The 288,358-nt window shown below is 37.2% G+C and overlaps 1 protein-coding gene across 1 annotated transcript; it reads right to left on the bottom strand.

Annotated features, from left to right (window-relative positions):
* Positions 1-56,518: 56,518 nt before the first annotated feature.
* Positions 56,519-270,996, bottom strand: THSD7A (thrombospondin type 1 domain containing 7A). Its single transcript, XM_074863607.1, has 29 exons — positions 270,773-270,996; positions 188,479-189,310; positions 170,498-170,746; positions 168,754-168,935; positions 166,873-166,941; positions 162,463-162,618; positions 159,778-159,981; positions 134,383-134,574; positions 124,120-124,354; positions 120,923-121,038; positions 118,647-118,779; positions 117,060-117,163; positions 107,037-107,231; positions 103,851-104,114; positions 90,692-90,870; positions 87,056-87,061; positions 86,178-86,311; positions 84,154-84,307; positions 83,172-83,313; positions 82,577-82,692; positions 77,133-77,250; positions 73,027-73,172; positions 72,414-72,588; positions 70,179-70,352; positions 69,072-69,167; positions 65,972-66,054; positions 65,423-65,633; positions 61,999-62,086; positions 56,519-60,446 (listed from the first exon to the last, which is right to left on the bottom strand). The coding sequence occupies exons 1-29, from the start codon at positions 270,930-270,932 to the stop codon at positions 60,362-60,364; spliced, it is 4,998 nt and encodes a 1,665-aa protein (XP_074719708.1). The 5' UTR covers positions 270,933-270,996; the 3' UTR covers positions 56,519-60,361.
* Positions 270,997-288,358: the final 17,362 nt, after the last annotated feature.

Raw genomic sequence — 288,358 nt, 5'->3', positions numbered from 1 at the left:
CACTGAAATCATGCAGGCTTATTTGATTTAGGTTCCCTTACCACAGAAAATGGCAGTTCCAAGTGTTTTCTGAGAGGACACCAACGCTGAATTAATTTCCCACCTTCTTACTGTCAAGTGCTCGTTAACCTTCAGAGAGCAGCAGAGTTTTGCAGCAGGACAAAACCCATCTTCATAAGGGCTTGAGAGGAGGCTAAAGATATTGTGTGGATTCGGAAGGAGTCCCTGCAAGATATAACCCTTATAACAGTGAAAACAACTGTTTTGTTGGAATGATTAATTATTAAGTCATTTTTCCAGTGTAATCAATCACCTTGCATTCTTGTTTGAGCAATTAGTCTTGGATAGAAGTTTTTAGATTATTTTAAAACTGAATATTTATTGCACGTGAAGTGTCTAGTTGCTGACTTGCATGCAAGTTCATGGCCTATTCCCTTTACTGCTTCATTCACAATGAGCGAGAACTTTTTATTATGACTATTTGCCATTATTGTGGGGTTTTTTTATTAATTATAGTAATGCCTCATCATCAACCTGAAGCCCAAATTTTTAGGAACAGTAAAAGTGAATGAGAATAAATCAGTCTCCATTCTATTCTGAGTTAAAATTTAAATGCACCTAGCAAGGGTTTGGCTGTAGCCTGTGTGTTTTTTCCTGGTGGTATGGTGAGATTTCTTTGTTTGGAGGAAGTAACTTACAAAGCCTTGGAAATGTTCATAACTAACTCTAAAAGGTTTGTGCAAAGGAAATTGCACAAACTTGAGAGGATTGCACAAACTCTACAGGATTTTAATAAAACAGTGACAACAGTGACCATTTATCTTAGAGAAATTATCAAGTTAAGATTTGTAAGTTTTAATTTTAGTATTTTAAATGTTAGCACAAGATCAAGTGTAATATCAAATTCTAATACCAAGGTTCACCATTAACCATGTCAATGTTTGACACACTATTTAAAATTTTGGTGTCTAAGAATCTTAAAATGTAGCTAAAATATAGAAGGGAAAAAAAATACAACTACTACCTCCCCATCATTTATTCTATGTTGAACAGATCTGTAGAATGTGAATGGTTTACCTTTGGAGTCATCTGGGTCTGTGAAGGAAAACAAATGAATGTACCTCAGACATAATAATTTAGAAGTGGGAAAATGCACTGATTTTCAAACCTTTGTAGTTAGTTTAGAAAAAGTAGACTCCTATTTCTACCACAGATGGTAAAAATAGAATAATAATGGTTGACATGCATCAAGATTCTACCTGTAGTATTGATAGGAAAATCAGATGCACCATTAACATGTTGCACAGAACTGGGGATGAGTCTCTTTAACCAAGTACTAAGCGATAGGACAAGAGGGAATGGCCTCAAGTTGTGCCAGGTAAGGTTTAGACTCGATATTAGGAAGTATTTCTTTCCAGAATGGGTTGTTAGGCGTTGGAATGGGCTGCCCAGGGAGGTGGTGGAGTCCCCATCCCTGGAGGTGTTTAAGAGTAGGGTCAACATAGCGCTGAGGGATATGGTGTAGTTGGGAACTGTCAATGTTAGGTTAATAATTGGACTGGATGATCTTCAAGGTCTTTTCCAACCTAGACAATTCTGTGATTCTGTGATTCTGTGTATTTCAGTATATGTGTTACAGTCTAGACATTCAGTCTGGTAAACAGAAGAATGGTGTTTTTCAAATATTAAAGTATATACCATTCATAAAGTACATGCAGTGAGAGAAGTATGGATCACTAACACCAGAATTATGGATTTCTAACACCACTACAGCTTTGTTATTTTTGAAATCTCACAGGAACAAATCAGCAAGACCAAACATTCAGGCATACCAGTAGATATTCCATTGCACCTCATGATCACAGTCCCCAAAAATTGAACAATTTGCCATGTTTGCCCAAGTTGGCAGTGAAGAGTTAGAGAAATGCAGCAATTAAGCATCAGGTTTGTACCATCACATTTCAAAGATCTTGATTTTTAAGTAAAGTTATTTTCTCATCAGGAGCATAGTACCATCAGAAATCAAATTAATATAACAGTTGTGAATTATATTTCACTTCCGAATTGTATTTCATTTGCTTTTAAGAGTACTATTTTATCTATGGCATGAGGAATTCTAATTTTAGATCACAGCCCTGTCTAGTACATATCTCCTAATACCCGATATCCAAACATTTTTAAACATGATCAGCTGTTTTTCTAACTCCAGATATCAATATAGTAGTATATATATACACACATACATAAAAATATGTATTATGTTTCTTCCAGTTACATGGATTTATAGGTTGTGCAGTCTCCATTCTTAGAAGATAAAGCCCTGAGTAACCTGATCTGATCTCAAGCTGACCCTGCTTTGAGCAGGAGGCTCGGCTAGAGACCTCCTGAGCTGCTTTCCCATCTGAATTATTCTATGATTCTGTGATAATTATTTCACATTTATATACTTAGCAGCTTGTATGTGCAAATATAAAAGGTAATAAAACACTTTGCTTATAAACTCTAAGTGTGTCTGTTTTCCCTCTGGGATTGTGAGGGAAATGTCACTTTCCTGTGCATGACCCTGAGCTTCACGATGCATCCATTTTCCCAACTTTGAGCAGAATCCAGGCATTTCCCTGGGTTTTGGGGGTCCAGGTGAGCTCCTGGGGCTCAAACCAACACTACCTTCTAAAATATGACTCATAGTGCAACTGTTCAGCCTCTAAAAATGAATAGCAGATTTTAGTTCTCCCTTTCAGAGTGCATCAGCAATTTGGGCATATTGATTTATTGTTTATCCCTTCAGAAATATGGAAACAGAACTGAGGTGTTGGTTTGGGAGGTTAATTGTTTTCTTTTTTTCCCTCTCCTTAAATTTTTAACAACTCAAACATACAGACTTATGTGCTGCTTGTGGAGCTCAAGCTGACACAATTAAATGTGCTCTGGCAGTGACAAGGAGTTTCAGGAAATTTTCCCCATTCCTTTGTGCACAAGTCTTGCTCTACTGACCACCAGTTCTGTATCTTTGGAAAGTGACTGACTTCTGGACTTTTATCACAAACCACACAAGCTTAAACTTGCAAGATAATACGTACATGGTATTTCTAAAAAATAGTGGCGGTCTCATAGATATACCTTGGAAGGGATTAATACTTTTGAGTTTATGATCAGTGTACGAGAGAACACTGATAAATGTATGTTTTTCTTGTATTTTTCTTTTGTTGTTTTACTTCCATCACGATAATTATTTTTGCATCTCTTCATTTTATGTCTCACCATAAATGAAACATCTGATAAATACCAAGGAAGAAAAAAGGGGTTATAGGTAGAAAACGTTTTAAATCAGTGTTTTAATCTGTTAGGTAGCACTGACTATAGCATTTCCCTTGCCTACTCTTTCTTCGAAAGGCTGGATATAAGCTTTTGCTCTGTAAGGATCTGCCTGTCTCACCCTGCTGACAGAAATGCTGTCCATATGCCCTATAAGTAACTGCGGGCTACAGAGCTGTTCTAGTAGCTGTCACTGTTCTGTGGTTCTGTAGAAGTTCCTGGTCAGCGTTTCATTACATCCATGTTAGCTAAATGCTCTGTTAGAAATACAGTCATCCCAGAGTGTAATCTACAGTGTTATTGCTTTAGGGTACATCCTGCATAGTCTCCTTTCAAACAAAGATGTGTTCATCTTTTGATGATCATTCATTAGAGAGTTCATCCATGGTGTATATAACATCTTAATAAAGCCTAAGGGTTAAGTATTTAAGATAAGCAGTGTGGCATAAGGTGGTGATTCTCCTGTGAAGCAGTAACCTCAGGAGCTTCGATTCAGGAGAAGCTTCTTGACATCTTTCCCTTGGGTCAGGTCAGTCGAGACTAAAAGCATTGCAAATGTCACATATGGAGGTCTGTTGAAGACACAAGTGGTACTTATTTACAAGCCTTTGCTGGCTGGCTTATCTTTGAAGCACTATTGATTACCTCATGAGGAGGAGGCTGTATATTCTTTCCCTTCTGCCAAAGCAAGGTAAGTTATGTGGGCACAGGTAATGGAAACAGTGAATGTGGGGGAAAGGAGATCTATCAGTGAAGTAAAGTACACCAGGCACTCTGATGTCAAGAAAGGTGCTGTCATAAAAAAGAGGGGAACAATCAAAGCCGCCAAGAACTTGTTGGAGTTAACCTATGCTAGTATGGCAAGCAGCAGAGCCATTCATATGGCAGATTATGATACAAGTTGTCTTGTTTTGCCTTACTAAATTATTCTATACCCATGTCTTGTGAAAGAAACTGATTTGCTATCACAATGTAAGTACATCACCATGGCAGAAGGGTTCTGAAGAACTGTGGGTTGTATGTCTTCTTGCAGGCTTCACCTAGCAAAATGCTGCTTTATCACAACATGCAGGGCAACAACATCATTCGGAAACCCGGGTGTTCTGCCTGCCCCCCTCTCTCCCATTCACCTCTTTTAGTATGTAAATATCATGTTCATGGGTAATCTCCCCTACCCTAACAAGCATAACCAACCCTGGTGCTTTAATCATGACTGAGACTACATGCAGGCTCCTCTCGACACCGGCAGCAGCATAATGTTTATGCTATACAATTGCATTAAGCATGCTAACATGGGTGGGACTGGGGTAGGGCATCACTGGAGTCCCCTCAGCCCTCCCTGCCTCCCTTCCCCACTCCAGGTGGGTCTGTTCCTGACGGAGACCACTAGTTCCTCTGAACTGAAATATTGGTTTCACCATCACTCAGAAGAACTCTGAGCTGACTCCCGTGGGCAACACTTCCGAGCTCTGGTTAACTTAGTAGTTTTAAGTAACATTTTTGAGATGAAGCATATTGACTCTGATTGAGCAGAGGCTACATTCTTTCTCTAAATACTTTACATATTTGAGGAAATAAATTATGTCTATAGATATAGTCAAAAAGCCATGTATAGTCATAAATTCTTTATTCCATGACAACCTTTTCTTTAGATCAGTACAGTATTAGCGACACTGTTCTGCTCATGCTTCTGAACCCAAAGCTGCAAAGCCTCTTCTGAGTTGGACTCTTCTGAAGCAGAGACAAAACTTGCTTTCATTTTGGCTAAGTTGGAAGAAGTTTGTAAATCTGACAAGTGTCTACACGGAATTAAGATGGAATAATGAATAGTTTCGTCTGATCCACAATAACGTGTGTGCGCATGGGCCTGCATGCATACTATGTTTACACACATACAATATGTGTGTATGTGACCATTTGCTTGATTTTTTCTTGACTGTATGCTACAAGAAATATTGTTTTGTTGTTAAACTGTGTTGCAGAATGATTTAATTTATAGTAGGAGCTGGCATTTTAATTTCCACTTTGAAAAACTTCTTAGTTTATTAATATAGTTGACTTCATGGGCACATAGGAGCTTGGGGAGAAGTCTTAGTGTTCCGCTTTTGTAGAGATGATAATGTATTCTTCTAACAGTAAGACAAACTAGCATACTTCATGACATTCTATACAATGAGTATTCCCATTAAAAATATTTTAGAATGTGGTCAAATTACATTTATGTCATAAAATGAAGTTGTACAATGATAGAACTCTAATTGAATTATGATTTTTTTCCATTTGGCATAAAAAGAAAATCCAAACTCTTCCTGTTTATCAGCTTAACTTTGCTAATTGAAGGAAATTGTTTGTATGTCCTTTATAGGACATACAAACCACATTTGTAATGCCAAATCAGCTTTTTCAAGATTGTTGCAAGGTAGAGGGGAATGGCTGCAGAATAGCTGCAGAATGATTCTTCTGTAAAGACTAATGCTTTTATTTCTTTTCTTGTCTAAAACCTATTCAACCTGTTGATTCAACTTATATATATAGCAAAACAAGTGAATAAGAAACCTGACAACAATTTATTTTTGTATACTAATTACACAAAGTAAGCCAAGAGATGCATACGACTAAGGGTGGAATATACTGGCTTTCTGGCAAATTTACATATTTTTATTACACCTGTCCATAGGCACTCTATAGAATAATAGGACCACTGTAATGAGAAATGACATTAAGTTGTTTGCAGCATATTACAAATGTCCAGTTTATTTAGAATATTAATTCACAGTGCGAATGTGACAACTTTGCTTGCTTAGGACTTTGGGGAAACAGTGTGTGTTTCTTAATGTGATTATGATTTTTTTAAAAGTTCTCATCTAAAAAATTACTTGAAGCTTCTATTTTGACATTAGACATTTCTTAATTGTGCCAGTCACTACACAGAAGAATTTTCATTCCCATGTGAAAGAATTCAGCAGAGACTGATTTTAATAGCATCAAGTGTTATAACAAAACATTTTGATTTCCATACTGCCACTATTTATCCCAGCAGAAAAACTCTTATTTCTGAATTCCCCATGGAATTAGCTCTTGTATTGCTAATTACTGTACCACTTCCCTGAAGCTTATCTTCACTAAGGTCTAAGTTTCTGGTATAAAGCTTGACTGTAAAAGAAAGCTCAAATAAAGGACATTTTCCACTAAAAACTGGTAAATTATAGTCAACATTCTCATAATGCCTGTTATCCTGTAAATATCTACACATGTACACAGACTGTAATTACACCTGATATTACAATAGAAATGACACATTCTGCTGATGCCTTCTTACTTACTTACCACTTGGATGTTTGTTTAATGGCATAGCATGAAGAGCCCCCATTAGTGACATGGACAAAGTATGCAGCCAGGACTTGAATATTAAATGATGAAAATTTACGCTTGCATTTGAATGCATGCCAGGGCAACCTATTTTTATATCAATATATAACAAATCCAAACAAGTTTCCCATATGCATATATTTAAGCTGTGAAGATGATTAATGATTAGTTTCTGAAGGCTTTTACATAAGCTCATGCTTTTAATGTATAATGTTAAATTATTTGCATAATGGAAATATATTAAATTTTATCATATTTGGGCTGTGATTGTGCCTTACAGCCCAAGTTCTTTTATACTGGATATTATAAACATCAAAGAATGTTTTATTTTTTGATTCATGTGGTAAGTATAACAGAAGATTATGTAAGGTAAGAGATCAGACATGTTAAAAAAATAATATATATGCAGATGAAGGATAGCAGTGTGTCCTGGTTTCAGACTTCAGGCACTCTTTAAGTCAACCTATCTAGAGTCAAGACATGACTGGTTTAATTCATAGTTTAAATTACTACTATGGTAAGTAAAAGAAGACTTCGATTAAGAATGTAATTTTTACAAAGAGGAAAATATGGTGCAGGTTCCTATTACAGCAAAAAGAAATGTTTGATTCCATGCTGAAGGGACCAGTAAGGCACTATATAAAATGAAAGGATTTAGTGAACTTGCTTTCATAATCTATCCATCATCTAAGGACTCTCTTTTCAATACAGAAATACTTCATGCAAGTTGTGTATATTTACAACTGCTGAAGAATGCTATTGACACGGGAAGGAACTACACCACACAGTCACATTAGCTATTCATCTTTATGTAACCTTTAGGTGTACATTTTGTCATAGTTAGTAGAAAATATAAATTGTTACTACATCAGATCTCGGATTCATCCCCAAAATGTTGTCTACATTATCATGTGCATTGTACATATAAAGATAAATGCTTGGAGTTTTTTCCCTGTATCTTCTCAAAGGTTGGAAAAAACAGTTGATCTGCACTTAGTGATTGATAATAGGAGGAATCTGATGAGCTTTGTATCTGGAATACTACCACATTAAATAACAGTATATCACGTTTGAATGATTATGAGTATTGCACTGGTGGGTAAAAAAAAAATATATTTTCTGTCCATTGTTTAATCTTGGCAAAAAATTATTCCTTATTGAAAAATAAATAGAATTTTACTACTACTTAATTCCTCCTGTCAGTAGAACATTGCCATCACCTTTTTGCATGTTTCACTGATCTTTAAATGGCATAAAATATTAATGAGTTTAAGGGTTATTTTCAAGGAGAGCTTTTGTACGTACTGCCTATCTTTTGTTTAACAAGGAAGCATTTTCTACTTTGAAGACTGGACTTACTGTACCTTTTTTCTTTCAGCTCTTTCACTACTAATGTGATCAAAAAGATGGTTAATGTGCAATTTCAGGAACGGTTATAGAAATCTTTTTCAAGTAGGTTTCATTCTTGGGCTCTGGTCATCTTGTAGACAAACTGATGAATTGTGAAGTTATTTTTTGATGTGTGTTGAGCATGTGCACCTTTCAGTGTAGTCATATAAAATCTTCCCTCTTCTTCTGACATTGCACTGACCCATGGTGAGTTATTTCATCCAGCCTTTGTAATTTCAAATGGGTTTGTCTGGTACTGTTTAAGCTTACTTATATCTTGGTTGTTGCAGTGTTTCAGATTGGCTTTGAAGAACTGATGCTTATGTATCAAATAGATAAATGCTTTAATAAATGCCTAAAATGGTCTGTGCTTTCATCCTGTTATTTCCAGGACTCCGCAGAGTTCCTGGTTTTGGTCTTAATTTGCTTTATTCTTAGGAGCCTTCACTGGATAACATCTAATTCACAATACAAACACTGTACCATGTGCTGATGATTATATATAGGTATGGATTGGTTCCTTTTCTTCCCTCAGGGAATAAGTTGTAAGACATTCACTCATAGATATTTTGAGGCACGCTGTTAACACAATTTGTTTCACTTGGCATCTTTTTTATCCAGCTCCTGGGTATGATTGTAGGTACAGATAAATTCATCCCCTTATATATACAACAGACTGTTCTCTTATTTCACAGACTGTCACCCCAGACACTATGGGTGTTTAAGCATGTGGCTCATCTTACATGAATTTAACATACTGGGTTTTGTTTGATAATTGAACCCCCAAAGTGGCTCCTAGCACCTGAGGACATGACTAGGACCCAGAGGAAATGCATTTAGGTGTTGTTTGAAGTGCTTTACCATTTGCAGGCTCCAAGCCCTTGCAGGATTTAAATGCTAAGGTTAAATAGGCAGCTAGTTAACTTAATTGTATTTTAAAAAATTATATTAGTTTTTACAGGGCATTGATTTTGCACATCATCTGAATCATCTGAGGAGTCCAATTTAACCGATCATTTGCATAGCCTTCCTAGGCTGAAGTCTTTTGATAGAACACACCTAGAAGTAAGAAGAGCTGTGTTTCCAAACAGCAGTGGCACAAAGGGGTGAGGGATTACTGTGAGCGGCACTGCCAAGATCATTTCAACAGCATGAAAACCGCTGATAAACGCTGTGGAAAAAACCTGAAGTCTCCAGTTCACGGAGGCCTGCTTGTCCAGATAGGCTTGAACGGCTGCCAGTGGGTGAATCAGATGTCACTTGGGTTTGCACTAGAGGAGACAATCTGTTCCAGCAGTGCCAGAGCCTGAAAAGAGGGAATGAATCAATGGGAAGAGACTCCATACACAATGTCCTTTTCATGTTACCAGGAAAACCAGTTTTATGCCAAATTACTCTGGGATCAGGCTTGTGCCATTTACCTCATTGGAAAGCAATAGCTCCCCTTTATCAGTCAGTACAGTACTCATTTTCATTCCCATCTTTGCATTAAGGAAAAGGATATGGTTTCTTTGAGAATAGCGTTGAACTGGGTTTCATTCTGTGAGGCCGTGCAACTGTTGATAAGTAATTCTATTTGCAGACATTTAAATAGCTGTTGTTTCCATGATAAGGAGAATTTAGATTTCCGTTTGAACTAGCTGCAATTTTATGGGTTGCAGGTTCCATTCTACCGCTGGGGTACTGTCTGCCCCCCTTAGAAAAATGCCAAATTAAATGAGAGCAAAATAAATTAATCTCAATTTTGTGATTTTAAGCTTTATTCTTTCCCCAGAAGCACAGACATGCACGTGCACACACACACAGAGACACACACACGGTCACTGAATGCTGGTTTTGGTCATTTGAAGAGCTGCAAATGGCTTGAATTTTTTAAAATGGCCAGTGAGGGACCCAGTAAGTTTTTATATTCAGCAGTGGATCTTAGCTGTGTTCCCACCTTGGCTATAACAGTCCATCTTTTCTGTTCAGGTTTGTTTTAGATGGCTTTCAGGTCTCTTAAATATATTCATTAATTTTCTCCAAAACTGACCTTTAAATAATGACCAGTTTCTCTCAAGTTTTTTGAAAAAAATTTATGTTGGATGCAGACAGAAAAGAAGGACTTTGAATAATCTATCCTGCCAGTCAGTGAAAAGCCATTCTTAGGTTTAAGTTTCTGAGGGGATAGATTATTGCTGAGTGATAAATTTGTACTTGATATTAAGCAAGTAGTGCTTGTACGGAAGCAGCCAGGATGACAGCTAGTGGTTCCTGAATAGGGAGACATGACACAGCTATAATTTATTGGCTCATTGCAGTGCTCTCTTATCCATTCCCATTGCCCATCTTTCTAAATAAATTTGTTGCTTTGGGTAGCCTATTTGCTAATCAGGAAAATTGCTATCAGGGCAGAAATGAATGGTATATAGGAGAAAGGAAAGCTTAATTTAGATTTAGAATTAATCCTTTCAGATCTTTTGCAAAATACTTTTTTCTCTCACACAGCGTGATCACTTTTGTGGTATTTTCATATCTTGCCATTCTTTTAATAATTGTACCTCTCTTGATGCAGCACTTCTCAAATGTGTCACAAGTGTCCCCTGTGCTATCTTTTCCATGCATATTTTGTGTTTGTTGCTGATTTAAGCCATAAATATTTCAAAAGCTGTAAGTTAAAAAAAAATCAATGATGACATATCATGCAGTGTTCATAATATATAAAGACAGTGGTCTGAAATAGCCATTTTAAAGTTCTGGAAAATTAATCACTGTAATATTTATTACAGAACTGTCTCCTTTATCAACATAATTATTATTGTTATTGGTACTGCTATAGACATCCTATTATTGTAGCCTTGTGCATATTAGCCAGGAGCCTGTTTCATATGTGAAGGCAAAATTTCTGCAGGATTTTTTGCCAAGCGTTTGAAATACTGAGATGTATTCAGATTTAGCTGCACAGAGATATTCCTGTGTCCTCTTAATCATTTTTTTTATCCACCAGCTGTACTTCCTCCTTTGGACAGGGACAAAAGAGCCCTTCTATGACATTGAACCATGACTAACTTCTGCTGCCCTGGACATGAGGGTGGGACTTCAGCACCTAATAGCTGGGTGAAGTGACCGCACTACTCTCTAGCCTGTAGGCACAAGTGTGTAAAGCAATAGAAAGCATATGGTCCTCATGGCCTCCAGCCCTGAAGTCTCTGAAACACATGGATGATGTACAGGAGATGGTGTCAAAACAGAGCTAGAGCAGTAGCTGCACACCGCTTCTGATTGCAGGCCTTTGGTGTCATGCTTGTGACTCCAAATGCTACCATGAATAATTGAATCTCACTTAGAGTTGCATCTTCCCTCTGTCATCCTATTTTAAGAGATTATGAGTTTGGAACCTCTGGTGAAGACATATTATGGGTGTGTTAAAAATGCATATTCTTTTATTGCCTCAGGTTTTTGTTTGTTTTTTTTTTAATTTTATAAGAAGTAAGCTGCCAAGGACTATATGGGAGTTCAGAACTGAATGGCTGTTAATTTTATGCCTCCAAGTAGGCTTCATGGTTCTGATGTGATTTGCAGATGCTGAGAGATGCCCATTGCCCAGGCTTAAAAGGCAATTCTGCCACAACCATCACAGTAGGTTCTGTGTGCTCTGTGTGTCTTACACACTTAGCTATACAGGGCTCTGCTAGCCATAGCCCTAATTAGCTGGATAACTATAGTAATAATAGTAGTGTGGGTTCTATTGTTCTGTTGGGAGGAAACCAGCCTTAGTGCCAACCCTACAAGTTTCATCTGGATTTCCTCCAGCACGCTCTTCATTGCCAGTAGCAAAGACTGTGCAGCTCCAGTTACGCCCTTCAGGTTATATCCAAAAGATGTTCGTGTAAACCTAATGGGGCTGTCCCCAGAATTCTGGCCCTGAAGGTCTGAGAGTTTAAGTCTCAAGAGTACCAGAAAAGCTTCTGAGTTTGACACTTACGGAAATTAATGACCTATTTAGACTTGGTAACTAGAAATATTTATGATTGCAGTCAAAGAATTATTGTGGATATAAAGCCTCACAATACGTCAGTTTGGAAGTTTACGTGGGAAGAAGTATCTGATAAGGGAGTTCTGACCCACAGAAGGTAAGTTCTGTCATTTTTGTGAATTTTCATGCATGTCAATGCATTCAACTGTTAGCAGAGCTGACCAGACATGATTTTCTTTTCATAAAATGGTGAGATTGGGTAATCTGTTGTACTTTCTCAATTAGTTGTAATGAGAGACATTTAACTACATTATTGGAAAACTAATATAATTATCAGATGCTGTATTGGAAAATTCATAATGATTTGAAGCTGCTGGCAACATTTAATGAGATTTCCAGTTTTACTTTCATTCATTCAAGTATGTCCTTTAGCAGTCAGATTGGTAGAGGTTGAGATATTTTGGCATGAAAGAGTTTCTTAAATGCAAAATTCTTGTATAGTGGGGACTGTTCATACCCCAAACCTTATCTGAGCCCGATTATAATGGAGAACCTTTATTTGCTCATTTTTTCCATGATGAAGTTTCTGTCATAAATGATGAAAAAAATAGATTTTTCCTGATATCAGATTGCTACTTAATCTGCAAATGCGTTATGAAAGAAAAAAAAAATAAGGCTCTATTGGAGGGTTTAAATACTCATAATGATTTTCTTGAGGAGAAAAAAGGGCAAAATTAAGCAAAACAAGACCCAACAATACTCGTGGTATGCACTCATATACAGCTTGTGACTATACAATGCTATAACACAGACTTCAAGACTGCATTTAAATATAATGATAACCCACAGAAAAAATATATTTATCCTTCTCTGTTAGAAAAATGACTTGTGAAGAATAAAAGTTTTCTGTAGTTTTAAGTAAGCTATACCTTTTAGTGTAACTTTGAAGTAATTATTTTTATCTTGTATAATATGACCCAAATATTGTATTTTTGTCAGCATGTCTAATAGGTTGCTCAATACCCTTGTTCTGTACAGGTCATTGAGCCCATTCATGTTCAATGATATACAGTATGAATGTTCATGGGTAGTTTGATACATCTTTAATAGAAGGTGAAAGAAATGGCACAAGTTTATTTTTTGACCTTCTAGAAGTGCATTTCCAGGCAAAGTGAATTGCACTTCTAGCCTCATCAATGGAAAGAGAAATTCTGGAGTAGAAAATGTTTAATTACTGCAGATAAACCTCTGAGAGCTGGACAGTCATTTCCTGTGATTACCATTATAAAGCAAATTAAAGGAACATTTGTTTTAGATAAACTATTGTACAAAGTGAAAGGTCATCACAAGCATTTTCCTCTCACTTTTGAGTTCTTGGATTAGTTTATGCTGCTTTGATGACCTCATCTCTGCCCTCAGTGCAAAATGCTCTGAATAAGTAGTTCTGTTCAGGGCCGTTAGCTTAAGACTACATGAAAGAACTCTGAATACATGATCATAAGTAGCATATACTCAAAATTTAAAGTGACAATTTTACTTCTTAGAAAGTAATAATTTGATATGTGAAATCATGATGAGAATTAATATGATGATGAAAAGTCTCCGGTCAATAAGATGTATATTATATTGAACAGACAAATATGAAAAGAACACTGAAAGCCTAGTCCAAGATGACCATTAACTTTATTAATGTAGAATGAAAATGATTTGTGGTCATTCTGACCCATTTTATAATACCAAGTTGCACAAAACCAAATTCATGAGACCCAGGACAGGCAGTCCAGGCACAATCCCAGACAACTTTGGTGGACTCCCAGCATGGAGCTGGTAGAAACCAGTAGTGTTTATCTGGAGGTTGAAGAGAGATACCTGTACTCTCTGACTTGTCACTGAACTGATGGATGAGAGAATTAATTGGAGCAGCATGGTGGAGTCTGACTGAATTGAACAAACTGGTATAACTGTTCACTTCTCAATGGCAGTGCAGGGAGATGAGTCTGACATTGTACAATGAAAGGAAAGAGGAGTAGGTACTCCTTCAGTGTGCCTCTTCTCTGGCAGATCAACAGGCTGTGTGTTCTTGCTCTGAAAATTGCTGGCAAAGGAGTGTGGCAAGAGTTCAATGACATATTAATAAGACATTTGTAGTGTTTTATATCAGTGCATACACAGCATAAGGGAGTTTTAAAACTTAGTGGAGGTACAATGACACATATTCTGAAAGACCACATGGAGTGATCATGTAGTGGAGTCAGGTAGAATAAAATGATGGGAAGAAGCACAAAACATAAGTCTGTATTTTAGCGTCTTTTAACATGGCATCTCTGAGTATAAGATCCTGTGAAAGAGAAGTCTCTTTCCTACTTGATGCACACTGTTCCTGCCTAACACACAGTGGGTTGATGGATGGCAGATGACAGTAATGCTTATAACTTGCACGTGGGGAGGTAAGAAAAGGCACAGACTGCAGAAGCATACTGCAAATTAATAGCTGAAAAACACTGTGAAATGGGTTAACAGTGCAATTCAGTATATAAATGTTGACAGGCCTGAGAATTGGATTTTCTTCTTTTAGTTGAGGCAGTTTGTATTGCATGTTCCTTCTAGAAAAACAAGTCTAGAAAAGGAAGATTAAAATTTTTCTCTGCAGGCAACAAACCAGAGTAAGAATGTCCTTAAAATATAGTAGCTTTGCCTTAATCTGCAACAAACCCTGTGTAGTGTAAGCATGGCAGACCATGTTCATTGCAGCAGTGGGACATTTGTTCTCAGCTTGAATTTGAATTAGGTTCAAAGCACTGATCTCCACTACTATGCTCTGTGACCATGACCCCAGTTTTCTTACTTTATTTAGAATGGCTATGGGATTGTCATGCCCACACCACAGTTAGCTTGTGGGTTTAGTTTCATCAGTTTTATGGAAAAAAATCAGCTAATGACAGTGTTATGTTTCTCTCTCAGCTTCTGCTCCAAAGAGTCTTCAGGAAATGAGACTGTCATTAGTTAAAGGACCAACTTACAACTGGGTGGCATTTGGTAACACATGTAACATTGCAATGTTTATAACAAGCATTGTACCATTGAGGAAGGTGGCTAATGGGCAGTTCTGTGACACTGCAGGTCAAAACATCAGTAATCAGTTTTGTTTTTATAGAGAAAGGAGGGTTATGAACAGGGAAGAATATACATTGGGAGAAGAAGAACCCAAAAAGCTGTGCTAAAATGCTAAACGGCACTTAAGAGACAGAATGAAAACATTTACAACAGAGTTTGTCTAATTAAAATTTCACTGAGGTTTAGAGATCAAATGCAGTGCAAAGTTTGTACTCACCTTATCCGTGTCACATTTGTGCTTTGACATGCGCTCTGCAGTTTCCAACATATTACTGTTTATTTCCAACCTAATTGGAAGGGAGTGGCTCTTCTTTAACTAGTTCTTTTGATTTTCACCCCAGCATACTTTATTAATTATGCTACAGTACATTGCAGGCATTATAAATCTTGCTGTGCACATACCAGTATCCTCTAAATTGCCTTTATGGGCATTTATGTTGGACTTCTGCCAACTCACTGGTCCATCTTCAACTTCTAGGGCATTTTTTAATCTAGTCTCAGTTTCACCCCTGACTTTATTGTTAATTGTATAAGATTGATTTAAAAGTCTACTTATCATTGTACAGTTGTGTTTGACAGATGTTTAACTGTTTGAGAATAAGGGATGACAAATTAATAACACTTCAAGAGCAACTGACACTGAAAATTTTCAGAATGAAGAGTAAAGTGCTCTTTATGATTGCTGTAAGACCAGGATTTTGCCTGCGATGAGGTGATGCAGTAATGCCAAGGTCTTTACTGTAAGAAGGTGTAAAAGCAGTGACTAATTGCTTTGATACACAGTTTTGGAGAGTGAACAGATTACCAAAGTATGCTGCAAGCAAAGTACAACAACTACAGTGAGAGAGGGAGAGATGCACATAGTGTTCTGCAACCAGACAGCAGGCAACTTGGGCAAAAAAGAATTCAGAGATGAGGCTTGACAACCCCATCAGAAGAGCTATAAATGAAGCATAGAAAGTGTGCAGATTAATTTTAAGAGAGAAGGCTTTCTGGCTCTGGTTTTACAGTCGGTGTACGGTCATCTGGATCCTTGCTGACACTATGAGCACAGCTGTGGCTGTATCTTACCTTTCCTACCTTTGCACTCGCTCTAGCAGTCATGGGTGCTGGCTGTGAGCACACCAAATGAACACCTTTTTGGGCTCCATGGTTCTGGGCCCACTCTCATCTGATGTGTGTGATGGGGGAACCATGGGACTGATGTCTTTTGTCTTGGCTTTACCAGACTGGTTACAGATTTGAATCATGAGACCTTTTCTTGTCCCTGGGGATTTTACGTGTATATAACTGCATGATCATTGAATAGATGTTAGAAATGTTTTCTCTCCCTCATTCCCTTGCTGCTTTTTTTGTTATTTTCTTTCATGAAGCAGTTTTGGATGCCACATGCTGAGTGTCTCACTCATTGCAGCATTTAGCAAGAACACTCTGGCAGATAGATTTGGCTTATGAATTGATTTTCATAATGTTCCAACATCCACATCATGCTTTTTTTCCCTGACAAGTGGGAGATTTAAAAAATAATTAAAAATAAGCACATTATAACCCAGCAGGAATGATTTTTGCAAAGTTACATCTTAATGCAAGAACTACATAGTAGGAAGCTTTTTAGGTCAGCATATTTGAGCTCTAGAGTTGGTTTGGGTTTTGTTTTACTTCATGTTTGTTTTTTTAATGCCTGCTATGGTTTGATGAACTGTACCATTTCTGCTGTTTCAGAGACATCACAAAGAGTTAGCAGGTGTAGGAGGAGAACAACTGTCAAACTGGAACAACAGGAATTTTTGTATGTGTGTTTTGTTTGAGTGCAATGACCCTCCAGGAAAAGTCAGACATTCAAAGAAATCACCGTGTAAGACCAGTTTTGTGTATAGATTTTCAAAAAAGCTTGCTGCTGCTATGTGGGGGAGATAAGAGCAATCATATTAAAAGGTGCCCAGGCTGAAGAGATGTTGCAAGTTTACATGATGCCCAGGAGAAAAATAAACCATTATTCCTACAATCAGTCTTCTAACATATGTGGCCTTCATTTTTCTGTTAGGGAATTAAAGTTTTTCAGCATTTAAGGAGATTTGCAAAGGATTTTACTGATTTATAGGCTTTTTCTCTTACTCAGCAAGTCATCAGACACTTCCCCTCAACGCCACAAAACATGGGAACCTACCAGCAAAAGCTGTGCTGCCGGCTATTCCTGCCCCAGCCTGAGCTCTGCTGAGCGATATGTTTCTACAAATCAGTGGGCAAATTTCTCATTTTTCAACAAACTATCTGGAAGCTGATGGGAGCAACAGAAAACCTGTCTCATCTTCAGTGCCGTTGGCAGGATAAGCAGCCCAGGAACATGTTTGCCAGAGAGATCATCATGCTGTCAGAAGGCATTAGAAGAGTTTAAGCAACTTCAGAGCCCAGTATGCAGGACAGCATGTGCATACAAAGTCATCGGTTGTTACTTGATGTGCTCGCAGTTTAAAAGACTCATTTCAGAGGGAGTTGCTTGCAGAGTATCTCCTGGGTTTGTTAATATCTCTTCCTCTTGAACTTGCACGTGTAAAACATAAGCTGTGGAGTCTGAGTATGTAGGTTTAAATTATTGATTGTGTTGTTCAAATCAAACATTGTAGTGTGGCATGTAACATAAGAATATATCAGCTATTTTTTGAAAGTATCTTTTCTGTGTTATAGAATGCCTCAGACAAGTGGCCTTAACTAGTGAGTTTTGACCTCTACTCTAACAGTCTCTACTGGGGCTACTTCGATGAAAATAGTAAATAATACATTTCAGGAGACAGATGGGTTTGCATTTTTGCTGAAATAAGTATGTGCAGATTTGTTTTAATTGTGATTGAGGGTGTCTTAGATACAAGACACTCTAAAAAAGTTCACTTAGTTGAATGGATGTTTCTCTAGCTTCTTAGCAGGAAAAATCTTGTTCTTCAGCATACAGATAAAGTATGAAAAAATTCACAGAAATGCTGACAGAATAAAAGATATAGTGTATTTATGAAAAATGTTGAAAGATTGGCCTGTAGATTGTCTTTATTATAGATACTGTAGTTTTTACTTACGTTTTGCTAAATCAATCATTTAAAATATTTAGAAATGTTTTAATTTTCTCATTACTCATTCTCTAAAATATCTGAAATGAAATAAAAAATGATCAAGACAGTTTTCTCTTAACTGGTTCCAACAAACAGGCCTGTTCGGTCTGAGATTTGAAAGGCTTTCTGCCCATCTGTTTTCTTTTTTGGTCTTTGGCGTTTTACCCACTGAGATTAAGTGATCGAAGAGGTAACATCTGTACTCTTTCCAAATCTGGATTACACTCTATGGGAAATAAACATAGGAAATTTGGTGGAATTAAACTTTTATAAAAGGTCTGTAACAGAGGAAACTCTTTAAGTGTGTGTATGCAGTAAATACAGGGAAATCATTGCTTGTCCTCTGGGTTTCACACTGGCATACAGTGAAAGGCTCGACAGAAAAAAGAGAGAGGGTGTTCTTGTTTATTCAAGATTATGCATTTTTCTAACAAAGAGCTGCTTCAGCTAACCTATAATACTGGTTTTCTGCTTTGTGGGCTAAAAACAAAAAAGGAAATTATAGACAATAAGGGAATTTCCAATTTATAAAGTAATAACTGGATGGAGTGCCACTGCTTTTCCTTTTGTAGCAACAAAGATGGCACTCTCAAATGGCATATTCTTCAAGCAGAGCTTTTATGCACACAGGGCTTCATTTATAGCACTCCAGCTCCTACTAAAATTAGTGACTCAGAAATAAGGCATGTAGTCTTCCTTTGAAGCAAACTTCTATTGCATGAATATTTCATGAAGCTTTCTAGACAGATGGAAGTAGAAAACAAAAACTTGCTTTGGCTACACAAAATGTACCTCAGAATGAGAGTCACTGGGCTGTTTTCTAGAAATCTAACAAAGAAGGTCCTATCCACATTTCTGGAAAAAAAAGACCAAGGATCAAACATACTCCTCCACAGTGACCAAAATGAAATTACTAATACTTAATATTAGGAATTATTGCTAGAAACAACTTGAAAATAGGAGTTTCAACTTGCAAAAAAAAATCAACAGTTGGTACTGTGGGCTTCATTGTTTGATTCTGTTCCACAATAGAGCGAAATTTTTCTTGTCGTTTCAGGTGGTGGTAGGGGAAAGTCACCCAGTGTTCAGGACAGTTAAGACAGAAGTAAATAATCTGAATAACCACCAGAATTGTGAAAGATTTAAATCCCTTCTCTGCTAATTCAAAGAAAAAATATGAAATTTGTAAGTAGCCCAAACATGCTTAGCCATCTTTTGGTCACTAAACAATCTTTGCTCACTCTGAGAGTATCCCCTACAGAGTCTCGGGCAAAACTGGTATATTTCTTTTGAAACTATTGTCTAGGTGATTTGACCATTTTCCACCAGATGAAGAAATTCTGAATCAAAGATTTCCCAGGCAACACCTATGTTCAGCTCCAGGAACTATCTCTAGTGTAACATAGGGAAAAAAACCCCATGTGGTGGCACAAATCATACCTAAGTAACTCATGTTCTGCTTTGATGAGGTATGCATTTTATCCTGTAGTGGGATGCTACTGAAAGCAGAGGAATAGTTGTATTTAAAAAAAAGGTAAAATATTACAGAGGAAGCAGATACAAAAGAGAAGTTGTTTAATAGATGAAATTGTTAAAATAATTTAAATGTTGAAATAGTTCTCTCAGCATCTTGGAAGATCTAGAAATTTTCTGTTTAAGATTAATTAAGCACATAAAACTCTGCTTTGTGCCCACCCCCATCCAACTGGGAAACATCTGGTTTTGAGCTATCAGAGATCATAACTGTGCTAATAAAGAGAAGATTCTGAGAGTGGTGAGAATTATTTAACATTTGTCTTTACGAAGGATTTAAATTGTCTTTTCATAATGATGTTTCAGTTTCAAAAATTTGCAAAAAAAAGAAAGTTCAAATAGATAGGAGGCAAGAAAGTTCAGCACACACAGAGAAGGATATTCTTTGAAGTTCCTCAGCTACCAAGGACAAATTTTGCCATTAAACCATGAGAAAAAAAACCTTTTATAGCTAAAGACTCGAAAGCTTCTAAATGTTGTGAACTGCTGAGGCCACCTCAGAGCAATAGCAAAGATTTTGCATCCTGTAAGTCCAAACTAGGACATAGTGAAATTGATCTCAGGAAGTCTGCAGACTCTTGAAGGTTTCAGAAATCATTTTCCACTAACACTTTACCTGTGGTCTTTATAGACATTTTTTATCCATGCTTCAGCACAGTTGCTCTGTTATGATCCATCTTAGGACTAATATGAACTTATCTTTTGGTGCAAATGTTCTTTATGTAAATTATAGAATGGAGAACAGAGAAGTTTTATATCCTTTTATTGCATAATGCTTCATCATATGGAACAAAGATTTTATATTATGCTTTGGAGATGCTGATATAAGGAAAAGGATAAGAAGGCAAATAAATGCGTCTTTAACACTATGATAATTTACAAAAGGAAAAAGGATATCAATGTTTGTTTCATTGACTTTTGCTAACAAGTTCTTGTGAAATTATTTAAAGTTTTCTGTCAAGCATACTCTCATCCTTTTTTCTCCTATGTTGATACTGCATATTCTGTGCAAGTAATATGTCATTCTTCTGCCATAATCTCTTTAGTGTTTAGAGTTAAAATAATTCTCTAGGTAAAAATTCATTATTTTTATATCATCATTTCAAAATATTCTGTAATTTATCATAATTCCAAATGCTTCTGCAGACATTTTCTGAGCTTTAATCCTTGTTATAGCATAAGACATGGGATATTTGTGGATTAACACAGTATTCATCTGGGATGGCTTGAGTAATATGTTTTCACATGGTTCCACTACTTATTGAACCAGTTGTACCAAAATTAAATTATTTATATATATCTTTATAATTTTTTAAAATTGAATAACTGGATGAAGAGAGGTTACATTTACAAACCTCTTTGAAACGTTTTTGTCTGTTTCAATGGTATTGTCTGGTATGAGTAAAATATGATGTATTTGCAGGTTGCTAAATCCACTCTTACAACACTATTTAAGTAATTATTCACAGTTATTGCTAGTAGTGCTAGTCACTCAGTAGTGTACGTGATTTAAAGAAAAGATATTTGTGGCTGATTTTGAATGTTTGCTGCTAAGACTGAGAGAAGAAATTTTATCATTTTATTGTATGGAGATGATTCACTGGTACACCTGATGTTGGAACTATGAGTCAAGTCATTGCATCTGGCCATGAGATAAAGGAAATAATGGGTATAAATTTTTTGACAAAAATTCATATGTTTCAGTGTAGACACCCAGAGCCTGCTCACATTTCAAAATGTGGAAATCTGGGTGATGCGGGGTGAAACATCCTCTTGGAAAGGGCAACTACTGGTCACAACATGGTCAGAACTTGAAAAGTTAGAATCTAAAATTTAGAATAAAATTTGAATCTGCTTATAAACAAACCCCCTCCCAAAATAAGAAAAAAGCTCTTTATGTTAGAATCTCCAATTCTGAAGCAGGAGAGGTGATCTGAAGTGGAGGACAACCAGAGATTGGAAAAGGGTGTGGAAAGCCAGACAGGAATGCTGAAAATTGAAGAAATGCTATGAGGAAAAAAACCAAAATTACCTTCTTCAGCTTGTTTCTGTTGTTGAATGCATCAATTCTTGGGTTCAACCTCCTCAGCAATGTTCAAACTGCTGATTATGTCTGCAATTTTTTTTCTTTCTCCTTCATCTTTTTTCCGTAATAGCTGGTGCTTTGGAGTCAGTAGCTGATAGGATTTAGCTGCATACTATGCTGAATGTTGCACCACGCTGAAACCACTTTTTTGCTTCTTGTGACATGTAGTCTAGTACTAATGGGCATGTGTTTCAAAATGGAGTGTCTTCCCTAATGAATGGAACTGGCGTTCAGTCAGTCCCAGAGAGTTTGCTACCTAATCCCGACTCAGTAGTGTCTTCTCAGGGTCAACGATGAGATCGAGAGTGGAACTGAGGAAAGGACTCAGTGAGGTCATTTAATACAAAGGAGGATGAAGACAAAAGGGTGACTGAAAATGGTGTCAGATAGGACTGCTATTTTAACAGAAGGGTGTCTTTGGAAGCTACTGTCTGTTATGTTGACACTTAGTACACTGAGAGAAATTAATCTTGATATAGGCCAGTATTTGTGTGGTTTAGGAGAGTCTTCAGAAAGCGACTGAATAAAATATGTAGTACACAGGGAGTGTATAGAGGGTAGCATAGGAGATGCATAGGCAAGAGTCTAAGAAGGACATTAAAGGATGATGATATGGTGTGCTTTATTTTTTGTATTTCTGACCATATGTGTATAATTTCAGAATTAACACATTTACACTGACATTTTTTTTATTATTTCTTCTGAACAACCAGTTACAGTGTCTCTGTTTATTGTTCATACTGTTGTAGATGTATTGTTTGCAAGATGGTTGCTCAAATCCATCACCCTTCTTCCCTTGAAGTATATGTACCAAAAAACCTCTAAAAATCAAGGTTTATTGTACGTATTTGAAGTTTCCACAGGGGGAATTTTCCATCAGACATCTCAAAGAAGTTCTATTTGTTCTGCCTAGTTTAGTCTTTTTTCTACTTTGTGGATAAAATGAAAGATGTTTCTTTTAAAAGCAATTTTCTCAAATCCTCTACAAAAGTCAAAATCAGTCGGTTTAATTATTCCCTTGGCAACTGGCTCCTTAGGCAACACTGCAGCAATTATAAATAATACTAATACATTCCTCTGATGGTTTCTGATAACAAGTCAATTCAGAATTCCTCTTGTCTTTTTATAACATGGGGCACTGGTTTTTGAGAAAGAGGCAGAAATATTTGTATGAATACGTATGAGAGAGAGAGAAGCAGAACAGATCTGCATACTGAGTTACAGTACATAACTGGAAAGAAAGGATCAAGAATTAATTTTAAGAGATTTACTTACAGGGATGTTATGACCATCCTCTCCAAAACAGAATAAAAGCAAGGACCTAAACCTATTTTAAATTGTTTGCTATTCAGTAAACAACCCAGTTGAAAAACTTAACTGATTTACCTTAATATAAAATGGAGGAGTGTCATAATCAAGGTTTGTAAAAGCAACTTAGATACTTCCATTTCTGTGGCAGCCAACTTGGAATATTTCAAAGGCCTTGATAATGAATATTAATGGTCAGTCAGAGATTGCTGGCTGCTGTACCCAAAAATCTGACTGACATGTGATTAACTGCTAATACTTAATAAACAAAAGAAAGAAAGAAAGAAAGAAAAGGGAAAAAAAATAAATAAAAGGAGGAAAAAAAGAGATAAAAGGAGGAGAGAAAAAGGAAAACAAAATAAAAAGATTAAAAAAAGAGGAATAAGAAGGATCCAGATATAGAAAGCTTGAAATTCATATCCTTGAACCTTCAATTGTATCATATTTGCTGTTAAAGAAAGGTGTACATGTACGTAACAGAACTTGTACAGAATATTGTACAAAAGGCCTGATACTATGTAACACCTGTGCATTCAAGAGCTATTATCTGAAGTAGAACTAACCTGCTTTCATTCTTGTAATATAGTTCAGTGTTTTTTTCCCAAATTACAGAAGTTAAAGTACATAGAAATCTCATTTGAAATCATGTTTCAGTAATTACAGCTCTTAGAATAAATATACTTATGTAGAACAAATATAATTTGTACTTCACAAACAGTGCTTCCATTATTAGAGATGGATGTATATTACATACAAAAATGCTGATAATAAAATGTTTGCCAGCATATCTTCCTGAAGCTGTGTATACACAATCATTTTTGTATAGAAATATTGCAGTGTAGATTGGTAGGGACAATTTCCCTCATAAAAATAAATGTGACTTTACTTCATATGATGAAGGTCATATGAAGAGGTTTCATCTCTTTCCTAGAATTTTCATGGACTCAAACATACGACTGAATCTCATATATCAGTAATGGCTGTTCATCTAAATGACCTTCACTGTTGTTTCCTGGCTCAATGTTTTTTTCTCATCTTTAAGCTCAATAAGCAATGATTTTATATGTCTTCTAGTTAATTGCCCGAAGTTATTTAGTACTTTCTAGCCAAGAACCTAACTCTCTGGGATGCAACCAGATAATCATTTCCAATTAATCGTTAATTTATTATTACAATAAAAATTAGCTGTATTGTTCACTTTCTTTTTTAAATTGTTTATTTTGTAATTCTCAGTATCAGGAAGTACCAAACCAGGTACCTGACAGAGACCAAGGAAACTTAAACCAGCATAAGTTAATTTTCATAAAGAACTATTGAATAACACCCCCAAAAGCATATAGGATTGTGTTATCTTGTGCAGGTGACTTAAAAGTGTAACCATTTAGCTGAAACCTGCCTGATGCCCTAGATTTATTTCTGTTAACTTAAAACACAGATAATGTGTTTTAAACACATTCTTAAACATTCCAAACCTCTCTCAAGCAGAAGAGATTAATTAAAAAACAATTCAAAATATCTTGTACTATAATTTTCAGGCATTACAGCATTAATCAGGCATTGGAAAGTAAACATAAAACTTTCATGAAGATAGGAATACCAGACCTCTGTGAAGACAGTATTTTCAGCGCATTGCACATACATGACAAGAAGCAGTCAGGATCTGATAGGTTAAATGAGTAACATGTCACAGCTTTTAGATTCTGTTTCACAGTAGTACTTCTCCCAGTAATACTCCACAACCGCTGGAGATGTTGAAATGCATAGAGTAACATCTCTATATGTCAGTCCACTGTCTCAAACTTTAATCAAAATGATGATTGCCTTCATCTTGAGCACAGATGCAGATGGATAAGTTAAATGTAATTTGCTAAAAATGGCTTAAGTGGGGTTAAAGAATGTTAGAAATGCAAAGCTACTTTTCTTTATGTCAAAGAACAAAACAACGCAAATAAATTATTGTTCAAGCTGAAATGGTATAGGAAAGCTCAAAATCTCTGGTATAAATGAGAACTCTTTTACCAATGATTTTTATAGCATCATATTTGAAAAAGCAAAAGATTTAAAAAACAACAACATTTATTCATCCCTGTTGCTGAACTCTCCTGTTACTGTTGTACGTAGTGAAAATCAATGATGATAGCACTTCTTTCCATGTTTGGATTTCAAGTACTGGACAGGAATATTTATTTATTGAAAACCCATTGTGGTCTTTTCATTGTTGAAGGTGGTGGAGTTGGAAGAGAAGTAATTTTGTTGGTCTTGATGTTAGTGATAGGCACTGCAATTTCCCTGGGGGAATGACTGACTAGGTTCTGTGAAAGGTTTAATGGTTCATTTAGTGCCAGGCAAAGGAAGATTTGAGGCTTTCAAAAGTGTGTGAGATAAGAAACTGAGAAGTAATGTGTTCAGAGCTTTATTTTTTTTTTTTAAGCTGATTTATTACTATGTATTTTTGTAAGTCATTGTTCTCAGGAAACCTTCTCCAACATCTCCATCTTCTCTGTCTCCATAGACAAATGCTAGTTACATATTACAAACAAGAGTACTCACAGGTAGGTCTGCAGAGGCTTTTTCTATAGTACACAACTATGATATGAAGGGCAGGTTTCAGGAAGAATGCCTAAGCAATGAGGAATATGAAAGGTTCAGAGAAGAGATCTATTCCCTAGTTAAAGAAGAAAAAAAGAATATGTGCAGAGGGTTTATGAGCTATAAATTAGGGAATATGGGTCAGTTAAGCTTAGAAAAGTAAACAGTAGCATGGAAAATACAGAGATTCAAGGACCAATGTGCTTCTGCTAAGTATATTGGGAAGCAACATCCATCAAGGTCCATTTCCACATGCCCATGACATCTTGGGGTTACGCGTGTGCGGGAAAGAGACAAAGGAATTACTGAAGAAGCAGAGGGAGACAGAAGCTTGAGATGGAGGCTGCGGTCTGGAGGGATTTTGGTGCTGAGACAAGGAAAACAGATTCTGGTAGTTTGTTACTGTCTGTGCAAAGAATGCGAGAATTTGTACTTTCATATAAATAAATGGAATTACAGAGAAGATAACGGGCTTAATTACCAATTTCTTTCAAACTAAAATAATTCTAATTTATTACATCTAATCAGATTTAAAAAAAAAAAAAAATTCCATGCGACGTTAATTTACATCTAATTTAAGGGGGCAGACACCAGTGTGGAATATCTGTAACCTGGCAATCGCATCATCTACATGAGAAGGCAAATACATATTACACCCATAGCTGATGACGGTAGTTACCTGCTAGGCAGAAGCTGCTGTTTGAGTCCAAATTTTAAAAGTAGAGACTATACATTTGGAAACTATTGTTCTGCCACTATTAGTTCGCAGTATTACTGTACATAGACATAGCTAATATGGGCAGAACTAAATTTCTCATGAATATAATTGTGTCTGAACAGTGTATGAAAAATTCCTCACATACCTTTAGTTAGGATTCCTTTATTCAAAGGGATGCATATGCTTCTGACACAGAAGATGGGTAGAACCTGCTGAACATTCCCAGATATGCATCATGTTTTGTCTTGTAAGACACATGATTAAAGTAGTTATAAAGTCTTACTTGTACATAATAGCCCATGCATAAAGGTTACTAACAAGAGCTGTGGTGTGTCAGTAAACACCTGGATTAAATTTGACTGCTTTGGTGGTGCTAAGCCTGTACCAGTGCTCTCAATAGTAGATGCTGAGCACACTGGAGCACCTTTACAAACTTCATCATGCTGTCAGCCCCAGAAGGCATGTCCTTAAAATTTCTGTAGCAAAAACGTTTCTCAGTTTGGCTTTGTGTTGGTTATGTTTTTCTTTTTCAAAGTGTTTCACCATGATTAGTACATTTGAATGCCACTGTTTTCAAGACAACTCCCTGATTGAATTGGGGACCATGTTAGTTCTCCCCATGACCCGTCAGAGATAAAGAATTTGTTTACTGTAAATTGCTCACCACTCACTCCTATGCACCATCTGCCACGCTTACCCACAAAGAGCTGCATTTCTAATAATAGCTCTTTTAACTTAAGAAAAATAGTACAAGATATTTCATGTACATGCATGGGATATAACTGCAATTTTAATCTTCCTGGTTATTTTACCCTTACATATTAAGCTTTAGTGTCAATGAATAAATTTATTTTAGATTTCAAACTTTGTGTAACAGTCAAAGTTTTGCATCATCAAAAAAATTAGTGAGGAGGGTACTAATCTGCCTTGGCTGAACCTAACTGTAAGTTTAGACTTCGTTAGCAAATTAGTGCCTTTTAACCAGTAATAGCCTTTTCTCATCCTGTATCTGTGAGGTCCTATTTTAGGAACAGGAAAATAAGATACAGAGAGGCAAGCACTAGATATAACAGTGCAAATGAATGCCTATCACTTGGGTGCATAATGGGTGGGTAGCTGGCCCTCCTCATGTTCTTAAAAAAACCCCAACAAATAGAATCCCCCTCCCAAAGCCTGAACAGGCTTGCCTCTTTATTTAAAATCTATCTGAAAGAGGAACTGCTGTTCTCAGCTTCTTATAGTCAAATTCAGGCAAATCTTTTTTGCCTGATACCATGATCATTAGTGACAGTGAAAACCAGAAATAACGTGGTTTGGTTCTGCCACTGGTGATGACAACCTCTGGCTTTACATCTGGCAGCCCCTCACTTTGAAGGTTTGGGATTTTCTATGTCACTTTTGCCAGAAGTACCAGAGTTTAGAACACACTTGTTAGACCTGAAGTGGGACATTGAGGTTCAAATTCCTTACTGACTCACCAGCATCATATCTCCAGCTTTCAAGGGAGTCTTAGTAACTATTAAGCCAAGCCAATTGTGGACACTTTCTACTCCTTTTGCACTTGGGGCACTGCAGCAAAATATGTAAGGCAAGAATGGCTGGTGAAAAGTAACATGGGAAGACAACAGATGTTACACCAAATGTTTAAGATACTACCCTCAATGGATGGGGTCATTGCAACTGGAGACTCTTTTGTGTGTTTCGCAATGTATAACTAGCCTTTAATAAAAGGAAGCATTCCTCTCAGCTGACTCCAAATTCCTTCTCAGGTGGCTTCAAACACCCCATCTGTATGACACACTGCAAGTTTGCAGGTTTCAGACTTATCCCCACTGCCTCCAACACCAGGCAGACTTAGTTGTGAAGCAAAAATTATTTTCGTAGGTCTATAGTTCTAAGTTTGGAAATTATACTTTTGGAAAGAGAAGGTTACAAAGAAGCAAACCAAAAACACAATTCCAGCTGTCCAATTGCTTAACTTCTCATGAAAGTCCCCAAGGCTTGTCGCCCTGTCCGCTTTCCCTGCTTCCTACCAGCCTGGATTCCTGTTTCTTGTCCAAACAAATGGGCAACATTGATGAATTACATTTCACATCTACACTGTCTTTTCCAGACATGAATGTGCTTGGTGGCTCAGTCTTGGAGTTGTATCAACTGGGTATTTATAGGTGACTTCCCAGGTCTGTCATGCAGCTAATCAGACAGGCAGCCAACTGTTTCTCCCACAGTTTGGATTTTCGATGTTTTTGTAGGGTTACTTGCACCCTCATTTTAAATGTGGTATAGAAGATCAGCTATAAATAAGTTTTGTGACCATTTTGATTCATTTTTTTAATAACTTCCTATAGAAATTGCATGTGATTCTTCATTAATACAGATGGAAACTTTAGCAACAAACTGTTCTTTCAGGGCAACACAACATGAGCTTATTCCTTTGGTGTTTCTGGTGTCCAATATAATAGTACCCCTTTCTTTTCATTTTCTGTTATAAGAAACCAAGGTTTTCAGTTGCATTTAGGTGAGCTTGTCCATGTTTCTAGTTGCTTTGGCTTCTTCTGTAGTTCTTTGTACAATGCAGTGTGCATCCCTCCATGCAGTGCCCTAGAACAGGGCTCCTGTATTTAGAAAAATAAATGTCATATAGCTCTTCAGCACAGCTTTGAATATTACAAATGCTAGATGAATATTTATTCTTTTTTTTAAAAAAACAAACTTGCTCATCAAGTACCTGACTATGAATTTGGGTCTAATTCAAGTATAGTTTTGTCTGGATGTTGAATGAGGTTTACAATTTGATTTTTATCATTTAAATGTTTAATTTTATTAAACATATAATTAAAATGTTTAAATTTAAATTTGCTTAAAAATCTTCAACTCTAAATATTTAGTTTATGCATCAATTTAAAAGGTTAAGAATGTTTTGTTGTATGAAATATATATATAAACATTTAAGTGTATACAAGAGAAATATATTACAGTATAAACATGCATTATATATCTACATTTTTAATATGAATATATATGTGTATATATGTATATATGCCCCCTCTCCTTCCAACTTTGATTGTACCATCTGGATTGCTTTTTACCTTCTTCCTGCCACCTCACAGTATATTTAGTAGATATATACTGTGCTGACAATATACAGTGGTGTTTTCTCATTAAAATATCTGGGAGATCACTGCTATTCCATTGCTTCCACTTTAGCAACAACTTTAAAATCAGTTGTGTATAGACATCACTGTTGTGATTGCAGCAGAATGTTCTGATTTGCTTATCTTCAAAACGGTTCTTGTAAATTAAGAAGTATTCCATTAAAATATTTTCAGTGATCAAATATAAAAATTAAAACAAATAACTTTAAAATATGTGGGAATAGGGAGAAATATTAACTATTTTTCTTTATTTTACCGGGTTCACAAAGGGAAAAGTATTTTTTCTCTGAAAGAAATTATAGTATACAAATGTTTCCAAAGGAAGGCTGATTTTTATTATGCTCTTCACTTGATTTATTATTCACAAAGAACCTTTGAACAGAAACTGGCTGGTGTGTGAGCCAAAATACTGACTTTAAAGAGGTCCTTTGGCTGTAATTCTTACTGCCCTGTGAAAATCAGCAGGGAATATTGCAAGCATGTTAAACTTTGTGTTTGAAAGTTAAATCTGTTAAAAGTATACTTACCAAAACATATATTGTAAAATAAAATGAAGCATTTCTTTGATATTTTATGTTCTTTTTCTTCTCAGTTATAAAAAAATGCATGCTACTCATTCTGTCCTACATTTTCAGTTTGCATATCTTACTAATTTCATTTTTATTTTGGAAAAAAAGAGTAAGAAAAATATTAGGTCCAATCTAATTTCATTTTAATTTGGCTCAATATAATGATTGCCAAAGAATGGTAATTAGACTTGTTAAAAAAGAATGCAACACGAAGAGGGGAAAATGGCATTATGAAAAAAATCTCTGAGACAGTAGGAAAGCTGTAGGCTTTTCTTAGACCTTATGGACAATCTTCTGTCTCCCAAGGCAAGACATTTAGTCTTTGTTAGCTCAGTCTTCCAACCCTTAAGTAAAGATAATATGCTGCTGTATTTGGGGGACTGTGAAATAAGTGCCTACAAACTCTTGGAGCATGTTGTAATTGAACAATGTTCTCTTTTGCTGTTGATAGATGATAATCATATCATCTGAGAGAGACTGATGGCCTATGTACTAAGTTTTCAACTGTATTATTTATAAGAATTGTTTTTACAATGTGCTTATAAAAAATGAAATTCTGATATCCAGACTTATTTCAAGATTGCAGAAACCACTCTTACTCTAGATAAAAGCTTTTTTTAACCCCCTGAACTCATTAACCAACTAGTGAAAAGAAGGCAAAGGGGTTTGCTTCTTCTGAGCCTCTGTGCTGTTCCTCTCAAAAACTCAGTCCTTCACCATTTTGGCACCTCCGGAGAATACAAACTGTACCAGTAGTTCCCAAATCAGCATCAGGGAGGTGCATGACTCAAGGTTTAGGCAGGAATGCAGGCTTTTATAGTCAAGCTTTGCTTCAAACCAGTCCTTATAGGAATTGAGAGTTGTCTTCCTCATTATGCTTCTTTCTATACCTGCTTCTCCCAGCAGGAGGTTTTAAATTGCCAGCGTTAAGCAATTTAATAATTACTTTTGGAAAGTGAAAGTGCACATGGTTAGGCAATTTCATGTTCATTTTGAAAATATGTTTTTCTTCTTGTTTCAGAAAAAGAGGTGGAAATTATGCTTGTTTGTAGCTGAAATTAGTTTGTGTAAGTGGTTAGGTATTTGATTGTTTGAGCATCTGTCTTTAAAAGCTGAGAGTTTTGTTGCCTTAAGCAGAAATCAGTGAGGTGAGAGAAGATAGTGGGAAAGAGACAGAAATTGCTCTCAGGCTACTTGCCACACTAACAAGAAGTCTAGTTGCAGAGGGCAGGAGCTGTTGGACTCACATGGTGGATGTAATGGGAAAATCAGAGATCCACTTTAAAAATGCATATTTTTGCAAGTAGAAATAATCCCAGCTGCAAGTCATTTGGTGTGAAATTCTTTTCCTTTCCTTAGATATAACTCCATGATGGCAAAGAAAATCCCTGATAAAGGAAACTAGTTGGAACTTCAGTGAGAGTCCTGTGTTTCCCTGCCTTGCAGTAGTCCCCCTTATGCCTTGCAGTAGCCCTCTGCCCCCAGGATCCTAACATGATTGCAAGATTGAACAAACGTTATCAAAATTTGACCAGCAGAGCAAAAAAAGTGATTTCCTGCTATTTTAAAATATTTTAATATCAGTCTCTTCATATTTTTCTTTTTAGGGAACACTGTGATTTTTGTGCTATATCATCCCTTCCAATTCTTCCAGTGCAGGTCACACATCTTTTCTTGTTCTCATGTCCCACACCTGAAAAACTAAATAGGACAGGGAAACTGAGAAAAGCAGTTAGACAGCCTCTCCTAAACCAAGATCAGAGCTCTGTTGCTAATCCGGTTTCTGACAGTTACCCTTGTTTGCCCTTGGCTAGTATTAGAGGTTAGATATATAGATGAGGAACGTGGCAAGGGAGGTAAGGAGACATGTAAACTTGTAGCATATTAGGCCAAATGGGAGAATACTTTGCTTGGTCAAAGGAATGAAGTAAGAACTTAGCATATTGCTGTTGCTATTCCTCGTAAAGAAGAAAAACAAAAGTTAAAGTAGATGATGGCCATAAGATCATGAACATCCTTGGGGCAGGTGGGAGTGAGAATGGATCCCAAAGGAACAGTTGGCCTCTTACAGGACTATTACATTTTTCAGTAGGAAAAGGCAAGTTAAAAGTTTGTTGTACAGCTATTCAGATTTTTCTTTCAGAAGTGAAGGACAACACCCCCATGACTGAAAGGATACACCGTCTGTCAGCCCAGCATCTGCCTTCTGGCAGAATCCCCAGGACCTTAACCTTCAGAAGCCAAAATATCTGAGAGAGAACATTCTCCACTTAGTAAGAGAGCAAGCATATTTGAATGGCAACTGAAGTTTCCTTTTACAGTTCATATAACATAACTATGCTGTACCAAGGCAAAGGACAGAGTTTCTCAAATTAAAGCGAATTATGCATGAACAGTAAGTAAAATATGCCATGTCATTTCTGTCCAAACCTGGGAATGTACCATGTTTTGTTACAAAATGTGACACATTTCTTTCATCTCCTCTGTAAAAATGGCTAAAATGTGGAAAATATAGAAGCAGGAAAATTAGTGTCCTCAAATCCTTACCTTTCAAAAGTTCCACAGAAAAAATGGCTCAGCTGAGACCCACTTGGAAAAAGTTTGATGCAGTATCTCTGTGTTATATAAAGTAGTGATATTTTTATTATTTGCAAAGCTATTATTTGAATCTCATGGTAAGTTGAAACTAATAAAATGCAATATGCAGCCATGAAAACTTTCTGTTTATGAATGTATGGTCCTATTTGTGGATGGTCCAGGGGATAATTGATTCTGGTGCTTATTTTTTTCCCCATGTAGTATCACAATAATATTTTATTTACATACAGTATGATAATAATCTGTGAGTAGTGGAGAATTTTTTTAAAGAAAAAACAAACTTGATCACAGTTACGGTTAAATTGTGGCTACTAATTACGGCTATTAGCCTATTATGTGTCATAAAGGAAGGAAAAAGTTATTAACCAGGAAGTTATGTGTTAAACAGAAACAAACTGTTTTACTGTCCCGGGAAGCAGATTGGAATTGATTGGAAAATAGATAGTAGGCAGGTGTGAAGTGTATCATTACCTAAAATGCAATTTCATAAGTGTCAAACACACACAACTATCCTGCAATACTCTGGCTAGCTCATAGATTGTCCTGAAATTAGTGTCTACCTACCAACTCAATATATCTTCCCAGTTTCAAAGTTCTCTTGTACTCATGTCTTTTGCAAATGCTTGCAGCCTGTAACAAATAATAGTGTAGTGAAATAAACTACTAATGACTACAAAACCATGATAGCCCATAATATAAAGTTCCTTAGAATTTGTAGTGGAGATCTTTTCTTTCAGTAAAAAGGATTATGAAGAGCAGAGTCCCTCACAAACCATAAAATCTCTAAGAACAGTAGATTACATTTGCAGATAAATCATTCTAGCACAATTCTAACACAAAGGGACATCTAAAGGATGCTGATAAAACACGGAACTTCCTTATCAGATATTTAGAAAACTACATTTATAGAGAGTAATTGAAGAGAAAAAAAAAAAATCCCTGGGACCTTATTGTTTTGCACATGAAAAACACCTGAATTTTGCATCTTAAAACTGATTTAAGGAATGGGGAGAGGGATTACACGAATCATTACTATATCCTTATCATTGTTGTTTTAAATATCCTGCAATTATTAGGAAAAAAAATAATATCAATTTCTAACTGAATTGTATACAAAGGCTCCACTGGTAAATGGTTTTTTTCTACTGCTTATCTTTTGTAGACTCACGTGGTCTAATCACTCCCAGAGCTAAGGACTAACATTAATCCTCCAGATTATGTTAATGATCCTGGACTGATGCTGTTTGGGCATTTAAGGGAGTCTTGAGTCCAAAATGTTTAGCGCATAGCAAGAAAACAATACCATACATAAGGGTATCTATCCATTTATAAGGCTGCTCTGGCACAGTTAAAGGCCATCTTTAGACTGGAAGATGCAAATTGCAGTTGTTTGCATGATTGGTTTCTTTAAAAAGATTATATGCGACAGACTTTCTGCTGGAGTATCAATCTTGCCACAAATTCCTTTGATGGGGTTGGCTCTGAGGCTCTGAGACTTAGCCTCAGAAAGACAAAAAGCTAGTCAAACAGCTAGAGCTGTCCATATGGCTTCTTCTTTATTGATGACCCACCTCTTGTAGCACAATTCCTCTGCTGCTTTTGGAAAAAAAAATCAGAAATCCTTGTTTTGGTTCCTGTATGATTCTCCCTCAATAGTTCTTTTCATTATTCTGGAAATTAATATCAAAGAGAGAATCTGAAAGACATACATAACAGAAGGTTTGTCTCCACAGATGCAGGGGCAGGAGGGAGAGGAGTACAAGCATCATGCCCAAATAATGATAAATACAGTGATTTCCAAATGCACTGAAGTGAAGGAAGATCCTGTGTGTTATCTGCAGCTGTTTTACAACTGATTTGATGTTAATTGACATCCATGATAGCTAACTCTTTTCTAAATCACTTTCAAAATGGAACAAATCTCCTAGTTCACCAAGCACTGCTAATATTTTAATATTTGCCTGATGGTTGTTCTGTTCTTTCGGCCTCCCAGCATCTTTCTAAATCTCTGTTGAATGGGGCCTGTCTTCCATAGAATATAATAGTGGTGAAAACCAGAGTTCAGCACAGCAGTTCATTAGCAAGAAATGCTAATGGGAGCAGTCAGACATTTTGGCTGCTTCAGTACAAATCGAAAGAATTTCAGCCTAATGCTCACTATGGCCCCTTCAACAGGATCAGGCAAAGTGTATGTTAGACACAAATTTCTCCACTCAGTGAGGGGGATTTAATCAGACTTTTTAACCTAAAGAAAGAGAGATGTCCTCCAAAACACACGGATTTTTTTCTTAATGCTATTGCAAGTAGTAGGGAGGGGATTTTTTTTTTTTTTTTTGCATTAACAGGGACAATTCTGTTTCCTCTTTTTCCAGAGTGACTCAGCTGAACTCCTACAGTTCTGCTTTGGCATTGGAGAGGTTATGACTGTTTCTGTACAGATTAGCAACGTTCTCACCTGAATTACAGGATTTATGGAAGTCTGGAAAGCATGCAGCCAAAGGCATCTATAAAACTGTTTTAGGGTTTTTTTCTGTAATTTTCAGAAAAAAATTCTGATGTCCTTTAGGAATACAAGCCTATAGAAATACTCAAGTTTTTGTGTGCTACTAATGTAAAACTCGTATCATAGTAAAATGGCAAAACCATCTTTCTGTATGAAGTGAAGATAAAAAAAATGTTTTTCCTACTCATGCTTAGTTTTTCCGGTGCTCTTGAAATAATTACCGAATTATTCCACCTAAAAATATTTTCACATATTCGTATGCCTAAACACGGATTTAAGTGTTTCATAATATATCTGTGATCCATTAATAAAAATATATCCCTTTCCTACATGTGAATGTGTCCTTAAGAAGCTGCACGGTGAAATATATTTCATATTTTTTAATATATCCTGTCTTAATAGTTATCATGTGCTTCATGTGACCACCTTCTACTTTGTCAGCTTGGAGCGAGATAGCAGTCCCCCCGACCTTCAGGAACTGCCGTTGTACCAACCACCTGGGCGTATTTGCATTCTTTACCTTTTTGCAGTGGAATAATAATAATGGAAGAGGGAAAAGAATGCAAAAGAGCAGGTTCATGTAATTTCTTTCTCAAAGTCAAGTATATACTGCTCTCTTGTGGAACTTGTACGGCAGTTACCAGCACTGGATAAAGGTGTCCTTGCCTTTCTGACTCTTTTATTTTGTTCTACTGAATATTACTAAGGGAAATTTAGTGCATATGATGTGGCAGTTTTTTCGAATTCTGCTATATAAATGCCAATCTTTCCTCTTAATTTACTTTATTGGTTTTTTTCTTTGATGGTCAGCATCCATTGTTGACATAGCCGTGTGTGCTGCTTTTGAAATTAGGATTTGTGATATTTTGCAAAAAACCCATGCATTTATAAGTACTGGAAGATTGTCTTCTCTTCTCTTTAGGTGACACTGAAATACATCTGTTGTTTACTCTGGTACACTTTTAATTAGCCTCAGTAAGAAGATAAGTGGTTTAAAAAAAGGAATGAAACCTGGGTATTTGTCTGCATGATGTTTGTGTATAGGGGTGTGTTGTCCAAATTATGGACTCTAAAATATTTTCTCGTGTATTATGAAACTGAGTGCAGAGTGAAATTTTTAGAATAATGTTGCAAAATATATCACTGTCCAGTCAAAGAACAGAGGTAGTCCAGCCACTGAGCACCTGGGAGGAAAAGAACTCCAGAAGCAGTCAAACTTCGGATGCCTGGTTTCCTGAGGATGTCTTCTGGGTGAGATTCTCCACTTTCCTAAAAATATGTGTGTGTGAGTTTACGTGGCAGTTGCTCTGTCATTAGGAGCACTGCTCTCTCTACCTTGCCATTCATTTTCATTACAAGACAGAAGTATTTGAGGCTGTTGTCTTTAGGTCAGATGTGGTCAAAAATGTTATTTATGATTGAAGGATAGAGAGGCAGAGCAATTTTATTACCTTATTTACCTGGAAAACATAAGTCAGCTCTATTTGTGCCTGAACATGCGCTACATCTTACATATTTTACAGCGTATTTTATCCAGCAGGATCCTAAAGAAATATACAGTCTAAAGACTAAACTTCCCCCTTCTGGCTCAGCCTGAGAACTTCAACTGCAAACTTGATCTGTTTCTGGAAAGGCTACTTGAGTTCATTCATATAACACATACACAGCAAAATGCTCGACTGGATAGAAACACTTCATTCCCCTGATATAAATTCTTGCTGCCACCTCAGCTGAGAAAACAATTCTCCTTAGGGCGAGTACTTATTCCTGTGAGCACCAAGGATTTTGAGGATAAGTTATGTAAGAGTACCACCATTATTAAAACCACACAACCAATTTCAAGAAGGCTGAGTTTACTCTTGCCAAGTAAGCCCTGTTCAGTAAGGTGGGGTAGGAATTAGACTTTTGGTCCACTCTAACCCTTGGAGGAGTGCAGCCTATTTTCAAAGGGGAGTAAGTAAGGTCCTAGAAGTATCTTTAGTGCAAAACATGCTTCCATGAGGAATTATTGCACTGGCTAATGTGCTATAAATACAGCCCCTAGCTCCTTGCATACCAGCTTCTCTGTATAGCCAAGCCTTGTATTCTCTTGCTTGCAGACAAGATATTCTCTGGTGAAAAGAGGGAGTCTAAAGAATCAAGTCATAATCAGCGTGCTTTTGTGAGTCCTGTGAAATACAGTGAGAGTTACAAAGGAAAAGCAAGTAGACTTGAGTGTACAATATTTCAGGAGAGATTGGGAGAGGGCGTTTTTACGATATTCTATTATGTCTCCTCTTTAGAGAGAGGCTAAGCCAGTGACAAAGGAATAGTTTTCCAAAGTGCTATTTGTTCACAGGATGGATAGGAGCTGACAAGCTGACCATCAGAACGGCTTCTTTGTCCTTGGAGCTCCAGGTGGTTTAACAGTGTAGAGAAGTTATGTGTTTTTACCAAAATGACTGTTCATTCGTTTTTAGATGTCTTTTCAGCCCTTTCCAGCGTATTTTCAAGGGCTTTTAAAGGAAAAAAAACAGAGCAGTGTATAAGGGGAGGAGGGTGGGGAGGCGAGGGTAAGGTAAGACTGGGTGTATGTGTGACGTGGAGAGGGTCACTCTTGCCTTATGTAGAAATACATTCATCCAGAGAAGGCTCAGAGGTAGAAGTAATCCACATTCATGCTACATAAATAAGAATAATGGCAGAAGCACATGTATAATCAGCTTTTCTAGCAGCAAGATTATCATGGCTATATTGCATCCTATGCATTTTCTGAAAGCATATTTAAAGATGTAAACAGCAGTATTGAAATCATGCTAGAAACCTTACAATATTTTTTTTAATATAGCATTTTACTATTTATTGGTTTTTAATAAAATATTTGAAAGGTCTGCCCTTTATATCAAGTAAAGATAATATGATAATTACCTAATGTGGACAGCAAATAGCATTGCTGGCATTCATGATTATAATCTGATTTAGTCCATGTAGAATAGAATAGAATAGAGTAGAATAGAATAGAATAGAATAGAATAGAATAGAATAGAATAGAATAGAATAGAATAGAATAGAATAGAATAGAATAGAATAGAATAGAATAGAATAGATTTATTGCCATTAAAGAAAAAGGAGTTATTCTTGCTTACTAATTTTGGTTCTGATTCTGAGCAGTTTGTAGAGGTATAAATTCAGGGCTGAGCAGAGGGTAATAATGACCTTCTTCAAACTGTTACTAATGCAGCTCTGTGTGCAGCTGCCTCCATCATGACCAGGGTCTGCAGCCGAGTCACAGTCAGCGTGTTGTCCACCAGGACCCACCCTCAGGCCTGCGAGCTATCTCAGCACCACTGTAATCTCTCTACAATGTTTGTAAGGATATATTTCTTTTTGTATCTTTTCATAATTATCATTAAATTCTTTACATCTTTTGAAATAATTAAGCAAAGTATATCACTGGTTTAGCAAGTGGTGACACTTAATTTTGCCCAGAAGGGGATAGGAATAGGGATAAGCAACTGCATATATTCTCTATTGCCTACTTGGGGGTGGAAAAAATGCTGACTTCCATATACAGTAGTTACACTGTTATCTTTTCAGGCAAGAAATAGGAAAGAGAATTGGTTTATATTGCATCAACTGGGCTAGAGACCTCTAATCCATTAGATTATCCATAGAACTATGTTGACTTGGCTGAGGTTTGGGGACTGTTGGGATAAACTGGAGAATGACATTGGCCACCCTAAATTTCCAATAAAACTACATTGGCAGTTTATCCAAAGAGGGAAAAGTATCCACATGCAGGGCATAATCGTGTGATTATATTTTATTTGTATCATTACTAGAAGCCAAAAGATGGCTGTGAAATTTGATGGAAACTAAGGCCCTCGTTTTGAAAGATTTCACTGTTACATGTATAGCGAACTCTTGTGCTCGAGCTGCTTTCCTGCAGTTTGTCCTCTTTGCTGAGCTTCTGCACAGAATAAGAGTGGTAAAATCTATCTGCAGATTTTAGTTTCTCCAAGAATGCTGTTCCCCTAATAAGACTGGTCTTTTTAACCAAGATTTACTTGCACCTTTACAAGTCAGTTTTTCCAAAATATTTAGTAAACTTATTAAACTTCTGGTCCTTATTTCTTTCTTCCATTTATTTACAGAAACTGTTCATTAGTGCATATGACTGTATCTGCTCTTCAGCAGTAGCATGAACTGTGCTGTGTTTTGTATCATGTCTTCAGAAAATTGCATTGTATTTGTCGTAGTTTGAGCTCAGAGGGCAACTGAGCACCACACAGCCACTCACCTCTCCCTTCCCCCTCAGCGCTGGGAAGGGGAAAATAAGCAAAAGCGATGCTCACTTCTGTCCTTCCCCCCCAGCGCTGAAAAGGAGGTAAGCAAAGGGCTTAGAACACTGAGATAAGGACAAGGAGGGATGATGTCATCCTTTTTAAGGCACAGGCAAAAACCAGACTTGTTAGGGAAAGAAAAAAAGAACATAAATTTAAGACAGACACTAACAACAAGAACACTCAACAGACAGAGTAGGACCATGAGAAGAATTACCACAGCTTGAAAACACCTTTCCCCACCCCTCCCTTCTTCCCAGGCTCAGCTTTGCTCTCGGTATCTCTGCCTTCTCCCCTCCAGTAGCAGAGGGGGCAGGGAATGTGGGGTGCAGTCAGTACTGCCACTTCTTCCCCCTCAGGGAGGGGGAACTTCTGTCATTCTTCCCCTGTTCCAGCGCAGTCCCCCTCTCACAGGAGACAGTCCTCCACAAACCAACTCTGACATGAGTCACTCCCATGGGCATGTGGGTCACCCCTGCGTGTTGCAGTCCTCCTGGTGCCAAACTACAACAGTGACGGCTTCTTCCCGTGGGGTCCCAGCCTTCTTTGGCACAGTCACCTGGCACAGTGTGGTGTCCCCTTCAGGCCACAAATCAGTATCTGCTCCACTGTAGACCCCCATGGGTGGCAGGGGGGCAGCCCTGCCATCTCATCACAGGGTACAGGGGAGTTTCTGCTCTGGCACACCTCCTGCCCTTCTCCTCCTTCCTTCCACTGACCTCGGTGTTCACACAGATGTTCTCCTCGCAACTCCCACTACTCCTCCCAGGTTCCCTTTCTTAAATACGTTATCGCAGAGGTGCAGCCAATCGGCCTGGCCTTGGTGCAAAGGCAGATCTGACTGGGGCCGGTGAAACTTCGAGAAGCTTCTCACAGGGGGCCACTGCTGTAGCCCCCTCCCCGCTACCAAAAGCCCCCACCGCTCACTCAAACCAGGACAGTGTTTTTTCCTTCTATTTTATGACTTCACTTCCATCTTTTTTCTAAAGCTTAGTCATAGTACCGAAGTCTTTCCTCAGACTTATTGTGTTTTTTACTAGATTTTTACCACGTGTGCTAATCTGATTTCAGAAGGGAGAGCTGTATACTGCTGATTTACATGTCAATGTTTCTAGGGGTGCTGAATCAGCAAAAAGGAGCACAAAGGGCAGGGGCAGTGGCAACCGTGGTAGCTAAAGCCAGAGAAAACATTGGCAGAGCAGGGCTTTGCCAGATGTACCGCAGTGGATAGTGCAATGCTGTATTCAAAGACATGGAATTAAGAGCAGGAATAGAAAAAGGAAATGTTGATCTCTGCTGAGACCTGCCTGGTGCAGTAATCTGTGTCTGAACCTCCACATTGCTTTGATTTTATTTCTGCATCTGCTACAAAGACAACACCTTGGGACACTTTACAGGATATGGATCTCCAGAGTGGAACCGCATCTGCCTGGGCGGCGAAAACGTTGAGTAGCTGGGTTCGGTTTTATGCGGTGGAATCGAATGAACAGAAAACACCGGTTTTAACCTCAGCTGGTAGGAAAGCAGTTGAGCCATTTGGCGGCAGTGCCACCTCGTGGAAGCGGGGCGGCCGAGCCGCCCCCCGGCCCCACCGACCCCCGCCCCGTCCCCCGGGGTCCCGCCGAACCCCTTCCCCATCCCCGGGGTCCCGCCGAACCCCCTCCCCATCCCCGGGGTCCCTCCGGGCACGGCCGGCGCCGGTGCGGTCCCCGTGGAACTGCCCGTGCCCGGTTTAGGGGCAGCGGGTGCCAACGCTGTCGCTGGTTCTCTGTGAGATACTGATACATTGGACAAAAAACAGACAATATTTTAAAATTTACAGATTTGCTTAATGTTACATTCTGTTTGATTTTGCAAAAGATAGCTCTCATGAAGGGTGCTTGCTGATACCTTGTTACGTTTCTCCTCCCTCCTTGCCTCCCCAATGACTTTTTTCTTTTTTCCCCTCTGCATCTTGCCTTCCATAGTTAACAATGTCATCTTACCATAAGATTGTCATCTTTCCATAACAGAGAGCATTTCTGAATCAGTAGGGGTATAGCTCCCTGGTGAGCTAGGCAAAGGCACTGTCCCATTGTTGCCAGACCTCCAGCTTGCCATGTATGCTAAAGCACAGGGTTGTAAAAACTCAGGTGTTGTGGTTAGGAGGGGAGGACAGGTCAGACTGGAGCAATCCTTTGCCAGAAAAATAATTAAAATATCATTTTATCTCATCTAAAATATTCATCACCCAGACCTGGTGATGGATACAGTGATAGAATGTTTCAGATGTAGCCAAAGTCTTTTCATAATGGAAGACTCAATATTTTTCAGGTAATGAGGCCCTCTGATAACCAAATGTGAAATATTTGTATTACGCTTCAGTTTATTTCCATTCTCATTTTCCACTTTTTTCCCTTCTCAAAGCACATAAGCTCACTGACTAGAGTCTTATGAGCTTTGTCTCTTCATTTTATTACCTACTGCCAAATACACTTCTCTTATTTAAGCCCAGCGCACATTTCAGCATCAGCACTGCTAGGCATAACCAGCTTGGCAAAGTTTATTTTAGCAAGCTATTTACTGTAATTTCTGATGGAGATTGGAGACACTTTGGTTGATTGACAGCTGATTTGCAGTCAATCAAAAGTAGACACATAATTTAATTCCAGTGTCGTCTCCAGAGAAATCCTTTGAAAGCACTATTATAAAGTGGGAATAGCATGGACAACAAAAAGAAAGAGAGAACAGACGCCTCACTTGTGTAGTTTCCATCCAAATGTGTGCCTTGCTCATTATTCATGTGTTCAGTACAGGAGCTCTCATATCCATCTGTTATTGAGGAAGGAACTGGAAATAGCCATTGTGTTGTTGTAGGAACACTGACATGAAGAAAGAGTAACAAAAAACTCTGGTAATAGTGTTAATAATTGTAGATTCCATATGTAAAAAATAGGGCAGCACTTAGTTTTCTAAAAAAGTAATTACCTTGTATGTGTTTCTCTGTTGCAGACGCACCATTAACTTTCCTAGGTCTAACTTCTGGTAAAAGGCAGGTTTAACCTGCCTAGATGCGTGAGAAAATTCATCCTCCCAGGACAGGACAGTGACCACCTCACATCTCACTGCTCGTTCCAAGGGAGGTCACTCCTCATTCTTCACTTTAACATGGTACAGTGAGGCTTTTGGATGTGTCCAGCTTAGTTGTCGTGGGTTTTCACTCTGTGTTGTACTGTGCTTAACATCGATAGTAAAAGAGATGTTACTTTGCTTGGCAGTGATTTCATTTTCATTTCTGAGAGAGATATTATTTGGTTTGTAAGATAAGAGACAGCTGACTATCAACACAGGCAGAGCTCTTCACTGATAATGCCAAGCTTAAAAATGAATAATGACCTTTCTGCCACTTCAGCAAATGACTAGCTGTTTGTCCAGAAGGTGTAGCTACTTTTGCAGGCCCCCCAAAAATGCAAGGCAGAACACTGGACACCTGACTACCTACTGGGGACTCCTAGGTATTGTATGCCCTCTCTTATTATGCAAGAGAGAAAATGTGTCTGTTACTGTTAGGTCTTCAAAGGGGAAGCAAATGTATTTGAAACTGTATTGTCATCCACATATCCAAGTTCAGGCCTTACATAATCAAAAACTGTCTAATGTTTTGGGCTTAGGCATATGTCTTGGCTCACTGGTACTGTGCTTAGCTAGCTGGTACCCTGCTTGCATTTATAATTTATTAATGGTATTATTAATATAGCTTCTAGAGCTAGTCCCCTAGCAATGGATATTGGGCATACACAGGCTAAAACTAGCTTATATATGTAGAAAGATTTCTGATAAAACACTTTGTTCTTTCCCCCTGGTCTTGTACCAAGACATTATAACATGCTAGTAGTTCAAGTGTCTTAAGACATAAGTATATACAAGCAGATCAGTTTTAAACTATGAGTTTTTCAGGAGTCTAAAGTTCATAACAATTAGCACTGGGAAAATTCTGTAAAGATTTTCACCATTCATATTTTGATGTGCAAAGACTAATGCTTATACTAAAAGCTCTGCTAGAGATTCATTGCTTTCATTTGCACCTCTACTTGATTAATCTTTTTTCTTGGCCCATCACTTTTTTTTCAGCAGTTATGGTTCTTTGCTCTTAATCTAACACCTTTGATGTCCCACTTTGATTCAAAGAAATGAAAGTTGGATGGTAATGTTTGAAAAGGTGCTATTCCTGTTAAATGATGAAGTCATTTTGGTTCAGTTTGTTCAGATAGGTCTCCTTTTGGCTAATTGGTCTGATGACATATAAAAGTGTCTAGAAGACATCACACAAGTGACAGAAAAAACATTCCCCCAATTTGTTTTAGCATTCTGGTAAACTTTTCTGAAGTTTCTCCTTTCTTCTTTTTAGAGCTGTAAACATCAGAAGGGGGCTTTATTAAATTGCTTTTACCTCAGACTACAGGGGGCTTTAATGGAAAAGGGAATAATGTTTGAAACTGTTGAGTCTTTGTTCTTTTTCTAAGGCAAGCACATTGAGAGTCCACACAGTGGGATCTTAATAACTGGGCTTATTACCTTCACAGCAGTAAAAAATACTGGGGTACCTGGGTTTACCGAACTGGTAAAAAGGATACTAAGCAATTCCATACATTATGTACTTGAAAAAGGACATAACAGTATAAATATGTTATTATCAAAATGTTAATCAGTCCTATAGAACATATCTGTGAAGTCTGAGAAGATATTCACAGACTATTTTGCAGACTTTCAAGTACCACAGTGACACCTGGAAGCGTCGCTGCATTTCTCTGAGTACTGAGTCAATAACAGCATTCTCTGGAGCCCTTATGGATCCATCTGTGCTAAAGATAGACCATGACTAGGGCATCTTCTTCAGGACTGAGAACAAGCAGCATGGCACATTTTGCATTAATAGAGCTGCATTTCTCCATTGCCTTTCCTTTAACCACCACCAAAAAACTCCTCAGTGCCCAGCCTTGTGCTGGCTGTGTTGTGCCTCCATGTACACATTGCCTGGGAAAAGTTCTGACTGACACAGGGTGAGCCGTCCTTGACAATCAGTCCATGACCACTTCACTTACAAGGTGGCGTGTAAATGTGTGTTCTACATAGCTAGGTAACTTTTCCATAAGAGTGAGCAGGACAACAAGGATATTCACAGTGTATGTTGCCATATGTATATGCCAAGGAAGGTAAGTTCCACTTTTCTTTAAAAAAAGTGTTTTAAGAACTGCAGTTATTGGTGTTATGAAATCAGACAGAGCATATCCTTTATGGCCTTGATTTTTCTATTTCTCCCCTTGTAATTGAAATAAACGCTTAATTTATTTTCTTCTAAATTAAAAAGTTGTCAAGATACCATGGTATTCTCTGTGGACTCTGTGTTATAATCACAACTGATAAAGCTGAAATTCTCTGGTCTTGCCTCTGGGAGGAGATAGTTGTGGTTTTTTGCATCAGTCTGTCCATGTTCTGTGAGTACTCTCATTTTTTCCTGCTTTTATTGTTTCTCCTTCAACAATCATTAGTGTTGGGCAAAGAAAACATGCAATCTTGAGAGTTCTCTGTGCCAGGCTTTCTGCCTGGCTGGCTTTCCTTGCTGTTGCTACATGATCTCAAAATGCTGTTGCAGCTCTCTGCTCTTCATAGTACAGTATTCACTGGAACTGCAATTTCTAGTGCAAGCTGTAAAATCAAAGTAGATATTGTGAACGAGTTGATTTTCTGTTCGTTCATTTCTTATATCATCTATCAACTGATCTCCTGAATCATTTAAGGTCCTCCAAACCTGGCTTTGGTAATTTCTGTTGTTTTGCCATGTAACCAGACACTATTTTTTTTTAAACTTTTATTTATGAAACAGAAGAAATCTGCAATAATTAGTAAGTTTAATGCTAGAAAGTTTTGTAAAGTTTCTATGGTTACCTAAATGTCTTGTCTGCTAATTTATTAGGAGTCAGGCTGAACAGTGAGTTCTTTTCATCCTTAATTCAGTGAAGTTGGCATCTTTTTCATCCTTTAGATCATTACCTATTACATGCTTCCAGCATATTTGTATTATCTGCTCTTGGCCCTCTGTTATGCAAATAAGAAAAGCAGTTTTCCTCTAAGTTTTTACCCTTTTTGTACTATTATGATGACTTATAAAGGGTTCCAGTGTTGTGGTTGTACTCTAATTTTTGTAGGCTCACACAGTTATGCTTCATACCCCTGTACACCTGTACAGATCTTGGTGCTCAAGTGCTGTGTCTGCCCTGTTCTCACCAGACTGTAGGGAAGTTGTTCTGAGAATCAAAATTGAGTGGAGTTATTCTATAGCTAGAGACTTTATTTTACCTCAAAGTACTATTTACTTTGCCTGGGAGTCCAATGCATGAAAATCCTGAGTATTAAATGAGGGTTTTGGGAAGCCACACAGGCCATGGTTATAGGTGGTACAAGGGTGAAACCAAATCTGGTAGTTTAACTCTTCATCTTGCAGTACTATAGTGTTTTCCTGTGGAGAAGAGAAGAAACAGAAACATGCCTCTGAGTGTTTGCTATGGAAAGATCATGAAATAGATATTTGTTTTACCAGAGGAGCCATTCAGGTGTAGCTACATACTCCTTCACTGAAGTGTACAGAAAATTTACATCACCCTCTTAGATGAAGATAAGGACCTACAACTGGAAAATTAACATGTTGGCTGAATTTGTTAGCATATTTATTAGGACATCAGCTTCTCTATACTAGAAGTCTCACATATGTTTGTTATAAAACCAGTGTACAATGTGTGAAATAACCTTCCCTAATTATAATCTAGACAATGCCAGGAAAGTGAAGCTAATTACAATAAGCTCTATTAAGTCATCTAACATGGCAGTATATGCCATGAGGTAAAAGTGCTTGGATGCAGACTGGTGACAAGGGAAATATGTGGCGAGATCATGCCCGTTTTTTTTTTTTTCCTTCTTTCAGCCAACAAATTAGAAGCTCATCTGAAAAATCATTTTAATTTGATATATTGTTGTGGTGATGACAACTTGAACAGCATTTAATTCTCAGGAAACAAATCTTGTAAGAACAAAGCCCAAAATCTTCAGTGATGGAATGTAGTAATTTCACAATCTTATTTAATTTTGGTACCTAAAAATCTGAAGGTGATTAGTTAATGTCTTTGGGGCATGCTTTCACTATATTTTAGGTCCATTTTACAAGTAGTGAATAAATATGCTTCTATTAGTGTACGAAGGAAGTTGACCTCTTTGATCAGTTGAGAACCTGGCAATTGGTTATATGCATGATATACAAAATGCAGATAAGCTGTAAGAGAGAAAGCCTTTACTGAGACACTCGTTGGCTTTTAAAATATGGAAAAGTTGATGACAAATTTATTTTATTTTTCCCTTTTTACTGTAGTATTTTCATCTCAGAGATTACTATCTGTAGTGGGGACGGCTGTCTATGATTAATTAATTAGTTTTATATCATAATTTTAAATATTTTCCAATCCCCAGGAGCCCGGCCTGGCCTACTTGTGGGTGTGAGAAATAATGATATTGTCCATGTTTGTGCCTGAAAGTATTAGAACCTAGAAAACAAACCACTTTTCTGCTATTTGTTAATCCCATCAAGTCTTCTGTGGATCCTAAACTGTTATCTGCCTCAGTGTCCAAAAAATCCACAGTCATGCATGGAAGCAAAAATGTATATATATTACAATACTGTCAATTATATAATCACTTGGTATTTTTTCTCACAGGGTCCAGTCTTTATTCACTTCAGATAGCCAACTGTCACCATTCACTTCTCTGCGTTTGCTTCTCGACCCTTACCCCCATCCTCCACCCAAATTCATCTTTCCTCTTGTCCATAAGTCCCTTAATCTTCTGCTGACTCCTTAGTGTGCCTTTGCCGCAATTAGCCTGCCTCTTTAAACCTGCCTCCCACATGTCAGTGGTGCGCAGATCGCAAAGACTAATGCTGCAGGAGGTTAAGACCTTCACGGGGACATCAGTACAAACATCAATATGATGGCTACAAAATGTCCATTTATTAAACTGTGTATCTTACCTATATACATTCACCAAGCATCTCCTTTGTGGGTGTGCCCTTAGTGTTACAAGCCTATCCATCACCTTACCTCGTAACAAGGGAGGGCTACAGCTATTCCTTCCGTACATCACAAGATCTTCCGAACGCCACTCCCTGCATGCCATGGCAAAGAAATTGTGGGGAAATTGTTTCTAATCTTCTAAGAAGTTTCTATGGGACAAGGGGGAAATGAAGGATTTCAAAAGCTTTGTAATTTTTCCTGATTCCAAAGACAGTAGAAAGCATGGTTTTGACTTTACAGTCAGCTTCTCCTCTCAGTTCCCCTGTTTTGGGTTCTCCTCCAAAGTGAAGAAAAATTAAAGCTTCTAACCAAAGGATTCTCAGATATTTTTAAATGAGAAAGTCAACATATGGTATCCTAAATTGCATAAAGATTAATGAAGGTCAAAGTAATGGAAACAAGTTGTTATACTGGTAAATATTGCAGAACTGTCACTGTAGGCTACCCTGGCCTATCAGCAGTAACACTCCCAGTGTCTCCCAGCAGTGTAACAGTGGGGACCTGGGTGCTTTCCCCTGGTTTGCAGGACTGTTTGGCTCAGCAAATGTTCCACTGCTCTAAGGCAGTTTATTTTGAATGTTTCACCAGATGGGATTTCTACCACTTTCCTGGAGAGAGTATGCTTTAGTCTTAGAAATCATGAATATTCAAGCTGAAATCTGCCCAGATACTTTTTCAAGGCCATATATCTGGGCCATATATCAAAGTCTTTTTGTCTACATGCACTTCAGTTACATGTTTTTTCTTGCCTTATTCTCAACATACACTGAATATCTGAATGTGCTGGAATTTAATTCTGTTCTTATTTCACCTCATTATGACATTCACATTCCTTCAAATCTTCCTTTCAAAAGAATTTTGTTCAGCTGTTTTCAGCTCAGGACTCTTTCAATCATGCTATTGGTGGACAGGCATGTTTCAGGCACTTACCTGTGCACTAAGCTACCCCTGCTGCCTGAAGAAAAATCATGCTCCAGGGAAAGCAAAGACTGCCAGACACTCCTGCTTCTCACCTTTTATGAATTTATGGCAACGGCACCTGCTGCAGACCATACCTGAGATCTGCTTCTTAATTGGGCACTCTGGAACCATTAGAAGAGCGGTGAATGCTAAGAGGCAGCATAGGTTCAAAAACAAATTGGTGGCCATCATAGAAGAAAAAGCCACGTAAATCTGCGAGATACAGTGGCTGGTGGACACCTGCTGGCCTAGGGAGTCCTGAGACAAATGATGCTTGGCTTGGTAGTGTAAATGCAAAAAAAAAGCCCTTTGGGGTGTTATGAAAAGTTTGCATTTTTTGTTGTCCTTCAAACATGAATTTCAAATTTTCCACTCATTAATCTCTTTTGATAATAAGTTGTTTTGTAAAAAGATATGTTGTACTACTACTAAGTAATTCCTTGCTTATGCTTTCCCTATCTTCACCAGTTCTTTGTTGAATTATATTTAAAGGCACTATTTGGCTATTTACTATCACAAATGTAAGTTATTTTGAAATAATTCTACTCTGCCCTTGAGGGAGAGAAGCCTCACAGCACATGCTTTGTTATGTCTTTGATCATATCAGATTTTGCTGTGGCTCATTGCTTTATGACATATTTTCCCTTACTCTTCTTTGTCCCCCACTGCTATCTTGCAGTGTTTTACAGTTAATTCTAGCTACTCTTTAGTTCACTCCAGGCACTTTTTTGTTCCAGTTGCTCATAATTTTACTACTTTCAGTAACTAGCCCATAGGCTTCTTTACCATGTGTGCTCAGTCAGTATTATTCTTTTTTTAGCATTATCAAGTTCTGTATCCTTACTGTAGTTTTCTAGCTCATTGGTATGTTAGGCAGACAAAATTAGTTCAACTGGTTACCCTTGTGACACATCATCTGCCATTGCAGTCCAGATAAAAACCTTGCTTATGGTAATCTATACTTTAAATATTTCATACATAAGATATCATTGTTGATTTTTTTTCTGTCATCACATTGTTTTGCACATAGTGCAAATTTGGTAAATTTAGAATTTTTTTGTTCAGTTCTGAATTAAAAGATCCTACTAAACTAGCTTGAATTTCTCGATTAAAAATAGCAAATGTGCCCTTAAGGTAATGACAACCTTTGCTTTCATTTCTACACATTTGTCTAGTGATTTAAAGCCAGAGTCTATCTAGCTTTCAGGTTTTTCTGTTTCTTTTTAAAATTTGATGTACCAAGAAGGGATTACTGTATCTATATTCATGTATCTTAAAAATTCATCTATCCTTTTTCTCTCATCCATCTGACCCAGAATTCTCTCTGCTGCTGCAGAGTTGTTACACTCAAAATCTTGCTTATAGGCACAGAGGAAGCACACCTTTTATATAAGTAAAGTGTATAAGTATTGTTAGCATAACTGAAAGCAAAGCAGATTAGTCCAGATCTAATTGTTTTAAAAGAATGCTAATGCAGTTAAAATTTTTATACACACATCTCCTAGTGCCCACCCCTTCTCCCAGTGTTAGGCTCACATCTCCACTGCTCCTCTGGGTGCTCAGCTTGGTGGTGTCATGCTGGTGGCAGTGGTGGGGTGTTATGATAATCGTCAGCATCTGGAGTCCTTCACTTGGAGGAATATGATGTTCATGTTAATGGTTTCTTCTTCCTCACTCAACGAGCAACTTGGGGTTACTTTTATATGCTTGCCAACACCCTCTTACACCTTTGCTCTGTCTTTATTGGTCTGCAGTGCCGTATTACACCCAAATTTACTGTTTATGGTGTCTTTTACACGTTAGACACTATTTCTTTGTTTTCTTTGTTATCCCTAAAACCAGTTCTGTCCAGCTCCAGCTCTGCATTTCTTTAAATGAACATTGGTGAGTTATAGCCAAGGGATCTCCAGTGCCAGTCTGTGCCCCTTCCTTCAACATCCTGTGCTTGTGGCCCTCTTCACTGCATCCTGTCCTCACACTCAAGGGCCCTGCTGTCACACCAGGCCTGTCTTGCTCCTTACTGTATCATCATGTTAGAGTCATAAACACTATTCTGGACAGGATAACTGCTTGTTACAGCTCTCTGTGTAAAACTATGCTTGTACTATATCAAGACAAACAAAACAAATTAACTGTAGACACCTGGTACCCTTCCTGCTATTCCAGCTTGTTCTCCTTTGTTAATGCTCTTCTTAGCAGCTGGTTCAGCTGGGTCAAAAGACTTCTAGGAGATGAGAGACTGAAACATAGATCTAGATAATGTGGCTGAGAGTCAAATATGTACAAAGTTGACAAGTCAAAAGGGGAAAGATCCCCCCCCCGCCGCCCCCCGCCCCCGCAAGGCAATGGAAATATGAAGAAATGCACAGATAGTGCAAGTCTTCTACAGAGGAACTGAGAGCACAGTGAACAAATTCCCTCCCTGTCCTTAGAGATTGTATGGTAAATGGAAGATCTGGGTTTTTTTTGAAAAGCAATGAGTGAAAATCTGGAAATTTGCATGCAGTGATTTTGAGAATTATTTAAAATAATATTTTTTCCCTCTTTGAAAGTAATTTAATGTAATTTACTTTTATTTAATTGTCCTGTGATTCTGCTGGAAAAAAAAAAATAAACAACTCCCAATACCACTGCATATGTGTTTTCTTCTTATATACATAGTTCAATACAGTTTATGGGGGGAATGCCCAGGATGTTTTGCAAGGTAATTGACAATTACCGAAGTAGGGCTTAAAAGCTTTAAACAATGTAAATCAAGTAATAATAAATGTTATTATAACCTATATTCTATTCTTATAATCTCTGTAGTGTTATTATAGGTATATAAAGCCTTAAATAATAGCAAAAAGCTTTATAGCTTATAAGAACTTGTTAAACATAAGGACAATTTTTAATACATGGTGGTAAGGCTTTTTGATGAGACACATGAAGTATTCTGGAGAAACACATCATCGTACTGCCATTACATTGATCTAAGGTGGCAGATGGAAGTCTTGTCATCTGCAGTACCACGTCATTTCAAAGAGAATGAATTAACAGAGATGGAGTATAGTAATTTTTAATGTAAATAATGTTTTGCCCTTCTGAAAGGGCCCATTTACAATTTTGAGGCCATTAGGCTTCTGCCCTGGCTTCTTTAGCACTGTAATTCTGCAATGGGATTGAAGAGTATTTGAAATTGACAATTAACTTCTCGCTTGTGCTGCAAAGCTTCCTTTTATATTTCTGTAAAACTGAACAAATGACTGCTACTAATGGTTTGCTCATCAACTAGTAAGTGGAGGCCATTTAAGGCAGAAATGTAGAGTTTAGCTCCAGCTGCTATTCTAATGTTGCAGAAAGCTGTTTCTGCAGTTCATTAAATTCAACTTCAGGCAGTCACAAAACTGCCAGCTAATTATTTTTTTCTTTCCTTGGCTGATCGAAAACTGGTGTCACCAATTTCCCCTCATAAAATGATGCTACAGAATTCTTCAGTCTTGGAGATTGAAGAAACAGAGCAGTGACGAAGATACCAACATAATCCTTAAAATAACAGGTAACACTGACCCAGTGAAACTTTATTTCCTACCAGTATGTCGGACTATCTTGGGAGTCAAGCGTTATATGGGACATTGGTTCTTTGTTAGTAAGTCACAGGGCCAGTAATAATAACTAACTGGTAGTTTATGTTTCGGGGACTAATAACCAGATGAATGCCTAACACAGCCTGTTTGAAGAGAGTGATTCCAGCAAAAATTGGTCCTTGCAGAAGAAGCCAGTGAGGGAAAGAAGTGAGGGCCTTCGTGGCCTGGTTGGCCACCCAGAGATGCGGGTTACATGTGTTCAGCCCTCTGGCTGAAAAGGAGCAGACCTGTGTTATTCTTCAGTAGTGGGTATGTGGGGTGTTTTAGTCTCTATTATGTTGGTTCAAATCAAATTAAGTGATGAAAACTTTCATTTTGTGCAATATCAAAACTAAAAATGAGATCCAAAGCTGAAATACACATACATGGAGATTCCCCTCCTGAACTTAAGTACGGAATATTGATCTGAACTCAGCTCTGTGTTATCACATGTATGATGTTACACATCTCTGATAATTTTTTTAAAATATACCTTATCATCTGTACTACCCATGATTTTAAGTTGTTGATATAACTTATAGATAAAGTAACTAAAACCAGAACATCTATGTGTGTTTAGCGCAACATTCAGAAATAGTAAATGAGAATACATAACCTCCTGCCATGGAGGTGCTCAAGTGAATAGGGGTTTTGGTTGACTTCTGTGGTGATTTACTCTTCAGGGACTTCACAAATACAGAACATCTCCAAGCTAGTCCACCAAGCCTTCATCCCAGAATTCTTGAAAAATAATAGATACTGAGGATTTTGGCTTCTGTTAATCATTGTTTATTGTCATATCACAGTCAGTTTTCCAAAGAGGGAGCTCTCTGTTCTGCTATACTTGTACACACAGACCAGACAGCCTTTGCTATGATTTTAAAATGAAAATTAACACGAAATGAGTATAACAAGGGAACAGTAGAGAAAAGTGTAAAGTAACAGCAATAGAATGGTGTGACTGAACCTGGAGTAATGTAGAATCAAGTATCTTCAAGGTTTCCAAATACATAGCTGCAGCTTTGGTTGCATGACAAGAGGAAACAAATTATTTCAGCCTCAAATCCACATTTTAAGCATGCATATTTTTGCTTTTGATAGCATGACTTCAAATACCTGTTGTATACCAGTTATCAACCGGTAATTATTGTTGTCTAACCATGATCTTAAGAGTGAGAAGACACATCAAAAGAGAATGAAGGCTATGGCAGCAATCAGTGCAAATCAGAAGTAAGGATGAAATCTGGCATTTGCTTCAAGCACCAAGACACAATGGGGGCATAGGAAGAAAGTTATTAAGGGAATCAGGTTTGGAGTATGAAAACAAGACACAACATGTCACCCTTCCTTTGTTTTTCTGTGACAGTTTTCGTATTTTTTCTGTGACACAAGTTCTGTAAGTAAGTTTGGGAGATGTTTTTGTAGGACTTCATTAGGCAGTGCATTAAAAATAATCTCTCAATACTGGACAGTCAATAAACTGTGAATGTGCATTCACAGAACTGTTAACTAAATTCTGGTCATGGGCTCAGATTATATTGCTATTTCCATGTATGCATCTCAATGAGCAGCACTGGGAAGAATTAAAAAGCTGAGGTTTAAGTCATAGTTTGACACATATAGGTAAGAAAGGGGTTTTGTTTTTATAATTGTTAAGGGAAGGAAAAAAATTAGACTTGTTTCAAATCCAACACTGAATTTGTGATGAAACTTTTTTTATTTGTAAGCTAAGCAAAACTGATCTGATATTTATTGAGTGAGAAACAAGTAATCTTCTGCCATTTTAAAGAAATATAATGACTCTATGAATGCTATCTTTGAAAATAAACAAAAACTCATTTATTTTACAATTTAAATTTCAGAACATAATTCTAATAAACTTCAGGACTATGTTCTGAATACAACCCACAAAATATTTAAACATATGTGGGAGCCACCAACCCCTCACCTATAAACAGACAAGTACCAAACCTTATTTTCTCTAAAAAGACAAAAGATTTGTAAATACATAAACATAATTAAATAGGTTCAACCCTGAACTGTTTGAAATGTGATTTCTTTGAATATGGAAACCAACAATAGCTATGATCATGGATTATGATCCTGTGGCTAAGTTTTAGCTTCCTCACCTTGTCAAATTGATGGACATTTTCCCTTACCCAAAGGGGGCCCCAAACCAGACACAGGGCTCCTAACAGAGCCTTGTGAGGGCTGGGGGGATTAACTACCTCCTTCAAGCTCATGCCAATGCAGCCCTGCATGCTGTTGCCTCCCTCATTGCCAGGGTCTGCAACTGAGTCATGGTCAGTATGTTGTCCACCAGGACCCCCACCCCCACCTCCTCTTCAGCAGACCTGTTACCTAACCAGGCTGGGACAAGCAGGATTAGGTAGTATTCAACAGTATCAGAATATTAATACCAGAAATGGTTTATCCATCAGGCTGGAAAGGTCAACTTAAAGCACTGCCACGCTTGAATACCAGCAGATTGGTGCTAACAATCTGCCATTCTGAGACTACTGTTCATGAGGCTCAATCCTCTCCTGGTGCAAAATTACCTGATGGCAAATAGAATGAGCAATGGCATTTGTCACTGAAGGTGTGCCTCACAGTAAGCCTTGCAACCTTTCAGATCAAGCAGGACTTAGTAAAGATGCCAGTTTTCAAAAGGATGTAGGAGATGCTTCACCAGGATGTCACCACAGGACAAGCTGTGCATTGCCAGGGACACTGCCCAAATGAAGGTAAGCAAAATGAGTCAGCTGCTCGCTCTGATGAAAAATAAATGAACAGGCAAGCAGATACTAAGACTCCTCCTGCTACAGATCCCCACCCCCCTGAAAAAGTGCAAATTGTTTGTTCATCTGCCTGGTCATTGGCTGCTTTTGGATAGACATTCAGCTTTACTGTGTCTAAGAAAACAACCGGAAGATTCTGAAATAAATTTTTCTGTAGCCAAATTGTGCTTTAGTGATGCCAAGCAGATCGTGAATGGCTGCTTAAGCTCACTACTGTTTCAGCAGGATAATCTTCTAGACCTAATACTGTAGGTCTTCACATTACTAAAAAGTTAAAATATTTACAAGACTTATCTAAACTTCTAGATTTACCTGTCTGTTTATCGCCTTTCATAATACTTGTATTGGAAAATTGTATCCTCCCAGTATTTTTTTAAATAAAGAATAAATTTCCCAATCTGTAAGCCATTACTCTAGAAGCCTCACGACCAATTGCAGTCTTTCTTTACTGAACGTGAAGACCATATGATCTTCATGAGCGTACCGTAATTCTCTTCTGCAGAGTTTAAATAAGAATTTTATTTTTCTAGTCTCAAGTATCCTTTTTAACTGTTTGTAGAATTCTGCCTGTACTGAATTAAACAAACTTAAATGATCTAAAAAATTCCTCTATTAAATTGCAGGTGGGAAGACAAGTCCAATGCTTCTGTTACTTTACTGTGGATTCCAGCAGGAGAAAATGTATGTAGGCGGTACTTCTGAAAATCCTGAAATGCCTCTAAAATCAAAGTTGTATTGTCTTAAAACTGGGTTTCAAACTTTTAAGGGTTAGCCTGGAAGAGTTACTGGGAAGGTAATAAATACTAAAATTGGACCCCCATGAACTGGTGTGTAAATATATGCTGCAGAAATGGGCATGAAAAAATTGAGTTTTGGAGAGCGCAGAGATAGAATACGAGCAGTTATGAAAAAAGCGTGGAGTCACTTTTTTTCTTAGGTAATCAACAACAAATTCCTGATTCTAGAAGAAATTAGAGTGAATTTGGTAATGTTTATTCAACAACTGGGATGTAAACAACAATTTTATTGATTACATTGGGCATGTTTGCTTATTTGGAGGAGGGGGATTTTGCTCCCTGTTCCTTCTTGTATAGGGACAGAGACAGATTCAGCTTCAGTGAAGTGAATAGATGTCTTTCAGTGAGATCTTGATGCACCCCTTATTCTCCACAAATGGCCTGTTTTTTCTGAACTAAAAATGGCAATTAAGGGACAAAATTTTAAATACCATTGTTTTATTGCATTTATTGGACATTTATCGATTGATTAAATATGCATTGTAGACTTCTATGTCAACAAGGACTGTAGCAATGGACTTCAATAGTTACCATAACACCAGGAAGCATTTTTCTTTCTTTTTAAAGAGAAATACCAAATTTTTAACAAGAATATGTTTGCTAATTTCTTTCAAAAAAAGAGACTATTTAAAAGGTGGTCATATTTTAGGGATCTGGCTTTTATTGTTACTCTATCCCAGCATAGTATACTACATCTATTAAAAAAAGACATTAAATGATTTTGTGTTTATATTTATTGTCAGCAATACATCAGTTATGTAGAAAATAACCCAGATGAAAATGTAAGACTTGTTACATTTTCATGTCATCTGTATTAACTGAATAAAGCTTAGTGACAATATACACAAATTTGCAGTAGTTGTACGTAAACATTTTGTGCATTAAAAAAGAAATATACATAATTTAAAAAATAAAAATGCATTACACAATGTACAAATTAACATTAACAAAGAAAAGTAAACATTCCTCAGACAGCTGCCTCCTTGTTCTACAAAATAAATATTCAAGTAAATTAAGTTAGGCAAAATAAACTCTTAACTTTGGGTGAGCACAATTTACATAAAGGTAAAAAGACAGATTTCCATTTCATTCAAGGTATATTTTACAGTGATTTATACACAGAATTTTTAAATTGGTCTCTTCAGATTGTAATATTGGAAAACAAACTTTATTACATTTTGGCAGGAGGAAGGGAGTTTCAAAATTGATGCTTTATACCAAATATAAACAAGCTTGTGCAGTTGCATCAAAGTTTCAAAAAGGAACTGCTCCAGGACTCAAAGCAGACACAGTAACCTAGAAACTACAGATTTAAAAAGGAAAATACAAACCACCACATCAACAGGAAGATGTCTACTTTGCTATTTTCTGAATGGTTTATTTGATCACTGGAAACGTTACTTTCACAAACTAACACTCTACGGTAGTGGCTGCTTTAGGCACTGGACTTGTAGAAGCACTCTGATTTTTAAAGCAAATTGCTTTTCATTCTATACTGCTAACTCAGCTATTAGTTATTTCTGTTTCAATGTTTAAGGGCTTAATCACCTTTGCAACTTTCAGCTTTACATAAAATTTCAGCCCTCCTGATAGCCTAGTATTTTTTTCTTGATAACGAGGGAAGCCATTCTGGCTTCAAATTTCCGTGCACTTTGTTTGTAAAAAAACTAATAATAAAAATGCACTCTAGATTTTAAATGCAGCACTAGTATGATGCAGATGTGCACCAGCAAAATTCACTGACCAGATATAAAATGTAATACATACTAAAATACTTGCATGGATTGCAAAGGCTAAACGTACTTAAAAAAATCTCCTATCTCTTTCTTCGGTTGTCCATTTTACATAGTAAGAAAAAGGAGATGGCATACCTTTAACTTCAAGTTATTAAATTCTTAGATTTAGGACATAAAAATCTTCAAGGCAAGAACTAGGCAACGGCTCCTGCTAAGTCCAGCCAGTATAATAAAGAAAGATGACTCATTGCCAATGAAAGAAACCCTGTTCCCTCAATTTCCTATTGGTCCAATACTATTTGACAACACAGAATCAGACTTATAAAAGTACAGAAATCATGATTAAGCTTTATGTCTCCACATGATAGTTATCATTCTTTAAAACTTTATAAATTTTCTATGTTATTGTTTGCATGTCTGACAAAATAGGAATTAACAAGGTTTTTCTTGTTTTCTACTCAGGAATGCTGAAGTAATTAAAATCATCAAGATTTGTTTTTTCCCTATGGATCTTTACAAAGTGACGTAAGACTGAAGCCCCCAGTCCTGCAACATGTATATGAATGAACCACTGCTGTGGCAGGGGGCCATGGCACTTTACCAGCTGCAGCCAGATTAAGGTGTAAGATGAGAAATTAAACCTGTATAAAAGATTTTTACTATTGTTCCTCTCTGCTCATTGTTCCCATTTGGGGAATACTTACACAGTGGGAAGAAGGTCATTTTCTTGAAGCAGTAACACCACACTGGTAATATAAGTTAGCTAAGTTAAAGCAGGACCATAACCTCTCTTGAACATTCACAAATGCATATTGGTTCCAAGAATTATTCTATATGGACCAAAGGCAGGTATTTTTAAGGACTGAAGTTACCCACTGATGTCCATGAGAGTCTTGTCATCAATTTCAGTGGATCTGGGCCAAAGTTTGCAAAGCTACAGTTTTATTCAGTGTGCAAAACCTCGTGCTTCTTGAGTAAATAGTGTGATGAGTAGGCAGAAATGGTTTAGGTTATAAAAAAGACCTGAGAACCTAATACTGAACTTTATATAACAATTATTTTTGAGAGGTTGCCTGATAAAGTTTTGTATTGCTTAGTAGTGGCACAGTCACTTATATGTTCAGGCTACACATAGAAGCCATTTGATGAGAATATCCCTTCTCAGGTCATGAATCACATCTGTAACAGGCATGTAGATACAGTGGCAAGTCAATGAGCTTCATGTTGGAAGCATAACACTGAAAAGCCATAAACATGGAAGAGGTTAACAGTGAGTTTTTATACCACCAGAGTTTTAAAAAAAGTCATGAGTATTAAAATGGCAGAACTACCGATCTTATTGTTTACTTGCCAGTACACTCAAGAGTGTAACTGAATAATTAAAAGAGTCTATCCAATTATCCTAATTAGAAAAGACAAAAGGGCTCTGAGTATTGCACTGTCAGCAACAGTGAAAACACTCTCACTAGCAGAAGGAAAAAAAGCAAACCCATTTTATTTTAGTTAAACAAACAATCAGAATACCTTTTTAGACAGTAAGTATGTCACTCAGGATTACAGGGCAACCACTTTTCTTTTTCTTTTCTTTTTTTTTTCTAACAAAGTTAACAAATATAAAAAATCTAGTCATAAACAGCCTTCAAAGTACAATTAGAAACCAGCAGGACAATCTATACCAGTATAGGTAGATGGGGCAGGAAACTAGACACTTGTATTACTGCCATGATATAGACTACAAATGGCTGCTGTGACGAGGAACGGTGTGTACAGTACACGTCGTTAGCCGATTCCATCCAGTCACAGTCCAAACCAAACGCTACTCTCTTCAGGATTCAAGACCTGTCTACTTGACACTCCTTGCACAAGTTACATCATCATCCTTTCTGAAAAGAGGCAGTTTCTATGGCAATACTAGTTAAGTGCATATCATGCTGCACTAATATAGTGCAAAAATTTGCCTTACATGTAGCAAAAAAGATGCAGGCAACAGTTTAGAGTTAGAGAAAGTAGAAACATATTGTAACATTTACAATGGGTATTCTTTTTCCAGACAGCAGCCGCCAGAAAATACTGAATCTGAGAATGCCTCCTTTCTGGATGTACATATGAGGCCTTTATACTTTGGAGTGATAACAGGACAGAATTTTGCAAGTGAGTCATTGCCCTCTGAAATGCAGGTTAACACAAGTTATCATCAACTGGTAAACTGTTGAACTTGCTCAGTGGGTTAATCCCTGTTAAAAGTTAATATTGTACTAAGCATTAAAATGCTCTTTAACAAGTATATAATCTGATAGAGTAATACATATGGTTCAACTGAGTATATATGTTATGCTTGAATATAAAGAGTCATAGACAGCTGGGTACAAACTCTTCATGCGCACTGATTATACTTGGTTAATGATGCAGGGCCTTCCAACTGTTATTACTACGTCAGCTACAGTATTCTGGAGACAGAAGTGGTGCTTATAGTTTGTAAGATTGAGGAAAGACCACAAATCTCCAACTGCAGTGTCTGTTAATGTGATTCTGCCAGACTTCTCAGTGCTGATGGTCTAAAATAAAACAATAATACCTTGAATATCCGTAGGCATTATGAAATCCATCCTTCATCTATGGTGCAGTTACAAAAAAGAAAAAGTCAAAACACTTAATCCACTCTATAGAAAATCCCTGTGGCTTTGGATACCTTCTGATTTCAATCCATTAATTTAGACTCCATTTGTCACCATGAGAAGTTATATTTTACATATCTGCATCTCCATCATAAGCCAAGGTTAAAGGTTTCAGTCGGTTGTTCTGCCTTCTCTGGGGCTTCTTTGGCTTTTTGCTGAAACAATAAGATAATTTGTAAATAGAACAAGAAACTAATAACATATAAAGATGGATTTCAGTCTTAAATGAAGGATAAGTGTATTGTTTTAAGATAATGCATTTGGTTGTTCATTTGTAAAAGCTATAAGCCTAAAACCTTCACTTGGATCAGTAATTATCTCTTCATCAATCCAAAGCAACATTTAATTCAAAGCTCAGTTGTTCAGAAATGGGCTGTTATGGTGCTGATGTGACTTGATGAAATCCTTGGCTGGTACTGCTGCAAGATCAGTCAGTTTTCAGAAGAACCCAGAGCCTGCAGTGCAATATTTGGTCATGTATCAAAGCCACAGTCAGGTTCTTTTAAATTATATGACCCAAATCTTAACCTCTCTTGACACATCAAGGATTTCCACAGGAAAGTCCCATCTTTGGATTAGTTTCATCTCATTACACTTGCTGGAATGACTACGGTTAATTCTAGTTGTTATAATCAAACCAGTCATAAATAGCAGGGATATGGTTGTTAGCCATAACCATTCCCTGTCTAGCCTTAAAATAGATTTTAATCCAGCAGGATTTCCAACCCATTTGATATTGTTTTTAAAATTACCAAGCCAAAATGCATGTTTAGGCATGCTTTAGTACTTGTCTTCTTTTAGAGTGTAATATAAGTATTTCTTTAAATCAGACCTATGCATCTTCAGTCTTGACCAAAATCTTATCTCAGCTATGTCATTTAGGCTGCCCAAATCTAAATCTTTGTTACCAAACCAGCTGTGGCTTTCTGTGGCCACAGATTCCAGTCTGAAGAATCTGCAGTGGAGTTGTATGCTAATGGATTTTCTTTTCCTCAAAAAATAAAAGATTTCCTTCCTTACTTAGACAGAAGTGAGATTTTGGGGAAGGTCTACTAAAACCCAAACAAATCTAGAAGCCCCACAAATGCTTACTAATGCAGTACAGCCAAGAGCCTGATGTGTATGATCACACTTCCCTCACCTTCCACTTACACAGTCATTTGGATCAGAAATTCCAAACAGGACCTAGAAAACTTCAGGGAGAGCGTTCTCAAAGATAACTTGTTCTTGTAAAAAAATATTTGCTTTGCCAATGCACTAAGATTTTTCAACAAAATATTGTATGAAAAATAAACGAGAAAGTTTTCAGACCTTTTTTGGTTCTGTGTCTCTATATCCCGCCAAATATCAAATCTGACTGATCTGATTATTAAATTTCTTCCTTGCTATTTCTCTCTGCATTTTGTGATACAGACACAATGAAATTCTCATGGACACAGTACATTCTTAACAGAGATAAACTGAGCAAAAATAAACAATACAATAAGCTACCCTGTATTTGTAAGAAGTTCTAACCTCAGGAGAGCATCTGTTAATCCATCATCTAGACTACAACCACAGTCCACTACCCTGAGCTTGGACAAAAGGACATCAAAAATTAAACACTGCAGTTCACAGAAGTGCCTGCAGTTTCTACAGCAGCAAGTGTAAATGCTTGCATTATAGTCTGTGTGGGACTGCTTGTTTGTAAATAATTAAAGAACTCACCAGGCTAGATAGATCATAGAAACAATAAAGATGAGTAAAACAAATGCACCAGCAGCTACACCATAAACCCAGGTCTTCAGCCTCCCATCTAAAAGGAATGAATGTTAGTCAGTAGTGTTTGAGTTAGTCTTGTTGAATTAGATATGATATAGTATAGAAATATTTTATAACCCAAAATAAATGTCTTCACTAGCAATTACAGCTTAGTAAGTGTAAATACTATTAAACAACTGAACATTAACCTCTCTGTGCCCTTCTGCTCTGCTTTTCAGCCCAAGTCTGGGTAATCCAAACAGAGCCGAGATGTGGGGGCAGAGGCAGCAAGTGAGACCCCCAGAAACACAGCCCCTGGGCCCGCTGGTAGTGGGCAAACCTTCAGCGTGATTGTGGGGCTGCTTGTCAGCCCAGGACTCATTTATGCCACTAGCATCACTTTCCATTCTAGCTCCAGTAAATCAATCTCCTGTTATTTTTATTTTTGTTGCTATTAATGTTTTTAAACACCTTTAGGATGTTTTACATCATCCATACCTTAACTGCACATACACAATTTTCACTTCTGCATAAGGTAATAATTTTTCAATTTCTTCCCCTACCAAGTGCAAGTTTTGCTGCTATAAAACAACTTCCCCTCACAGAACAAGCAAAAATACACCAAAAAAGACAACCCATGCTCATAAACAGAACAACTGTCTGTTGATAATAAGGACTATTTATGTGCAGCCTGTGCAGTTTGTATTTTGGACATGATGTCCCTGCAGGCTGAGGTATACATCCCACACTCCTGCTTGCCTTGATCCTAGATGTACCCTGTTCTCCCAGGAAAAATGGTCTGATTTTCTCTGTCTGTGGGATTTTGCTCTGAACCCAAAATGAGCGTGTCACAACCCAAGGTCAGTGCATGCTGTTTGACTCACTACTTTTATCTGACTCATTTTGCAAATTTCTAAATGGCTTTTTGAAAACATTCTTTTACAGGAGGTTAGCTAGCCTTGTTTCACCTCCTTGACAATGAAAATTCCATTTAAAAAAATTATTTCATTTACAAGTGGCAAAGTTTTTATTTCATCAAGTCATGTATATTTTCAATGTAAGCACACACAGCTAAAATTTTTCTGACCAAATACTTATTTCTTCCTGATACCTCTGTAGAACAAAAAGGCATTACCAATGCAGTTGATGCTTCCACAATGTAATAAAATTATTCAGACTGACTTTGCTCAGATTCACAGTAGAACTCTATTGCTGTGCAGTTAAGTTCAGGCTTTCTGTTCTCTAGCAATGCAAAGTCTTGCAGTCGTGCGGACAACTTGTTCAAGACTAATCAAATTCACTACATTAATCAACCTAATGAAACGTTATAACTGATAATAACTGATATAACTGAAATAACTGATCCATTAAAGATGAACTGAACAGTAGATTTGACTTGACGTACCCAGTGATATGGTAAAACAAATGAGAGGAATTCAGGTTTCAGTACTGCTAAATAGGTTAGTTTCTTCTCTCCTTGGCTTATTTCCATTGGTAAATGTAAGGGGTTTCAGGTTGAGTTTGATTGTTTTAAAATAGTGTTATCTCCTTGAAAAAAAGACTGCATTATCTTCTGTATGGATTTATTTATTTTTGTCTGAATTCCCTCTGAACAGATTATTTCTATGTATACAAGGGAACTAGCATCTCAAACTCATCTGTTTTTAGTAATACATCAGCACAGACATTCGAAGAGGGTAGTTTTAATACCTTCTTTTCTGGAACTGCAATATAATTTGTTGAAGACAGTGGACGAATTATTGTAGATCTAGACTTAGAAACTGCGGAAAGTAATAATCATGCTAGAGCAAATTAAAATCTTTCCAATAGATACCCAATCCTGAAATTAAAACAATCAAGCATAAATCTCATCTGAAGTGTAAAATGTTCACTTTCTTCCACATTTGCTCATATCTTAATTGGATAAAGTATTAGTTCTATTGAGTACCATTGTTTCTGTCTGAGCTGAGCTATGTTTCCTTCCTAACCTGAATTACTGAAAAACTGGTGAGTTTTCATGAATCTCTCAACTGTTCCTTGCTCCAAAAAACCATGTCTAAGCTCACATGAGCATCTACATTCTTAAATAGTTGAAGGCAACTGTCTGACATTTGCTTACGGTTTTCACTCTGGCTGCTACAACCCACCTTCTGGCATTTTCAGGTGGAGTTAGCTAGAATGAGTAAAAGATAACATATTTGGTAAGATGCTATTTTTTAAAGGAGGACCAGAAAAGCTTAATTTTCTTTTTTTTTTTTTTTTTTATTGTGGATTAAAGTATTAACTAATTGAAGTAAAGACCATTTTATTGCAGGTATCAAATATAGTATCACAGTACAAATAACAGTAAATGCTAGTAGGACTAATGAATCTAACATAAGTATTTCTAACCCGAACATAATTTAATCTGCTTATTAGAAGTGTTGCTGTAGTTCTCAGTTTGCAGCATTTTACGGATTATGAATGTAAATATATTGTTTTCAGTTCTCAAATTAAAAACATTCATAAAAGCCTTAGAAGGAAATGAACATCCTAAGACACAACTGTGTTAGAATATGTAGCTCTATGATTTAAAAGACACTTAAGAAAATAACCAATTCCTGTCTACATATAATTAACAATTTGGACAAACGTCATATCTCTATTTGAAAATATGTTGTTAACTAAAGTTTTATTTATCTTAGTGCTTAATAGTACCAGGAAATATTTACTGAAATCTGATTACATGATGGACTTTATAAAGTATTTCTGATGCGATAACTGTCTTATATTTCTTGCCACTCTTGCACATAAGTCCTTGTTAGCTCTAAAGAACTTGTTCCATCATAAACCCAAATATTGTCTATAGAGACTTAGAGCATGTCTACTCTAAATATCAGTAATATGGTTAGCTCTTGTCTAACATGAATTAGTTTAAATATGGATATGGCAGAAAAGCATTAGCATATCTATACTTATTATTTTCCTACAATTTCTGCTACGGCTGCAAATTTTAAGCAGCCTTTACCCTTTGCAGTCTTCAGTGCTACCTTTGCACTCCTCTGTCAACAGCATTATTGGTTGAGACAGCATAATCTAATATCCTGGCTTGCACCTTAGCAGCCAACTCCCTTCTAAAGTCACATTTCAAATAGCTTCTGTGAATTTTAACAGGTAGAGGGGATTAAAAGGAAATCTTCTGCAATACAAGATTTCATTAAATATATTTATGGAGTAGCTGAGAAGGCTAGGGGTTTGTTTATGTCTCTTCCTTTTTCAGTCAGGGCAGATGCCTGTCTTCTTAAATGAACACTTAAGGGTTTTTCTTTTCTTCCTCGGCATCACAAAAAATGTAAATGCCAGACCCTGCAGCAGGACTTAGCATTAAGAACTGCTCATTGCATGACTTCACCTGGACCAAAAGGCTGTAGAAACCAGGTCCTTCCTCGTCCTGACTGGTTACTGGAGGGCTGGGTAGGGTTCACAGCTCGACTGGTTTTCACATCTCCCTTTTTGTCCTCCATGGTGGGGATCGCCACCACTGGGATGAGAGTGCACTGTTCGAGTGTGCCATCGGAGGACATAACTTCAGTGTATCCATCTTCACAACTGCACGCTCTAGTCTGTAGGGAACAAGTGTTTTACACTGTGTAGCAGAAAAACACAGTCTTCTGTGAGCTATAAAGCATAACAACATGGCTGACTGGAAGAGAAGACTGTTTTAATGAGTGCTAGCCTGAAGAGTACCTCTTCATATATTTTTATGCAGGATCGTACCAAATCAACAGAGATTATTCCACATTTAATTGAAAGGTAGAAAATGGTCTGAGGTTGATTTTAACAAATTCATTATTAGCAAAATCTCTGAATATATGTTTTGTTGGCATATTCTTTGTAATTCAGAGAGGTGTGTGGGAAGCCCTCATGGGGGTGTTTTATGCTCCAATGCAGTAGCACATACCTCACTGCAGTAAGTGTGGGGTTGACTGCACGGTGGGTTACATGACCTGTCAGCATCTGGTTGGCGCATCACTAAACAGCCCCCTGTAGGACAGAAAATCATATTTTGACATGGTAATACCTCACCACTGATTAAATTACTGATGTCATAACTTGCTACAGTATGTCATGGATTTCAATTTTATTGCTAATTTGAGTTTAAGTGCCCTTCTCTTATTCCAAGGTGAAGGATAATTGGTATCAAAAATCATTTTCTTATAGACAGAGTAAGGATACAGCACATGTATTTGCATTCATGTGCATTTTACAGAACTAATATTTGGCAAGTGAACCTTTTGTTTTTCCCTTTGTTCCTTTGACAGCTTGCTCAAAAAACAGTTTAAGTGTTTTGTTGGGCTTGAGGAAACAGATTTTGGTTCTCTACGGCCCTCCTTATGGTTTGCATATTAAAACTGTGGTCACAAAGAAAATAAAAGCATAATTTTGATTTGTATCTTTGCCTGTTAAACTGAAAACAAACTATGCATAGAGCTTATGAATGGATACCTGTTTTCTGCGGCTCCTCAGTAGCCACTTTTACACATGCTATAGCTTTGGCTCTTATGAAGCTACATTTCATGCTAGCCTAAGACTTTTCAGTACTTCAGTACTTTAATTCAGTAAAGCATGTACTGAATGCTATGATACTTGAAGATATAGTGGGTTTCAGTCTTTTTCCTTGTTATACAGACCTAGTTCTCATTTCTACAGCTTTATGTACAGTGCAGTTATTGTTATGGACCAATACACACAATCAGGCTTTCACTGTCATTTCAGCCAGAATGACTTCAAAATACTTTTAGAATCAATTTGAATTTACCTGGTTTCCTTCTAGCTTACAGGAGAGAGATATGCACCACATCGTTTAAAATTTATATTGCTACAGGATGACTTATATTGCACCTCCCAAATTAATAACATTTTTATACTGGTGTGATATGATGATGAAATCCTGATAACTGAGATTGGTCACGACCATAGCAGATGCAGTTAGATGTGGTTACGTAGATCCAAGTGTTAACAGGATGGCCAATGAAGAACAAATAAAACGCTGCTGGTTGCCATAAGTTTTCCCCATCCCCAGAAAGGAAGATCATACATCCTAGCATACAAATCACATGCCTGTGGGAATCTATGCAATAAAATCATCCAAGGAAGCTGCTGAAGGAAAGACTTGCCTCATCGCCCATGGGAAACAACACCTTCAAGTAGAAAAGAACTATTCAGCACAATAATATTATGCAAGTAAGTAAATAAATAAAGGCCTTAAAAAACCAACAGGACTCATAATAAAAATTTGATAATGTCTGAATTAAAATACACTGTGTTAGAGCCAAACGTGCAGCAACAAGGCAGCAAAGAAACACAATAATCAGAGATATGGGTTGATCCTACATCAAAATAGGTAATTTCCATTTAAATCATATATGTGCATCTATCAGTTTGAGCTCTTAAACTGTAGATTATACAAACCACTTTCAAAAAAACATTTAAATTTAAATTATAATCTCATTCACAACTTTATACTTCATGCAGAGGAGTGCTCACAGAACATTATACTTAAGTGCTTTTTTGAAAACTATCAGGAACATCTATTAAATACAGTTTTGCTTTGCATGGAAACTGGTGATTATATTGTCTGGGATTTCCACTAGTCTTCATTTCAAATCAGAAAGTTACCACAGCTTTAAAACCACGTACAAACAAACTTTGAAAAAAGAGATACAATATAGGTCTGAGGTTAGTGTGCCTAGGAGGTCCTGTCATGAAAGTATCTGCCAATAGCACATATTCACACACTTGTCTTTCCTGGAATTTCCTGGAATCACATGGCTGTATTCAGCTACATCAGAACAAACTATTATTTTTATGTGACTGACTGTGATTTATGAATATATCCTGATTTTAACATCTCAGATCCATAATCACCAAGATGCTATTTATTTTGGAATCCTGTAGGACCTTTATTAGACAATAACATATATTAATCTCAATAAGAATTCTTACTTCGAGTTTTACTTACCATACAAGCATCTTAGCTAGGCAGGAAGCAATCAAGGTGCAAAAATAATGCCTTGTTGCATTCATTATGAAGATGATGCATTTTAATATTCTTACGGCACAAGGTGACCTTTGCAAAAGAGACTTTGGGCTATTAAATATTATTTCAAAACCTTGTGAAAATAATACAGATATTTTTATTTCTACTGTTACAACAGACAGTAGTGGTGGATTCCATCATCAAGAAGTATTGTACTGGGAGTCCATGAATTAGAGCTCCCCACCTGACAGTGGCTATCATTAAGGATATGCTTACAATCTCTGTGATTCTTTTACTACCACCTGGGCTGATATAGAAATTATTTAAACAACAAATGCATAACTCTTAGTTTAAATGAATCCCTAATTCTGATAAATAAATTCATATAAATAGATATATATGAAGATTTTCTTGAATTCGGAGACCTCAGTCATTCTTAATTCATGGTGGTTTGTGTTTTGGTTTGTGCAAAAAGTAACTACGTCCCATACTTGTCCACTGAAGGATCCTGCTACAGGTTATGTCACTGAAGTAAATAAATAAACTTTCATTAGCACATTTATTAAAATTTGATATTTTGTAATTTTTAAGGAGATATATGATATATGCATGATATTATGGAGCTTTGCATCTCTGCCTCTGTATAGGCACTGAAATGAACTTTAATACATAAAAGTACTATTTGTTGTAGGGCTTGAAATCTGAAACCCTAAATTTAGAAATGTAAAGATGTCTGTGGTAAAAAAAAAAAAATTACAGAGTGTAAAATGTTCCAGGTCCAGTACAGAAGATAATATTTATATTTATTTTTAGCATTACATAATTCTGCATAATTCTGGAAAAGAAATGACATCTTTAGTATGCAAAAACATGATGATTCAAGACAACAGCAGGTTGATTCATACATCAGGAACAAGCGTTTTTAGCAGATTCTTTAAAAAAAAATAAATTTCCATTTGTTGGGAAAAGGCATTATTCATCTGTTTTCCAGCTTTTGTGTGTATATAAAAAGAATAGTTACCTGTGACGTTTAAACCATCTGACCTTTGGCACCACACGGTTCGAGAAGATCCCTTCCATGGGCTAGCCATCCACTTGTATTCATAGCACTGGCCATCTACACAGAGAATATTCACTTTTCAAGAAATTTGCTGACAACACTTTAGGCTACCACTGGCAGCAGCCACACTCATCAGTAGACCATACTCATTATGTTTAAACGGTTTTTATGGCTAAGTAGGCCCTTCCTCCTTCACTCAGCAACTTAGAAGGGTACACTGCACACATGGAGGCCCCAAGGTCTCCTGCACTTATTGGATATGTACAGAATAGACCAGATGTGTCCAGGACACTAACTATAATGGCTGTACACACTGCTTGTGAAGTAAGCATAATATAGTTAATGGCCAAAACAGATGTTTTCAATAACCTCATAATGGTTGTGGCCCATCTGTCACATAAAACTCATTCAGGAGTCAGGTTCCTTTCCTGGCAACACTGAGCTTCAGGGCTTGGTGAATTGGCCTGGGATGCATCTGGCTTCATGTCTCAGCTCTGCTGTACACCCCTTATATGGCCTGGGATAAATCATGAAGTCCTTCTGCACCTTAGCTCCCTTATAAATACAAAATTCCTTTTTGCCTGATCTGTCTGGCCTCTGAACGGACAAGAAATGTCTGTACAGGAAATTACTTGGATACTTTGTCCAGTACCAGCAGTAAGCATGACTAAGACGTTTTAATGCATTTGTCATGTGATTAGCACTTCAAAGGGTAGACAGAAACCTAAATTTGGTTATGTATCAAAACTTACAGATTTATTTTTATTAATGTTATCAAGCAGATAAGGCAATTACTTTTCTCTCATACCATAAAATAAAATTTCATTATTAAAAAAGGATCATAAGTTCTCCAAAGATTGTGTTTAAAGTGTAACATATGATAGCTAGCATTTAGAAGATTTTCTGTTTACAGTTGGTATCTGGAAAACAAAAATTTAAGTGCATTCCTAGGTCTATCAAATCTGTATTTGCCTAAATTTGATACTGTGAACAGAAAGAAAACAAAACTATTGTTTTTCTGTATTTTTTTCTTACAGGAAGTGGCTTTATGTTCATTTTGGTGCTTACCATTGCATGGTCTTGTTTCCAAAGCCTGTTCTGGACAGAGATGTTGATTCTCTAATTCCTGAATGATCACTGCCCGAGATCGGACTTGTATCCCTCCAAAGCCTAGATCCTCACCATTGACACAGGTTAGTTGACAAAGGCTCCACTCTGACCACTCTCTCAAGTAACAGTCACCTGTCAAATAGCAATTTTATAAGATGAATGATCATCATATGTGAAGCTTTTCACACTGAATATGTCTTAGAAAAAAATGTCCAAATCCAGTTTCTTAATTTTCCCTCTTCATAGTTTCTTTCACTCCTCTTTTTAAATGTGACTTAAGATAATATTTTGACACTCTCTGAATATAGTAATAAAAAGGTTATACGAAAACCTATTTATTCTAAAGCAGGGTAGTTTCCTATAGCATTCCCATAAGATCAGTCTCATTTTGAATTTCTGAGTAACACTCCAACCAATGGCTAGATTTTTGTAAATTTTAGGGTATTGTGCACTGTATGCCTTATGCTAAATTTATGTATCTTGTTCACAATTCTTTCATCTTAGAGGGAGAAAACATTGTCTAGTTTTAAAAAGATTAATTGTTGCTTATACTCATTCAGAATTTCTCTAAACAGACAGTAGAAGCAACTGCTGGAACATTCTTTGCAAGAAAGGGAAATGGGAAGGTGATTAAAATGTCTGCTCTGGCTATTTCATGTTAGGATAATAGAGACTGGTAGAATTTTATCTTACAGAGTAAAACTGAAAAATATAATTATACTAATGACACTAATTAGCATGATTGGATAAAGAACATTTAAGGAAGATCTGAGGCACAACACAAAGAGACCATTTTGTTAAAACTGCAGTACAAAATGGGACTAGACTGTGCACAGACTCATAAATAAACCTCTTAGTTCTCATTATTTCAGTGAAAGTGCTATTAAAAATTCATGCTACCTTGCATTATAGTGATGACAGATATAATCAGTACTGTGTTGACCAGATGCCTGATTAATGAAGGAATTTTATTTGCCAACGTTAGGAAAGCATGTGAAGAAATGAATAATTGAAGAACTGATGTATACATAATAGGAAAACAAGTAGTGATTTTTGGAAACATTAGTTGGAGTGTATCATTAGTACATCCCCACAGGGCAGTTATTCTTGCTGGCTAAATGTGAGATTGCTGAAGAACAGGTTCCTGCTCAGCAAAATCTTAAAAGCAAGCAGTAAGCATTTGGGGTTTTTTATATATAAATAATAATAAGAAAACATAACTACAAGCTTTTTATTCTTCCAATTTTCATTTAAAAAATATGTGAAAATCATGCAATTGGAATGCTGTGCACAAAGCAGTGATGGAAGCCTCTCTGGTTTTGATTATTTTCTATTTATTGAGGCAACTTTACCTTCAGTCCAGCCTGAAATAAACTGTAAAAAATTCTGAGACAGAGGAGAGTTGCAAGAGAACAAAACCAGAATACTGGTATGGAACAATAGCTACATTAGAACTGAAGGAGTTAACCACTATTTCTGAAGACACATCACTAATGACTCTACTGAACAACAGCAATATACTTCAAATTCTACAAATAAGCGTTTGAAATTAACTGGAGGGGTTTTCCTGGAAATTAACAGCTCTTATGGGCTCTTAATCCTTCTCAGTATGAGGGTCATGGACCTGATAATTTATAACAGCTCCTTTGGATTCAGTCCACAAGGACAATGATAGCGCATGTTACACCCAGCAAGTTAAACAGCTAGAAACACTCACATTTTCTCAGAGATTAAAGTATTAGTTTCAGTTGGAAAAAAAAATAAGACTCCCTAGAGCAGCTTCCTTAGACACCCATAAAAGGCATCAAGTTCTTAGCTACTATTAAAAATATTAATAAAATTGTTAGGTGATCTAAGCACTTAAAGCAAATATTTAGTTATAAGTCAACACTCTTTCTTATAGAGTTAAACACAGGTTTTATTTAAAAAGATTTTGTGAAAAAAATGTATTCTTATAAGGTACAATCTGTGACTGAGACATGTCTTATAAAATTTAAAACCTGGTATTTTTTCTAATTGATTTATTGTCATGAATCCACTACAGAAAGTAACTGTTGGTCATTTGATGGATTAATTCAATCAGTAAAGCATGTGAAAAATATTTAATTGCCTGTGGCTAATGCTAGGCACTGATAACTATAATGATACCCAACCAATCTTGAAATGCAACATTTATTTTAGTAGCTTTGTTACCTGGACAAGGGACAGTGCAGGTTTCCTCAAGTATCATCTTCTTATTACCATCTATAACAGGCTCTACTTCTCCACAGAATTCCTCATCTACTACTTTGCCAACATCTTCAATGGATCCATCAAAAACCACACAGGAAATGTTCCTCACTCGTGTTCCCTCTCCACATTGGGCATCCTGGGGAAGAAGGACATGCATGGATGCTGGGCTGAACAAAGTGACAGAAGACTAGATCTGAGCTACATATCACCCTGTTTTCTATTATTTTTTGCTTAACTACTTATTCATTCAGGGTGGGGGGGGGGGGGGGGAGAGACATTGTTTTTTACTTCTGAAACAAACAAACCAACCAATTAACCAAAAAAAAAAAACAAACCCAACCAAAAATTCTGCTGGCTGCTGCCACTGTTTCTTAAAGTACACTTATACTTTATTTATCTGTAGGACATTGTTGCATCTGTTGACAAGTATGAACTTTAAGAATACATCTTTAGTTTTTGTATAAGAGAAGTGGAAGAAAATTGTTTACAGTGTTATGAAGCAGGTATCTGAGCATATCACAAATATGCCTAGATATACAAGCTCCATACCTTCAAAGTCCTATATGGCTTTTACCTCTACTTTGCATGCAGACCATTGACCGTATTGCCATCGATAACAAGGTTTTACTGGACAGGGTTTGAATTGCTCCATCTGAGAAGGACAAGGCCTCCCATCACCCTGAAATGGTTGATTTATGGTCCTCCTTCTGATCATTTTTCCTGTAAATAAGAAACAGCAATATAACTAACAACAACATAGTTAGACTGATTTATTCCTCAAGATGGTTCTATTTTGGTGAAAAGTGTTATGTTTGAATAAAGTAATTTCTTCCACATTTGATAAATTAGATTGTAAAGCAGATCTGTTGGCTCTTGTCTGTTATATGGATTTATATTTTCCAAGTCAGACACTTTATATTCTATCATTTGTTTGTACTGCAAGAAGTGCAGGAGGATGTCTGATTAGGATTTCAGATTGCTCCTGTAACAGCAAGCAAAAGTAGTAATTTTCTAGTTTAGAAGCCTGGGGAAAAATACTCTTTCTGAACATGACAATATGTTTGTGGCACTTCAGTGGAGATTCTGTCTCCTCTTCTGGAGTCTGCTGCTAGAAGAGACCATCATGTTCTGTTCTTCCCTGAGTTAATCCAGAATCATGTATCCCATGTTGTCTGATTCCAGCAACCAGGAACAGCTTGCAAATTTCCCTCACTGTCTGTCTGGATAACGTGACATGCAGATTTTGTAGGAGATGGAGGATTCTTCACTCAGGCCCAAAGAAAATACAAGAGGCTTATCCAACATTAATCTTCTCTTCAACGATGAGTGGCACACTTACCCAGCATTATTAAGATACAGGTTCTATTTCAAATACTTATATAAACAGAAAGAGGAAGACATTTTTATCCTTTTGGCAACTCTTTCTTCTTTCATCTTGCAGTGGACGTTAGACCATTATGCTTCATTACAGAGAGGTCATGTGATATAACCAAAAAAATTGTTTTGTGCCAGAAGTAGTGGTAAAGTGGCTGATCTAGAGTTGGCACCTCTCAAAGGCTTTCACAAAACCAGTGCAGCTGTGGTATTTTAATCTATATATAGATAAATATATGAACCAAGTCTGAAATAAGATGTATATATTTAAATTTGTATACTGAGGCTTATAATAAACTAAGATTTACCTACATAACACCTGTGTTACCTGGCCAAAACAATTCATCTTGAATTCCAAATTTCAATCAGATGCATTTGGAATTGAACACCCTAATGATCATGACATGAATCTTTTGCTGAGACCAAGCTACACAAGCCACAATGCAGCAGCAGAACTATATAAATCTCCCAGACAGCCGTGTTCACTGCAGCTAGCTAGAAAGGTGTTTGCCAAGTGAAGCCTCATCATTCTTGGATTCACAGCTGCTCCAACTAAGATATCGCAGGAGAAAAAAGATTTTCTTGAAAGTACTGGAGAAAAAAAACAAACAGCAACGAGCAGAATTCTTACATACAGAATTCTTCCTCAACTTTATGGGCATTTGCATGGGTGCACAAAAGTGGTTCAGCTTTGTGGTCACTGGGTTTATTAGATGGCTATTACTTACTGAAAAACAGCGCTCACTCCCAACTTCCTGCCTAATACAAAAATTACAGCTTCAAGGCTTACATGTGAGGTTGCCATCATCTGTTAAAAACACCGAAAATTTGAAAGCTGTTTTACATTACTGTTCAAAATAAATTTTCTCACTTCTACAAATAAATTCTATACTTGGAAAGCAGAGGGATTTCAGATAGTGACCCACATTCACATTTTGTAAAAGCATAGCAGCAATAATTCTCATTCAGAAAAAAATCAGGCCAATTGTTCAGGTCTTGTATATAAACAGAAGCTTGTAAAGGAAAATCTGGCAACATATTTAAGTCTTCAATACAGCTGTTAGTTCAGTTCTCACTCTATAGGGATTATTTTGAAGATAGAATTGTAGATTATTTGAATGTAGAAGTGGTGCTTTGAGAGAAGGTCAAAGAACTGAAACATTATTACATTATTAGATACTGCAGTATCAAATTATTAACTGTTACCATTAAAAAATCCATAGGTCTTTCTCTTGGGATCCTGAGGTAGCCAGATCTTTCAGACATTTTTGCCTAGACATTTTCCCTGTGGTATGCCCCCCAAGGAACACAAAAAGATGCAATATCCTTTTACTCTGAGCCCAGCAGTTGAAATTGGATTCCATACACTGCTAACCATCCAACATCTGTAGTGACATATTCCAGACATGATTACAGAATGAAGAGGCTTCATAGATGGGCTTCTACCTTTCTCTTTCAGTAGTTTGTATACCTTACTTACCTGGCAAAATGGTACTTTCAGGTCCTTATTCTGAGACATATCAATGCAAATAAATAATATGAGTTCTTCCATAATTAGAATGTGCCTTTGATATCCATTTTCTGATACAGATTTGATTTAAAAAACTTAGATAATGGTTAGCAACATTTTGGAAAAAACAAATTAATGGGATGACAGTGAAAGTAACTTGTCCCTTTGCCCTTGTTCTATTTTTAAAAATATGGAATTCTGCAGTGTGCAATTTTGTTGGTTTTAATTATTGTGTTGCTCTTCAAGTTTAGTTGTTCTAAATTCACCACTAACGAAATTTAAGAGGAAATCCCTTCCTCCTCTTCCTCGCCCACACCAGCTGAAAAATAAATATTCACATCAGTGTTTGGTTTTGTCTCAATATATCATTCTTCATATCTTATTTTGTTCCCAGAATCAGAAATTATTCTGGGCCAAATTCTCATTATCTTCAGTGAGTACAGTCTTACTGAAGCATATTATTTCCCTGAATAAGCTGATTTACAGAATCACAGAATCATTCAGGTTGGAAAAGACCCTTGGGATCATCGAGTCCAACCATCAGTCCTACTCTACAAAGTTCTCCCCTACACCATATCCCCCAACATCTCATCCAAATGACCCTTAAACACATCCAGGGATGGTGACTCCACCACCTCCCTGGGCAGCCTATTCCACTGTCTGACCACTCTTCCTGTGAAAATTTTTTTCCTAATGTCCAGCCTGAACCTCCCCTGTTGCAGTTTAAAGCCGTTCCCCCTTGTTCTGTCACTAATCACCTGTGAGAAGAGACCAGCACCAACCTCTCTACAACGTCCTTTCAGGTAGTTGTAGAGAGTGATGAGGTCTCCCCTCAGCCTTCTCTTCCTCAAACTAAACAGTCCCAGCTCCTTCAATCACTCCTCATAGGATCTGTTCTCCAGGCCCTTCACCAGCTTCGTCGCCCTCCTCTGCACTCGCTCCAGCACCTCGATATCTCTCTTGTATTGAGGTGCCCAAAACTGGACACAATACTCCAGGTGTGGCCTCACCAGTGCAGAGTACAGGGGGACTATCACCTCCCTACTTCTGCTGGTCACACTATTTCTAATACAAGCCAGGATGCTGTTGGCTTTCTTGGCCACCTGGGCACACTGCTGGCTCATGTTCAGCTGCTTGTCAATTAGAACCCCCAGACCCTTCTCTTCCAGACAGCTCTCCAGCCACACCTCCCCAAGACTGTAGCCATGCAGGGGGTTGTTGTGGCCCAAGTGCAGGACCTGGCACTTGGCCTTGTTGAAGCTCATCCTGTTGACATTGGCCCACCGATCCAATCTATCCAAGTCCCTCTGTAGTGCCTCCCTATCTTCATGCAGATCAACACTCCCGCTTAACTTGGTGTCATCTGCGAATTTACTGATGATACACTCTATGTCCTTATCAAGGTCATCAATAAAGATGTTGAATAGAAATGGTCCCAACATGGAGCCCTGAGGAACACCGCTTGTGACCAGCCACCAGCTGGGTTTAGCTTCATTGACCACCACTCTCTGGGACCAGCCAGCCAGCCAGTGGTTGACCCAGCAGACCATTCACTCATCCAAGACATGAGCAGCCAGTTTTTCTATGAGAATTCTACAGGGAACTGTGTCAAATGCTTTTCGAAAATCCAGGTAGACAATATCCACAGCTTTTCCCGTGAGATTTATCTCCCCATCACTCTCCCTAGCTAGCTACATTTTGTACTTCTGCAAAAAGAGGTATTATTGCTTTTATTAAAGAAGAAAGAAAGAAAAAAAAAGCTCAGTCTTTAAAATATGCCAAAGGTACGTACTGACCTGTAAGGCCACATGTTTGAGAGCACTCAGACCAAGGGGACCAGTCAGAGAGCTGACAGTTCACAGGACATTCCACAACACAGGATGTATTCATTTGCCATGTCTTCTCCAAACCAAGCTAAAAGAAAATATTCAATAGTCAGCAGGTAACACCTGGTCTGTGTCATTGGTGCAGGGTATGCATTTGGACACAGTGAATCTGAGACAACTAAAACTTTAAGCAAAGCATGAAGTCATTACTAAATAAAAAGTAAAGCAAGTAGGACGTTTAAAAATCTCACTTCAAGACATTCCTAATGCATATGCTGATTTTTAAATACATGCTTAAATCCTATTTTCATCAATTATTTTCTAAATTAGAGCTTATAAATGGAGGGCTTCATCTCTACAGTATTACTGTATACAATACTTAAAGGACAAAGTAATTTATGAAGTATCAATAAAGTATTTTGAAATAGGAGTATAAAAATACTGAACTATCAACAGCTATTAACAGCTGAATTCAAGTGATACTAGGAGCCAGGTTCAAAACTAACAAAAAAGGATGAACATGCATTGGATAGTCAGTTTATTTGTCAGAAGATGTTGCAGATACTAAAAATTTACAGGAGGATCAAGAGAAACTGAACAAGTTAATGGAGAAATCTGAAGGTCTAAACACACATTGGGCAAATGCAATTCAAGAGCTGAAATCAAGTGGAGGCTGCGAGAGGAATAGATAGAAATTTCTGTATGTCTGTTCTCCTTACTCTTTCTTGGGCATCTGTTTATGCTTCTTTCTTGTTTTTTTCCTAACATGGTGTGTAAGTTTATTATATATATTATGTTATGCATTCTGATGTATGCAAAAATATTGACATGACATTGACAAGGATTTGTTCTAAAACAAATATAGCTTTGCATATTTGCTTGTTTTTCTGAAAAGCTTTGCAAAAAGCTGAACACTCTAACAACCCTAAAGTAAAAGCTGCAAATGCTGGAGAAGTATGAGAGAAGGGGACATAGAAAATAGCCAGACACTTGTTTTCCCAAAAATACATTCTGTACTGAGCTCTTCTCTGGGCAGGAGTCAGCCTAGCACTAACAAATGATGGAACCCCCACAGGGAAGGAAGAGTTTTGTGGCCATGCTGGAAGATGGCACAGTGGCTACATGGTCCTTTGGTCTGATCCTGTAAAGCCATTGCTATGTTCTTATAAACTATGCTCCAGATTTTCCCCATCCAAGGAAGAAAAGAGATATTCTCAGTAACACACATGAGAATATATTACGCAAGATGCAATACAACTGATAGCAAAAATATTAGCAAGACAATAATAATCCCTGCAGCCTGCCCAACTTCAGAAGGAGTTAAAAGGATAAGTTGATTATAGTGTGTATGATACAAAACACAAAAGAAAATCAATCCTTCCAATATGAACAGATCTGCAGTTTCCCAGCATAAAAGACTGTCCTCTTCATTGGTCCTCTCCAGTGGAACTTGATCATCATTGAGGCCTGTCAGAATCACAGGAGGTTGTGGATATCTTTTAAGTAGATAAAATCCCCACATAGTTTAAAAAAAGATAAAAAAGCAAACTAGACATTTCAAAACTTATTAATTTTAACAACTGGAAAGGTTAATGACATAAAACCAGCAGTTAAGACTTTAAAAAGGAAATAAAACCACTATTTCCTACTAAATGCAAGCATAGAACAATAATTAGGCACAACATTAGCATGTCCTCCATAAATAAACCACTACAAGTACTGGAAATGTCTCAACCTGATAGATTCACCAAGACTTAAATTTGCATTTGCAGTACCATTTATTGAGACAAATGAGGTTTTAGACCTCTGTTCTGTTTTATACATCAAAGAATGCGTTCTTGGCTTTTCTCTGTGGTACAGCATAACCTTGATTATCCAGCTATTGCACACAGACAACACCTGAAACCTTTGGATAATCTGAAGTTTGCATAATTAGGAAACTAGAGAACTGTCTTTAAAGTCCATATTTGGGTCAAATCTTCTGAGCAAAGGCTTTAAAGTGTGCTGAATTGATTCCTGCTAATTACAGAAACAAAACTGCTCTCTTTCAAGACTGGCCTTCTCAGCTGGACTTCGGCAGCTAGAAAAGGAAAAGCCCAAGAGAGATATTAAAGGTGAAGAGGAGAAAGCTGAAGGCCAGATTACCCACAGTGATCTGCCATTTGCATGCCTTAGATACTGAAGTGCAGCTGAAATAGATTTGGGGAACAATTGTCAGGCTGCAATTTGATATGAATCACATATTCTTTTCTCATCTCTCTCTTTCCTTCAATTGGTGAACCACAATTCACCTTGAAGAGCTTAGAAAACATTTGGAAAAGTGTTCAGTAGCTCCCTTCCCTGAAAGAGACTCTGTTCTGGATGAGTTGTGGTTTCTGATTTGAGAATGGCAAGTACCGGAGGAGCTACACTGAAAGCTACTGCTGAGCACCCTGTACTTCTGGTTGCACACGCCAGGGGCAGCGGGCTGCCAGATCAGCATGCTCTATAAACCCTGTGATCCACAAAAAGTATCTGTATTTGTTTATAGGAATGTTTGGCACTGCAGATTAACCTCTGCTGGAGGTTAATCACGTAATTTGACAAGCAGACTATCTGCCAATAAACCAGAAAAGTTTGCTTTCTAATGCAGACAAAACTGCTGGTTTCTAGGCTTTTCTGATCTTTAATTGAAGGTAAATGAATAAAAATAAGCCAATAAATATGAATATGACCAGGGCCATCTTGCTTTAGGTGATCTGATTTTCAAAGACTCAAGCAAAAGACAAGCTGAGTTCTTGTGATGTGCTAATTTTGTAGAGTTAGAGACCAAGTAATCCAGTATTACTTTGCCTTGAGAGTTTGAAGGGAACTATGTTAACATAACAAGGACTTGGAAATAAGCTCTAGAAATTGATTTATCCTGGCAGTAATCAGGATGACTGGCTAGCTTCTTTAGCTGATTGACTGAAACGCACAGGATCATATGAACGCATTAGGAAACCAGAGCACAGGGGCTCAGAAGAAATGTTTGTATTTAGCTATGCTGATGCTCATATCTGGAGATGGTGATAGTCAAAAGAAAATGTGAAGTTGGGGGTTTTTTGTACATGGCTTTTATTAGTTTCATGAACCACATATTGTATAGGAACTCAGACATTGCAATCAGGCTTCTTCATTTCTTAGGGATCAAAATACGTTTTAACTATTCTGATCTCTCTTCTTTGCATATAACAAGAATCATAATTCTGTAAATGTATCTACACATATATTAAACAAAACTTTTGTTTTATTTACACATCTAGTATAAAGTTTTATGATAGTCCAGGGGAAATTCCATTAGCTAAGACACTCCAAAATTATTTCATCTTCCTCTTATCATCTACTTTTCTAACCACATGCACCTTATTTTGAACTTCACTTAATCTTTCTGCACTGCCCTTATAATACAAAAAACCCAGCAAAAAATCCCACCCTGAAGGATCATGTGATTAGATTAGTAAGAGGTACATAGTATGTATTCACATTTTGATAATTTCTTGAATATTCCCCTCTCATGACCCGGAAGGTCACAGAGTTGGCTTTCACATCTTCAGAGTGAAGGGTCTGGTTAGACCTGAACAGCTTGGCTTTCTTGTTAATCAGTTAACAGGTTTTACTCCTCACAGTTATTGGATCAGCCTTTGACCTTGTTGTACCACTGCTTACACATCCATAATTCAACAAATAGTCTTAACAGTATGACTGGGGAGTGGACCAGAGCTTTCTACATGAAGATGTATCTCTATATGAGATATAATCTATAATCAAAAGGACAAATAAGACTGTATCACAGTGCTGATAAAGCCAGGACCTCACTGCAGGGATGTCTGTTGGCCAGCCAATTACAGCAATTAGCTTTTGAGATATTATCTTGTTGCCCTTATTATTTCTCTGAGTAATAAACTTTCATTTCTTAAATGCAGGAAAGCTCCAGAGCTTTTCTGCAATGAGATTTCAGTGTGAAATATAATCATTTGTTCTAAATGTTGCTCAAAATCTTTGGTTAACAACAGGAATAATTTCTTGGGTTTATGGTAAAAGAAATGTATTTCCGCTTAAAATTTAATAAAACATATTTTTTTCTACTGAAATATAGATGTGATATTTTATATCATGTCTTGGTATAAATTAATCAATATTGCAGTCTCTTGCCAAAAGACTAATTTTTTTTTTCCTTTTAATGCATTAAAACATTAACAAAATGCATTAATACATTCCCCTATTAACTTCACAGAAACTTTCTGGTAGGTAGCCAGATCCTGAGTTTTTTCCTGAGACATAAATGATAAAATTATTAGATTTGATTATAAACCCAAGAGCTATCTGTGAAGGAGGAACCTGGGACAAAAGCAGGGTGCCAGAGTCAGCTCAAACCTCCTGCCTTTGATAAGAACTTACAGGTTCAGGAATCTAGGATGTTAGAGAAGGTCAGCTACACCATTACAAAACTATACTCCAAAGTATGTGATGAGTTTCCTGACTCTCTCCACTTCTGATGAAACTCCTCTATGGGCACGTCCTGAAGAGCAGCTACTAGCCAAGGAAGGTCTAACAGAAAAGGTGTTGGTACCAAAGCTGCTGTGGAGACCACTTCACCTTAGTCCCCTATTGCAAGTGATTTTGTTTCTGATGTCAAGATGGTGGGGCAACGGCAGCTGAAACAAGTTCAGTTACTTCCCATCAGAAGAGCGTGTAGGATTGCCCTTAATGTAGCACTTGTGTTGTCTTCCCATTTGCCTTCACATTACTATCTCCATGCAATTGAAAACATTAAGAGCAACACACAAAATGTCAGAAAACCAGTGCTGCTAAATTTGAAGTTAGTTTGAACATTTCCAAAACAGCTCTTTCAAAATTTAAGGGCTCCTGACTGCTAATTAGTTCTCCATATATGCTCCTATTTAATATTGCATTCATGCTGCACATTTTTTCACACTAGCTTGGGTATCTTTTGCATTGCACAGCTGGATACAAGAAGTTAGCATTCAGCCCAGCTGCAGAATGGCACGTGAGAAATGTTTTCCAACACATTGAGTAAATGATTGATACTGGCAGCTGTCCAAGGCTCCATGCAGAAATTGTACCAAATTAGAAAGATGATTAGTGTTCTGATTAAGATTTATTATCTTTATTCTACTTTATTAATTATTGTTTCTAAGTCATTTCCTTCAGGACACAATAATTAGCATACATTCACGGAGGCACTTAAAAGTAACCGAAGGAAATTGTATAAAAATCACCATCGATGGCACAGTTCATTTCAGAGGTACTTAACAATCCATGAATAGAGTTTCAAAACATCTGGTGAAGATGGCTTACATGCCGTATTGCTCAGTTGGCTCAGCATTAATTAGCACCATTAGAAGGGAGCTTACTCACAGGTACCCACTCACCTCTTCACAGTACTTCAGGTCAACCGATTTGCCATCACTGCGAACACAATCGAGCATCCGTGTTTTGATACCATTACCACAGACAGCCTTCTCGCTGAGCTGACATGTGCTCCAGTCTGGAAATAAGGAATTCATTAGCGTAGCAGACATTTTAGATAAAACTCATAATGATCCAATTTCCCACCTAATTCTAATTCTGATGGCCTAAAATAATCCTCAAAAGCACCTTCTACACATCCAAAGGCTTATGAAGCCCAGCTGCCACACATTTTTGGAAAAAGCGACTTTTACTGCAAATAGTCAGTGCCATGATGCCTTCCTAAAAAGTTTATATTTGGTTTCGTCTGCATGGATTTTGAGCAAATCACAAAATGGTAGGAGAAATACATTTCCTGGAATTACAGCATGCACACTTCACCCAAGTTGCAAAGCCTCCAGTAATATTTCATCTGGATCAAACAGCCTGAATCAGTTTTCAGAACAAGCTCCACATCTCCCTCCAGATAAGAACAGAAAGCTGAAAAATCTGTGCTGTAAGGTGAATGGAAGTAAGCCATAGTCCCAGGCTGTCACTAGAGCGTAACACCACAAATACCTGTCACATTGTAGTCATAGTGGTAGCAGTTTTTGTTCAAAGTGCAGACTTCCGTCTCAGTGGCAGCAGGACAAGATTTTCCATCATCTGGTTGTCTCAGAGATTCAGCTGACCTTTCACGGACACTACTTCCATTGCATGGCTTGAAAGGGAGATTGGAAACAGCTTTGATATTTCGGTGCCTTGATACCTTTTTTCATGCAACATTACAACAACCTTTCAAGTAATCCCTTCACAAAACACAAACGTAAAATAATGGGCTCATGCTGTTGTGTAAGAGAAACCATGTTTGTTATTTCAGAGAGAATTCAAACTGCTCTTTCACCTTGGTACCACCCAAGGTGAAATATCCTCTTAACTTGGAAACACCTCGATACTTTTCTAACTAGTTCATGTTTCAGTACTAGTGTTTTGGAATTATTTCACTCATAAACTGGATATTGAAATGCTCACTTTCCAAATGCTACAATGTAGTGTACCAGATCCCAAACACTCAGAGGTCCTGAAACACTTTTTTATGTTTGGTTTGGGTTTTTTGAGATTTCTTTTAGAAATTCCTTAGAGGAAGAGGAGAGGAGACCCAAAATTATCTTTCTATGCTCAGTCTTGATCTACAGACTTTGCTCGTTCCAGGATAGTGACATCTTTAGTACAGTGACTGAACTGCTATGGAGAGGCTCACAGCTATACTCAAAGACAGACCCACAAGTCACTGCCAAAGCTATTCCACCACACAGAACCCACCCCACACTGAAGAATGACCACTGGAGACATTATATTTTGTGTTATGGAACAATTTCAATTAATGAAAAATACTGGCACGCTTTATTTGCAACCATCAACAACCCTAAAGGTGACAGTAAAGATAAATATTTACACATGTAATCCTGCTCAATTCAGCATCTTTGCACAATATGTCATGTATACATTTTTAAAGTATCCTCCTAACACTATATATGTTACACTTCAGTATACTTCTTACCAAAGAACATCGAGACCATGATCCCCATTCAGACATAACACAGTCCTCAGGACATGGTAACGTGCATTTTCTAGCACCAAGTGGCATCTCTTCAGGATCACATAGATAGTCCTCTACAGTGTCAGAAGGACCATCCACAGTGTTTAGCATGCACCTGGAAAAAAGAACTGCACATAAACTGCATTTGCCGTGGATTGCGTACAGTAACTGTGTTCCATAGTATTCTGAAACATTTTAACATTTTGTCAGCACATAACAACCATGAAGTAATTGAAGTAACACAACTAAGTATTGACCTATCAATATCCAAGAAAATCTGAAGAGCCAAAACTAATCCTTGTTTTTACAGATGACAGCCATATAAAGAAACACACAGAATTTAGACAGTCCCTATGAGTGATTTGCCAAGAGCTTCTGGGCAGGTGATTTACTTGACATTACCTTACCTCTAAGCCAGAATAATGCAAATCATCTACAGTTTAGACATATTTTGTGCATGCTTCAACTGATAACTTTCAATCTAGAACTATTAAAACTTTTAAAATTTTATATTGTCAGTATTAATCCCTAATTTACATAGATACTTTTAAAATACCATTATATTAAAAGCAGATGGAGGCCTGGTTAAGATGAGAAACTAGTATGTTTAGCTTTGTAGAGCTGAAGATGACTGTCTTCATTCCACAGTATTTCCAATGCTGTGGCATCTACTGTTAACTTATCCCTTCCACCTGTCAGCAGAGGACCAACTAGTACATGGCTAGGATCATTCAAACTAAGAGGCTTGCATCTGTTTTTCAAAATTGCAAGAGAAAAGCTCATATCAGTAGGAAGCCTTTCACACACAGAGAAATATTTGGAGTTTCTTCCATTTGACCACATTAATTTTTTTACAAATATCTTACTTTGTCAGACTAAACTAGTTTTTGAAACACTCTCTATTCTAATGTAAACACAAGAGATACAGCATGAGCATATATTAGCTGTGTGGAATTAGGACTTTAATGGCATTATGTGATAATAAATGAAAAGTTAGATGTTTTTCGTCCCAAAGGGCTGAAAACACTTTCTTTCTTCATCTTTGATGGTAGTGTTAAAATCTATATTTCAACTTAAACACCGATTAATTTTGATTTTTCATATTGGAGGGGTTTTTAAGAGTATTCTTATGGGAATTTGTTTAGATGCTACTGTGTGAGAACAGTTATGCATAGCCTTTCTAACTTTGGTCAAGAAAATATAAAGACTGACCTTCTTGAAGTAAATGCTTACACTGAGGAAACAGTGCTATTGTGAACAAAATTCTATAAATGTGTCCGTTTCTAAGCTAAAGAGAACATTTAGCAGTTTACCATATACAGCTCTCATTTTGGACCTTCAAACTGAATTCACATTATGCTTTATTATTCAGAATTATAATCTCAAATTGTGTGTCGTTTTGTGGTTAGCTGTTAAAAAAACAACCTCCAGCCAACCCAAACTCCATGTACTCCTTTACTTGCTATTGTATCACACCATGTGAAACTAATTTTAATTAACCTTTGATTAGAGCTCTAGGATGATGAGCAAACACAGATGCCTAGATCAGGTTCAATAACCAACAGATTTATGGATTTTTCTATTTCACTTCATTCACTTTTGCCACTTTTTTGTGTAATAAGTGTAACTATTATTCCCAAGTGTGTAGGTACTTAAAAGGGTCTTTAAAATCATAGTTTCATAGAGAAAGAGGACCATTTCACCTTTCAGAAAAGCACTAAAATCATAATGTTACAGTGTTTGTGGTAGTGTAAGTACAGTATACATTAGTTTATAAACTAGGAATTGAGGTCTATATCCATAATCAGTAGACAGAGCCACACTGCACTCACTGAAGCTATTCTGATTGACATCAGCCAGGGTTCTGGTCCAGTACACTATGGCTGGACTTAACACTATACATTACACAGAATTACATCAAATTAAATACAGCCATGACTGAAAGTGAGGTTCTCTAAAGTGAAGAAGGAGCAATACTGGTTTACCTGACTTTCCTTGTTTGAACACCTTCTCCACAGTTCTCTTTTAAGTCCACATTTGTCACCTTGCAGACACTCCACGGCTCAGTAACCCATACGTACTGGCTGCAGTCACTGTGGCAGGGGACTACCTCATATACCTGGAATCCACATCGAGTGACAGTTTTGTTGCACACAAGTAAGACAAACATGCAACAGTGATCATGCAAAGAAAGGTTAATGCTCTTTTTGGTAAGAATAACAAATGTAAACTTGCTGATTTAGAGGCTGTAGTAGTAATACAGATAAAATACTTGATAGAAAACTACAGAAATAACAAAAAGTGAGAAGCTAAGACATCTAATGACAGATTCCCTGGTTTTCACTGCCACTAAGCCCATGCTACGCCATTTCCACGAATAACATCAACACAACTAACATAAAACCTTACAGGCTAGCTCAAGAACATACCTTTTAGAAAAATGCTGCCAAAACTCTGCTAAAACTTTACTTCTATTCTTCACATCTCTCCCCAACTATTCCATCCCACTGTTATTATTTGTGGGGTTTTTGTATTTCTAAAGAGAGGTGTGCTCAAGGTAAATTATACCAATGTATAGCGTTTCACTTTATATTTCACTGTGGATACTTAAAATCACTCTAATATATTTGTGTACCAGCATCAGCATTATGTTTAGATTTGAATAAAATTTGAAATAGTATCTTCTATAGTAATATAAGTTATATAGTACTTATATAGTAATATATAGTTACTTATATAGTAATATAAGTGTTCTATATATTTTCTCAAACATACATTACAAATAAAGGACAGACAATGTAAACATTGGAGCACAATCAGGAAGCACAAGTTAATGTCATCTTTCTATATTAGAAACTCTTACCTGAGCCTGAAGAAAGTATTTTCATGAACCCAAAAGAAAACCAAAGATAAAAAGAAACAACGATTAGAGTGAAGCATAGGTATTTAAATGGCATTCATTTAGCTTTTATTGCAAACAATATTCTATGACTTCTGTCAAGCAAAAGGCATCCAATTTTTCCTCTTGGATCTCCCTTGCTGTCATGAGGTATTTTTGCAAGAAGTTTGCCCTTGGAAGAAAATAGAAGTTTATAAATCACAACTAGTGGGAAGAGACTGTAAACTGGCATCTCTTTTTCAGTCCCTAACATACAATGAAACTGTTTTCCCTTTTTGCCTATAATGAGCATCATTACAGTAGGGAACCCAGTTCCCTAAGACAAGAGAAAATCCTCAATGGTTTTGGAGGGTACTGGACTTCTCTATTACTTTAAATTGTTCTGACAGCACTAAGTGCAATAGATTCAGGGGAATAAAAGGAATTGGCAGTTCTCATCCTTCCAAAGTTCCCAAGTCATTTATTGAGTATCTTAATTATGCATAGATTACTTAAAGCCCATTGCCTCAAAATTATCTTATATCAACTACCTTCACATATCATTCTGGGTATCAAGTCAGCACAACTAATGTTTCTAGACAATCTAAGACATTGTCTTAAATGAGTCCTTGATTTCTTTTCCGCAGCACTGCTTGGGTAAAATAAGAGGGCTGGTGGTTTGACAGTTTATCAGTTAACCTGCAACTTAATACCACCAGTCACAAAAAGGTAATGTCTTTGACAATGAATGCATAGAGAGTTTGATATATCACTCTGCAGCTGATCATCCCACACACAAGACGACCAGCATAGTCAGAATATTTGGTCTTTCTCTGAACTACATAAGCATTAACTCAGGCATTAAGATGGGTGGTGTAAATGCATGTTAAGGAAGGTACTGGACTCCATGCACAATTTATAGTCACATGAGAAGTGGCACTTTATTTATTCTTGTCCAGGATTTCTAAAATGAGAATAGGGAAACCTTAATTTAGAGAAATGTATCTATATTTCTCACCCTGGTTGGCATAAGAAGAAATACATAAACCCCAGATATTCAACAGCCTTTCCAATAACATAAAAATTTGATATCTGTCCAGAAAGCCAAAGGAGTACTCTATAGTGCATTGCATGTGTTTAGTGGTGTTCTCCTGACCCTACTGGCATTTTTGTAACTATGACTGCAGTGCAAGGATATGCATAACACTGCAGTGCAAGTAACTATGACTGGTGGTGCAGGGATCACATATCCACCTGCTGGATAAGGGGGAAAATAATGCCTGGAGACAGTGAAGAGAGGGATGTCCTTATTTTCTCTAACAGTCTCAGATTAGTTTCTTCATTTGAAATCCTCTGAAGGCCATAGACATGATTTTACAACAAACTGATGCTATTAGTATTGTAATTATGAAGACTTTTAGACTAGTGAAGTGAGTACTGAGCAAGCTTCATTCACTTGGAGTGTGGTTTGGGAGTCACCCTGGCATACATGGCTCAGGAGGAAAGACACTCAGTGAGACACCTAGCAGTCACCTAGCATTCATCTAGCTCCCCTCCAAAATACATGTCAGCCCTGAGTGACATTGAACAACTTGCTCTTAAAACTTGACAAACATCTTAAGCTCTTTATTTCAATGTCTCACTAACCTTACTTTTAGAAAGTTTTTCCAAGGCTTAACCCAAATCTGCTTGCAGCGGTCTAAGCTTACTGCTTTTTATCCTATCCACGATGGGCATGGAAAATGGATTATTTCCTCCTTCTTTGCAACAGCCTTTTATGTACATGCTAGCAGAGTGCCAGCATCCTCCCTCCCATCTTCTCTTCCATGGGCTAGACAACATGTTGCAGTCTTTCTTCAGAGTTCATCATTCCTAGATCTCAGTTTACAGCATATCCCCTCTGTTAATTATCTTTCACATACTTGTGGGCACCTGAGACCCGTCTAAACACTATGCTTTGTATTTATGCAAATAAGCATGTTACATATCTAAGCAATAAATACATAAATAAATTACATTTAATAACTAAAATAAATATTCTGAAGAATCATTAGTTTTCCATCTTAACAGATGGTGGATCACATTTAGATTAAATAATTAACTCAAAATTAGAATGCACATGTATTCCCTGCATGTTTCCAAATTGACAGTGAACGCACTTAAAATTAAAAGATACAGCCTCTATATTCTTCGACATTCCTAACTTATCTGTAGAACTCCCTTGTCATGAAAGTACTATATTTCAATTTTATTTTTACAATAATTACATTTTGAATGATCTATTATTATTTAGCAAGTACCATGTAACATTGCAACAAATCAAATTCGAGTCAAAGTACCAGAAGGGGGCAATAGTGTTGCATAAAAGTGGCTAACAGACCTCTAGCAAAATCACCTTTGATGCAGAAAAATACAAGCTTATTATGTACTACGTGAATATTAAGGAAGGAAAAAGACTTCTGTATAGACTATAATTTGCTTCTATTGAAACACATTCCTCCTAATTTAAAGCATATTTACATGTTGACCCAAATCCAGCAAGCCTCATTCTAGTTTGTATTTTGTTAAAGTAGATCACAAACTTAGTTTATTAGCTGCAGTTTAACACTTATTATTTTCTAAATTAGAACTAATTACATTCTCTAAAGTAGAAAATTAGATCAACAAGCCATTTCACTCTGTGCTAGCAAAATGTCAATGGGATAATATTAAGTACATGCATTTTTATTCAAATGTAAATTGACAGCACATTTTTTTTTAATCTTTGAATATTTAGAGAGGAGACCGTGTGGCTGTTTAACATGCCTCTGCAGACTAAATTAAATTCAACAGTAATATGAATATAAATCAACTCTGAAGAGCATAAGTTAATTGACAAGGAAGGTTTTTCTTTCTAAAACTCTCCAGGCAAATAGGAGCAAATAAGCTTCAGGGGTTTGACTTGGACTAGTGCTAAACTTGGTCCCAAAGACTAAATGCTCATTAGTGGTCAAAGCACTCCCAGTGTGCTCTTGGATTACATCTTCTGGCTTAGTTTCACTTGGAGAGGATCCAGACTGTGCAGTCAGACTGATCTGTACTGGAAAATCAAGTGTGGTTAGTGGGACAACTGGGAGATTGACTTCAGAGGTGCATTCCTGACTGGAACTGCAGTGCCAGGGCAAGTGTACCTGGAAGGTCAAGCTCCAGCTTGACTAAAACCCACTAAGGGTCACTGGGTTGATACTGTGTGAGTGTTTGAGAAGTTTCAATGTGTTTTCTGATCTAAGATGGTCAGGGAATGACACTAAGAATCTTACCAGTCTGAGCACCTGTAATGAGACATTTTAACCATTGTAAGAGAAGATCTTCAGAAACGTGGTCTTCACAATCCACATGTAAGAATGTTTTATTGTCTGCAATCTACAGTTCAGACAATGTGCTGAGTTCCTGTAGATGAGGAAGTAATGAAGGCAGATCCTTTGCTGATTGAGGAAATATAAGCCAACACATGGTCCTCCTTCTACCTGCATCTGCCCCTTATGTTGTATAGTTTTTCTACATCAACAAACAATACAGCTAAAAGGGTTATCTGAGGTATGGAAAAAGCTATATCAATAATGTAAATATAAATCGAATTACCTGATTGACATGATCTAGCTTTGGACAGGGTCTTCCACCATTGTAGGGTTTTTCACGAAGCCATTTAGACCGAACCTTTACTCCACTCCCACAGGATTTACTACAGCGAGACCAGTTGGACCACTCACTGAGCTTGCAGTCTGAGGGACATGGAATAATACAGGCTTCCTCAATATAACCTGCATGAATGGAAAAGAAAGTGAAATCTCTTCAGCATGTCACTCTGCCACTTCTCCCTGAAGCCCTCGTCTACTTCATTTAAATTGTCCAAAGTTTGACTTGACAGGACTGTGTGAATAGAGAGATTTCTTCATCATTAGGGCTAAATTAAATTCTGCAGAAAATTGACACATATAGCTGGGAGATTGTGTTAGAGTAGCAGCTGAGCATCCTCACCGCTATCTGATTAGGATTCACACTCACCAGATTTCAGCATTCAAACTTTCTGACAGCTACAGTGTAATTGACACTAAGCATCTCTTGGTTGCACCATTCTTACACTGTAAAAACAATATTATTTTTTCTAAGGAAAAAAGGTTTAATTAAAAGCCTGTATCAAGTAATTCAATTGCAGTTATACCTCAAAAATCCAACTGAATCAAAAGATATGCACCTTACCAGCCTGGAGCGAGGGAACTTAACACCTTGTGACCTTTCTAAGGCTAGAAAGAGAGAGTGGCCTGCCACATTAATGATCTGCCGATTAACAACCATCTGCCCCCAGTAGCACACTGAATAATTGCACTGAATGGAAAAGCAGATGTTTGGTTTGGATAAGTCATCAGTCCTGAGAGGTTGGAAAGGGGTACGACACGGTCTTCAGGGAGTAACATGAGGCCTCAATTCACTGAATGTCTTTCAAAAGCAACATATGTCATAGCTCTACAATATGTGTCATTTATGCCAATATTTACAGCAGAAGCTATAAAACCTCAAATAAAAAGCTGGCCTTTACTGCATTTTTACTACAGCTATACCTTAAACCTGTGTGAACTCTCCTCTCCCTTTTCCTGTGTCAGATCTGCAATGTATTTAATGTTGGCAAATGTTCACTTTAAAGATTAAAGAAGCCTCGGTGCATTTAAAGGGAATTGAAATATTTGATGAACACAGTTGCAAAATTAAGACATAATTGGGTAAGATCATTCTCAAATGACTGGCACAGTTTGCTAGGCATGGTTTCAAATGTTTCTCACATATCTTGAATTATTTTTTAGTTTGAAAGCAATCACTGTCATTTTCATCAGAGCTGATATTAGCAGTTTTATGTTTTTAACCCATACTTCCAAGTAAAGCTATTCTGTCTCTGCTAAAAGCAACCAATAACAAACAATCACAAGATGTGTAAAGAATTGAAACAATTAAAAGATTTCAAATCTATATACATATTTCTAGTTGCTTCCATTAATTTGTTTTAGATACATAGAACAGAAGGGTGGAGTTTTTTTAAACATACACTATCATTCAGAATATTTTACGGTCAAATTCAGGTGATGAATTTATCCTATATAGCTTTCTTCTGTTTGGAAGTGTTAAATAGTTAAATAAATATACAGAGCACATCCTGAATTTGAGCACTGTGAAACTACTGTTCACCAAATGTATCTTCCTTAAAATGGCTAGAATATTATTAGCTTGAGTTACAAGCATGTTTATTAAATATCTCTTGCCATTGGATTGATCAGCTCAGTGATACCGTATGAAAGGTACACTGTGTTAGACAAAATATATTTTTGAAGATCATATCACTGCATATCAGAGGTGGTGACATCGATTGCTCTACAGTAGCAAATACAAAATGGATTATGTTTCACCCTACCTGAGACCTCTGAGTGAGTCTTAGAAATCAGATGCACCTATCTCAGAGCCCCATCCTACACTGAACTTTGCATAAATATTAAACTCTGTATCTTCACCAGAAATGAACCCCCTTAGGTGCTATACAAAACCATACTCATACAATCAAGAAATTACTGAATGAAAATGCATGATAACAAAAAAGTTAAAAGAAACAACTCTCTCCAAGCAATAAAACAAGCGTTTCATCATATTTATTGTCTGATAGAACTAAGTGAAGATTTTACTTCTCTGTGAATTTTCTTGAAATACTGAAATGCTGACTTTCAATATAACTTCTAAGCATTTTTTTCTGGAGAAACCTTTCTACTATAACAGAGTTATGCCATTTAGCACTTGTTAAATTTCTGCCTTTGTAATTAATGTCTGGAAAAAAAAATTCAAGTTGCTTTAAATATATTGTACATCCTTAAGTAGGTAACTTTAACTGGTACAGGCTGCTTCAGGAACACTTTATTTTAAGGACTTCCATAAACCTCTGAACTATCTTAAATTGGTCTTAATTAATCTCAAAGGGATCTTCCCAATTTACCCCAGTCATAGAAAAAGATCTCCAGGATATCATGATATTTTGGGACTTAGACAACTATAGCATGGGAATACTTCATAGCCTAGCAAAAGGAGCCTGTGTGGAACATACTAAACTAAAATCATTGACCAATTAGAAACTATTTTGCTTTATTTCCCTTCAGCCCATCTAAATGAGGACAATAAAGATTTTTTTTGAGATAATGAGAATGTTAGCCAAAAAGTTTAACAAGATTTTTAGAATCTTGCAGACAGATGTAGTAACAAATACATTATACTATACTAAGTCCCAGGTAACATTTTAATTACACTGAGCTATAGTTCAGGTGATTCCACAAAGTATCGATTGAAATCACACCACTACAGCAACCTTTTTTCACACTGTCTATGAAATATCTACATTGAGGTCAGCCACTAAAACTGCTTTAGCATAGAATGCAATAAAGCCAGAACAGCATCGTATTACAGGTATAGTGTCTTCGTAAGAGTTATAACATGGAAAACTACAAACTTGTTTATATGTTAACACATTTTGGAGAGGATGCAGTGGGCCAGCTGATACTTCCCATCCACTTTATAATGAAAAAATACTGAACTGCGATGTTACACTGGGTCCTTAGTCCTACAAGCTTCATAGAATAGCTTCTGCTCACCATATAGCTCTTTCCTATGCCATCTCTAGGATACCTGGCGTGTGATGCTCTCCCCTCTCTCCTTCCTATTTCCTCAGAAAAACTGGCATCAAGACCCAAACTCCACATGTGAAAATTAACCAGCTGAACAAGAAGAATGGAAAAGAAACATGAAGGAGACAACAGAAATGGACTCAATAGCTGAAGGCATAAAAAGAAGCTCTCCAAGGTAGGAAGGTTTGGAGCTACTACAAATGTGGAACAGAGAGCAGAGAGAAAAAAACTCCTTATTATGCAAGATGCAAGATAAGCATAAAAAACTCCTAACCACTACTATACTAAGAACACTGGATAAAAAATAGCTCAAGGACATGAAGGAATAAAGGGATCCAGAAAGGGGTTTCACAGTTTCCAAGACTCCTCCAAACAGGGAGAAAAGAAAATAAATGACTGAAGCTACTTTTCACGGCAAAAGTCAGAAGTCAATACAACAGAAGGGACACAAGAAAAAAGAGGGAGAGAGGGGGAATAGAGGAAAGGGTAAGAAAAGACAAGGAGAAGGAAGAGAAAAATAAATGGCTCAGAAAATAGCATCAAGACAATTGTAAAGACATAGTGCATAGGGACAGAAAACAAAGAAAGAGGAGAAAAGAAGTGAAAATCCTGCCGAAAGTAGTATCTTGGTGAAGCACAAAGAGAGTGCAATTCCCTCAAGAGCCTACTCTGGTATCTCCTGACCACAGGAAGTGAAATGTAATGAAGAATGTTCCACAAATAAAAACAGAGGACAAGGGGAAGAAATAAAAAGACTATGGCCTCCGATTTGCATTCTATAGGAAGAGTGTAGAATGAAAATGACCCTGTTACATCTGACATAAAAAAATTTTTGGCATATTCATCCCTTGGCATATTCTTGTCCTCTCATGCACCTCACTATTTCACTCAACAGATTATTAGCTGTTCCACTGGACTCTCTTAGAACTCAGGCAGAAGCAGACTTCAAATTTCTTGCAGATATTTCTCTAGCTAAGAAAGAAGCCTGAATTAAAGAAAGAAAATTACTTGTTGCAAACGACTTGTTCCACTCCATTTACTACCCATCTAATGGAAAATAAGGAGGTGACTGGTGACAGTCATGGCTTCACTAAGGGCAAATCGTGCCTGACAAATTTGGTGGCATTCTACGATGGGGTTACAGCATTGGTGGATAAGGGAAGAGAAACTGACATCATCTACCTGGACTTGTGCAAAACATTTGACACTGTCCCACACGACATCCTTGTCTCTAAATTGGAAAGACGTGGATTTGATGGATGGAGCACTCGGTGGATAAGGAATTGGCTGGATGGTCGCACTCAAAGACCTGTGGTCAATGGCTCCATGTCCAGGTGGAGAGCACTGATGAGTGGGATTCCTCAGGGGTCAGTGTTGGGATCAGCGCTGTTTAACATCTTTGTTGGTGACATGGGCAGTGGGATTGAGTGCACCCTCAGCAAGTTCGCCAATGACACCAAGCTGTGTGGTGCGGTCAACATGTTGAAAGGAAGGGATGTGCCATCCAGAGGGACCTGGACAGGCTGGAGAGGTGGGCCTGTGCAAACCTCATGAAGTTCAACAAGGCCAAGTGCAAGGTCCTGAGCATGGGTCGGGGCAATCCCAAGCACAAATACAGGCTGGATGGAGAATGGACTGAGAGCAGCCCTGAGGAGAAGGACTTGGGGGTGTTGGTTGATGAGAAGCTCAACATGACCCAGCAATGTGTGCTGACAACCCAGAAAGCCAGCTGTATCCTGGGCCACATTAAAAGAAGTGTGGCCAGCAGGTCAAGGGAGGTGATTCTCCCCCTCTACTCTGCTCTCGTGAGATCCCACCAGGAGTACTGTGTTCAGCTCTGGGGCCCCCAACATAAGAATGACATGGACCTGCCGGAGAGAGTCCAGAGGAGGCCACGAAGATGATGAGGGGGCTGGAGCACCTTCCTTATGAGGACAGGTTGACAGAGTTGAGGTTGTTCATCCTGGAGAAGAGAAGGCTCTGGGGAGACCTTATAGCAGCCTTCCAGTACCTAAAGGGGGCTACAGGAAAGATGGGGAGGGACATTTTACAAGGGTATGTAGTGATAGGACAAGGGGTAATGGCTTTAAACTGAAAGAGGGTAGATTTAGATTAGATGGAAGGAATAAGTTTTTCACTGTGAGGGTGGTGAGACACTGGAACAGGTTGCCCAGAGAAGTGGTGGATGCCCCATCCCTGGAAGAGTTCAAGGCCAGGTTGGACAGGGCTTTGAGCAACCTGATCTAGTGGGAGGTGTCCCTGCCCATGGCAGGGGGGTTGGAACTAGATGATCTTTAAGGTCCCTTCCAACACAACCCATTCGATGATTTATGTTTATATGATAATGGTACTTTTCAGAAAAAGCTTCTCTGAAGCATGTCATCACCTCAGATGCCTTTGTCAACATATCTTTTAGGGTGATTAAAGTTGATAATCTCCAGAAGTTCATGGCAATCTCTCCTCAAATCTAAGAAAGCAGATGTTCACAAACTTTGAAGGTTTATACCCTTTTTGTTTGTTTGTTTTTATTAAATTTCAGGTACTTGTATTTGTAAACTTTGTCCACACTGTAAAAATTTTAGCAAGTGAAAAGAGGGCATATCATGATACAGAAAAAATACACAGAAAACACAGAAACACAGAAACCAGAAATATTACATCCAAATGGGTCTGGTGATGCAAATGCATAATTTCTTACATGAAAATGACATAAGTGAGCCATTTTTCACTTTTCAGTCTTGTTTCCACTCTGCTCTAATCATCCTTGAAAGGGTGCTCCTTGTGTTAGACAGTGTAAAATCTTATTAAGGAAGCAGTCTAATGTGTGTGTGGGGCCCGTCTGTATGGTGGAATATCACACAATTATATCACACAGAAAAGTTGTGTAATATAATTGCAACAAATGTCATGCTAGAATCTTGAAGTTTAAAGAACAAGCAAGAAATTATCAAGGTAGAAATACAATAGATGCAGAGAGAAGGAAAGAATGAGAACAGTGAAACAGCTATGAAGAGCTGAGGAAAAGAGTGTGAAGGTGGGGGAGGGACAGTGAAATAGAAGACCAACACTGTAAAGGCTGAAGATATGTTCTCTAGACATCAGCAGTTCATATTTTACCTGCTGTTTCTTCTCCTGACTAAAGTTTTTCACTGCATGCTTCCTGCAGCTCTTCCTTCTTCCCACATATGAGAGATGTTGGAGAGATGAGACTTTGAGATAATGTGGGACAGAGCACTGGCCCTGTGTGGTCTGGAAGGGTAATGGAAAGAGATGCCCATCTCTCAAGGCCTATTGTTTTTCCCACTGCAGTATTTTCTCAGTTATTTCAACTCCTATCAGCTGAACTTCACAAGGCTGTGAAATGGGCAGTTGTGTACTATGAGCGAGAACGTGGTTATTTTATCATTAACGATTTATTACTGAGCCACAATTTAACAAATGGCTTTGAACCACTAGGAATATGAACTGAACTAATTTTTAAAAGGGAAAGGTTTACTGTCCCATTGCTAATTGGCTATAAAATCTGGACTCCCAGAACAAAGTCATTAACAGATGTGATAGATAATTTATAATGTAGGACTTTAATGGACTTCACACTTTGTCTAATGACAAAGCAGGTTAAGCAGGCGGATACAAGATTTTTCTCCACAAACTGCACCTGCAATGTGTAAGAACAGACTGACCACTTGAGTTGAAGGGTGCAGACATAAAGAACATCTTAGAAAGTGTTTACATGAACACTTTCATCCTTAGGAATGACAGAGTTGTGCTCCTGCTTTCATGACTAAAATGTCATGCTATGTTTCCAAGAAAAAAACTGCAATGTCAGAATGGTTTATGTTCCTTAACACAGATTTTTTTTCAAGGAAATATAAATTTCTTGGATCTCATCTTCCAGGACAAAGAAATATACAATTATTTGCATGTCATTTGTAACAGAATATATGTATTTCCTGAGACTATTCATATTTGTGCCTAGCCATGGAAAGATAAATTGAACTCCAGAAGACTTTTTTTTTTTTTTTTTCCCCAGGATTACCCTTCAAAACCTCAAAACCTGAGAGCAATTGTTAATGCTTAACTATCTTCTGCATCAGCAGTTCTGCCTCTGGTGAGCTAACTACAGGTCTTGGGGTTGATGGATGACTGCTTCATGACTGATATCCTGTTGACAGGGCAGATATGGTGGTACCATAATGCAGAGGCCTAAACTAGTGTTTCTGGTGCAGGGCAATAAGTAGCATATTCCTAGAGAACACACAACAGGCAAATATGTCATCTTGTATATCTTCAAAAAAAGCTGTGAAACAGCAAAGTATCCTAATAACAACGAGCATCTAAGCCTACTACCATACTAGATTACAATCTCCAATGGGAAATATATTTATTTCAGAATAAACACTCAGCAGAAAGTCTCAATTAGTTTTTTTGGTAAATTTGCATTGCTTCAGGTTAGAATATTGAAAGTGGAAAAAAATATTTTAAAAAATCCTAATACAAGTGGATACAGCAAGTTCAAACTGACATCTTGGACCCTGTAGACTCTGATATCACATATGAGATTTTACTATCACACATATAAGCAAGTAAATACAAAATTCCTTGATTCACATTGATACTCCTAGCAGCTGTTGTAAAAGTATTCACTGATACACAGATATTTCTCTCTAATCCCCCACATAAGCCTTGTAGCCATGGAGGCCTTTGTAGAGTCAGCACAAATCAATGCATCTCATTTAATTAATGCTAAAGGGGGAAATAATCTCACACTAATAAGGCAGCAGACAAACTATCCTGGACTGGTTGACTGTGCCTAAGGTCTTAACAGTAAACTGACATGAATTAAGAAGGGTAATACGACCTATATAAAAATACTGCATCTGTCTGCCATGCTACTATGCCTTCGCTACGCGCACACAAACACAACCACTGCTCAGCTTATGTGGGTCATGATTCATAATTGATATAAGATGGAGGAAAACTAAATATCAAAGAGTAAACAGTGTAGTTCATAAGCATGACAGTGGCCTGCTTTTGACTTTTTGTCATGAAAATTTGAAGGTACAGTTTAAAGGGACCCTGAAGAGACTCTCTTTCAATTTTTTTTCACAAATACACTGAAACAGATTGTTGGCAGACACATGTCATTATCCACAGAACTCTAGTACGCTAGTGATGACAGGGATAAAGCTATGAAAAACAACTGCTGCTTTTCTAATGGAAAAAAACCTCTCACACTTGACTATCATGAGAACTATACATTTTTGTATTTCTCCAGTAAAATTACCTATGTAGTATTGAAACAAAGCAGGAACCAGAGAAAGGGCAATTTATGTGTCTTCCATTAAGGAAAACAGGTAAACAACAGCTCAGTTACCACTTTTAGCTGACATTACCACATCTGCTGACAACTGTCAGCTGTTAATTCCTGCCCACACCACAGAACTGGTATGGCTGAAAAATACCAGCGGCAGAATATTTCAAATGGCTGCTGAATGGTGCTAACTCTTTTGCCAATAAATCTAGCTCAAAATTGAAACAAAATATTTTGAAAAGAAAAATCAAAATATTGGGCATACATAATACTGAAAAAAACCACAGATAAAAAAGAAAATAAGAAAAAAACCCACCTCATCCCTCTGCAGCCAAAACTTAGGTTTATTTTCAGCTGGGATTTCTTTTGAAGCACCTGTTAAGCTACAGAAAGCTAAGGACCCTCTTCAGAACAACTCTGCCTTCTGCTTCTCCAGTGTTCTCAACCGGCAGTAACAACAGATTTATTTAACCATATTTTGCCTTTCCTTTTTTTGATACGATCACTCCTGTCTTTTTGAGAAACTAGTTTGTACTTGGGATTTTATAACTACATCCAAAATTTCAAAGATTAGCGCAAGAATCCTCTTATGGGTCTACTAATTTAGGGCCTTGCTTGTGTCACACCTTCCCTTTAGCTCCTCGGTGTCTATGAAACTGTTAGTTAACTCTTCTCAAATCTTTTTAAAATAAGATGTATCAAGCAGTAAAAAGAGCTCTGAAGTATTTATTCTTCTGCTCCTGTTTACCTTTTCTTTTCTGACTAAGTCAACCAAATTTTGATTATAAGCACACATTTCACAAAACAAACAGCTTGTGAATTTTTTGGCACTGCAGAGCACGTCTGTTTTCTGATTCCTCCCACTCGAAACAGCATGATTTGCAACACTGACCTGTTCATGGCCTCATAAATTTACATGGCAGTATTTACATAAAACTTTTGACAGTCTCGCAATTTGAGTTTCTTGTGGCTTTTTACTATATCACACAACATATCCCATGATACATTAATAACATCTGTGTGGGTGTAGTTCATCCCTCTTGTGAGATTTAAAGGATGTTGTCACAGGTGAAGAAGTGCCCACCTCATGATTTCATAGTGTCAGGAGATAACAAAAGTTCAAGTAAGAGTTGGACGCTGCACAGGGTACATGTTCCCTTAAATAATGGTCCAAGGTAATTTGCCAAATCATATCCCATAAAAACTGTGATTACATACTATACTACTTGGAAAAGAAATAGCAGACTTACAGGAACTAACAGTAAAACAGATTTCTGAATAAAGCAGTTAACATAGCAGACAAACCTGACTCTTCTTGTTTGGATCAGTTACAAAATTAGTGAAAAATTCAATGTTATCATTTATGTAGGGAAATAAGCAACTCTGTTACAATTTACAAAAATAACCCAAGCAGGCTTGAATTATGAGTCCTGTCAAGTTTAGCTTGAAAAACTAAAAGCAGATTGATGGGAAGCTACAAGGCACTTTTATTTGCTAGCAGGTGGGGTAACTATTGTGATACCACAGACGTCCCTTGTTGATTTGGCATAATACAGCTTTTATGTTTGTTCTTAAAGAAAAAAGCAAACAGCAGACTGAAATCTAGAAATGATGCCAAACTGGAGAACTGTCATACACCAACGGCATGAAAATAGCAACAAAACCATCATAAATACTGGCAAGATATAAAATAAGATTTAACTGGCAAAGCAGCAGTTTATACATGTTGAGAAAAATAAATCATCAGAACGTAATTCATGAATACAAACGAGATATTCAGAAAAGGCAGCAAGCAAATACTGAAATTTGATTGAAAAATCTGTATCATTTTTTGTAGCCCCCTTGTATCTGCAAAACTACGCTGAACCTGGAAACATCCTGAAGGCAGACAATAAATTAGGTTCAACACTATTCAGTACCCTCAAGGGGAGGAGAAGGTCTCGATCTGATGACAAAGCATCAGAGGTGGAAGGCTGCTGTATCGAGACCTGTACAACAAATCTGACTAGAACCACCACAATGTCTTAGAAATAATCTGTACCATGTGTATGTACAACAGCTATCAAGAATAGATTTTTGTTCTAGAAGAGCTGAAAGGAAACCATAATTTTGGTGACATGTTCCTTAGCATGACTTTAATTCCTTACCATCAAACTCAGGATACCTCATTGCCTGTACAACTGAAATTCCTGTTAAACAACTTTAGGAAGTGCAAGGAATGCACGATTAGTTCAATAGCAATTCCAAGATTCCTCTGCCCATGCACTATGCCATGGACCAAGATAAAGGTATTCGCTCCCTCAAGCGGAACTGATAAAAAAACACACACAGATGCCTTGTGCTTCATTATCAAAAACAGGTAATGAAACAGGGGGGAAAAAAATAAATCAAAGAGCCAGACACCTTAAAGAACTGATCTAGAGAGAAAGAATTCAAAACAAAACACCACCAAAACCCAAAGGGTTCAGGCTTCCCAACCTACAATAAATATAGTAATGACTCACAAACATTTCCAGTTTACAAAGAGAGCTAAAAGAGACTTCAAATCTCCCATGACAAAAATGGGATGGAACTGTAGAAAGAAAAAAGAAAATAGAGAAATCCTACATAGCATTTTGGGAAGGTTGTCTCTGGAGCCTGTCATTGCTAATAGCATGTAAACAGTAGCCCTGGCTATAGTAGGTATAATAACAATGTACTGTTAGTAGCTTTTCCACTGGATTATTATTCATTGTGGTCACTGTGAGTGTAGGCAACATTCACTGATAAAATCCATTAGATTAGAAATTGCTATCACGAAGGGTTATAACAGGGTAAATAAAGATGGTTGAGAATATCCCTTTTTTCCATTTTCTTATTCCTCTTTTATCTCTCTCTGATTCTTGCAGTGGAATTGCACCTCAACGTGTACTGTCAAGGCTTGAAAGCGGCTATATCCATGCTCATTCTACACAAAGAAAGAGTTCCCACCTCCGCTTGCAAGCTACTTCAAGCAGCACATTACCTACCCCATACAACGCCCACAATTTGCTCTTGGACAGACAGCTTCTTCCCCTATGTTTCTTTCCTTGGCTGTTGACACACAACCTGACAGCCCCCATTCTTCGAGTCAATGAAAACTAGCTGGCAGTAGGCCATCAGTCTCTCTAGTTTCCCATGGACTATAATTTTCCACTTTTCAAAAGTCACCCTGGACTTTCAGTATTCTGAAAGAATACTGATTTCTAACATAGTGTCACATAAAGCTTTTAAAAAATCAACAGAGAAATAGGAAAAAGTTTCAGTTCTCTATTTTATAATGGTGTCTTCTGAACAATTCAGATTGTTCCATGACTTTTTTCAGCATTCCCTATCAGCTTTCTGAGGAGCTTTCTAATTCCCTCAGGACAACTACCCAGCCCAGGCAGATCTGTGCTCACACAACTGCTGGTTGTTAGAGGTAGCTGCGTCTTTTGGTATTACAAAGATGCCAAGTGGTCCTGGTCAGGCTAAACAAGTGTAGTGTCTCCTCTTTAGACTACTCAAAAGAACAAAACGAAATCTTTGCAGACCTCAACCCAGAGCAAACAGCTGAGAACAGAATTAAAGAACATTCTCAGAGTAGAGAGATTTCCTGTCCCAAGAGAGTTCAGTATTTAGACTCTGTCATTCAGATGTAGTTATACAAACTTATCTTTCAGTATGAGTTAACTACAGCAAAAGATGATTTTGAATAAAAATAAACATAAGAGACAATTCTTCACAAAATTGTACTCCAGCTTTGCTTTAAGGTATCAAGCTGAATGCTCACTTTTCCATTGAATCACAAAGATATGCTACAGCTACAGCTTGGCTTGATACATTCAGTTTCTAATTTATCATAGCTGTAAACAGAATTAATAGTGCTAATTAAAATCCCCTTAAGTTATTTAATTTCTTTGATTAGCTCTTGTAACTTTATCCAAGTAAATAAAAGAAATTTCTCTTATCTTAATTTAACAATAGAAAGTAGAAATTTAACTAACATTGACCTTTTAATGGCACTGAGACTAACATCCAGCCTTTCATACCAATAGTTCAGATACAATTTTGCACTGCAAGCAGGAAAAAAAATGAACACAAAAACTCCAGCGATGTAAATTAGCATATTTCTGGCTCACTGAAAATCAGAAAGTGCCAGTTTTGATTCTAACACTATAGATACATCCACTTTAGGAAGGTACACTGTTCCCTCCAGGAGTAATGTGAATACAAAGAATATAAAGTCTTTAAGCATCTTAGTTTTACACATCACAGAATTACACAAAGTGTTATGTGCTGTTGAACTCAGGTCAGTGCATGCCTGTTAAGGTGCTGAAGAGAAAATGGTAGAGATTGAGGTTATTTAACGAGATTAGAGCTATCTAATAATTCTGCGCAAATAATTTCAGCCTTTCCTAAATAGTCCTGTGCTGTGTCTGCTTATTTTCTGATGATTCTTCTACAGGGCTTTATTGTCCAATTTGCAGGTACAGTTATCAGGAAAAAACACAAGATTTTATTTTTATCTATTAAAATACCTAGTTAGCAATTTACCATCATTCTACTTTTAAATACTGCACTGTAGTAATCAGTAAAAATTAAGTTTATTATTTTGTGAGTTAGCAAAAACATGTGCTGTGTTTGAAGGTATCTTGGGATAAAATGCAGCCTAAGCAATAAATTTTAACCTGCTAATTCTACCTGTACACATATTATGTTAAATTAAATAAAGCAGATAAGTAAATGAAATGAAAGAAAAGAGGTTTCTAAATACCATGACTGTTACATCGTGATGTTTCCACAAGTCGATTGTTCTGGTCATAGCATGCCATGGCCTGGTAACGATAGCCTTGTCCACATTCCTTAGCGTCTCCTTGTACCTTCATTCCCAGCAATACTTCCAGCTTACCCTCTGGTAAAATACAGTCTGACCAATTTCCCACAGGCTGAGCACTGTACTTGTCACACGGACAAAACTGATTCTCAATCAGAGGATACAACTGAGAATTTTTGCATTTATCCCTTTTCTTACTTTTTCCTAGAAAAAAGAAATAAATATATTAGAAAGTTTGTATCAGTTTACATCTCCCCAAAAATTTGATTTAGACTTCTGTAACAAGTGCTTGCAATCAAATACACATGCCTAAAACTAGAACATTAATCTTTATTCATTTAGGTTAATGACTTTAACTTCTAAAGTAATCAACGTCTACAATTTGCACAAAGGTAACATCTTTTAAAATAAAGCCATATATTTATATTTACTTTCGATAAAAGTGCTTGGAGAGTACAGTTTGAAAAAGTGAACAATTAAACAAATATATCTCTTTTCTCCTATTTCATCAGCAGTGTGCAGTCCAATAAAAAAAATTGTGTCTGGATAAAACTTTCTCAAGTTGAAGGAAATTGCAGAAGAAAGGAACATGCGTCTTTGCTACAGCAGTACTTTCTTTCAAAATGTCAGAATCCTTCAATTTCATCACCTGTTATCGTACATTTGCTAATAATCACCATTATTCCCTTCTAATAGAATAAACAGAGAATACAATACAGCACATATCACAGTCCTAGCAAGTTTGAAGGGGTAACTTAACTCAGGACAGGGAAGTATCTCAAAGTGTTAATAGTGTGGCAAGAGAAGCTGTTCTTTCTTGCTTTGTTTTTAAAATAAAAAAAAAAAAAAAGTTAATCAGGGTATTTTTTCCCAGCAAACCTGGCATAAAGTTCACTGGAGTTATAAGACAGTCACAGTGAGCCTTCCTGAAGATCATGAATTATTCATTGTCCACAGGTCTTCTGATTTACAGGGGGATGGAGTCGAGGACAGAGTTTGGATCCTATCACATTCTTTCTGAGGCTGCTAATGGGCACCCCCCTTAGCTAGCTTTCCTCCACCACAGACAATACAGACTAATTGGCAAAAAGTGCTGTGAGAGAGGCCAAGTCTCACTGTTAAAGTTTCAGTTATAATTTAGAAGCAGAGCATTTTTTTTCTCTTTATTTCATCAGAAGAAATTAAAAATACCATTAAAAAGAAGCTGAAGAAAAAAATGTTTTGAAGTGGAAGGCTGTCTATCACGTGGAACAAAGAAAAGTTTGTGGCAAGGGGTTGGACATCATTGGAAAAACTTTTTATTGTTAAGTAAAACTTCAAGAGGTTTCAAGGGACACAAAAAGCATTCTTACTTGTGTCAAGAAATAAGACGGAAAATTAAGCAAATTATTGCCTCATGTGGTGGTCTGAGCTGCTGGGTGAAGGCAATGGAAGAAAGGAGAACACAAAGAACTTGGAGAGCAAACATCAACTTGGAGAGCAAACATTCAGCCAGGGAAAGGACTGGCTTAATCATAAATCCAACATTCAAGACTGCAGCTAAGTTTAAAAGAGGTAAACCAAAGCTAAGGCTGAAAATGATCATCTATAGCAAAAGGCTTAAAAGCACTCCACTGCCATAATAATTCTAAATGTACCAAAACACCATCCGAGAGGGATGTCCTGGTGTAGCCAAGACCAGAAGCAGGAAGAGGAATTCAAGTGGGCTAACACCTGATCCTGTTAAGGATAGATGATTGTTGATTGGTCTGTTACCAATTAGAAAAAAAAAAAAATCCACTTTCACTAGATTTTCTATTAAAAGGTTTTCTATTGGAAGCTCCAGGGGAATTAACAAGATTTTTTTTCTCAATTACAGTTCAGTGTAAGAAAAACTAGATCAAGGAACACAGACTCAATTCAGTCTGGTGAAAATTCAATCTGGTTAGACAATGCTGGTAAGATACAGCTTGTGCATACAATCATGGTTGCTGAGTAATCAAACCAAATTGTAGACCTGCTCCCTAAACTCTTAGCTGAGAAAACACACATAAATCACGAAAAATTAATAGAGTCTGTGGTCACTCTGGTTTTCATTATCAGTTTTCCAAATCTATTTTCTTGTCTTAGAAGAATTAAACTTGTTTAACCTTATTTGGGACTGAAAGTGATTTGAGAGTCACATGAAGAGATCTTCTTCCCCAGGATTTCTCCGAGTGCCTCACACTACATAAATCATGTTGAAGACACCAAGGTCTTCGGCTTTTTACACCAATCAGTTAGTGTTTGTGAGTTACATGCTTTTAAACATTCACTAAATTTTCCGTTTGCCTGAAAACTATCAGTAAAATAAAGTTTGACAAAGAAAACAAAGCTTTTGAAAAAATATTTTTATATTTTAAGCTCTAACTCAGGGAAATTGCTTGAGAGTATAACCTCAAAGGTCTGTCGCGTATATTCGTTAAATGCTTAGCAGAAATAAATAATCTCAAGGACATAATTCTGTACAGATCATAAACCAAAACCCAACAACCTTTCTGACCATTTTGTACATAGAATCAGGGCTTGGAATAAATACAGTATGAAAATATTTTAAATAGCAAACAATTGTGCCCCTTTTGGTGAAAAGATAACACAGGGCTCAACAAAAATGCAGATAAAGATTTTTTTTATTTTATTTCCTTGTACTGGAGCAGAATGTTGATTAATTCTTGTGCTTTACATTTTTCACCTCATGGAACTACAGACAATGCTGACTTACCTGTCAGGAAAAGCAATGGTCTGCTTTGCTGTTTACTATGTGCACTCCATTTAGAAATGGATTTACATCTAAATTTTAAGTCTAGATTTATATCTAAATGGATATAAACATCCATTTAGATGGCCTCCTGTGTTCTCCCATCCTCTCTCTAGCCACTTCCCCATGATCAAGAGTCTGAGACATATGGCAGGAGATTGTTCTCCTGAGGAGTTATCTTTTTGTTCCACCAACAGTATATAGAGAATGACGGTGACATTGGGTCTGCTTTCTGCCACGATGACAAATGTTGTTTGCTTGTCATACGGGAACCTCAGAACAATGCAGGTTTTAATCAAGACAGTAGCAATAATTAATAAAAGATGCATTATTTTTCTGCTTACTCTTACCGACAAGAGTGCGTTTTCTTGTCCTGACTCCTCCACAGTCCCCATTACAGGAAGAAAACTTTGACCAGTTCGTAAACTGACAGTCATCTTGGCAGGGAATCTGACATGTCTGTGTTAAGGATGGTAATGGGCCAGAGTATTTAAGGCATTCACTGATGTCAGCCTGTCCTCCATCTTGTCTGCGACAAGTAATTGCTGGAAGCAAACATGGATGGAGTTTAATTCAGCATTTCTTTCACAAATGTCTCTATTTAATTTAGTAAGTCTACAATATTCTACCACAAAATCACACTGAAATCCCAGAACAGCTATACAACAACCTAATATTTGCAACCAGTTATACCTTGAATAGATACATTTGACATCTCTGACTTTGAGTTTCTGCTTAAATTACTATTTATTGGGACTTACCAGGGGAAAAAAAAAATCTTACAGACAACTGTAAATATTATAAAAGTTGCACCATGTTATCCACACCTGTTATACCACTTTTCACATTATTATTTTTTCTACAGATACTGCCTGTAACTCAGACATTAAAAAACTTGCAATACCATTTTAAGTAGATGAATAGTGTATAAGCTATAAAGTTATATCAGCAGCATGTATTTTAGAAAAAGGGATAGACATGACATTTAGAAACATATTTGAGTTCTGAATACCACTTAAACACAACAGTATTGCTGCCTGATGTTCTTCGTCATTTTTTAGTCTTGAAAAAGGGTTGAAGGGCAAAACATGTTTTCTAGGGATGGAGCATCAGCCAATGGGGGTAGAACTTTTTATAAAGGATAGCCATGTCCTGAATAAAAGTTTCTTACTTAAAAGAAAAAAGAAGAAAAATTCAGGTGGCACAAAGGGAAGCAGTTGGAACATAAGGATTTACAAAGAATAGGGCTGTTTCATTAGTACAGTCTTTAACAATGCTCTATTATTGTTTCTCATGAATATTTTTTTTAACATGGTCGCTTATCTATTATTCTAACCTAAGCCTCAGTAAATCTAACTTTATTTCCTTGTTCAAAAAAACATAAAACTTATTATGCAGTAACAAGATTGGAAAATTCTAGTTGTTTGTTTACACAATAGAATTATATTTATGCTTCTTGGCATCTGACAGCACACAGTACATGCAATATCTCATAATGACTGAAAGTAATTTGGGTCACCATTTGTAGCAGTAACGTTGCATCTGAACAAACGTATCATGAGGGAATATCATGTTTTATATCACACTCCACTCCATAATTTAAACATAGCACTTCAATTGTACTGACAATAATTGTTTTATTGGTATGTGAATTGATAAAAAATGTAAATTGTACTAACCAAACTATTATGGCATAATCAAGTTCAACTGTTGGAGAAAAACGGCATTTGAATACAAAGTTTCAAAATAAAACAGAAAACCCTATGAGTGACTATTTTCTCCTGGAAGAAAAAAGCTTTTTTTGTCTGACCGTTCTAAACTAAATTTCTACCTCATGATGACTGTAGGAAGCTGAACTTGATGACCCACGTGGTCCATTTCAACCCTGTTTGCCTACTAAAACATATCGAAAGGTCCTAAGTGAATTGTTTGTGCCACATGTCTGGGGTAAAACATTGTGAAAGGGAGGGGGGGTTGTTTTTCCAGAGATGTTAAGCAAACAACTTCCCTGATCCTTGAGTGCCCTTCGGAGCATGGCTGCCGGCACTGTTTGTAATAGGCTCAGTACTGCATTAAGTTGTGCTTACTGGGGGACTGACCAGCTGCACGTTGTCTAATACAATTATTCTGTCAAATCCTATTATTATTGGTGTAGTTTATATGAGGAAATCCTTTTTTCTTCAGAAATAATTATAGTGATTCAATGAGCAAAATCAATTATCTAAAAATTGAAAATTCATACAACAACTGTTTTAAAGATGTAACTATACCTACTATAGATTTCTAAAATTAAACAAGTATTTTGGAAAAACACAAGTCAAACCAGTATCTTTCTATACAAGTCTAGGCTATGGTTTTGGATTCTTGTGAGATACTCTTCTCTGCTAATAACACACATTGGTTTCTCTGAGGTAAAAAACCAGTTCTGACTAGTTCTACCATGTGGAAATTCACAGAGGTCAAACTCAAATCCTCTGTCTTGAGTTTGACCTTGGCATGTGCATCCATCAGCAAAACTAATTGCGTTATCTTCATTGTGTTCTCAGGGAGATATAGGCCACCATTTTAGCAAAGAAAACTACACCTAGACAAGGTCTAAAAGACAGTCCACTGATTAGCCCAATAACTTTTAATAACTTCTTCAAAAGTTTAATACCCATTTTAGATACCGCCTCTCCATCTAGTCCTCTGTTAGGCCATAAACATTGTCCATTGAAGAAGATTCTTCTAGGTAAATTGACTTTTTCTAAAGCAAATATTCATTCCCTCATCTTTCTTGGTTATTAAACATTACTCCATGGCAGATATCCACTCTGTCATAAATTTTTTCAGACTCATATTAGTGCATCTAATTTACATCAGGCAGACCCAGGCGAGAAGCTACCCTGAGGACTAATACTTTGGGTTTTTTTTCCAGATTAACTGTCAGTTGTACTGTAGCAATCAAAGCAGGAAAACTCTTCATTCTTGAGACCTAAATATTTTACCTTAATAACAACACAAACTAGAGGACAGCTTGGCACACTAAATCAGTTCCTGAATCTTAATTTTCTCAGTGCCTGTCCATAACTATTCATGTTACATCCAGTTGACAAGACCTGGATGATTCGCTTTATATTGCATTTTCCTATTGTTATTCTACAGATTCCAGTATCAATTTGAAAGGTTTATACACCTTCTGATGTTTGAAGAGTGGGTATTTTTCCATTACTTAAAGCAGGGATTTTGACAACTGTATACATTCCATTAATATATTTTTTTACTTGACATCTGAAATGCTTTTACTGATAGTGGAGTTACTTTTTCCATTCACAACCTAATTTGGGCAAACTCATCCCCTGCCTCTCTGATCAAACCCATGGTTCTTTTATTATATTCTGTAAAAGTTGCTGAGATCGATAATTAACTCACTATACAGAGAAGTGTCTTCAACTACTTTAAAGCCATGTAGTGTCAGACTAATTATTTAGCCCATACAACCATGCTGTATTTATTACAGACATTAGCAGTAAGTGGAAAGAGCATGGTACTTCTATTACTGAAATAAGACCAAGTAATTGTTAAGTGAAAACATAAAACAGGAGTACAGCTAACAGAAAAATCAAATTTAACACAGAAACCATTCACTTACAAAATTGTTTTGGTATTTAACAATTATTATCTCCCAGAAGAAAGGTGTGAAATAAATGGCAGTCTAAATTTTCTAGACAAGGGACTTAGATGTAATTAAAACTTTATCTGATAGCATTGTTTCCACCAAGCCACAGGGGACTACAGACTAATATATTTGTTGTTGGCATAATGAAACACTAAGACTGTATTTTAACAAGTCTCGTTATGTGTGGGTTTGTATAAAAACCTTGCCAGTGTTACCATCCTTAGTATACTTCACTGAGATTGCACTGAGATGTGAGATTCAGTGACCCCTACAACTAAAAATTAAAGTATTTTATAAATGAATGTGCTCTACGTCCTTTGTTTTGCAACAGTCTTGTGATACCATTTTTTCAATTGTTAGGTATTTTTACCAACAAAAATATTCTGTTTCATTTCTAAAGAGGAAAGAATTATTTCAGCTCACTAACTTTTCTTACACCTACTATCAGTGCTGCCCAGGCTACGATTTCATCTACGTTTATTCCTTTTTCTGTGGGACACAGAAGACTAGACACTGCACGATGAACTCTTTCTATCATGAAGCATCTTAAGCAGGAGATCGTGCCAGTAATATTGTGAAAATACAAGCCTGAGTGTTCTTTATGCACCAAAGAGAATAACAATGTGTTTCTTACAAATAAAGTTGTCTGGAGATTCTGGCTCTTCTTTTGTCAATAAAAATTTAATTTCTCATGTAATTACTGCTCCTGAGCACTGTTGTCCAAATTCTTACTTCAGTACAAAACCTGAAGCTGTCTGTCCTTTGCAGCAACTAAAATACAAACAAGGCAACAGTGTGCTCTCATCTCAACAACAAAATAGTAGTTTATAGTTCCATGAAGGAGCAACAGTCCTTCATGATTTTGTCTCCTTTCTTGTGCTTTCAATAAGGGCATGAAAAACCCACAATAGCAAATCCGCCAGCCCCTAAACGATGCCCAAAGAGAGAGGCTTCTGTCCCTGCATAGTGAAAGTGAGAGGAAAGGGCTTTTGACCACTGGTTCTGCCTATGAGCCTCCCTGCAGCTCAAGCAAGCCCGCAAAGCCTCCTCATGTGCTCACAGCCACCCTGGGAAAATTCCTCTGATTGCCCCACTCCACTGTCTTACAAATAACTCTACATACACCCTGAAAATGAAGCATAGCAAGAGCTTGGGATCAGCTCTTTAATATTGGCCAAATCCCAGTGACCAAGTGACATCAAGTACAGCTATTCAGATATTTTCTCTGGCAGCCAGGTTACTTAAGCTTCTGCTTAAATTTCACAAATAATCTTCCTCCTGCTATTACAGAATATGCTGACAGATTTCACAATTTTCATCCCATTCCTCCTGCAAAACTCTGAGGAAGATTTATGGTGGCAAGGACTGCAGGCTGTGCATCCTTCTGCAAATCTCTTTTTGGTCATGGGGATAGCCCTTACCATGTGCATTCATCCGTATATATCATGATGTGATTAGGCTATTGCAGTTTGGGCACTCAAGCTTCTCATCTGCTACATGTCCTCTTCACCAGCATTGGGATGCAGTCCAACAAGCCCTACTTAAATCTGCAGAATCTACTGGCAAAACAAGCCTTTTTAGTAAGTTTCCTAGGTTTTCCTATAGAATTCAAAAGGGATTTGAACTGTATTTCTAAGTTCCTTCAGAAGTCACTGAAGCTGAGGTTTACCGACAGAGATTTTTTAAAGATATGAGCACAACATAATACATACCTGCCTAAGTTGTTCACATTTTCAAACAATTTCATACATTAATCTATCTCACTGAGCAGACCACTACTTTGAAGTTATCTATGTGCTAATAAATGTCAGCCTTAAAAATGAAAAGTAGTATCTCAGCAAACCCTAGTTGGAGCAGGTTCTTCTTACAGTGAGTTTTATAGCCCACATTCCTATCATATACTAGTAGCCTGACTTTGTCAAGCATTTACTCTCCTGTTCCTAGTTTTCAGGGGGGCTTTTTTGGTATTTTATATTTGCCAACACTCTGTGCCTCTCCCTCCTGGGTTTCAGGTAACTCACCAAGACATCTGATCAATTTACTCTTGTTAACTGAGAAACAGCTCATGAAACTAAACACAACATAAATGACTTTGCATAAAAATATGGCTTTTCTCTACAACTTCCTCAAAAGGAAGTTTCCAACTCCTTGCTGATGCACCCAAAATATCCTCTCTTGTGGGTTTTGAACAAAAGACAGAAGTCTTAAGTTACTGCAATTCTATAATACATTCCTGCCCTAGTTATGCACTGTTAAAAGGCATTTTACTAGTGATACAACTGCAAATTTTCATTTATCATAGAAATTCAACACAATTGTTATGACTATCTGCCTTGTTCAAATAAGGTTAATGACTACAACAGTGAATTTGCTGCTCAGGTATTAAATGCTGTGTTACTATGCTTAGGCTTAGCTATAAATACCTGTCCATCATTTGCATGAACAATTAACAAACATTTTTCTTTAAATCTTTTCTTAAAACAACCCCCCCAAAACACCAAACCCTTTTCTTCCCTCTGCATTGACCCAAGTTGTAATTTTGTGACATGTTCATTTGAACTGACATGATTGTAACAAAATCTTCATTATACAAGACAGAAACAGAGCTGTCTTTAACAGTGAATCACAATTCTAAACTTTATGATTCACCCAAGTATCTCAAGACCAATGTGATAAAAAAGCTGAAGAAAGGAAACATAAATAGTATATCTGTGATATAAAGCAAGGCATGCATATGCTCTAGTTACTCATAGACTCTTAAGATCAGACACCTAACCAGTCATTTTTAGTGATTTCTAACCTCTAGTTTTTTCTCCAGATTTAATTATCTTTCTAACTAAAATATGAACAGTAACAGACTATTTTGTTCAAAATAAACTGCTAATGAATGCATACTCAGATGTGCCTTTTCCCTGGTGTACATCCCTATTCTCTCATATTCAACACATTTGCTGTTACGTTACGTGTTAGAGTGTGCGTAGGCATTCAGATCAGAAATAGGCCAAACTAATAGCACTGGCAATATCTCCTTGCACTGAAAAAGAGGAACTGAGAACTGTTCCCACAAAGGGCTGAGATTACTTCTAGAAGATTATTGTTTCACTTTGTCATCAAAAGTAAATTACCACAAACAGATGAATGAACGTGTGATTTCTGCATTCATGAGCATCAGAAATTTGAGCGAACTCTTTCAATTGAAAAAGAAATGCTGCTATGTCTACAAATTTCACAGTATGGTAAACATTTGTACAGAAATCACCAACAAACAGTTAAATGTACTGTTCAAAATATCTGTATTCCAGTATTACATTATAAATGCAGTATCAGAATTTTATACCAAATGGATTTCATATTTCAGTGTTTAGCATTTCCTGATTTTAGGGTGGTTAAAAGGACTTGCACAGTACTAGCTCAGTCTTTTTTGCATCTACATCACAAAATAATCTTTAAATAAATGATTTATAGTACAGAATTTTTATTAACATATTATCATGTAAAGTTTTCCATAGCCTGTAGAAACTTTATTTACAAGAAGCCAAGTAATCAGGAGGGAGCCAAGAATTAGCAGAGAGAGAGGACAAAATCTCTGCCAGAGTCTTCCTTCAGAAACTCGTGAAATCTTTCTAACATTGTCCAGGGCAAAGCTCAGTCATACAGATGCTTGCTTTCAGGTCAGACTCCCTTCAGTGAGCAGAAATCAACTTTGGTGCAGGGGATCAAATAAAATAATGCACATCACTGAAAATTCACACATGGCTATTTTCAGAGCAGAAGTTGAAACGTAAGAGGGGAAAGGGAATATGTTAATGCCTTGTGTAGGAGATAGCCTATATAAAAGAAACAAAATACACTATCTATGTTAACAGTGCAATCTTCTGAGGTGTGAAGTAAATAAAACTTCAACCAATAATCTCTAGAATTGCAGAAGTATGTTTTCCAGAGTGAAAGTTACTTTTGTGCAAAAATTCGACTTTTATTTCCAAGTCATATTCATTGTAAAGGTGTTCAAGAAACCAGAAAATATTTTACTTTTATTATTCTAAAGAAAAGTTGTACTAGTTTATTTACCTCGTACAGAATATCAGTTTAGATTACTGAGTACAATAGTAAAAGATATATTCAACACATTGTCAGGTATTAAAACACTGAGACATGATACATAAACCTGTGTTTAAAACTTACATTTTATGTTAATTTAGATAATTTAGTTAATTTACATCAATGGGAAAAATATTGGGCCAAAAAAGGCTCTGTCTTTAATGCATGTAACTTTCACCACTGCAACAGGTTAGACAGTATTTAGATTTGTATTTAGATACTTGGACTGAGGCAGAAATAATCTTTGGTTATCCAACTTAAATAACTTCCTCTGTGAATTCTTCAATAAAATTTATGCATTGGACAGACAATAAGAAAGCAGGATCAAACAAAAATCTTCCATTTCTAACAGTTGATCTCGGAAACATTTACAGAATTCTACCAAAACCACCTGCTTTCTTCAGGCTTAGGTGCTCCGAGGGTTCTTAATTAAAGATTGCTCATCCTACCACTTGACCACGTTACACTAGAGAACTACTTTCATTATACCTGCTTGTAGGAACAAGACTACTGTTTGAATACATCATCCTTTGCAAGACCAAACTCTGTGTAGTACCAGAGGGAAATTCTGCCAGTCTATTTTACCAGATTTGAAAACTGTATGCCCAGTAATTCCAAAATCACATATTATTCCATATGTGTGTGTACTGCACATGACTGGAGTTACAGTTAAAAAAAAGGAATTTCTCATGACACACAAAAATAATAAAAACCAATTTGCATGCACTGCAGTTAGCTATCTTTCTTTGAGGCAAAGTCAAGAGATTCATGTACTACCACGCAAGTACAGAAGACAACATTTTGTATTATCTGAACTCCTACTGTCAAAGACAAAAATCTTATTTTCTCAGTGTGTAATCTGAATGCATCCTTCAGAGCTGCTAGAAATAGATTGAATTGGTGATAGACCTTTGAAAGAATTACCACAGTCAGAAGTCTTTTGTATTAGCAGGCAATACCTTCAGGTTTCATTTTTGTGGTAAGCCCGAAATTGATCTCATGTAACATTTTGTGAGACAGTGGTAGGAGTTACTAGTTTAAGATTTACTCTATGACTTTTTTAAGTATACCATAACCTCTGCAAGGAAGTTAATGACCTGAATTTTTCAATTCTGCAGTTAGCAGTGTCCTTGTCCAGGAATTTCACAATCTGCTGAGCCAATATTGTTTTAATGGATAGGAGTTTGCACTCAGAAAAGGCAAAAGAAATAAACCTTCCTGGAATTCAGGGTTGTCTAGTAGTTCAAAGCAGTTCAATTACTGTAACACAATAAGTAGGAACTGCAATTATTTTCACAATGAATTTATTTAATGCACCTAAAAAAACCTCCTCTGGACTATACTTAACAGAGTCACATACACAATTCTGTTAAAGCCATAAAATTCTCTATGAAGACAGGTGACAGTAAAGTTGGATTTGAATGCAAAAATTATTTGTTATTAAATGGAAATGGTGGAAAAATGTCTGGATCATTGGGCTCAAAGGGTCAGTGGTTTTGAAGTCCTATCAGTAGCTGGTTAAGAGCACTGCACCTCAGTGCATTCCAGGGCCAATTCTGTTTAGCATCTTTAACAACCTGTACAGAAAGCATCCTCAGCAAGTTTGGGGACATCACCCGTTTGAGAGGAGCAGTCAATACCTACCTGAAGGGTAGGACTGCCATTCAGAGGACCTTGACAACCTGAAGAAATGGGCCGGCACTGAACTTTAACAGTGTAAATGCAAAGTCCTACATCTCATGCTCTCATTACTCTCTAAAACTACCTAATTCAAGGGTATAGAGAAGTGAGACGCAGACTGTTCTCAGAGATATGTAGTGAAAAGATAAGGGGCCACAGACACAAACTGCAGCAAGGGAAATTTCAGTTTAGGTATTAGGAAAAAAACCCGCAGTGCTAGACTGGGCAAGCACTGGAGCAAGTGCCCAGAGAGGCTGTAGGATCTCCATTCCGGGAGATACTCCAAATGTGTTGAGACACAGCCCTCAGAAACCTGCTCTAGTCTGGGTGGGATCTAACTTTGAAACTGGCCCTGCTCTGGGTGAAGGGTTGGACCAAGGGACCTCCAGAGCATCCTTCCAGCTCAAAATTACTGTAGGGTTCTCTGATCCTAAATTTTCAAACAAACACAGGAAGCAGAAAACTTATATTCCATCTAATGGATATATCCATAAACATGTCTTCACATCCTCGGCACATGAAAAATGTCACATTTTCACAGGTGAATTTACACAACTTTTTTTCACAAAAAGAAGCACATAAAGTCACCCATCTCTTTCTTTCTTTGTTTCTTTGAAAACATACTTTCTACAAACACCTCTGCAAACTTGTTTCAGGTAAGGATGGTGAAATAAACTGAAAAACAATACCATGAAATTAGTGACTAATGTTGTATCTATACATAAAAATAAATTAACACATATTTGATGAATAAAACATTTGCCAAATACCAGTTAGGATGTACCCTACCATACTAGCATTCAGTATTTTCCTTTGCTGATGCACATAAAGATAGACAAAATTAATCTCACGCTATAATGACTAAAATTTTAGGCATTTCCCACACAGTGCAGCTATAGATTTCTGAGGAATAAATGACAGAAACAAAGGGTCTAACCTCTTGCTTGTAGCCCAGGTCCACAAGTCTCATGTGCTCCTGGACTGTCTTGGCGCACATACCATGGTACTAGCTGGCACCTGCGCCACTTGTGGGTCTTCCACCTGAAATGAGGGTGGAAGCAATCAACTTTAAAGAATCCATCTAAACTTGTAGCCATCAAAACTGAGGCTGCACAAGTGCTAGACAGTGTCAGAAACCACCATAAGCTGTTGCTTATTATTACTAACTGGTAAAAGACCATTCACAACAAACAGTAACAATACCGTAAACTTTTCCCTCTTTCCTGTTTTTTTCTCCTTTTAGGATAAGGCCATTAAGAACACACGGAAAGAAGGAGGAGGCAGAGGAGGGAAGAGAAAGCAAACCATATATATTTTCAAGGATTTCAAAGTACAAAGGTACATTAACCCTACCTAACAAATACACAGTGAATATGAACCACAATATCAGGTTTATACTTTAATACAAAGCATTAACACACTTACACAAGATGCTGACATCATCAAAAGAAATTTCAAAAAAATACTATACAAAATAATAAAATTATACGACTTGAATACCCATTAAACTCTGACTCTGGTATTGACCAGAAAAAGTTCTCGAGCTATATTTCTCTGATGTTTGAAGTACCGATTCTGGTAGCTTCCCAATGCTCTTTTACATCCTTTCATATCTCTCAGTTACATACAGTGTGATCTCCTAATGAATTTGCAGTGATAATACTTACCAGAGGATGAAAGCAACACATTTCTTTAATCTCTATTTGGTTTTGCTAAAATAAGCTTAAATTCTATTTGTACCTCTGCAACAGAGAGTAGTTTCATGGGAATTAGCAGGTGGAGAAACAGAACATTGGCTTCCAACAAATACTTTTGATATTTATTATTCATCCAAAAAAAATTCTTTTTTTTTTTTTAAATTTTGTCAAGTAAATTCAACCAACTGCATCAGAATTTTCTAAACTTTGTATCAACAGCCAGGTCTTGTCATATATCTAGACCTTTCCATGCTACTCAGGTGGATACTACAAAACCACCTGAAAATTTTCTTAAGCAGTTACAGTGGAGATCCCCACCTGTTGGAATAGTCCTCAGCATTCTCTGGTGAAGATTAGGTCAACACAGAGAATTTTGTATATTAGGGGGCATAATTGACTGGACTTTCTCAGGGCTGAGAGGGATGGAAAGATGGAGGATACAGTGCATGGCACAGTGCGGCAGCGGAACTCAGTTTTTCTAAATAAACAAGGCTGCATTTCAGTGCTTTGGATAATTTAGAAAGGAAGATAATTTTAATCATATAGAATGTCAAAACAGTTGCTAAGAAAGATTTATCCTGGAAAGTAATTCTTCGTTGTTGCAACGTTCCTGCAAAGGAACTGGCACAAAATGAACCAGTGATTCACTATGGGCCCAACTGAGTCTACATATCTGTTCTGAAACCTTGATTTAGCTATGTATCCTATTTTTCTATGTAGTGCATATTAGAAAAAAAACTCCTGTTATGAAGTGGAATTCAGCAAGCTTTAGAGGTAGTACAAATTGAAAAATCATGTCTGAGCTGTCTCTGGTTGATTAACACTACCTGTAGCTATAGCAGACGGGAGACGCTTCACATTCCTTTTCCTCGAACAAAGAGTCTGGGCACTCTCGACCACCATTGGCGGGGAGCTGGATGATGACTCGGTGACGGGACTGTTTCCTTACTGTGACACCCCCTGCAAAGAGTAGAAGAGCTTGTTTTGTCTGTTACTATACGGGGATGACAGTAATTAGGGGAAATTTAACAAAACAAGTACTCAAACTGATCATTGTAATACTGACATACTATTTTGTCCATAAGCAGAAAACTAAGCCTAACAGATAAACCACTTTAATCTCAGCTAAAGGCCAGGAATATACAGCCAAAATGAATACACAGTTCAAGTGAACAAAAATTAAACCAGCTGTTTGGTGTTACACTTTACAGTTTCAAAGTGTAAGTTTGTCCTAATCATTTCCATGTAAAACCAGAAAGAGAAATTCCACTCTGGAATTAATTTACAGTTTACAGTCTTTAATTATTATAGTAATTCATTATTAATGATAAACTGTAAATAGATCCTGTAGGAATTTTTATTCCAGTCATCTTCAGATATCAGTTCTTCAGGCAGAAAATTAAGAGAAAAGACAAAAATCTATATTAGTTCCACAGCAATACCTAATACACAAATATTTTCGGGTAAAAATCTTGGATTTTTATTTTTTTTATTTTTTTTCCCCCCCAGAGAGCTGTAGCACAGACATTTGGCTGACTGGGTTGATATCAGCTTTGGGTGGGTTATTACAGCAGCTGCAGCTTGTCTGAATACAGAAGCATGCTGGATCACAGCCAAGCAATTGTAATTAGGAGCAAGCGGTAGGAGAATCCCGGTGGTGGCTCTCCACCACCTGGCTGCTTTTCAATGCAGAGGAAACCCTCCACTCCCAAGTCAATCAGCTCCAGGAGATGCCAGGAACTGGCACAAGGGACAAGACAGACGTGCAGCCTAGCAAAGCTGCTGACCAGCTTGCTGACACAAATGGGTAAACCCCATGAAATAAAAATTGTTTGTGCAGTATAAAAAGAGTTTGACTCACTGAATAGACAAAATGCCTGTACTGGTTCACAAATATACTGTTTTACAGAATGCTAGATTGCAGTAAATATTCATGAAGATATGCTCACTGCATCAATAACTTTCTTAAAACCCACAGAAATGAGAACAGAAAAGGTTGGCATTTTTGTCCAAGATGATCTACCCTATTGAAAATATTTCAGAAAGAACGATTAATGCTACTGTAAAACAACACAGTATTTAATAATAAATAACCATTTCATAGATTCAGATTCAATGGTCTTAATTCTCTGTTCTTTTTCAAATTTAATTCCCTAACCCTTATTTGTTAGAAAGCACTAATAGGAATTACTGCAAAAATGCCTTTATGCTTGTGTCCTTTATAAAGCATAAAGAATTGGCCATGACATTCGAAGTGTGTATATTTGATGTAACAATATCTTACATTCTGGTAATATGGTAGCTCTGAGTAATCACCACATCCCACACAGGGATTAGCACCCTGTGGAACACGAGGTATTAGAGAGTCTGTCTGTAATAGTACATATTAGAAAAACACCTCCTATTAAGCTTAAAAGAGATAAGACACAAAAATGTGGGCAATATTAAGCCACTCATCACTTTAACTTCATGTATGATTTCAAAGTAATAAAAATTCAGGGGAGACATGCACTGTTTTTAAGAGCTTTGCCAAGTAGGGTACTGGAATGTGTTTAAATCAGAGCATTAACATCAGTTTAAAGCCTGCTGATTTTTATTAACTTTCCTTCGGTTTTCCTTGGAGTAGAAGAAACCACCCAAAATTATAAGCATATGCAAATGTATCTATCTATTTACCTACCTACCTATCTGCTGGTATATAAAGCCTCAGGTTTTTTTGGCGAGTAAGCAGCCTATGTATTTCCAAAGAGCAAATCTGACCATTTTATAATCTGACAATGCAAATGTTACGATTGTGCAAGTATCTGTTTTGGTGTTACACTAAGAGATATGCGTCTAGTCATCTCTTTATCAGTGGAATATACTAATAGGACTTTGTAACATAAAAGTAGGCAAAATGGGAAAAAAAATCCAGATACATATAGAAAATGCATAGAAATAACTATTCTTTTCAGTAAAAACACTATTTCCTCCCTGCAGCTGCTGTACCAGCTATGTCCTCTGTCAGAAGGAGATGTGTATAAGCATTCTGCCAGAAGTGACTGCTAGTCTAACTCCCTTTTTTCTTAAAATCTGTCTACTAGTACACAATGGATAAAATTACCTTCTTGACATGAAGAAGGACACAACGTCCAGTCACTGAATGGAGTCACAATACAGTCCTTCCTACAGGGAAGCAGACAAGGCCTCACAGTTTCTGGTCGGAGGCTCTCAGGGCATCTAAAAAAAAAATGAAAAAGAAGAATTATCAAATAAATGATCATTCTGGAGTAAGTCGTGAATCACAAGAGGTACTGAATGCCTGCAGGCACACAAGTGGAGTGCTAGTTGCTCAGAATTCACCAGAATGGAGCACAGAAATAAAAACTATTAGCATTTAAATATATCAGATGAATAGAAGCCAAAACCGGTGCCATTCTGCACCTGGGGATTTTACTTTAAAAAATCATCATTTCTCACTCACCATTCCAGACTCTGCCTTTTGAGTGTTATTTTCAAGCTTCCAAATGAAGAAAATGAAGAAAAGCCATCTAGTTTAGCTTAGCAAAATACATTTTTAGTTCTTCATAAATTTACCAGAAGCATAAACTCTGGAAGAAGGCATATTTAAACCAAATAACACTGCTAACCCAGGAACAAAGAGGTATAAGCTGGCCATGACTATGACAGAAACCAGAAAAGGGTTTGAAACTGCCAGATCAATGAGACTGAAAGAGTGAGTCAGAAGGGACAGAAAGCCTCACTTGTTTTAGGAAGAGGCTTGATCAGCATACAAAGGGGATTATTGGACTGCCACATATGGGACTCATTAACCCAGGTAATTTTCCCCATTCTGTGTTCCTATTTTTTCATCAAGGACAAACAACTCTATGCTGCAATATTTGTTTTCAAAATGATGCAATAACTCTTGCAGAAGTACTGCAAATTCTTTAAAGTAATTTTAAAAATACTATTGCCCTAAAAGCATACAGACTGTGGACTGTCAGAGGAATACAGTAAAGAGGTAAGAAAAATATCACTTCCTTATTTTAGACCTCATTACAGAAAAACATTACTATGACTAGCTTTTCCTTTTGTGGCTGCTGGGCATCTGGGACCAGAGGGATGAGAGACCACTTCTATATTTGGATTGGATCAGCTGGTGAAGCTTAGCTTGCGCAAGGCATCTTTCTTGCCAGGCTGAAGGGAGCACAGGTGAGTGTAATGGTGAACTTCCAAGAAAATGTGGTCTCCATGTTCAGTGGAGAACTATGCCTGTGCAGTGTGACAGGAGAAGCAGGGGAAAAGGAGAAGAAAAGTTGAGTTGCAGCTTCAGAGGAACATATTCTTCAGCAATAACTCCTGCTAGTTCATGATTTCCATCAGTTGTCTCTGCATTTTTTCTGTCAATTCACATAAAATTCTCAGAGTATGATACATTACTGTGAGTCAGCACTGACTTCTTGGTGCTCTCTTTAATGACATCTCCACTCTTTCTCTTTTCTCCCCTAAAATACCAATGTGAAAGACCATGAAATATCCTAGCTGTAGCAGCACAAATCTCCATCACCTCTCTGTAAGCTCTCTCTACATTTTGAAGTCAAATTGTGCCTTGTTTCTATGTGATTCATAAAATCAGGTTATGTATACACAGATGTATTATATATGGTCAGGTACACTTTAAAAAAACCATCTGCCACCAATCACATATATTGACTATATTTTCAGAAATTTTCTCTAAGGTTAAAATTAAAAGTTTCTGAAAAGTATTGAACATTGGCCTACTAATGGCTTTTTTGTTAAAGAACAACAGAAATTATAAGCATACAAAAAAATCTGAATTATACACATTCACTATTTCACTGAGAACTTCATCTTTCAGCAGCACTGAACATAACAATTCCTCTTCAGATCCTTCGGCAAGGCAATTAGTTCAATTAGAATACCGTTTCTATCTTTTATATTGTTTGTATTTAGTATATATGGCTTAAAGCGAAGTATTGATTTTTTTGCAGTCCTTACTCAAGGTCAAATTAAACAGAAAAGATACAAGCTGAAGTCTGTAACTTGTGAGGAAGATAAGGCAATAATATTGATTGTATCGTATCACAGTAATCCTTTTTATTAAGGGGAGTTTAAAACAAGGTTCCTATTTACATTTTCATGTTAAATGTCTGGGTCTTTAAAAACGATTCAGTGATTTTAATGTGACAATTTGAAGGATCAACCAAGACTTTTTTTCTCATTTCACAGGATTCATTTATGACACAATAAAACAGCCCTCCTCCCCAAAATTTAAGGTCAAATCAAAGGCAGAGACATTAACAGTAGGTTTAAAAAGGAAGATAAATCATTAGAGGTTTTTTTAAAATGTAAAATGAGTACCAAATAAAAGATATAATGGTATCATAACTGAATAGAACAGCAACTTAATGCACATATACAACAGTTTAGATTACTGAATGTGCTGGTATTATTCCCCATATTTCCATTTAAAATAAATTAGGGATAAGTCTACTGCTGAATAAAGCAACAAACGGCAGGCACTGTGCAAATATTTAGTGCAAGAATAGCTGCCTCATGAACTTTCTAAATGACCTCCGCTATCAGCTCTTCCAGCTTTGAATCTGTCCTGAGTGGGATATATTTACAGACTGCCAAACCGCATGAAGATATTATAAAATGCATTTTACTAGCAGCTAATCTGTATTTAACCCTGGTTATATATTAAACTGTAAAATTAAATCATTGGGCCAAAGGGATCTCTTAAAAAAATATGTATAGGGGACAAAAACCTCACAAAGGTTGTCAAACTGATGTTCAAACTAATGTTTCAAACTAATGCTCTGTCAGAGCTGCACCATGCTTCACCTTCATCTGCTTCTGAGAATACGCACTTACATGGGTTATACTGTGTTTAGATCCAAAACAGTACTTTCGCATGGGTCTGCACTAATCCATATAGTGCACCGCTTGCTTGTAGATACAAGGATCTTGGAAATGGTACTGCACTGCACACCACACACATACCCCAAGACTTTTATCTCGACTCAACCTGATGATGGCAAGGAGCCAGTTGGATTTAGTAGTCAGTCAGCTGTCAGCAGCTGTAAACATCACCCATAAAAATCAATAGTAAGAAAGGTATTATATATTCCTCCTGTAGCTTCAGTTTTGCATATTTAAAAGATGAATTGTTCCCTCATGAGAACACAAAGAACAGGTTCTTTTTGTCTTTGCATGCAGTCATTGGTGATATAAATATCAAGCAGCAAAATCCAAAGATAATTACAGCATGAAGACATTTTTTAAGATCTTTACTTTTTTGGGCCCACTTGTCCCACGTTGACTCTAACACAGATGACCTTCCTTGTCTGCATCCCCACGGAACAGGTGGCCTCCCCATTCCAGCTGGCAGAGGAGTTGAAAGCAGAGACAGACGTATCCTCTATGCACTGTCCCCATGGGCCGGTCTGCCAATGATATACAGTGCAAGAGTGTTCGTTACAGCTGCGCGTTTCCTGCAGTGCACTACTGTTTGGGCACTGTATTCCTCCTGGAACAGTAAAACAGGGCAAAAGTTCATGTAGTGGAAGGAAACAGAGTTTTATTAAAAAAAACCCCAAGCCATTACCCACTCTGAAATCTTATCAGTTACATACTGTCACTTTGATTACATGAAAGAAATGTTCCTTTCTCCTCCTCTTCATATGCCCAGTGTTGACTTTGACAAACTTCAGTCAACAGACTACACAAAACTTCTATAACACACTAATGTACCTGAAGTAATCTACAGTCTTTTTATTTTGGGGTTCTCTAAAAGAGACTGTAAGAGATCACATAAGGAGGTATGAAGGCTCTAGGCAGAAAAAATGGTTAAATATCCTAGTTATGTATGTGTAGAGATCACTGTTTATGTCTAATTCACAGATCAATTAAAAAGATTTTTGGAGCTCTTGTTCTAGCTCCCAGTGGATATTTTTCCATGTTACGTAATTACCAAAGAGGATGGCACAGCTGGCAATTTCAGGTCCAGATTGAAATAACAAAGGCTGTTGCACGTTAAGATTAAAATCCATTCATGTGTCAATAATTGTGAAGAAAAGCTCAGATAATGCCATCTTTGTTGTGTCTGGTTTCAGATAGTATGTTCAGTTTCTTATATTCAAGCACTTCAAAGCTAATCTGGCCTCCCAAATCCTCCATGAGTAAAGAGGAGGTCTTTCCTCCTAGACTTGATCACAGGCTACTAGATGTCTAGCCCTGTGAGTAGACAGCATATCTGCTAGACCTCTGGTGTTACTAAACATACAGAATTTAGATTTAAGAATTAATTTAAACATTCATGGCCTACAGAGCAACAATTGGACTCCTATCTCCAAGTGATGGAAAGCCAGGGAAATTCTAAATAACATTTCAGTTTTTCCCTAAAAGACAAGAACAGTAAGAAAGATAACTGAAAGAGGAGTTTTTTTATTAGTTACTGCAGATGAGCCATACTTTTCTGTAAAAAGAAAAATGTATGCTCACACCAAGCACATGTCAGAAAGTGTATTAGCCTTTATATCCCAACACTGAACTTTAGGTTGACCTCCTGCTCCACAGACATGCAAGAGGGAAGGGGTTTTAAGCACTCATTGTTGAAAGAAATGAAATAAACAACTAAATGTAATCAAAGAAACGATGGATACTTCAAGTGCTCCAACACAAGTCAGTCAAGTGTCACAAGAGTGAAAATACTTTATACCTCAAGTTGCTTTTGTGCTATATCTGCAGCAAATGTAAGGAAAGGGCCATTCTAATTGAACCACAGGACAAAATCCAAATTCTCAAATCATTTCCATAGAGATGTTTTAAACTTCTGACTTTGGGCTAAAAATATTGATGCAACCAAGCAACAGTAAACATCATATTAGCTGAGATGTCATGCCAAAGACTAGCTAATCTTAAATTTTGCAAAGGGGCATTAGAAAAACCTGAAAACATGTGAATGTAATTAAACAATGACTGGAATTAAATTGCTTTTTGGCTCAGAATGGATGCAACTCAAGTGTATCAGAATTTCTTAAAATATATGTCAATAAGCAAAGCATCAAAACAAAACGTCATATGCATTTTCCTAAAAAAATAAATAAACAAATGATAAAACAAAATTATGGTTATGTAATAACTTTCAAAAACATATTCAAGCACTTTCCTTCAGGAAATAAAAAATCTTCTAGCTAACACCAGCAGATAGAAATATAAGCAAGGAAATTAGGAAAGTGAGTACATTTTGAAAAGAAAAAAAAAATCAAAGATAGTAAAGCCACAAATTATTTGGCATGGGAGAGAAAATTAATCCACATGAGGAGTCTAGACATGCTCCCCCAGTACAAGTGTTACAAAAGGGAGAATTTAGAAGAGATAATAAAGGTTAATAGATTAATTATTTCCATCTGATGTTAGCTCAAGAAGAAACACAAGGGAAATATTTAAGCGAATTCATAAATTAAAGAGGGGGTGTGTGGGAAGAAATGTTTCCCCAGGAATGGATGCCATAGCCACCAGTTCCTAAGGCATTTGAGAATAAAGTGACAACTTAGATTCAGTTTTGACAGCTATGCAAGAATGTATATTCAGGGAAAAAATGAGAGTGACATTGACTTGTAAATTAAAAACATTGGGGCATGAATGTCTGCAGCTCAGTGGGAATCCAGTTCTGTTCAGATTAAACCACCAGTTAAAAAACTGTGTAAAGAATGAACAAAATGTGAAAATAGTATTACTGAAATATAAAACAACTATCACTAGTACCAAGTCTTTGTAATAATAAAAAATATACTATTTATTTATAAATCAGTATGCCATTCTCTCCAGGAAAACAGCATTGCCTTGTGCTCTCTCAAATTAAAATAGTACAGAAAAAGCAGGAGGACTTGGAAAACTGGCAGTTACAGATAACCTTAACAACGTCTGTGTAGGGGTAACAAGATCAGGGCTGCTCAACTTTAAATGCATTTCACTGACTGAGAACAGGCTTGACAGGAATATAAAAATTAATGCATATCATGGAAAAAATAAAATAGACATTAAATTTTATCAGAATACATGAAAAGGAACATACACTACTAAATAAATTTTATATTATATGTGATCAGATGACTGTAAATAACTGCTTGGCAGTACTAAAAATGGTCATTTCAAGGTACAACAAACAGTTCAAGCTGAAGCATTTCTTTGTGGTTTTGGATACTTAAGCAAAGCACACTTGGCAATGAAAGGCTAGCCTTACAGAGGGACTTGCATATTGCTCATAAAATAGCAGAGATATGAGGGTAGTTTCCTTGAATGCTTTAAGAGAATTGTCATACGCTTAGATTGCTTTTCTGCCTGATTTGGAGCTGGTAATGGGTAAGACATCTCGCTCTAGGATATTCAAAGATTGGATTTTATGTCTTTTTTTTGTGACACTGTCTTCATAACTTCCAAATTTCAAAATGCTTAACATTTTTAAAAGCATTTAGAATAATTTTAATTAATCATTTTGTTATTGCTCATTTTACAGATGCATGTAATTTTATATATGCATTTCAAAACAGCTGGAATAATCTTAAAGTTTGAGAAAACAGATGCAACTGAAGTGCCTCTTGCAATCTAGAAAGTGAGGTGTTACTCATTTCTTCTTTGATGTAGGAATGAGGTAGACATTCTTCTAGGCAGCCACATTTCCCAAAGATAGACATGGTCGGTACGTGCAGATGGCTGACATAAGAACAAAGACTGTCCTGTTGGTGCAGATCTCCAGTTCCAGTTCTGCAAATGTTCACACTTCCTCACCTGGTGCATATCAGTTATACAAACCAAGCAGACCTGTCCTATATTATGCAACAGGATGAGAATTAGGGTGCATCCATGGGAGATGAGAGGTCTGTCCTCAAATCCTTTCTTAGATAGGATTTGAATCCCAGACTCCACTCTCCAAGCAGGAATCTGAACTGAGGGGCTCCTGAGCAAAAGGGGAAGCATAGTAACATCCTCTCCCCTGGCTCACCTTCACTCACAGGTGCCAGGTCACTTTGCAAAGTCTAGCCTGAAAATTCAGGTTCCCCAGTTCCAAAACTAAGTGGTTTTTTTGATTCGTGTTTCAGCTGAAATCAATTAAAACTCATGAAAATCCCTGTCTTCTCCAAAACTGATCCTTTGGTGAATAAGCAATTTGCTGCAAAAACAATGTGTCAATTCTATGCTTTCAAATTTAATTACCCAGCAGTGTTATTTCAAGACAGGAAAATACAAAAATTTAAACCAAACAAATGCAACATATGTAAGAGAAGTAAATACATTAAAAAGCCCTAAGTATAACTCCTCCTTTTGCAACTATGAAGTCAAAGTGCACTGGAATTTCAGCAGGAATAAAATTTTAAAGCATATCAACCATAATTTGCCTAGAGTTGAGAAGAAACTCATTTGATCCAGCTATTCCTTACATGTTCAGTAAATCAATCTTGCAGATATGTGATAAGTATGAGTTATTGGCCCATGTCAAACAGAATACCTGATGAGATGGACAACTGATATTCTATACTAACTCAGCAATGTTTAATAGTCTGTGATATATGAGGTCACACTAAATAATCCTTCTGGCATTATACTTTGCTGATCTATGAACATACAGTAGTCATAGTAAAACATTACTATGCATATGCATCCCTGCCCTAAGAGAATATTTCAAACAAAATCATCCTTCACTCTCATTTTATTAAATTAAGCTTTTAAATCAGATTACTTTCTTCTTTGAATTTGACTTGTGGGGCTTTTTTTTTTAATCTTTACTTTTTCAAAACCAGTGTCAGTCATCTACTATTGATAAAACATGAAATGTATCCACAACATTAGTGTTATGCTGTATGACACTGATTTAGCAATGTCAATCAATGCAGTGTATAATCAATGCAGAATCTATCTGCATATCTACTATTTACTAAAATATTAAGACTCATTTAGTACTTTTTATTCTCATGTCATGGCCTATGTAAAGTAGTCTTAAAAAATTAACAGAAATATTAAACAGAAAATAAACCAAAAATAGCCTGTCTCTGTTGAATGTAGGGTTTGTCGGAGCTGTATAAGATGATTTTACTAGACTTATGCAGAACAACCATATGATGTATCAGGGAACATCATTATGTCCTTTGCTGTCATTTTATATTTTGAGACAGTGACTTTCCTGAGTTTCTTACTGTACCATGAAGATGTATTTGACAATGACACAAATGAGCTACCACTACAGGCAGGCTCACAGACAGGGAAATTTATAAATCACTTCACCTTTCAAACCTTCAAGCTGAGGACAATGATCTCAGAAAAGATACCAAAAAACAGTTATTGTGACACAAGTTTCCACATGGAGTCATCTCACAAATCACAGCAAATCTTTATCTTGAGGAAAGAGACTGCTCTCTTTCTCCACTGAATGCAAGTAAATGACCTCATCCCAGATATGCATAACCACACTGTGCTTGAGGCTCTGCAGTGTATGGTTTGACAATGTGGAAGAAGTGTTGTCCTGAATGAGGAAATGCTGATGAGAGGGCATACGGCTGAGGTCAGCTTCTGGCTCAAGCAGAAGTCCGTGTGGTGCTAGACGAGCAATCATATCCCACATCTCACTAGAAAACTTTGTCTCTACTGTAATTTACATATGGCTTCAATTTTTCCTATGAAGCTATTCTTGTCACCAAGGAATTATTGTAATACTACTGAATTATTCCTATTCTAAGTCATCCAAGAAAATCGATTATACTGTGGCTGTTTCCTGGTGGCCAGTTATGCTAACTTGACGGTTTCTTCAAATCAATTCAGCAGCATAGATAGCGGGGAAGTAAGAAGGAAAAAAAGGTCTTAATGTGAAATGACATAGCTTTATCATGGATAGTCACTAACAAGCAAAATGACAGAATATAGTATTTTTATTTCAAAGAGGAGAAAAACTGAACAATCACAGGCAATACTTCGATAAGAAGCCACCTGAGATCCAGATAAAAGAACCTATTTCCTATGTATTTACAGATCCTCAAAAATTTCAATGGGGTGTTCATGTTTAAGTACCCCAATGAACAAGAATTAAGCACTTCAGTTACTCTGAGGGATTGCAATACTCCTTGCGTATGTAATGACTGCAATGCCTTCATGTTCCCAGGCACACTGACTGAATTCTTCATGACTAGCAGGAGGACGCGTGTGATCAAGGGCTCACAGTGATAAACCTGGACTCCTTATACCATTTTAGAAGCAAAGTTTAGTCTTATTCATAGATTGGCATCAAACTTGCACATTCTTTCATTAATTAATGTACAATCCTGATATCGTTGGAATTGTATATATTTATGTACAATATATTTGTCCTATTGTGATCTGAACAAAACCTCTCAAATGTCATGGCTATATTATACAGGAATTACTATGAAATGGCTTACCTAACCTGGTCTGTCTCTCACACCAACAGTTCAAGGAAAGGTTCAAAAATCCAAAAGGGAACACCTGTGGGACTATTCACCTGAACAGAAACTGATAGGTGTTTTCAAATGTCAGATTTAATGTGTAAATGGAATTACTGGTCTTACATTTATGAGAATTGGGATTTTTAGTTATACATGATGTTTACAGAGTTTTCATCAACAATAATGTGCACTTTTATAAGCTCTGAATACAACTGAGAACTGTTTCACAAAAAAGGTTCATGTGGAACCTCCTTTTAATATCAGCAGAATACAGGTGTTCAGTATATGAACATATGTCCTGGGATATGGAGAAGGCTGAGGTATTTGACAACATTTTGGCCTCAGTCTTCCCCACAAAGGACTAAAACCACACCACCCAGGTCACAGAAGGCAAAGGCGGGGACTGGGAGAATGAAGAGCCCACTGTAGGAGATGATCAGATTTGAGACCACCTAAGAAACCTGAAGGTGTACACGTCCATGGGACCTGATGAGATGCATCTGCGAGTCCTGAAGGCGGATGAAGTTCCTAAGCCACTACCCATCATATCTGAGAAGTCATGGCAGTCCAGCAAATCGTGCCTGACAAATTTGGTGGCATTCTACGATGGGGTTACAGCATTGGTGGATAAGGGAAGAGAAACTGACATCATCTACCTGGACTTGTGCAAAACATTTGACACTGTCCCACACGACATCCTTGTCTCTAAATTGGAAAGACATGGATTTGATGGATGGAGCGCTCGGTGGATAAGGAATTGGCTGGATGGTCGCACTCAAAGACCTGTGGTCAATGGCTCCACGTCCAGGTGGAGAGCACTGATGAGTGGGATTCCTCAGGGGTCAGTGCTGTGACTGGCACTGTTTAACATCTTTGTTGGTGACATGGACAGTGGGATTGAGTGCACCCTCAGCAAGTTTGCTGATGACACCAAGCTGTGTGGTGCGGTCAACAAGTTGAAAGGAAGGGATGTGCCATCCAGAGGGACCTGGACAGGCTGGAGAGGTGGGCCTGTGCAAACCTCATGAAGTTCAACAAGGCCAAGTGCAAGGTCCTGCGCATGGGTCGGGGCAATCCCAAGCACAAATACAGGCTGGATGGAGAATGGACTGAGAGCAGCCCTGAGGAGAAGGACTTGGGGGTGTTTGTTGATGAGAAGCTCAACATGACCCAGCAATGTGTGCTCACAACCCAGAAAGCCAGCTGTATCCTGGGCCACATTAAAAGAAGTGTGGCCAGCAGGTCAAGGGAGGTGATTCTCCCCCTCTACTCTGCTCTCGTGAGATCCCACCAGGAGTACTGTGTTCAGCTCTGGGGCCCCCAACATAAGAATGACATGGACCTGCTGGAGAGAGTCCAGAGGAGGCCACGAAGATGATGAGGGGGCTGGAGCACCTTCCTATGAGGACAGGCTGAGAGTTGAGATTGTTCATCCTGGAGAAGAGAAGGCTCTGGGGAGACCTTATAGCAGCCTTCCAGTACTTAAAGGGGGCCTACAGGAAAGATGGGGAGGGACATTTTACAAGGGTGTGTAGTGATAGGACAAGGGGTAATGGTTTTAAATTTGAAAGAGGGTAGATTTAGATTAGATGGAAGGAATAAGTTTGTCACTGTGGGTGTGGTGAGACACTGGAACAGGTTGCCCAGAGAAGTTGTGGCTGCCCCCTCCCTGGCAGTGTTCAAGGCCAGGTTGGACAGGGCTTTGAGCAACCTGGTCTAGTGGAAGGTGTCCCTGCCCATGGCAGGGGGGTTGGAACTAGATGATCTTTAAGGTCCCTTCCAACTCAAGCTGTTCTATGATTCTATGAATATATTCTGTGCCCCCAGAACATAAAATGACCTCCCAGCACCAACTACACAATCAGTGTTTTATGTTTTGGGAACACAGCTAATCTCTATCACACAATTCTGGAGGTGAATAGTCATTCAGCTGTTTGTCACGCAGCAAATGACTAAAAGGCATAAGAGACATATGAGGAGAAAGATGACAATAAGTCTAATTTCAGTGAAACATATAAAATAAAAGCTAAACTGATACTTTTTGAATATATTACAAGCAAAAGTGAAAAGTACCTTCCAGGTACGGTTGTAATGACAGGCTGTCTTGGAAGGTTCTTTTATTTATTTATATATTTTTATTCTCTGGAGTTTGTGCAGAGTACACAGGAGCATGGTGTTGAAGATTCCTGACCAAGATGTGAGTGAATTGCTATAACTAGGTAGACATACCAGCTCGTATCCTTAAAAAAGGCACATAACCTCATAGTGGAGTAGTGGTAAAGATGCCAGGGTTCAGGCAAAGCTCAAGCACTTCAACATCTAGGTAATGAGTTAGCTTTCTCAGCAGTAGTTTAGGGATCTCTTCACTATTACCTGTGTGGTTTGAGACCTGTCAGTCTTTGTGATCACTCAGTGCTGTTTCTAATCATTGCACAACAGACAAACAAAATTCACATACCTGAAATCCAGGCTATGCTTAACTGCTTTGCTGCATCTGCAGCCTTGTAAAATATCTTAAATTGTGTTAAGTATCAAAGTCAGAATAAAATGAGTACTTTTTAAAAAGAAGCACAAGAAAGTGGAATAATTTTCTGGAGTAATTTAGGTTTTCGCTTCTGTGGCATGCTTGTCAGGATGCTAAATTTCTGTCTCCAGGAAAACTGCATAAGCATATTGAAAATCTATTAACTTGACCTACATGGAAAAGCAAGAATCACATGAATATACGTTTATTTGAATTATCATATGAAAACATGGCTCTGTGTTTTCCTCAAAATTAGTTCATTTGACACACTATAAAAAAAGGGACAACATAAACCCAATTTTGTTTCTTATTTCAAGAGCATTTCTGCTTTGTTACATAGATCCATCTAAGTAATTTATTATTTGAATCACCTACTAAAATGCATGTAGTTCTGATTTTCTCTTCTAGCAAAGATCCCTTTCAGGGAAAGGGCTGAAAGTGCCTGCTCTGCTATATTTTTTATTTTTTTTTTTACAATTACCAAATTCTGCCAAATACACAGTATACTTTTAGCAATTAAGTTAACCGTGTTTGCAAACAGAGAAGTGTTTTGGTATATGATGAAGCCTGCCCCTTTCTTTTTCCATTTCTCAAAACAGATATTCTGTTTCACTACTTCCATACCTTACAGCTTTCACTTTTCAGCTAAGTTTCATCTTAACTTGAAGTAATAAAATGCTTTACAGGTTTAAAGAAGAACTAAACCATGCACATAATCCTTTTATATTGAAGGCATTTAACTTTACTGTCATTAATACACATGAGTAAACATTTCCAAGAACTCTTCAGTGGCTGTGTCTCCGTGCTTCCAGTGTTGAACAAGGCATTTTACCAGTTGGACCCGTGCATACCTGATGTGGCCATTTTAGAACCATGTTACATATAGAATACATTTGCTCTATTACCCCCCAAAATACTTAAGAACAAAGCAAAAACAGTTATAGGAAGCATGGAAAATCATCAAAGAATAGACTTGAACCTATATCTAAAACCTTTTTCTTCTTCTCCTTTAATATTCCAGCTGTGTCTTCTCTTTGTATTTGCTGCAGACATTGCGCAAGGACCATTTGCATGAATGGAAACCATTCATGGGGTAACACTTGTTACCAATTTGAGCTAAGAAGCTACAAAAGCCATTTGTTAGTGTTTGAACCCATTAAAAATCTCATCTTTTCAGCATTTATACTTCTATTCTTCCAAAGTGGACCTAAATTAGGGTAACTAACAATCCTCTATAAATATCTTTCATAGAGGTCCGCATAGGATAAAACATTTGCCTTGTTTAATTTTAATAGAAAATGAGAAAACCAAATTATTTGAAATCAAAACAGTAACATTGTGAAGAATAATGAAAAATAGCAAAATTAACTGAAGTAAACAAAATAAAATCTCATCTTCAAAACAGCTTTAGGCACCATAAGTAAATGTAGGATAAGCATTTAAATGATTTTTCTGTATTTAGAAAACCACAACTCCATCTAATAATTAGTTTCTGTCCATCAAGAAATTACTCTGACATTACAAAGACTGTTGAGAATTCACAATCAAACAAGAGTCTGCAAGAGTATGCGACCTTACCTTCACCTGCATATGCCAGAATGGAGCGGGCACGCATCTGCTTCCCTTCTGTGGTTTTGCCAGAGCAGGTGTGTGAGCAGGAGGACCATGCAGACCACATGCTGAGCACACAGTCCTTTGGGCATGGAGCTTCGCAGACAACCGGGATTGGGTAGATAGCATCTCTACACAGCTGTCTGTCAACCTCTTCTCCTGGGAAAGAAAAGGCCAGCAGTAGTCGATCATTTGTTAAATTAACTTAAAATGAGCAATCTAGTCCAGATGGGTGCACAAATAAATTAGATTCTCTTCTTCTATATAAACAAGGTAAATAGATTTTTTATTAAAATGATTTGTCTCCTCTGCCTTGATTCTAGAAGAACATGGTTAATGCTAGTTTAATTTGATATTCTGCTGAAGTGAATGTCAGCCTGGGTGGTCGTTAGGCTTTCATTTTGTTAATACATATCTGTTTCCACAGAAAATCCTAATCTGAGTAACAGTGAATATAACACACCTATGGAAAACTGCGTACATGAAAATGCACGTACAGTAACCACCCAGTCTTCATCCACGTTTGTGGGAGAAGGGGAAAAGTATTCTAACTTAGAGCTTAGCCAGTTTTATAACCCACAATTCAGCCTTTGAATTGCAGGTATGCATCAAAAGATGAAGAGAGTTGCGGTAAACTGCAGTCTGTGTTCTTTGGTCAGAAAGATCTTCATTTGTTAGCAAACCAGTAACACATCACCCTTTGTGTCATAGAAGTATAAAAAGATCTATGTATTCTGTTACATCCATGTACACATTTTATTATAATAAAAAGATCCAGGCTGGTATAAATTGTTTCATGAAATACTAGCTAGTGTTTAAGTAGCAGGGCTGCTTTTGTTTTCAGTAAGGAAATCGTGGGAGCACTGTGTCTGAGAGCTGTCTGAACAGCACCCTAATCTCAAAGTAGTTAGTTTTGTAAGGTGACATATGATTTCCTGATCAAATCAGTTAATATCCATTAAGTGAGGAATGAACAAATGACCACATATTCTGAGGTCAGTAAGTCTCACTGACAGTGAAAAAAGCATTAGGATAAATCTTCACTTGGGAGCACATGATGGAAAAAATTAACCAAGGAGGGAGGGATTTGGATTCACTGTTTTAGAATTGTTATCACACAAACCAATTGCAGAAACCGCTTGCAATGAAAAGCACCAGGAACTGAGCAGTATCCCAATATGTAATGCCAGTTTATGGAACTGAAAAAGTTGCATCTAAGAGCACACTGGACTTTCGAGGCCCTGTTAATCATGTACAATCACGGCATGGGAAGAGCCAGTTCATTTGTAAACTGGAAACCTTTTTTTTTCACTTTCTGTAAAGCATAACATTTCAAAGTATCTGAATGTCTTTTCTGCTATATGATCCTTGCTGTACTAGGGCATAAAACCTTCTGTTGAATTATGATTCCTCTACTGAAATGTTATTGAAGCGTATGTGATCTCGATAGGACTGAACAAGAGTGTCTATAGCACTGCACTTGCTATGATCCATTACATCAACCCTTTTTTTATTAGCTAATGTCAACAAAATAGTGTCTCATCAAGTCTCATTCGCAATGAACATAAATCCTCAATACAACAAAACATTTCTTAGAAATAATCATTAAGTACTCTATAATTTAATGATAAAGACATCAGCCAGTGTTAATAACTACCACCTGGATTCTGAAAAGCTAATTCAGTAAGAACTGTGAATGCTGTAAATGAAGCCAAAGATCTATAAACATTGCTTTACCCAATTAAGTCTTTATTGCTTAACAGAATAATAATAAAATGAAGAAAACACTAATCTAAACAGAAACTAATTTTTGTCATTCAAGGTTTACAGAGACTTCAAATCTCTCAGATAAGAATCTCTGATAAACTAAGTTCCTGAAAATAGGAGGTTCTTTAGTACTAGTGACATATCATGAGTCCCAGAACTATTAATGACCAAATTCTTTATAGAAGAGGAAAAGATGAGGGCCATCCATCCAATTTTATAACCCTTTAACCAGTGTCAAATATTTTATTCATACAGAATCTTTAGGCACAACAGTACTGCAAACATCAATCTTACTTGGCTCTGCAAGCCAGGGGAAGTCCTGCAGCTCATGCTTTTAAAATAGCCTAAAGTAGTCATAGTCATCTGAATTATAAAGACCTTTGAGATCAAGTCAGGCTCAATAGCTGTATTTTTCCATATTAAAAATACAAATTTGAGCTCTATCAAATGCTTCATAGATCTCCCACATCAAGTTCTACTTCTCTCACTGGATTCAATCTTTGCATCAATTGCTTCTTATATCACAGGTCATCACACCCTGACACCAATGCAGAAGGGATTCCTGCCTGCTTCATCAGAATGGCATGTGTTTGGGTTGAAGGACAAGATGGAGGAACAGACTGCAAACTTCTTTTCCAAAGAATAGAAAAAAAGCTAATAAACCTTATTCTAAAATTATTCCATTGACAGGTAAGACTCAATGAAGTAAACCGCTGGGACACTTTCAAACACATTGCAAGAAATACTACTATTACAGTATAGTATGTCATAGTGTGCAACATGCAACACTATCTTGAGCTTATTTATCACCTGTCAACTAAGGTGGTGTTAACTTGAAACTCAAGATAAATCTGGGGTCACGATGAGAAATTCTGTTAAATTAGTTTCAGTCCGAGTTTATATTTCAAACAAAAAAAAGCATTCATTCTCTCCCAAGATCAAAGCCTTCTTTTATCCTTTGCTTTTACAGAGAAAATATTATAAAAATAGGTATTTTCCATATTAGCATTTAGTTTTTGGTCAACTGTCCAATTCTTCTTATCTGATGAATTCAACAGCATAGAAATGCAGTTGGAAGGAATGTTTTATAATGGGTACTTATCTTCAGGGAAATATTTTATTTAGACTAAATTGTTTCTGACATTTCACTAATGATTTTATGAACAACTTGACCTTTGTTGCCTTCCTCTTTAAAGTGCATTGTGTAGTCAGCTACCAGGAACCATTCAACCATAGCCTAGGAACAATGCCAATGTAAAGACTAAAGCCACTTAGAAAAAGTCCCATTTGAAAAAGTTTGTCATGTGTAGTCTTATATTTTACTCGAACTTCATAGGTACACATTTATGTTACACAAGAGTTTAAGACAGAATTCCAAAACTCAACTCAAAGGCCCCTGCCCTGAGTTACTTACACTTTAAGCAGCAGAATGACAAAAAGCAAAAAGATGAAAACAGAAGATAACATTTGTATGAAGAAAACTCTTCACCATTTATCAGTTTTTTTCATTAAAATCTGGAATCTAGCAATAGTCCATATTCAGAAACAGGGCCTATGTAGTTGAATGATATTTCTCTAACAGATGCACGTTTTGGGCTAAATTCTCCAAATTGCACTAAAGGGAGTGACTGCATGTAGAAATGGCAGGAGACAAAAGAGATTTTCTTTTTCAAGGATTTTAAATGTCAAAAAGTGTTTAAACCTTTGCTGGGATCTTTAACAGGTTTGTATCATCAGTAAAGAGTGCCGAGGAGAGAGCCTTTCAAATCTAAATCTCTTCCTTGAACTGTTATGCTGGATCCAGCTAGACAAGCAGCAAAATGAGTCACTACATTAAAATGTCCTTGTGGCCGCCACCTTAGTGTGAAGACCTTATAGTATGCTTGCACACACCAGAGCCACTAGTGAACTACTGAACTCTTAATTGCTTTAAAATAAACAACCACCAAACGAACCAAACAAAAAACCCCACTCCCCCTACTGAATAGGCAAATTTTTACAGATTAGAGAGGTAGCTTGTGAACAGCATGCAGGAGGAAATGGCTAACTATTCACAAGTATCAGACTGTATTCGTATCACCATTCTTGTTTTATTACATTCACAAAGCAGGTATGGTGTCTGAAAACTTGGTCTAGATGCTCAAGGTTGAGCTAGACTGCAGAAGACCTACACTCCATGTTTAATGTAGTTACATCACTCCTTTGTGCTTTTGTTTACTCATCTGTAAAATGTGTCTGATATTTAAGTTTCTTGTAAAATGTTTTAAGATCTTTCCAATGGAAAGCATTCCCAGAGCTGGTATCACTAGAGAGACATGGTAAGGAAACCCTCTTGCTTATTGTGCATTTTTTAATGTGATGCATGCTTCAGTGCACAGTAAAAAATTGCCGTCAAATTCTGACCTGTAGTAAATGGAAAGGCAAGTGCTTAACAGAGGGCAAGTTTTTTTTAAAGCCTTAAAATGATCAGTAAAATCACTGCAAGATTCAATGAGGCATAGAGAACAACTAAAAAAATAGCAACATAAAATTGCTGCTGGAGTCCTATGCAATAAGGCAGTGAACTTGGCCTCAGTCCCATACCTGGAAACCAGCTATAGTCTCTGAAAGGCTGAACTATAACCCAATATAAACTAAGTAAAAAATTGAGAATAAAATCACAATAAATGGGATCAAATCAAGAGACCACTTTGAACATTAATACTGAACGTTATTTTTAAAATGCCTGGGTAATCAGTAAAGGACAGGAATATCACATAGTGGTAAAACAAATCTTGCAGTTATATTTTAAAGTTCATAAAAGAAGTAATGACAGCAACTGAGCCTAAATGCTAAAAATGTAAACTTCAGACTCTGTATTGCTTAATTGAATATGTTCAAATTTACTAGTATATCTGCAACTCTAAGAAGAAAAAAAAAAAAAAGGCTCAGTTATGCCAATATCTTCTTTTTGTGGCTTCTGGTAGCCACATATAATAGTCTGCTTTTAAGTACAACAGACCACAGGAAGCTACAGAGCATCATTCAACTGTTTTTAAAACTGCATATATAAAATGAGGATGTAAAAATACAAAAGGACGGACAAGACTGACAGTTCAGAGCACTGCATGATCTGGATGTAATGGTTATACATACTAGGGTATACTCTGTTGTATGTATGTGACTATCTCAGTTATAGGCATCACCTTCTCAGCTAATGACTTTCTTACCCATTTTCTTGTCTTGCCAGTTAAGCTGAAAAGGAGGCAGACAATGTGGCATCCAATGGAAAACTGCTGGGCACCTGAAATACTCAGTAAGACACACCAGAGCTCAATTTTTAAAGCACTTGGTGTTTGTGGGTGAAGAAGGGGTTGTTATTATTTAACTGCCTTCAGTAATGCCTCTAAGCATGGAGGCTGCAGGAAAAAAATGCAGTTAGTTCACATGGTGTTAAAATCTGTGAGCTGCGCTGGTTGCCATTTACTGTTTCCTTCCTTCCCTGTGTAGAAAAACAAGCAGCAGGAAAGTATTTTACTGCCTCCTGTATGGCTTGTAAAGGCTGAAATGGCCAATGAGACTGTTCTTTATCTTGAATTCCCATGCAGTTTCCCATATGCGTTCCTCCCTTGTCAGTCTTCAAACATGTCAAACAACCTCCTCAGACTTGCTGAGGAGCCAAAGTTGCTGTGTGGACTCTGCCCATCAAGAACAAAACATGCCTGTCTATATTCAAAACTTAGTAAAAACAGATCTGTGGTATGTGCTCAGTTCTGGTTTTCATATGGAACTAACTTTAACCAGTTTCTGTACTCAAAGTTAGTAAAGCATATGCTCCTCCACTAAAAAGTTTGCACATGCTACAGTTTTCAATTTTTGTTGATATACAAAGATAGTTTGACTAGAAGAGGGGAAAATGCTTTTAAAAAAAAAATTTACAATTCTGAAGTGCCTAAATGTATGTTTTAACTCCAGTTAGAAAATAAGCAAGAAAATATCAGTCTAAAATCCAATTGCCTCAAAGTTACAAGAACATTACTAATAGACTGTAAGAATATAGAAAAGCATTAATGAATTCAACTGTCATTATTCTAAAGAAAATTAAAAAAAAAAAGACTTCAAGAAAACCACTGAGATAAGAGAAAACTTACAAACTGATCCACATTTGAAGTTCTATACTAGACTCTCATTAGTAATAACCTCGTCTACACACTAGCCGATTAGTCTAATGCAAAATGGGAAATTCTTCACATTACAGGAAAGCTACTAAATTTATCAAACCCCATATATTTTTCAGATGCTAGGACACCTTATATCTGCTAATAAGCAGATAGTAATCAATCACCAGGATAAACTTACATTATCATTTTCCTTTTTAATACTATTGCATTTCTTTCAAATAATTAAGCAATTACCAGTCCCCAAAATTCACCATAAAAGGAAAAATCCTACCTGCCTAGCATGAACTGTCACAGCAAATTGACACTTCCTTCCAAACTATGGTGCTGCAGCAGTCGTATGGTTTTTTCTTTCTTCAGTGATCAGAAGAGGTAGAGAACTATGTTGTGAACTATGCATAGGAAAAAATGGGGGCTCATAATAGTTTCATCCAACTTCTGCCCTTTTGCATAATCATGCACTTATGACCTGTCTTCCTCAAACCTCCTAATCTTACTTCATCTTTATCAGAACTGCTGATTAGATTCAGTCTCATACCGTGACTGATTTTTTTTTTTTTTTTTTTTTGGCAATTCTATTTGTTTTGTATTTTGGTTGTGTTTTGTTTTCTTATACAAGAGAAACTCCCCGAGGAAAGCTGTTTTTCTCATAGCACATATTTCTAATTAAAATGCATACACAACTGCAGAAGGCTGACCCAGATTTTTCACTAGGAGAATTTAGAAGTTAATCTCTAAAAACCTAATCAAATAAGCCACAGAAAGGGGAAACAGTAATATTTACATGCAATTCATCATTTACCATCTTGTTTAGCCCAACAATCTTAAGAGTATTTGGAGAAAAAGAAAGCAGCACGTGCAACGGTATCTGACTGACAAACTAATTTTTGCTTTTGAATCAGTTCAATACTTGTATATAACACATATTTTGATAGACATTAGGAAACTTTAAATGTTTTATTAATCCCAGCAGCCTTCATAACATCTTGACAGTGTTTATTCATATCTGCTCCAAAGATAAAGGCTGTCAACATAAGCGTTAATGTTAGTAAAATAGCAGTGTCCTTGAAAACAGTAGCAACGCTATATGTTACCTTGTACGTAATTACTTTCTGTTCCAGTTCCTGAATGACCAGCTGTCAAAAAATATCTCTGCATGAGTTAGGTTGATAAATTTTCAACATTTTGAATAATTTTTAATCTCTCCAATTATTGAACATAAAGAAACATTAACCTACAATTTATATTCTCAATATATCCTACTTCATTGCCTCTGAAATTTTCCAACAAACACAATGTGAAAAAATGGTGTATTCTTCCCTTATGTTATTGTCAAGTGAAGTTTCTGCATTCATGTCTATTGCTTCGGTACCTAGCTGGTAGCTCCAAGTGTTAAATCAGTTGCTAATTCCCTAATCACATGCCTTTCTCTCAATTGCTTTAGCTAAGTAGCATTTGCATTTAATTAAGTACATCTTAATTAGTTGATGGTTAATATTCGTGAAGTCATTTTCTTCTAAGAAGCCTAAGTAGAAATGGTGCTGATTTCAATGAAGACAAATACACTAGTTTCTCACATCTGTTCATTATGCAAAAATTAAAGTTGGTCTAATAGTTTAATGATATGAAAACATTCTAGGATTGTAAACTGTTGGATTTGGTGATTTGTGTGTGAAAATTTACCGTGGTTTTGGTTTCAGTGTAGAATTTCAAGTAGTATCATCAAGTCTATTCCTTACTAAAAGAAAAATTATAAACACAATACTTTGGCTTCTTATTCAAAAAAACATCATGAGTCTCAAACATGGATGGATTTTTATTTTTTTTTAAATTAGAAACTTGCTAGCACAAGCACACATATACATTCATCTTATTTACACATTAACCGTGACTACACACATGAACCAGTGACATATACAAAAGGCCAATGACTATTCCCCTTTTACTATGCAAATATTGGAAGATACAAATACCTTTTAAAATATAATCCTAAATTTTAAAATGTGGTTTAGTCTTTTCTTAAGCAAGCATTTGCAAGGAAAAATGACGGATAATAGCAGGCACTAATACTATACAAATGCAAAATAGTTGGAGCTTAGAAACCCACCATATCCAGTGTTTCTCAAATGAAACACAATAGCAAGTCAACACACTTAAGAAAAAATCATGACATTTTAAAGATTTTCTATTCCTTAACTAGAGGAAACACCACATTTTACAAGCAATAACTTGATGACTATGTGCAATTTTCCTTATATACTCACATTATGGGAAAATAAATTTTGACGAGTGGGAAGACAGTGCCTTCTAGAACTCCCACATTCATGCAGAGATCTAATTCCAACAATAATACCTGAATGCTTCTGCTCCTTCTCTGTAACCAAAGCAGTAAATGCTACTACTACACCTCAGCTACAGCTTAAAGAGTAGCATGTGTTTGCTAACCTTCCTCACAACACAGCAGGCTAGCAACTATGTAGAAAAAATACAGAAGCAGGTAATGCCAGCAAGTGGTTTATAGGAAAGCTAAAAGATGTGACAGGCATTCTGCTACAGAGAGAAGACAGTTCTGGTTCCAAAACTTCTCCCGTCCTTAAGCTCATCTGAAGTTTCATTCACACAAATTTAAAGAAAAGTGAGTCACTGCTAAGAAATCTAGTTCAGTATTCCTTAATGCATCAGGTAAATGCAAGACTTTGCACCATGTACGAAACAGCTACAGGAATTATCAAACACAAAGTAACACTTCTTACTTTGAAATAATTACAGAAATAATGGGACAACTCTGAAACAAAAATGAAGAACATATTTTAAAGATGTATATTTCCTTCTAAAATTGCTTCAGATAGGAAATATCTTTGCATGTTCTTTGGATGTAATTGGTTAAAAATAATGAACTCACACCTTCAGATATGATATTAATGCCTTGAGTAATCCCATTTTCATGTCTGGTAATAGAAAAACGTATGTACCTCCATTTATATTAGAGTCATCTATCAGAATTAGATACAGTAGATACAGTCTAAATTTGACAGAGAGAAATAAAAACAGGGAAAGGAATAGTATTTCTTTATCCAAAGAGTATTTTTTCAGTGTAAAATGCAGTGTCACCTGTCACATATGTAGGAAGGCCAGATTAAACAACAGCATGAAAAAATAATATTCCATAACTTTGTTAACTCAGAAATATACAGTAGCCTGAGGTATTTGACTGGGGAGAAAAAAACCTTTTTTTTTTTCCATTAAAGTGCAAACTTCTTATTTATGCTTTAATTCTTGACTCAATGGAACTGAGGAAAGTGGAAGAAATTGTTCTGCTCCCTTTGTCATCTTAACAAGAACATTTAGCGGTACCTACTTTCAAACTTTAGCTCTTATTCCTTTATCTCCTCTCTTATTTTTCACTGTTGTTTGCTCGATTTACTCATCTTAAAAAACTAAATGACATACCTTTCACCCAGGAAAATATGGAAAAAGGTTTTCCAATTCTCCCTGTATCTATTTACATAATTTTGTAAGTTGTAGTGGTGATGATAGCCACAGTATCAGTTCCCCCAAGCATACAGCAATCACTTGGCTACCTGCAAAGCTCCCAATTAAAAAAAAATAAATTAAAAAAAAATATATGTACATGACATCAGTTCACTATACACACAGAGGCACACTGGGGGTGTCTTACAGCACTAAGTATGGCTTAAAAAGTAACACAGCCTATTTATCTCTGACACAACACTCTAAGTTACTGAGTGCATATTTTTTATTATGCATCAAAGACTAACGGAAAACACTTCTTGCAGATGATACCTTCTTTGACTTTTCACTACTTCTGATACCACTGAATATCCACCAGCATGAAAGAGGCTGTATCTGAACTACTGATGATAATGTGAATATCACTGAAAAAGACATATCTAAATAGGAATACTGAAGAATTCATCCAAATTAATTAAAATGGAACTTTGCAGGAGATTAGTTAAACTGTATTAACATTTTGTATGGCTATCCTTAATCAGAATGAAAAAGAAAATTCTTAATAAATAGAATTAAGGCCACCTTAATTTTGAATAAGAGGATTCACAAACATGTTTAACGTAGTTTAACTAATATTATTTTTGCAGTTAATTTGGACCAACTTTCCCAAGTGTCTTCATGCAGATAAGACAAAGTAAACAAAAAACTGAAACATGATATGCCTTTAGCTGAAAATCTGCTGTACTTTAACTGTGTGTCATACTAGACTTGTACCACAGGAATAGTAGTCCAATTTCTAATAAAGAGCCCAGCAGAGTACCTACACATTGCCTAACAACAGGCGTAAGATTTTCCCACTGCTTGACAGGTAGTTGAAGCATTTTCACGGTTCATTTGCTAATGTAGTCTTGCTGAGAATGATAAGGAACAGAGAATACAAGTGTATTGATCATAACCAAGCGCAGTTGCCTTCTAGTGTCAAATAAGCCAATCAAACATCATCTTGATATGAAAGAAAAAGTAAGTTTGATGACAGGCTACGGTCCCATTGAGAATAAAATCAATATTAGTCATGGGACCAAGTGGGATCAATATGTCAGACCAATAGGCCATTTTAAGCAGAATATAGACAGGAGGAGAAAAGTGCTGACAGAGCTATAAGGAAACAGGAAGACACAGTGCGAATCTGGAGGATGAGATCACTTGAAAATTCACAGTATATTTCTAAGAACACTTGGCAAAAACACCAGCTCACCTTAAAAAGATATAGCTGATCTCAAGATCACATGGACATTCTCATAAACTTTCCCAATCAAGCCACAATTCACATAGTGACAAACAGATATAAAAGTATGACTTGAAAAGTAAAATAAAAAAATACTTTCTCCATTTGTTTGTAAAATGTTACAGAATCTCTATTGTGTTTAACAGTGGAAATAATTTGACAGACTTTAGAAATATTGATAGTGTTATTTTGAACATTGGTAACAGTAGGATTTAAAATACATAGATCTGAAAACACAACATATATCTATTTGAGCATTGCAATATGTCTTCTTGTTTATTTAGAAAACAAGATGTTTTATTAATCACTGGGAATTATATAACTTTTTTTTCACTACTGAGTATTCTCATCAAATTTTTAAATTCATCAGATATGGACAAGTAGAGTGCTGTAGCCTTTAAAAATGTTTCACAGGCATTTTATTGTAACTACCAGTTTAGGCACTTCCTCCTCCCCTCCAATAAGCTCAAAAATAAGTGGAGAACAAGTCTGGACAGGGCAACGGAATATCAACAATTTCAAACTAGTTCGATTAGAAATAATAATTCTGATGTACTGATCTGAACTAGATAAACATTCAAGAATATAAATTAGCAATAGAGGCATTAAAATATAAAATAATAGGCAACACTACAAAAAAGAGTAGCATGAAAACAATGTGACAGCTCCACTAATGTCAGTAGAACAACAGTGCTCGCCACAGTCAATCTTTTAAACTATTCCCTACACTGAGGTACTAATCTGCATATTTTAAACAGCTACCTTAATGGCCTGGTTTTCAAGAAACACTAAATATCCACAACTTTCATGAACTTCAGGCTTCTCATTTTCTGCATAAATATGACTTTGGGAGGATAACTTTATAAACCTAAGCTCAGAAGTTCACAAAGCTGTATCATAAATTGATTCATAAATACTCCAGCACTGCAGTTTCATCACAAAGTACTTTCCTAGAATTTGGCCACCAACATTTTAATGTTATTTCTCTCTCTAATGCAAGAGCATAACCCACAGCAGAAGAGAATGACGAATGGCATGCAGCTGACAGAATATTAGATGAATGTTTCAGTTTGTCAATTACCAAATATTTCACAACTATAGTGAATTTGCAGCAAGTTTACAACTATGCATTCACAAATACCTGTGATACCTCTTGCCACACAAATATACCTGTAACTCAAAAGGGGGTTCAAGAGAATAAGAAAAATTATTTTGTATAGTAAAAGATGATTGCAAACATTTTCTTTGCATTATTCATCCAGCTGCAGCTAGTAAAGAGTTGTCACTCTATATGTAATCTGACAGCTCAATTCAATCACAGTTAAAACACAGGACCCAAGAGGTGTAAAAGAGATCACTGCCACTGTCATGTTTACACATTTCTGAGAAGTGTTTTTATAATTAATTTCACGGATGCTTCTGTCTGTGTCCTACTACTGGCAGATAAAATGCAGTCTTTGGAGAACATCTTTTTATCCATCTTGCAATGAATATCTTCTCATCATTACAAGTGGAAGGCACAGCACGCCTTTAGGGAGCTCAGACTGTGAATTAATCTTGTCTTTTGGAAACATTTTCATAACTGATTCCTCTCTATAAGACTAAAACTAATTCATCCTTTTGACTTTTACTTTCTCCTGGCCTCTCAGTATATAGATTCAGAGAAAGAGCTCTTAGGAAAGCAACCAGAAATACCTATACCTTATAAACCTATGCTAAATTAAGGAAATACAACAACATTGTCACACAACAAAACCAAAAGTAGCAGGAACATATCTGCAGGTATAGGGATATTATAACTTTTCTACTTTGTTAGTAAGTTATACAAGCTAACATCCTAAAGCCACATAAATCTGACAGATTTCACAGCAGATTTGCACCTACTCAGAGAAATCAGCTGTACCCTGAAAATAAGGTATCCCTCCCCTACTAGGACATCACTGGTTTTCTAGAAGCCTCCCACAAGATTTAAGCTGCTTCTAGACAGCATTATTCTTTTTCCCCTCTTAAAAAAGCAAAAAAAAATCCAGTCTGAGACATTCAGAGCAGGAGATTTGATATAGTTTCTAATCAGTATCTTTTCTCTGGAAAACACTAATGCAGCAATTTGCTATTTATAAAATAATACCAGTACTCAAATCAGTAAAATTAAAACCAAACATCTGATAACTCTTAGGGCAAGATTTAAATAGCTATTCCATAAATTACCCCCAAAATTATGTCAAGAAACCGAACAGCAAATGCCAGAATTAAAGTTGCCTTTGTATAATGCATTTTTTTAATTGCATAATAACACACTTATTATTTTTCCATTGGGTCCCTTCCTCCTTCAGTTCACAGATTGGAAACTCCTTAATGAGTAGCTATTTGGTATTTTCAGTTTTATTCTCTTTGTTCAACACATGATTTATTTACCACACATTAATTAAAGATGTTATTAAAACAGAATTGGTAATTTTTCTAAGGTCTTTCTGTCATGACTATCAGACAGCCACTAATATATTTATTTTCAGAACATTCAATATGTGATAGGTTAGCATTATTTATATTTTGCTGATGCTGAAGAAAAGCAGAGCAAAATTAAACCCTGAAGAAGGAAAAACTACAGCTAGTTGTCTCAAAGATAAAGCATTCATTACTACAAAATGCCCACTTAATCTCCAAAGGAGATATATCCATTTCATAAATAAGTAGCAGGTTCTGTGGGGAAAATGTCATGTAGGCACAATTAAATTAAATAATTAAAGACTTCCATCTGATACATTTGCATAAGGACTAGGAAAACAACTTTAATTTCCTAATGTTTGAGCACTTGGCTTTGCAACCTAAAATAGTTAACACTGACATAATATTTCTTTCCAATTTTCTAGTTTAAAACAGAAGCCAAATGAAAAATAGTACTTCTGCCATGGATATTACGCTGACTCTGGACACTTACTGCTCTGTCGGGTGATCTCATGGAACAGAAGCAGGAATAGATTATAACATGCTGTGTTCCAGCTCTAGAAGTGACAAATTTCCTTCTCTCTTCCTCTTCTCTGGCTTTTTATCCAGCTTTATTTTTTCCAGACACTAATCCCAGTCTGTCACCTCGCTGTCCCTTTCATCCAGTCCTGCCAAGTTCTCTCCAGCGGCTTGTCAAATCCTCCCTTGGGCTGACTGTCACCAGACAGAATCCCTCCCCAGATTCATTCATAATCCCTGCCACATAGAGACATTTCATAACTTCCTTTGAGTTCCTTACTTGCTCTCAGTAAACTGTCCTGGAGGAAACTAGGGTCAAATCCTACCTTTCTTCAGCTCTTAATCTCATTGCTTGGTCAGTAACAGTTTCTCCCTCTTGTTTTCCATTCCCCTTATCACCAAATCCCAGGTACAAATCTATTCCTTTACATCTGCAATAGGTCTGTGACTCTTCATAGCTGAAACCCTGCCAAAAGCTACCTGCACCCCAAAATCGGGAACAGATCACTAGGAACACTGGGGAGACTGGGATCCTCAGTTGTTTGCTCTGATTTGCTGTAATCATTGTAGTTTGGTACGTTTTACTCTTAGGTTGAAGTTTCTTAAGTGTTCAGTGGAGATGGTGCTTGTGCAGAGCACAGGAGTTACAAGAATTGCAAAATAACACAGATTATTTTAAGGCTCTTTAAATTGCCACTGGAACAGTTATCTTGTGAAATCAAATATTTCTTGGCAGATAAGAGTGGTTTTACATTAATCAGTACTCAACACAAATTATGATCTGAAAGAAAGGTCAGACAGTGAGCTGCTTAAGACTGGAAGTACTGAGAATAAAATTCCTATTTATTCTGGCTCAACGTGACTGGCTAATGAAGATGTTTTAATCGTCACCATTTATCAACACACTAGTTTCACAGCTTTGAAGTCTGATAACAATTATTAAAAAAATTTATCATTAGCATGCAGGTTGTCAGAAAATATAAATAATCATGTGAAACCTTTTTCTCTCAGATGAAAAACTTACTCCCATCAAATCTAATGAGAGGATACTGAAAACATTTTATCATAAAGATTAATGATTAGTACTGCGTAATAAAATCTGCCAAGAAAGTGGTATTTAATTTATACCTATGTAACATTATTATTATACATAACATTATTAAATGTAACATTATTTCTTCTGAGTATGTTTTGTAAAAATATTTAACGTATTTTCTGAGTCTGTTTTAGGGAGTTAACATGACACACAAATCCAAAACAAATGAAGTTCAATATGGGGTCTATAAATCCAGATTTATAATCCATCCACAAGTCCATAAAACCCTTTTTTCTTGTTTCATAACAGCATAATTTGAAGTAACAAATGGAAAGATTGTAAAGCATTAAACTGACCTTCCTAAAAAAACAATTGTTTTGAAATGTATCTACAATTATCCCTCTCTGTATTCTTACTATGATGAAACTTGGAGTCTAATCAGCATTGGGTTCTTACTTTGCAGGCTGCTGTGTAAATCAAAATTTATGCATCCCCCCCTCCTAATTTACCCACTGCTATTACAAGCAGTTCTTGCAATATCCTACTTTTCCACCTGGTTGTGCCATCATAAACAAAAGCAGGTTACTAAGAGAGTGCATGATATGAAACATGTAATCGCACTCTCTGTGGTATATTTCCAAAATATTTGTGCTTCCTACTACAGCAACTTCTACTCCTAGATGTACAATAAATTTTCAGTACACCAATGCAGCTTCTCTGCAAAGATGTTATAGTACATTTTAGAAGTAAACATGCCGAATCCCAGCAAACTCAACTGACTAGACAGTCAAATTATGATCTATGACACAAGAAAAAGATTTTGGTAATTAAATTGGCCCACCCATTTTTAATTATATTCTTTATGAACATTAATGTCTCTATAGGCATTGTTCATACCAAGTGAAACTCTGTCTTCAAAAATATATGATAAATTGGAAACAATGGTCGATTGCACTGTCATAACTGATAATTGTTTATTGCACTATGCAGATGAAACTTTGGTTTTGCCTTACTTATCCCTTTAACTGAAATCATCGCATCACATTCCAGGCCAACTATTAAAGACATTGACAAAGCAAGTGATGTATTTGAGTCATCCCATATAATGAAATCACTTCATGTTATACAAACACTAAAAGCATCCATTCTTATATGGAACTTAATAGGGATATGTCCACTTTCCTAGTGTCAAGATGAGAAACAAAAAGGAACTGCTATGACATATTGAATGTGATCTTCCATTGACAGAAGAATTATCAATTATCAAACTTCCTGATAACTGAAATGGGATAGTTTAAGCAGTAGTGTGCACTACTTTTTCCTTATATTCCTTTATACTAAACAAAGCAAATCTTGTTAAAAAGAACGGACTTAAAAATCCAATGCTATGAAACATAATGTCCTGAGAGTATCAATTTTAAGGTCCTTTAAACTGATTGTATTTACCCTCAGTAACAAATTGTTACACACAGCAAACATCAAAGAAACACATTCAATAGTTTTTATGTAACCAGACAAATTAAAGGAAAGAAAGGACCAGGTTATAAATTTCATATCCTATGTGTTTACGTTGAAGAAGAAAGTATGCATCTTACATTTGATTTAAATGCAAATGTGACCTCAGACGGTCAGCCTGAAAGCTTTTAGGCAGAAAAGAACAGTTCAAATCAATTCTGTAATGACATTAGCTAAGAAATTAATATTGGGAAATGATGACTAATGCCCATATAACCAAGTTCCTGTAAGCATAAGGCAGTATGTGCTGAAAGAAACTGTCATTAGCTACTGTATTTTTCTGCTAATCAACTGCTGAGCACTGGCCAGATTTTGATCTGGGTTCTCTTACAGGATTAATTCAAAAATTCAATGTAATTTGAATTCAAATTTGGCTCTTCATTCTTTTTAAAGAACTAAGTCATAAAGTCATACAAAGTAGGTATTTTCTTTTTAAATAATCATTAAAAAATCCAACCAGTCTGATGGTTTCTTCATTCAATGCATATAGCCACACAATAGAAAGGGCAGAAGAATTAGACTATACCTGATCACACCTATAAAGCTTTCATTGATTCTCTTATTGTTTCCCATTGTGAAAATTAATAAAGATCAGCAGCTACTCATTTAGCATATATTTGATTCAAACTATAAATATACAGAAAGGGCCGATTTTTATAGCAGCCAAAATATTTTGAGTGAAAAGGGCTGCACCAACTGATATTCAGTTTTTCCCGAAGTTTATTCTATAGATTTAATTAGATGCTTATTGTAAGAAGATATAAAGCCACAGGCTAAAAATTAAGACACAAAATACAGATGTTGATCAGGAAACTATAGAAGAAAATTTAAACTACATGAAGAAATTTTATAAGCTTTTCTGCAAAGTAAAATTCAATAAAAGGAATGCAAGAAATATTTAAGAAATTTCTAAGTCCAGAGAAAAACAGTAAAGTAATTAAATCCTATAGGATTGTTGTATAGATGAAGCATGGTGTCTTCAATTAGTCACACTAGCTGAGAATAAAGACAGATAAAGGAAACATACACTGTTCCATTTTGGACAGTACAGTGTTTGAGCCACTCCATACAAAGTAGCTAATCTAATCGGTTTGAAATTTTTACATCTGCATGTCTTAACAATACAGACTAGTTTACCTTCTATATCTTTTAATTAACTAGGAACACCATTGTTTTTCCCCCGAATATTGCAAACGGGGTACAGCCCACCCATTTACATCAGGATACACTGATGTCACAGGTGGTTTGAATTTGTGCTCCAGCCTCAGGAAGACCAGACCTGTGTCACCCATGTATGTCCAGGTGTCAAAAGAGAACTCGTGGCACTCAGCTACATCAGCACACATCTCTGCCTAGACAACTTCAGGAAAAATTTTGCTACTTCAAAGAGTTGCAGCAATTTGCATATACACGAAGAGTCTTGCTGTTGCCATGGCTCCCTCTTCTAAGGCTAGTCATATCTCACAGCTGTGAGGCAGGACATGGCAATGAGTCCATTCCTTTCCCCTGTGGAGCTAACTGTAACCCAACAATTAGTGAGCGTGAACAAGGTCCGGAAGAAATTTGCCCTTCAAAAGTGAGATCTGTTTTATCCATGCAGTGGTACATAGCCCAGTATATTATAAAGGCTGTAAACCAATTTATTATTTACACATTCCTAAAAAATGAGCAAGTAATTTTAGCCTACTGTCTGAGGATCAGAAGCACACTACTTACACCACAGCCACTGCTAGTATGTGTGCTAGAGTTCAGCCGAAAGATGAAAATCTAAATACCCATAATGAATGAACTGGCATTTTGCAGGCATTTTCAGCAGTAGTTGATTTTGCAGATTCTTATGTCAGAAATTATTTTGCATATTTACATATGAGTAGCACTAATGTATAAGTTACAGAGTGGAGAAGTGGCCAGCTTTCCTACCATTTAAATAATAAAGAAATATTTTTTGAAATGGTATTCTTCATAGATTGTCATAGCTCCAGAGAAGTAGAGCAAATTCATGTGTTGTGAAATCACTCTTTTGAACTGCATTAAAGAACTTAATAATAGATAATATGCACATACCTGTGTGTGTGCATGCATACAAGTATGCCTTATATATATTACATGTACATATATGAATTACAATTTATTTTTAAAAAAAGGTCATACTATCATCAGCAAAATTAGCATGGAACATTAGCCGCAGATCTAATCATTAAAATAATATATATGATAGAGGAATTCTGATCAGCTTCTGTCCAACCCTGGAGCTTCCACAACCAAAAGGAGTTTTTTTCACCTAAACTAGCTCCTTTGTAAAATTTTCTGGGAGACTGACAAAGAATATTTATTCTGAAAAGGTTCTTTCCACACTAAAAGGCTGAAGTCCCATTTATATAATAAAATACATCAAAGTTCATTACAGCTTCTGCAATGACAACCTGGGGTACTGACTGTCATATTTTTTTCAGCCTGAATGAAAATTCTGATTACTGCAATCTGCTGTGGAAAGAGAATGACAATCACAGACCTCCAGCAGCAACACAGAAGGATAATCTATTGTTTGCTATTGTCTCAAAGGCTGTAATGACTCTTATCTTTACAGCAAATTGAAGAGAGAAGCTCATTCCAATTATATAAAACAATCTCACAAACACTGCTGCTTGATTCTAACTGTGAAGTAAAACACACAGGTCAAGACATGTTATCCCAACTAATTATGCTTTAAACATTTAAAAAAAAAAAATCCTCTCCTGACCTCCCTCACCCTCCATGGTGTCCCTTCACAACAGATTCGGGGCCCTGGAAGCTTTGAATGAAGAAGAGAAGGAGGAAGAGAATGAGACAAACAAGGAGGAAGACCAAGGCCCACCAAGGACGGGTCATTCTAGACCATGTATTAAAACCAGTTCTAAAAAGAACCCCGGAAGAGTCATTGTAGTTGGTGACTCCCTTCTGAGGGGTGCTGAAGGCCCCAGATGCAGACCAGACCCACTTCATAGGGAAGTCTGCTGCCTCCCTGGGGCCCGCGTCAAGGACCTCATGGCTAAACTCCCTCCTCTAGTGAGACCCAAGGACTACTACCCTCTCCTGGTTTTTCAGGTAGGTAGTGACCACATTACCAGGAGAAGTCCTAAAGCAATGAAGAGAGATTTCAGGGCCCTGAGGAAACTGGTTAAGGGGTCAGGGGCACAAGTAGTGTTCTCCTCCATCCCTTCAGTTGTGGGGATGGATGAAGAAGAATACTGGAGAACTCAACAGATGAACTTGTGGCTCCAAGGCTGGTGTTACCGTCAGAGCTTTGGATTTTTCAATCATGGGTTGGTATACAGGGCGCCAGACCTTTTGGCATTAGATGGAATGCACCTGTCCCAGAGGGGGAAGAGGATCATGGGACAGGAGTTAGCTGGGCTCATAGACAGAGCTTTAAACTAGATTTGAAGGGGGAAGGGAGAAAAACATCAGCCCATCTGAAGTGCATGTATACCAATGCACACAGCATGGGTAACAAACAGGAGGAGCTTGAAGCCATGATGAAACAAGAAAATTATGATGGTGTGGCTATTACAGAAACATGGTGGGATGTCTCCCATGACTGGAGTGTGCCAATTGATGGCTACGAGCTCTTTAGGAGGGATGGACAAGGAAGGAGAGGTGGTGGGGTGGCACTGTATGTTAGGGACTGTTATGATTGCTTTGAGTACAAGTGTAGTGAAGACAGGGTGGAGTGTCTTTGCGCTAGTCTCAGGGGGAAGGCCAACAGGGCAGATGTTGTAGTAGGAGTCTACTATAGGCCACCCACTCAGGACAGAGAGGTGGATGAAATATTCTATAGGCATTTAGGAGAAATCTCACGATCGCTTGCCCTTGTTCTTGTGGGAGACTTCAACTTCCCAGACATCTGCTGGAAATACAACACATCAGAGCAGGACCAGTCCTGGAGATTACTGGAATGTGTGGGAGACAACTTCCTGACAAAGCTGGTGAGTGAACCGACCAGAGAAGGTACCCTGCTGGATCTCCTCTTTGTGAACAGAGAAGGACTGGTGGATGATGTGGTGGTTGGAGGCTGACTAGGGCACAGCGATCATGAAATAATAGATTTCTCTTTTCTTAGAGAGGCCAAGAGAGGGCTAAGCAGAACTGACATCCTGGACTTCAAAAGGGCTGACTTTGTCTTGTTTAGGCACCTGCTTGAAAGGATCCCTTGGGAAATGATCCTGAAGTGTATAGGGGTCCAGGAAGGCTGGACACTCTTTAAGAAGGAAGCCTTAATGGCTCAGGAGCAGGCAGTCCCCAGGTGCTCTAAGAGAAGCTGGCAACAGAGAAGACCACCCTGGCTAAACAGGGAGCTTTGGCTGCAACTCAGGGAGAAAAGGAGAGTTTACAGCCTTTGGAAGACGGGGCTAGCCACTCACAGTGATTACAAAGAGGCTGTGAGGCTATGCAGGGCAGAAATCAGGAGGTCTAAAGCCCAGCTAGAAATTAATCTGGCTTCAGCAGTCAAGGATAACAAGAAATGTTTCTATAAGTATGTAAGCAGCAAAAGAAAGACCAGGGAGAGTCTCCATCCCCTGCTAGACGCAGGAGGAAACATGGTAACAAGTGATGAGGAGAAGGCTGAGGTCCTTAATGCCTTCTTTGCCTCAGTCTTTAATAACAAGACTAGTTGTACTGAGGGAATCCAGCCTCCTCAGCCAGAAGACAGAGACTGGGAGAACGACCCCCCCGCATTCCAGGATGAGATAGTCAGTGACCTACTGCATCACATAGACATACACAAGTCTATGGGACCAGACAGGATGCACCCGAGGGTGCTGAAGGAGCTGGCTGGGGGGCTCGCCAAGCCACTTTCCATCATCTACCAGTAGTCCTGGCTGACTGGGGAGGTCCCAACAGACTGGAAATTGGCCAGTGTGATGCCCGTATATAAGAAGGGTCAGAAGGATGATCCAGGAAATTACAGGCCTGTCAGCTTGACATTGGTGCCTGGGAAGCCGATGGAGCAGCTCATCCTGAGTACCATCATATAACACATGCGGGACAACCAGATGATCAGGCCCACTCAGCATGGGTTTATGAAAGGCAGGTCCTGCTTGACAAACCTGATCTCCTTCTACGACAGGGCGACCTGCTTATTGGATGAGGGAAAGGCTGTGGATGTTGTCTACCTTGACTTTAGTAAGGCCTTTGACACCATTTCCCACAGCATTCTCCTGGTGAAACTGGCTGCTCGAGGCTTGGATGGGCACACGCTTCACTGGGTAAAAAACTGGCTGGATGGCCAGGCCCAAAGAGTTGAGGTGAACGGAGTTAAATCCAGTTGGCGGCCGGTCACGAGTGGTGTCCCCCAGGGCTTGGTTTTGGGGCCACTCCTGTTTAACATCTTTATTGATGATCTAGACGAGGGGATCGAGTGCACCCTCACTAAGTTTGCAGATGACACCAAGTTGGGTGGGAGTGTTGATCTGCTCGAGGGTAGGGAGGGTCTGCAGAGAGATCTGGACAGGCTGGAGCGATGGGCTAAGGCCAACTGTAGGAGTTTCAATAAGGCCAAATGCTGGGTGCTGCACTTGGGCCACAACAACCCCCAGCAGCGCTACAGGCTTGGAGAGGCGTGGCTGGAGAGCTGCCAGTCAGAGAGGGACCTGGGGGTGTTGATTGACAGCTGGCTGAACATGAGCCAGCAGTGTGTCCAGGTGGCCAAGAAGGCCAATGGCATCCTGGCTTGCATCAGAAATAGCGTGGCCAGCAGGGACAGGGAAGTGATCTTACCCCTGTACTTGGCACTGGTGAGGCCGCACCTCGATTCCTGTGTTCAGTTTTGGGCCCCTCACTACAAAAAGGACATGGAATTACTCGAGCGTGTCCAAAGAAGGGCAACAAATCTGGTGAAGGGTCTGGAGCACATGTCGTACGAGGAGCGGCTGAGGGAACTGGGGTTGTTTAGTCTGGAGAAGAGGAGGCTGAGGAGAGACCTCATCGCCCTTTACAACTACCTGAAAGGAGGTTGCAGAGAGCTGGGGACGAGTCTCTTTAACCAAGTAATGAGCGACAGGACAAGAGGTAATGGCCTCAAGTTGCGCCAGGGAAGGTTTAGACTAGATATTAGGAAGCATTTCTTTCCAGAAGGGGTTGTTAGGCGTTGGAATGGGCTGCCCAGGGCAGTGGTGGAGTCCCCATCCCTGGAGGTGTTTCAGAGTCGCATTGACATAGTACTTAGGGATATGGTGTAGTTGGGAACTGTCAGTGCTAGGTTAATGGTTGGACTAGATGATCTTCAAGGTCCTTTCCAATCTGGATGTTTCTGTGATTCTGTGATTCATATAGAATGATGCAACAGTCCACAGAAAGAGGACATACTCATCAGTGTTGGGTTTATCTTACGTTCAAGCAGTACATTTATGGTACAATGCTGATTCTGAAAATTACACCAGTCTTTTTCGTTTTATAAAGCAGAAGCCAAGGGGAAAATAATCTTGTTTTAATACACCTAAGTCCCTTTGATCCAACCTCTCCTATCCAGGCACTGATTTAAGATTGGCTAATTAATTCATATGAGCAAAGAAAACCCCACCCAACTCTTGAAGAGACTGAGAGAGTATTGTTAAGCAAAGATTAGTTCAGTTTAAGCAACATAGCAAACTTAGGCGATAATTAATGCTTTCCACACAGTTTCCCTTCACAGTCATTTTTACCTGTAAAATAGAACAAAATTCCCTGTGTGCCATATACCAGCACAGCATTATACAAATTATGTATCCTGTTAACTGACAGTCAATGTACTCTTCTCCAAGTGCTCAAAGAACACCGAAATCACAAATTTCATATGATGATTAATTTAAACCATGATGTTTAGACAATGGAAGAGTAGCATTCTCCAAACTTTATTTCACTGCAAACTACCTTGCAGCTGTGGGGCTTGATGCAAAAACTGCCTGATTGCAAGGTGCTGCTCTCCTAGATTTTGCAGAGTAGAATCTGGACACCTGCAACAAGTGTTTGGTGAAGAAGGATACCAGGGGTGCCCTGTGTCAGGGTAGGAGGCCAGAGTACTAGATGGAGCTACCTGAGAAGAGGTGGTTGTGTGTGTTCAGAAGGGCATTTAAGAGTTGCCTACAGGATTTTCAGTGGGTTGTGATGTGGGAGGCAAAGTAAGGAGATGCTTGAGCAGTTAGCTTGGAGGGAGAGACTACTGAGGTTGGTGGGTCCTTACTTCACACTTTGTTTGCTTCTACTGTATCATGCTAATCTTTCTCAGGAGAGACCTAAGCAAAAGCCACTTGGTATTAGCGGTGAAGATCACACAAGATCCTTTACTAAGAGAAAGATGGGATTTCAAGGAAGAGCTGAGCCAATCCACTACATTACTCTCCACTGATTTTGCACTCTGTCAAAAGATATTGAACATATACCTTTGTGGGTGATTTGATCTTTGTAAAACAAACCATAATTGCAATTTGTTTTGTCCTTTCTTTGAAGTTGTGCCCACAACTCTTTAAAGACGGAGGCACATAGCCAAAGCCCGACTTCTCACTCCTTCCAGGACAGATTGTTGATATAGGCAATGTATAATGCCATATAATTGCAGCAATATATAACACCATATAATTCAGAAAGACAGAAAGAGAAAGATTAATACAGGGAGTAAAAAAGTTAATCATCACAAGTCTTCCAAGTCAAATTTGGCCAAAACCAAAGCCCATGCATTGCAGAGAGAAAATCCTGTGAGTTTGAAACAGAACAATAGAAAATACCATATACATAAAAGATATCTCAAAGTTTAGTAGCTCGATTGCATGCTTCACATGTATTATGGTTACAATATATTATAGTCAATATAAATGTCTATATTACAATTTAGTAAGAAATTAGGCTAAGCAGAAGTTAGACATGTAAGCAAATACCACTCCTCAAAACCAAAGGCAAGCCAAACTAACCAAAATCTAGTAAAACAATAAAATACACTTTTGTTTTGTTTTACAGATTTTTTTCCATTAAAAAACAAGAGAGAAAAATTCACACTTATTTAGGAAACACTTTCATTTATGAAGAAAAGGCCATTTTTCATCTGAAAATGTATATAAACAAAATTTCAAATAGTTTCAGTATTGTTGCCAAGAAATTATTACACTGTGAAGGGAAATTTTTTGAGATAGGGACATAAAATGTAGAAGATACCATATTGTAATTCTAGGCTAATCTCCTTCTGGCCTGTAAAAAAGGTTACCAGTTGTCTTAGGTGTATGCAGAAAAATAAAGCTTACACTCTTAAGTTTTTCAATTTAAGACCCAAAACTCGATTATGACCCAAATTCTTAAGCATGAAAGCTCACGATTTAAAGCTTTCTATAATCAACTCTTATTACTTCTGACCAATTTAATTACAAAATATTTTGTTCAGTTGTTAAACACTCATCAGAGGTGTCCTCTTACTTAATCCTCTATATGGAGTTTGAAGTCTCTTACTGTAACTGCTTTGTACTCAGTACAATTATTTTAATTTAGACTATAGACTCTAGACTATAATATTACTAATGAGTAAGGAATATTGTTGTAACAGTAATTCATGAATCTTTTATAGATTCAAGTATTTTGTAAGCAGCTTTCAAAATTGGCTTTTATGACTGTGTCATGCCAAAACTATTTTCTCTCACAGGAGATAATTGAATAATGGTGGTATTTTTGTTGACCTTGTTGAAGAAGCAAGACAGCTTGGACTGTCAAACCAACTCCATAACACACATCAAACCATGCTTTTTAATAAGCACATTATTTTTCTTCCAGCTATACTTACTGCAATGCATCTTACTTTACTCACACTTTATTTGGTTCTGGACTCAGAAGATCAGCTTTGTTAGTGGGATTACATCAGGGAATTCAGTCAAGTCATTGCAGGCATGGAGTCTGACCTACTGAATAACGATAGCTGTTTTCTATTTACTTTTCTCAAAGTCTCTTTGGGAACCTTTGAAAAGCTATGGTGTGTAGGTGAAGAAGCTTGATCCTAGAACAACTAAAAGGCCTCTTTCCTAACCAATACTAAAGCACATTTCTCTCTATTTCAGGTAGCTTGGTCTTAAGGACTGAGAAAGCTGAGAACACGACAAAAACTACTACTCTTTTGGACTACATTTTAGCATCTTCACTGTAGTCAGTGTGGACTGTGGGAAAAAGCATCTTACCATCACTGTTGATGCAGACAACAACAGGAACCTGTGTACCAGGGCCACATGGCTTCTCATTGTCAGGAATGCACTCCTCCAGCCCCACGATTCTCCAGTCATAGCAGGAGGGCTCTTCACATGGGATGGCTTCCAGAAGGTGAGGGCAGTTTCCCGTTCCTCCTGTAGGCTCATTGGTGATGCGCCGTTTCCTTAGTTTAAAGCCTGAAACGTCCATGAAAATACAAAGGGCAGAATAATTCAATTCTAAAATGGAAAGTGAAGTGAATTTTTATCTATCTACACCTGAGTGAACAGCTCTGCTTCTCTTCTGTGTAGAAGATACCACAGACACTCTGTGCAATACTGTATTTAAATAACTGGGTAGAACAACTCCTTAAAGAAGGAAGAGAGGTAAAACTTAACAAGACCATCAAAAGTTTTGAGCTTATTCAATAAACTTTGGCTTAATAAATTCAATAAACTTAAACCCCTGTTTATCCCAGTCATACATACTCCAGCGGGGAGACAGGAGTAATTTCCTGTGCATCACTCTTGCCAGATCCATCTCATCTAAGAAATCCTGACTAGATTGCTGGGTTGTCATTTCTCAAATATGTTGTTTGTTTTCATTTCAGGTATCTTCTAATAGGGATGGATTATCAAGTGAAATCAGTTTATAAACACTCCCCTCCCCCCAAAAAATAAAATTAAAAAAAAGACTACATTGCCAGAAAAGGTATGGAAATAAACCCAAGTCCTATGAACAAATTTTCAGTAATTAACATCACAATATACCCTTGCAAGTATCTACAAATTTTCTTAATGCTACCTAAGCTCATTTTGAGTCAGAGAAACTGGTGGGCCTTTATAGAGTGTGTCATCTGCCAGGTCAATGTCAGCCTCCAAGAGCAACCCTCTCTCCCACTTTCGGGATGGCATGTTGAAAAAGCCAGCCTAAATCTATAGTCAGAACAACTTAACCAAACTGAATGCATTAAGGAAATAGTTTCTCATGTAATAATTTTCTATAGTTTCTGATATGTCTGATCATACTATTTTAACTTTGGCAAAGGTTTGTTTCACATCTCTTCACAGTCTCTTTTGTTTTATCTCAATATTCAGGCAGGTTAGTAACACAGATTTTTTTATAAAATATTACATATAACTCTTTCATCTCTACTGGGCACAAACTAAACAGGACATAGTTTTCAAACACATGTGCAAGAATTGTTTCTCTGTTTGAAGATGTGCCTCAATTTAATTATAAAAAATATTACTTTAAAAATATATTTCCACGTATCTTTAACTGTTTTTTTCTAAATTGAAGAGGTCAGCCAAATTATGACCAAATGGTTTACTAAGCCTGCCACAAAAAGTTGATATTATGTAAAAAAAAAGAACTCCAGAGTTTACTGCAACAAAGGAGGCAAATGATCCACAGTAAAGGCTTATTCCTGAAATATGTAGAGAGACTTGCTGCTAAAACTGGAAGTGCCTATACAACTTTTACATCATATTCTCAGAACTGTCAATGCAATCATAAAATAAAATATAGGAATTTCCAGAGAAGAGGAAAACATTGGCAGTTGAGAAAAGATCCCTGTGATCATGTGTGCAGGAGTAAAGACTTGCATAAAGTCCATCCTAATATGTTTCCGTTAGACAGATGTCCAAATCAGTCTCACAAACCTAGACATTATCCCTGAAAATGCAGCAAATCTTTCAGTGATGGAACAGCAACAGAAATAACAGACTACTTGATAGCTGTACTCAGAGGAGACTTGATCCAATAAGCTTACACACTGAAATGCTTTTTCCTTCTTGAATTGATCAAGGTTGGGTCATGTTACCAGGAGACAGCATTGTAAAACTTGAATTATTGCTGCCCATACTGAAGTGTAGCTACTAGTGTACCAGGAAGAAGCAGCTAAGCTAACGTGGTAATTACAGTTGCTCCTTCAAGTGGACATATGTGGCTGCCCTTCCTTATGAGTGTTTTCAATCAAGGAACCAAGTCTGTATTCTCAACTTTTGTCAGATAATCACATCGCAGCAATGACTAGGCCAGTTTTTCTCATTTACATCCAGAATCCTGCAGACTTCTTACATGAGGTCCTTGTCACTGCACTCTTGCATTCCTATTGTGATGTCAAGTTACTACAACGTGTTCTGCATAGGAATAAATGGTAAAACGTGAAACTTGAAACTAGCACATATGTCATCAGTAAAAGTGTCACTTATCAACAGTGAATGCTTCCAGCTCTTTGTCTGAGCATGCTTTACGGGCTACTGGTGAATTCTTAAGCTTTTACTACTGAACTGTAAATCTTTGAGTGACGTGGACACTATGCACCTCAAAGGCTGCTTCTGTTTGCCTTTCAAGACAGTGCCAGAATTGTGATTTGAACACATATACAAACTGCATCCCTTCCACAGATTGAGAGGAAGGTTTGAAACTGGAATTGAGCTGTAATAACCCAAACTGACCTGGAGAACCTTGTAAACAGCCCACATTTTTGCCAGCTTTTGTGGACCAGTAATGTTAAATATAGTCCTAATTCAATGATCTTCTTTTGATGCTCGGAGACACTGGATATACTCTTCTTGGTACAAAATTTCCTATGCTTGCATAGCCAAAGGTGCCTTGTGACTTAGGAATATGAAATAATCACCATTAAAAGGCTTCACTGAATTTTTACATACCCTTCTTGGCCTGAGGGTCATCACAGCTTTCATAGGTGCATGGTCCCCAGGCTGACCATGGTGATGTCTCACACTCTGTAGGACAGGGGATATGGCACAGCTGGGAAGTGCTGGGAAGAGGTCCCGTACACAGCCTACGGTCCACCGGTCTCGAGGCTGTCAAAACAGTCAACACATTCCTCACATGCCACTGGTCATGATTCTCAGCTCTAAGTGGACAGAACCACCCTTCGTTTAGAAAGGCTGCTATCTCATCATTTTAATCTGATGAAGTGATGGAAAAATGCTTGTCTTGAAAAAATGAAACAGAAGCCAGTTTACTCTCCGCATGAACAGAACCAAATCCGATTACATGGAGTCAAAAGGACTGTAGATACTGCAGCACCCTCTCAGACCTAGTCTTTTCATTTAATGGATAGATTATGTTACTACAACAGTTGCTCACATTGTGCTCTGTATAAATCAATGTCCTGCTGTCTTACTGAGTATGTCTTCACTTAAGAAACTGAACAAAAAGCTATATAAATCCCTTTGTTCCTATATGATACTATGACTTCAAAAGCCTGGTTGATTAGTATTTAGAAGATTCTTTTTAAGCTATAACCTGAAACACAGTTAAAATGATGACAAAATTTTGTTTTTTCTTTTACTCTAAAGACCTTCAGGTGCACACTCAGCAATAAGATTTGTGCAGTAGCAGCTTTAGTTCAAGGAAGGCTTTTATATACATATGTGTTGCATATAATATATATAAAATATATTTAAAATAATTAAAACTCTGCACAAGACAATTGATTTTTTTCATTAAAGTATTATTAATCTATAAGGACATATGTGAGGGCAGATTCTTCTGTTCTTTAAGGATCAATAAGCCCTGGACAGGGCTGGAACAAAATCATCCCACTCCTTCCATACTTTACCTTTGAATTCCCAGGTTACACAAATAATAGGACAACTCTATAAGGTGGCAGAGTAAGGCACAGAACTTTAAAACAAAATGTACTATTTCATTACAAACAAGATTTTAATTCTCTTTCATAATATAGGACTTGACAAAATATTATACTAAACAGAGAATCTGCTAGAAAGCAAAGTGAAGTCGGCCATATTCGTTCACTTTGGTTGATTGAAGAAACATGCAATTCCTTAACCTAAAACTCTCTCATCCTACTCCCTCAGCATTTTTTCACAGGAAAGTTACCTCATTAATTTTCTGCTACCACTACAAATAATCTCTTCTGATGGAAAGAGCTCACTGATGAAACATATTCTAAAATAAGTTCAGAACATGACAAAATAGCTTTCTGAAAGATGAGATCAATAACCACAGATATAATGTTAAAGTGAACATCAGGTTATTAAAGTATGGTTTCATTTGTAGATATGTGTGTGTGTTTCCATTCAGATTTTCTAAGTAGATGATCTTTCCAGTTACAGAAAAAGTATTCACTTCTCACTATTTTAACGGGAAAGGGAATGAATAATCATCACCCCATTCTGGTTTGCCATGTTGTCTCCTTTGGCACAGTTTTACACTGTGTTGCTCCACATAACGAAGGCATGAAGATGGCAGATAGTCATTCAACATTACTGCCTCCAGCTCACTAATCTCTTAACACAAAATCATACAAGAAAAAATATTCCAACATTTGCATAACACTATGTTGGAATTAAATTTTATGACAGAACACTGAATTTTACAATAAGTTTGACATACGCACCTAACGTGCATGATAATCAACATAATATGCATATCTTGTGTAGAACATGGATAAATAAACATAAGTTGCCTGTAATTGAATTTGTATTAAATAGTTTCTAATAAAAGAAGAAAACCAGTAAGTAATTGCTAACTGTACTTTTTTAACCCTGATTTCATTGGGGAATTGCCCAAGTGAGACAGTTGAAATTAAGGGTCAATTACACCCCTGAGACACAGCCTTGCTTCAGGGAGCAGAAAAAGTGTTCTGAGGAATGCTGTGCTTCATCTCCAGCCTGCATCAGGGTAAAGCACTTACCATCACACTATTTCATGTGATGTTACTCAGAAAAATAACAAAGATCTTTCATTAGGAAGTTTTAAATAGCTGATTTTCTTATCACAGATGTTCCATATCTCAACCAGACTTTTAAGAGTCTGCCAACAGAAGGTACTACTGCGCTATTGTTGCAATCCATTTGGCTTCAAGCTAAATTTGTGATGGTCCTGAAATTCTAAAATATGAGGAATTGTGACTGTGTTTGGCTTTAAAGAGGCTGACTTAAGTAACAGGAACACTATTTCAATTTTTTTGGAGGCATCTGTTCAGTAAGAATTCTAGGTCTTCTCCGCAAACATTGTTAAATAAACATCATGAAAACACCTACTGAAAATATCTGCCTTTTCACCACTCATTAGAGTGTAGGGGAAGACAGAATTGTTTTGGGGACAAGTAAGTGGTATCAATAAATCTCTCAATATGCCAAAATGTTTTTGAAACACTGTTCTTGGAACATAAGTGATGTACAAATGTCTGCTACCAGATCTGTTATATATTGCTTTTAAAACAAAAGAATTCAACAGTAGGGTGGACAAGTTATATTCCAGATTATTAAAAAATGTTTTCATCATTGAACAGTCAGGTTGTATTTCACCCAGGGTTACTCAGAATTCTTTCTTTGAGATGACAGTAAAATAAAAAAAACTTAGTCTTGCCTGGGTATCTTAAGAACATCTTGCTCCCATTAATTTAAATGCAATCCTTTCAGCATCAAAAAAATATAAATGAGCTCAGCTTTTGCTGCTTATTGTTTAGCAAAGACACTTTGAGAGATGATCATGCTAGATGCGGAAATTTACAGTTTAAGACCTTCTCTTATCTCTGTCATTTTGTACTCCCTTGTGGCATCAATAAAGATTGTTCTTTATTCCTTGGCAGTGATGCTGAATGTTGATTAGACTGTGTGCAGTACTACAAGCTCTGTGTGGAATTTGACCAAATTTTGGGCCAAAATTGGAAAGAAAAGTGAATGGATTTCAGTCTATTCAGGAATTCACTTCAGTCTAACTAAAAAATTAGACTCAGTTTTGAATGAATCTCAGGTTTGAGGTAGTGACCTAAAAACTCAAATGAGATTCAATCATTCTGTCCTCAAATCATCCACTATATTAGGAAACTTTTGCTGAATATGTTTTATACCCTTGTGAAACACCTCCCCAAATTACTGCATTTTTAAAAGAACTGAAAAGAAAAAAACACTGTTCTGTTCTTAACCATTTGATACATTTATTGAGGTCTCAACCTCTTCATTTTCTTGAGAAACCCTCAACAGGCTAATGCCTAGTAACGACCAGGCTAGCAAAGAGAGTGAATTTGTATGTGGCTTCATCAGCATAAGCAGACACAACTTCATATTCCTCTTTCCAATCATTTGTCACACTGGTTTCACAGCAAACAACAGAAGGAAACTTTTCCAACTAAAGTGCTGTCAGTCAAAAAAAAAGCAAGAAAAACCCAAGTCCAAAATACGTTATGACCAACAATGAAAAAAACCATCATCTTCATACCCTCATCTTCTACAGTGTTGTCATCAAAAGACAGCAGATAATTCAGGACCTGATCCTCTAAGCAACTGCACAACTCCATCCATGTAAGTGGTTCCTCTCTGTTTAACAGGGCAACAAGTGCGTGCTTGCAGATGTAGAATAAATTTATGTCCATAAAGGAACTTTTCTCCAATCCTCATTCTGCATCAAGGGTTTTAAAGGTACTTGGAAGAAGATGACACAAATCTACCTCATAGGTCTACTGTGAGAGAAACTTCATGACTAAACCAGTTAAATACACGAATAGACATGAAACAATTTAAGTCAGTAGCAAGTAAATTGCAGAATGACAGTGGCCTCCAGGAATCTTGGTTGTCAGCTGTCTAATTACTACACTAAGTACTCTCTCTTCTTCCTCAAGTCTAAATTTATGAATTCTGATAGGAGATAATTCAGACCTGAATGCCATGAGGAATTCTGGTTCAGCTAGTATTAAAAGTTCAAATTCTTACTGGAGCCCTAACTCAGTTGTAGATTTAAACTACAAAAGGGACTGGAAATAGCAGCTGTGATGAACGACGAAGCAATTCCCAGAGCTCAGAATCAAGAGGAAAACCAGTCACTTGCTAAAACGGTTCAGGAATGGAGCAGGGAATTGTCATAGCATCCTAGCTGGCTCATGAGCTTCCTTAGTTTGAGTTTAGGCCTGTCACTTTCAAATCTATCTGAAGTTTCCTGAGAATGCACAAATCTGTTAAGCTATTTCAGAGCATATAAACATGTTAATTATACCCATACAGACAATATCGATCTCCCGAAAGGGACGCTGCCTCCTTTACACGCTTTTGATTGAAAGTTCAGGTCAGAGGCCTTAATTTACCTACCTGTTATTTCAAAAGTGATCGATAGCAGAGGTGCAGCACTAGCCTTCGACTTGCTCTGTGACTGACTTTCTGAAATAACAGGGAAACGCCACCGTGAGTATATGAGAATGGAGGTCTTCAAAGCAGCCTCGCCAAGACAACATTCACTACAACCAACAGCAAACTACACTGAAATGAAGGTGTTTCCCCACAGCTAAAACTAGTAGGTGTCTCCCCCAGCTTTTTCCCATCCTCAAATTACTCATAGTTTTCAAACGGTATTGTTTTTAGAGGCGCCGATTTGCTTATTCCTAGGAGGGCCTGGAGAGCAGCTCTTGCCCACACTGAATCCAAGATGAGAGGGGAGAGAGAGGGAAGATGAGTGGAGAAGCAGCTCTTCTGAAAATCTGTCCCCTAATATGGAAACACCCCAGAGCTCCTTTTTAAACTAAGACCCACTTCACCCCTAGTTGGAGCTCTTGAAAGATTGTTCTCATGTTTATGCATCCAGAGACTAGTTACATTTTAATCAGCTTTCCAGGGCCTGCAGAGATTACCTCCTGATGGGCTCCGCGTATTCCTGTCACAGTCTGATAAGGGCAGATTTCACACCCGCCTAAGATAGCGAGACTTCACAGCCTGCCAAAATCCTAATCATCATTCTGAACAGTAAGCTGCCACTGATTTTATTGTTACCTCTTCTTAGCTGGGAGGTTTTACTCCTTTATTCTAAGGCAGGGGCATCTAAACTTTGTTTGGCAGAGGCGATTTACTAAAAGCCCTTGGGCAGAAGCTGATTTGCATTAAATGAAGAGGCTTGAAAGCTGCTTCTTTAATAAATACAGATGTGGGGCCCACAGAGCACACAAGTCACACCCTACTGATATGAGAAGTCACGCTGAAATGGATGTTGGCATTAATATTCCCCACAAACTCTACCTCTACAGCAAGTTTGAGAGTACTTTTAATCCACAGCAGAAACCTCACTAGCCTGCAGTTTAGTCAGCTCTGGTCTAAATGTTGTTTTACACATGACTTGTATAATGATGCTTTTCCTGAAGTATGTGGCTGTATTTCTTTATTTATATTTTAATAATAATGTGTGTTTGCATGAAACAGCTACAGAGGAGGATAAAATTTAATTAACAAGCTAAATGCATTTAGCTTAATTCACTAATTTCTAAATCTATAGTGCTGTATTAGTATGCAGAAGTAGACGTAACATAAAATACGCAAGTGCTATTCTTAAGTACGTATATTACCAAATGAATTAAAGATTTTGTCCCCTAAGCTATTCTCTTTTTTCTTAAGAAGCTGTATACACTGTAATAGTGACAAGGAATAATCTCTTCTCTTTCAGTTAGGGAAACAAACCCATTAAATTATATCGGCTTGAAGTCCTGAAGGAGACTTAAGAATTTAACCAAATCAAGAAAAGAGAAAAAAAAAAAATCAATTCCCTGAGAATGAAATCTAGTCACATTTTTACATATTTCTATATTGAGCTTACATGCCAGAACTGACATATTCCATCTGCACATCAAACCACACAGGTTCATCACCCTGATGAGGGACACACAGGAAATTTACAGTAGAGGAAGGAACTAAATCTAGATTTCTGACCCACCTTCTCATGCTATTTCTTATTGAGAGACATCCTTCACATAAGACAAAATTTTTCAGTAGATATTATGAAACAGTAATTTATAGCTAGGAACCAATATTTGCAATTTATGACATCTCTGTTACTGCAATTAAATACTTTTATCTGAACTAGAAAACAACAGTAACCTGCAAGGTAAGAAGGCACTCATGACAGAAGACAATGGCTGTCAATGAGCTCTGGAATGCTGAAGTGCTCTGATTTCATACTTAATTCACCTGCAAGTGAATCAAATTTACCTTCTTTTTCCTTGAGAGTATTTAAATAGGAGAGGAGATTTTCATTAGCTTGCACACAGTACATTTCCCGGGTTTGAATGCCACCTCCGCACAGTGCTGTCTGATTTCCTCGCCTCTTGTCCTGTTGGCTAAGGAGAGGATCTACACGGCATTCTGTCCACTCTGTGGTCCGCCAACCGTACCTGGAGCAAATTTGGTTAATTGAATCTTTAGAAATCATTAAGCCATTTTACACAGCATTAAGTTATACAAGCTGAAACACCTTAAAAGCTTTATTCATTTCCTAGAAGTCCTGAGCCCCACAATTTCTTGTACACAGAAATACGTTAAGTCTGATATTTTATGTGGGTGGAAACTTTTCCTCTATTATTTACCTCTTTACTTTTTAGGAAGATCTTTTCTTTTCAATTCCCGAAACATACTGCACATATAAATATTTTATTGGAGGGAAGAAAAACTTGATATAAAGAGACATAAAGTCTATATTCAGATAAACTAACTTTCAAGATTGTGACTCTCAGCATTTGTTTAGAGCTAGACAATTTATATGAACCAAAGCCAAAATATCAAAGAAATGTGCATGCTGAGAAACATAAGAGCCAGAAAAGGAGAGGGAAAAACTACCACAACCCAACCCCCCAAAACCAACCCAAAAGCCTCTTGTTCATCTTTGATGAGACAGAAGTTTATCCTGAATATCAAGGTAAAATTGTAATTGTATTTTTTATTATTTCTTCAGAAAAACCTTTCAGTAAGTTCCTTTTTCACTGTCAAGAGGAAGACGGCTCTGCAGTACTGAAGCATCCCTGCTGGGTATTGATGAATGATGAGAAGCTGTGAGCTTTCTAATCAGTGAATGCACAGGAAAGAAGATCTGTGACTTCCAGTTAAAACCCTAATCAGGATTATGAACCACAAGAAATGCCACAGAATTCTCTACCCAACAAGTACTTTAAGGCTAAATCAAGTGAACTGCTTCCTAATGTGGCTGGCGATGGGGAAATATGACATTTCAACTCTTAAATGAATAATATGTACCGCAGTCAAAGATGCTTAACATCAAATGACATTTACCCAGACCCTCTTCTCAGTCTGATAAAGAAAAAGCACAGTTGGGACTTTAATATTCATTTTGATTAATTGATAAGGATTACAGCAATCTCTTGAATCATATAGTGCTTGCTGTCATTTCTCCTAAACTTTAAACAGGGTTAATTTATTTACTGTCTCTGTTAGCCTCTCCCACTTTCCATTTGGGGCCCAGTCCTGCCTTTGTTTTGCTAAATGAGTCTTGCTAAAAAAGTCTGGTTGGTAAACATATGTTTATCACCTTTTTTCCTATGTTCAGCATTTTGTCTGCAAACAGACAAGTACTTCAGAAAACAATGATTCTGGTAGAAATGTTATGTAGGGAAAAGATCACTGACAAATGAATACAATTAATTTATTATGGTCTTGACTGAGCCTGTATACGCACAAATAGTCTCTTTTAAAAGTTAACAGTAATGAAAAAATATGTATTTGTTATTTTTCCTGTAATTAGAGGAGGAATTGATTTCACTATAATAGCAGCTATTTGCAGATTTCAGGCTTTTAAGAGCACTGAACAAGGAAAGGATTTAAAAAAAAAAATCAAACCATTATTTCTTCAATAATGATTTTGTTGATATTCCATCACCAGCCCTGTATACTTAATTGAAATTTTTCATTTTAGTATAGGGACAACCGAAATGAACTGACTTACGTAATGCACGGTGCCACACCATCGCCTTGAGAAACACACTCCTCTGCTTCTTCTAATTGAGGGCATTCACTTTCACTGCCGATAGGGAGCTGTTTAATGGTCCGTGATCTTGTACGATTCCCTTTAGGGGTTGTCATGTCAAAGCAGGTTTTGGAGCAGGGGGTCCATTCTGACCACTCTGACACTTGGCACTCCTTCGTGATCACACAGGACTGGAATGTAATGGGCAGCTTGTCTTGTTTGCAGAAGCTGTAATAAGAGAGCATTACAATTTTCAGCACACATATTCACAGACAGTCATGAACTCCTACAGAAAAGTGATGTCCACTGCAACACGCAAAGTCAGTAAACATTTGTAAAGCTGTTAAGTTCCAGCCCAAATGTATTCGATCCCAAAAAGTCAGGCTAAGGGCCTTTTGGTTAAAGTGACTCAAACCAGATACAGAAGATTTGCTATATTTAGAAATGACCAGTATTGCCATATCTGTGATCAAAATTGAACTATAAATCTTCATACATATACAGAAGTACAAAAGAGGAAATAAATCAATTTTTCACCACTTATCTTTTATTTTTTAGGTATACTCAATTATTTTTCTTGGAACAAAAAGGAAGTGAAGGATCAATAACAGAGATGGCTGTATAATGTTTTTGAAGAGAAACAAGTGTTCAATGTCATCTTCTCCTCATTTCCAGACTACAAATTGTTTAAAAATGCAATGTCAAATATATTGAATACTTGGTCACTAATAATTTGCTTTGTTAACAGCTGGTATATTGCCACAGTGATGCCTCATGGTCTAAAAGGGGAACGATCCCTCCATTAGAATAGAGCCTTTCCAGCTACAGTGAATCCATAGCCTTAATTCCATGTTCCTCATGAAGACTGTCATTTAATTTCCATTCTCCATCTGATTGCTTCAGTCACATATTGCATAGGTTGTCAGCAAGATTTTATCCCTCTAAATGCCTCTGCATTTTTAAACATATTCTATATTCTAACTAGAAACTAACATTTCTACCTTAAAGCCTGATTCACAATAGGAAACTTAGCCATAGAGAAGGTAAACTACAATTAAAGTGATCATAACTTTAACTCCTTAATTACAATTACAACATAAATATATTTATCATGCCTCTTTTGGAATAAAATTCTGGCTTCTGAAGTAGTTAAACAGGCAAGAAAAAGATCTATTAGCACTGCAGATGGCACAATGAAATCTCTATTCAGTACCAGTCCTATAAACAACACAACAAAGGCTCATTGTTTTCCTTTTAATAGAATACAAAATAAAAACAAAATAATGACTATTTACAATAATTCTGTTGCTCTACAAAATTTTGCCCTACCCATATATCCAACACCGTGTTGAACTGTTATCAACAAGATTTTGCAATACTAGAACTAGGAATACTTGATGAGGCTAATAGGAGATTTAAAAACATGATAAATGAAAGTACTTCTACAGACAAGAGGCAGAGCAATTCTACATCTTGCTGACAGAAGATCCTAGTTGTGGAGACAGGTTCAGAAAGAGGTTGAACAAATTTGTGGGCAATAAGTCTATATATGGATACTAAAATGACTAGGCAGTGGTATACTAGTCACCATCCCTGATATACTGACTTTGGATACTGGGGAAACACAAAGGGAATGGACGCAGACAGGCCTCACATGCTTGTTCTTTAAATAGTATCTCCCTTTACTACTGCTGGGTTTGACAGTCCATAGGGGATTACTCAGTAGGGGATTTCCTATGTTATTATTACATGAAAGGAGGAGGGGGGGAACCCTAACACATGATAGAAAACATTTATTCTGCTTAAGGACAGAAACTACACCCAGTTTGGCATGAAAGACACTCAAAGCTTTTGAGAAAATTATTCTTTAATAATCAACTGTTTTCACCTTCATGTATCCCCATCTGGCATAAGACTACAAGTACTGTCAAATTCAATATAGCAGTTTCTGTATCTTTGACAAAACATATAGACTCATTTATCCCACAAAGACACACATTTTAATGACTAGAGAAAAGATCTATTCCTTATGGATTCTAACATGGGCAGTATTTGCAAATCCTTCTGGAGAACAGATTAACGTATCATCACCTCCCAAGTTCCTTGCCAATGTGACTCCCTTGAGAGAAGACAAAACCAATCTCTTCCCTAATATTGTGACTGGGGCTGAGTTTAACTATAGACACGTATTGCCAGGGAACACACACAAAATTGCCACCACAACGTGGCTTTGGTGCTGGGTGAAGAGATCAATTAATGGTGTGTAATAATCCATGGGCTTTGCACTCGCTTCAAAACTTATTTGGGAGAAGTGTTACATGAGAAAGACAAGTCGCTTTACTAATTAATTAATTAATTAATTAATCTTTCTTCACTGAAGATACCTTCAATCTGCTTGTATCCCCTAACTGTCAGGAACCCTAAAGGTATCCCCTGGCTGTAACTGGCTGCAATTCCTACACAGCTTCATGCAGAGACTGTCTCCCTCTGTGGGGAAAAGGGGCTACAGCTGTGGCCTCCTGTGAGAAACTTCTCGAAGCTCCCCCAGCTCCAAGTCAGACCCACCTTTGCACCAAGACCCGGCCAAGTAGCTGTGCCTCTGCCATAACGTATTTAAGAAGGGGAACTTGGGAGGAGGAGAGGGAGTTGGGAGGACAACATCTGTGTGAACACCAAGGTCAGTGGAAGAAAGGAGGAGAGGAGGGTAAGTGCACCAGAGCAGAGACTCCCCTGTAACCCGCGGTGAGACAGCAGGGTCGCCCCCCTGCCACCCATGGAGCAGATATCCCCTGCCACAGCGGAGCAGATACAGAATTGCGGCCTGTGGAGGGCCCCACACTGACCGAGGTGACTGCGTCTGAAGAAGGCTGGGACCCTGGGGGAAGAAGCAGCCCCCACTGCTGTAGTTCAGCGTTGGGAGGACTGCAACACGCAGGGGTGACCCATGCCAGAGCAGCTTGGGAAACACTGCAGCCCATAGGAGGGACTCATGTTAGAGAAGGTTTGTGGAGGACTGTCTCCTGTGAGAGGGGACTGTGCTGGAGCAAAAGAATGCAAGAAGTTCCCCCGCCTCTGCCCAGAGGCGAAGAAGCAGCAGGACTGACCGCACCCCCCATTCCCTGCCTCCTTGCACCACTTGGGGTGAGGATGTAGAGATACTGGGAGCAAAACTGAGCCCGGGAAGAAGGGAGGTATGGTGGAAGGTGTTTTCAAGATGTGGTAATGCTTCTCACAGTCTTACTCTATGTATTGTTGTTAGTGTCTGTATTAAATTTATGTTCTTTTTTCTTCCCCTAACGAGTCTGTCTTTTGCCCATGACTATAATGTGTGACTCCTCCCTCCTTGTCCTTATCTTGATTCCTGATTTTTGCTTCATTTTCTCCTTCCCAGTGCTGGGTGGGAAGGGGGGAGTGAGTGGCTGTGGGGTGCTCAGTTTCCCTCTGAGCTCAAACCACAACACCTTCCCTGATAAGGGAAACCTCCACTGCAACACAAAGCGTTCAAGTTCTTTAGGATGATCGATACATAAGAGAAAATAGATCTTGAGCTGCAGTTGAGCTCAAAACTAATGCACTTATCAGTTTTCAAAAAATAACATTCTGAGCTAGTTAGATTTAAAAGGAATTTTTATCAGATTTCCTGAATAAAGTGGAAAAAAATGACAAAATTAAGCCAGCGTACTAAGAAAAAAAAGTCTTCCTATAGCCAAAATTGAAAAAAACCCACTTTAATAGAAAGTTGTCAAGCAACCCCACTTAAAAATTAAGGCCAGCCCTGCAAACTAATGATATTTATCAATTTTTAAAGGATCTAGTTGCTTCCTGAAAGATTACTATAGGTTCCAGACACTTTTCAGCTTCCAAGTGCTACTAGATCATTCACAAAGAATTCAACATAGGCATTACTGCAACTTTAGATAACAAATTTTCATTTCACAGATCCTTAATCTGTAATTGCTATATAGGCAAAAAGATGTCCTGAAGTTTCTCACTTTTCAGTGCCCCTGTAATCTTGAATTCCATGATGCTGAAGCGCCTCTGTGGATCATAATGCAAATGTTTTTAAAAATCTAGACCTAAATTTGTTCACAGGACTCAACTGAAGAGTTATTTGGTGAGGGGCATAGATTCAGCAGGCTATTGCCTTCCACTTCATGCTCATTTTATTTTTTATTAAAAGCTGTTGTTGATATAGCTTATATAATTAGAATGGTCATTTTATCTTGTTTGTTATTATTTCCATATGCAAGTATGAAGAGGATCCAAACAGAATTGTACCATGTTACTAACCCCACTGTTTATTTATGATCCTTGATAGAAGTAAAGCAATAGAGTTAAAGCATGCTTCACTTCAAACATTTGTTTATAAAATTAACCAATTTTAAGTGAAATATAAAACAATTTTTTAAGTTCTTGTAACCAGAACATAAATATTGCTAGGGAGACAAACAAGAGGCAAAGTGAGTTATCCATTTATTTTCTTTCTTGCTTATTAAAACCATGCACCACTTGCAGTAGTATGTAAATACTGACAAGTAACTGATATTGTTGTGAGTCATCAGCAAACGATCCCTTTACTGTTATACATACTGTCATATTATTTTTGCGAGAGGGCAGAGACAGTTACAATTAGCAAAAGAAGTGTCAGACAAGCAAATTAGATGCTGTTTCTTCTTTTAACACTTAGTTTTCTTTGAACAAGTTAGAGAAACTGTGAGAGCTAATTGCAAATGGCCATTATCAAGAGTTTTCATTCCTTCATGTTGCAGGCAGCAGGAGACGATGTGTTGCATTCTAGATCAAGTAGGATCAACTAGGGAAGCATCACATTTAAACTCTCAGTATCACAAATCTCTCTAAACAAGACCCGGTTAAAACTCTTTAGTTAAGGAAATGATTGTGGAAGTGCTTCAATCTCTTAGAAGGTAATAGAGTAGTTTCCAGTTCAAGATTACAAATCCTTTCCCTCACTACCACCTTTCCTTGTCCCAAGTGCATATATACCTATTACCTGCAACTAAATTAATCTGCACTTAATTTCATGTTGCATCTCTACATATCCCCCTGTCCCAGGAAATTTGGGAACAATTAATTTGATGTTCCAAAATCCCCTCTCATTTTTCAAAGACCTTTTTTCTTCTTCTTTTTTTACTCTAGACACCTTTAAAATATTTCCAAAAGATTTTGAAACTTTATCTTACCAAGACAAACAGATGTTTCTCATACCTTTCAGTGTAGATGACTATATATGGACATTTATAGACATTCATATTTATAGACATTCATAATTAAGCATACTAATACTGTATTGCATAAAAATGCTAACTCTGAAAGATACATCTGCCATTTAAAAGGTTCAGCATATGTAATGCATTAGCTGAGAAGGTTGGTTACATTGCCTTTAAATGTCTGGTTCAAGAAACTTTAGAGATTGATTCTTAATTGAAACCTGGGACTGTCTTTGTTACACAAAATAGTGTATTCTGGGTTTGGTACCTAATGTTACAGATTTGATCTCCACAAATAATTTAAAGAAAAGCTTAATTTCATATAAATAGCTCTGCACTTTCTGATGGATTTATACATCTGATTTAGTTACTTAAAGTTGAATTAATCTTCTCACAGGAGAAAAAGCAAATGGGCAGGTGACAGATCAGAAGATAAAACCAGACAGTTAACATTCATTTCACAATATCACCCAAACCACTAGAAGTTCTGCATCAAGCATCTCTATGCTCTACATACTTTCAGTGACATCTAAGCATACACTATATGAAAAGTTATCCATTCAAAAAGAGCAGGGAGTGCACAAATAAGTCCTCACTATCACCCATACAGCTCTGTCCAAATAGTTACTTGGGAAACTCAAAGACAAGTACATGTGTTGCATTAATATGCTGTTGTAAGTCAACAGAGCAGACTGGATACAAGAAGAGGTAGCATAGGGGCAACATGTAAAGTCTGCAGGAATGTGCTCTCAATCCAGTGAATACATTCAAAGGACAGTGTCCTAAGTGTCTGTCTTTTGGCCCAGAAGAGGGCATTATACAACTTGAAGTAAGGCTGTAGTTTGAGAAAGTACCATTTCAGACAACAGACAGATATAGTGGGGAACTGAAGCTTAAGGTATATAAACACATAGATGACATAGGGGAAAGAGAAGGCAATCCAAGCAAAACAAAACATCACTGGGGATGAATGAGCCCTACTGCTATTAAGCCAACATCAAACCTCTTCCTGACCTCAAAGACTTAGATTGGATAAATGAACTAAAGAAAAAGACAGCGCTGGTTCAAAGGGCAAAATACAGAATTGCTACTCAACCTCTTTCGGAGATGTGTGATCCAGAATTTGTGCCTACTCATGTTCCATAGCCTCATTTTTGCTCTTAGAGCAATAAATAAAAACTAAATATCGCTTTGGATAGGAAGTTTCCCCCTGGGGATTTCAAAGTATTTTATTGGATAATTAAGGCTATGGACATATAGAGAATGAAGCTTGAGGCCCTAAGCCTCGCACAAATTGCACCATAGTACAAATGAGCAAGCTGTGCAGTTGAAAGCAGTCTCTTCACTGGAAGATAAGCTTTTAAATGTGTGATAAAATTAGATTAGTCAAGAGATAAAACAATTCTTTCCGAGGTATCCTAAATGTCTATTAGTGACTCATGCTTTTATGATTTTAAAAATCTGAACAACTTGATCTTACATGCCAATGACCTCTCTGAGTGTCTGTAATCTCAGTCTCAAAATTTATCTTTTAATTTGTGTAGAAAAGTCATGGAAGAGACCATTGGAATTTCCTCCTCTATAAGCTCAACTAGGAAGAAATTCTATTTTTTTCTTTTTATTTTTTCCAATAGATAAAGCCATGCATACTGCATGCATAAAGCCAAATGCATGGTAATGCATGACCACAGGAGTGATCTCTAAATTTATGAAGAATGAATAGGAAAAATAAATAGGTTTTAAGCAAGGCAGTGGGACTCCTTTTACTACATGAGCTATACATAATTTACTTGTATAACCAAGACATTTTCTACTTTTGCTGGTGTTTCCTCCATACCATATTGGACTGATAACTAGAAAAAAAGAGTTAATAAGAAAAGAACAGCAGCATGAGAATGTCTGAGTGGTTCTAACTGATAATCCTTGCAGTCTGATACCTGCCTTGGCAGTAGCAAATGGAAGTCAGAAATAGAAAGACAGCAATTATTCAGTCACACTTTCCCAACACACCCTCTGGTTTTCCAGCAATCTGTGGTTTAAAGACTTCCTGAACACAACTTGTATCTTTGAAGAGCCCTGTATCGAGTTTTCCTCCATGAATTAGTGCAAATGTTTTCTGAACCCAGATAAGATTTTGGCATCTACATAATCTTGGAAACAATGAGTTACACACCTTTTTACTCACCAATAATTGTAGATAGCTACTTTTGTTTTAAAATTGCTCTGTTAATTTCATCTTCTGTCTTCAGGCCTTGCATAACCATACCCTACTCACTTTCTCTGTAGCATTTGTGAGCTCAGAGACTTCTATAAACTCTCTCCTCAACTGTCTCTTTGTTAGGTCCAAGAGTTCTATATCACTTAGTCTCGTTTTATTTGAACACAATTATATCCTGCAATTACAGACCCCTTCTACTGCATGTGCAACTTTGAGATGTAAAACTGGCCTGGATTTGAGGGCTGTTCAAGATTCATTCTGAGGACACTCCCAAAATACCTGTTTTACCATATTTTCTCTATTCCTTCACCACTATCAACATTCAGCTTTGGTTTTCTTTAATGAAATTTTCACAGCTCTTACTCCTTATTTTCATTCACTGTATACATTCTCCTGGAATTCTGATATATTTATTTTTTCTCTAGCTGATTTCCCATTTGATTACATACAGAGATTTCCATTGTTCTGAAATGAATAACATGGCTATGGTTCAGGAGGGAAACTGATGCCAACATAGACTTTTTGGCATTCGCGGGAAACAAAAGCCATGGGTTAGAGCTAGACTGAAAAGGACTTAAGTGGAATTTTACCTGTAAATTGAGAACTGTGATCTTTCAAGCCTGCATGAGTATTTGATGTGGTAGTGGATTATGTCCACAGACTCCTTCCTCCTGTAGCTCTCAAGTTCCCTTGTAGGTACACCTACAGGTCTGCTCAGGCTGCTCCAGTCCTGGCACGGCTGACCTACCCTCAACCCCAGTGTGGAAAGCAGACACTCCCATATCTTACCATTCTCATGAGAGCTCAGCACAGCAGGCATCATTAAGAGACACTCAACAGACATCTACATTGTCAGACATCACACAAAAACCCTAGGAAGAAATGGTGTTCTTCCTCCCCTTGCCTCTCTCATACTATATAGTACCACAGCGATTAGATATCACATGTCCTTCATGATCAGGAAGGGCTGTGGGGTCAGAATCCACTTTGTCTGCTGAGGAGTTCAACTGTAGCACTTTTGGGGAAGGGACTTTATCATTCTTTTTGAAGAATCCTACTCCATTTTCAGAAAAAAAAAAAAAACCAAACCACAAACTCTGCCTGTATTCCAAAGCAAAACCCCAACAACATAATTATGTTTTGAACAACCAAAATCGAATGAATGAATTAAAAACTTGATGGGAGTGAAGAAGACATAACCAAAAACTAGGCTAACTGCCTGGAAGAAACCCATACTGAGTATGACATGAGTTCAGCAGTTTAGCAGAAAAAGGGAGCTGCTTCTGAAGGTTTCAGATCAAAGCACAATCAACATGCTAAAGAAATCCAGAATCCTTTAACAGGTTTTTAAATGGCTTCACCTAAATACTAAGGAAGAAAAGCAAAGACTATTTGGCAGATAAAAGAAAACACAGTGGTCTTCCTCAGAGCAGAATAATGTAACCATTTCCTGGCCTTGTATGTCTTGTGCACCACCAGGCATCTCCCACAACCAGCTGTATCATCAGGAGCCATGAGAGTCTCTTCAGTTCTTTCTGATCTCATGAGACATTACATCATTGAATACCATTAGCAAATTTACTACTGGCCACAAGATGAAAACTACTGACATACAATGTCTGCAGAAAGACTTGGAACAGTGACAAATTGCTTAAAAACCACCAAAACTAGATGTTAGTTTAGCACTTGAAAACCAAAATCACACACACAAACACAAATACACAGAAGCAGGCTTGTAGAGGGTGCATTTTTGACTGAAGGGCAAACTAAAGCTAGAGGAAGCTTTTGGAAGAGAATCAGAAAGTAAATTTGTGATTCAAAAAATAACAAATAAAAACCCCACCAAAACAAACCACTAAGCTGGACAAACAGTGTCCTTGCAAGACATCCTACAGCCATGAATGAACATTGGTCCAACTCCCAAAGAATCCTGAAAACAATAAAGAAATTAAAGCAAGATTTGAATACAACCATATTTTATTTTTCTCAGTAGAGAGAATATCAGTAGATGCTTAAAGTTTGCTTGAATCTCAGTAGAGTGCTAAAAGAAATGAGAGACTATAAGGAACACTTTCCAAAGACCGCATCTGCTTCTCATAACTGTAACCTCACAGTGAAGGGGTAAAACATGTACCACACCACTCATTAGCACTGGATCCTAGAAAAGCTCAGGCTTACACTGCTGGAAAATTTGACTACCCTGGCAGTCTGGCAGTCCCACAGCCTAGATCCTCACACCGTCTAACAGAACTACCTGGCAGAAATAATCTGGTCGGGTCAGAAGGTCAAATCAACCTTTGAAATATATGTACCCATGTGTGCAATTTTCTACAGCAACCTTGAATGATCACTCTACTAGTCAGGAGGTCTGAGGAAATCCAGTAATATTCATGCTGAATATTAATCCTTTGTGTTACACCATGGAACCTTAAAAGATGCCCTGTATAATAATAGGGATTTTGGAGTTAACATACAGAGACGAGAATGAAGCTCAATTTCCCAATGTGTTGCAACCAGCTATTTATATTCTATGCAGTGTTCTCCTCAGAGTTCATACAGCCTATTGGATGCATTAACCTCTAAAGCAAAACAATGAAATGAAGTCTACACCATTCTTGGATCAAAGGTATAACTGGATTTGGAAAGAGATTGTGATAAATTCTTTGGTAAAAAGAAAAAAATAGTTTATTTTCTCATAAATAAAATTAAATTAAAAAGATAATTCTGCTTAATGAGCAGGTACTAGGCAGCAGGAATAGTAGAAAAGTGATTTCAATCCAGAGTTTAGATAACCCCCATAACCTCTAAAGATATAAAATTCAATTTGTAAAGTCTAGTCATCCTCAAGAGTTTCAGTTTATGGTTGGTACACACTTGTTTCTGTAAGGAAGTTAGTGAAAATACAGTGCCTGCATTTTTTCCTAGTGGCAAATGTAATAAGTATCCCTCATGACATAGTCCTGATTCATTTTCTCTACAGCTGCACTGTTTAGTATTGGTCATACTGTACATTGTTCTGAGAAACTGTCAGTACCTCATAGTATAATGGGCTGTTATAATCACACAAACAATGAGGCCACTTTTATTCATTTACAATTCAAGTACTGTCCACCTAAGTGCTTTTCACAAGACTACGTTCCCATGATCCTTTCACAACTTTAATTCTGCAAAGATGCACAGCCAGAATAGTTTTGAAAAAAACCAAAATCACTCAGGCTTTCTACATCAAGGGAGAAAAGAAAGATTACAACTGCTGTGTCAAGGAAAAATATATCGGCTAATACAGGCAAAGCAACAAGAAGTTCTGCTACACCCAAACAAGCAGCAACAACAGTTGTTGTGTGGCTGCTGCGTGTCCTATGAGTGTCTGAGAAGACAAGAAAGCAGAAGTGTTTAGGAAGAGATACTATCTTTCACAGTGAAATGATACGGTGACATGTACGCACATCCCATGTCATAGATAATTTAAAAATTGATAGAGCAGGTTATTTGGCAATGGTCTACATAGATGACTTATTAAAGCTTTTTTGGGGGTTCCCTTTGTCAGTGGGAATTTTTCTCACATAGAATTAATCAGCATTTACTTTGATCCTAACTAACAGATGCATGAAGTTATCAGCAAAGAAAAAAGAAACACAATGCCAAACTTTGTGAATAAAAGTATGCAATACTGAAGTTAAAAATAAAAAATAATACTAAAAATTATATTACTATTAGTTGTGTTTCAGGTGTTATTTTAGATTTGTTCCCTGTATTGATGCTTAACTTTGAAAAAATCACTGATTTCATTTCAGTCTCCAACATATGGAAGAAAGTGGCCAATATTAGGAGTCAGGCTGGGCATTTCATTTTCAGTGGGACCACTGAAAGTCAGGCACTGAAGTACCCAACTCTGCTGTTCTGGGGATGTGTAAGTGAAGCAGAACTCTGTGACTTCCCATCCTGTGCAGTCCTCACTCCGTGGGGGACAGTATCTCCCAGGAAGATGCTCAGCTCACATGCTGTACCATAATTTTATAAAGTTCATTGAGAAAACAGGGCATACTCTCTGTCCCAGACTATGCTTAGCAGTCACATAAAAGAAAGAACAAAATATCTCTAAACAAATAACACATTCTCGTTTGTTCCTTATGGGACTATTTATAGACTATCATATGATACCAATATAAAGACGTCCAAAATTTAGAAAAATATTGCTTGATACATATTCTGAGAGTTTTATTTATTTAGGTATCTTGAAGTCAATTAACATAAAAATTCTCAGACAATGAGGCAGAAAAGATGCATAAAAGTACAATGTAGGAGAATCTTTGTTAAATATCTCAAAGCCTAATTCCATTTACCACTCTGCATCTTAATCTTTTAGTAAATTAAGGCTAGAAATTCAACATAGCATTCATTGGTTCATTCACAGGATTTATGGCCACTAGAGATTATCAGAACATGTAGTTCGACCCTCATTACATTACAAACTATTATATTTTGCTAAGACCAATTACATGTATTTCAATAAAAAATATATTCTAGAAAGGCATCCAATTTTGACGCTTTGCACAGAAATATATGAATGTCATATATCTAAATGACAGAACAACTGTTCACTATATGAAAAGAGTTAAAATATGGTGTGGAGAAAGAAATGGTTCATTGCTGTTGTTTCAATTATTCAGCACAGTGTACGTTTCCATCTTAAATCTAGATTTTGGCATGGTATGTCAAATGTATAGCAATACTGACAAGCCACTGTCAAAACAGCAGCCTCAGTAAGATGATGGAGCAGGTACTTAGAATAGAAAGGAACACCCAGTGAATAATATTACACATATCCACAGAAACTACTGTCTCCACCAAAATCACATTAAAAATCTACAAATGCTTCTGACTTTCAAATTCATGGAAATTCTAAAAACACAGTGGAAAATGGTAGGAAAGCATTATGTTTGCATCCTGTTTAATAATATTTTACATTTTTATCATCCTAATGCATCTGTCAATTACCCTGCAGTTTTTAGTTATCAAGAGGGTTTTCTTCCAAATTTACTTTCTTCTTCCCTGTTCTCTATTTGCATGTGTTGAGTGATTCCAAGTTAATTTATCAAGACAACTGTATATAGCTCATTATCCAAATATGTGATATTTACAGGTGTTCTGTTACTAAACCACTTACGGCTTCTAAACCCTCACAGTGTGGTGAGCTTGGAGGCTTCCTCTACAAAAAACGCTTCAGAGCTGCCTTTAGAGTAACATAAAAAACACCTTAGACATGCCATCAGGTCCTCAGTGAACAAGCTAAAGGTTGCTTATGCTCCTTCATCTCTACAACCTGTCCTCTCTGAATAGCTAGCTCCTCTCCTTCCCACAGCCTGTCTCCGTGAAGCTACTCCACCTTAGCCACTGCCACCTCCATACACATCACTCTTTCTGCCTGTCTCCTCGTGGAGCAGCTCAGAGAAGTACACAGAATCTTTTAAGGCGATTTCTAAGCAAGGAATATATTACAGAGTCCAACAAACTGAGCTGCTTATTATGGGTCTGAATCTCTCTTCTGTTTGCTTTCTGACAGCATATACCTCAGCGTGACTCGCCTGCTTCTCCAAATCAATGGCATAAAGAAAGCAACAGGCTTATGCTGCATTTTTTTTTTATTCCCCTCCACACAGTCTATAACATAAAAGGAGAGTGAGAGTCCATAAAGTGGATGGAGGCATTTGTTGTGTGATTTGGAAGGTGAGCTCTTGGATTAGGAGGTTTCAGGATCCGGAAAAACAAATGTTAAAATGCCATCCTAGAGGAGCAGATTCTCTTTTTCTGTCAGTATCTGAGTATCACTTGATCACCAGCCTAAATACTGAGCTGGCCATTCTCTAGTTCCTCAGTCCCTGGGTATCCAGCTTGACTTGTGGCCAGTACTGACTGTGCATTAAGGAGATACAGGTCTATGTGAAGTATAATGTTGGAATAAATAAAAACTCAAACTCTCTCAAACTTGAAAGTTAGTAAAGCACTGCAATGAAGCCATTATGGAAACTTCCAAGAGAGTTTAATTCATTACAATGTGTGGATATAGTTTGCTACATATTACATGAACGCACAGAATCAGTGAGGAGGATGAAAAGAAATAACAAATAATTACTTTCTGAGAAGGACAGAGGTGAAACAAATGAAATATGATCATATGATCAAATGTATAAAGGAGCTAAAACAATCTGCCCAGAAACTGGTTAGCATTTCTTAAATTTTGGATGCTTTTCTTCCCCACCATTATGTTCCACTGCTGTTATTGAGTAAGGTTATTTCCCCACAAAGAAATAAAAGTCCTGAACACATCTAAAATTTCAGTGTTTCTTGAATTCTCACTTCAAGTCATCAATAATGTTCAGGTTCACAAACATGTCTCAGACATAAAGGTGCTGTCAAAGGAGTATTAACTAGTTCTGGGGACTGCAGTAAAAGAGCCGGTGGGGATGGTTTCCTACCTGGTCTCCTCCGTTTCTCCCCCATTCAGACAGGGGTCTTTTGGTCCCAGCTTAAGCGAGATAAACAAGCCATATCCAAATGGTGGAGAACAAGAAAGGAAATACTGCAGAAATTTGTTTTTAATAAGCAGTTATATCCTTGCAGAACTGTTTTAACTACAGCCCCCCTTTGCAGCAGTTGCACGCTGTCCCCACACCTGTCGACCAACCGCTACAGGGGAACTTGATGTGCTTTGTCAGTGAATTTCAAAATCCTTGCTGAAGTGAAGAAACATACAGGTCAATGTTCCATGTTCTTACAGTTATAAATGTCTGTGCTCATAGCCTGCTCCAGTCCTTTCAAATATCAAATTCTTTCCTCAATCCAGTGGGTTATCAACAAAACATCTCAGTAAAACAGTTGTATGAATTAAACATGCTAAAACAAAATATTTTTTCTTAGACTTCTATAAAACCAGCCAAAACATTTTTGCTAAACTTTCCCCCAAAAGTCTGCTCAGGAAGACAGTTATGAGGAAACGTTTGAGACCCAATGGTAACAATTTTGCAGAGTAGAAGAAAGCAAAACCAGAGTATATATTACAATAGAAAATGACAGACTTAACATGAGGCATAATCGTCACAAGTTTTAATAGTGCAAACAGACTTGTAACTCAAAATGAACTTTTACATGTTTTATGTTTCTCTACATTGACAGTTTGTTGTCTAACAGCTGTCTGTGGGACCTCTGTCAAAATCCACCTTCATCAACATTTCAGAGGATCAGTATTGTCCTCTACACCAACAGCAACACTTGTCCACGTTTTGTTAGCTATCCAGAGCAGTCAATTTATAAGTCATCTTTAATTATTAGATACTCTCTTCTCCAACATTTCTATTTTTAAAATGTTTTCAGTGCACCAGAATTTCAGACTAAGGGAAACATAAAGCAAACACAGGCCATGTAACACGTACATTATTGCAGAATGAGCAACACAAAATCCAATATTTCATCCTTCACAGGAGACTACGTATTGTTCACTCGGCAATAAAGTGTATAAATTACACTTTGATTTTCTTGTTTCACTTCTCTTTACCACGCCTGGTGTGCTGATGTGTCAAGAGAATTTGCCTTTCTGAAGTTTTGCTGACAGCGTTACAGAACCATTTTCTCTGGAGCACCCTTCTGAAACTTGTTTTTTTAAACCTTTTTTATACTATACCAATTTTGCTACCTCTGCAAAAAATATTACTCGCCTGAGGGTTTTTCTTCTTTTCAGTCATGCTGCCAGGGGGTTGATTGTTTCTGATTGCTAATGTCAAAACTCCCTGAAAATAGACTATTCGAGCCAAAGAGCATTTCACATGAGCACGGCAGGTTTTCCAGTCACCTTACTTGTCTATATTATTTAGTAACATAGTTACTATGTGGTGGAGATTATAAAATCATTTGAGCTGGCTGCATTGACAACCTGGGCAGAAAAATAATTCTATTGCTTGAGATTCTGGAATGCGAATCACAGAATGGAGCATTTGACCACTTAGTGAAGAGTGAGGCATAAAAGAAACAAATGGATATGTAGGTGACATAGATAGGTAGGTCTCTAAAAGCTAAGATATCAGTGCTGGAATTTCTCACATGAGTCATTTAACCAAATAGTCTTGTTTTCACTATGCAAGTGGAAAAAAAGATTCTATGTTAAACTTGATGGGAAGACTATTAGAAATCCTTTGTGCATTCACAACATAAAATTATATCCATTAGACATCAAAATGTCCACTGCTTCATTTGTATCATTTTCTCCCTCTGAGAACTGCTCCTACGTTGTATTATCTATCGTTTCACTGCCTCAGGCAAGAGGATTTCATCCATTTCCCTGCTACAGCCTGAAATGTGCATATATGCTATAAAATGCTGAGGTATCTGAAATTAAGACAGCATTACTGATCAGAGTGAATTCAAGAGTCAGTGTAAAGATGATGAATAAAGTATGCCATTGACTTCCAATTATACTTTTACTATCTTTTTACCATTTATCAGAGCACGTGAATGTTTCCCTCCCTCCTCTTCCTTTTTTTTTTTTTTTTTTAAATATGGTAGTTCTGAATTATTTGTTTAACCTTAGAAAAACCTGGGGACTTTCAAACAGAGCAGCTGGCTGCTATCTGACAGCAACTGATAAATTTAATAAATTATTCCCTGTAAAGGGTAATGACTTTCCTGGGCTAGACACAGTGTGGGCTGCATGATGTGAGGCTGGAAAAGGAAGGGGTAAAGGCAACCTCTTCCTGTACCAGCACTGAGAGAGTGCTGCAGCCAACACCTCGACTGCCTGAGCAAGCTGATTTTGAGATTCCTTGTGCAGACATTCATTCAAGTGTAGTTCAAAATCTGAAAGGACTTGCAGAAAACCAGAGCTAAAGAGACTGCAAAAAACTATGCAGTCACCCCCTCTTCCCTAACCAAGAGTTACGCGAGGTGTGTCATTACTGACAGATGCATTTCTAGCCTTCTCTTACAAACCTTCAAATATGAAGGCACCACACATTCCCCAGGCAATCTTTTCCAGAGCTTCACTATTCCCAGTATTGAGAAGTCTAAACTCATTCAGCACTGCTGTGATTAGCCCATTATTGCTTTTCCTATACATCCATAATATAAAGAGAATAGCTTGTTCCATTCTTCCTTGTGACAGGTTTTTACATACTCACAGACACTTCACAACTAAACAACCCAAATCTTTCAGTTCTTCCCTTAAGCTAGGCACCTCTCATAATTTTCCTGTTTTACTGCTAGATCCTCTCTTGAAATGCACTCAAAAAATGTTTACTATACTTGAAAAAATACAATATATGGTTTCTGATAGGAAAGGTTGAAGTGATTACAAGTTCTGTGATAGAATGCTTAACTGGCATAACAAAAACTCTGAAGTAAAATACCTTGAAAGAAGTTCATAAACACTAACCTAGCAGCAAGATATCTTAGTCATTTCACAGCTGAAGTAAAATTGATTAAACAAGCATTGAACTAGAAGGAAGGAAATAGAAAGAATCACATCAAAGACAGAAAAAGGTAGACTAGACTGAAAGAAGATTTTTGAATTGGACAAAAACATTCTGAGGGATAGGAAGGAAAAAGCATTAGCTAGCAAGAGAACACCAGGTAAAACAAACAAATGGAAGATAATACGGTTGCAGAAATGTACCCAGAAGCCTATGAAAAGTTATCAAAACATCTGTGACTGTCAAAATTCTTGAAAAGTAAAATAAAAAATAAATAAAAATATCAGAAAAAAAAATAACAGACAGCATAACAGCATAGATGAGAGAGAAAAAGAGGAAGTATATGTAAGAAACAGAGAGGTTTCACAGTCTCCCTTTCAGGAATTTTGCCATAAGATTCAAGACAGACAAACAATATTTCATTTCTTGTATTTCAAAAACAAAAGGTACTGGAAACAATAGATACTGGCCTTCTTATGCAGCATTTTTCTCTCTGTTTTCTACTTTTACTGTGAGTCTGACCCAGCCCAGTTTCGTGTTAGTGTTTTTGTCCAGAGCCTTAAAAGCAATAACATCACCTCTTGCAAACATGCATGACTTGTTAGAGAGCAAAAACCTGCCTGAACCCACAGAAACAGAGCAGACATTTGACAAATATCTTCAAGCTTTTGGGGGAAATCTATTTAGACAAACAGGCTAGGGAGTTAGCATAGTTTAACAATGCACATTTATGTGATGCTTAGTATGATCACCAGCACAGTTTGCCTGTTTCACAGAATCATAGAATGGTTTGGGTTGGAAGGATCCTTAAAGATCATCTAGTCCCACCCCCCCCTGCCATGGGCAGGGACACCTTCCACTAGACCAGGTTGCTCAAAGCCCCGTCCAACCTGGCCTAGAAACATCTTGAGCTTGATGAGGGATGTTCACAGTGGAAATATCATGTGCCCCATATTGAGATTTAGGCTTGTGTAAAATACCACCAGTGTGCACTTATGCATGCTTTACTTTAAACAGAGAAAAATAAATATGTGCAAATTAATAAATAGTGATTACCTCAGAGCAGCAGTTTTCCCATTTCTGTGAGTACATGTGACCTGCCTGGTTTGGTACCCAATTTGTATGTCCCAATATTTGTTCTCCTGTCTATTCTGTCTGTTTCGATTCCTCTTCTTCTTAATTAACTCACGAGCCTCAGGATCTCGAAGTGCCTTTTCTCTGTCCTTTTCCTTGTCTTTGTTCTTCCCTCGTTTCCTCACTTGCCTTATTTGTCTCGAATGGGGCACTGAGCACGCACTCCAGGGTCCCACATTTAGGCTATACAGGCTTTCTTCAGCAGTGCACGGGCTAGACTGACAGATCTGAAACTCGGTGAGGTTAGGACAAGCAGACCCACCGAACTGCGGCGGAGCCACAACGTGCCGAGTTCGATGCTGAAGCCCATTGCCACAGGTCTTGGAGCACTCTGACCAGGGGGCGAATTCGGCCACAATGCAGTCCTGCCGGCATGGGATGAGGCACGCCTGCTCCTGGCGGGGCTTCGGTTCAAAGTACTCGCAGATGACATCCTCAGCCGGCACCCCATTGGACTTCTGGATACAGGTGATGTCCCTTGTCTGGATCCCTTCCTCCCCTCTGAGGCACTCCATGGGCTTTTCGTGGCTGCGGGACAGGACGGGCCGGCACTGGTTCCAGCTGCCAATCTGCCAGTCGTACAGCTCCTTGTGCCAGTCGCAGACCCGAAAACAGCTTTGCTGGTTGTCTGGCCGCTCTGGCTGCTTGCAGTTCGTGGGCAGTGTGGTCCAGCCCTCCACGTGGGCACACCACACTGCTCGCGTCTGGATGCCGCCTGGACCGCATTCATCTCCCATGCATCTCCCCCATGGACCTGGAAAACAAGAGAAGATGCTAACTTTGCACACTTGATTGTTTTTTTGCCATGGTGAAAAACCAAGCTCACCGAACCAGTTTTGTATTTCCTACATCTCTAAGAACTTCATTCTTGAAGAAACTCAAACTTCAAAATGACAAAACAAGTATGGGTTTATTCTTCATCTCTTATTTTTATGATTACAGATGCATTTCACTTTTTGTCCTAGACAAATTGACTATTTAATTTCAAGAACATACACAGGAATTAATCACATCAGAGAACTAAAAACTGAGCAATCACAAAGTCATCATGTAGTTTTGACTAGCAAGATAGGAGCCAAAGTCCTCCCCTTCAAGGCATGAATCTAATCTTCTCTCTCACCTGCATAAATATCCCTTCCTGGACTATTTTTGTTTTTTCCTTTGCATTTCTTCTACACTACCCTTTATACCCTGATGCCAACTAATATCACATTCTCTTCTTTCCATATTGTGTTAAATAATGAGAACGACAACATATAACATTTTGCAAAATAGAGGTAAATATCAGCTAGGTCATTTCTTTCCTTTATGATACCTAAAATAAAAATTAAAAGCCAGTTAAGGAGTGTTTGTTGCATACAATCTCTGAAATGATCATACAGAGTAAGTTCTTGAAGACAGAGACATACCAGCTGGTAACTCTCCAAAGAACGGAAGTTACTGCTTTTTTTAAATCTCTAAGGTCTATGGTAAATATTCGACATGTTTTTATAATTAGTGTCAACAAAACCAGTGAAAACCTATATCCTTGAAAGCTGATATGATTGCTTTTTCTATTATTAAAAACTGTAATAGTCATCCAGTTCAACTCACAAAATCCTCAAATAAGAGGATAAAAACCCTCTATTTTTCAGATTTTTTAAGACCTCCCTTCCTACACACCATGCATTGACTTACCATGAAAGAGAAAAAGAACAAGCAGTTCAGGAAGAAACCTGTAACCATTTCCCCCCCAAAAAGGATGTCTACCTGCAGAGGGATGGTCACACAGAAGACACTTTCTCTGACTGTGGAGTGCTAATGTTCCATGAAGAAACTGGCGCCGGGCCACGCAATCCTCATTCATCTGAATGATCCCAGTAACAAAACTATTTGTGTGAGTAAAGTTGTGGGAGATGTTGGGCTAAGTCTTTGTTATTTCCAAAGCAGGTTAACAGAACAGTTCTGGTACTGCACAAGAGTAATTTAAACAAACTATGGCAGGTACAAATTATTTACAACAATTTCTTATTGAATGACCGGAAGGAATATGAAGCCACATCTTATCACTGATTCCCATGAGCTTTAAAACCCTCATTGACTTCAACAATTTTCAGCTGTTCATCCAACATGAGCTTCAGTAGCAGTTTGGGAATGGGCTGATGATAGGCTATACACTTAGCCTCTGTTCTTCATTGCCTCTTTTTTAAGTGGACACTGGAGCTGAACAGTTTGTTTGCAGTTCTAAAATCCTAAGCATTAATATTCTGCAGCAATGCCAGCTGGCAGAGACCAATTCAGCCCTCCGTATTTTTTGCAGATTAAGTTTGAATTAGGGTTTCCAAGGTTTAGCTAGCTATTTAGAAAAATAAATGTATATTAAATACATTTCAGTTTCCATTTCAGCAAGATTACCCTACTTTATCTCTAACCATCCTCCCACAAATGACATAATCGTTGCTGTATTTAATTTAGGTGTATTAAACTGAGTTAAGAGATATCATTTCCCCAGAACACCACTTTGAACATTTGCCAACTTTAAAAGAATAGAGACTGCAGAAAACCTCCAACTAAAGCAGAGATACTAAAATAATCGTGATTGAAATAAAGCTAAATCTTTCATCTTGCAAACTACAAATTTCTGTCTTAACAGATCACTGCACCTTGTGTATAGTATGTGTGTTCAGTAAAGAAATCTCTCTTTTTAAATATCAGATCTTTACTGTATTCCAGATGAAGAGTTTGCCCATTTGGGATTCTACCAAATTTCCGTTTGTCAATTATCAAAAAAATCACATTGTACCTAAAAATTGTGCTTGACAACTAACTATCTTCAATCTGATTCACTGACATGTTTATACTAATGCAAATGATAAAAATCTCAGCCTCAATGCACTAACTACTGCCTTTGACAATGTAATTATGAAAAAAAAAAAAAAAACCTCTGTACATGAGCATGATAATTGGCCAAAATAAGCTCTTCGATTACAAGAATGTTGGTTTTAGAACTGTAACCAAAGTAACAATGAAATACACAGGCTCATATATTAAAGTGCATTATTTTGCTTTTGTTGTGAAGTAGTATGCAATTTTATAAAAGCATTTCCAGCGAGTACCAACAAACCACATTTAGATGAACCTTTGAGCAAACTACTACTCAGCACCTCTAGGTTCATGTAGTTGTTGACACAGAGCTATTAGTGATGTACCTGACCCTCCCCCTCATCTACATTAAGTTTAAGTTTAAATACAAAATAATCAATTTATAAATACAAAATAATCCATTTAGAGTACCAGGCTACAAGTACACCACAAACTTAAATTTTCACTCTACTTCACACTTCTTTATATGACTATGACAGCGCCCTAAAGCGAGCCATAGCTTTGGGGCAGGGATCTGTTTAGGCTTTCTCCTTAGCGAGCTTCCTCAAAAGAGTAAAGAGTTTCCACACTGGACCAAAACAAATTTCATTTGTGCAGAAACTTAGAACTTGTGGAAGGTGGAGGTGTTAAAGAAAGCAAGCTGAAAGTAAAAGCAAGAAACAAAAAAATAAACAAGTTATACACAATTCTTCCCGTCTTCTGAGCCTCTGTGGTTCCCTCCCATGCAATGACTTCCTTCGTGGCAGCGAACTGTCCTCTGCCCTCTGGACTCTAGGCATCCTTCTCCCCCTGCAGTCTGGCCAGTCACTACCCGCCATACCCCCCACTCTCTCAAACTTTCCCTCTTTTCTATGCTATCTCCCCTACCTTTGTAGATGGCTCTACTAACTATTTCTTCAACAAATGTAACACCAATCAGGAACAAAGAAGTGTAATTGGTACCATTCTTCACAACTAGCCACATTTCTCTTTGGAATTATAGAAGATACAAAAAAACTACCCCACCCTAACACTTCTATACACAGTGCTCCTTTAGAATAATAGTTTCAAGCCAACTTCCAATGAATTAATTTCAAAATACCTATGATTATCTCAGCCATCTCAACAGTTTAATCCAGTTGTTTTATTTGGGGGGAAGAAGATTAATTGCCATTTTGTTACTTTTTTTAGCTTTTAACACAAAATTTTTTAAAAAAAGATGTATTTCTAACAATATAAACAGAAACTTGCTTTGACCAAAATTATTCTGAAAAATACTGAATTTTTTTTTTTCTTTTAAAAACAATTTCTGGCATACACATTGATCAACATTTCTGTCAGTTTTCAGTTGCACACTGCTCTGAAATCTTCAGTTCAATTATCCACATTTTCTTGTAGAACCACAAGTCACTGTTGTTAACCTCAAGCACTTGCTGAGGAATATTGTTTCTATACATTCTTTATAGGGACCTCACAAAAAGAGGGAGAGAAGCTCCTCTGCAATTCCTTTTACAGGTACCCATCTCTCTACCAATTATAAAAAGAGCCTACAACAATTCACTTCTAACTTAGGTGGCCCCAAACACATTACAAGCATCAAGGCCAGACATGATTCTCATTTGAAAATAATCACAGAAAATCAGGAATAGAAATGTCTCTCAACTGAGTAAAGGGGCTTTGTTAGTTTGTCCAAATAAGAAGAAATGCATCCCAAAGCAGTCCTCATCCACTGTCAATTTTTTTTCTCATTGCCAGAGATTGAAGAGAAAGGATATAGCATATGCTTACAGTATTTCTTTGCCTGCTGGTCATCACTGAAGGTACATGATGAAAAAACAGCGAAGGCAGAGGCTTATAATATTAAAAAAACATGTTGCAGGTGATAATGATTATATCATTATTATGGGCAGTACATTTACCACAACATTTGTAAACGTAAAATTCTGGGATAAAATTAATCATGCAGAAACTAGCGTAGCATAGATATGCAACTTGGCAATGAAAGAGGTCGGCAGAACGCAATGTAGTCTCACTCGCCACCATCGCTTAAAGGCTGTAAGAGGTGGGGGGTGGCTGCTCCTTCCTCAGCTGATGTTAAGCACTAGTAACAACAACAGAAAGTCTTTAGGAAGGCTGTCAAGCCTAATCAAGGCCTCATATGATGTTTTAATTTGCTCTTTATGAATATTCTTTAGGTTCTCTCTTTCGCACTGGAGCAGTCTTCACGCAGACACTGCTCTCCCTGCTGTGCACTGATCCAGTTACGCCTGGACAACGGGATGTATGTGTGCTCAAACCATTTCGCACTGGATGAAAAAAGCTGGTGATGTGATGCAAAGTAGTTTCAAATGGCAGCTAACAGAAATAAATACGAAGCTTGCTTCTTTTTTGTTGTTGGGAGTTGTCACGGAAGTTTAGTGAATTTAAAATGTCATTTGTAATTGTTTGTCTTCTAAAGAGATCACTGTAAAATACAATATTAAGATTCCCTCTAAGTTTCTGGAGGATTAACATTGACTTTTGTCAGGAAGCAGGAAAGTAAGTAAATTAACCATCACAGCAAGTTTATTCTGAAATTTTGGGGAGTGATTACAATGGAGTCAAAAAATCAAGACAAAACCCCTACTAAAGCACTGATAGCTTTGCAGCTGAGAACAGAAGCTATCGTGGTGTTTAATATCTTATACATTAATATTCTTTCAGGTATTAAAATTCTCACTATCTGAAGAAGAAAAAACTTATTTTGAACTTTGATCCAAGGCAAATAAGACTACGTAAAAACCCCTTGAGCTTTTTTCCACATACAAAAAAATAGACAAAACAAGCCCCCAACTATCCCAAAACATAAAATGCAAAACATGTCTTAAAACATTGAGAAAGACATTACTCCCATTTTTAACAAATGAGGGTTACACCACTGATTTCATCTGAATTTTGCTGTACTTTCAGTGAGAACTGGTTTTGACCCATTTTGTGTTACTGGTTTGGTGCTTGTAAGTAGCATTAACAGTTTAATGCCAGAGAGAGAGAGATTCGGACTGCACAAGACAATGAGCAGCTTAGTTTTCAGTATTTTGAGAGGACTGTATTTTAAAAGACTATTGAGAGACTGTTTAGCAGAAATCTACCTTTCCTAAGTTCAGAAACAAGTTATCCTTACCCAATATTGGAGATCTCAGATTTCTTTGTATTATGAGAAGGTTGTGATGAAGGCCATGGAGGTTAACTGGGTGATACAGAGCTAAGAGTCATAAGGACATCAGTATTACAAGATACAGTTCAAGCCTAAGCAGTAAATCTGGAGAGAGGTCAAAAAGACACACATCAAGAAGCCTTTGAAGGACTCGGGAGATGTCAGTGAATGCAAACTGCAGCTCCTGATAGCAAAGCCAGTCAAGGAGCAGCAGGAACACCAGGCCACCGAGAATATAACAGCCTCAGAGCTGCCACCAAAATCACTTGCAGATTTGCTTGTCTAAATTAAAATACGATAAGCATGTCTATAACTTGGTACAGTGCATTTATATTATCTATATTTGCTTTACACAATTCTGACTGCAAAGGAAAAACAACTGATGCTGCAACAGAGTATTTTTATCATAGGCAGTAGCTAACTGCAAAAGTCTAAACAGGAATCTGAGTCTCACTGATACAGGCATGTTGCCTATTACACTGGGAAGAAGTAATACAGCAAAACGCCACAATGCTAGATAAATTATTGATAACTTTTTTTTTTTTTTTTTTAATATAGAATCTGAGATGCTGCCAGCATGACAATCTGGCTGCATTTGGAGAGACAGATTCTGTAATTTATACTATCAAGAGTGCCAAGACAGTAGAAGATCATTGATAGACAAAACCTTTATTTTTGCCTCCTTCCCACCCATGGTGGGACTCCGTGGGTGCTGTATGATTTGCCGCCTGCTCTGTTTGCCAGCAAACTCTCCCCTCCAGGTGTGCTATGGATCACCTTGACTGTCGTTTCTATTTAATGCTTTTGTCTTTCTCAGCTCCTCTTTCAGAGGTTGAAAAGAACACGCAAGGCAGTGTCTACATCAAAGAAAATGGATTCAGGATATGGAAGAGAGATAAGAAAGGAAAGGATTCTCAATATAATAAAACATAACATCTGTGATTCAGAGGAATATAATGGAGAATCAAATATGCCTACAAACGATTTGATTCCTAAGTCAATTTTTTTTATTTCCTGATCATATAAGGGAGAATGTAAGCCACACTGCAGTTCAAATAATTTCAGAATCGGAAGAACAAGGTGTTCACATTTCTCAAATTAACAAGGAAATATAAAAATTAACATTAACAATCAGTGATGTAAATGAATCTAATCTACAAATTACACATTGTTTCCCCAGCTTTCCAGGGCACACTTTCAAACAATGAGATAAAGTCAAACTTGAAAGTATATAAAAATCAGCCACTTAGAAATCTTTCTAGCTGTGCACTTAATTATTAAAGCACTTTATAAGCGTGGGCCCTTTTATTTTTTTCCCCTATTAACAGCCATTGGCAAAATACACTCACACATGTTCCTGATACTATTAATCACATGTCAATTAACATTATCCGTTTTCAAATTTGTCTTAAAATCATGAATGTAACATAAAATAAACCTAAAAGTAACCATACCAGCTTAAATTCTGACATCAACATCACAAAAAGCCTAACACGTATTCAGTGTTTCCCAACTGACCATTTTCATACTAGAACCTCGCAAATTACTGAACCAAATTTTACTTATTTTATTCAAGCAAAAACTCTTTTTGTCTATTAGAAAACTAGTATCTCTGAAACAAGGTTGTGTGCTCCATGAGAAAAAATTTTGAATTTAACATGCTTTCCAGTGTTGATGCAGTGGCCTCCTGTGCCATAATTCATGGTAGCTTTAACATCACATTTCACATTGTAGAGGGGTTTTTTGTCTGCTTTGTGCTTTTTCTGCCTTAACATTGGGACAATTATAATAGATAGTGAATTTTTTTATTTAATCTGTTATAAACATGGAGAGGGTAAAAAGTATCTATTTCTATAGTACAACAAAATACATAAAGAAACAAAACGGTCTCAAAAACTTTCTCCTTTATTTAATATAATGCTAGTTCATCTCTCAGGTTGAAAATCCAATTCAACACTTAAAAATAAAAAGCAGAAAACCCAACCACCTCCTTATGTTTATCACTGTTTAATATTTATTTTGTTGCTCTGGCTGTGCAGATTCAAATTTTTAAATAAATTGCATCAGGGCTCACACTTTTCATATCACATTTCTTCCCAAAGTAATTTGAATGTACAGTGGCATAACACCCTGAAACTCACTATCGACACCAAACCAACCAAGAGCCTCCATCTTGCGGTAGTGGTGCAACATGATTATCTGAAGTATATGCTAGAACATACACAAATATGAACGGCTAACAGCTCACAGCGCAGAACTATCTGGCTTTGTATTGTTGTCATAACCTGTAATGAAATCCTTTCCTTTAGGCTTATTATAAACTTGAGCTAATTCTCAAAGCATTATTCAGATTTTAAAACAGTTCTTCCTCCAAACCTTTTTTTTTTTAGCATGAGTTCCTCTAACTTCATTTTTCCTTTACATAGCATAGCAGTAGCAGCCAAAATGAATATTGAATGAATACACGAAAGGAATACTTAATTGAAGCAGCATGCTTTAAAGAGCAATAGAGCTTCTATGTTCTACAAAGCAATTACATTGCTTTGAGCCTCTAGTCATGTTGCAATAAATACTTCTGATATTGTAAGATACTGAATACAGTTTCTTCTAGCCCACAGTCTGTTTACATATAAAGCTGGTTTATTAACATTTCTTAGTTTCATTAGAAGTGGTGTTAAACCATACTAACCTATTCCTCACACTCCTCTCCTTATGTTCTCTCACTAGTCACACTGCTGGCTGAAAAGCCAGATAACGCTCTTCTGACAAAATGATGATTCCCTTACACAGCAAACACTCTTGCTGGCTTTGTAAGTTGGATGAAAAGCTTTATTAACCTTTGCTTGTATCTCTCCCACACATGTCTGTTTTGGTTTTTTCTGATTGCTAACAGTTGGAAGCTGCTCTGCATCTCCTGTGTGAGGCACCCATACTGAGTCAGACCAAAAACCTACCTACCCTAGCACCTGTCTCCTACAGCAACAAAGAACAGAGGCTTGAAGAAGGTATAGAAAGATGGTGAGCGTATATGATGCTTTCCCTGGTACCCTCTCAACTTCCCACCATTTCCACCTCACACACCACAGTAGACATGTTGGTACAACGCTTCTAGTATAATCAATACTTATACATGGACATCAGATAAAGAACGTCTATGTGTTCTTCAACTGCCTTCTAACAAAGATCAGTTTTAGAAATCATATTAGAAACTCCTAAATTTGCTGTTCTTTCCTCTGTGCAAGGCTACCAGAAATGTAATGATAGAAAAAACACAGCATGAGCCTATTTTTCTTATGCAGTGAGCAAGAAAAAACAAAACAAAAACCACTCCCATGAACAGCAGAGCCAACTGAGCAAACCTGTGAAATCAATAGTTACTTCCAATTATTACAGAAACTTTAATCACGAGTAAATATTAACATTATACAATGAAAGCTCTATAATTATATGAGTAACAGTAACATTACCACAAATGATACTTATCTCTGTCCCTGTAGATTTTTACAGAACTGAGTCAGAATCTGATTTTAAGGGATAGATCATTGAGAAAACCAACTCAGGATCCGCTGACTATTTAAGAGAAGGATTTGACTTATATAGATTAAGATGAGGTTTTCCCCATGGTTTTGAACCAAGTTTCACTGTTTTCTCCCTGTCAGCATTTTACATTCAATTTCCTCACAAATCTCAAAGCGAATTTTAGTGGAAATTGCTGTATTTTAACTGAAACACTGCTAAGAGAACATCTCACTTAACCTGAAAAATCTCATTGCTAGTACTCTTCTCAGTAACTATACATAGAAATGCAGATTTTTTGCACTAATTCAACCAACTGAGGCTTGCACTTCACTTTTCATCAGTGAACCCCAATTAGATCAATTGAAAAAACATTGCTAGCCCTTGTCATGACACTCAGGCATCAGCATGTTTGGCAGCACCAATTGCTTGGTACTATTAGGAGAGTTTATTTCTGTGCAGTCTCATGGTAATCAGCTATATTGAACAGGTTACAGGGATTTTAAATCAGATCACTTTCACTTCTATCATGAATAATTTTGCAATTCAGTTTGTTAAACTTTGTTAAATTTTCTTCAGTACATGTAGGCTGATATATTAAAAAGAGAAGACAAAACATTTCTGTTTCAATTAGCATCAAGACCAAGTTGAATGCTTTTATTTTTCTGCCTCTGTCTCATTTTCTGCCCTTTTATTTCTTTCCCTTGTTCATCATAGCCTCCTGCTGTGGTGCTGATGGCCAGAAGTGCTTGTTGTGAGGCTGCCGCAACCACAGGGTACATCCGTCGACACAGGCCATCACACTTGTGCCAGCCCCAGCGGTGTGTAATCCCAGGCTCTGCTTGCATTAGCCAAGGGCAAACAAGTCAAAAGCCTCCTTCACTGAGATATGAAGAAATTTACTGCTACAGCTTTTCAGAGACTGGCTACAGCTTTTTGACTAGGCCACTAGAGCCAGACATCAGAAATTAAATGTAGTATCTTTGTGCACTGACTTTTTTAAAGGGTCAGACTTCCTGCAAGATACAATGTCAGACAAGGTAGCAGGAAGTTGACTATAAGAAAAACACCACAATTTAGTTGTATGAAGTCAGAAAGAGATCTAGGTTGTACTCTCAGCCCTACTGCTAGCCTGCAGGATGATCTACGTACACCATTTTTGTCTCCTTGCACTTCAGCTTCTTCTGTATAAGGCAGGGACAACAATATGAGTTTTTAAAGCCCATTTAGATGTACTGATGAAAAACTGTGTGTAAGAAGTAAACACCAGTAGGAATACATGTTCTGTCATTTCATCTCTGGAAGCACAGAGTTTACTCAATATCTTTCCCTTGAGTTTTGCCCTAAATCCCACTTGCACTGAAAGGTGTGTTTTAATAAAAAAGCAAGAAGCCCAAACGATAAGCTGCTGCTTTTTCTTACTCTTGACAGAAATCTTATTCATAGAGCACAGCATGTATACTTTGTTCATCTGTGTCTTTCCTCTGCCTCCTTGGCCACAAGAGAGCTAATACAGATATTCAAGGATAAAATAGGAAGGTTTCTCATATCTCTGGATTCTTTACACTTGTTTTCTTTGCCACTAATGGAATAAAATAAAATAGGAGACCTGAACTTAATGAATATCCCTTAGATAATGTTCTGGACCTGTCATCCTTTTGGTTTTCTTCTAATTCATTGGAGCAAAGTTCTATAAAATTTCATCTTCTAAGTACAGAACATTACATAAAGGGTCAATTTTATATATTTATTTTTAGTTACCTGAAAATGTTTCATTATTTAAATTGCCTATGTGTTGGACTGAAAAATAACAATCCAGCCATAAATCTTTTGAAGTGCACTAAGACTTTATGTCTTGCTGAGATACATTCTCCCAAATATATCCTCCATTATTATGAATTATCATCTGCAGTTTGCTGAATTCCTGTGAACCCATTTTCAATTTTTAAATGGCAAGTTTCCCCTAAAATTGTGGTGCTTTCATTCTATAGACATAGGACTTAAAAACTGTGGGAAGGAAAGCCATGTGGATGTACTCAAAATACAGGTGCTGCTGTGTATCAGCCAAGGATAGATCTATATTAGATTTGAAGAAGTCTTGTCAGGACCATATGAAACCTGTCACTGCAATGTATGCAAAATAAGTAATCTCTTCATTTGAGCACTCTATAATCAATCATTTTAATTCCAGACACAACTGAGAAAAATAATTAATTCAAAACAGTGACTATTACTTCCATCTGGCAAACGTGTTGCACAATTGTATTAAAATAAGTGGTTTTGTCTATTTTTATGATGTTGGAAATATATCTAACAAACTCTTCTGTGCAAATAGTTTTTTTCAATTTTTATTTTAGAAATAAGTAATACCTATGAAATATTAATGTAGGCAGTCATTTCAGTGTCTCAGACCATATCATCACTTTGGCTTTTAAACAGGACTTCCCATTAATCATAGCAGGGACTTCTGCTTAAAAATACATTAACTTGATGTGGTATTATCACACTGATCTATTACAAGAACCCAAGATGTACTATTAAAAATGCAATGAATCACTACTGCAAAAATTTGAAAGTATACAAGTATTTTAAAGAGCGCACCACAAGAATGCTCTCATATCAGAAATCTCCAGATTTCTTAAAATTCCTCTCACCCATCAAAGAGACAGAGACAGGAACACAGCGACTGACCTCTTGCCTTAATATTCCATTCTAGCACAAAACCCACTTACCTTTCCATTGCTAGTACTAACTTTGATTTCTGAAGGTACTTCACAGAGGTCATTTTATAAGAAGTAACAGCAGAATCTTTTAGCAGATGTTACTAGGAAATTACACCTCTTTTATTCTTTTATCTTGACAGAAGAATCCCTAAATAGTGGGTAAAACTGGGGTTTTTTTCAGTATCACCTTAGACCTTCTGTAGATTTGCAAGGATTTACTCGATTGGTATGTTGGCAAACGTCCCAGTTAAGAGAAGGTGAGAGACAGAGGAGGCATTAGGGGACTTCAAACATGCAAAGCTACAAGGCTGAGGAAGGAATGTGGTATCGGGGGAAACTGCATGTTTCTCTTCAGAAAGGCAAACATAAGAAATGAATTTTTTTCTTTTCTATTAATTTGGTGCTTCTTTGGAAACTGTGCTAAAGTGTCAAAGTTCAGCAGTGAGGAATGTCACTGAATATTCCTCCAGAATTATTTTATGTCACTACTATTTTCCTGTCCTCAAAGAAGTCAGATTTCCTTTCTATTCTCCTCTAAACATCCTCATTCAGCCTTCAAGAAAACTGTAAACCTTTGATTTCGTAAGACACTGTGGAAGCCTCTAGAAAGAAAAAATGACAGAATATGTATTGTGGTATTAATCAGATATTTACTGAGGTAATTCTTTTAGTTTAAATTTTTGAAAAAAAATTTAAAAGTTTATGAAAGAAATCCCAACAACATGTAGGTCTGGCAGAATTCTTGTGCAAGTAAAAAAACCCTCTACATGAAAGAGAAATTCTTCCAGAGAGCTCAGCATAACATAAAACATGGTACGTCAGCACAAGATGTCACTTGTAACTGCTATTAAAATAAGTAAAGGGAGAAAGGAAATAAACCTTTGGTTTCTGCTCTTCAATTCTAAAAGCCCATCCAGTAAAGATAATAAACTTCTATGAAAGGCATGCAAATGCTAAAGTAAGTAACATTCACGTTACTACAGGATATTTAAAGGAACCCATTATACTTTACAAACAATGGTTTAAATCTGGTCTTGACTGTCACCAAATTCTTATTGTCAACACAAATTTAGGGATCATTTTATCAATGTCTGAGATAAAACTTGGCAATATTTAATTTTCCACAAAATATGAACACAAAGCAGTACAGACAGAATATCTTATTCAATCTAAGTACAGAAGGGAAGATAACAGAAGGCTCAAGAAGAGTCTCATCTGTCTGTACAAATACCTGAAGGGAGGGTGCAAAGAGGACAGAGGCAGACTCTTTTCAGTGGTGCCCATTAACAGGACCAGAGGCAATGAGCACAAACTAAAACACAGGAGGTTGCCTCTGAACATCAAGAAGCACTTCTTTACTATGAGGGTGATTGAGCACTGGAGCAGGTTGCCCAGGGAAGTTGTGGAGTCTCCATTCCTGGAGATACTCAAACGCCATATGGACACGGTCCTGGGCAACCAGCTCTAGGTGGCCCTGCTTGAGCAGGGGGATCGGATAAGGTGACCTCCAGTGGTTCCTTCCAACCTCAGACATTCTGTCACTCTGTGAAATACACACATATCAATATCAAACACAAAACTCACAAAGGAAGTATTTGATTATGTATTTTCCAGAATCTCAGTTTCCCAAACTTCGCTGTGCCAAAGTTTAAATCATTATATAAAGACTAAAAGACATTATGTAATTCATGAGTAGATATATCCAGAAAGTAGTCAGTAAGATGCTACTTGTTAAGGTTTTAGATTCATGAATTACAGACTTTAGTGTAAAGTCTGTACCTTTCTAGGAACAGCTATTTAATTCCACCCCAGAGACTTTGTATCAGAAAACTGACAGGAAGAACAATTTATTATGAAAACCATCTACAGAATTTAAAAATTTAACTAACAGATAATTCCCATAAACTTAAAATGTGTAACATTCACAGTTCATTAACTACACTAGAAATTAATTCCTCAATATTTTTACAATTACTAACTCCAGTTGAATAGAGAAAATGGCAGAAAATATTCAAAATTATACATTGAGAAGACTTTATAATGCACTCTTTATGGATTACCACAAGCATTAAATCTCCTTGTTTAACCTTCATTGAACAATGCCTACTTATAAACGTTTATTCATTCTTAAGATTCTTCTTCCCACTACTTCAAAATATTAGATAAACATGAAGGTCATTTTCTACATGGTGAAGGAACAGTCCACATGCAAGTCTGCTTTAAAGGAGAAAATAATTATTGGGAGACATCTATATATCTGAACAGAGGCATGATCATTTATAGTCAGTCACATTAGTAGAAATTTTAGGACACTGTCTGAGTACTTATTAAGAAGCCACTGCAGCTAGAATTAGGAAAAACGTATCTGAAAATGCATCTTCAGAGCCCAGTTCATCGAAACTGCTGAAATGATGCTGTGGTGTCAGGTCAATCAAACGTCTAGGTAGCTAAATAGTTTACTTAACTTCACATTCTTCAATTTTGCTAATGATTGATTAGACCTGAATTCCTGGGTGTAACTTCACAACAGAACTTCAAGAGAGAGACACAAATCCAAGAGTGGCTCTTTGTGATATAATAATATTCAATTAAAAGCCATTCCAGAAGGCAACTGCACCTGAGTGAAGATCTATTGTTGCACAGTCCAAGAAGGCTCACCAAGCTAAATAACAAATCTTATCCTTTTGAAAGACTGAGCTAACATTATACCACTTTAGCACAGCTCCTTTGGCTACATCACTGAGGAAATTAGAAATGTCATTCTCTATTTTAATTCACCTTCAGGTAAGAAGGTTAAGTCATTGGCAAGGAAATTTTAACAGGTCAGATCCTTCAAAATCAATAATGAACTGGGTTGGAGATATCTTTCAGAAGGGATGACTTCAATTAAAACAGCCCTCACCAGAGATAATGAGTAGAGAAGGAAGGTTAGTGTTGGACAAAGAAACACTCATGATCTTGCCAAATAGATGATGCAAAGATCCTTATCAGTCTGAATTATGCTGAAAAATTTTCAAAAGGCTCTGAAAAAAAGAAAGGTCATTTTGTTTCAAGGAGACTCTTTACAAAGATGTAAGAGTGACTGAAAAGTCTTTCCTAATCATTTTTAAAATTCATCAACATGAAAACGTTCGCTGGGCTCAGTAAGAAAGAAAGAAAGAAAAAAAGCTGTTATGGGAATTTTGATGTCTCGGAGGACATTTACAGGGATCTTATGACCACTGTTTATTTTTCTTGAGAATGTGCAAGAGATAACTATCCATCCAGACTACATTAGCAGCCATAAAATCTCTCTCAGATGCACTATGAAAGAACAAATTTTGCCCAAGCAGGGACACACATGCATTTGGCCTAAGTCTCCATCATAATTTGACTCAGTTCCAGTATTACTGGAGAACTGGAGAAGTTCTTGCTCCCTCTTAAAATACAAAGTTCATGGTTGGATTTGTCTCATACATAAGTATAACAAACTAATTATAAATCAAATGCAGGAGCCTAAATTTGTTTTATATATTTTGACCTCACTACTGAATCCTCAATACCATTGCCTTTTTTTTTCCTTTTTTCCTTATTATAATACTACTAGGATGCTTCTTTTAGTTGGAGTGAAAAATAATCAGTCATCTAGAGAACGGGCATACTTTAAGACGGGCACAGTTACTTGTTCAACAGCATGATAACGTAAGCAAAGGAAAGCTAAACCCAGTATGGCACCACTGAAAGAAACAAAAGTCAGCTTGCTAGCAAAGAGAATAAAATATACTCCCAACCACATGCATCTTATTATATGCAAATCACTGCACTCTGCTTAATTAGTAAGCTCTGCATTTGTCCTTCCAGTTCTGATTTTTAAAGGCAATAAAGCCACTCCATAGTAGGAAGTTATAGCAGTAAGAAACCTGACTTCATTCCAGTTGATCAGAATTGCCCTAGAATAGCATGGGACCACATAGATCTTATCAGAACTGGGTATTGTAAAATGGACAAAGGAACTCAAATCAGAAATGAGACATTTGTTCTCTTTCAGCCATTCAAACAAATCACCAGGAAGATAGCATTCTCTCCCTAAAAGTCTTGAGATTGAAACTAGATGCTTTTCTGGAAGATGCACTCTATTACTCATATTTATTTTATTGGTTTCAGGACCAATCACATCCGACCTTACTGTGTTAGACATTGTGCATCTTCAGAGAACTAGAGTCTCCAGGAGCTACCCCATAGAGTTCACAGGCTAGATCAGACTCAGGGGAGATATGTGTAACACATATGCAGAATAAACAATGTGATGACTGCGAGCATGTTAGTTGGATTAAGTTTTTGGTCAATTTTTTGCTTTGCTGGGTTTTCCTGGGAAGGTTTATGTCAAATAGGAAAAGGAAAAACTGTAGGGAAAAGTCAGTAAGAAGTGTGAGTGGAGCTGAGGTACAGTGACCATGAGGATGGCAGGAAGAAAGGTTTGAAACAGTCAATCAGGACAAGAGCTCAAAATTGTAGATTTCACACACTAAAAGCCCCTACTTTAGCTGCTTCTGCAGATGCTACCACAGGTGGGAGTCTTCAGCTGTCTCAAAACCTTAAATTATCTTGCCACAGTTGAGCAAGAACTTTAAATCATTTTCAAGACAGACAGTAATTGCACAACCCACACAACATTAGTGCACTGTTTTGTTGCAGAGCACCTAAAGATATTCACACAAGTTTTCCTACACCTGACACCTTGCCTCCAGACACCCTGCCTTCGACCAGTATTGGCAGTGTAGACAGATTGCCGACACCCTGCCCCCTGCCCGACAGCAGCAGCGTAGGCAGGATGATGCCCACATTATTGACGTAAGGTAGGATTTTCTCCAATCACATTGCCATTGCTGAAGCCAAGGGGTGGCACGACTCCTACTCACATGCAAAAGGCATTTGCACAATTGGCTGCTGCTGCCAGATGACCCGGACACCAAGTGTCCCTGGCAGTTCGCCAGTCCCATGGCATCGCTTATGACCCTGTGTTTACTATCGGTGATTATGCGAGCTGCCATATGGGCGCAATGCTGCTACTGTCTCAATAAAGCTTTGTTTTGTAACATGTTGGCAGACCCCATCACTGTTTGGACCACAACACCTGACCATACATTAAAATTAGACACCAGTTGAAAGTCCAGAATTAAATTTAAGTTAGATGTTAACTCAAAGTAAAAGTGAAAATACCATTTATGGACCAGGAAGCATTTTGCCGGTATAATTTCTTTTGGAGCACTCAATTACTATTACTGAATCAATGTTATGATATATGTTATCAGAGTAAAATATGACACAAAAAACTGATTGAAAGATGCTATTGGGAATGCTTATTTTCTTGCCTTCTAAGGGAAAGTAAAATACAACATGTGCTGTCTACAAATCAGTATCAATTTAAAGCTGCAGAAAGCACTATTTTATGAAGTAACTGAATATATTTATACTGATTAATAAATTTGAATTAAAAGTATTTAAACCAATGACTTTTTTTGAGGTATGTTTTGCTTTTTAAATAAGCAGACAAAACGCCCACATGTCAGTGAAAGATCTGAAAAAAACCAGTTATTTCAGTGCTTTCCTCTTTCAATAATTCAAATGCTAATAGTTAAAATCCAACAATAGAATCTCAGGCAGTGATTCTACTACTCCCTTGATGGCCTTTAAGACCTTGGTTTCAGTTGCTAATCCAGATGCTAACAGACCTTTATTACTAGGAATGATATCAGAAGCTTTCATAATTTCACTGTAAGAAACAGAACACTTATCCAAGCAAATTCAACATTAATTGCATGTTTCACTTCAAACACCCTTTACAGTCAATGGGCTTTTCACTATCAGCAACTAAATATGTCAACTGTATTACACAACTTACAGAGCAGAAATAAGAAAAGGTCTGAATGGAAATGCAAGAGATTTTCTATAAAAGAACCTGATGTTTTAACACAAATTATCTGAGACGGTTTGTAATAAAATGGTGCCTTCTAATTATTCTTCAGCTTCTCCTTGTTTCTCTGAAACCTTCCAAACATAAAGGTTTGAAAACAATAAAATTGTAAAAGCAGTTTCTCTAACAGAGAATGGCCATATTTCAGTTGTGCTGTAACAACCATCAGACTGTTGTCCTGATTTTAGTTTGCAAGAAACACTTGGGTCGCATAAAAAGACTGACCCATTATCATCTCACAAAGTCTTAGAAATTTCAAGGTCAAAAATAAGAATTTTTTTTTTACATTGTTTAGGCATATGCTCTTTTATCAGATGGCAAAAAGTATTCCTAATAAATGTGGGATTTGAAAGAAATCAGCTAAGAGCAACTCAGTCCTAACTGGGGCCTCATGTTACTATTTCAATATAAATGACAAATATATATCTCCCCACCTTTTGGAAGTTAAAGGGTTGATTTTATTGATATCATAGAGATGTGGCAGGATGACTCCTATGACTGGAGTGTTGGAATGGAAGGATACAGGCTCTTTGGGAAGGACATGCAGGGGAGACGAGGAGGAAGGGTCACCCTCTATGTCAATGACCAGCTGGAGTGCATAGAGGATGGATGAGGAGCTGACCGAGAGTTTATGGGTCAGGATTAAAGGGAAGGCATGGACTGGAGACATTATAGTGGGGATCTGCTACAGGCCACCCGACCAGGAAGACCGAGTGGTTCAGGCCCTCCATAGACAGATAGGAGCAGACTCACATTTACAAGCCCTGGTCCTCATGGGGACTTCAACCACCCTGATATCTGTTGGAGGGACATCACAGTAGGGCCAGGATGTTCCTGGATGATGTTGATGATAACTTCCTTCTCCAAGTGACAGAGGAGCCAAAGAGGAGAGGTGCTATGCTGGACCTTGTTCTCACCAACAAGGAGGGGCTGGTGGGGAATGTGAAGCTCAAGGACAGCCTTGGCTGCAGTGACCATGAAATGGTAGAGTTCAAGATCCTTAAGGCAGCAAGGAGGGCACACAACAAGCTAGCTACCCTGGACTTAAAGAGAGCAGGGTTTGGCCTCTTCAGGTATCTGCTTGGCAGAGTAGCATGGGATAGGGCCCTGGAGAGAAGAGGGGCCCAAGAAAGCTGGTTAATATTCAAGGATCACCTCCTCCAAGTTCAGGAGTGATACATCCCGACAAAGAGGAAGTCAGGCAAAAACACCAGGAGGCCTGCATGGATGAACAACAAGTTCCTGGACAAGCTCAGACACAAAAAAGAAGCCTACAGAGGGTGGAAGCAAGGAAAGGTAGCCTGAGAGGATACAGAGAAATTCTCTGAGCAGCCAGGGATCAGGTTAGGAAATCTGAAGCCCTGATAAAATTAAATCTGGCCAGGGACATCAAGGGCAACAAAGAAAGCTTCTATAGGTACATCAGTGATAAAAGGAAGACTAGGGAAAATGTGGGCCATCTCAGAAGGAAACAGGAGACCTGGATACCCAGGATATGTAGAAAGCTGTGTTTTGCTGATTAGGGATACCAATTAAACTCAGACACCAGAGTGAAAAGAGCAGGCATATTTTACTAGAAATAACTAAATAATATAACAGAATAATACAGAAAACATACAGTAAGAAAAGACAGAATAGTGCACTCAAACAAATAGGAAAACACAGGGTAAGGCATCAAATCATTACTACCTGAAAGAGAGAATAGTGATTAAGAAAGATACATCACCACTTGCACACTTTACCATCATCCAGATCCACAGGCGCTGGGCAGCCCCGGTTACAGCAAGGATTTGGAGAGCCTGTCCCGGCAAGTGGGAAATCCTGTGCAGTGCGTCCACCCGTAGATGAAGCATCCAAAGTCATTGTGAGTGGGTCTGGCCTTATATACCCCAAAAACAGCAAGCCAGAATAGCTGGCACCTTTGTTTTAAGTGGAAATATCTGGTTTCAATCTCACATTAGATTCCCCCAGAGCCTGGCCAGGGCTCAAGGGAGAAGCTAAGGGAGTTCCACTGCTTATCTAATTGGATTATGCGCAAGGTCTCACATCAGGTCACAGGGCCAGACAACTGTCTCCATGACCCTGTTATTTTATCCACACACAAAGAAAGGTAAATATACATTCAAGCTAGCTACATCTTCCATACCTATTTCACTAATGATTACATACTGAGTTAGCAGCTTCGGCTCAGGGCCTATTGTTCAGGCTTCAATACTTCCACTTTTTACATCAGAATAGGTGGTTTGTTATAACTTAGTATAATACCTATTAGCACAATGGTTATCATTTACAAAATATACAGGATTCATCTGTAGGTCAACTCTGGGTTATCCAAGCCTTAGCACTTCAGGCTGAGATACTCAAAAACTTTTTTGCCTTGGTCTTCAATGACAAGTGCTACAGCCACACCACCCAAGTCACAGAAGGCAAAGATAGGGACTGGGAGAATGAAGAACAGCCCACCATAGGAGGAGATCAGGTTCAAGACCATCTAAGGAACCTGAAGGTGCACAAGTCCATGGGACCTGATGAGATGTATCTGTGGGTTCTGAGGGAAATGGCAGATGAAGTTCCTAAGCCACTGTCCATCATATTTGAGAAGCTGTGGCAGCCGGGTGAAGGTCCTGCTGATTGGAAAAGGGGAAACATAACCCCCATATTTTAAAAAGGGAAAAAAGGAAGACTCAGGGAACTACAGGCCAGTCAGTCTCACCTCTGTGCCTGGCAGGATCATGGAGTGGATCCTCCTGGAAACTATGCTAAGGAACATGGAAAATAAGGAAGTGATTACTGGCAGCCAACACAGCTTCACTAAGGGCAAATCGTGCCTGACAAATTTGGTGGCATTCTACGATGGGGTTACAGCATTGGTGGATAAGGGAAGAGCAACTGACATCATCTGCCTGGACTTGTGCAAAACATTTGACACTGTCCCACACGACATCCTTGTCTCTAAATTGGAGAGACGTGGATTTGACAGATGGGGCGCCCAGTGGATGAGGAATTGGCTGGATGGTTGCACTCGAAGACCTGTGGTCAATGGCTTGATGTCCCAGTGGAGAGCAGTGATGAGTGGGATTCCTCAGGGGTCAGTGTTGGGATCAGCGCTGTTTAACATCTTTGTTGGTGACATGGACAGTGGGATTGAGTGCACCCTCAGCAAGTTTGCTGATGACACCAAGCTGTGTGGTGCGGTCAACATGTTGAAAGGAAGGGATGTGCCATCCAGAGGGACCTGGACAGGCTGGAGAGGTGGGCCTGTGCAAACCTCATGAAGTTCAACAAGGCCAAGTGCAAGGTCCTGCGCATGGGTCGGGGCAATCCCAAGCACAAATACAGGCTGGATGGAGAATGGACTGAGAGCAGCCCTGAGGAGAAGGACTTGGGGGTGTTGGTTGATGAGAAGCTCAACATGACCCAGCAATGTGTGCTGACAACCCAGAAAGCCAGCTGTATCCTGGGCCACATTAAAAGAAGTGTGGCCAGCAGGTCAAGGGAGGTGATTCTCCCCCTCTACTCTGCTCTTGTGAGACCCCACCAGGAGTACTGTGTTCAGCTCTGGGGCCCCCAACATAAGAATGACATGGACCTGCTGGAGAGAGTCCAGAGGAGGCCACGAAGATGATGAGGGGGCTGGAGCACCTTCCTTATGAGGACAGGTTGACAGAGTTGAGGTTGTTCATCCTGGAGAAGAGAAGGCTCTGGGGAGACCTTATAGCAGCCTTCCAGTACTTAAAGGGGACCTACAGGAAAGATGGGGATGGACCTTTTACAAGGGCATGTAGTGACAGGACAAGGGGTAATGGTTTTAAACTGAAAGAGAGTAGATTTAGGTTTGATGGAAGGAAGAAGTTCTTCACTGTGAGGGTGGTGAGACACTGGCACAGGTTGCCCAGAGAAGTTGTGGATGCCCCCCCCCGGCAGTGTTCAAGGGTAGGTTGGATGGGGCTTTGAGCAACCTGGTCTAGTGGGAGGTGTCCCTGCCCATGGCAGGGGGATTGGAACTAGATGATCTTTAAGGTCGCTTCTAATCCACATCATTCTATGAATTCTATCATACATATAACTGTAATAATGGAGGAAGATTATTTCTGTTACCTTTGTGGTACCCACCTGTTCAATACATGCAGCCTACTTCTATCCAGTGATGCTTAATAATTTCTGATATTACTCCAACCTTTGATGAGATTATTAGCACATATGGACCTCCTAGGTTATTAACTGAAAACATGGCAAACCTTACAGGGAATTATTATTATTGAGAAAATGGGAATGACAGTGGTTGGGAGTACAGTGCTCGAAAACTCTGACATTGCACCTTGGGACCAGCATTGAGGGGGAGCAAACCATTTGCCCAGAGACAGCTTCTTGGTTCTGCAGAACATGAGATTATTTCTTCCATTCTCCCACAAACAGCAAGTAGAAGCAATGGAAAAGGATACAGTTTTACACTAACAAAATCTGCAATGACACTGTGAACTAAAAATTCATTACTTCCATTTCAACAGTGCAGAACTGGGTCCCTGAAAATTTGTTTCAACACACAGAATTCAAAAAATCAGTGACAAAAACAAGGGCCCTTGTATTCCAACTCAGTGCATTTTCGGTTCATGGGAAATAGATAATGCCTTTGTTTGACACTGCATATGTGTCAGAACTACCTTCGAAGTGGAGATAATACAATAAAAGATTCCACGATACATACATATTGAGAATAAACATTTCAACAGATGTCTCATTTTTTATAACGGCATTTTAAATTGGTTAAAAAGTTCATTTACTCAATCAAAGAGAACTCCATTAATATGTTTCAGAAGAAGCACAAGACCACTGCTGCCAATCACTGGTTACAATCGTTAAAGCCCCACGGGAGCACACATACACTGCCGCCAGCAAATGCCCTCACTCCCATTCCTCACTGCTAGACGGATGCATAAAGGAGTCAGGCTAAAGCCTCTCACCCCTGCCCTAGTAGAATTTCTAGTACCAATAACCATTTTACAGTCCACTTTGCTTTTCTCTGTGTATTTTGAAAGGTCCAAGACGCTAGATTATGAATACTTACACAGGGAATGTTTTCTTGACCTGAAATTACATGCTTGCAGAGTGCTAGGCACCAACTAACAAAATAGATTTTATTTCCCAACAGTTTATGGAAGAGATGGACAAAATGGAAAGGTCAATCCTGTTTTTGTAGGTCAATCCCAAGCCAGGAAGTGCACCTCTATCTTAAATACCCCAACTGCGTTCACACTGTGGCCAAAACAGCATCTCTTGAGACAGCCCAAGATGAAAAACAATGATTCAACAAGCCTTTGCCTCCTCTATACACATTCCTATACCACCTAAAACTATCAAAATACTAGCTGCTTCAGTATCCACATTAATTTTCCTACTGAGGCATATTATGACAGGCTAACACTCATAAAATGCATGGCAAGAGAAACTGGAGGTTTTGCTGAGAGAGAGGTGATGCCATTCAATAGACTTATCTTTAGAGATGTAGTTTGTGCTAAAGGCAGCAAACACAACTCAGTGTGAGCTACTCTGCGGTGACTGAGAGTCTCATATCTGTACACGCTGTGAGCCCTTGAGTTACAACAGGCTGTCAGGGGGACTGAGTTGCATCTCAAAGATGCACACCCTCCCTTAAACCACTACCCAGAAAACATGCTTCAAAACATACCATCTCAAATAAGACACAGGCCACGCTGTTCTCATGTATACGGAGCCATTACCATTTTTTTTTTTCCTTCAACCTTTAACATCCCTGACAAACCCATTTTTTCAATAGCCAACCTTTCATTACAAGTTCTTGGACTGAATGAAAAAGCTCTGTTCAGCCCCCAGTACAAACCAAAGCAGGCAGCTGGGCTGGATGTATGCTTCCCAGTCTTCCCTTTCACTCTTCAGATCCTTTAGGGTCTACTTTCACATCACAGATTAAAAGTTTGGCTCAAAACAGGTAGATCTCCAATCCCCATCCACTAAGGGAAGTTAGCACTTGGGAAGCTTATCACCCAAACTTCCCATATCATGTTAGTGCTGATAACAGCCTTTGAAACACTTGCACAAAATGTTCCAGATGAAGTCCAAGCTTGTGATTCAGACAAGCTGAGCCCCCAAAGGCAGTGGCAGGAGGCTGGATGGTTACAGCCCATGGCTAAGCAGCAACTCTTGGTAGAGCCTTCCCTGCATGTTCTGCAGATGTATTCCTTCAGAGACACGAGGACGACTGCATGCTTCTCTACCCTTGTTACCTTAGACCTCCTCCAGTGATCATGCCAAGGTCAGGAATGTGATCTAGGGAAGTCCTCTGCAACAGCACAGTAGGAGCACAGATAGTAAATCGATCTGCTACATAACTGTAAAATTGTATCACTGTCCTGAAAACTGTGGGCTAAATAAATACACTAAAGCTGTGGAGAAATGAAAAAGCAACTTGGGGACAAGAGACTATCTACATCCTTAAACTGTCACTGTCAGGATGCTATGATGTTCCCGAGGTCTACTCCCTGTGAAAAACTGAATTACTAGTTGGGTTATGCTTTAACTTTTGGTCAGCTCCGAAGTGGTCAGGCAGTTGGACTAGATGATCATTGTAGGTCCCTTGCAACTGAACAAATCTATTCTATTCTGTATGTCCATAGCCTAACTGTGGCCGGTCTCCTTAACTGTATAAATACCTACTTCTATGAAATCTACTAAGCTCGTAACCTCAAGAACTTTATCATTCTCTAAACATCTGCTATTTCAAAACAGCTAATATTGCCTAAAGCAAGGGACTTTTAAAACATTTATTTATTTTATAAGTCTCACAATTGCATCCTTTTCCTGTGAAAAACTGCATAGATCTGAGGTTCTGGATAGCTACGCTCACGGTCATACTTAGCATTTACACATATACATACAAATAAGATGATAGGAATCCATAATGCTATGATTTAGACTAGCCTTGTCTTTCATGAACTTCTGAATAAATAGTGATTATTTGCCATCTTTTATAATAAATGAAGGAGGGGCTTCAAACAAAAGTAGAGCTAAATTGCAATCAAAACCAAAACAAAACAGGAGGTTCCTAATGTAATGTGTAAAAACAGCTTGGGAACTTCTTGTTGTAGGTGATTATGCTCAAAAAGCAGCAGGACATGGTTATAGAGGAAAAAAATAGCAATAGTTATTACACAGAAAGGGATTACCATTGTCTTAGAAAGACACAGTTTGCTGAAGGTGAGTATAATATTTAGAGGTGGTATCACTACATGAGTGTCCTCATTTCACACTCTTCCCTAGGCATCCAGAAACTGACAGGATCACAGAAAGGATATTGTGTTAGATCAACCTTTGTTTTGATTTGATATGACTGCTCTCTTTTTTTAATAAGCATGTTTAAAAATCCAAACTGTTAAAATTCTTCCTTATATCCCCCAAATTATCTTGTAAGCTTTCATCAGACCCACCAAAATCAATGCTGCCCAGCGTGTACAAAAGGCCACCACACAACACAGGGAACTCTGTAAAAAAGGATACACCTTACCAAAAAGGTGTTGCTTTAGAGGGAAAGGGTTTGCTTATAGACAGTCCAAAGAAAGCCTAAAAAAGGAAAACTTCCTAAAAGGCATTATTTGTATAAAGGAAAAACAGCATATGAGCCAGAGCTACTGCAGGTTTCCTTCTCCTTTAGTTCTGGATATTTCAGTAAATTACAAGCAAGGTAAATGGTTGTAGGAGGGGAGTTTCCTTCATTGCTATGTAGAATTAGATTAAACGTCTTTCTATGGTGTAGAAGTAGGTAACATTTTGGGGGCTTTTTTTTTTATATATTTACCTGTGTGTGCATGCACACCTATCAAAAAAGTCAAGAATTATATGATGGGTTAAGTGAACATAGATACGATACCAAGTTTTTATATCATAAAATTTGGTTTAATTTTAGTATTACATACACAAAACACAAAGTGGGTTTATTAATTAAAAGGGTGGGGATAAAAGAACAAAAATTATGTAGAAGGAAAGCAAAACTCCCTCAGATCTAACTATTGGAGTAATTTTCTATTTTTTAACCATTCTAATCAATAAATATGAAAATAAAACACACGCAGCTCTACCTAGAATCAGTAACTTAAGACTCCATAACATGACAGGCATTCTGCCTAATTGTTCCCCACTCGGGATATATAAAGCAGCTTTCAAGAACCAAATCTTTAAGGAGCCTGAATATTTTTCAGTTTGAGGGAAATAAACCTCTCATCCCATGACAGCAAGACTCCATTAGAGAACGTGCTAATTGGCTGCACCCTTTGGGAGCGCGGTGCACTCCACCTTTTATTTCAAGGCTGGCACTGCACCTGAGTGTGAGGTTATCACATTAGTCAGTTCCTGTTGTGAAATACCATGTGTGAAACTACAGCACGAGAGCAAAATGACCCAAACTCACTTTGACTGCAGCGTCAGCACAAAGTTCCTGTCATATGCTATCGCGCGAATGTGATGCACTAATATCTTTCCTTACCTTACTTTAAAAAGTGTCATCAAAACATTTCAGTTTGGATAGTACATTTTATGAATGCCTGTTGCTACTTCTTTCATGTTAAAATGTTATTAGTTTTTAACAGAAAACAACTTAGGTTATCATCTGTTTGCATTAGAATATTTTTAATTAGCTCTAAGAAGGAAAAAACCCCCTGCAATAGATCATAATTTTTATACAGGCTTATCCCTACATATTTAAGTACAGTGAATAACATGGAAATAAGTGTGCATTTAAAAGGTATTCATGTGCTAACAGAAGCTGCACAAGCTGTCATAGTGAAAGATGCAAAGAAAGCTCATTGGAGAAAATAAGGAGGGACACAACTGCGATATCCATCTATTAACTACTGTAGAATGACCAGTGAAAGATAATAAAGCTGGAGATTATTCACTATAATAGCTTAATCAGAAAGAACCAAATTACACACACACATCCCCAAACCCCTAAAAGAACTAAAAACCACAGTCACTACTTGCTCAGCATATGAAATGCCAACCAGCGGCGCCTGGGCGTAAGTTAAATAGCATCAGTTCTACATGCACTGAACCACCCAGCTGATGCAATGAGATATCTGGTTCTTGATTCATACCGTTATCTCAGGAATCACAAATATGTGAATTAATTATACACAATTTTCCTGAAATCACCTTTATCAAATACTGGCATTCTTTGTTTCTTTACCTACACAGCCTAACATATGCACACACATTCCCATTCCATCAAACAAGCAAAAATAGCTGGGGCAAAATGCTAAATTTTAATACCTAGGCAATCTTCGGTCAGTCAGTTCTGCTATCCTATTATAAAACACAAATATTCTTGTTGCTTCGCCTCCATTGAGAACACTGGAAAAAACCCAACCCCTACAAAATCAATGTTAGCAGACACGCTAAGTGCAGACTCACCATTCCCTCTGTCAGAGGCTTTGAAAATTCCAAAATGCTGAAATCTTGCACAGAAAGAAACTTTTGCTCTCAATCATAAGTAAAATTATATAGCTGGACTAAAAAATAAAAATATTTTTAACACTAACAAAAGCTTTTATAATATCTGTTGCTTTATAAGTAATTGGTTAGTACCCACTGTGATTGAAAATACAATGCCACTAATGGACACCTTGTCTATTATTTGCGCAATGCCAGTGTATGGGTGGCAATCGGGGAAATCCTCAAACATCAGAGTATTGGCATTAGAAAGGGATGCAGACACAGAACTATTTTAGGTTTTATTTTTCAGACTACCTTTTCATTCTGTAAGGAGGGATTTTTAAAACTGCAGCTACTTTACGATATTTAGACAAGGAGAGCAATATAAATAATATATATATATATCAGTCACAGTCTCAGGAACAAGAGGAGAATGAGGCAGCTGAACACATTCTCAGGTCACTGGATATTAGGCACTACTGTCCCTTAGATCTTGGTTCAGTTGATAACAAGTCAGAAGTGCTACTTCCTAAACCATAATGGCATTCCTGACATTGTTTTCAAAATCATCTTACTGAATTCCAGGTAGCTCACTGCTTTCTATGAAAAGGTAGGTCTCTATTTCATTTTTGCAGAAAAAAGCCTGCATTTGAAATCCCACTTTACAGTGCACATGTGCTTACATTTCTTCAAAATGCCTTAATGGCTTAACACCATGTATAGCTTTTTATCATGTTAGTTATATTTCACAACTTTTTTTTTTTTCCCAAAAAATTGTTTAAGAATCAAAATTGTGTCACTCCAATGGCTTTAAGGTATTTTATATACTCTGATTTTGTATTATAAGCATTTCACCTAATACCTATTTCTCATTTTTTATTTTATCCTTCTACAAATTCAAAAAAAGTTATTTTCAGGATTAGAGTTATTTTTGAGATTATTTTAAGGGATTACATTGATGCACATTCCTCTTCTCAGAATAATATCAGAATAATGATGATTTGCCAGACTTGCCTGCAAGGCTGTAGCAGCACTTGATCTTTTATGATCTCTTCAAATTTATACTGATTTTTGCATATAGATTCTATTTAAAAGCATGAATAAAGATATTCATAAATCCCAGATCAGCCATTTTTCTATGCCATTTTCTTTTCGAATGTAAGAAGGTTATTTCATTCCTTGAATGTTTCTTTTTTTTTCTGAGTGAACTTGGAAACATAAAAGTTTAAAATAGTGAGAAGAAACCAGTTACTAAATTGATCTCCAAATAGAATGAATAAACAGACTGAATAAATTAGCAGATTATTACTTCTGGAGAAGGGTTTTTTCTCTGGAGTAAAATAGCACCTAAGTTTGTATTTTTTGTTATTATTTTGCAGTGTCAAAGAATTACAATACTGTTCCTCTCTGCTTCACGTACGTATATGCTGGAAATTATTAACAGTTATGATATATTTGGTTTCTGAAAGAGAAGGAAAGCTCAAACAAACCCCAATGAAATTTCTATCAAAAAATATTAGCCACATTAAGAAATACTTCATGAACTTGTTTTGACAGTAAAACAGGAACTAATTGGATTGTAACTGGCAACAGTCAGAGACTGTTGGAGCAACAGAACAGATTTCTGAAGTTATTAGTGTATTAATGAGTGGCTTCTATGAACCATAAAGATATGTTGATATTTAATCTACACAAGAAGAATTTAAAGGATAAGTGAGTCCGCTGATTTGTTTACAGCATTACTTAAGCCTATTTACACAAGAACTTTGTACAATCTGTAGTGCAGAAACCATAAAAAATACAGAGAAACAGGTGTGGACTTTTTATCTGACATTTCATGCCTATGTCAGATAAATATAAATCCAAGATTTTTAAAATTTATCAGCTGAAGCAAAAGGTATCATGAGATACATAAAGAAATACCACAATAGAAAAGTCATGGTAACATTTCTTATAAAGAGAATACTGTGGGTCAAAAATAATTATTTTCTATAAAATTACACCTATTTCTTGACATTAATGAATGTTTTGGGGACTTACTGTAGTGGTGTATTGCTTATACTGCTACAGTTTTTAGAGGGTCTGTTAAAGACCACACAGGAGGGAAAAAGAACCTTTAGAGGCTGCTTTGAAGACAAGGAGGATGAGCTACTGCTCTTCACATCTGCAATATGAGCAGTAGCAGGAGGGGTGTGGTTAAACTGCAGCATCATACGGGTTAGATTTTAGGGAGAAAACTCCTCGTGAAGTATTGGAATACGTCATCTCATGATGTCACAGGGTTCTCAACTCTGGAATTCCTTAAAAACAAGTGAAGGCAAACACCCTTCAGGATGCCCATGGGCAGATAAGACCACCAAGTCATTCTCAGCCTCATGATTCCATATTTATGCAGTATAACATTTCCGTGTAAAATGTAATTCCTGTCACCATGTGATTCAATGAGTTTAAATACAACTCAACAAGGGGGCAATACTGGGAAAGTGGGTAAGTAAGGAAATACTGATACGAAGATTGGGATCAGAAACCTGCAGTTGAGATAGCTTGGCTTAGCTTGCCAGGGAATGAATGAGCTTAAATTGTTCTGAGAAATCAGTGAGGAAGTGCAAAAGGCAATGGGACAGAGACAGAGTGAGAAGGGTCAGAAGTGAGAGGCGTCATTCAGAACAGCTGTGATGGATGATGGCTGAAGTTGTTGAGCAGACGAGATTACAGACAGGAACAGAGAAGAGGGAACATGCCAAAGAACCGCCTTGCTACAAATCCACTGCACTGAATCACCATCTTCAATACTCTCTATAATTCCTAATGTAATCTTCCTTTCAGAAAGGGCTGCTTCATTTGATAAGCTGGGCAGTGATTTTCTGATGTGCAGAGCCTCTCTAAGGTGTCAAAATTCCTTCAAGCAGCAACGCTGTAAATGAGCAGCACAGCCTTTGCATGAGGGGAAGGAGAGAGGCACACAACAGAGCACAGTAAGTGCTGCAATATTTGACAAGTGATTTCTATCTGGTGCTATGGCTTAGCCTATATGGAAGATGTAAGCAAATGTAGTTATTTGAAAAAAGTGCTGCTGATAGACATATTGGGATTCTGGTCATGACTGAGTGGGTATGGTAGCAATCAGCACCGCAGTGACAAAAGATATAGTGGGGGAAACAATTTCTGTTTCAAAGCATGGTTAGAAACTGGGAGCCTCTCTCACCTGCCAATCCCCTCAAAATCCATGAAATATAAAAACTGATGTAGTTATACAACATTTAAATGACAAATTGTTGCTTCTAGTTAAGATACAGGTGTATTTGCTTGACTTCCAAAATAATTCTTTTTTCATTCTGTGACAATGTAAGAGGGTAAGAGAGCTGAAAACAAGCTTATCTGTGTCATCATTTTAACTGTATCTTTTGCTTTTTCCTTTTTTTGCAATCGATACAATTTCTACAATGCACATGTTCCACACACAAGGGTGCAATGGCTTCACAGCTCAGATGCTATTAGGGATCAGCAGGCTGCACACGCAGCATGAAGCACACCAAAAAAAAGCAACCAAACAAGGTTGGCCCAAAAGGACAGAACATGTCTCTTCTTCTGTATAATTTGCAATTACAATCGCATATTCTACAGGTCTGTACATCCAAGCCAGGGAGACAGTACAAGTCGATTTTTTTTTTTTTTTTTTTTTACAGGCAGTTTGGACAGCACTGCAATATAGATACAGTTTTCCATTTTTCTGTCTTTGGCCTTTTTTGGCAATGTCCTTCTAAAATAGGGATATAGGAATCCCAGCAAATACAAACCTGCTGCTTAAGGTAAATACTTCACGTATTCTCTTACACAAATCTTTCATTTCTCTAAAACTTTTTTGAAATTTCTGTATTTTTCTTAAAATAATTAGGCCTTTCACCCTAACTGTTCCTACTGGTATGATACCTTGAAACCTGTTTCCAAGTCTCTCTCTCCATCTCTGATGCTAAATTTTATATATATAGGCAAAATATATGTATATGGGCAATATATATATTTTTCCATCTTCAATCTATCGGTTCTTGTACTATTAGCTGTTTATTTTTGCACAAACTGTTCTGATTTTTTTTAAAATGTGTTGGACCATAAAGTGAAATGCATTCCCTTTCAAGTTTCACTTTCTGAGTAAATAAATCAACCTCATTTAAACCCTTCCTATAAGACAGGCTGAACATCTCGATGCTCACAAGTACATGCTTTATGCACCGACCTTACAAATTGAATAGTTCCTCTTCGTTTACTTCAGGCAGAAAAGTCCTGATTAATATAATGACATTGCCACACAAAATAGCAGCACTTTAGTCACCATGTCACATTTTCGGTGGCTACATGGAACCTTCAAGCCAGATTCCTACCGTTATGTTCCTCCAGCTGTGATCCTAAATTTGGCAGGAATGAGACAGAATTCCACCTACCTAACATACTCAGAAAGTATTCAATGTATATGAATTGTTTGACCACATTTTAAATTTTTCCTTCCTTGAATGAACAAAGTATCAAGCACTATTCTTTTGCAGTTGCCACAGTTAATTCTATTAACTCTTCTTTTTTTCTTTTTTTTCCCCAAATATCAGAAGATTGACAGTGAAATCAATCTTAATATCAGATTTGATATCTGATTAGATTTTAAAATGCTGCAGCTATGCCATAAGAGCTTCATGAGTTACTGGTTTTGTACTGGCAAAAAAAATTTAAATCACTAGTCATACCATCATTTTTAAGATCTTACAGTGACCTCCTTGTTTAGTTCAAAACCAGAAACAGTATCAGTACATAATACCCAGAAGGCTAAATAAAGAAAGAGCCATCTGCAAAAATGCTCCGTTACACATAGCATTCTCTTTTGGCATTTCTGTACTCATTAAACATTTTTGCTTGCATCTACTGCTGTTTTTTTGAGATCCCAATTTAAATCTTTGACAAAAATATTCTGTGGCTTGTGTGGCAATCAAAATGCAAATCTGCAATGGTTTACAAGCACTACTAAAAAGGTGAGAAAACATGCTTGCTACATAGTTAAAAATTATTAATTTGGGGGGAAAGAAGGGTAAACAAGAAAATTAGTCATATTTTGGATAATAATGTTTGTGCAGCTTTCACATAAACAGCAGTGCTGTGATCACTTTTGAGCTGTGCATGTGTCAACCTTATGTTCAGAAAGCTTATATGCATCTTCCCTAACAAAAAAGAACCACCAAAACTAAGCTCAACAGTAGCACTCGTGCTTTTTTATATTAAAAGATACTTGAGAGCTCTAGGACAGTACTGAATCTGCACGAGAGGCTGTGTTGAATGTACATAATTTAGAGAGACTTCTATTACCAAAAAAGACACTCCAGAAGACAACTGTTACATTTTGATTTGACAACCTGACTCTATCCCAAAGGCTATGCTCACTGCAGTTGCAACAGAAGTCCTATCAAATCTGTACCAAGCTAAAAAGTAATCACCTTCTGTGAAGACCATTAGCAGATTAAGCCTGGGATAAAAAAGAAAAAAAAAAGTTACATGCATTTATCAAAGGGCAGAAAACCAATGGCTTGTACATAAGCCATCTTTTCAATTGTATTTAGGTAAGTGATTAGACTTCCTCTTATCACTATCATCTTACTATCTGACTTCATCATGACCATACTGTGACCCAAATACAGTAGATATATCAACAACCAGATCAAGTCTTATTCCAGCTGCAGACTTTTTAAGTCTACTGATATATTAGGGATGAGTGATGGTAGCTGTCTTGGCTTTGCTTACTTTATTCAAATTAAGGGCATCTATGAGAAAAGTAACCCAAATTCCAGAAATCATTTTGCTGTATCAACTTGAACAATCAAAAGGAAAATGGATCATGAGTGAACCTGTGCAGTAAGGGTGCAAATACACATTGTTAGAATACCTTCAAATGCTGCAGTGTTATGAAATTATGTATTTCAGGACTGGGTTTGGAACAAAGAACTGTTATCTGTTCCTAATAACTTGAGACTAAATCCTGCTATTCTGGATTGAGCAAAACTTGCAGGGCAAACCAAGGGAAGAATATTGTGAGGTTGCCCTGAAGATTTCCACAGTGTCATCTTGTCTGAGAGAAGCAATGAGGATCTTCCAAATGAAGTAGACAGTGATTCAGTCCCTAAACCTCTTGATCCTGTGAGCCCATTGAAAATATGAGGCTATATGCCACAGTGACTTTGTTTCCACCACCTGCAGTATATACCCATTCCTAACCATGCCCTTTAATTTACATGATGCTATTGGAGCTTCTTCCTGCCATTGTTATGAAAATTGGGAAGATGCAGCTCTTGATTAATCAACCTGAAGCCATGCAGTAAAAGAAGATCTTTCTCTTTCATTCTGTATTTTTACAGTTGCTTTATATTCCTAGGAGGGCTTCTTTCACCCTTTAGTGTGTATTGTAAACTTTATTTTATTCTTTGCAAGCCCCTCATTTTTCTCCAGTGAGGTTGTTGATCACAGAAATCTTTTCTTCTTTATCCTGACTTTTTTTTTAAATTGCTCTTTGGCACAAAGTTAGATTTGACCTTGTCTTCTTTTTTTTCACAGACAGTATGCCTGTTCCACAGGCAACCAAAACATCTTCATGCCTTCTCTAGGGCTGATGTTACAGACTTCCACCTCCCCCAGTCCTGTAAAATATGTAACCTCTAATATTTTCACTGCTAGAGTCTTAGAACCTTGCTCATGCCATGCCCATTGACTTTGGCCGTCACAGGACACAGTGTACACAGAACGATATTAATTTCTGAATTGTTTTCTAGATCCTATCAGTCAGACTTTTTCAGAGTTTAATAGATATAGATCATAGTTTTGGAGTCTATTTTATGGATTTGGTCATCATTTTGTACAGTGCTAATTCTGTGAACCCTTAAATGCTTTCTACCCATTCATATTTGCAGCTTCCATTAAGGATCTGGCTGTGTCCTAGTCTCTAAACACAAAAGTAATACATTTACAGGGCTGGTGAAGTCTACCACATAAGCTATATATTTTCTTTGCATTGTGATGACATTTGTGACACCCAAATCAGACTGTGTTTTGGATATTCATTTACCACACAGAAAAAAATGGACATTATGCCAGTACAGAAAAAGAGCCATACACACCAGTTTATCCAGGAGCTGTAACCAGTGTTGAGCCCTTCACCCTGCTAAGTACTTCAGATACAGCCACATTTCTGATGGGGGTATTCTTGTCTTATGATTCAGATCTCCAGTTTAGGTAACAGCTGAAGCACAGATACATGCCCACATGCAGCTATAATTAATACTTAACACCGGAGATACAGAAATCCAAAGAAACATGTCAATCCTTAACACTTTGTCTCTGATCTATTACTTCTCTAAAGCACTCTCCACACTGAGTTTAGGATCCCCAGACTCCCTCTTTGCTTAACCACCAATGGAGCCACCCATGTCAAAAAGCGAAGCACTATGCCCTTGGTGTATGAAAACATCTGTCTGATCCTTCTCAGAGTGTACAGAACTCCTCCCAGACCTGTGGCTTTGCTCCTCTCACAGCTCCTTCTAGAAATTTTAGAGCTTTGACACCTCTATCCTGTTTGCCAGACTATTCACTTGCATTTCACTGCAGAAAAGTCAGGGTAAGTAGGCTTTGGAACTGAGTTATGTGTCAGAAATGACACCTGAATGGATAAACTACTAGCATCTTACAGATACATAACATCACTTTTATTGATTCATGCCAGGCTTTCTGCACATTAAATAATTTCAACCCAAAAATAAGAAGTTACATATTACAAATCATTTGCTTCTCATGTTTAATAGAAAGAACAATCAGTAAATCCAATGCAAGGACAGCCAACTCTAAGCCCTTAGAAAAGCAACTTGGTTGTAGGACATAAATAATGTCCAGAAATTAAATATAAAAAAAAAAAACCCACATAAAATGAAGAAAAAAACAAACCCCACACACATGGTTTGGGTTGAATGCTTAAGATCATCCAAAAATCATCTCAAGTTACACAGTGGGCTGATGCAGCTGAGAACTAGCTGTTACGTCATCCAACTGCCACACAGGTGTACCAGGTAGAGCTGGCTTGTGGGACTGTCAATAACAAGAAGCTGGCTGTAATGAGGAAGGCTGCAGACCACCTCTTTCACTGGAACCATGTACTTCTGAAGAATGAAGTTCCAGATTTAACACAACAATGGCACATGTAATTTTACTGCTTTAAGCCAACATGTAAGATCTTTCCATGCTCATGCACACATGCACTGTAAGGGATCTCAGATGCATAGGCTCTACACTTTCCATCTGTATCACAGCCTTTGGTCAATGAATTATTTATTTCTCCAGTTCTACTTCAGCTTCCTAGGCAGAGTGTTCTCTCTGTAGAGCACACAATTCTGTTGCAGAACAAGAATCACATCAAATATGATTTTCAGGAAAGAACGAGTCATTTATTAAGAATCCCAAATGGCTTATGTAATTTTTTTTTTCTTAAACGCAGCTGGATCTCCTTTTCAGACTCTTGTATCTGTACACCTCAGTGTCTGAATAGCTTGCAGAACTAAGCACATCCTTCAGCTATGAGATAATTATTTTTGGTTCACTTAAAATATATACACCAGTACCAGAGGCCCAAACACCCTAAGGATCCTTCTGCAGCTTTCAGCACATCAGCACTTTTACTTCAGCACAACTCACTGTCTTTGATCTCTTTTTGAAAAGATTTGCCTTGTGTTGAGGCTGCTTCTCCAAAAAGAACTAGGCATTTGGAAAACAAAACCTTATGCAACATTAATTCAGCATTGGTGCTTCTCTTTTCTCTCATTCTTTTAAAATATATGATTTTCTAAAAGGCTGCAGGGCAGTGAACCTGACTCCTGAGTTTCACATCACTTATTGGCATTTCAAGTGCAGCTGTCATAAAGTAAGACTATGCTAAACAAGGATACCTCATAGCATGAGTCTTCGGCTGTTGGGAGAAAGAGTGCTAACAACAGATCATGAAATCATTAGCTTGATCATCCTAAGGGTTCTCAGGTCCCAAAGTCACCCAGCTACCCATTATCTCTTCCTATTCTTGGGGTACCTCCACCTTGAAGGTATGAAACACCTGTCTTCCAGCTCTCTACTGCACAGAAATTCTCATGTACTTTCCGTAGAGCCAAAATTATTGTTCACTCTTGCTCAGAGTTCTTATTCCTAATATTAATAAGATGCTTAGACTGGAAGTTCATGGTAATCATGTGGATGCACACATGAACCAATATATCAGTGTTTCATTGCTACTTGAATACTCTTTATCACTGTTCATATTCCAAATGGAGAATTCCAGGCTTGACACTGCTAGTTACCAGATGCATAAGTATGACTTATAATTTGGGATCTCATTCTATGCATGCACATAGTTCTTAAGGTTAAACAGTCTCATTGTTAGTCTCTGTAGTTTGAGAAGATACGGAGTTAAGAATTCTACTTAGTCTAAAATAAGCCACTTCATAGTTTCAGCTATGAAATAGATTGTTCATGACTTAACCATGATACAACTTGGATTTGTTCTGAGTCAAAGTTGCATGACAGACATTAAAATGATAAAAGCTAATGGTTAAATTATTAGAAACAGCAGAAAAAGGTGGTTATTAATAGAAAAATATAATATATACACTTTATGGATCATGAGTATTATATAATTGTTTCCCTTCTACACCCCACCTGCTAGTAAACCTTCCAAACCTCTGATAAAGAATTGCTCTCAAATATAGTATTCTTCCTCCTTGCACACTCCCACAAAAATTAGATGATCCAAGGTCAATTATGGGTGCTATTCAGTACTGAGCCAAGGTCCAATTTATACTACAATATATCATAATTTTTCAGTGTCAGAAAAGTCAGCACTGTTATTTGATTAGCTGAATCCATTCCAATCTGAAAACGCCTCTGGCTTCAATATCCTGACAAGATTGTCGTCTCACTGAACTCTAAACAATGTACGCATTGACCCCTGAAAGGAAAGGCAGTTTAAGTTGCTTATGTGATTTAAGGGAAAACAGAACCAGGCATGTAGCATGTATAGACAATTAAAATTACCAGAGTATCTTGGCATGTGTGTAAACAAATAACAGATATTTCAGACTGTAGATATCAAAAATGTAAGCCTCTAAACATGAATATATTTGTGATACATTATGCTGCAACACATCGTTTATTTCACAGCAAGAAATCTGTTTCAATGAATTTCACATATACCGCTTTAATGAAACTCAGTTTTAGAACCATTCCCAGAGCATGTCAGTAAGGAGGTGTACAGGCATCAGATCCCACTGTAAGGTACAGCAGAGGGTAGCTACCTTCAGAAGTGGATTATCCACCACCATACACTTGCCTTCCAAACTGATTTGCTTACCTTTCATGGCCTTTCCTCCTCTGGGATCATGAAGGAAGGCCAACTCACCTAAAGTGGCACTTGTATCTAAATGATAACCACATAACTCAGCTTTTCCACCAGTAGGATCAAATCAAATTTCTTTAATAGACTGATAAATATCAAGTGTTAATTAGCCTGACATCAAATAGTAGCAGATTTGGCATGTGTTAATCCATCATTTGTTGGAAACTCAGGCGCCTGTTCCAAAGCATCTTACATACAGCTTTAACCCACCACTGAAGTTCAGTTTCCAACTATTTTGGTCTTCAGCCAGAATAATGAATTTTCTTCCTCTTAGTCTTAAGAGAAAATATAGTGGTGAGGTGCTCTTAGACACGTGGCATTTCACACTTCCAAGTTAAACAGCAGAAGACCTGGTAAGCATTTGTCTGCCCCCAGGGTTTCTCAAGAATCTGATCCATGCATCCTTGAACAACTTCTGGAGTCCTGCCAGATTGATAGGTATAGCTAAAGGAGGCCAAGACTGGTATGTTCAATAACATTATAATTAGTATTATATCTTCTTTAATAGTGATAGATGCAGAATTGGCACAGCTGCAAACCAAGAATGACTTTAAGTCACTGACTGAAATCTTAATTTTCAAAAAATGAGACAGTGAGAATCAATAGTGAAAGAAAACAAAACAGTCTGAAAAACAGCAAAGTGGGTCCAAGTAATTATTCTCGGTTTTGTTGACATCATTAGATCATATCATGCTGTGATTACGTAGGACTGCACTGCATACGTACATACAAGCATACACATAGGTAAGTAGACAAGAAGCTTCTGTGAACAAAACTTTTAAATCTAAAAAAGAACATGCTTGAGTATGCTTTTTCTTTTTAACTTGAAAGACTTCAAGCTTCTACCCCAAACATTATCAATAACGACTAGGAAAAGAATCCATCAATTGTTTTTTTCAGTAATCTCAAAATAGCAACAGTCAAATAGACGACTTTTTTCCTGAAACATTGGTGGAATCATTAGTCATTTTATAACAGTGGCCTAACTTTTCAAGTCAACTGCAGCTCCTTTTTAGAAAACAAAACATAAAAATTACCTACCAATTTAAAAAAGTGAATACTTAACAGTACACATGTGGTGGTTGCACAGAATGTTCTATCATGAATGGAATGGGAAAGATGATTCTGTAATTGATATAAGACTATATGGATCATCATCTTCCTAAAAAACAGCAATAACTTGCATATACAGTGAGGTTTGTGCCCGTTACCCTCCAAGTTAAAACCTTTATTTTGAAATTTAATGTCAAAGTATGTATAGAAGTCTATTCTTTTTATTTGTAACAAGATGGATTTATATTGCATTGGGTTTTTTAATCAAAGTTACAGCAGCCTCTTTCACTCTTCTCCTCCCTCATATATAAAAACAACCATCCTTCTCTTTTATTCACATTATGTTGCAAAATACCGCTTTGTTTTAGTATTGGAAGATTGGAAGGTGAAATGGAGGTCACCCAGTTCCCTGAGGTCAGCCAACACTAATAACACCAGCCTCTGGAGAACGTCGGCAGTGTCCCATTTTTTTCAAGGTCAAGCAACTGCTGCCATCATTCAATGAGGGACTAATAAGACAATTCACAAGTCCTTTTTTTCTTCAGGAGTAAAGGACATGCAGTCATGCTGTTCCAATGGTTTTAAAGTCTTGTAAACAAATTTCTATCCGCAGGATGGAGAAATAAGTGTGGTAACTGCACTAACAACCACTGGGAATGTGGGGTTTTTTTTTGGTTTTCAGTAAAGATCAGCTAATAATTATTAAACACAGAAAACTTATGAAATCTGTGCACTTGGGCCTTAAAGTCAACATGTACTTGTAAGAGTGAAAAATAAAACCAAAGAAATGTTAATGCATTTACTGTGCACATGTTCCTGTCCTACCCAGAATCTTGGTTGCCTTTATCCATGCTGGGCACATGCCTGCACATCACATAGCCTCCCTATCCGCATCTCTCCTGCGGATACACTTGAGCCAGTCTCTTCCCTCTGAGATCTTTTCCCAGCCTTGTTTTCCAAAGTCCCAGAACAGCATCCAGATCTAAACTGCAAACTCCCTTACTCCTCCCAACCCATTCTTCCCTTTAGCCTGACCCAAATCTCACACCATATTAGCTTCCCTGCATGCACAATATCCAGATACAGACTTTATTTTCCAAACAGCCATGCACAGGCAACTACACATAGAAAAGTGGGGTCCACTCATGAAGGAACTCGGCAAACAGTAGCCTGAACTTTGAATATCAGTAAATCCAACATCCACCATCAAGGCTAATGTAATAACCCACTTCAGTAAAAATGGGATTAAAACCCAGCTCTGCACAACTGTGGTTTTCACCAATTGTTCCTGAAAAATGCAAAAACTCCCAAGATATTAGGAGTATCAATAGACCTAGATGTTTGTGTACCTAAATTTAGAAAAGCCTAAACAAAACAAAACTATCTTCCTGCCTGCATGAAAAAGTTACCAAAGTATTTTCTTAACAAATTTCATCTTTGGTTTATAGTACAGTATCTTTAATATGACTGCTGCTGAAAGTGAAGTTGGTAAATTATTTTAAAAAAGCCCTAAAACTTAGAGATGAGAATATTGCCAAACTACTTTGATTATATTTTAGCTTAATTATGCATACACATCAGTGTGGAATATATCATGCTGTTACACAAAAATCACAACGTGCAAAGCCAGAATCCACCAATGGTAGTATCCCAAGTAGGCACTTGTATGTTGTATGAACTGCAATGAAACCTCGAAGTTTTGTTATGTCCTTTATGACACTGGTGTCACAAACCACCAGGACTTATAAGCAGCTGTATGTGAAAACAAAATGCTCATATTCTAGCATGATGACTTCCAAATTCGGAACAAAATTGCTTAATTTCTTTCTCTCTTGCAAAGTATTTGGCTTCTTATTTCACCAATTTACCTGAAGTCTATCGAGAGGCTTCTGGGCATCTCTGTCAGAAGGCACTGACTTTACAGCTCTGCTCTGAAGAAATGTAACACATGCGGACTGAATTATTCCAGTCAGGGTATGATTACTTGCTCTGTGAGAGTGCCACCTTGCAAAGAAGAGCTTGTCTTCATAATTTCATTTTTTTTCTGTACTATAAGTGTAATGCACTTAAAGAGCAGCAAAGAAAGTTCATGTTATTATTAATGTTAAAATATGTCCAAGATATGAAGGTCAAGTGTTTTTGCTCTTGCCCTCATTTGCAATTTCCTGTAAGGCCAGGCATACGAAAGTAGTTCAGGTGTTTTTGAAGACAAAATTGTTAACAGAATGAAGAAAACAAAAGGTGAAGTCTGTTTTTTAAAGGAAATTCTGAAATGATCGAACAGTGCTAAACGTAAAGAGATTTAACTGTACATAAAAATAAAAATGAGGGAGGTAAGAATTTTCTATTAATAACTTTGCAGAAGGAAATGTTACTACTGGCACTCTTCTACATTATGTCCACATAACCAGAAAGCACAAATCCTCACTGAGAAGATATATGTCACAAGGGGACAACACATTATCTACAGCTGGAATTCCTATTAGATGCTCACTTAACATGTTAAGAAAATGGCTTTTCAGTGGTGCACATCCACATTATGATATCTAATTCTGACCGTCCCATGACAGTACTCTCTGGGCCAAACTAATGGGCCAGGTACTTCCCTAGTTAAACTTGGCACATTAGAACTGATTTTCATGAAGTTAAGGGGATATACTACATCAGCATCTGACCTGCATATTTACTGAATTTAAAACTCAGGTTGTTTGTCTATTTTCATTTGGACCAAGAGAAAAAAAGAATTAGTGGTAGGTTGGTATTTTGGTTTTGAAATTGGGGGCAGGAAGGTGTTATATATGAGGAACAAATAATTACTCGTGACTTAGAAATAATTTAAATAATTTAAAGCTTTTTTTTTTTTTTTTTTAAACATTTGGAGGGGGAAGGAGGGAAGCAGAAGCACACCCCAAAACAAGGCAGGACTTCTAGTAACTATACCAAAACACATAAAGCCTTACCATTTAGAAATATCCATCTTCTAAAGTATTAACTAAAATGTTCAAAAGACATGCTTTTTACTTACAGAAGAAAGTTGAAAAAATCTCTCATCAACATATTCAATTATGAAAACTGGCCAATATAACTATAGAAAACAATATAATAAAATTAAAATATTGGGGCATTACTAAGTCATAAGACTAGCTAAGAACTTGCTTTTCTTTGTACCATCATTAGCAGTTTACCATGTTTTAAAATGCTAAGACATCAAGCAAAATGGAGTATCACCTAAGCAAAATAAGTGAATAATTGTCACTAGCAGAAACAGTTACTGTGGGAAAAACTTAGTACTTAACAAACATTACTTTGATCATTTTCAATGCTTCAAAGTCCAATCTTTTGATAGGTAGGTGAACTGGAGAAAATGAGAATTTACGTTACAATCCCAAATGCTACAGGGAATAATTTCCACCAGATGGTTGAAAGCCTTTTTTTTTTAATGCTGGAACTATTCATATTTTACTGCTGGTTTTTGATTAAGATTAACCACCCAGTTTTGAAAACCTATTTCTGTTTCTCTGTACTTGGAACTGAGATAATATTTACACTCACGATGAACATTTACAGTTGTTTTCAGTCTAAACCATCTCTGCTTATCAAAAGCATGTATAATTGTGAATCAAATATCAAGCTGCAACTGTAAACATGCTAATCCAAAATTAAAGGTTCATTACTCACATAATAGAAGACATTTGATAATGACACAGAATTTTCCTTTTGACTACTTTTGATCTTCAATCTATTTTGGTCTGAGGTCAGCTGGCAAACAGATACCATAGATTGACTTCTGTGTATGTGTGTTAATGATTCCCCCTTCCATCCTTTTGCTCCAAATCATCTTAAATTGACATCGACTATGATGCTATTCAGAAAACAGACTTCATAGAATTGTCCCATTGCTGGTTATAAATAAAATTTCAGGTTCAAGAGAAAAGAATTATTGATATCATAAGGGATTACTGAAATCAATCCTGACACTATTTAAATATGCAGAGTTTAACTGGGTTCATCACCTTTCATTCACAGCATTCCCTTTGTAAGCACTGATACATTTAGTATTTTAGCAAATCCAGATTTTTCTATAAACACTGGATCCAATTTGCCTTTCAAAACCAATCACAATTCACTTTGAATAACATCAGTCTAGGAATTCTGAGCCCTGAAAAGGCTGGGCTCTTTCTTTGTTATGAGGTAACAGCATCAGGTAATATTACATGGTCAGAACGTTTATTCATGCATCACAACAGATACTTAAAGAATCACTTCTGAAAGTGTTTTTTCCACTTGTGATGTTAACTCAAAGATCGCCAATATAAAAATAACACTTCTCTAGCAATTAGCATGACAGAAAGTCTATAAGGGAGCACATAAGCAGAGTTGGCTGGAATAAAGTTTACTCTTTCCAACAGTCATAAACAGTTTATTCTACAGAACCACTGATTAATATCAAAGGAAGCATGTGGTCCGTGCCCAGATACCATAAATCTACATAGACCAAATTATAATCCCTGCATGAAGCCTTCCCTCAAGCAAAGTACTGCTGCACTTCACCAAGTAGGACAGGTGCTTGGCTGCTGGTGGGCAGAGTGCTGGGCCCCTTTTCTGTATTGCTATTGCAGCATTTGAAATAAAAAATGGAATATCTGAGTGTCTGGAAGAATAGGCAGCAAAGCACATGTGTTCCTCTTATGCCAGCAGGCGATTCTTTCATGTTACAGCAACCTGGTCTACTGGTTGGACATTTATGAGATACAGACAGGCAGATTTGATAGGAAATTACCCATCTAAACCTTAAAAAAAAAAAATCTTCTTAAATGACCAACTCCTGCAATTTTTTCCAGAAGCTGAAATAGCAAACAAACAGAACAGAATGCCACTGAACTCAAACAGTTGTGATTTAAATCTTGGTTTCCCCTTCAGATATAATCAGCTATCTTTTCTCATTTTATACTGAAGGACACAATCTTCAGTATCCCTATATGTATCATATAATATTTAGGTATTCTAATTTCCAGATTCACTCAGCTCAGGCTTATTTACATATTTATGAGGAGAAAGGTTAACACAAATAATTCTGTTTGGATCCTAGTACAACCTTTTTTGGGTAGCAGCAGTATAAGTCAAGTGCAGTCACTGTTAAATCATTAATAACCCCCTGAAAGCTTGATTTTTACTGCTCCAGTTTCATATGTTGAAATAAGTAGAATGATAAAATTAAATGGAATTTTTAAAATTGGCTTATTATTCTTACACATGCATAGAAAACCTTTGATTCTATTGCTTAATATATAGATTATATCAATAAGGGATTGTTACTATCATTGCTCAGAATCTGTGGAACTTCATTCTTCTCCTGTATATGGACCTTGCTCGTCCATTTTCATGGACTTTACAAGAAAACAGAATCATGCAGCTGTCACTCAATGTAAATTAAAACAATGTATTACTGTCCACAAGAAAAGTGAACGCTCACCTAGGAAGCATTTCATTTTGTAAAGAGACGATATGAGATCTCCATGACATTCAAAAAGAAGATTTGAATAACAGAAGGAATAAAGCATAAAAATATTAATCTACCTTTCAAAGGATGTATACAAGTGAAATATTACCCTAATATTCAAGTTCAGTTAAAGTGCTGAGTGCTGGAGAAAGCTGCTAAATATTGTGGAATTGGCTGAACATACTGAAAACCAGTCAGAAATTACCAAAAGAAGATTTGCACTATATACAGAATATATCCCCAAATCTATAGGTTCTGTATGTATATCTTTTAAACATACTCATTTAAATACATTGTTATCAGCAAAAGGAAGTTCAAAGAAAATGGGGGTTGCATGTGGGCCAGTTAGTGACGGATGATATGGCAAAGACTGACACAGCTCAACAACTTTTTTTGCCTCAATCTTCAGAGGCCATAACAGCAAGGTGTGGGAAGAAATATGACATCAAGAGTGGAGAGTAACAAGGTAGAAACCACTCAGAAACCCATAGAAGCAAAGAGGATTTACCTGCGGGTGCTGAGAGCAGGCTGCTGTGCCTTTAAGGCCACTATGATCTACAAAACTGGAGGCAGACAATGGGAGAAATGCTAATAGTGGGACCCACAGGCCAGGCCAGCCCCAGCATAGCCACAGGCAAGATCACAAAGCACATCTTCTGGGAAATTACTCACAAACACATGAAGGACAATAATGCAGTATCATGAATGGCCAAAATAGATTTACCAAGGGAAGATCATTCTCACACATGAGAAGAAAGCAGTGATATATATCTTGACTTCAAGAAGGCTTTTTATGCTGACTCCCACAGTATTCTCATTAATAAAATGACAACTGGACAGACTGCCAGATGGTTTGAAAACTGGCTGGACTGCTGGGCTCAAAGACTGGTAAACAGTAGCCTCAGTTGTAGCTGGTGTTCAGTATCAAGCACAGTACCCCAGGGATTGATGCTGGGGCTCATACTGTTCATACCGCACTGTATTTGCAGATGATACTAAATGAGGAAGGGTGCTTGACACACTGATTCAAAGTTTCAACCCACAGGCACCTTTAAAAACTTGAGGACCATTCAGTGTGTCCCTCACCCTTTCTAATTCACCCGAGTGTCCTCAGGTTAATAACAATATTCTGTGCCTGCAGGGTTCTTTTTAATAAAAAGCATTTAATACAAATTAAATACTGTTTGCATTCATGCATGGAGAATAGTAGTGTTTACTTCATTATCCTACACTACAGAAATTACAAGATTAGATTCTCTACCTAAAATCAACAACCCAGAACCACTTTGTAATTTCTATTAACAGTTTTCAGCCAATAAAATCTGTGTCCCAGAGCTGCCCCTGGTTTACATATGCTTTCAGGTCAATTAAAAGTACATATGTTTCTAGTGAGTGAACTGTTTCATTAGAAAGACTGGTTCTTTTCCCATCTTGTTTGCACCCTTGGTCTGTAAGGAATTCCAAAGAAGCAGCTAAAATCAAATTTGTCATAGAAATAACCTTCACTTGTGGTTAGTAAGCCCCATTTGAGTTCCACATAGGAAAGGATTTGATGGCATCCTTTTGCAATCACATATGAATAGTCTTGCAAGGACATGAGACTGACTGAGACCTACTGAAGAAGGAAGCAATGCATTCTCCAGTAAGCACAACTATACATTTTATACATTCTATCTAGTACGCACGCAAACCTTTGCAAGAAGTGGCAAGGTACATCTCCGAAACTGGAGAAGTCTACAGTGATCACAGAATCCCTCATTTCAGTCCTATACACACTACTTGTACACTGTCAGGGTGGAACTGAGGTTCCTAAACAAGCAGTGTCAAAGTACCAACAGCAACCCCTTTTTTCAAGGTCTAGCTCTGGTATGGTCCCATGGACCAAATTCCAGTTAGAAGTAGGAGACAAATCAAGTGCACTCCCAAAGAGCATCATTCAGTTTAGTTTCACCCAAAGGAAACCAATTTGTGCTTACTGATTTACAGTGCGAAGGCAAGCATGGTAAATTTGGTAAATGCACAACTCAGTGCAAAAACAATATTCATGTTCCAAATTAAAACACTAAAGCAGATGTACCTAAGACATCCTCTAGTGTCATGCCTGGCTTACAGGTGTTGCTCTTAAGAAATAGAGGTCTCTCAAATTAGCAACCTCAAAATTAAAAGGTTAGTGAAACTTTACCAGAAGACAAAGGTAAGATCAAAAATGCTTATAAATATCTCAGAAAAGTTAAATTTGTCTTATTTAGGTATCCGTCTTCTGCCCACTTCCCAAGCCTTTGCTTGGACTTATAGCAGATGTGGGTCTTTTTCAAAAAAAAAAAAAAATCTGGACAGTGCCAACAAAAACTAGGGCTTTAAAAAAAACCAAAATAAAACAAAACCCCCAGATTTTCTTTCTCCTTCTAATGAAAGACAAGGGCCAGTTCATGAATTTCATTGAAGTTCAACAGCAATTAATTCTCTTCACAGAATCACTGTCTGACCTTCCCATTTCCTCCTATGTTCACCCACAGCTGCATATGACAAAAAAGCAAACAAAAGACTTAAATCTGGCAACTGAAGGCTCCCTTCAATCTAGGCAAATTTCCTAGATAGCAGAACATACACATTTCAAATTTTAAAAAAACACAACACTACTACTGTGTCATTTGCACTTGAAGTGACGGCAAAGAGAGCTGAAGGTTGTTACTAATAAGGATCCTTGTTGTTGTTTCAGTCAGTGATTTATCACCTTCACATCTAAGTAGAAGGAGATCAGACTGCAGAAAGGAAACAATTCATTCAAGGTGGCATTTTTCCTTCTGTGGTCAGCTGCTGGAAAAAAAATTAGTAATTTCTACTTAGTGCTTGTCTGTAATAGCAGCATGATTCTGTTCATTCATGTTCACAGTAAACCATGATGCTCAAAACATATGCTTCAGTGAATGCAAATTTCTAATATAACTGATCGTTTTTCCTCAGTCAAGTGTCCAACTCATTCTAGTAAGCATATTCCATGCGTTTCATTTTATAATTTGTACAGGATTATGGAATTTCATTATTCACATTACTATTAGAGATTATCACATGTATTGCAAGTTAAAATAATAGGATAGCTGTATTTATTGCCTATTTCTGCTCTGATAATTACTAAGAAAGCTAATATTTTTATAGCACTGATGGATACAGTAGTAATCAATCATAATGCTCACTGTATAAAGCAATTGAAAGATGAAATTTTAGAGGTTTAAAATGCAATGCTGAAGTGTAGTACATTGCCTGTTTTTCTAATGAAGTGGAAATAATTAATCCCTCGAAGTATAGCATATGTGGCATCATATTCTTCAGAATTTTTCATAAATCTTCCAAGTTTTTCACCCAATACCAATTAAACTTGCAAAACTCCCTCTACAAGTTTTTTTTGTTGACTGCAAATGGTGGCCAACAAAGGGGAAGCTCTCCACAGTCATCAAACTGTAATTTACTCTACTCTTCCCCCCCCCATAAACTTTATTTTCCTGTTAGGATTTCTGGGCATTTCCACAGAAGGTGGATTACAAAATGAAAGACAAGGTACTGAAAAGGCACATCCTTCTAGAAGCAAGCAAAGAGAATGGTTTCTCTTTTCTGCTTATGCCACCCTCCTTTCCTTGCCAGCAGCAATATCCAGAGTATATACTGGTCTCCCTCCCCACCCCAGTTTTATTTTCCATTCAGTTGTGCTTTGTTGGAGTCAGCTGTCTGCAGTAAGGAGAGATCATCTTTTGCTGTTACACAGCATTACACACAAGACTCTTAATTCAGACAAAAAGGCATACTGATAGCTTCCTAAAATTCTGTTATCTTAGCTTGCTTTCATTGTTTTGCAGACAAGTAGGAGATCAGGATGAACTGGAACACAAAAACAAGAAGAGTTTGGGTTTGCCCATTATATTTTTTCTGGATTTTTTGTTTTGAGAGGCATTTAGAGGAAATACAAAGTCAAAACATGCTAGACATGGATGCGAGGGAGCAAGGTTTATCATCAGGGTTGCCACTAAAGCCAGCTCTTGACACTGTGACTTGGCCTGGCTTTGGTTTTGTCTTTAGCAATCAGGAATGCTATGCTTGGTATTGTTTTTTCACTACCATCATCTTGGATTGGTTTTACTCCATATCACATTTTATTTATTTTTTAAAGCATGCAGACAGAATACAAACAAATAAAATTTTAGCTCAGGCAGCCAGAACCACAACTTTTGTTAGACTGCTGTGAGTTTTTACCCAGAGGGAGAGAAAAAGATCAATGCCATAAACAGTCTAATTGTGACAAATTTGTCAAGCCTACAAGGAAGCTAATGAAATGTTTTTATTAAAGGGAATAAAATTAAGACATTGCTAAAAGATTTTTCTAGAGGTGTGACTGAGTATTCCTTGGGTCTACATTCAAAACCTCAAACTACCTTAATTATGTTGTTCTGAAATGTTTCAGAATGATTTCTTTGACTTTCTGAACAAAGTTATTTCATCAACTACCTTTAGAAATATAAACCTTGTGCAAGTAAAGCTGATCTTGGACTTTTTTTACCACAGTTATTGGACAGAATCAACAAGGCCTACAGAAAACAAAGCTTACTATAAAGACAGGGTGGGGGTGGGAAGTATTTTTAGTTTAAAAAAAAAAGATAAATATGGCAAAACAGACTTCAGAGGAAAACGTTTGCTTCATTGAACAAAGTAAAAAAACAGTGTTCATTGGGAATAACACAAATATTGAATTTAATCTGCTTTCTAGAAAGTTAGCTTAGACATTAGGAAGTTAAAACATTATAAAACAAAAAAAGTCATTTTAATAGCAAGACAGTTAACACTCTATCAGATTGCCCATGATTACCAGGAAACCTCTGCTAACATAGGTTTAAAATAGATTAATCTTGCTAAGGCTGAACTAAGTGTCCCTTCTAGTTCAATGGCTTTGCTTCCTAGAACTGCATGTTCAGAGATTAACAAAGAATACATTACAAATGTCAGAATCACCATCACAATATATTTTAATGAGCTAGAAATTAAAATACTGAGCTTTGTGAAACAAAAAAGTCACACCAGCTGAGCTTCCACAGCGGTCTGATAAGACAGCCCTTATTACTACGTATCGTAGAGAAGTGTTTAACAATAATGGGCAATCCTATCTGTTCAGCACAATACAAGAGGGATGGCTGACAAGCCAAAATTCAGAGTACCAGGACAAATGATGTGATGTCACAGTACAGACGGATATTGAAGAAACAACAAAGTGGAGGGCAGAATTGATTCCCACATACATCTCATTAAAAAGAAAAATTTGACCGAATACTTGACTAAATATAACAGATCTTTCAAACCACAAAGCTTACAATTATATTAATCCTATCTAAAACAAACAAATGAGAAAGACGCATAACCATAGAGATGAATTATAACACTGACAGCTGATGAATTACAAGCAAAAGCTAACACGCTGGTCGGGAAAACAAAAAGTATTAAGTGCTGCTCTGTGTGTACATATGTGATATACATAATATATCTAACATATTATGCATATTTCACATTATACATTTTATATAGTATCCTAATAGTGTGTTGTATAAAAAGTATATATTTATTGTATTGATACTATTATATAATAATGTTATATACTATAAATATAATGTAATATTCAACTTGTTATTAATATATTATTTATATGCATACATATATATGTACACACATATTTTTTAATGCATATCAGGAAGATCTCAGATCCAGAAGAAAAAATTTGACTAGAGATATGAAACTCACTTTGACCACCCATAGCTTGTGGTGAGAATGAAACATTTGTTTTCAACTCAAAAGGCTACAGCAGGTAAAGCAGGGACTTGAGCCTAGGTTTGCCATATCTCAGATGCAGTGTCTACACATTTGAGGTCACATCTGTACTTCAAATATTTATACTCTTAAGCTTTATTTGTATTCTGTCAGGTGGTAGACTGACCGCTCTTTATGGTTAAGTCATTTTTTTAGTTTATGAATATATTGCTAAGAGTTTGATCTAAAAGAAGGTCTGCTGTACTACCTATAAATGGAGAATATGCTTACCTTTTGCTAGTTTGCAGTCATTTCATGTAGGAAAATTTGAGAAACTGATAAAATAGCACTTGGGCTGCTTGAAGATAATGGGAGACCAGTAAATTTGGAAACAAGTTGGTTACAGTGAATTAGAAGTAAAACTTTTTTATATAACTGATCTAAATTTAACAGCATAACCTTAACCTCTGCACTGGCATACAAATGCAACTTGCAGTCAGACTTTTTTATATATACATACACACACACATATATTATGCAGAGTATATATAAACTGTATTTTTCTTCTTTAAACTCAGTTTAAAATCAGCAGTAAGTAAAATGACCATGGACTTTGTGATTGGAAAAAACCAATGTTTTTCTATTCATACATTCTCACAGTTATTATACAGATAGTGTTCCTTACCTTATTCACCACACTTAAAAACAAATTCTTGTCCATTCTTATGCAGCTTTGAAAAAGCATCTTTATAAGTCACAAAACAGCAGCTACTACAGATACAACTATTTTGTTATTCTTTGAATTTCAATACTGAAAAAAATTAACAGAAATTCCATGAAAACAGGGAAAGGGTTAAATTTAAATTAAGTGTATTATTTTTTTTCCAAGGTAATCCTTTAAAGCTTCACAAAATTCCTTTCAACAAGCATTCCAATTCTGCATTGCAAAGCATCAGAAACCAAAGCACAAATTACCAAACAGCAAATATCCTTTTTTGAATTTTCCTACTGACATACTTTTTGCAACAAATGGTATGCAGTATGTAGTGCAAAAAATTGCATGCGGTAAGGAAGATACTTCAAGGTTTGATTCAAGTTTACAAATGATGGGAGTTAGATGTGCCTTAAAACAGGCAGAGAGAGACAAAGGTGGGTTAAACAATCCATCACGCTGATCACATCTCAATTTATTTGCCATATATCAGCACTGACTGGAAATAAGTCACACTAGATGAAAAGCTAGGCAATACTGGGCATACTCAGAGTGATTAAAGAGACCCAGGTTTTGTCACATCACAGAATGGGATAAGGGCTTCCTGCCAACTAATCTTACCGTTATGTGATGCCAAGATACACTGGACTTCTAGATTCATTCTGTACCATTTTATAGCAATTGCTACAATTGAAAAAAATAAGATCCACAAATATTTGATTCGAAGCTTTAATTTTTACCCAAGTAAGAAAGATTTACCTTCAAATTACCCAACAAAAAAATAGCCTACTGTCTGGCAAAAGAACATTGATCAAGATCCATGCTATGCCAATGATACCAACAGCAGTCTTCCTGTGTTTGCAGGAATGGCAGGCGTAGGAGAGTATCACCTATCAAATATGTTAATTTCAAAGTAATAAAAAGGCAATTGAATAACATTACATTCACTCACAGACAAGGCTAAATAGGTGACTACCTGCTGTTTACTTAGCAGTGAAGATAAAATAAATAGTAAGTTACAGCTAAGTTAGTCTCCATCAAAATAAGAATGTTTTGCACATCAATTACATTATGCACACACACTAATGAAAATCAACCAACTGAAAAAAGAACTAACCAACCCACCCCCTAACTATCAAATACCACTGCAGGACTTTTAAGTTTAAAAAAAAAAAATAATAAAGTCATGTAACTGTACAATAATTAAAATCTTTGAAGTATGCAGAAAAAGAAATAACATTCCAACTTTTATCAAGAGTTGATAAAAGCTGATGTTGAAAACCCAAGTACTAGGTATTCCAGTTGTCCACAGGTTTTTCTGTGAACAACACAGAAATTCCAGCATGAATTACTGCATTCTTCAAGAATTCAAAAAAACCCAGCAGCCAAATCACCCTCATATTTCAACAGTTCTAGTGGATTTTTCAGATAAAGAACTGTAGTATGTATGTAAAAATCACTAGTGTCTTCAAAGACCGTCCCTTCAATTATCAGTGTCCAAAAAATCCTGGTCCGCTGATACAAGGTTATTATGAATCTTCATATTGTTTTATTTTAGTTTTAGAAAATATACATTACAGGTCCAAGGAAATTCTAAAAAAAAATATACTTTGTTTTAACATCAACATTTCCAGAGCAACACTACAGAGGTGAGATGCTAAAGCAAAATGGTCTTCAGCAAGGATCAGTATGAGTGATTGGAGGGGGGCGGGGCGGGGGGGAACAAACCAAAAAAAACCCCAACAAACCACAAAACCAAAACAACCTAAACCAAATCCCAAACCAAAAAAAACCCCAAACGAATCTAAAACATTATTTTCCAGATAACTACCTGGCTGGATAAATCATTTTTCAGGCTCAAATCATCTATGTAGAAGTAACTAAGAGTATCCCAATAGAACCAAAAACCTGTTGCTATTGTCAGAGCAGAGCCCAGGTGCCTCTTCCCTGGCAGAGCTCAGCTGCACTGTGCACTGCACAAAGCTAATGTCATTTACTGACTTCAGAACAGCACAGAAACGAAGACACGACCTTGTCTCTTCCATTGCTGAGAGTACAAGAAATTATGTATAAAATATATATAAAATATGTCAGTAGAACAATTTATTCAAATATTCCAGCCCTAGGTAGCTGTATATGCATTTCTGAAGGAGTCAGTGGCAGTAACCGCTGCTTCCCCTTCCTTATAACCAGCTCAAAGCTTCTCAGCTTCAAAGACAAAACTCAGCCTCTGCAGTGAAAGCAGAGGTCATGGCATGTGAATGAAGGTGTGCAGTTGGAGGGGAGGAAATAACTTAAGGCATCTAAGCTGATGGCATATTTACAGATGTGCACGTATACATGGTAGAGGAGCTACAAGGTTTGAAGGATTCCAGATGAGTGAAGATTCTCTAAGGGTGCTGGGTGGGGTAGGTGTTCTCAAGGCAATATTAGCCTACAACTAGGAAAAAAATGCTTTGTTGAGTCTATCTTTGCATCTTTAAATGGCAGTGACTGAGGCAGAATTTCTTATATTTTTTTTTAGTTGTGCAGAACTTGTTTATAATTTTTTCTGTAGTTTATCAAAAAGTATTAGATACTTTTGCTTACAAATTCATAAAATCACAGGACAGTTGTGATTGGAAGAGACTACTGAAGGTCATCTGATTCAATCCCCCTGCTCAAGCAGGACCACCTAGAGCTGACTGCCCAGGATTGTGTCCAGACAGCTTTTGAATGGCTCCAAGGATGGAGACTCCACAACATCCCTGGGCAACCTGTGCTCGTGCTCAGTCACCTCCAGTAAAAAAGTGTTTACTGATGTTCAGAAGGAACCTCCTGTGCACACTGCCTCTGGACCTGTCACTGGGCAACACTGAAAAGAGCCTGGCTTCATCCTCTTTGAATCCTTCCTTCAGGTATTTATATGAATTAATAAGATCCCTCCTCAGCTTTCTTCCCCTCTAGGCTAAACAGTCACAGCTCTGCCAGTCTTTCCTCATAGAGGAAGTGCTCCAGACTCTTTAATCATCTTTGTGACCCGAACTGGACCCAGCACTCCAGATGGGCCTCACCAGCACTGAGGGGAAGGATCACCTCCCTCAACATGCTGGCAGCACTCCTCCTAATGCAGCCCAGGATACCATTGGCCTTCTTTGTCATAAGGGCACATTCCTGGCTCACATTCAGCTTGGTGTCCACCAGCACCCCCAGCTCCTTTTCTGCTGAGCTGCTTTCCAGCTGGGTAGCCTCAGCATATATTGGTGCCTGCAGTTGTGTCTCCCCAGGAGGTGCAGGACTTTGCACTTCTCCTTGTTGAACTTCAGGAGGTTCCTGTCAGCCCATTTCTTCAGCCTGTCAAGGTCCCTCTGGATAGCAGCATGACCCTCTAGCATATCAGCCACATCTCACGGTTTGGTGTCATCAACAAACTTGCTGAGAGTGCACTCTGCCCCATCACCCAGACCATTAATGAAGATGTTAAACAGGACCGGATGCAGTACTGACCCCTGGGGTACATCTCTAGTTATTGGCCTCCAATTACATGCCACAAGTTGTAATCAGGATAGTAATTTCAGGATCCTTTTTTGCATTATAAGTTGCATCACGGAATGCCATAGGTGGCATTTTGTGCCAACAGTGTTGGTTCTATATGAAATGACAACACAAAGAAAAATAATTTCTCTATACTACAGTAGAATAAGGCACATCTTATGGATATAATTTCTATCCAAGAGCCACCTAATCCAAGTCAGTATATCCATGAGGAGAGCTTAAGAGGATTTGCCTCACCATGGTACCCACACCAAAAACCCAAACATATTGGGATGGAGAATTCTTTTCCGTGCCTATCCAAGCAAAGCAACTATTTAGCAGCCTGAGGGGTCAATAGACTGCATATTAAATTTTTCATTAGACTTTTTTTAAACCCTCCTCATTCTCTCTCAACTCTTTTTTTAATATCTCCAAATTCCTGTTTTCCTTTGTATCCAACGTTTATCTTTTACCATCCAATTGCTTTATTTTGTCCCACTTCTCACCCTCTCTTGTTGCAAACCCATAGTTGCCCTGTCTCCTAGTTCTGTATATATTAAATATTCCTGGCTTCACATTACATTCAAACTTTTGGATATATGATTTGGGTCATCCTGTGGTGAAGCAAAAGAGGTCTGTAATTAGATGGATACATACATAAAAAATTTCAAAGCTGAAAGCATAGCATTACATAATGCATTCAGTATTAAGAAGTATTTTATAGGTTGCTCAGAATTCAAAGTCAAATGTCTTCTCAACTCTTTTTCTCAGCTCTACATGTTTCATTAGCATGAATGGTTTTTGACAGCATTTTTCTCACATTCTGTACATCGCTGTGTATTTGTAGAAATGTAAGATGCCAAACCCCACTGTTTACAGTCACTGAATATCACTGAATTCTACCTTAAAATCAGAAAGGAAGATATAACTTGTATAAACATCACAACTGTCTAACAAGGCAGATCACTTGCCACTACAGTCATTGGTACCTTCACTACCAGTGGCATCCTAAGTAGAGTTTAGATTTTGGGAAGGTGGGGTAGAGGGAGACATCAAGCCATTGCTGCGAGAAATCCCATAGCAGTTACTTGCCATGTCTCAGTAAGTCCTATGATTTCTGTAAGCAGGTACTAGAGCTGGGGGCAACAACTACAACAAGGAGGAAGATTTTCTCCCAGAGAAGCAGCAATTTATTGGCCAAAGCATGCAATGTGCCCTGACAGGGCTCTCCCACTCTGTTCACAGATTGCTGAGTGCCCACTATAACTATTTAAAAACTTGGCTTATGCCTTGTACCAGCAGCTTCTTAACACAGCCTGCAAATCTGGCAGAGTTACACAGACAATTATATAATGGCTCAGGGAGGGAGAGGAATGCTCTGGTTGATTGTCCTGGTTTGAGCCCAGATAGCAAATGAGCACCACACAGCTGCTTTCTCACTCCTTCCCTCTCAGGGATGGGGAGGAGAAAATATAACAAAAAGCTCAGGGATTAAGACAAGGACAGGGAGGGATGTCTCACCCATTACGGTCATGGGCAAAAGACAGACTTGATTAGGGAAGAAAAAGAACTTCAATTTAATTTGAACACCACCACCACTAATTTACCAATCAAACCGAGTACAACAGTGAGAAGTACAATCAGATCTTAAAAACACCTTCCCCCAACCCCTCCCTTCTACCCGGGCTCAGCTTTGCTCCCAATTTCTCTACCTCCTCTCCCACAGCAGTGCAGGGGGACAGGGGATGGGGGTTTCAGTCAGTTTATCACGTGTTGTCTCTGCTGCTCCTTCCTCCTCAGGGGAAGGACTCCTCACACTCTTCTTCTGCTCCAGTGTCGGATTCCTCTCATGGGAGACAGTCCCATGAATTCTGATGTGTGTCCTTTCCACAGGGCTGCAGCTCTTCATGAACTGCTCCAATGTGGGTCCTTCCCGTGGGCTGCAGCTCTTCATGAACTGCTCCAGCGTGGGTCCCTTCTGTGGGCTCCAGTCCTCCCAGCAACAGACCCTTCTTTGGGCACGTCCACCTGCTCTGGCATGGGATCCTCCATGGGCTGCAGGGGGACAAGCCTGACCTCTCACCATGGGCTGCAGGGGAGTCTCTGCTCCAGTGCACCTCCCTCCCTCCCTTCTCTTCCTTTCTTCAGCTGACCTTGGTGTTTGCATAGGTATTTCCCTCACAAGTCCTCCTCTCAGGTTCCCCTTCTTAAATACGTTATCTCAGAGGTGCAGCCACTGCTGCTAATTGGCTCAGCCTTGGCCAGAGGTGGGTCCGACTTGGAGCCGGGGGAGCTTTGAGAAACTTCTCACAGGGGTCACCTCTGTAGCCCCTCCCCCACTATCAAAACCCCACCACACACAAACCCAACACACCAATGCAGCCAGCACAGGCACCACAGCCATCGGCAGAATTTCTTTTGAGTGATTTCTTAGCCAAAATGGCACTGAGTCCATGGTGCCATGCTCACTTGTCAGCATAGGCACAGGGCAAGGACAGTGAGACTACTCTCTGAAGCGCTGGTTTTCAGCATCACAGCTTGGGGGTCAGGGAGGGACACAAAACACTGGGTAAAATTTTGAACCAGGCCATACACTGAGAAGAAATATGAAAAAGTATTAGATAAAAACTGAGAATTTAGGATAAGTCCTTTATTCCAGCTCCAAGATGGAATTGATAGACAGCGTAGAAGAACTGATATACAACTGATAGACAGTGTAGAAGTGTGGCCAGTACATGTACAAGCCATTTACTTGATTCCCCTCAGTGGGGACAGTAATTTGTGGGTTTCCTCCCTGGATACTCACATTTACAGATTTTTAGGAACATTTTAGTCTCTGAATCTTCCAATTTTTTTTTAGATTTAAACTGTGCATTTGATTATTTAATGTAATTAAGTTCAAAAATAGTGAAAAGGATAAACAGAGTCAGTTTCACATAAATGCATGCTACAAGGAGCACAGGCTTTGGGGAAGGAAAGAGAAATGTCAAGGATATAAGAGTGGAAATACAGAGTTCTATGGCTCTATCCTACATCACTAATATTCACACATTTCTCTTTTACTACATTATTTCAATCATACAACGAGCAATAAGATGAACATGAGGATGACAGCTAAGAAGGTATGCTTACTAAAAATAATTCCACAAGCCCTTTGACACAGGGCACAAAACTCTGCCCTTTAAGAGACCTTGGCTTGATCCCTAGTGCTAACAGGAGAAAAAACCCAGCACATAACAAAGAAATGATACATGTTTGTCATTCAACACTAAGCTGCTGGCTAACAGAATAATGCAGTTTTACAGAGTGGAAAGAAGCACCAGCACCACAGGACCTTGAGAGTGAAAACTGCAGAGTACACCTTCAGGGCTGCAATAAGGGGGACAAAGAAAAGTTAGAGGTAACAAAAGCAAGGTCAAGAAGCCGGGCAGCACAAGCCTGTATCAAAGAGCAGATCATGCCAACTCTAAAAGAATGTGATCTTATAAGCATAAGATCTTAGGACTAGAAGATGAAGTCTCTTGAACAACACGTTTGTATATTCCAGACCAGTTAATAAAAATGTATATAGAGCAATTAAGGAAATATAGTATGAAATAAAACCATTCTAATTTAGATGCTGTTAATGTTACCCTAAATGTTGCTAATATCACCACAAGACTGTGGCAAATTAGTGATAAACAGGGAAGAAAAAAATCCCTGGAGTTTTAGGATTACACATTGGAATGAAAAAAACCCATAAGAATATAAAAAATTTAAGAGATTTAGATAACTGGGTAAACCAATAATGCATGAAGATTTGAAGATATCTTCATTTCTCCTTTTTTTTTAAACCCATAAACATGGGTTTGGAGCAAAACCTGAGAATATAGTACTGTCATTGGAACATTTGGCTTCAACTTGCAAAAGCAAATCAAAAAGCACTAAAATAATAATTATTTTTCCATTATTTTTAATGTGACTTTTTAAGTCTTATAAAAAATATAGCTTATGAATGCAAACTGGAAACCCCAAATATATCAGAGACCACTGGCTGATGCAGAAGAAAGGACAAAGAAAACTTCTTTCTGGAGAACTTTTATTCATAACAAAGAAAAAATGTATAGGAAATGGAACAGATAACAGCACAGTTTTTTCTGTTTAAACACTATCATATTCTGGTTCATCATCTACAGTTTTTAACTCATTATAAAACAATTTCAAATGTTTGTGAATCCATGGTTAATTCAGACAGGGCTTATGATTTCTGAAAAGATGTTCCATTGTATCTTTTTAAAAACTATTAATATGCCAAAAATACTTTGAAGTTGCCACACTGTTATTAATAGATCAAAAAGAAACCTTTATTGACACCTGCAAAACAGTACCAATTGATTTGTCTCATTTACCTATTTTTTGAGAGATTGATAAAAAACAAACTAAAGAAATCTGGATTTATGTAATTCTATACAAAGCACTAGAGGAATAAAACAAAATATATAGAAATATTATTCTGAAGTGAGTAATATTAAATGTAATAAAGATTCTATGTTTTCAATCCAAAACAGTGATGATGCACTGATATACATGCATTAGGGTGTCTCAGGTGGAAGCAGCAAGAGAAAAAATTTAGAAGTGAGTGACATCATCTTTAATATTTCTAATCTACTCTAATAAACAGAAGCAAGATCAGCAGACAGGTTCATAGGAAATATTTTCATAAATACATCCATGTTATTATTTTAAACATTGGAACAATACTACTTTCTTTTTAAATAAATAGAATCAAAGTAAAAAAATAAATTAGTGTATTTTCACTGTGGAAGTATTTCCCTGAAATACCTACTTGCACCTACCGTATGCTTTTGCTTTCCACGAAACTACTACCAACAATATTTTCTACAATGCAACTTGGCTCACAATTTTTCCCTACAGGAAAAGGGAACCATATCTTTATGTTTCAGGTTATTACAGAAGATGGCCAACTGTTCTCCCACGAGTACACATGTAATGTTCAGAAAGAAAACAACCTTGATGGCAATGATATATTATGTATGACTGTAGTGCTGCTTTGGAGCTGAGCTAACATATTCTTCTCACACAGCTCTGAGGGACCTGTTGGCAGGAATAGTTCTTCCCAGATGGAGCAATACTACAGCTGTCCTTTACAAAGCGGGAAAGCTCCTAATCTACTTTTTAAGATATCAGTGTTCCCAGTCTCATTTTCCTTCTGTCCTTTCAGGTGAACTACATAAACAGACATTTAAAAGACAGATCAGTAGTACAGTTTCTCAGACCTGTTAACTTTCTTCGCAAAACACGTTTCGTCATTCAAGATGCCCTGTACAGGTTCAGAACATAGAGGTATATACAAGTGTATTAATATAATAGATTATTTCTGCTTGAATTAAATATGAGCAAAAACCTATGAGCAAACTCAGACAGATTAGTTAATTTAAGAGCTATTTCTAGCATTTTAACTAGTTAACTACTACCTCCTGTGATGGAATCCTTATTAGCACAATATTTTGAATGAAAAAGAAATCCCAATTCACACATTCCTATGGTAATGATTCATTATGCAAGCTGCTGCCCCATCTTTGAACGTTATTATTGACAATGGGCAATATTCCACAGTGTCAGCAAAAGCCTTAAAGAAAAAAAAAAAAGGTTCAGGATATAGTTTTATCAATGATAGGAGGAACAACTCTACATCACCAGCTTTGTGGTGCTTCTGACTCTGGTCCTGCACACTCCAGGCCCAAACAGTCACAGTATTTATGACCAGATTGGTCTCTGACCCAGATACAGTACTGATTATTGAAGCTTTTATGTGGCAGGAATAATTCTGACCTACTGTGCTAATAATTTTGCTGATGGGAACTAATTAACAACCAGACAGTCTACACACTCTCTTTAACCTAACTGTTAACAAGCTCATTATGAAACTTCAATCAAGTCACACTGTGCACTGAGTAAATGAACATGTACACATGCACACACGTGTGTATACACACTGGAATGATGACTATAGTCCTATGTAATAAGTGAAGGTAAAACATGCTAAAACACGGACTAAAATATCTTGTGTTTATGTATGTCTCATCATTGAGCAAGATAAGGACAAAAATTGAAGTGGCTATATTTCTACCTCCAGGGTATTTCATACAGGTCAATTTAGGGCAATCCAAAGGAGACTCTAACCTCATGGCTATGCAAGTATAGCCCTTCTCTGCAATAGTGCATCAATGCTATGAGACACGCACAATGAACTTAACCTAATTGAGTAAAAAATAAAAAGAAAATGCTTGTTAGATTACCTCAACAAATTGAATTCTACATCACTAGTTACTGTTCAAACAGACTAATTTCTAAAGGAACTAACCAGTTGACTTGAGCACATAGAGTGAAGACATGTGAATACTCTCATGTCAGGACAGACTGGGTCTCTCATACAATTCTAAAACAACGTCTACATCCATTTAAATGTTAGTGTCACTGTGCTAGCCCACAAGTCATAACAGCATGGTTATGACTTAGCACAGAGCAAAATCTAAAAAAACCACCCCAAGTTATCTCCAATTGTGTCAGATTGAAATTTTTTTTTTAAAAATGGGGAGGGCGGAGAGAGTACCATATGTGGTAAAAAAACCCCAACGTTCTATACAATATTCTAAGTAAACCGTAAATTCCTGTGCACTCTGTATGCACACATCACAAGTAATGCACCAATGCAATCAGGTCAACAGCGAAAGCCGGAGAGAACAAAATCACTGTGTTAACCATCTCCTGCTAAAACACTTCAAGATTCAGAATAATCAAACAGAAAATAATCTTCAGGGATTAAATCAATATATGTTGAAGAAAAGCATACAAATCAATTGCTTTTCATTTCTCTTTGATCATTTTGTGCTTCAGCATAGAAGCAGTAGTTAACGCCATTTGAACGTGGTAAATTCTGCAACAGCAGAAACTCTTAGGAAAATAGCCTGTATAAATTAATCTAAATATTACATTTTAATTGATCAATATCTACCAATTTTCCCAAAGATAAGCATTTGTCTCTGTTTTCTATGAAATATTAATTACATGTATACTAAAGGTCCCACATAACTTTATGATAAAACTAAACAATTACATGTCGTCTTTGAAAATTGAAGACAAACCTAAAGCTTTTATTTTGTTCTGTCTAGAACTTAGAGACAATCTGGGTGACACTCTTTAAACAGTCTTCTAGACCACTGGTTTGCCTCCACCAGACTCACTGATACCAGAGTTAGACACTTGGTTACATCATATACTTTTACCTCTGAAAAAGAGCACCAGATTTAAGCAATCTTAAATCAGGCTCTTTGACCTTTTCTGATTACTAGTGCCCACTCAACCTTTCAAGATGAATGGTAGATATCTTTGTCCAAGACAGTTTATTCAGCAATCACAGTATTTCCTATAAGTTAGATAAATTGAGCGGTCACTTAACAGGGAGAAAGGCCAACGTCAATTGCAGCAAAGGTCACTCAGTTCAGTTATCATGTACTGTATTAAATTGTCATCAGATCTGAACAGCAATTTCATCAATAACTCATCCAACTAGAATAACTATGAAAGTTAGAAACCGTCCACCCACGCTATGGCGGGTGCAGGGCAGCTGGGGAATTCACGCATCCCTGTAAGGCAGCGAAAGCAAAGGCCACTGCATAAACAACTGAAGGGCGCAAAGGTTCTCATCCACCAGTGTAGGGGAAAAGGAGAAGGAACAGAAAGACACTAACAAAGCTGATGCTATACAGTATAGTCTTTTCCACAGTACCATAAACACTGTCCTATACACTACAACTTAAGAGTACAAATTCTTTCCTTGAACCCTGGACCTTTGCATCACATGATTTTAGGTGCTTTTACAGTCACTCTGGGAATACCCTGCTCTTCCCAGTGCTCCAAAGTCACTGGTCAATTCTGGTGACTCTGCTTTCACAACGAGCAAGATGCAATAGAAGAAATATTTACTGGAAACTTTAAATAAATAAATACTAATATTATCAAACCTTTTATACAGAAAACAATTTCATGGTTATTTTATCAAGTTACTACCAAACTTCTAAGTGTTAAGAAAAGCCTTTTAGCTTTTATCATAATCAACTGTTTATATTGCTAAAAAAAACATTATTTCATTATTTTAATGAAACTAAAATAGTTCAGTAACTCTAAAAATCCACATAAATGTGAAGAGTTCAAGCATTAAATGTTTACGCACTGCAGTCCTTTATATTACAAGGAAACGCAATACACGTAAACTGACTCCATAAAGAGTTACTCTTTTTTTTTTTTAAACAAATACAATTAATTATTCCTACACATGAGACTTTGCAAAATAAAAGCAAGGTCTCTGCATTACAAAAAAGCCGTACCACGATGTGCTTTTATTTTGCATATAAAGTTCCAAACTACTAACTGAAGTTACACTTACATTTAAACAACATCCACACTTATATCCCTTCCATATTTTCAAATAAATCATAACCTAATTTTCAGACAATCCAGGCTAAAAAGAAATATGAAAGTGAATGCCTGAACACTTACAGATGAAATCCATACTGTCTACTCAGGAATCTGCAAAGTAACAGCTGGTGTTACATCCAATCAGGGAAGACAAGCAATACCATATGGTGTTTTTTTCTAATGCAGTTCAAAACACTGAATATCCAGGGGGAAGAAAAAGGGAATTTAAATCCAAACATTACTAATAATTAGTCCACTCCATCACCAATAATTAGTCTACTTTGCTATAAATTATTTAGCTTTATTCCTAGCATGACCTCTCACCTATGATATTAAGGTCTAACTATACCATTTGATAGTCACATTTAAGCAAAGCAAAATGATTTACCATTAATAAATCCTTGCCTACGGAAGGTTGCCCAAAATAGCAGAAAAAAAGGCTCATGTAAACTCTGTGTTTTACATTGAAGATTATTTTTAGAATCACTTAATTACGTTTTTTTTTTTTTCATTATATAAAACAAAGTTATTTCTAAGCACCAGAAATGAGTCAAGATAGTATCATTTAAAGTTACACTTCCAAGCAGGGAAAGCCAGACAGCATTCTCCTCTGGGAAACAAACAGCAGCAGAAGCTTTGAAGAAGGATGGATTACTACAGGATGTACAAAAACTGAAAACGTAACTGACTCTTTTTCCCTTCCAATCTACACTCAAAATCTATGCTGATGAAATTAAGGGTCATACTTAAAAGCATCACAGTACTAAAAAGGAAACACTCAGAAAAATACAGGTTTGATAAGCAAAAAGTTACTTTTTCTCCGTAACCTAGAAACTTTGTTTCTAACAAAGCACAAAATGAAAACTTCTGAAAAACTGGCAGGAAGGAAGGTTACAGTTTAAGAGAATAAGATAGCTGTGGTTGACAGAGATACGTATTTATAGAGATCATGATTTTATCTCTATATTCTGAGATGCAGTTATAACAACCTGTCACGGAATCCACTGAATTAATGGCAGAGTACTCTTACTCTGACACGAAGAGAACATATTGTACGAAAACAACATGCTGATAAAGCAGTATTAATAGTACTGCGGGTTTCACTTATAACCAGCCATTGTACTGACAGCTTTAACATATAAACTTCTCAAAAAAAAAAAAAAACCAAAACACCCAAGACCCAATAAATCTCTTCTGTGGTTAAGAACTTAGCATTAAAAAAAAAATAAATAAACAGATTCTTTAAACAGAATTTGTGGCATTGTCAACATTTTTCAAGAATGCACTTTTAGTCAGTTTTTTTTAAATGTTCATAAAAATAGTTATCTACAAGCAGTAAAAATACTACACAATAAGTAACTAAGTTGAAAACCACCTGAAAGAATCTCCATATTTAATATACTTAAAGCAAAATAAAAAAGATTTCTGTTTCCTTATTTGGTCTTAGGTGCTCACCTTTTCTTACATAAGGTTAACTAGAAATTAGTTGAGCTTCCCTTGAAAATTGTAAAGGGCTTTCATAACAAGTGGAATAAAATTGTCTTCTTAATAAATGAGGATTTTAAATTACATTAAAACTGAAGCACAACAATCCAAAATTACAGTGGTACTAGCTGTACTTCACAACAACATAAACTGCTCCAAAGAGCACTCTGTATAGCAACTGCACTGACGGGTGAATCCATCTGTCCCACTATTAGTCCATAGCTAAGAATAAAACAGATAAACTCCAAACCTTCAGTTTGAGTTTACTGATTAAAGATCAAGTCTAAGGCCATCTGCTAAATTACAATAATCTGTCACGATGTCAGAAATCCTGACACTGACAAACAGACAGCAAAGATCTTTCAGCTATGAAAACTACATTAAGTAATTCTATAGCATCACTATAATGATGCAGGTATTTCTAAGAGGCTACTTATAGTTAACCACAACAAAGTATTTAAGAATATTCTAAAACACAGAAGCATCAGGCCGTGCTAGTGAAAAGTGTTCTTACAAGCACATCAGTGATAATAACATAGACTCTAATAATTTGCAAACTAAGAAACTCTTAATTGCACTGGCCCAAGAAGAAATATGGCATTCCAAAACGCCTTAACCAGTTTCTCGCTTGTAAAAAAACTGCAAAAGTCTTGTTAGCTATTGTGAATAGATGGATGGCATTGAAACTGCAGGCAGTCTTAAGAGTTGAAAGTATGGTCATACATTCATTTCATATTTTGCTCAACCCTCTATCCCTGCTATAGAAAGATTGTTTAGCTTCCCATAATTGTACTGAAAAGCTACATAAGGATACTAAATAGGAAAAATAAAATAATCTTAAAATTTAACAAAGACTAACAAAAAATATCAAAAAATAATCATTTGATTACTAATTCATTAAAAGGCATTGCACATGCATGACCTTTAAAATTAAAATGGGCATTGCTTTTATGCTGCTAGGAACAATTTCTGTATCTTTACCAGCATTGAAGATTGATGCACTATTATCAAGGCAGATAAAAACAGAAGCTTGGAATCATACTGAATTGCCTCTCTTACAAGTGTCTACCATGAAGTAAATTTCAGTTTGAAAGCTTTTCCATTAAGTAGGTTTTAAAGCAATATATTCTTATTTTGAAACTTTTCTTGAGAACAGTTATTTTTAAACACACATGACATTCTCCATTTTGAAAATGGAACAGCAATGAAAAGCTTGTTTAAACACAAAAATCATTGCTTACAGCCAGGCCAAGGGTACTCATCTACCAGATTTCAAAGTGACAGGGATTATACTTGAAAAGTTTAACTCTCAGAGATTTCTTTGCTATCACAAGAAGTAAATATCTTTTTGCCTGTACTGCATTGAAACTTAAAATCATTTTTTCCACATAACCAAAGGACCTCAGAGGTGGCAAGGACCACAAGAATAAGCAGCATTTTTCATTACTTTAATTCCATAGAAGACAATGGTCTTGGTAGATGCAAAAAGAAGACAGAAATAGGTTGGGCAGATAAACCAGAAGAACCATAATATCTTGGAGGATACCAAAACAACCTATGTTAATCCAAAACTCATATAGCCATATGTTTCCCAAGTTTGCTTGTTAAAACTGCATTGGCATTATGCTAAGAATCAATTCTAACGGGCACCCACATTTCTAAAGGATAAAGCGTGATGGTCCAATGAAACATAGTTAATGTCTCAACCATCCGGTAAAGAACTTTGGCAAAGGAAATGGTTTCTGTGGAAACGCCAGGACTGTGCAGGTAATGGCAGGGAAGCACAGCAAGAGGAGGGGGTCCTGCAGAGTTGGGACCACACTTTTCGGGGGCTGAACTTCCCTATCTTGAGTGACACTGTGAAGAGTCAATAGAGAAGCCGTTTTCACAATGCATGCACCAAATGGAAAGGTCAAACAACGGTCATACCGGGAGGGGGAACTAACTCCCCAACTACCCCGAACTCCACTGACTCATTTCCAGAAGAATCTGAAGGAACAAACTTCTAGAAGAATTCTAGAAGCATAAACTGCGCATGATACCTAATTAGCCTAATGAGTTCAAGTGCCCACCCAGAGGAGGGGCAAGGAATTATAAAAGGACACAAGTCAAACCTCTGGGTGGCTGCGCCCCACTAGAACTGGACCCCTGGGCTGGCTGGACCAACGACAGAACCAGGACTGGTGAAATCTTCCTTTTGTCTTTCTCTCTCCCTTTTTTCCTCTCTCCCCTTTTCTCTCCCATTCTTATTCTGTATGCCTGCATATAAGGCAAGGCTTGTTTGGGCATGTTTAAGGGTTACTGGGGTTTGTTGTAAGATCTGCCACTAGTCGGTGTAAGTTTAATGCCTGTTGCAGAGGTTGCAAAGATTACTGACAAAGTTTCATGCCAATTATCTGTTGTGAGCAAATAAAAACTGAGTTTTTGAATTGAAGAATCCTTGGTGTCATTTCACCTTAATCCTGACCTGAGAAGCAGCAAATCTGAGTCATCATCCTGAGAAATTGGGATGTGACATAAAGGAGTAGCCTTTTCTAGAGATCCTTCCAAAATAAGAGAAAACAAGGAGCCACCTAGCTCAATTTCATCTTCTGCTTCCCATTCCTTTTAATTCAAGAGATTACATGTTATTCCTCAACTAAAGTATAATGGCTAATCTACCTAATAGCTAAGAACCTCCTGAAATGGAAATAAGATCAAGACACACATTTTATACCTTTTTTTGTTTGTTTTTGAAAGTAAGTTTTAACATGGCTAGTTAAACACAAGCAATCAGCCCTGGGTGTTTTGTTTGAATGTATATTGTATCAATGAAGGCAATAAGATAAATTCCTTTAAATAAAATTGAAAAGAAAATGAAAGTTTGTGAGCTTCTGCGAAACTGCTCTACAGGCCCTATCACAGTGAAGTGTAATTCCAGTGACACAGGAAGGAATAGTTTAAGGATGCTTCCATGATGGGAAAAGCCCCATCACTATGATCTATATTAAAGTTTAACTGATACACCAAAAGAAATCTCAGTGTACTGAGCTTAATAAAAAGCTTAATGTTTTTAAGAAGAAAGTGATACTATAAAATACATATTAAAGAAGAAAAATTAATTTTTAGCATAAAATATTAATTGAAATGGCAAAAAGAAACATGTAGGAACTTCTCAGGGAGAATATTTCCCCCTTTTTATCCAATAAACGTGATGATGCATTTATATATTTTTAATCTCAAGCCTTCATTTTCTAGTTAAAATAAAAAATACTAGCTAAATATCTTCTCTGTAAACACCTAAAAGTTATGTTGGAGCAAAATACTGCTGGCTTTTCTACCTTGTGATTCAGAATTGATGTTGAACACTTGTTGAAGTATTACTTTGAGTCATGACATTAAAGTCACAGAAGCTAAATGCGTATGAGGTTGGACCCAGAAATTTTATTTTCTCAATGGAAAAATCCCACAGAAATACACTGTTATTACGATCTATATAGTGAGAATACATTTGCACTAAACATCCTGCTAGAAAGATTCAGATTTGCCTCTCTTGACCATGATTACAAGGGAAAACTCACAGAATTATTAAACTAAATGGAATTAGGAAACAAGAAAAAATTCCTGTTAAGAGACTGTGTAGTTATGTGTCATATTTTGCTTACTAAACTTACACTAAAAGTTTCTCACCTTCTTATGAGGTTAGAAAAAAGGTGTGATCTCTTAATGTCACATATTTGATGATATCATGAGCACTGCATGTGACAAGGTGGCTTGTAGCTGGGTAAACAGAGCACAGCAAACCACTGACAGCTTTATCAATTTCCTAATCTGGCATTCCAGGTCATCTTCAAGGCCTTAGGCTCTAAACAAACAGCAGCAAACATCTCCTGAAGCACCAAATGTCTCTATGAAGTGCAGCTTAAAAATAAAGTTTTGCATTGCCATCATGATGTGACTGATATTCAGGGTTTGTAACTTACAGATCTAGAATATCATTAACAAAAGCACCAAAAGGGTTCAGGCTTCATCTTCTAATTTCAACTAATCTTTGATAAAAATTCTTAGATGTTGACAGCATCAGATAAATAAGACTGTGTCTCTTATTTTTCTCTTCAGAAGTGCATTAATACAACATCACAAAAAGGTGAACCACTATTTCTTGTTGCAGGTAGGGGCCTATTATAGTAAGAGCACATGTTTCTTCTCCAGAATACTGAGCAGTTATTGAACAGGCAGTTAATACAGACCCCGGTCACAGGGTCCATTAGCCCACTGAGACAGAAAAGGGGTAGGATATGGAAGAGCTAGTACAAGTCATATGAGAAACTGGGATGGGGACCTAAAATCTATCATCTCTACCATAAAAAAAAAAAAAAAAAAAAAAAAAAAAATGATAGATTTGAAAACTCATGAAAACCTCTGTATATACAAAAACTTACTGCATTTGAAAGAACTAGTCTCTCATCTGACTATGTACTGCACCTAGAATTCAAAACATTTAAGAAAACATGCATCATATCAAACTATATCACTCCGTGGCAATTTAGTTGTCAGAAGAAAAGGCCCTCCACTTGAATAATATGGTTTTGTGGCTTTTCTGTTTGTTTGTGTGTGTGTTGGTTTGGGTCTTTTTTCTTAAAATGGGTTCCCCATGAAAAATCGCAACTTCCATGCATTTCATAACTTTATTAAATAAAGTGATTAGCAGTCAACTCAGTAACTGTAAAGTATATGTATTTGGGCAATGATCACATCTGAGAAGGAAGTAATTCTCAACCTGAAGTTAGAAGATAATAGTCACATTAAACCAACTAGAGTAGCCATTATGTAAATGGCAGACACTGTGCTGCTTGGCGCAACACTAATAGGTTGATTTATCAAGAAAGATTAGAGTTCACTAAGCACAGTTCAGCTAAGTGATAGCTGAGGGGCATAACAACTGAGAAATACTCTTCTGGAGTAATTCAGTCATGAAGGGAAAAAAGATCACAGAAAACGGCAAACTAGCTATAAAATAGCGCGACACGCAGACAATATTGTAGTCTTTCAATTGCAGTGATAGAAATCCTACTGCTTAAAATATTTACAATAAATGTAAAGTAGAGCTTGGGAAAGACATGGCAGATTGGGAAGAAAGAAGAGAGAAGGGGTAATTATTCAGCCTCATTAAATTTTTCATCAGAAGCAGCAAACTATCATAGTTTGAGCATTTCCTTTTTCATTAGAGTGCTTTTTAATATTGACATCCAACCAATTATGTTCAAACTAATTCCCAGAATACTGTGAGAATGTAGCTACTTTCAGAAGTTTTTCCAGATTAATGAACTGCATTATTTTTTCATTAGAAGCTGCAGTGTGCTCTGAGACATACAAAGTGGGGAACAAAACACCACCCTGAACAGAACGTATTCTCCAAAAAGCCCTTGGCCTTCTTAATGAGTTTCCATCTTCAGGGACACTTCTTCATCTTTACTTTAAAAATTCAAAACCAAAAGCGACAATACTACTTCAGATGAACTCCTTGTTTATAATCAACTGCAGCAAATTAGATGAACTCTGTTAGCTCCAGACCCAGATGAATTCATATAACACAAAATTAAATCTTTTTTTTTTTTTTTAATTGCCACGCTATCTTTGATGTTCTATGGTCCAATTTTTATGTTTGGGTGGTTGTTTTTTTCCAGATGTGCTATTCATGAATCTGATTTCCCTATCTAGGTTAAACTACTTCAATAATGTTCTGAAGATTTAGTAAGCCTTAACTAATGATGACTTGTTTCTTTTTAAATACTTTCAAGAAAAAAAAAGTTAACAAGAAGGCAATATAATATCTGATTCATTATACAGAAAGCAGGACATCTTTTTTATGGCTTCTTGATATATTTTGTCTTTCCAAAATAACTCTCTCTGGTAACATTTACATAAAAGATGATGAATGTCTGTCTTAAATTTAAAAGAGATTGCAACACTGAATTGTATTAGCAACTAATATAGGCATCACAAGACTGAAAACTCATTTTTTTATTCTTCCTTTTAATATTTTATCTTTAATTAAGTTGCAACTTTTCTTCATCTCAAGTTCTCTTTAAATCCATATTTTGTTAATGACTGACTGCCTCTAGGAGTACTACTCATCACTCTCAGGGTTTTATATACAAACGAGATTCCATTCATAGTATAATAATAATAAATTTTGTGGGTAACAGTGTTTTACTTGCGGAGAAAACAATATATTTAGAAAGGTAGGAGCATATATTGAAGATTGCCTTTAATTTACTAAAACAGCCAGGTTATTACTTCAGAAGATGTATATACAACCTTTGTAAGAGATACATAAGCTACTTTAGAAGCAAATTATCTGCTATCATCATTCTTATGATGACTTACACCCAAACTAGCATCTATATATGAACAGATTAAATTACATATTGTTACTCACAGACACAGGTTCATTGTTTCATCTTTTTCTAGTCTAATAATAATATGAAAGATTTCTCCTCAATATGAACACACCTATATTCTATTTCTTAAGTGAGAGTGATGAAGGCATTATGTAAGCAACAGATATTGTCATTTTGAGAGACTTTTTTTTGTTTGCATGGCAGTATTTTTATTTCACTGTTACTTCATTTCCAATCAGCAATGTCCCTTTATATGTGAGACTTCAGAAAAACATACCTATTTTGGAAAACCTACTTCTGCATCCAAAAGGTAAAAAATCTTTGATACTAAATTTTAGCTTTTGTTTTCAGACCTGATACTTAAAGACTATTACTGTTGTGTTAAGAGAGAAAATAAGCAGTACACTGTTTGGATGAAACTACGAATCATGTAACCAGTAAATCCAGTATTGTCAAGGGAAGGCATTTACTACATAACAACCTCAGAGCAATAAAATGAACTTCTTGCAGAGTTAGGATAAGAAGAAGACAAAAATGATGCTATCTCAAAAACCAACTTGTCTTACATCCATATAACAAAAACATAAATTCAGAGTTACTTCCATGACATGTAATTGGTAGTACATCTGATAAAATAGCTTAAATCTGTATTATGACAAAAGAACCAAGACTTAATTATAATCAGCACATACACTTATCATCTTGATTTATTCCATAAAGCTTTTAAAGTATATTAGACACAGAGGGGGAAAATTAAATATTTATTACCAGTAAATATGTAAATCACCTATACAAATCTGTCATGGTATGCACTTTGTAGAGTTTCAGAGAACTCATTCTGTGTAGCACAGCCCATAGACTGCTCCTGCAGCTCCCTATAAAGACGTGCAAGTATAGCAAAGAAAATAACCTGCATTTCATAGCTTTATGGTTCAGGTACCCAAACTATCCCCAAGGTGTTGACTTCCATATATCAAGTGGAAATATGTAGAGCCACAAGTCATTCATCCACGTCAAGTTAAAGACTACAAATCTTCCTTGCACGCTCAATCACTTTATCACTCTCCTTCCTCTTCCTTTCATTATCTTCTGTATGGCACCAAGCATGTCTTACAGGAACAAGTTGGTCTTTCCTGTGCTGCTGTCTAAAAAGCAATGCTGACCATGAAATTCATTTAGGGTTACAAAAATAAAAGTGATTTCAATGACAGCCTTCAGAGTATGCCTCTTAAAATTAGCAAGCTAAGCAGCACCAGTGAAGCTGGAATTTCTTAAAATAAATTAGTGGTATATAAAAAAAATACACTTCTGTTATTAGATGCGACCACAAATTCAAGCTGTGATACTGTTTTAGTCAGACACTGAAGACCTAGGTAACCTACCTTGTTCAGTAATGTTTTCAGACCACCACATATATATCACACATGCAAGCACGCACACTCAGGTATATGTATTGTTGCAAATGCCGTACAAACATAGCTTCCGGGCAGATTCACTAGAAAATTCCTGTTCATTAAAAAATTTCCATATCTCTTCATACAGCAATTGCCACCTTCTCTCAGCCCCCCTGAGTTTTTGAGTCTCACAATCTATTTTAAATATTTGTATTCAACAGAAAATAGCTGCTGGTTGCTTGCCCCATGCTTTTCATGTTTGTATTCTCCACTCATGTCAACTTCTTTCTTCCTGTTTCCCAAATGTCCTAATTTCTTCTATTACATCCTTTTTTGCTTACATATGGCAAGTACTACAAGTGTGATAAAGTGTTGGTTTCTTGGGAACTGTATAATAACTATATCAAAAATCACAAGTCTCAGTTTCTTCTGTTTTGTTTTTGCAGAGACCTACAGAAAACTATAATCACATAAATGTTACTTTACAGAAGATGAAACAGATTCTCAACGTCACCACTGCAAACCACTTGCAGATCTAAGACTGGATTCAAGATCCAGCCTCTTTACTAGCATATAACGGCTGCTTTTTTTTTAAATAAGGTTTGATGGTCCCTGTTGGAAGATGTAGCAGTCTTACTGTTACTGTAATGGCTTGTAGCCTCTTCCTCCACCTCTTCCCCCAATCCGAGCATTATTTTGGCTGAAAATCACAAGCAAATCAAGTAAACCAGAATAAAACAGGACAAAATTCATCACAATGTACACTTGATTCAACCAGTCAGTAGAAAACTGAAAAACAAGCAAAACTTTACGTAACGCAATTGATCTTTTAGGATAATCAAGCACATTCATTTCAAATTCAAAACAAGAGTTTTGATACCTGCAAATAGAAGAAGGGGTGACTGCCAAATCTGTGAATGTGGAAACACTAAGTAACAGTTAAAAACATTCCTCTTACTACTGAAGACATTTTCTCACAACAATGCATTTTGAAACTATTAGACAATCCTGTTTCCAAGGTCTTTCTTAACACTCTTTTCCTATGGAAATAATTTTCTCCTCTATTATCCTCTAGTACAGCATCTTGATATCAGCTATTTGAACTATTTTTGGTACCTGAAGTTATGTGAATGTTCTTTCAGAATGTTAATAATTTATCTTTGTATCTTTGTAAACAGCATCTTTAACAAGTCTTAATTATGTCATTTTGTTTAAAGCTGTGGTACATAGGAACACCAGCAATTGAAGACAATTCAATTGTGCTAGGCACTGTACAAACACAAGTCATTATAAAACAATCTCTCTCTGTTCTATTCTTTATTTCTCTAATGGCTTAGTGGTAAAATAGCTATTTCCCAGCACACATAAGGAGAGTTATATTATTGTTCACTAATACAAACATTTCATTTTGCATAATACAGGAGGTAGAAAGTAATAACATATCTCATTAAGAAATTTCTCATTGGATTAGCAGATGTCATCAATCTTTAAAATGTTTAAGTATGTCTCATTACATCAGAAACCATTTCCAATTAATATCCTCAAACTCACTTGATGCAATATAAGCAGTCTACACAAAACAGTTATTTATTATCTCTCTCCCTCTCTCGAAAAAAATATGGAAAACTCTTAACCAGTATTTGCACATTTGAAAGCTTGCTGTGATCCCAGTAACACCATTCACTAGGGATCACACAAGAAAACTCCACTCGGGCCAGTCAATAAGGGCTGCATCTAATGCCAACCCTTCCCTGAATCCATGCAAATACACCAGATTTTCCTTCTCTATCCCACAGCCATAAAACCACCAAAACAATCTTGGCAATGCTCACAAAATATAGAAAGTGAATTCAAAACAGCTACTGTGGTCTACTGACAACTTCCAGAAATGTCAGCCGCACCAAAATGCACAGTGCTAATTAATGCTGAGAACATGCTGATTGCTACAATAAATGTCTGTTGGATTTTGTGTGAAATCCCAGACACTGATATGTTTAACACTTTACAGCATTCATATGAAAGTGGTAAATAATGGGATTTCTAGGGAGATTAATTTGTGCTGGGGTACCAAAATTGCTTACATTAGCTTTTGTTTGACTGAGATTTAATATCCAGAACAATACAGTTATTTTAATTGTGATCATTTAGGAAAACTTTTACCCAATAATGTGATTTTTTTTAGGGTTTCTGGATATGTTTCCTCTCATCTAATTCTTTCATTATTTTAGTAACTCCTATATATTTTTTCTGCCTCACTGGACAGAAATAGACATAAAAAGATTGAAGAAATCCATAAATAGAACCCAAGCCAATGCGCTACTGCTGTCTCCAACTATAAGCTCTGCCATCCCATTGCTTCCTCTGAGGTTCCACACAAAGCAACAGATCTTCAACTTCTGTAAGTCTGAATATATTTTTACTCACTACTTTTTTTTCAGCTTCACTAATCTAAGAGAAGCAGAGATTTTAACTGAACATATATCCAGAAAAGGGTCTCCCAGCCCCATTATGTGGAGAAGACTTGTTTGTGAACAGAGAACAGATCACAGAGGAATAGAAACAAACAAAAAAAAAGACATATAATATGGAAAGTTGTGAACGCAGGAAAGGACCTTCACTAAACAGAATAAATGTGTTGTCCTAAACCCCAGAAATTACTTTCTGAGCTACAATACGTAGTTCAGTGAGCAATATATATATGTATAAATTAAATACCATGGAAAATTTTACCTCAAAATATAGATTACTACTTGTCTTTGAGAATACTAGCCTTTATATTATGGGAATTGGGTTTCCTATTAAATCTGGAGTTACCGTGTTAAAAGATATACAATTCTGACATCTGAATAACTAAGTGGATGAACATGATGAAAGACAACATCAACATCAAGTGGAGTTGGGAACTGTAAAGTTAAACTCCGTTCTGTAAGATACTAATAAACTGAATTAATCCAACACTGGAGCAGCCAGCCTACAGACCAAAACAACCCATAGCTTTTGAGGTATTCTCTCATTCCAGCATGCCTATAAACTGAGGGATTCAGCTGATCCAGTTAGCATAAGCACTCCAGGGCACTTGCTAAAAACAATCCAGACTTTCTCAGCTACCAGTACAACATGATCAACTACCATTTTCCACTTTTCTGACAGCTTCAAAATGCTATCCTACAAGTGAAGTCAACCATTAGCCCAGAGTATATTACTTGTTTATCTTAACTAGAGGCTTATAATATCAGCTACACTTATTTCTATTTTCTTATTTCAGATATGGCAAAGTAACGGCATAAGAAAAAGAATTTCAGCAGCACAAAATTTTTCTCCAAACATTTAAATATTTACTCTTGATTTTGTTAAATAAGGACACATTACTAAAAAAACATTTATAAATCATTTCCTTAAAGCAACCATTTTCTGCATCTCTGCCAAATGTTTTGTTGCCAGGCTGCACTAAAAACCTTTTGCATTAATCAAAGACTTAATACTTGCCTTGCACAATATATGTTGAGTAAAAAATCTGAAAGGATATTTTTATAAATGAGGGAAAAGAGAAAGAGTGATGAACACACCTAATGAAAATTAATATTTCCTTATTCAAGTCATAGATAGACAAGCCCTATTTGACTACATAAAAGTCAGATTTAACTGGGAGACAGACAGTAAACAGTGTGGTTGCTTAGATGCACATTACAGAATGCAATAGAAGTGATAAATTCTAACTCTAATTAATATGAATTTATGCAGGGCGTATGTAACCAACACTTAACCACGTTCAGTCCTGGAGGATCATTTATATTTTAAATCAATGAGGTAACTGTAAAGCATCTTTAGCACATTTTGCTTGAATAATTTTTATTCTTTGAAAAGCTGATGACATGCAGCTTTTACTAATATTCCTTTTATCTTATTCTGACCTGAGAATCAAAAAGATGAATCATGAAAAATACCTTTTACATCGGCAGTTTAAAAATCTTGACCCCCTCCCTCTCACTCCTCAAGGATGTATAGGTACCAGCTCAAGTTCACCACGCCGTAACTAGAGCTCTATTTTCCCTTGAAGAGGGCCTCATTGCCCTCTTTCATCACACGTGAATTCCCTTTCTGACAGTCAAGCCTCAAGTTAAAACATCTTTTCTCATTTAGCATTTTCCCTAGGTCTTCACATCTAATCCACCTCTTCAGATCATTTCTTCATAATCTCTTTAAAATCAGAAGTTTCCTATTTACTGACATAGGCATATCTGCCTCCAGTCTCAAATTGCGATTACTGCAAAAATTCCTTACCCTGGTTTTGAAAAAAAAATATATACTCAAACAAATGGTGAATTTTCTGCTATATGATGGAACAGCTTCAACAAACAAGCTGACAACCCCTGAAAGGTAAGTGCTTTAATCAGAGGACTGGTTAGGTAATTTTTCTCTCTCCCTCTTCCCTTGTGATCATTCCTGTCAGTGTGTATTTAGGCACATTTTGAAATGCCTGCTGGACTGCCAGTCCTAGGAAGGACTTTTGCCCTCCTCAGGCATTAATATGAGATAGGAATACTCAGTCCTGTGAAAATAAGGACAGTCCTAGGGACATGCACAGGAAAAATAAGGACATTTTATTCAGTGGTTTTATGTTTGTTAGCCACCAAATGTGTTAGAAGAGGAATTTCAAAGTGCTGGAAACCCTCTATCTCCAATTCCACTTGTGGCACCAAACTCCTTTTAAAATAGATTTGAGCCTTGGAATGTGTAAAAATTGTAAAACCTGCTAAGGATGCAATGGTACAGAGGTTGTGTTTGTTCTACTCTGTGGGTAAGTGGGAAATCAAGAAGCTGAAAGTCGGGGGGCTTGAGACCCAAGTTGATATCTAGCAATGAAGAAGCATGATTTGGTTACAAGATCCCACAGTAACACCTTGAAACACCAAAAAAAAATTGTTCATAGGCTCTTCAGGCGAAGTAGGAGGCCACTGCACAGTCCTCTTCCCAAGACAATGGAACAAGGAAAAATCATGTTGAGATGCTGCTGCCTGAAAAAACTCAGAAAGAGGTTAAGGAGAGCTCTTGGCGTGCAGAGCTTGCAACACTGCTCTGGACCCACTGGAAACAGCTTGGCACACTGATTTCACTCAGAGATTCCACTACCCCAAGAGTACATGTGATCTTCTGTATGTTTCCTACACCCATATCACTTTTCCTCTGATTCTTCACTGCCTCAAATGATGACCAAGTTATTATGTAAGGACCAATTCTCACATATTGAGACACAACATAAGCATGAAAATATAAATACTTAGGTGTTCTCTTCAGGAAATAAACTTTTTCCCTTTAATTTTAAAAAGGCACTGTTACCTACAAAAAGTCTATTTCAAGTTCTACCTTTGATAAAAAGAAGGGGAAAACATCCAGCTGCAATTGTTATACAGAAGTCTTGCTATCACACAATTACAGATAGCTCAAAAAATCCTCCTAGATTTTTTCTAATGACTTTTTTTGGTTCAGAGATATCAATCCAATGCCGCGTCTTCCACTTCAAGAGTGTAATGTGCATTACTTCAAACTGTCAGAAGAAGCAATTTTACAGTGTGATCGACCCTTGCCGATTTTGTGCAGCTCTTCAGTAATTATATTAGTAACTGCAGGCAGGCATTACACCCAACACTGACAGCACATCACAGATCACCATGTTGCTTGATTTAACGAAACAAATGAAGCACAGGGCAGAAAGAAGTAAAGGAGAGTTCTGATGTGGCGAGAAATGCTTACGCTTAGTCAGCTGTGTATAGAATTGGTATATATATGGCCCGCATCATGGAATGACAGACCAAGAACAATATGCATCATCTTGTTTTGGAAGAATGATAACTGTATGGCAGCCTGTATGTCGGAATCAGTAGTCCTCACATTGTTCACTGCAAAACTTACAGATACATCAAAATCTTAGCCTATGGTGGGCAGTATAAATGAGATTATAAGTTGTTCTTGAATATGAAAATTTCACTTTAGAAGAAACTGGACAAAAATATTTAACAAAAGTAAACCAGTTTTTACTGAATTGTGGCACATAGGGGTTTTTTTGTGCATATATAGAAACAATTCAATAAGGCTTTGTAATGGTTAAGGTAGAATATGAATAAAACATAAAACACTTCAGGAACTCACAGAAGTTCAATATAGAACCTGAACCAAAAAAACCTGTTCATTGCAAATGAAATCAGTAGACTCAGAGAAGGGCAATTACTGATGAACAAAACAGGTCATTCAAAAATTCTTTCAATTTCAGAAGTCCAGTGCCAAGCAGCATATGCCCACCCCACATCAATGGAATCACCACACCTTATTACCACAACTTCTGTTCTACGAGTTGCTAAAAACTGCTGTTCTCTATCTCAAATCATCAAGCAGATGCCATGACTCAGCTCTGGGAATCTTGCTTAGTTTCATCGCTCTCCTGGGAAGTTCCAGGTATTCTGCACAGATGGAGACTTTGCTCTAGTTTATGTTAAAGAAATCATATGGCTTTCCCAGAGACCACACAAAATGAACCAGCTGTGTATTTGTATCTAAAATAAAATGCATACACCAGGTCTGCATGGTATGGAATGAAAATGTTTGGCAAGAAACCTAATTTAAAGACTAGTAACTATGATCAACGATGTTCATCTAAATGCCATTCAAAACACTGGAAGTCCATTAAACACACAATAATTGCACCATAAATGTGCAATAGCAAATACCCATTCTCACAAGAGATCAAAAATGTTACAACAGCCAAAACTTCAAAGCAGTTTCAGTTGGAGAAGTAGAAATGACATAGAGATGGCATCCATATCACAGGATGATGGAGATTAGAAGGCACCTCTGGAGATCATTTAGTTCAATCTCCCTGCCCAAAGCAGGTTGTTCACAACATTGTCCATGCTGAACCAAAGCTAATTAAACCCCAAACTGGTTAACATGAGTATTTACAAACACTTGAGATTTTTATGGTAGTAGACAGGAGGGTGATAATAGACAGGAAAAGTCATGACCCCTGAGAAGTTTTCATAAGTTGGAAGTAAACAATTGAAATTTGAATTAGAAGAATGTTCCTGCCCCCCACTCCCGAAACAACAAAAAAACCAAATCCCATAAACCAAAATACCAATCTCTCTCTCAAAAAAAAAAAAAAAAAAAAGTATAAGGAAACTGTATCAGATATCACAATTCTTGTTTTATAGAAGAAAGAATGCCTCAACTCAGACCTCAAAACCCCTGCAGATTATTGTCAGGGGCATCCTTAAGAAAACACAGTGCAGTAAACCAGTATAGAAGACATGGAGTACCATACACCAAGACATTATTTCAAAAATCTTAGAAATAAAAACTATACACATGCAAGTCATGAACAGCACTTACAAAAGCTGATGCCAGACTAAATTCAATACAAAAATATCACTTTCTCAAAAAACAGACATAACAGGTCCCAAAAGGCATATAATCAAGCTGACTTCCTAGACATAGTCTTAGCCACACAATCCCCTGTCCCATTTTCTTCCCAGAAGGAAAAGCAAAATACCATCTGAGGTTGATGAGCTCACTACTGTTCAGTTTTATTATTCCCTCTGATACTTTAGCTGAACTTCATACACCCCATACTAGATATCCCTTCAGATCACTGACCAGCAGTTCTCCTAGTTCACTTTCTAGAACCTCCCACAAAGAGGAGGGGGAAAACAGCAAAACTCAACAAACAGCTAAGAAAAAGAGAGTGAAGATTTAATTATAAGCCAAACACAGATGCACTAGCTTATTCACTGCATCTCGCCATTCATTGTTTGAAAAGAGCCACTCCGACTTGTTTTTCATCATGGTATCATTAAATCACTGATGTTATATTAAAAACTGTACAGCAAACATCCTGATCCTATTCCTTATTGCAGGCAGAACAAAGGAGAGAGGTCACAGCAGAAAAGCTGAAGGGAAGAACTAGCTCTTCATCAGGCAACATAATTAGATCATACCTGTTCTAAACAAAAGTTCCTTAAGAGCAGCCTTTGCCTGGGAGGGAGAAAAGGGGGAGAAAACAAAAGCCAACCCAGTTTCCTTCTCTCTGCTTTAACTGACATGACTTCAGAGCACATGTACTATATACAAAGTAAGCAGAGTTAAGTCCATAGCAAATTGGTAGTGCATATTTGTAAGTATTAGTTAACTAGAGTTGTTATTATTCTCCATTTATGTTACTATTTTTACATTTTTAAATGCAACCTGTTAAATGGAGACGTAATAAAATGCCAGAGAGTTTATTCTACTGATGCCTAGCAACTTAGGGTAAACGTAAAATGATTTATGGAAATGCTATATTATTTCTGTGCTTTTGCATAAACCTGTGCATGTATTTTACAGCTTTTTAAGTGTCTGCTGAACATTTACAAATCTGTAATGGAACTGAAACCTATGTTTTGAATTTGTCAACAGTTCAGAAGAAAATAATGGGTCACTGTCATTGTGCGACCCTTCTTCCAGTCAGAAGTGAAAGTTACAAAGGATTTTCCGTTCTTCAGATTTCTCTTTCTAGCTTTATTGGAAAGCTTGTCTTCTTGTTTAAATGAATTTCCTTTTAATCTGCTCCCTGAGCTGCTGGATAGATGGAGCCTCTTAAAAAATTCAGGATATCACTGTAATTGTAAATTGATCTGCTTCTGTGGCAGAAGGCTGGGGCCCTCCATCCAGGAAAGAGACTGTCTTCTCAAAGTTGTTTTTCAGACAAATGATTAATTTGCACTCTCTCTTACTACTATATTATCCTTTAATGGAAAAGCAGTTTTTAAACAAAACTACTACTTTTAGGATTGGTTTATTCATGGCAATATACAGGGAAGAAAGCCAACTGCCAAAGCCAATGTGAAATATTTACTGGCTTGACATTTTTTAATTTCCTAAAGGAGACTTCGACTCTACTTACATTGGAACTAAAACTGTATTAGACAACTAAAATGCACATATTCATCACTGCCAAATTTCTGAATTAATGTAATATATTAATAGACACATGGAAATTCCCTGCTGATTTTTAATGCAGAGTTAAGGTTGGAACACTGTTATGACTATGCAATCTTTAAAAGAGACACGTAACTCATTAGTATCAAAGTAGAGGAAATTATCTATCTAGTGTGGTGCTGAATCCACACAGCCTATTTGCCTTTGGCTCTTTGGCTATAAGATCTGGCATCACTTGGATTATTTCACCTAATCCATCATTACCTTTCATGGTTCCAATATACTGTGCAACAAACCTAAATTTAACAAACCCAACTCCCCATCAATTACCACGCTGAATATATTACATGTCAGCACAGAGCACAAAGATTAGACATGCTGAATTACATCTTTCTTTGTGAAAAGTCAATATTTTTAGAGCACTGTTAATGTTGCTGACTCCAATTGTAACAAATGTTCCTTCCCATTGTGGGCAGGCACTAATGCCATGACCTTTGCTATTTACATACAACACAGAACTACTAAACAAAATGAAAAATCTCAGAAGACACAGAAAATACATAAGAGATCCCAGTAACAGTGTCACAGAGTCACAGATGTGGGTTCTTTAATTGCCATAATTGCTTGGCTAGTGGAAACCTGGAAGATGACCTAATTTTTTTTTTTTTTCCTGTAATCCTACAAGTAAACATTAGTAATTCAGATTTAACTTTCTCTCTCCACATACACAAAGCACACAAGAAGGTTATTACTTACAACAGAAAATAAATATGCTGCTGTTGTGTTAACATAGCATCCCTACTTACCGGTCTTCCACAAATACACCGATGAAGTTTGAAATTCACTTTGTGCACGAGCGTCCCAGATTCCCAGCAGCAGAAGCACAAGAACTCCCACGCACCGGGCTGGCACAGCAGAAACCCCTGGACCACGGCAGAAAGCAGCGCTCCCCTCGCTCAACCCCATGTCTCCAGCAGCCTGCTGCCACCTCCAAAATCCGTAGCACGACCACGAAACCTTCTTCAAATAATATTCCCCTCTTCAGAATTTCTTCATGGGAGAAGGGGACTGGAAACCTCTCCCCCACTATTGTGCATGGCAGTTGAAAAGGAAAAACTGTTTAACACCAGGGAACAATAGAGTCCTTGCTCGCTCTTGCTGCTGCAGCGGCGGCTGCTGCTAGTATGGTTGCTGCTCCACGCTCTTCCATTCAGCGGTTAGTAGCAGTTTTCCATCAGCTAAAAGCAAGACAGCTGTCCGCAGGGGGCTCCAGCTGACTGAGCAGGTTATCTTGCTCTGGGAGGCAGCAGCAGTCATTTACACCAGCTGGAGAGAGTGAGAGACAGAGAGAAACAGGAATGAGGAGAAACACAAATAGCCCAGTGCTGTAATCTCGACGTAGAGAGTGACTGCAAAAGGCTGGCTTCCCAGACACGTCTCTCCCTGGAAAATCCCAACTGATACATACCAAGAAGAAAAGAAGAAATCATCATCAGACATGCTTCAAAACACAAGTCATACAACCAGAACAGATAAAGCCAGAATGATATATATTAATTAAGAGCGCATCAGACATTTGTCCTGATAACAATATGTATGCTACATTAACTATTTTGTAAACAACAAAAAATAAGTGATTACACATGTATTAAATAGACAATTAAGACCTTATGAAGGGAAATGGAAGAAAATGCAGAAAAAAGGAAAAAAATTTAAAAACCACTAACTTGCCTTGCATATTTATCAAATCTATCTCAGGTAATAACATACAGCTATCTGCTGTGAGGACAGATGAATATATGTATATGATAACGTCTATGTATGTGCAAGCACATCGCCTCTGTGGTAGATGAAGTGTGCATGTAATATATAAGGCAAGATAACATCCTTGCCTATCCAGCAAGTATGTACACATATATACATGCATAAATGTCAACTGTGTCATTTAAAATAATTTGAAGATCAAGTTATCAATCATTTTTAAAACATACACTGAGTTTTACATATGAAAGTGTTCAGGATACATTAGGCTGTCATGATGATACAAAAACGTGGAGAGAGACAAAGCTTTTTAAATAGGGATCTTTATCTCTCCCACCCACTACCCAGTGAACAGATGCAATAACAAGCCTAAAGATCAGGTTTCGGACACCTATAAACTGGAAAGCAAATGAGGAATTCTCAAGAAAACTGCTATCACATTAAAAAAGTTTCATTAAAAATGCAAACAACTACAGAAATACACAGTAAGAACACAGGACACAGAGTTTGAAAATGATGGAGCTATTATTGTTTAAAGAAGAAACCTTCAGCCAACCTCTCTTGGGATGCCTGTCATTTTGCACAACCTTCCCAGACTCAGCCTTTTCACATGCATTAGATTAAAATCAGCCGTGATCAAATAATTCCCAAGTCCTTGCCTGTTTAAATATTCTGACATCAGAGCAAATTAGCAATGTTGAAGGTTGCAAATTCGTCTTTGTTTACTTTCCACTCTGTTACGCCTCTAAGAGGGAATTAAAGGCTCAGGGAGCTCTAGCACTGTGAGGCTGTGATTAAGAGAGATAAGCAAGTGTGGATTACTGTTCCTCAGCTGTTGAAAAACAGGCAACAATCAGGAGATTATAGGTTGATAAGGGATACATAGAAAGCCATGATCTTAACAAATTTATAGCATCCTAATGCAGAACTTGTACCCTCAGCTAAAGCACTTCTGGAAATATATTTTATTCATTTCTGCTACATAATGCTGTATTCACTTCAGGAAGCATGGAAGCCCCTTCAGCCTTTGCTTTGTTGAACTGGACAGAATACTACTTTAAATTAAAATGCTCTCTGAGTTTATGGAATTATAGCAATTTCACACGTAAATTTGAGGTTAAGTTAGTCACACACACATTATTTTACATTCTACGTAGAGGGAATTGAGAATACCTGACCTAACAAAAATAATGCCAGCTTCATAATTTATGAAAAAATAAGACTAAGAATTTAAGCGCTTAAAAAAGTTTTAAGATCATCAAGAAATCTGTGGCAATAGCTTTACTGAACTGCATAGTTAAAATAAAACATATATAACTTATACATTCCTTTGAAAAATAAAGAGTAAAAATGTTGGCTTTGTAGTTAGAGCTGTACATCAGGGGAAAAGTCAAGTTTATAGCGCAACTAAGGGAAAAGGCACCCTTTTCAGAGTTATTAAATACAATGGATACTACCTAGAATTTCCATGAATGTATAAAGAAAGCCTCTGAAAATAGTTTGTACGTGACTCAGATCATCCGGAAACACCATCAGGGAACAGATCATCCATGTAGTTGGCACAATGAATCAAAGTGGTTTTTGACAGCAGAACAAAGCAATATCATGAAAGAGGGTAAGCACACATAAACAATCACTCAAATATTTTCTTATGTTTATGCAACTATAGGACCACATACTTTAAAATTTCACTAAAATAGAGATTATTAAAATAATTTCACACTACTTTTTATGGTTGTACCATTTTTTCTGTCAAGAATCAATGAACTATGAAAGAATAATTTCACCATTTTTTTTGGTAAGAAGCTGTGATGCATTTAAAACTGTTCAGAAATATGTCACAGAGACAGAATGGAGGGAATATTTATTATGCAAATGTACTTGTGTGTCTGAAAAAAAATAAGGATTCCTGACGTGCTATTTTTAGGAGCCACTAGATCACTTATGCATTACATACACTCATTTCTTATTAATCAGGGCAGGGAAAGGCCAGTGAAACCACAGGCCAAAGAGTAGGCTGATGCCTGCAGAGACACCCACCAGCCTAACTGCAGGAGTTAGACTTCAGACACAAGAGGCAATATATCCTGATGGCAAGCTTCAGCTGTTATCAGCACACCTCACCCGAAGAGCTGCTGTTATAGCCTTTTCCACCGCAGTGTATCAGTACACTCTTGCCCTCTTCTTATTTGCTACAGTGAAAGTGGGACCTCCCTCCCAGTTAACAGTGCAACCACTATTTCCAGCCCATGCTGGCAACCCATCTTCTAATACATACCTAATGATCATAATTTATCAGTTGTTTATGGCTTAGACATTCCCAAATAAATGGTGAAGTACTTCTGAGAAGAAACCTCTAGGCAAAGCATAGAAATAAACTACAGTCAACATTAGTATCTGTATCACTAACATAATAGTGTCAGTGTTGTACCTTGGAGCACCAACGTATGAGTCTCAGTAGACTTTTAATCAGATACAACTATTCATCTGAGCCACAGAAGCTATGTAGAATCTGTAAACTGCTCGCACAAGTGATTGACAAGTTAGCACCTTTTTGTTTTCTATGAGAAACTATGACTGACCTCCAAGACCTTTATGAAAATGAGGTAGAGTTAACCATGAAACATTGGAATTACTTTGTTCGTGTTTCTTAGCATTAAACAGAGGATGACAAAAAAAACATGGAATACCTTTTACTTAGTGGAAAGAGAAATGAGAACAAGATATAAATTTCTTAGCTGCTCGGTATGAAAAGCTGCCTGCCAAACAGAATCACCCTGCTGGTATTCCTCGGCTAGCATGCAGTTCCATGTTAGCACCCTTCTCTGTTGAAATGTCATGAATAAAAGCTTCAGGATCATATTATCTTCTATCTTGAATATGTTGTATTTCTACATGTAGTAAAGTCAAAGTGTGCAGAGTACAACATATATCTAGCACATTTGTTTCTAGAGTCAATACTCAGTGAAGAAGTGTGTCCATCATGACTTTCATCCATCTTCAATTTCACAGTCTGGTTAAGCCAGAAATCTTTAGAGAAGTTTCAGTCCACTCTTCTAGATCTACAGAACATGTTTTACAAACTCTACAACTGTACCCCTCTAAACCATCTCTGCTATGTGAGTACTAGAATATCACAAAAATCATCCAAATTCTAAAGAATGAAAAATGTCTTCTTTCTTATGTAGAAAATTCAAAGTCCTCATCATCTGAACGCTGCTCATTTTGATTTACCTCAAAGACTTCTTTCCTTCACTTAGGTATGAAAATGGCAAGTGCTCCCAGAGACAAATAAGTCAACTATCTCCCCAAAAAGACCTCTAGAGTTATAGTGAGTTTATTCTCCCCGAAAAGAGCTCTAGAGTTATAATGATTTTATTACAGCTAATACCCATCGGGTAACACAGTACCACACATTTCTGAAAAGCACTTTAAACTTGTTAACATACTGACCCAGTTCAGTCAACATATTGGGATGTCCTCGGATATATATCCCTTGTATGGGATGCAGTGGTATGGTTGCACCCTTAACTTTTAAAGAAGTTAGGAAGGTGTGGTATGTTCCCTTGCATGTATATTTGTTTTGCAAGATCCATGATCTAAATAATTCATGTTAACAGCTGAAAAAAGCTTTTGTTCTCTTTATTCCCTGACATATCTCATGGGCTAAAACTTCTAGCTCTGCATTTTGTGAGAGCCTGACTTTCCTGCAGATATTTTACTACAGATGCAAGTATATTATAAGGATTCTCTTGAGATGGGACCTGCAAGAGTTTTATCAGATTTTGAGAACTTCGGGCTGGAATAAACTGTACAGTGCTCTTTTAGGCTTTGCTGCAGAGCACTGAGTACTCCTTAGCACACTCAGTAATGGTCCATGGTTTTTCTTCATATCAATGCTAGGGAGCCTAGTCAGGGAAGCCACAAAAAATATCCTAGAAATGAATAATCTTTAAAAAATATTAATATGTTGCAATATACTTCATCTCTCGATATCTGGCAGCTCCATTCCTTAATTCCAAGATTAATTGTGTTGTGCAAAACTTGCAGCTGATATGGATCCTAAACATATGGCCTCTAGGTGTCACACTCTACCATGTCATAATATGCTATTTATGGATTTCTCTTATTCTTTCATAGCAGGTAAGAGACTTTGATTTTATCCTGTCAAGGAGTGAAGTACAATTATTTTTGGTTTTGCCAGAGTAACTATTTTTGCAAACACCAGAAGTATTACGATGTCTGTTTGTTAAATTTATATCATTCTTTTGGATCATAGATTTGGAGGACAAATCAGGAACTTTAAGTGTTATGTATGGGAGCTGTGCAGAAGTAAGAAAGCATTACATGTACAAAATCACTAGAATGTGTTAATAATGTATACTTAAACACTTTAGTGTTTCTCAATTACTTCAAAAATCTTTGCACCAAGAAAAAGTTATTTTTGGAAAATGAATAAAGATTCTACTTGCATAAATGCATGAGCAGCAAACATGTTGTCATCTAGTTCTGACTTTACAAATGCTTCGCTTTTATTAAGGTAAATTGGTAATTCTTGGAGACATTTCTCTTTTTTGATTTTTTTTTTTTCTTTGACTATATTGGTGGGTAGGGGGTGGGGTGTGTTTGTGTGGTTTTTAATCTAGTTTAAATCTAGAAGTTTTCCTAGCCATTCTTTCATCGGTGGGGGAGGGGGGAGGGGGGGAGGATGTTCAGTTGCTAAAAGGTTTGGGCTTTTGTTTCATTTTGTTTTAATCTCTACTGCTGTATTTCAGCAGTTCTCTCAGTTTGGTTTAACACCCGGCTGTTGCATCTTTTGTAGATCGCTTTGGCAGGTAACAATCAACATCCCTGGCAGAAAGTATTCCCTGCAAGAAGGGAATGTTAATGTAAGACCAGGAGATACAGCAAGACCTGCTTGCTGGAAAATAAAGCTAGAGGAATTCAAGTACAAAATCAATGAATTTATCAAGGAAGTTATCCAGTTTTGGATGAAGCTACCTGGTGAAAGTGTGTATTTACCATCTTTGTCTTCCAGAAAAATGTTAGTTTTGACTTGATGATACATTTTAACCAAGGAAAGGCTTCTGGCCTAAATAGATCAATACCTTTGTGAAACGTAGCAGTCCAAGAACTGCAGAAGGTCAGATTAAATCAGCTAGTTCTGCTTTCTGGCTTTAAACTCTGTGAACGGACATTGTCCTTTCTGCCCAGATTACATTAGCTTCAACAGCTGACTGCATGAATTGGAACTTTCCAAGTATCAGAACTGGCTGCAGAAGTGTCTGTGATAGTTCCCTACCAGGAACTGTCATCTGTATTGAAAATTCAAGCTCTCAATCTTTTCTCATCAATTCAGAGATCTGTTTACTAGCCTCTGATGGAACTTGCTTAATAACAGGAAAATACAGTATGAATTTTTCATTGGAAAGCCAACAGCATTGATAAACGAGCTTGCTCAAAGAGATTTTGAGCATGTTCACGTATTCAGAAGCAGATGGAGTAAGTCCTTGTATTTGAAATTTCTCTTGGAGACACTATACATTCAGCATAATTCTAATCACACACAAAATTCCCAAGCAAAATGCTAATTACAGTTAGGGTTTGTAGCAAGGTCTGCATCACTACTCTGACTCTGTCAATTACAATTTTCTGTTTCTTAAGACTGCCAAATTTGCAGTTTCATAGTAACTCTATAGATAAAGCCAAAGACAAGAAAGAGAAAAACACATAAAAATTATCTCCATCCTGGTCTCAATCATTTCAGTGAAAAAAGATAATCGTTACTTTTCTGTGTTAATAAAAAAGGAAAAAAAAAAAATGTGCATGAAGAAAATGGTGAATTTTTCACTTGAAAGCTTTTGGTAACCTCTACTTTGGGGAAGAAACTTAAACTGTGCTTCTGTTGGGAGTGATCAGTGTGCTATTCTCATCATAACCTCCAAAAAGAAGTCTGCATATAATTAGAACCTCTTCTGGAATTGTGGTACCAGAATTGCTTACAGAGTGTGAGGGGAAAAATCCCTAAGATTGGGTACAAAAGTGAGACTGGAACATAAAGCTAGCCTCTAAGTCGCTAGGATAGAAAGCCTGGGAATAAAGTAAGTGATAGGAAAAGCCAAGAAAACAGACAGCAATCAGGATAAGAAACCTAAGTGGAGAAAAAAATACTGTGAGGAAGTAGTGACAACCAGAATTTTTGTGGGTGTACTATTTACTGTTTACTCTTTTAACACCTTTGGATCTACTGTTTGTATACCTATGTGATTAAGACTGTACAAAGAATGGAGCTTTTTCAATCTAACTTTAGTTACCTAACTTTCAGAAACTCCAATAGAGACTTCACTAATGGAGAAAACAAACTAACCCAGGTGACCATAACTGCCAGTAGAACCAGTTTTCTATCACCAACCCCATTATATTAGATTTTTCAAAAGGAAACCAAAAGGCAGGATTTTAATGAGACTTTCCAAGTCAACTCTGTTCCTCCAATGTGTGCATATCCTTTTGAAATTTGTGTTTCTAAAATCAATGGGAACAGCTAGCCCCTATGCCTAACATGAATTTATGCTGAAAATAATTTAAATTTATCCAGACAACATGCTCATTGGAGAAAAATAAAAGTTAAAACTACTAATTGTAAATGCAAATAAGTAGAATAATTCACAGGACCTGAAAAGCAGGCAGGGAGATTTCAGCGACACAATGGAGAGGTAAGTACTGAAATCCCTGGCAAGGGGAACAGAGAATGGAGTAAACAAAGAAAATCAGTGTCCATTATTGCCTTTGAAAATCCTCTCCAGGGAGAGCTTAGTATTTGCACATACCAAATCACCTTTAAACAAAAGCCACCTTCAGTCAATTTTAAACCTCCTCCTTATTAAAATCCTATTGATTGATCATTCTTCATCTAAATGTCTGACAAGCCAATTTCCATTTTCAAGGAGGGGAATGTTGGTCTTCTTTTTCAAGCCATAAATCACTCAAACATTCTTTCATCAATTTTCAAATTAGTTAAGTAATACAAATTAATACAAAAATTAAACAAGGCTGCTTTCTTTAGTGGGCTGTTGCTTCACTGTTGTTTTTTTTTTTTTTTTAACATAACCAACACATTTAATGGTTTCCAGAAATGAATAGGCTCAGTAGTAGTGACAAACACAATACTGTTGGAAATAGCTTTTAATGATTTGTCAACTTCTTAAGAGTCCTAACTTAACTGGCCAAAAGTACAGCTGTGTGTTTTGTGCTGACTTCAACAGATCAATAAACAAGAGGAGTATAACTTCAGGAAACTGATTAAACAATCTCACACCATTCTGACATGGGGTAAGATGAGGTGAGATTTAAACCATGTTAAATTAATGATCAAGGTTCAACTGTGATCTGCTAACTGAGCCCTAAGATGGAACTACATTATATTATTAATAATCATATTTTGCAGAATCTTAGACTATAATTTAAGTTACAGCACAGAAGATGATATCTGAAAATAAATCCTTTGCTCTCTAATTTTATATGAAAGACTCACAAGTGTGTTCCCCCGTCATACTTTCATTATATGGTAGGTGCTTTAACTGGGGGGTGGAAGGGACATCTGTTCCTACTGATCAATCTTCCTACTGAAAATTATAGGTAACTCTCGTTGAAGTCAACTCCATAGCAAACTACAATGTAGAAACTAAATCTAAATAAGGAAGGCAACAAAATTAATGCATTCTAAGCCCATATTGATGAAAGCATGATATCATTTCAAACCACATGGACAACTAGTTCCAAAACACTAAGTTGTGTTAACAAAACCTCCCATTTTCCTACATGCTGACTTTTCTTCCTCCTCTGCTGTTGCAGCATCATTTTTCCGAGACTCCATTGCACCAATATTTCTGTGGCAAAAAGAAAGCAAGTAACCAAATCTATGCACGGAGATGGGTGACATCACAACCACATATAACTGGATTTTCTGCATACAGATTACAATGCACTTAACACATTCCGTGTGCTGCTGAAAAATCTTCTCTAACTTATCAGCATTAGCATTAAAATTAGAGCTTCACTGGGGGATCAAACCAAGCTTAAGGTGATGTGACACTTTCAGGACAGGAAAAACTTTCATTAATTTGGCACCATTGTTCTTCCCTATGGTGACAAAAGACATCATTGCCAGATTTCCTCCAATCGCTACTATACAAAAAAAAAAAAAGCTTTCCAATTAACTGTTAGTGGCAGCTCTGGTACTTCCACAAGTTTTTCCCATGAGATTCAAAACTAACCTTGGTCTAAATAACTGACAGTTGCATCTATATACTCCACAGAATATATGACAACCTACTTTGATACACTGCTCACTGAAGGAAGAAACAGTATGGAGGAGATTAAAAGGAGTTTTCTCAGTGATTGCACTATTATTGAAATAGTATAGAAACTTGCAGATCAGTTGTCTCCAGATCAGCATTGAGTTCAGTTGCTACCATCTAGCTAGACGAGTGAACATGATTTCCCTGGGACAAAGAAATTTAATTTACACAGATGAAGTGGTGTGGGGAGCACTAAAAAAAATGAAGTGTGCCTTTGAAACCACAACACCAATGTCTGAATGACACTAAGTTCAGGTAAAATAACAACCTCAGTTCAGGTAAAGAGACGAACATGTTTTACCAGTGCTAGAAAAAGCGTATCATGCATAAAGCAGAAGTCAAAATTCACATGAGAACTTGTTTCCTAGATGTATCAATAGGATAAAAAAAATATTTCTGATCCTTTAATCTTAATGCTTTTTTAATATATGTATTGAATTTATCACTTTTACAAACAAAATATCAACACAATTTATGTCACCTTAAATTCTCTTAGCATCCATATATAAATACAGATATAACACAACTAACTTTAGTTGTCTGGATGATATATCAGCACCTAAGTAGAAGCTTATTCTTCTGAGATATCCCACATAGTGACAGGAAAATGGAAATTTTTGTAATATGTGGCTAAAATACTCTCACCAGTAGGCCAAACTCCATCCATTGCCTGCAGACATTTCTACATATGCTCCAATGTTAATGTCTCCATCACACATATTGACTTTAGGAGGTATTTTCAGTGTTTACAAAAGCTATTTTAGTAATTTTAATATCAACTACAAAACCAAATAATTCCAAATTTTACATGAAGAAGGATGAAGAAAACAAAAAATATATTCTGCTTCCTTCCAAAGCTACTAGAAAACCATTATAAGCAACCTGCTTTGGAGACCTTGGAGGATAATTGCATGCTAAATCTCCAGATCATTTCAGTTCTTCTTTCTTCCCACAGATATACAGTCATAACCATAACACATGTAGAAGTTTGCCCATAGCTTATTGTAGCATAGCACTTACCTAAAGGAGGAGTTTAAATAGTATATGGTCTTTGAATACATACTAAATACTGAAACTTGCTGAATAGCAGGGCACATAGTACCTCACTTAGGCTCAAGTAGGGTACAATTCAATAAATTAATCTCCTGTAAAGTTACAGGTTTGCCATAGCAAAGTATTGCACTGATAGGATTCAGAAAAGAACTCCCTTCACTACGTCAAACACTTTAAACAAGCATATGCCTACACCGAATCCCCTCTCTCTGTCAATAACGGGTTGACTGGCAGTCAACAAAATGCTTGATTACCAACCTTGTGAATCAGAATTTTTTAATGAAAGATTTAACTGTGTTGAATTATTTGACTACAATGATCTCGAATAAAAACTATTCTTTATTTGGGTATAGGCAGTTTGGCAGGGCTGCTTCTAAAATCACAAGAGTTAATTTTCATTTCTGAAGGAACTAGTGAAGTGCACTGAGGGTTGTCAGTCTCTGTTAAGAGTCAAGATTTCTTCATGTCTTAAGTTTTCTAGGTGCATACATAGTTTTGACAAAGGGAAGAACCACATATCTTGGATCTCTGGAGGAAAGGAAGAAAATCAGTCTTCCTACTTGTCTTATATGTATGCAAAAAGAAAATTGCTACTGTCTTTGGCCAGGACAGAACTCCTTATTTTCACCAAGCATTAGAAAAGTTTAAAGGAAATAATCTGTTACAAAAAAGATTTTTTGTAGTGCTCTCTTTGTAAGCAATTCTACAAAAGAAAAATAATTAAAATAGTAATAGGGAATGGCATTTTCATTGCATTCACATCGTCAGAACATAATTCAGAAACCCAGACTCAAGGTTTTGAAAAAAAGAGCAATAATTTTCTTTCTCTTCTGTGTTTCATATTCTCTTTCACATTCCCATCCTTACGCTAACCTGCAATTTCAAGTAGTGATCTTCAGATGATATCATAATGAAACAATCCCAAATGAGTTTCTTTGGCTTTGTGTAATGGAATACAGAAGATTGTATTCATTTGATTTCAAAATGGACCATTAGCCACTGTATGCTTAAACCATTAAAAGAAAGAATTTGAAATCAAACAATAAATAAACCTAATGCATACCTCTAAGCAGAAAGTAATTAAAATAGATAGTAAACATTTGCTTTATTGTTTGTTTTTCCCCCTAAATTATGATTTTTGCAACAGTTCTTTAAATGGCTTTCACTTTAACTGCATTGCAAAGATGAGATCATATTCATTGTATGCTCTTCATTAACTCAACTGATGGTGTTTTAATTCCTACAACATACAAAGTCTGATGTTCATTTTGCAATTTGACATAGCTAGTGTGTGTTGTGAATAATTAGCTTCACTATGGCAGAACAAAGTTTTGATTTCTTTGCAAAGCACACACACTGCTTTTTAACAAAGATTATTGGTACACTTTCAGGGTATTTCTTGTCTTACAGAAAAGCAACTATTTCATTTTTAATTAACTTTTCTGTACCCTGATTTTCCTAATGAACTAATAATCCACGTTCTATCTGATGGTAAATACTTTCAACAGATCTAAAAGAAGATGAGAAGTGCCAGGTCCTGTACTTGGGCCACAACAACCCCACGCATCACTACAGGCTTGGGGAGGTGTGGCTGGAGAGCTGTCTGGAAGAGAAGGGTCTGGGGGTTCTAATTGACAAACAGCTGAACATGAGCCAGCAGTGTGCCCAGGTGGCCAAGAAAGCCAAAGGCATCCTGGCTTGTATTAGAAATAGTGTGACCAGCAGAAGTAGGGAGGTGATAGTCCCCCTGTACTCTGCACTGGGGAGGCCATACCTTGAGTATTGTGTCCAGTTTTGGGCACCTCAATACGAGAGAGATATCGAGGTGCTGGAGCGAGTGCAGAGGAGGGCAACGAGGTGAAGGGCTTGGAGAATAAATCTTATGAGGAGTGATTGAAGGAGCTGGGACTGTTTAGTTTGATGAGAAGGCTGAGGGGAGACCTCATCACTCTCTACAACTGCCTGAAAGGACATTGTAGAGAGGTTGGTGCTGGTCTCTTCTCACAGGTGATTAGTGATAGAACAAGAGAGAATGGCTTTAATACATCATAGAATCATAGAATCATTCAGGTTGGAGAAGACCCTTGGGATCATAGAGTCCAACCATCAGCCCTACTCTACAAAGCTCTCCCCTAGAGAGTACCTGATACATCAGGTATCCATGATGTGACCTCTGGAAATGTGCACTTATGTTAAAAAGTTATGAACATCAGTACAGGCCATGGAACAACAAGTGACAGGAGAAAAACACCTGAAACATCTGTAAAGGTGCACCCCAATACCACTGTTGGCTTATTCAACTGGAAGTCTGTGGTTGTCTGGCTAACCCACACACAAACAGAGATGGTGGGGGAACACTGGTTACACAGAGGTGCAATACCGTGCAGAAGCAGAGTGCCCAAGGCGGGAGCAGTGCAGGCTGTCACCAATCGTTGCCCAAAACCTGACACTGGGACCAGTCAGAGTGTGTGCTTCTTTCTCCCCCCACCCTGCCTCAGCTGTGCCAACTGGAGCACGTGTCAGTTAACTTTCAAGATGTGTATGTGTGTTTTCATGTGTGAGAAGCTTTCCCTGACACAGCCCATCCTTCCTTGCTTGATCCACTAATAAACTGAGCACAACAGCACCATATAGTCTGGTGTTCCAAATCCCCTTGTCCTTGTCACAACATTGTCAGAATCTTCTCCCAAAATGCTATAAATTTTATATTACATAATATAAAAATAACAATTAGACCTTACCGTATTCCCTAAAATCCTAAAGCAAGAGAACTAATCCTACAGTCAAAGAACAACCACTGGAATATATCTCATTCCTTACACATACCCTCAATGACACTTAAGGTGTTTTGCAGAAGTAGTATTATTAATCTCTTACTGTGGTAACAGAAAAGAGTAGGGTCCATGAGTCAGACATAGTCATTGGACTCTAGGTCAATCACACCTCTTTGAATATCACTCAGATAGAACAAGACAGTTACTGTTATCTTCAAAAAACCATGCAATTTTCATATTGCATCCAGAAATACTAATTAGGAAGCATTTTGTTTTCTGACTGATATACAATAGTATCATAATTATGGGATACAGCAGTAATCCCATCTTATTCTCACAAAATTTCAAATTACTTCGGCAAGGACAAGTGAAACAAACTCCATCAATACATAAATCAGAACTATACATAGGATTTAATAGAGCCTTCAAATCTTCTAGATAAAGGAACAGAAACACCAGCCTGAGTTAAGGCCCGTAGGTAAACTGATAAATAGTTGCTAATGTTGAGTTCTAACTATCCCTACATAAAACTGCCAAAACAAATTTCACTTTTCTATAACACTCTAACATTCTACATATACCAGATGAGAAGTTAAAACAAACAACACACAAAAAACCCCGAACTACCCAAAACAACAACAAAACACCCCAACCCAACCAGCACCAAAACTCCAAACCCACCCAGAATATAATCTTGTAATAAGAGCAACGATTTGGAGAGCTGCAGCTCGAGCGCCCGGAGTCGGCCTTCGGCAGGAGCTGCAGCGCCGTTGCGCCGAAGGCTGATCCTCAGCACCATGGACAGGGGCTCGGGAAGCTCCGCTGACGTCAAAACTCTTTCCTGCTGCTCTTCGTCCATTAAGCACAGCGTGAGGAAGATCTTCACAGCATACTCCTTATCCTTACATGAAAATTTTGCGCTGTTAAAATACATGCATAGCTAGTAAAACACAGATGAAGTGGCATAAGCTTGAGGTCATCCATTCCTTGTTTTTTAGAGTCACATACAGAAACCATCATAGCCTGGGCTACACTTTTTTTTTTTTTTTTACATACATCAAAGTATATCTATGGAGAGACACAGTAAAAATACTCCCCATAGAACTTTTCAACTCTGTTTTACAGGAATTAAGACATTGTCTTTGAACCGTGGCCCTGTTGTCCTCAGAAGTTAAAGTATTTTCTCCTTTTAAGTTAGAAGTTGTCATAGTACCAAACAAACACAAAATAAATTGAGCAGATGGAGAAGATGAACTAAAAATCACACTTCAGAAAAATCTATTGAGAATGTAATGGTTTTAACTGAGGAAGAAAAAATCATCCATACACTTCTGTCAAGATGGATGTTACAAAATATTATCAAAGTTATAAGAAAGAAGTTTATGGAAAGGGAGAAGAGAAATCTAAATCAATACAGTATCAGCAAGTTTACCTTTAAAAAACAGAAGAAAAACTCAGAAGCATAGAATAAGATTGTTTGCAGGGTCTTCCCCTGACCCCCTTTGCATGGCAAAATTTTTCACATTTATCATAAAGAAATTACACATACTTCTAAGATATTAAAAAAAAAAAAAAAAAAAACACAAAACCTACTGTTATTTTAACACTATCAAACAATAGTGATTTTATTGAGCCAGTTGAAATTGTTAAAGTCAGTGTAAACAGAATTAAATTTAAACCACCAATTATCATGTAGATTATACTTATATGAGGCATAGGAGAATTTTTGCTGATGTTCACTGCAAGAAATCAATATAAAACTAAAAGAAAAAATATTTATTTTAGAGATGCTCTTAAAAATAGGCTTAAAAATTACTATTTGGATCCACCTGCAGGCCATTTCAGAAAGATTGCAGCTGAGGGGATGAGACAGCAGGGAAACCCATTCAAGCTGATCCAATTTAGATATGCAAATTTTATCTTGTGTGTTTGAAAAGAACATTATGGCATAGCATAATTTGCACCTTGAGTTCCAAAGAATAATATTTCCAATCTAATGAAAACATGCCTCCATTGTTCACTTTCCCACTCTCCAGGTTTGGTCCAATCTACTGCTCTCCTATCTATTTAAAACCGCGTTTTTTCCGTATTTGAAACAATTAACACTAGAAAAAAGGAAAAAGAAAATAGAACTCTATTTTTGTAGTTATCTAAAAAAGACAACATTACAAGTGGCTGACTATGTATGATAAAGCCTGTAGTAGTAACGGGGATAACATAAACCCCACTCTAGGGATGAAATGCTAAATGAAACAACTGAAGTTTAAGATCATGTGTTTGACACACTGCACTGTTAGCTTATTTTTATTTGTCTTTGTTGTCCCAAATAGTGACATTTGTTTAATGATAAACTTTTGTAAAAATATCAATTTTTTTCATCAAAGTGAGTGTAACGATACTGAGGATTGGTTTGGCCCACATAATTTATATTTGCAACTATGATCTGTTACTATTTATTCTGATGCAGTGATACTACTGATAGAGAACAAGACAACATGTCTCAGATGAACATATATGCTATCTTAAAAAGAACTAGCGTAACAGAACTAGCATGAATGCTGATTACTGTCTAGCTCAATAGACAGCAACAATAATAGGTTCAAATGCTTCAGAGCAAATTTGCTTCTCAAAGCTGCAGAAGAGGCCTTTATTGTCTTCCTTCTAAACAGGCATAAAACTTATGTTACTGTAACAATAAGCAACAACAGTTTTGAGCAAATATGGCTGGGATAACTTTTAAAAAGGAGATTCACAAAGCACACTGTTTTTTTCTACAGAGTTGAAGAGCAATCATTGTATTGCTCTTCTTTTTAAAAAAGCCAAACACTACATTAAAGCTCCCAAACATAGAATATTATCAGATGTTGAATGAGAAATGACATATCTGATATTATAAGGGCAGGTATAGGCAGAAAGCAAATCTATTTTGGAAGAAATATCTCAAAGATTAACATACACAAATTCATACTGGAGCAAACTAAAATATGTGAAGTATAGTATCGAAATAGTAACTTGTACCGAAGAAACATTTATCAATCCTCTCATCATACAATTCTATAATTTTAAAACCATAAACATATTTGCATCTCTCAATTCATAAAAATTAAAATTTTGAAGTCATTAAAAAAAAAACTCTTGAGCTTTGTAAAATTCACATTTCAGATGTGTCTTTAATTTAAAAGTTGCAGAATGCAGTTTCACTGCATTAAGCAGCACATTTTGAAGTAAATTCAACCTCTTTGTTGAACCCCTCCCACTTCAAACTGACTCTTCCAGGGTTAGTTGTAATATTCAGCTCAGCCCCTGAATCTTCACTCATGAAGAGAACCAAATAATGAGCTCTATTCTGATAAATCCCCAGGATCTCACTTGTTCCACAGGCACAAGATTTTTCTGTTTCTTGCTTTCCCACAGTGGTAATAAAATAATCAACACTAGATATTAGTGAAGATTACATTTACAAGTCCTTTAGCTATTAGCCCAACTATACCTAACTGATAGTCCATTAACAGAGGTTTAAAAAAAAGCAACCAAAGGCTTCAGAAGGAAATTGCTTCCAGACCTTCAACACATGTATCTGGTCAGACTGACAGTTTATTAAAAACATAGCTCTCCAACTACAAATACAAAGTAAGAGAGAGATGGATAGCCACAGAAATCTGGAAGCTCAAATTTCTAGGAGTATGTCTCCCACCATTACACTGCCTCTTAATTATTTAGCAAAGATCAAAATAATTTTGTGATATCTAAGTTTCATATCTTTATTGTAATGACACTGTAACTACAGATCATGTAAACAAAATGCAATTAGAAGAGGAACCAGCAAATACATGGTTAATCTGCTGAAAATGAGCTTAATTGAGGACTCCTCCTATGCTCTCCATCCAAAACAATAACTGGAATAGCCCCAGTGCTGATGTTAGTGGGAGCTGGCACAGACTCTGAATCAGGAAATCAGCACAGGAAAAGTGCAAGGCCTACGCTTGTGCTATCCAAAACAGAAGAACCACAAAAATAAGTTTGCAACAGTAAGTTTTAACCAGTTCATTAAACAGTGCAGAAGAATGACACAGCCCAGTTCTGAGGGTGCTGGGCTATCTTGGCTTGTAGGACGATGAATGAGCTGAAGGGGCTCAGCACCAGGCAAGGCTGAGGGGTGCTGCACAGGACCCCCATCTAGGGGCAGTGGGAAAATGCCTGGAAATGGGATGGTGCATGAGCAATCCTCCAACACTCTGTCAGATGACAACTGAACATGCAGTGTGTTGGGAGAGGCTGGACCTTTAACTATAGAAGAGATACTGCTTTACCACAAGGTTTTATATTAATGTTAGCTTCAGAAAAAATGTTTTTATTTTGTGCTTGATTCCAAATTGCTACCCTAGCCATAGTGGAAGTCTAATAAACATGTGAGGAAAACTGAGGAAATTAAAATATTTCAAAATTC

The sequence above is a fragment of the Strix uralensis genome, chromosome 1 (genome assembly GCF_047716275.1).
Source record: "Strix uralensis isolate ZFMK-TIS-50842 chromosome 1, bStrUra1, whole genome shotgun sequence".
NCBI lineage: Eukaryota > Metazoa > Chordata > Aves > Strigiformes > Strigidae > Strix > Strix uralensis.
The sequence above is the reverse complement of the archived record's forward strand: the minus strand, read 5'-3'. Positions and strand labels throughout refer to the sequence as shown.

Bases quoted from the DNA above. Each gene is read 5' to 3' on its own strand.
- THSD7A (XM_074863607.1), bottom strand. From the start codon at position 270,932: ATGGGGTTGAGCGAGGGGAGCGCTGCTTTCTGCCGTGGTCCAGGGGTT. The intron at 170,747-188,478 runs GTAATCACTATT...CTCTTATTACAG, and splicing joins GGGAAAACTGCTGCTCTGAG to CTTCTGCAAACAAGACAAGC. The intron at 90,871-103,850 runs GTATTTAGAAAC...CCATTCATGCAG, and splicing joins ATCACGATGTAACAGTCATG to GTTATATTGAGGAAGCCTGT.